The sequence below is a fragment of the Schistocerca americana genome, chromosome 2 (assembly GCF_021461395.2).
Source record: "Schistocerca americana isolate TAMUIC-IGC-003095 chromosome 2, iqSchAmer2.1, whole genome shotgun sequence".
Taxonomy (NCBI): domain Eukaryota; kingdom Metazoa; phylum Arthropoda; class Insecta; order Orthoptera; family Acrididae; genus Schistocerca; species Schistocerca americana.
The window spans coordinates 367,553,674-367,842,031 of record NC_060120.1 but is presented as its reverse complement, the minus strand read 5'-3'; the positions used below and the strand labels follow the sequence as shown (position 1 = coordinate 367,842,031).

Genomic DNA, 288,358 nt, shown 5'->3' with positions numbered 1-288,358 from the left:
TGCAGATACAGGAAAATGGAGGATCAGATACAACCAAGAGCTTGAGGAACTATACCAGCAGTCCAACATAGCAGGGATTCTCAAAGCCAAACGAATGGAGTGGGCCGGCCATGTGGCCCGGATGGAGGATCACAGATGGCCTGGGAAGCTCCTGGATTTCACACCTACTGGAAATAGACCTCCAGGGATGGACTCCATGAAGATTTAAACCAAGTGTCAGTAGATCTGAACGGATGACGGATAGCAGCAATGGACAGACTACAGTGGAGGAGGAAACTTGTAGATGCGTGCGGTCCACTGGGCCTGATCACGTAGTAGTAGTAGTAGTTTTGGATGGGTCGATTTCTCCCAGAAGAAAATAAAAATGCTTCCAGTCTTTCACTTTTGATCAAGGTATCGCAAACGAAATACGCTGGTGTTATCACCGAGCGAGGTGGCGCAGTGGCTGTGAGCCACAGGACTTCTGTTTGGGACGAAGGTGGTTGAAGTTTCTGTCAGGCCATCCACACTTGGGTTGTCCGTGCTTTCCCTAAATAGCTTAATGCAAATGCCGAGTCAGTCCTGAAAGGACACGGTCAATTTTCTTCGCTATGCTTCCCTGATCCAAGCTTGCGATCTTTCTCTAATGACATTTTCGTTGATGGGACGTTAAGTTCTAATCATTTTTGCTAGAGTACACAGACGTTCATTGTATTTCTTTGGCTGGGGCAGTTTGTACGAGAAATAAATTAAGAATTTTTCCAATCCTCCGGTTCAGACCAAGGATTTTGGGTGGTTTCCCATGCAACTGCTAATTGCGTACCAACTATTACCAACTAGGAGGCTATTTGCACTGATCGAAGCGCATTCAGGGGTGACCGAAACGAACCAGCTCCTCCACATGCAATTCGATAGGAGATGGTATGTAGTGAAGAGAAGAAAAAAGTAATTGGGCTTTGCTCTCTCACTCTTTCTCTCTCTCTCTCTAAAAACGAGCAGAACAATGGGTTGTCTGGAAATCGATATGCTTCTAACGAGTGTATTGTTCCATATACAACATTCTATGTAAAAACAACTTCTTCTCGCATTGGTGAAGATAACTTTATGTAGTCATAACTCTGAAACAGAATTCAACTCAGTCACTGAGTGTGGATCACGGAAAATATGAGTCAGATTAATCAGATCTGAAATGAAATCCGTATTTATCTGTCGAGGAGACCATAGTTTGCATCAAGTCGCTAGAGTAAACTGCGTAGAAACATACTATCCTCCTTTGGCTCCGAAATAAGCCTTTCAGGCTAAGATTATATCAGTATACAAAACTGACGTTTAATACCTTATAATAATATATAACATTATAGGTGTTGTCATTATTTATTTCATTGTGAATAAAAATATAATCACAATGTTCCAGTACCTCTACTCTTCTAAGAGTAAAATAATGAAATTCTTTTAGAACGTATTTGAAGTTCGTCTTTTGGATGATGATGATGATGATGATGATGATGTTTGGTTTTTGGGGTGCTCAACTGCGTCTACAGCTTGTTGTGCTAATATATATGTATATGAACTTCAATTAAGTAAGCTCCTTATTGACATTGGAAGTCAACAACGGACATAGACGACGACTATCCAATTTTGTTGTAAGTTTCCTTCATCGAAAGTTGCATTATATACCCCGTGGTGACCGAAGAGTGAATGTAATTAAGTGAGACAGAACAAATTGCGTATTTGTGAGAGAGAAGTGTTCTACGTTTATCACAGTTAGAATTAACATGTTAAAAAACGTGTATTTCAGAGTCTTCTCTGTCTAAATCATTACCTAATACTATATTTCTGTTTCTTACAGGTGCGTACCGTCCAAATACAAGACTCCTTTCAGAGTAGACACATTTGAAGTAGGTAAGCATGCACTTCCATAAATGCAAAAAGCGATTCTCGCGTTAGACAATTCCAGCTGAAGAGACAGACAGTGTTGGGTTGAGACACATTACAGATGAATATTTGGTTAACTTAAACTCGGCCTTTCATTAGTAACGGGAATTAACTACTCTTATGAGGCTGAAGAAGCGTATGCAAGTTAGTCTGCAGTGTCATGGACTACGAACATCATTGAGGTGTAACTAGATCCATTAAGGTTTAATTTTCGATACCCTATCACTTTCAGTTACTTTCGTAACAATTAGAAAAAAATATTCCTTGTCTCTTGGATTTCAACGATAGCTGAATGTTACCGAGCTTCCATCCACGTCAAGCGATAAAATAAAACGAGCTTTTAACCAAGTACTCCTTCTCTGTTTAATTAATGTTACCGCCGCGAGACTCTACATCCTTACTTTACGTACACCAGCGGGGAGGAAACGTGGACAACCTTTAGCACTTGACAATAGCCGAGTAGCATTTTAAACACTTGAAGCGCCTGGAAGCCAGAGAAATTTCACTGAATGTTACCGGCGCGAGACGCTGCATTCCTACGAAATGACAACTGTTATTGCGTTTGTTAATGCGGATTTATCTTTGACTTTAAGCCGTATTGAATATACAGGATGGTGCATTGATCGTGACCAGGCGAAATATCTCTCGAAATAATTCTCAAACGAAAACACGACAAAGAACGAAACTTGTCAAGCTTGAAGGGAGAAACCAGGTGGCGCTATGGTTGACCCGCTAGATGGCGCTGCCATAGGTCTAACGGGTATCAACTGCGTTTTTTTTTAAATAGCAACCCCCATTTTGTATTACATATTCGTGTAGTACGTAAAGAAATATGAATGTTGTAGTTGGAACGCTTTTTTCGCTTTCTGTTAGATGGTGCTATAATAGTCACAAACATATGGCCCACAATTTTAGACGAACAGTTGGTAACAGGTAGGTTTTTTAAATTAAAATACAGAACGTAGGTACGTTTGAACATTTTATTTCGGTTGTTCCAATGTGATACATGTACCTTTGTGAACTTATCATTTCTGAGAACGCATGCTGTTACAGCGTGATTACCTGTAAATACCACATTAATGCAATAAATGCTCAAAATGATGTCCGTCAACCTCAATGCATTTGGCAATACGTGTAACGACATTCCTCTCAACAGCGAGTAGTTTGCCTTCCGTAATGTTTGCACATGCATTGACAATGCGCTAACGCATGTTGTCAGGCGTTGTCGCTGGATCACGATAGCAAATATCCTTCAACTTTCCCCACAGAAAGAAATCCGGGGACGTCAGACCCGGTGAACTTGCGGGCCATGCTTCGACGACCAATGCACCTGTCATGAAATATGCTATTCAATACCACTTCAACCGCACGCGAGCTATGTGCCGGACATCCATCATGTTGGAAGTATATCGCCATTCTGTCACGCAGTGAAACGTCTTGTAGTATCATCAGTAGAACATTACGTAGGAAATCTGCATACATTGCACCATTTAGATTGCCATCGATAAAATGGGGGCCAATTATCCTTCCTCCCATAATTCCGCACAATACATTAACCCGCGAAGGTCACTGATGTTCCAGTTGTCGCAGCCATCGTGGATTTTCCGTTGCCCAATAGTGCATATTATGCCGTTTTACATTATTGCTGTTGGTGAATGACACTTTGTCGCTAAATAGAACGCGTACAAAAAATCTGTCATCGTCCCGTAATTTCTCTTGTGCCCAGTGGCAGAACTGTACACGACGTTCAAAGTCGTCGCTATGCAATTCCTGGGGCATAGAAATATGGTACGGGTGCAGCCGATGTTGATGTAGTATTCTCAACACCGATGTTTTTGAGATTCCCGATTCTCGCACAGTTTGTCTGCTACTGATGTGCGGATTAGCCACGACAACAGCTAAAACACCTACTTGGCATCATAATTTGTTGCAGGTCGTGGTTGACGTTTCACATGTGGCTGAACACTTCCTATTTCCTTAAATGACGTAACTATCCGGCGAACGGTCCGGACACTTGGATGATGTCGTCCAGGATACCGAGCAGTATACATAGCACACCCCCGTTGGGCATTTTGATAACAATAGCCACGCATCAGCACGATATCGACCTTTTCCGCAATTGGTAAACGGTCCATTTTAACACGGGTAATGTATCACGAAGCAAATACCGTTCGCACTGGCGGAATGTTACGTGATACCACGTACTTATACGTTTGTGACTATTACAGCGCCATCTATCACAAAGCGAAAAAAGTGGTCCAACTAAAACATTCATATTTCTTTACGTACTACACGAATATGTAATAAAAAATGAGGGTTCCTATTTAAAAAAAAACGCAGTTGATATCCGTTAGACCTATGACAGCGCCATGTAGCGGGCCAACCATAGCGCCATCTGATTTCCCCCTTCAAGCTAGACGAGTTTCGTTCTTTGTAGTTTTCTCGTTTGATGCTTATTTAGTGAGATATTTGTCCCGGTCACTATCAATGGACCACGCTGTATAGCATAAACTTATGCAGTGATTAGATGTCTTGTAAATTATTACTCTTAAATTTTTATCGTTTGTAGTTAAACAAAAATCCAGCAGCGATGATGTAATCGTATCGAATTGTCATTCAAAGAAGGGCGGGTAAAGTGAGTGAGACGATTATTCATTACGTGGCAGTGACACGGCGTGGAGGAACGTAGACTACCAGAGTTGCGGCCGGTCGTGGCCACTATCTTCAGAGTGAAAAGCGACTGTACTGTGTCAGTGCAACAAGTGCGTTACTGCTAGCGTCACAGGTCCCCAAATTACGGCAGACACAATGGTATCGCGGCATCTGTTAGAGCGGCACAATAGCCGCCTGTTTGGGGGGTCGCCCCGTGCGACCACGCCCCACCCAGTGTCCGGTGTCGCGTCAGCGCTTTGTCGGCGCATACCGTCCTCCACATGCGTCTCACCCAAGGAACGCTGCACTCACTGCACGGAGTCCTCGCTGCAGTTGTCTCTGCTGTAATCTGCGCACCGTCTGGTGTTTTAAACACACTGGAGCTTTGATATGTTGCTATAATTTCACTATGTCATCATCACTTCAATCTACACTCTATGTAAAAATAAAAAAAATAAAGAAAAAGACCTTGAACGAATAGAGCTAGGGCGTTCATATTCACAGGACATTCACATTACAATGTTCTACAGAAATTATTATTATTTGAACTATGTCGGCCAGCGGGTTCACGATCAACATCGATATCGCGGTGCAGCACCACCGACCGGTAAAATGTGCCTCCAGCTCTCGTTGACGCTATAATCCGAAGGTAATGGATCAGTTCGACTTGAGCAGACGCGCAGGTTACCTCGCAGGCGTTTCCACGGACCCTACCGTCAAATATGTGAGTTTGAAAGAGAGCGCATCATTGGCGCGAGAGAATGTAATGCATCCATCCGGAAAATTGCTGACATGTGGGACGAAGTGCTCTGGCACTGCAATGGGTGTGTGCAGAATGGTTCACGGGAGGCTGTAGAACAAAACGAGATGGGTCTGGTCGCATCACTCAGACCCCTACCGCTCCCCCCACCCCCGGAGAAGATCGACACCTCATCCGAATCACATTACAGGACAGGTCTGCGTCCTACCTTGCTCTGTCCTAACTGTGGAACTGTGTAACACATCGTACACTATCAGGGGCGACTGTCCATCGCCGTTTATTACGGCATGAGCTCCGTGTGCATCTTCCACTTCTCCCCCTACCTTTGCAAATGTGCAGAAACTTGCCAGACGGCAGTGGTGTATGGAACGACATCGCTGAGGATAGGAATAGCATCAGACAGTGTTTTAGGACGAATTCAGATTCTGTTTGTTTTGAAATTGACGGCCGCATTTTGGTTCTCCGCAGAGAGGGTCGCCGAGCGGTTCTAGGCGCTTCAGTCTGGAACCGCGCGACCGCTGCGGTCGCAGGTTCGAATCCTGCCTCGGGCATGGATGTGTGTGATGTCCTTAGGTTTAAGTAGTTCTAAGTTCTAGGGGACTGATGACCTCAGCCGTTAAGTCCCATAGTGCTCAGAGCCATTTGAGCAGAGAGGGGGAGCGGCATCACAGTGACTGGATTCGCAAAAGCCATACAGCTCCAACTCAAGGCCATATGGTGTTTGATGCTGTTGCATACAGCCACAAATCACAGCTGGTGCGTGTCCAGGGCACTGTGACCAGTGTGACCTACGTCAGTGACATCCTGCGACCTGTAGCCATACCCTTCCTACACAGCAGCCCAGACGCCATGTTTCAGCAAGACAATGCACGACCACATGTTGCTCCACGAACACGTGCCTTCCTTGTATCGCAGGGTGTCAGCCTTTTGTCCTAGCCAGATCACCAGACTTGTCGCCAATCGAAAATATGTGGGGTATGGTGACACGACCGGTGCAGCGCTGTGACACAATGCCAACCACCACAAATGAACTGTGAAACCAGGTGAATGCAGGATGGCTGGCTATACCACAGGACGCCATTCGCACCGTATACTCGACGATGCCATGACGCGTGGAACTCGTTATCAGGGTCCATGGTGGGCCCTGTGCCTACTGACAACAGGACACATGCTGAACCGAGGTGACTGAAATGCTAATCATTTCTGACCTACTGACGTACATATCCTGTGGATATGAACGTCCTATCTTTAGTCGTTCGAAGGGTTGTGTTTTTTTATGAACATGAATGTGAATATGATCAACCCTCTCGGGTCTCTAGCTGGCAGTAAGATAGTTTCCTGGGCCCTGTCTGACAGACAATAGATTCAGCTATTCCAGGAATGCCGTATGTTACAGAGAAGTGTCCACAGCGTGCCCGCACACTGAGATCTACGTAGTTACTTACGTAGCCACACATCTGCTTTATTCGCAATAACAGTCAAGCCTTTCACAGACAGGTTATGTCTGCATACAGCCACACACAACGCTCTGCTCTTTGCGACAGTTAAAAAAACGCTTTAATCCCCATATATCGCACAAAAATCACCTGGGAGAATCTTAGTTCGCATATAGTATAGATCTTTATATTGTCTCTAAGCGTGTCAAAAATCTGTTATTAATTTTAATTAGGCGGGAGTAATCTTTTTTACAGCAACTGAAATTTTCCCGTCCGAGATTAGTTTCAAACCTATGGCGTAACATTTCGGAAACTATTGATTTAAATGAAGTACATTCCTTTTCGTTGTTTTCCAAGATACTCAGAACGCTAGAACATTTTCAGAGTTTTGTGCCGCATTGCGTTTGTTGTGTATAATCTCGAGAAAGACCCTTCGTTGTATTATTACACGATTGCAGAAAACTCACCGAAAGCAGTTACTTCCGTGAAATGTATAGGAGTATGCGTACGGAACGTTTTGAAGTGGAACGACCACATAAAATTAATCACGGATTGTGGAGATACAAGACTGAAATTCATCGGAAGAATTCTCAGGAAATAAAGGTCACCACTGAAGGAAGTAGCTTTACAAAATACTTATCCGACAAATACTTCAATATTGCTCGTCAGGCTGTGATCCGTACCAGTTGGGACTGGCAGAGAAAACAGAGAATATCCAAAGAAAAGCAGCACGTTTCGTTACAGGTTCGTTTAGTAAGCGCGAAAGCGTCTCGGAGATGCTCGGTCACATCCAGTGGCAGACGCTGCACGAGAGGCGTTCTGCATCACGGTCTGGTCTACTGTTAAAATTCCGAGAACGTACGTTCCTAGAACAGTGAACCTACAAACATCTCTCGAAAAGACCATGAGGATAAAAGTAGAGGGATTCGACCACACGTAGGCTTACGAGAAATCTTTTTTCCGAATCATACGCAACTGGAACAGGAAAAGGGAGAAGTGAGAGTGATACACAAAGTGCCCTCCACTACGCACCATAAGGTGGCTTACGGAGAGTAGATGTAGATACAGAAGATGGTTCATCTTTCAATTTTGTCACTATTTAACTCGCAACAAGTGTAAAAGTCTCACCTAAAAATTCAGATTTTCGCGTATGGTATAGATCCCTATAATTTCTCTAAGCAGTTCAAAACTGTGTCCTTGATTAGGGCCTAAGTTGTAATTTTAATTGAAATATCGAAATTCTTGCGCTGGTAGAGCTTCAGCTTCAGCTTGAGAACTGGCACGCAAAATGCTTTGGGCGGAGAAAGTCACAACACAGTGTTGTATTACTGGCAAGAGCAGTTCAGCCCCCACGTAGTCAAGTGGCATCTGAATTAAATGACGGCGTGGTTTTCCTGATAAAGTTACCCGAACAGCGTTTCAAGAATACCGTCGTGTTCACCCAAGAAATAGGAAGGAGATTAGTAATTATGCCCACTGACTCAAGTATTCTCTGAACTGTGTCGCTCTCACACACTGCACGCCTATGCGCCAATACCCGCACAGTGTCGATTGCCAGAGGTTCGGAAGTCACTTATCGATTCCCTGCTTAGGCTTACTAGGTACGATCCGAAATGCGATTACCATCAGCGAGATTGTATTTCGCCTTTTGCTACCAAGAGAAAGGTGGTTTAGTCTTCTGCTTGTTGTGATAAGCATTGCTTTTTGAGTTCCATATGGTTACTGAACTCTAAATGAAACACAGGTCTCTGCATGCATGCCAACAGTCAAATATTGTTTGGTGCTTCTGTTTGACAATACTCCTCGCACACTACCGCTTTACCGACAGTGTAATGTAATGGTGTATGAATTTACTCTTCGCCGAAATGAACCACCAGCTTCTTCAGTTTTTATGTCTGTAGTCAAAGGTTATATTTATCTGCGTTGCATCGAGTTTTAACCTGGTAATGATCCTTACCAACTTCCTCTCGTTCTCTCTGTCGGATGAGTTACATTTCGCAGATCATTTTTACCATGTCATTGGGCCTTCGGTAAATGCGGGTGGATTTGTTTGCATCGGGTGACCTTGTGGAGATATTCAATATCCATGCCTTCTTCTACTTGTTTTTGGCTATGTTTCTAACTACAGCAATGAACTTCTCCCCCGAATGTATCGCTCTTGTATTCCATGTGTTTCCGCGTCCTCAGTCATATTGATGAAACCTTCAACAAGTATCTTGCTCGTCACCTTCTAGCAAGGGAGTAGCGACTGGGAAACTTGCATTATACGCAGATCACAATACAGTAGAAACTTCCTGACAAAATGAAACCATGTGCTGGTCTGCGACCCGAACCCGGAAGCAGTATCTGCATAGCTTAGTCAGAGCATTGCCTATGAAAGGGTACGAAAGTTTTACCGCGCTAAGAAATTTCGAAACATCGCACAGATCTCTGCAGAGTGAAATATTGATTCTAGTATACTGTTCATCGGTTGTCAAACAGAGAAGCTTTCACTAATGAAACAAGCTGAGGAAACGAGCGTTCGCATAGGCTGCAAATATTATTTCCAAAAACTTGACCTGAGTGAAAAGTGGAAAAGCTCGCACAGTTATTAAATTACACTGCCTTCACCCTTTCAGACCCTCTGGCTACAATTGCGTACATAAAATTTTACTGTGTCTTAGCTGAAACAGAAGCACCTTCTCCCAATGGAAACCTGAAGTACACATTTGTGAATCTTCAACCTTTATATAATGCGCAAGTGCTGCCAACTGTTGGACATCACTATTAAAATATCAGCATGTCAGTGTAGCAGAAGGCAGCAGCTCGTTACCACCAAAATCGACAGATGTGGTTGGTTCGCCATGTTCTACTGTATAACTGACTTTTTTTCATTATTTTACATGGCAGTTATTGAATGATCATTTTGCTGTTTATTACAATACATAATGTTTCGTAATCAGTTCATAAAACGAAGTCAAATGTACAAAGTATGTTTTGAAAATGGTTACATATTTTTGTATACAACTTGCATCTAAAATCATTAACAAATGACCTAAGAGCGTTACTGCATGAATAAAAATTTTCCTTCCTCCAGAAAAAATTCAGGTCTGAAAGGATTAAAAAATAATGAAACTGCAAGGAGAAGAAGAGGGAACGAAATAAAGCTTCACAGTTTCCGAGGATATGGCATGTTAATTTAGGTAATTACAAACTCGATCAAATTTACGAAGAACTTGGCAGTTATCAGTATGACGTTGAAACGCGTTTGGCCTGGATGCACGCACTGATTCGGTTGAGAAGGGCATCATAAAACCGTTGTATTCTCCCCTGAGGCAAGCTGGTCCTTTAGTGTTGTATCTGTTCTCGATATGCTGCATGATGATGCAGGAAGTCCTTGATGTACCGTCGTTCCGCCAGAGTTGCTTCGGTCACACCTGTTTGTCCTCGCGCCATGACGCTGGAACAACACCGCTGTGGCTCTCCAAAACATTCAAAGAATCCGATCTCTCTCGAGGTCCCCTCCATACTCGCCGACGGTGGGCATCCTGGGTAGTGCAGTGCGGGGATTCATCGCTGAACACAGTGCGACGCCATTCATTAGCAGTCCATCCTTCTTGTTCACGAAACCACTCCAGACGCAGCCGTTTGTATTGTGTTAGTGCAGAGGTTCCCAACCTGGGGGTAATTACCTCCTGAGGAGTAAAATGATTTTTGTTGAGGGGTAAAAACCAAACGATTCGATTCAGTTTCAGTCACTAAACTATTCTCGAAAGATCATTACTACTATCATAATTTTGTAAGACTCTAATATTGATTATATAATAATATTGATTATATAAGTTATCAATTATTAACTTTTCTCAGTACCATTAACTCAGTGAATGTTACAGGTTCCTCACATATTCCATCCACTACATACATATATTGTACTTCGTCCTCTACATAGCTGATGATAATAGTGAGACATATACGTAACAAATGCTAAATATCTTCAATAAAATGCCTTCTCCAAGCTTTAGACAGTACCTGCAGTAGTCCAGCAATTACTTCATTACTCGCTTCGAAACAGATAAATGAATTGACAGCATGATACAGCAGTAACTGCGTAAGGGCTACTATTGTGCTGTGCACAGTTTTATTATTATTATTGTTATTATTAGAGTACTTACACGTAAAGTATTAATAGCCTGATGTCTAATTTCGGCCAGCTAGTGCTGCAGTGTAGTGATTTACCAACAGTAAGTATAGTGCACGTGAGTTAATACTAACCCTACGACTTATCTTAGAAAATAGATTAAGGAAAGGAAAACCTACGTTTCTAGCATTTGTAGACTTAGAGAAAGCTTTTTACAATGTGGACTGGAAAATCCTGAATTGAAATTCTGAAGGTGGCAGGGGTAAAATACAGGGAGCGAAAGGCTATTTACAATTTGTACAGAAACCAGATGGCAGTTATAAGAGTCGATGGGCATGAAAGGGAAGCAGTGGTTGGGAAGGGAGTGAGACAGGGTTGTAGCCTCTCCCCGATGTTATTCAATCTGTATATTGAGCAAGCAGTAAAGGAAACAAAAGAGAAATTTGGAGTAGGTATTAAAATCCAAGGAGAAGAAATAAAATCTTTGAGGTTCGCCGATGACATTGTAATTCTGTCAGAGACAGCAAAGGACTTGGAAGAGCAGTTGAACGGAATGGATAGTGTCTTGAACAGAGGATATAAGATGAACATCAACAAAAGCAAAACGAGGATATGCAATGTAGTCGAATTAAGTCGGATGATGCTGAGGGTATTAGATTAGGAAATGAGACACTTAAAGTAGTAAAGGAGGTTTGCTATTTGGGGAGCAAAATAACTGATGATGGTCGAAGTAGAGAGGATATAAAATGTAGACTGGCAATGGCAAGGAAAGAATTTCTGAAGAAGAGAAATTTGTTAACATCGAGTATCGATTTAAGTGTCAGGAAGTCGTTTCTGAAAGTATTTGTATGGAGTGTAGCCACGTATGGAAGTGAAACATGGACGATCAATAGTTTAGACAAGAAGAGAATAGAAGCTTTCGAAATGTGGTGCTAAAGAAGAATGCTGAAGATTAGATAGATAGATCACATAGGAGATCATGTAACTAATGAGGAGGTGTTGAATAGAATTGGAGAGAAGAGAAATTTGTGGCACAACTTGACTAGAAGAAGGGATCGGTTGGCAGGGCATGTTCTAAGGCATCAAGGGATCACCAATTTAGTATTGGAGGGCAGCGTGGAGGGTAATAATCCAAGAGGGAGACCAAGAGATGAATGCACTAAACAGATTCAGACGGATGTAGGTTGCAGTAGGCTAATGTCTCTGAGCACTATGGGACTCAACTTCTGAGGTCATCAGTCCCCTAGAACTTAGAACTACTTAAACCTAACTAACCTAAGACATCACACACATCCACGCCCGAGGCAGGATTCGAACCAGCGACCGTTGCAGCAGCGCGGTTCCAGGCTGTAGCGCCTAGAACCGCTCGGCCGCTCCGGCCGGCTTGCAGTAGGTACTGGTAGATGAAGAAGCTTGCACAGGATAGAGTAGCATGGAGAGCTACATCAAACCAGTCTCAGGACTGAAGACCACAACAACAACAAGTATAGTGCACTCATCCGAACTTGTTTGATTTTAAATGGGGCTACAGTGTGCAGGTCAAGCAAGTGCTGCAATGGAGAGGAGTAATGCAGGGGAAGTATGGAAGTATGTTTTGTAACAAGTGTCTATGCTCACTGTGGATGTTAGCTTTCTTATCTGAGGAGGTATTGTGGGTAGCACTTGCGATGCACCACGAACTGCTTTATCATTCATTCGATCACACACACACACACACACACACACACACACAATATCATTCATCTTTTAGCGTTTTAAAAATGAAATGTTCCAAAGTTGTTGACGTGGCCTTGCCGCAGTGGTTACACCGATTCCCGCGAGATCACCGAAGTTAAGCGCTGTCGGTCGTGGTCGGCACTTGGATGGGTGACCATCCTAGCCGCCATGCGCTATTGCCATTTTTCGGGGTGCACTCAGCCTCGTGATGCCAATTGAGGAGCTACTCGACCGACTAGTAGCGACTTCGGTCAAGAATACCATCATAACGACCGGAAGAGCGGTGTGCTGACCCCACGCCCCTCCTATCTGCATCCTCCACGGAGGATGACACGGCGGTCGAATGGTCCCGGTAGGCCACTCGCGGCCTGAAGACGGAGTGCTATAAAGTTGGTGATAATGTATAATGTAAGGGGATGGGGTGGGGGACGGTGGGGATACTAGCTAATATCTTATTGTACTCAGGGGTAATAGTCTAAGAAAGGTTGGAAACCACTGTCATAATGGCAGCGAGCACAAGGAACCGTAATTCCGTTGTCTGGCTGCTGCTATAACTGAGCGAGATGAAACACAGTGTTGTACGGAGTCTATAACTTGGTCTCGGATGGTGGGCGCAAAAGTGAATGAGTTACGAAGTGCTTGGTAGACAATACGGCGATCCTCGCATGTGGCGGACGGATCATTGAGGACGAGTATGGCAGCCCTCCCGTTCCCACACAGTCCCACGTCGGGCAACTGCCTCATGTGGATATTGCACGAATGACTAACCGGCGAGTGTGGCCCATTTGGAACTCTTGTCAGGCACTGATAACACCGCCCTATAATCATCTGTCGCTGTTCTCGCCCCCTTATACGCCCTACCCGACCTGGTAACAACACTAAACACGAACAACACTAATGATTGGTTTATATGGACATGTCCGAAAGAACAGACACCATACCCATATAAATATATAGTTCTGGCATGACCTTCTTCTTCTGTGCAGATGCTGACATATTCCCCGGACTCTTACGGGACTTGGAAAGAATGTCTTCCATGAGTAATGAGTGCGTTGAGGTGGGACACTACGGACGTGGTGTGTGGACATACAAGGTGAGAATGTGAGTCTCGCGTGAGACGTGCGCGAGATAGTCCTTGCAGTCGCACTGTCCTCTGTGACCTCGGTGGCTCAGATGGAGCCGGTACGGTGGTTCAACGTGCTCGGTCAGAGGGTTAGCTGTCGTGTGCAATAAAAAAACTGAGTGAATGGATCAACGAAGAACTGAAACGGACGTCATAGGACGTCCGCCCCTAACACGTAGAACAAACTAAAACGAACAAAATGAGATCAACTACAAAACATAAGATGGATAGAGCGTCTGCCATGTAAGGAGGAGATCCTGAGTTCGAGTCCCGGTCGGGGCACAAATTTTCACCTGTCCCCGTTGATATACAGGGTGTTACAAAAAGGTACGGCCAAACTTCCAGGAAACATTCCTCACACACAAAGAAAGAAAATATGTTATGTGAACATGTATCCGGAAACGCTTACTTTCCATGTTAGAGCTCATTTTATTACTTCTCTTCAAATCACGTTAATCATGGAATGGAAACACACGGCAACAGAACGTACCAGCGTGACTTCAAACACTTTGTTACAGGAAATGTTCAAAATGTCATCCGTTAGCGAGGATACATGCATCCACCCTCCGTCGCATGGAATCCCTGATGCGCTGATGCAGCCCTGGAGAATGGCGTATTGTATCACAGCCGTCCACAATACGAGCACGAGGAGTCTCTACATTTGGTACCGGGGTTGCGTAAACAAGAGCTTTCAAATGCCCCCATAAATGAAAGTCAAGAGGGTTGAGGTCAGGAGAGCGTGGAGGCCATGGAATTGGTACGCCTCTACCAATCTATCGGTCACCGAATCTGTTGTTGAGAAGCGTACGAACACTTTGACTGAAATGTGCAGGAGCTCCATCGCGCATGAACCACATGTTGTGTCGTACTTGTAAAGTCACATGTTCTGGCAGCACAGGTAGAGTATCCCGTATGAAATCATGATAACATGCTCCATTGAGCGTAGGTGGAAGAACATGGGGCCCAATCAAGACATCACCAACAATGCCTGCCCAAAGAATGAGTCACATGTCAACACAAGCATCGAAATCAACATTACCTTCCTTCAATTGGGCCAACTGGCGGTGAATCGAGGAAGTACAGTAGATACTGACGAAACAAAAATGAGCTCAAACATGGAAATTAAGCGTTTCCGGACACATGTCCACGTAACATATTTTCTTTATTTGTGTGTGAGGAATTTTTCCTGAAAGTTTTGCCGTACCTTTTTGTGACACCCTGTATATCATCGCCCGTGAGCAGCCTACGGTCGCAGGTTCGAATCCTGCCTCGGGCACTGTGTGTGATGTCCTTATGTTAGTTAGGTTTAAGTAGTTCTAAGTTCTAGGGGGCTGATGAACTCAGCAGTTAAGTCCCATAGTGCTCACAGCCATTTGAATCCGTGAGCAGCTGACGGCATTAATATAATTCTAATGACTCTGGTGGCCGTTCTACTTGTCACAGAGAATTACCACTCTTAATCATTTACATACCCGCCGATGCTGTGTAGGTGTCTGAAGTTACGTTAACGTACGACCACGGCTTCTGGGTGCTTCACTAATTTTGTCAGGTAGCCGTATGAGCGTGAGCTGGCCACACGTGGGAGACGAGATAACGACGCCCGTGACCCTTGGCTCTGCCGAGAGTTAACGTCCCCGGTACTGTCGCGTGTGTACACAGGACTGAGGTGTCCCGGATCAAAGCCTCGAGCAGTGCCCCTCGGTACTCACACGGCACACTACTCACCGTGTTTACAGAGATGAGCTCAGGAAGCAGCTCGCTGATAACAGCGCCATTCACAAAGCGCTACCAGATAAGGGGGGCACGGTGACACGGCACGCACGCCGTGAGCCCGAGTGGTGCGCGCCTCATCTCTGCCACAGACAGATGAAAAGACGGCGGCCGAGATAAGCCGGTCGCGCTGTCGACACGACACGGGCGCGCCGGCCACCGGCAGGTGATAGACGGGGGCTGCGTTCCAGGGCGGCGCCCGTGTAACGCAGCGCTGCCGCGCTCTCCCTCAGGAATTAGCCCGGGAGAGGCAGGGGCGGCAGTATTTCCGTCCGCGGGCGAGTGCCACTGCCGAGGCATCCAAAACACGGCGCGCGGCGAGTCCCCGCCTGTGTTTGGGTTACTCCCACCTCGGCGCCCATAAAGCTGCGAGAAAACAAAGCCTGCCGAGGGCCCGCCGTGTTACGGGGAAAAAGGAAGGCGGCGCCCTGAGAGCCGCGGAGTGCCGTGGCGAGAGGAGAGGGGAGCAGGTGATGCCCGCCAGCGCCTTTTATCGTGCGTGGAGAATGAGCGACGACCAGAACAGAGCGGGGCGCGATCCTGCGGTCACGTCGCCCCGCGGAACACTCAAATACCGGGCTCTCTCTTGCGTGTGTGCTACAGTGGAAATGGCTCTGAGCACTATGCGACTTTGAGGTCATCAGTCGCCTAGAACTTAGAACTAATTAAACCTAACTAACCTAAGGACATCACACACATCCATGCCCGAGGCAGGATTCGAACCTGCAATCGTAGCGGTCGCTCGGTTCCAGACTGTAGCGCCTAGAACCGCACGGCCGCTCCGGCTGGCTGCTACATGGACTTCTATTATCCGGACTGGGTAGGACCGTGGGTCATCTGAATCATCGAAAATGCGGATAATGTGGAAATTCAGAAAAAAATTCAAATGGTATGGAGGGTTAAATGCATTAGAAATACACCTTACATTTACTTCTTTAATATACATGTTGTCGTCTTTGTTTTTCGGGCGCCTTTTTACGCAGTTGCAGACAATACAAGTTCTATAGGTTAATTACCGCCTTTTGCAACTGTAATGAAACCAAACGCTTTTCGCTTCACTCTAAAGCATCGTTAACGGTCGTTGTAACAGTATGGCTTTTTTCCCCTCGTACAATTTTGTTTGCCGGCCGCGGTGACCGCTTCAGTCCGGAACTGCGCGACCGCTACGGTCGCAGGTTCGAATCCCGCCTCGGGTGTGGATCTGTGTGATGCCCTTAGGTTTGTTAGGTTTAAGTAGTTCTAAGTTCTAGGGGACTGATGACCACAGATGTTAAGTCCCATAGTGCTCAGAGCCATTAATAGGAAAAAGAAAACAACAATTTTGTCACAGTAACAACTGAAGATACTTCAGAATAAACCGAAACGCGTTTGATCGCAATAAGACTTTCATTACAGCTGCAATAGACAGTAATTAATCTATAAAAAAATTTGAAGTTAAAATGGCTCTGAGCATTATGGGTCGTAACATCTGAGGTCATTAGTCCCTTAGAACTTAGAACTACTTAAACCTAACTAACCTAAGGACATCACACACATCCATGCCCGAGGCAGGATTTGAACCTGCGACCGTAGTGGTCGCACGGTTCCAGACTGTAGCGCCTAGAACCTCTCGGTCACTCTGGCCGGCAGTTAATTTAAGCCAAACATTTTATCTGCTGTGTGATAATCTGATGCGGCTGGTAACTTTGGCGGCTGACTGGGTTGTAATGCCGCCTAAAAACTGCCATCACTGTGCAGGTCTCCCTACCTCTGCTTATTAGGCTCCTCGGAAGAGGGCAGAAAAAGTGACGCTCTCGTCGCATTAACGCCTCCGACCCGTGCCTCGTCAGGCTAGCCGTATCTGAGCTGCTCGACTATAAATAAAGCCGAACGCTGTGTACGCGATGATAAACAGGCGAGATTTACGAGTGGAGTCGCCTGCTGCGACATCTGGCGGGAGGCGGGCAGGAGTGCGCAACCAGGAGTCTGGACCGCCAGCCGGCTAGCTGCATGTGTGGCTCCGACTTCCATTACGGCGGCCGTTGATTACATAATGGCAGTCCGTAGATTACATGACATGCTGATTTAGTGCCGGATTAATGGACGCCGGCGTAATTGGATAAAATTTCTCTGTGAGATGTTTAGGCGGAGCGTGAATAACACGTCAGCATTCGTCACAAGCTGGAGAGATGTTTTTGTACTGCGTTTGGGTAATAACCTCTCGAATCACACATACCATTATCATTTTATCATCTCCAAGCCGTCACCTTCTAAAACTATAGTATATTTCTTTGCGTTACATCTTTTTATATCTTCTCAGACTTCCTTTCGCTGTCTGAAACCCTTATAATCTATTTTACGTACTTGAAACATTGTTTCGTTAACATGTCGCGTAAAAAAATAGTACCTACTAGCAGTTACATGAAAGGCAAACCTACGTTTCTAGCATTTGTGGACTTGGAGAAAGCTTTTGACAATGTTGGCTGGAATAGTCTCTTTCAAATTCTGAAGGTGGCAGGGGTAAAACACAGGGAGCGAATGGCTATTTCCAATTTGTACAGAAACCAGATGGCAGTTATAAGAATCAAGGGGCATGAAAGGGAAGCAGTGGTTGGGAAGGGAGTGAGACAGGGTTTTAGCCTCTCCCCGATGCTATTCAATCTGTATATTGAGCAAGCAGAAAAGGAAACGAATGAAAAGTTCGGAGTAGGTGTTAAAATCCATGGAGAAGAAATAAAAACTTTGAGGTTCGCCGATGACATTGTAATTCTGTCAGAGACAGTAAAGGACTTGGAAGAGCAGTTGAACGGAATGGACAGTGTCTTGAAAGCAGGGTATAAGATGAACATCAACAAAAGCAAAACGAGGATAATGGAATGTAGTCGAATTAAGTCGGGTGACGCTGAGGGAATTAGATTAGGAAATGAGACACTTAAAGTAGTAAATGAGTTTTGCTATTTCGGAAGTAAAATAACTGATGATGGTCGAAGTAGAGAGGATATAAAATGTAGACTGGCAATGACAAGGAAAGCGTTTCTGAAGAAGAGAAATTTGTTAACATCGAGTATAGATATAAGTGTCAGGAAGTCATTTCTGAAAGTATTTGTATGGAATGTAGCCATGTATGGAAGTGAAACATGGACGATAAATAGTGTGGACAAGAAGAGAATAGAAGCTTTCGAAATGTGGTGCTACAGAAGAATGCTGAAGATTAGATGGGTAGATCACATAACTAATGAGTAGGTATTGAATAGGATTGGGGAGAAGAGGAGTTTGTGGCACAACTGGACAAGAAGAAGGGATCGGTTGGTAGGGCATGTTCAGAGGCATCAAGGGATCACCAATTTAGTACTGGAGAGCAGCGTGGAGGGTAAAAATAGTAGAGAGAGACCAAGAGATGAATACACTAAGCAGATTCAGGAGGATGTGGGCTGCAGTAGGTATTGGGAGATGAAGAGGCTTGCACAGGATAGAGTAGCATGGAGAGCTGCATCAAACCAGTCTCAGGACTGAAGACCACAACAGCGACAACATTCTCTTTAAGTGCCCACACCTTCTTAGCCTTGATGTTTCTATACTGCTCTGCCTATTTTGCAATTTCCTTTACCCTTTTATTCCTCATTCAGTCTTTCTGTCTGTCCTTGGCACCTGCCAGTAATCTGCTTACATCTCTTTTTTAATTACCCATGTTTGAGATGCATGGGTCAGTAGTGCACTAAATTCTATACATCAATTCATTGCTTCTTGTGGGACGCCTTTGTTGCAAACCAAGCTCCTAAAACTTCGCAAAATGCTTCTGCCTGACTCCCACGTTCACTGATCTCTTTCTGATTTCTTCCATTTTCCTCTGTCGCGCCTGCTAAGTGCTTGACACTATTCACTTACTGCAGTTGTTCGTCTCCAATCCTTTATCCGCTAGTTGGTTTATCTTTCTCTCTAGTTATAACCGGGATCTCACATTTGTTGGCAGTAAATTTTATTCCATACTGTCTCGAGTTTCTTCCCGAGCATCCAGCTGATCCCGAATCTCCTTCTCTCTGTTTCCCCAGTTCATCATGTCATCAGCGAACACCATGGCTTTCATCTTGTCTTCTCGATTTTTTTCTGGCACCTTAGTCATTATCTCATCCGAGACCACAATGAACACTTACTTCTCGTCCAAGTCGTGGTAGGCAGGAAAAGGTGCAAAGTAGGGATGGAATACAGGGGTGAAGTACAGTGGGAACTTAGAGTGCCACCGGAGCGATACAGTAGAAGGTCATGTAGGAAATCCGACAGTGGAGGCTAACGGGGCTCTGATGAGGCTTTGTTAGGCCTAGCTTACCCAGCAGTGGATCAACAACCAGTTTTCAACAAGGGAAATAGTCTCACAAGGGGAGGCCGCCAACTGTGAAATTCAGATTCGATTCATACTGCGCATAATAAAAGATCATGGCCAGAGGTGTAATGTGGCAAAGCACCAAGATGCACTTCTCAGCCGTTGTCGAGAGAATCGACAGTTAAAAGAAACCGTTGCGGTGAAATACTCTCTACGATTAATGATTTTCTACAGCGTCGTGGCGCAGCGGTAAGCGCTAGGGTTCGTAATCCGAAGGTCGCCGGATCGAATCTCGTGCCATGCAATTTTTTTAATTATTAGTTTTTTGTAATTCAAATATATACCCTAACAATGAATTGCTTATGCATGTTGGTGAGGCCGGATCGCTCTCCAATTTTACCACCTCCATTTTTCCGTTTTTTTAACAGGGTGTACCAAAGCTCCCCCGTCCGCGTTGAATTTCGACGATGTTATAAGTTGCACTAGGGTGCGCATCTACCTTCTTTCGAAGTTAGCAGGCAACTACGCTGTTATGCGGCAGCTCGTTTCGGCCCATTCAACATCTGTCCTTCAAGTGTAACGAGCGAGTAACGGAGTTTATGTTTCATACCTGCCACAGCAAATTTGTGTTCGTGGGGCCTCTATTCTAATTCGAACGTTTGACTTACGCTATATGTATTCGTTTCGGAATATCGTTTCTACGTCTTCCGTTAAGTAAACGTGGTTAACAATATGAAGACAATTAATAACATTTGTGAAATACAACTTTTTTTGCGGAAAACTTAATGATGTTCGAAGTCGCCAGTTTTTCCACGACAAACCACTTTCAACAACTTATTATATGCATAATTGTTGCAACTGATTGCCGGGAATTATATATATATATTTGAATAACAAAAACAAATACTAAAAAAAAAAGTTGCATGGGGAGAGATTCGATCCGGCGACCTTCGGATTACGAACCCGAGCGCTTACCGCTGCGCCACGACGCTCTAGAAAATTATTAATCATACAGAGTATTTCACCGTAACGGTTTCTTTTAACTGTCGATTTTCTCGACAACGGCTGAGAAGTGCATCTTGGTGCTTTGCCACATTACACCTCTGGCCATGAGCTTTTATTATGCGCAGTATGAAACGAATCTGAATTTCACAATTGGCGGCCTCCCCTTGTCAGTAAGGATGATACCATTAGTACAGACCATAATTGCTTGGTCGCGTTTGGAGTACGATCCGTACATGCTACATTCATTTCAGTTTTCTGGGGACGATGAAGGACTTCAGGTTGCTGGCCAACAATTATCGGACAATTAGAGCCCGTAATACGTCGTGTATCTTGCTAGACAACGCATGAAACGTGTCAGTAGTTGTAGGTTTACGTAATGTAGCTACGTCCCATTCACCGCTAAATCGATCAAGAGTTTCCTTCCATGTAAGCGATTGGTTCCAAAGGATATCTTAGAAACAATAACTATGCCGCGCCGAGACTGTATCCTTCCAGCTAGTGGGTGTAACGTATGTCGTTTAGTTTCCCTTGCCTGAGAAGCACACAAAAATTTCCGCTGATTTCAAGAAGGGTCCAACAAAGATGACAGTCGTCATCACTCAGTGGAGGCTCTTTTTCGATTCCGCCTTGCAAAGAGAAGCAGCAGTTTCTACCACTGCAACTTTGGCAGCATAGTTGCAGAGACTGTCTGGTACCCTTGGAGTTCTGTAATCAGTAGCATTCCCTGAAGTGTCATTTAGACTTAGGTCGTGAAGTTTCAGAACCAGGTGCTCTGGAGACTACTGTCTTTATCAAGGTGCCGTTATACTGTTAAAGTTTGTTGTTACTTATCTATCCTAGAAAAGGATTACTAAACTGTTGTAAAATTCCGTCTGCATACTGATGCAGCGTCAGTGTAATGTGGATCTCAGTTAGAAAGGACCGAAAATCACGTGATACGATGGACTACTCCGTGATACCATTTCTGGTAATGTGACGCACCAAAAATGAACATTTAATTTCTGGACTGTCTAGGATTACTCATTCGTCCGATTCGGTGGTCATCTATGCGCAAAAAAATTGCAAGTTCCTCGCCTGACATTGCTTGACACCATTTTGATTTTGACAGTACCAACGGAAGCACCAACTAGCACTGAAACCGTTGTAGCTGGCACCACATTACTCACTGATGCTCTGACACATTGCTAGATGCTCGCGTATTATGACATTTCTGGAGACCGAAAATCTCTGTAACAACATAGGTTCCAGAAACGACGATTGTGCGAAAGCCAGCCCGATCTTTTCGCCCACGAGACCCGGAAAGCAGGTAGATGCCGTGTTCCTTGACTTCCGTAAGGCTTTCGATGCTGTTCCCTCCTGCCGCCTAATGAACAAAATGCAAGCGTATGGAATATCAGACCAGCTGCGTCACTGGACTGAATAATTTCTTGCAGACAAAACACAGCACGTCATTCTCAGTGGACATCTTGAGACGTAAAAGTAACGTCTGGCGTACCCCAAAGAGAGTGTTATAATACCATTACTTTTCTCAGTATGTGTAAAGGACCTAGTAGATAACGTCGGAAGTTCCATGAAACTTTTCGCGGATGATGCTGTTGTACGAAGAGAAGTTACACTGCTAGAAAATTATAGCGAAATGCAGGAGGACCTGCAAAGGACTGGCATTTGGCGTAGGGAGTGCCAGTTACCTCAGCATAAGGAAATGTAACGCATTGCGATTATGTCGGCGGAAAGAACTATCACTGCATGATTATACGATTGCATAACAATCACTGGAAGTAGTCACGTCCATAAAATGTCTAGAAGTAGGTGTACGAAGTAATTCGAAGTGGAACGATCACATGAAGCCATTGTAGGAGAGGCAGATGGCAAACTAATTCACTGAAAGAATCTTCATTAAAAAAAGGAGATAGGTTAAAAAACCCACGTTCGAACAATACTTGAATATTGCTCGCCAGTCTGGAATCCGTATCAAATAGGAATGACAGAGGGAGTAGAGAAGGTCCAAAGAAGAGCAGCATGTTTCGTTAGGGGGTTCCTTTTCTAAGCGCGAAAGCCTCACCGAGATGCTTGGCTAACTCCAGTGGCAGAGGTTGCAAGACAGGTGTTCTGCATCACGTTGTGGTTTATTGTTGAAGTTCCAAGATGAGTCAATCAATGTATTGTTTCCTCCTACGTTTATATCGCGAAAAGACGACGAACGTAAAATTAGAGACAGTGAAGCTTGCGCAGAAGCTTACCAACAATCGTTTTTCTCGCGCACAATTCGCGACTGGAACAGGAAAGAGGGGAAAGTGACAGTGGTCCAAGTACCGTCAACCACTCACCATAAGAGACACTTAGCGTATAGATGTATATGTAGATTTGTATTTTTTCGCCAATGGGTAAAGCACTTCTCCTGAACCTTGTTGGAGAAGCACAAACACGCGTGATGGCTGTTTCATGAACATGATTAATATTGCTTGGTGCTGTAAAACTGCCGTAGAATATCATAAACAAGTGCATACTATGGCAGTTTTTCTAGTAGCTGTGATCAGTTAAGTTCTACCCGCGTTATATGTACGTCAGGTGTGTCGAATACCTATCAGGCGTTTCCCTGCAACGGTGCTTTCTTCACGTATGTCGTCAGTGTGTCAAGAAACTGGGTGATGATATATAAAGTGCGGCGTAACGTACGGAACATTTGTGTTCTATATAGTAATCTTCCCGTCCGTTACTTAAAAATAAGCAGTATTCCTAGCAAAATTGAACTTCTTAGCATTTAATCCGTGTTTTGTTTGAAAACTGTTGGTTTTTAACGTGAAACAGAGGGATGTCGTAGTAAAAATAAAACGCTAGAAACACAGCTTCCTCAGGAAAAACGTAAATTAAAAAAAAAAAAAAACGGAGAGCAAAACTATACCAAACATCGCTTCAATATTTCGTCGAACTCAATAGTACGTTCTTCATCAAGATCAAAGGCAAGAGTATATATATGTTTGTACTTTTAAACTGTATTTATTAAAAAGCTTGATTAAAAAGTAACTGCTTTGGTTACATAAAAATGCAAAAGTTACGCGATCAAGTAATTCCCATTATTTATAAAATGTAATTTACATTCTCTAAGGGTTCAGTTTGGATTCCGTAGAAATATTGGAACACGTGAGACAATACTGACCCTACGACTTATCTTAGAAGCTAGATTAAGGAAAGGCAAACCTACGTTTCTAGCATTTGTAGACTTAGAGAAAGCTTTTGACAATGTTGACTGGAATACTCTCTTTCAAATGCTGAAGGTGGCAGGAGTAAAATACAGGGAGCGAAAGGCTATTTACAATTTGTACAGAAACCAGATGGCAGTTATAAGAATCGAGGGGCATGAAAGGGAAGCAGTGGTTGGGAAGGGAGTGAGACAGTGTTGTAGCCTCTCCCCGATGTTATTCAATCTGTATATTGAGCAAGCAGTGAAGGAAACAAAAGAGAAATTTGGAGTAGGTATTAAAATCCATGGAGAAAAAATAAAAACTTTGAGGTTCGCTGATGACATTGTAATTCTGTTAGAGACAGCAAAGGACTTGGAAGAGCAGTTGAACGGAATGGATAGTGTCTTGAACGGAGGATATAAGATGAACATCAACAAAAGCAAAACGAGGATATGGAATGTAGTCGAATTAATTCGGATGATGCTGAGGGTATTAGATTAGGAAATGAGACACTTAAAAGTAGTAAAGGAGTTTTGCTATTTGGGGAGCAAAATAACTGATGTTGGTCGAAGTAGAGAGGATATAAAATGTAGACTGGCAGTGGCAAGGAAAGCGTTTCTGAAGAAGAGAAATTTGTTAACATCGAGTATAGATTTAAGTGTCAGGAAGTCATTTCTGAAAGTATTTGTATGGAATGTAGCCATGTATGGAAGTGAAACATGGACGATAAATAGTTTAGACAAGAAGAGAAACCGCGCGACTGCTACGGTCGCAGGTTAGAATCCTGCCTCGGGCATGGATGTGTGTGATGTCCTTAGGTTAGTTAGGTTTAAGAAGTTCTAAGTTCTAGGGGACTAGGGGATTGCTGCATTCATTGCCGGCGTCAATACCTGCGGTTGAGACCATCACACCTGCGCAATTTCTTTTCGCGCGACAGCGTAGATAATACGTACTCGATTCGAGTCTTTATAAGTCATAGTCCCATAGTGCTCAGAGCCATTTGAACCAAGAAGAGAATAGAAGCTTTTGAAATGTGGTGCTACAGTCGAATGCTGAAGATTAGATGGGTAGATCACATAACTAATGAGGAGGTATTGAATAGGATTGGGGAGAAGAGAAGTTTGTGGTGCAACTTGCTCAGGATAGAGTAGCATGGAGAGCTGCATCAAACCAGTCTCAGGACTGAAGACCACAACAACAACATTTTCTAAAGCTATAAAATGCATAGTGGACTAACACTGAATGATGTGTGTTTCTTTTTTTTTTTTTTAAAAAAAAAAAGAGAGCGAGAAATCCTCAGATCCTAGTTTCTTCGTTTTTTTTTGTTGTTTTTTTTCTATCGATACTACCGGCAATCCTACCATTTACTACGTCGTCTATGTAGTGTACCAAACCTGTTGGTAGACTCTCGACTATTGCAACAACTGCTGATTGCTGCATTCAATGCCGGCGTCAATACCTGCGGTTGAGACCATCACACCTACGCAATTTCTTTTCGCACGACAGCGTAGATAATACGTACTCGATTCGAGTCTTTATAAGTCATTTGTTTCCCAAAGTACTAGCAGCATATTGAGTAAGCGCAGGTCCACCTCTCGCATCGACCTGTCCGCCCATTGATGGCCTAGGTGCCCGCAATAACGGGCAGTGTGAAGCCCTAGGAAGGAATGGGGGAGGCGTGCTGACGGCGCAGACTGAATGGGCGCCGTTATTAACATTCCGGGCGGCGCGAGCTGGGTCACGGGGGCGGCGCGGCGGCGTCTGCTGGCACGCCGACTGCTCCCTCCACGATATTGGCGTGCCACTTCCGTTCGTTCCGTTTTACTGGCACACGCCTCTACGTCTCGTGCTTATACTAGTATGTGTTTTGCACTGTCTGTAGATCAGTGTTCTTTTGTACAGGAGGCGCCTGAGAGTCTACTACTGTGCGTTGCATCCACAACATGTGTCTATTTGTTGATGTCAGTGCTTCGTAAGACCACTTAAGGTTGACTGCGACCAGTCAGTTCTGTGACAACCGTGTGCTGTGTTCACTTCATCGGCTGCTTAATGCGCAAGCAGCACAGTACCTCGCATGAGAGATTAAGTACTGACCATCACAACACAATCACTAAACAAGGTGTCAGTTATCAAGTATCTTAAACGTGGCCATCCATAAAACAAGTAAATTCGCAAACTTCTTCTCTGTTGTTGCTGTCCGCCTCTGGGCGAGGTGCCCTATACCGTAACTCCGTCCGAACAGACCTCGGGAGGACCAACGGTACCGACCGACCGCCGTGTCATCTTCTCCCGACAGGCGTCACTGGATTCGGATACAGAGGGGCATGTAGTCAGCACATCACTCTCCCGGCCGTTGTCAGTTTTCGTAACCGGAGTCGCTGCTTCTCAGCCAAGTAGCTCCTCAGTTAGCCTCACAGGAGCTGAGTGCACTCTGATTGCCAACAATGCTCTGTAGACCGGGACGGTCACCCATCCAAGTGCCAGGAACCCCCCCCCCCCCCCCCCCACACACACACACAGTAACGTATATGCCCAGTTTGCCTCTTATCAGATAGTAAAGTTAATGCTCCTGTTTGCTCTCAGTTACGCTTCCTCCTCCTTACGTTTCTCAGCGAGTCACACCACATACTTTTCCCCTCACTTAAATACTTTTGATTTATCGCATTCCTCTTCCTCAGCTTCTCCCATTCTTTCATGCCCGTTGCTGCCATGTGTGGTCGAGCATTGTCCTGTTGAAAAATGGCTACATGATACTGTCGTATGAGAGGTAACACATGAGGACACAGCAAGTCCATGACGTTTCGTTGTGCTGTCGAAGTTCCCTCAGTCATCAGCAGCTGTGTGCTCTGAAGTCATATCCAAATGGCTTCTCACACCACGACGCCTGAAAATGGTTCAAATGGCTCTGAGCACTATGCGACTTAACTTCTGAGGTCATCAGTCGCCTAGAACTTAGAACTAATTAAACCTAACTAACCTAAGGACATCACACACATCCATGCCCGAGGAAGGATTCGAACCTGCGATCGTAGCGGTCACGCGGTTCCAGACTGAAGCGCCTTTAACCGCACGGCCACAGCGGCCGGCCATGACGCCTGAGGTAACACCATTGTGCCTGTCCATAACACTGAAAGAATGAGGTCTCTCCCCCGGTCGCCGTCATACTCGCCGGTGATGGCCTTCCAGGGTGGTGCAGAACTGTCGTCCGTCCCTGAACTCAGTGCGACGCCACGGATCAGCAATTCATGCTTCCCGGTCACGCCACCTCTCCAAAAGCAGTCTTTTGTGTTGTGTTAATGGCAGCCAACGTATGGGACTGTAATTCCCTAGTCCGGCTCCTGCTAATCCCCAACGAATGGAACGGATGATACAGAATGTTGCTGGGAGTTCGTTACCTGTTCACGGATGACAGGCACATATGTCAGGGTGTTATGATGTGCTTTTTGCACAATACAGCGATCTTCCCCTATGGTGGTTAGACGTGGTCGAATGGGACCTTGACGATGAGTATGCCCACCCGCATGTCCCCATGCAGTCCAACATCAGGCCACTGTCGCATCCGAAACCCCACAGATCTGGATATTTGACCAGCCAGCCACATGGAGACACGCGATGAGGCCCCATTCAAACTGTGTCGAGTGCTGATAACGCTCTCTCATACGAGTACGCTCGTCTACATGTCCTTTATAGTGATCACTCAACATCCGATGGTGTTCACGCCCCATATGTACCCTACTAGGCACCGAAACAGAACTGAATAGGAATAAAACTAATGCACTATAGGCTCCGTTCTATCTGGCACAGAGAATTACAAGTCTAATCATTTATTTACCCGGAAATGCTTTGTGTGTGTTCGAAGTTAAATTGACGTCCGACCGTGTCTTACGCGTGCTTTACTTTTTTGTCAGGCGGTTTAGAAACGAGACTTAGAGTAGGCAATACGTTTCAGGAGTACAGTTGCTCTCTACCAAAACTATAGTTCGGTTGTTTTGGTACAGTCCATAAATGACGTAGTACTGGTAGCATTAGCAGCGAAACACATGTAAATAAAAAGTGTAAGAGAGAAACTGGAAGCTAACGACGTCATGTTGTTTTTTGTTTGTTTGGTTGTTTGTTTTGCACATAATTAGAACCGCACATCGTTCAGTGTTAGTCCATTGTGTATTTTATATTCTTACAGAATATAAATCACATTTTGTAAGTAATAAAAATTAGTTGATAGCGTAAGTTCCTCGCCTTTAAGCAACCACAGTAATTTCTTTTGATGCAAGTGCAGTTTACATGCACAAATGCAGGCTTAAGCAAAGAAGTCAATCAATCAACTAATTTTTATTTCTTATAAAATGTAATTTATATTCTGTAAGGATATAAAATACATGATCGACTAACACTGACCGATGTGCGGTTCTAATTATGTCCTAAACAAACAACCAGTAAAACAAAATAATGATGTGTATAGAATTATTATTCTTGTTCTGTACTCAGTAGAAAGTTATTCATTATGATCAAAGGCAAGAGTTTCCTGTTGCTACTGATAAATGAGGAAGTTGTTTATGAATAACATAAACAGGTTTTATAGAAGTTCGACGAAATGTTGAAGCGATAATTGACATATTTTTGTTTAACGTTTTTTATTTTACTTTTTTGTTGAGGAAATTGTGTTTTCTAGCCCTGTATCATAAATCTGTATTGGTTTCTTTATTTTTAGTACAACAGCCCCTATTTGACATTCTAAATCAACCATTTTCAAGTATAACTTGAATTAACTATTGACAGTTTCAATTTTACTATAAATATTGTTTACTTTAAAGTAACAGAGAAGAGAATAACTACGTAGAACAAAAATGTTCCATAAGTTATCTGGCCCTTTATGTATCCTCATTCAGTTTGTAGATGGTTCATCACTTCCAGTTTCTAGGAGAATCTAGCAAGATAGTGATTCAGTACATAGAGAAGGCGATCTTCATAAGGTAACGCCGCATAGGTATTCAACACTCTTCACGTACAGATATCCCGGGTACGGCCTTGGTTGACAAAAGCTACTAGGAAAACTAGAACTGTCTGCGCTTGCGTATGATAGTTTGAGGTAACCAACGGTAGTTTTACGACTCTCTTCAGGAGAGAACTTGCCGCCAGTGGTTGCAACGCGATTCGTTCGGTTCGCCGGAGCGCACATGGTCCTTGGCGAAAGACATGTGCTCGGGCCCTCTGAGGGGCGGGCAATAAATCTGAGGAGCTGAGCTGGCGGTGACGCGGTCGGCATTCCGGGAGCCCGTGCGCCGGTGCTCTCTGGGGAGAGGAGAGGAGTCCGCGAGCGGCCGCTGTTGCCAACCCGGCAGCGCACAGTTCGCCACAGCCACCAAGCACTGCAGACTGCACAGGCTGCTGCTCCACTTGTTCCTTCGGGGCAAGTGGCGAACTGGACACGTTCCACTGCCAGTGCTGGTGTCTGTGCTGAGGGACGGCGTTTCGGCCGATAAGAAACACTTATCATCCGATTTTTCGAAAACTGTTTGCTGAAAATATTGATTTGTGGACATTTTACAGTCTGATATCTTCACTCAATAAAGAACTGAATTTTTTCCCGTTATATGCTATGGTTACTAGGCTGTTGTTGTTGTGGTCTTCAGGTCTGAGACTGGTTTGATGCAGCTCTCCATGCTACTCTATCCTGTGCAAGCTTCTTCATCTCCCAGTACCTACTGCAACCTCAATCCTTCTGAATCTATACTAAATTGGTGATCCCTTGCCGCCTCAGGACATGTCCTACCAACCAATCCCTTCTTCTAGTCAAGTTGTACCACTAACTTCTCTTCTCCCTAATCCTATTCAACACCTCCTCATTAGTTATGTGGGCTACCCATCTAATCTTCAGCATTCGACTGTAGCACCACATTTCGAAAGCTTCTATTCTCTTCTTGTCTAAACTATTTATCGTCCACGTTTCACTTCCATACATGGCTACACTCCATACAAATACTTTCAGAAACGACTTCCTGACATTTAAATCTATACTCGATGTTAATAAATTCCTCTTCTTCAGAAACTCTTTCCTTGCCATTGCCAGTCTACATTTTATATCTCTACTTCGACCATCATCAGTTATTTTGCTCCCCAAATAGCAAAACTCCTTTACTACTTTAAGTGTCTCATTTCATAATCTAATTCCCTCAGCGTCACCCGACTTAATTCTACTACATTCCATTATCCTCGTTTTGCTTTTGTTGATGTTCATCTTATATCCTCCTTTCAAGACACTATCCATTTCGTTCAACTGCTCTTCCAAGTCCTTTGCTATCTCTGACAGAATTACAATGTCATAAATGTAGACAAGATATACAAATTTTATTTAAACTTTCGTTCTCAGGTTATTGGTTATTACATCCGAAGGAGGGTCGTCGCGACGCGCCCTTACGCGTCCTTGCTCATCGCTAATCACGATGTGGTCATAACAATCGTCGTATCTCATAAACGACTCAAGATACCGAAACGAGGTTTTTTGCAAATGTTAGCACGCAATTAGGCACATATTTTGTATGATAAATAGTCGAAGCTTTTTATTCACCGAGATATGGAAGTAACTCGTCCGCAGCAGTGAAAGTTGGCGGCTCAGGACGCATTCAGACGTCCGTAGCACTGTAGGAAAACCAAAGCGTCGCGCATATACACGTCCACAGCACCTGGGGAACTGCACAGCAGGATTTGGATACACGCCCACGGCAGCGAGAACGTTAAGGCTGCCACGATCGTAACTGCAAAACTGACAAGCATGCATGATCAAGCAATTTGTGCAAGCAAAGGACTGTACTAGCAGCATTAGGACTGTACTAACTGCCTAACACTTGATCAGTTGTCAGTCATGCTGACTTATGCAAGCGTAACAAAATACATATACTTGAGTGCATGTACAGACAACTTGCAAGTTTGTACAGTCAACCGTCAGTTGCCAGACAGCTTTCGTAGTGGTCTTATGTCGAGCGACACCAAATCAATAGCAAATTGTTGGACAAGCTTATTCGCGTGTACGAAAGAAAGCTTTGTTTTAACAGCATAATGTCGAAAAGTGATCGCTTTAAACCAAAATGGGATGTTTCTTATGGCCGGCCGTTGTGACCGAGCGGTTCTAGGCGCTTCAGTCTCGAAACGCGCGACCGCTACGGCCACAGGTTTGAATCCTGCCTCGGGCATGGGTGTGTGTGATGTCCTTGGGTTTAAGTAGTTCTAAGTTCAAGGGGACTGATGACCTCAGATGTTAAGTCCCATGGTGCTCAGAGCCATTTGAACCATTTTTGTTTCTTATGTTGTATTATTAGCAAATTACGAAGCAGCCTTACGTAAAAAAAGATGTCGTTATTAAAATGACAAATTCTTCCTCAATAAACTACAAGGGTTGGGGGTCGAAGAAAGAGATGAAGTACACTAGTGAGCACTCGCGTATCTGCGATGCGTATAGATGCGTATTTGAAATCGTCATTATCTCGTTACTGCCATTAATACGAGATATGGAAATTTGTATCAACAACAAGCGTCAATATTCCATGTCTGCCGGATTATTCCATTAAGCGACCAGTAGTTATGCCACTCCATTAAGGGGGGTAGGACGTCAAACGGGCCGACTTGGAGCAGGAGAGAGCACCACAGGACATTTTAATTTACACTGTCTATACTTTTACAAATAAATTCATAAAACTTTGTCAGCATGACCAGGAAGGATTCAGAATTCACACTCATAGCAATGGAAGTTCGAAAACATAACGAAGTAATTTTTTTTACATGTGAAATTTCATCATTTTTTTCACTTAGTAATGGCAGCATTTGTTGCCATAGGTACACTTATCTTCATAAGTAAGAGAGATTCTTCGATGAATTTTGCACAACATACAAACCAAACTTAAAGGTGTATGAAACTCTAGAATTTTGCAAATCTATTAAAAACTGTGGTAAAAATTGAGGTAATTAACTAGGAAATTTGTATTTTTCCTAAACATGAAGTTTAAAATATAACAGTTCATTCCTTTTTTCATAAATTAAATAAATTCTAGAGTTTCATACACCTGTGAGTATGGTAGGTATGATGTGCAAAATTCATCGAAAAATCTCTCTAATTTATGAAGAAAAGTGTACCTAAAGCAACAAATGCAGCCATTAGAAGTGAAAAAATGATGAAATTTCACACGTAAAAAAAATTTATTTGGTTATGTCTTCGAACTTCCACTGCAATGAGTGTGAATCCTGAGTCCTTCCTGGTGAGTCTGACAAAGTTTTATGAATTTTGTTTGTAAGAGTATAGACAGTGGAAATTAAAATGCCCTGTGGTGCCTCTCCTGCTCCACGTCGGCCCGTTTGTCGTCCTACCCCGCTTAACGTGCCGCCCGTGTTACTGAGAGTATGAGGTTCGATGCGGCCACCTGTTGTCCAGCCACTTTCGCCGTCTTGGAACAGGGCCATTGTTAGCAGTTAGCTGGCGGCTCGCGTGCGGACTTGTTTAGGCCTAGCCGACTTGGGAGTCCCCTCCCGGTCACGATCGGCAGCTCTGGACGCCGCCCAGCTCACGAAGCGTGCGCTGCATGGTTCTCACGGGGTCTCGTTACTCGTCTGCCCAGCAAGTAAACTGCTCCTTGCGTGTGAGGGAAGCCAAGTCATTCTCATATATAACAGAGGCAGTGAAATTATTCATTCAACACCTGCCTACAAAGTCTTCACAATTTGTAGCATTAATCAAGAACAGTTCCCGAGTCCAAACTCAGTTACCTACTTGGACCAAAGTGACCATCTCCATGCGAACCAGTATTAATTCTAGTAATACGGTCACATAAAACGCAGCACTTATTAATTCTTTGGATCCGTAGTTATAGATAACTAGGTACTTCTAGATGTAGCAAAAATATTTATTTTTCACTTTCAGTGCAGACAATTTAGGTTAGCAGAACGAGATTTTCACTCTGCAGCGGAGTGTGCGGTGATATGAAACTTCCTGGAAGATTAAAACGGTGTGCCGGACCGAGACTCTAAGCCATGTCTCCGCAATATCCTTTCTTTCAGGAGTGCTAGTTCTGCAATTTTCGCAGGAGTGCTTCTGTAAAGTTTGGAAGGTAGGAGACGAGGTACTGGCAGAAGTAATGCTCTGAGGAGGGGGCGTGAGTCGTGCTTGGGTAGCTCAGATGATAGAGCACTTGCCCGCGAGGGGCAAAGGTCCCGAGTTCGAGTCTCGGTCCGGTACACAGTTTTAATCTACCAGGAAGTTTCAATTTAGGTTATACATATCCGTGTTTGTTATAAATGCCGGTAGAAATACACAGATAACCAGTCGCTTTTATTCGTAATTGGCTGTAGTCACTTATCTGCATCTACATGATTATTCAACAAATTCACACTTAAGTGCCTAGCAGAGGGTTATTCGAACCACTTGTGCACTATTGCTCAACCATTTCAATCTCTAACAGCGCGTGGGAAAAACAAGCACGTAAATCTTTTCGTACGAGCACTGATTTGTCCTATTTTATTACGATGATCATTTCTCCCTATGCAGGTTGGCGACAATTAAAATATTCCCGCATTCAGCGAAGAAAGCTGGTGACTGAAATTTAGTGAAAAAGACTCGCCGCTACGAAAGGCGCATTTGTTTTAATAATTGCCACTCCAACTTGCTTATCACGTCCGTAACACTTTCTACCATATTTCACGATAATACAAAACGAGCTGCCCGTCTTTGGACTTTTTCGATGTCCTCTGTCACCCCTATTATCCATACCATGCTGCAATAATGTAGCAGAGGACGGCCTAGCGTAGAGTAGGTAGCCTCTTTAGTAGGCCTATTTCATCTTCTAAGTTTTCTGTCTATAAAATGCAGTATTTAGTTCGCGTAATATTAAGTATGTGATTTCCAATTTCAGCTGCTGGTCCGGGTGGCCGAGCGGTTCTAGGCGATACAGTCTGGAACCGCCTCGAGCATGGATGTGTGTGATGTCTTTAGGTTAGTTAGGTTTAAGTAGTTCTAAGTTCTAGGGGACTGATGACCTCAGAAGTTGAGCCCCATAGTGATCAGAGCCATTTGAACCAATTTCAGTTGCTTGTAATTGTAATTCCTACGTATGTAATTGAATTGACAGCCTTAAAATTTGTGTGATTTATCATGTAACCGAAATTTAACGGATTTCTTTTAGTACTTATGTGGATGTGTTCACAGTTTTCATTATTGAGAGTCAATTGCCAGTTTTCGCCCCATACAGATATTTCGTCAAAATCATTTTGCAATTTGTTTGATGACTTCACTATACCGTAAATGACAGCATCATGTGCAAACAATCTAAGACGGCAGCTCACATTACTCCTAAATCGTTTATATAGATTAGGAACAGCAGAGGGCCTGTAATACTTCCTTTGGGAACACCGGATATCGCTGTTTTTCTCGATGTTTTTCCTTCGATTGCTACATACTGTGACATTTCTGTCAAGAAATCTCGAATTCAGTCACAAAACTGAAGCGATACTCCATAGGCACGCAGTTTGATTAGAAGTCTCTCACGAAGAACGGTGTCAAAGGCCTTTTGGAAATCTAGAAGTATGGGATCAATGTGAGAGTCCCTGTCGGTACCACCCATTACTTCGTACGAACAAAGAGCTAGTTGCGTTTCATAAGAAATGTGTTATTTGTGTATTTCGGTTAAGTGTGAATCAGCTTGGAGCCGATGCTTTGTGGAGGGTCTTTCAAAAAGATTCATCCGATTTGACGAGATTATATATCCCACATTACCTCCTACATGAATGAAGACAGAGACTTGAGGTAGATTTTAATATACGCATAGTATTAACTACAGAGTTTCTAGTTTCAAAGGTAACTCTCCGATTTTGCAAGGATGTATCTTTTACGTGCTTACACCAACAATCTTGGAGCACATTCCACAATTACGTTTAGGATCAAAGTTTTCATTGACCCATCGTAAATGTTCAATGTCCCTCCCCTCTCTGACTGACGGCAAACATCCCAACAATGGTCAGTCTTACCTCATACTTTGGCGAGCATGTATGAAATCAGATGCACGCGGCGTCGTAGTTCAACCAAAGACGTCGGAAGGAGAGGCATATTGTCCGATTCTTTCACAAAAGAAAAAAGAAAAAAAAAGAATTAGGTGAACTTATAGGCGAATGGTGGAATCCGCGATCCGTGCATTTCTTACAATGATCCTTCGTTGAGGCAGTTCATTGTTATTAAATACTCTTTAAAGCAGGTAGAAGAGCAGTGGTCCTCCATCCTTTTGAAAAGGGAGATGCTTTTTGTTGTTGTGTCATCACTATCTCGACGCGGCGCACCTTCAGTAACGAATTACCGAGAGAACTAGCTGCGCCAGGCTGGTCCCTAACAGTAACTGATTAAGGTAGACTTTTAGTTTTGTTGCGTAAAATTTCTGTCTATGTTCTTGTGGACGATATAATCTCGTAAAATCAGATACAGTTTTTGAAACGCTCTGTTCGTTAATAATTTTGGACGTAGTGTCAAGGAACACACCGACTGATTGTTAAAAATTATTTTCAAAGCTATCAAATCGCAATATACTTTATTTGCTAACCGGTCCTGATTATGAGCCCATCTTCAGACCAACGTAAAGTAAAGGGCGAGTCGGTGGTGTCGGCAGCATCATCGAATTAATCGCTCCTAGTCGACATCAATCAGATGTGGAGCCAATATATTAGGGGATCGGAGCACTGGACTTGTGGAAAGCCGTTGTTGTTGTGTCATCACTATCTCGACGCGGCGCGCCTTGAGTAATGTGCTACCGAGAGAACTAGCTGCGCCAGGCTGGTCCCTAACAGTAACTGACAACAGGGGTTAAGGTAGAGGTAGACTTTTAGTTTTGATGCATAAAATTTCTATACATATTCCTGTAGACGACATACTCTCGTAAAATCAGATACTATTTTTGAAACTCTCTGCTCCTGAGTACTTTTGGACGTAGAGTGTCAAGGAACATAGCGACTGATTGTTAAAAATGATTTTCAAAGCGATCAAATCGCTATATACTTTATTTGCTAATCGGTCCTGACTATGAGTCCATCTTCAGACCAACGTAAAATAAACGGTGAGTCGGTGGTGTCGGCAGCATCGACGGATTAATCGCTCCCAGTCGACATCAATCAGTTGTGGAGCTTGTGGAATGCCGCCCCAAATGCGAGTTGGAGGTGAGCGGGAGTTCGCTGTATGGTGAGAGCGAGGGGGGGGGGGGGGGGGGGGAGGCCGTTGCCGTGTTTTCCGTACAGCAGCAGCTCTGTTTGGTCTGTAAGTCACAGCTCTGATGCGTCATTTCAAACTTTCGACGAGGGTATTCCTACGTCAGGGAGGAAATATTTTTAAAGGCTACGCAATCTCCGAGCGTCGGATGAGAAATGTCGGCTCGCTGGCTTATCTGGCGACGGCAGGCTGCGTGAAATGGAGGCGCGCCCAGCTATCTGCCGGCGCATACCTCCGCGGCCGAAGGCGCTCCACCCCTGTGGCAGCGATCGCTCCACCGGCCTCGACCAGCAACCCCGTGACGAAACCAGGCGAGCCGAAGCTGTCCGACCCGAGTGGCGCCAGCGCGTCTGTTCAGTGCCGACATCTGGCCGTCCCGGCGTCTAAACTTTACCGCAGAACAAAGGATCACCGTAGTATCTGCTGTGTGACGAACGTTATGTAGAAAATAGGTCGCACGTGTGAGTCTGTTGACTGGCGTGCACGTTTCGTCAGTCCGTCGCGCACCAACTGGTCGTCATACGTCTCGCAGGGTAGGTCGTGGAATCCTGAAGCATTGAGCGGCATTATTCTCTAAACCAACCACTATTATTTAGTTTGCTGCTACGTAGTTTTCATATTGTAGAACTTTTGAGAATTTTTGATGGGAGTGCCAGAAATTCCCGCTTGTTTCAAATTATTGTTGATATCATTCCATTGGCATGCTACCAAAGAAATGTTGATGTAGTTTCCACTAGTATTGTGATAGTATTCCTTATGATACATTCTAGTTTAGCATGACAGCGTGCTAGATCTGGAAGCGAACCAATGCTAAGCGAGATAGCAGTGGTGCATCGCTTTTAAATCTGTTGATGGTTAGCAATTACTTTTCGGACGAAAGGATCGAAATAAATATTGCAGCCTACGTCGTGCGGGAATTTCCGAGTTGAATATCGTTCAGGTTCGCAGTTTTCAACAGTGTTATTCTAGGTGAGCCAGTAGAAAATGGTTCAAATGACTCTGAGCACTATGGGACTTAACTTCTGAGGCCGTCAGTGCCCTAGAACTTAGAACTACTTAAACCTAACTAACCTAAGAACATCACACACATCCATGCCCGAGGCAGGATTCGAACCTGCGATCGTAGCGGTCGCGCGGTTCCAGACTGTAGCGCCCAGAACCACTCGCCCACCCCGGCCGGCGAGTCAGTAGAAATCAGTGACGTAATAGGTAAGCAAGGAAATACAAATCTGCCAGATTTATGGGTAAGAAATCGGTCACTCGATTTGCAGTTCGTGATGCGGAAGACCCATAGTGTTTTTGATGACGTTATATTTCACACTTTGTTTTCATATAGGCGAAGTGAAAAAGTTAAATGTACAGGCGTTTTTTCTTTAACGTGGCCCAGTGTATTACCTAAGTCATGAAATGTTTCGCTCGTCGGACATTGGGCAAACAGGTGGCAGACGACATGCATGCGCGGGCAAGTGGTCCGATACTGGGGACGCAGACATCGTTCAAGTGCCGTTACAGGATATGCACCGTTGCAGGTCATTAACTTTGTGAGCCAAGCCAGAAGATCATTGAGGAAAGAGATTTCGGTTATCTTGAGAATAAAATTAAAAAGTTGCGAATACCACTTGCTCACTTGCTGAATTAACGACATTGTGACTTGCCGCATCACAAGATGATCTCACTGCTAATAGCGCCAATAAATAGTAATGGAGCACTTAGTGCAATGGAGAACGTAGTGCCGTCAGGTCGACTTCATAGCAAGATATCAGTTTCAGCAATCGACTCTGGTCAGACGTCGCTTGTTCCGGCGTTGGTGTTCATATAATCTGAATATTTTTTTCTATTGTCATATTACATCTTTCGTTAATACGAGAAGTAGTCTTTAAGTTTTAATTATCATCTTCCACAAATTAAAGTTACGTAATTGTTTTTCTTTTTACAGCAACATTTTTTCTCATTATCAATGTGCTGCGCCATTTTGTTTTGCTTTGTCTAGCGACGAGCTACGGTACTGTCGCGTAGGTATTTCAGAGTGTAACAGGACCGCATACGTGGTCCTGCCAACAAATGTACACTATTCTAGTTTCGATTTGTTTCCGAAAAGAAGTCGGTTCCTTGCTACACTAATATAAGCGATTTCTAGACGTACGAAACATGTACGTGTTTTTGTTTTTTTTCTTCGTTTCAGTTCTTCTTTGCGAAACCGTATGTGCTGCTGTTATCGTTTTTCTCATTCTTCCGTGCCCTAAGTCCCTACTGGTTTCCTTCAGGGAGTTGCTCAGTCTCGATCTTAAAAAAACTGTCAGTAGGTGCATCAGCAGCAGAGCCACGACAGCCGTACTTCGCTGTGTTTCTTTCCTTTCTCGCCGACAGCGACGCCGGAGCCGCGTGCCCCAGGCACGTCGGCTCTCCAGTACGCACCTCCACGTCTTGAGACAGACAACGCGCTGCGCCTGTTCTCGCGGCGCAGCCACGTCGAGTTTTTCCGCGTTGCGCAGCAGTACTTGAGTGCCGGCTTTCACGGCGAGGAGCCCCCCACTCAGCCCAGTCTAAATGCAGGGCAGAGCGCGCACTTAGGGTGGTCTGTGTGCTGACGGTGACGCTCACCGGGCGGGCTGCTCGCACTCACTGAGGAGGACATTAAGCACCCTCGTCGTGAACAGTCGCTTCCTGAACGTGTCGGGCTTTCTGGCACAGTAGTGTGTGTTCCCAGTGTGTGAACTGCCGTTTTGGCATCCAAGAAGAGAGGCTTATACACTACTGGCCATTAAAATTGCTACACCAAGAAGAAATGCAGATGATAAACGGATATTCATTGGACAAATATATTATACTACAACTGACATGTGATTATATTTTCACGCAATTTGGGTGCATAAATCCTGAGAAATCAGTACCCAGAACAACCACCCCTGCCCGTAATAACGGCCTTGATACGCCTGGGCATTGAGTCAAACAGAGCTTGGATGGTGTGTACAGGTACAGCTGCCCATGCAGCTTCAACAAGATACCACAGTTCATCAAGAGTAGTGACTGGCGTATTGTGACGAGGCAGTTGCTCGGCCATCATTGACCAGACGTTTTCAGTTGGTGAGAGATCTGGAGAATGTGCTGGCCAGGGCGGCAGTCGAACATTTTTTGTATCCAGAAAGGCCCTTACAGGACCTGCAACATGTGGTCGTGCATTATCCTGCTGAAATGTAGGGTTTCGCAGGGATCGAATGAAGGGTAGAGCCACGGGTCGTAACACATTTGAAATGTAACGTCCACTATTCAAAGTGCCGTCAATGCGAACCGAACAAGAGATGACCGAGACGTGTAACCAATGGCACCCCATATCATCACGCCGGGTGATACGCCAGTATGGCGATGGCGAATACACGCTTCCAATGTGCGTTTCTCCACGATGTCGCCAAACACGGATGCGGTCATCATGATGCTGTAAACAGAACCTGGATTCATCCGAAAAAATGACGTTTTGCCATTCGTGCACCCAGGTTCGTCGTTGAGTACACCATCGCAGGCGCTCCTGTCTGTGATGCAGCGTAAAGGGTAACCGCAGTCACGGTCTCCGAGCTGATAGTCCATGCTGCTGCAAACGTCCCCATCTGTTGACTCAGGGATCGAGACGTTGCTGCACGATTCGTTACAGCCATGCGGATGAGATGCCTGTTATCTCGACTGCTAGTGATACGAGGCCGTTGGAATCCAGCACGGCATTCCATATTACACTCCTGAAACCACCGATTCCATATTCTGCTAACAGTCATTCGACCAACGCGAGCAGCAATGTCGCGATAAAATTAACCGCAATCGCGATGGGCTAGAATCCGATCATTATGAAAGTCGGAAACGTGATGGTACGCATTTCTCCTCCTTACACGGGGCATCACAACAACGTTTCACCAGGCAACGCCGGTCAACTGCTGTTTGTGTATGAGAAATGTATGTGAAATCTTATGGGACTTCAGTGCTAAAGTCATCAGTCCCTAAGCTTACACACTACTTAACGTAAATTATCCTAAGGAGAAACACACACACCCATGCCCGAGGGAGGACTCGAACCTCCGCCGGGACCAGCCGCACAGTTGGAAACTTTCCTCATGTCAGCACATTGTAGGTGTCGCCACCGGCGCCAACCTTGTGTGAATGCTCTGGAAAGCTAATCATTTGCATATCACAGCATCTTCTTCCTGTCGGTTAAATTTCGCGTCTGTAGCACGTCATCTTCGTGGTGTATAATTTTAATGGCCAGTCGTGTATTTTTTGGTAGCATGTAGTACGTCTGAAAGCGACCTGCTGGTGTAGCGTAAGGTACAGTGTGATTGCTTGAGAGACTGGGAGCTGAGCCACACCCAGACCGAATCCGCGCACAGAGTTGACGACTGTGGACTGATACAGGCAATCCTGAGAGTGGTTGTAAGTCGCTTTCGAATGCTCGTTCAGGCAAATGCTGGGCTGGTCTCCAATTTCCGGTTCACAGAATATGATACACGTAAAAACAAACTGGCCGACTGCTCCCTACAGCCGACCGGAGTGGCCGTGCGGTTCTAGGCGCTACAGTCTGGAGCCGAGTGACCGCTACGGTCGCAGGTTCGAATCCAGTCTCGGGCATGGATGTGTGTGATGTCCTTAGGTTAGTTAGGTTTAATTAGTTCTAAGTTCTAGGCGACTGATGACCTCAGAAGTTAAGTCGCATAGTGCTCAGAGCCATTTTGCTCCCTACAAGACAGCAGGAGGAGCGATCTATGATTTGTGGACATCTGATCAACATGTCGCCAGTTCCTCCAGCCGTTATTGCCAGTGGATGGATCCTGATGACGCCGCTGCTTCTTTATTCAAGCATCTCCTCGGCTGACCTCACGAGGCTGAATGGACACAACTACTGATCTCCCTACCTCAGAAATATTAGATCAGGCACCGGGGATCGAGCCGGTATCCTTCCGCACTGAAGGCAGTGACGCTGATCATTCGGCTGCGACCTCCTCGCCGGGCCGTAAAGACACAAGGGATGTCTACCAGCCGCCGTGCCGTACTTTGCTCTGCGGCGTCATGCTGGTGCGGAATGGGGCGGCCATGTGGTAAGCACACCGCTCTCCCGGACGTTTTTCAGGCTTCCCAGACCGTGGAGTCGCTACTACTCGGTCAAGTAGCTCATCATTTGTCATCACGAAGCGGAGTGCACCCTCATTCGTCTACGGATGTGGTCAAATACGATGCACAAACAGTTAAAATATGATTACACGAAGAACGAAGCTTACACGCTTCACAGAGAGAAAGCGCACCCAAGTTCCCCTCTCCCCCCCCCCCCCCCCCGTCCGCCGCCTTCCCCTTACGTTACCTTGACGACCATGACGTCAGTAAGGGCATCCGGACAAATACCATCATCATCATCATGAGTATTCTGCCCAACTCAGATTTTTATACAGTAACTCTCTATGCTCTTCTGTCATCCTCTTCAGGTCCGCGTAATATCCGTTTCCCTGTATGTCGTCTATCATCTTCTATGTCCTTCTTCCACAAACTAGTCCTTCCAAAGTGTGTGTTAGCAAGCGCTCCCTTCGCAACGTATGTCCCGTCCAGTTCTTCTTCCTATTTCTTGCAACCTGCAGCTGTCTTATCCTCTCACCAAGCCTTTCCAACACTGTTTCGTTGCTCGCTCTTTCCACTCACCTTATTCTCTCCATCCTTCTCCACAGCCACATCTCAAATGTTTCTAGCCTTTTTTCATCCCCTCGTACCAGTTCCCATGTTCCTGCCCCACAGAGTGGCACGCTTAAGACAAAACTCTTGCCAAGCCTTTTTCTCAGATCTTTATCTAGTTTGCCACATCCTAATTTCATCTTTATATTGAATGCCTCCTTCGCTATAGCAATACGAGTTTTCGTCTCCTGATGGCGTACCGCTACAGAGTTAAATAACAAAATTTGCCATATCCTGTAAAAGAGGAGCCTGTATTGGATTGGATAAACGACGGAGGAGTGGGGGGGGGGGGGGGGGGGGTGCGGAAAGTAAGAAAGATTATTTGAGGGACAGCAGCGAAGTATCGAGTAGAGCGTGATAGTGACAGTTGAAGCGCATTTTTGGAATGGTTACTATAATCACCAGTTTTTAATTCTCTCTCCGAGGTCCATATGAAACATAACGATATTCCGAAACTGAGACTATGATTGCACGCTGGTTGGTCGCCAGTAAGCAGATAAGTTACGCTAAATCGTAAACCTCTCCGTGTTGTCTCATGGTATCGCTAAGTTTCGCTGCTCGATTGATCGTATAATATGGTTATGTGCAACCTTTGCTGGCCGACGCTCCTCATTCACATACGTACATACTGAAGCTCGGGGGCCGGTTCGTCACGTTACGCGATATTAGCGCTCCTTTTGTAGTACTGGTATAACGCACCGATATGAATGGCATCCCTTTCCCGACACGCCACGAAGACAAAGTATGCCCCAAAACACGCATTTCTGACAGTACATTCATTTTATGTTCACCTTATCTTCAGATGTTACACTTATTTACGCGTCACGAGAATTGTACCTTTACTTACAACGTTTTACAAGAGCTGTCTTAAAAACTTCCGTTTGCGAAAATTGCTGCAACATCTTTAATAAAGAAACATTGTTTATGACACATAAATAATGTAAACATCTGAAAGTGTGTTGCCAGGCATCTTAAAATGTCATCATGAAAAAATAAACGTCTGTAAAAGCGAATGGTTGCTGCTAATTCATTATAAATTATCTTAAATTTCAACACTTTCGGTGCTCTAGTATGTCAGCAACTGAGAAGAATTATTTACAAGTGCCGATGTTAATACGAGAAAAAATAGAAAAACAAAGTACGGCGTCGAAATAGGCAATCACAATGGACAAACTACGGATGGGGAAGACCGACTGGTTAAAACCGGTACCGGTATTTTCGTTCTTAGTAAGAGAAGTATTTTTTGGTATTAGTTTGGTCTCGGATATAACAAAAGTTTTTATTTTATTTTTTGCCAATAACAGAGTAAAAATCGAAGTATCAGTTTAGCCAAAGTAGTAGTTCTAATACTTTTGGTTTCTAATTAAACTTTATTTTTTAAAAAAGGAGTTATTTTCATTTTTAATAGTTTGCATTGGTTTGAAATATTGCGTTACTATAGAAAATGGGAAAAGCGATCAGTGCTATTTAAGTAACAATGCTGACAGAAACGAGCAACGAAGACATGGCATAAGAATTGGACAGCACTGCTGAGACATTAATGTCCCTGTTTCCAGTGTGTCGTGCCGGCCGTTAGGTAACAGGTTCGAATCCTGCCTCGGGCATGGATGTGAGTGATGTCCTTAGGTTAGTTAGGTTTAAGTAGTTCTAAGTTCTAGGGGACTGATGACCTCAGATGTTAAGTCCCATAGTGCTCATAGCCATTTGAACCATTTTTGAACCAGTGTGTCGTGGCTTGAGGTACGAGTGTTTACGTGCAGTGTGGAAGACTTATTTATCCCCACGTCGTCTGTACGGTGGTTTCTTGGTGCCGTCTCCGGATATCCGTTCTAATGCGGGATGGCACCAACCCCACACTCGAAATACTGAAGTACAATGCTTCATTTGCTTTTAAAGATTTCTCTGCCATTTGTATGAAATGATAAAAGAGGAAGCAAATTATGGTAACAGTAATAAATCAGAAACTTATCAACGATTCATTCAAAGTACACAATAAAAATAGAAAGTAGCAGATGTGTTGCCTGGTTCTACATAATATGCCTTCATCTGCTTTGAGCCCGTTGAAAACGGACAAATTAAAACAAAAAACAGAGTTCCTCAAGCTCAGTTTTCACCACTCTAGCGCTGACTATTCGTAATGCCGAAACAATGATGTGATCCCCGACTACAACATGGTTTTTGAGCGGAGTTTCAAAAGATTAGAATCAATAGGAGACTACTGGTGATTTTTTGTACCGCTTTTCGAGCAAAGCAGCGAACCGTGGACGGACTAAGTTTTCTTTTATTTGCCTATTTAATTTAATATTTTGATTGTACGTGTCTTGAAACTGAGAGTGTCAAAAATCTTTGGATTTCTACGTTTATTACAGAAAATAATATGAATAAAAAAACGAAAGAGGATTATCTCAGAAACTGGATATTTTGAGCAATTTTAAGAGTCAGGTTAAACGGGCGTTGTAAAAAAAGATATAACCGAGAACGGGATGTTTCAACGATAACCGCTATCCCTAGGACGCGAAGCTAGAGTAACTTCGCGAATTTGTTCCGCTGTGCGGATTGAAACCTGTCGCGGTCCGGATCATGTCCGCAAGCCGCCGTGGTAAAAAAAGATATAACCGAAAACCGGTTGTTTCAACGATAACCGCTATCCCTAGGACAAGAAGCTAGAGTAACTTAGCGAATTTTTTCTGCTGTGCTGATTGAAACCTGTCGCGGTCCGATCATGTCCGCAAGCCGCCGGTTGCACACCCGTGGCATGATAGGACTATTGAGAAGACCATTATTTCGAGGATATTTCTAATTGCTACGTGTCGCATAGCGCTTATGTTCTCTGTTGTGCCACCAGATTTTTCACAATCGTAGTGGTGATCAGTGTATTTTATATGATGGGAATTAAGCCTGCAGTGCGAGAAACAGTCGGCCATTGTGATGGCGCTGTAATCTGCTGTGTCCATTCCGCTTTCACTAACACGTTACGCCCAGGAGTGGGCCGGAAGAAACAGCGACGAAATTGGTTACGTCAACTGACACGGCGCAGCAACGCGTGACATTTTATTAGCAGTATCGCAATTATGAGCCGGAGGGACGCGTGCAGCCGGTCACGGCTCAGCCAGAGAGAGGAAGCATAAAGCATCGCGGCGGACAGTGGGGACGTATAAACTGGTGCGCACCTCCCCGGCCGCCGACGGCGCGTGACCCTGTACTGTACAGGAGGCGCTGGCCAGCCGCGGAAGCGCGAGCCAGCCGCGCGGCGCGCTGCCGTAAATCTCCCCCGCATCGTCTTGTTTTATGGCCAGCGAGGCAGGCAGCGAGCTGGAGTGTGTAGCGCGGCTCCGCGCCGCACTTCTGGGGAAAGCGCGCACTAAAACTCGGCCCGCTCATCTGTAAGTGCTCCCGAGAAGCTCTCCGTTGTTCTGCTTACGCTTGGAATGGACTGTAGCCGCCCGTTGCATCACTGTGGAGCCGGCCGGAGTGGCCGGGCGATTCTAGGCGCTACAGTCAGAAACCGCGCGACCGCTACGGTCGCAGGTTCGAATCCTGCCTCGGGCATGGGTGTGTGTGATGTCCTTAGGTTAGGTTAGGTTTAAGTAGTTCTAAGTTCTAGGGGACTGATTACCTCAGAAGTTAAGTCCCATAGTGCTCGCCCGCATCTCGTGGTCGTGCGGTAGCGTTCTCGCTTCCCACGCCCGGGTTCCCGGGTTCGATTCACGGCGGGGTCAGGGATTTTCTCTGCCTCGTGATGGCTGGGTGTTGTGTGCTGTCCTTAGGTTAGTTAGGTTTAAGTAGTTCTAAGTTCTAGGGGACTGATGACCATAGATGTTAAGTCCCATAGTGCTCAGAGCCATTTGAACCATTTTGAACCCATAGTGCTCAGGGCCATCACTGTGGAACCCAGATCTCCGCTTCGGGGACGGTTACCAAGTTTACGCTTCATGTGTAGCGTCTGAGCAAATGGTACACGCTTCGAATACACATAGTGAAATGCATTTTCACGATCAGCATTTGAGGCTGCAACTTGTGAGGCTACCGATCACAGGCACATTACCACAAGTCATTGTGCTCATTGCTGAGGGTCGTGAATCCACGAACCAAGCTTCTCCATTCTGGACAATTACCAGCTTCTCTTAGAGCCTGCTAAAGAGGTGGACCAGATATCTTCTTGAATCAATCAGCCTTTTCGCTGCTCTTCCCCTCCGTCTCCTGCCCGCGATTCTCCAAAAATGTTCAAATGTGTATTATCCTAAGGACAAGCACACACACCCATGCCCGAAGGAGGACTCGAACCTCCGCCGGGACCAGCCGCACAGTCCATGACTGCAGCGCCCCAGACCGCTCGGCTAATCCCGCGCGGCCGAGATTCTCCCCTCCATGGTTATTTTCTCTAGGTTTTCTCCATCTTTTGTTATAATACGGCCAAGGAATTGGAGAAATTTTGCGGTTGACACGAGAAGAAAGGTGCGTGAAATACTGAGTTACTCGATAGTGGACAAATGCGCAACGCACGGTGCCTGTACCAATGTCCAAATGCATCGATGCACCGTTTGTCTCTGGCTTTAAAGATCTATGTCTCGCAACCATAAAAGAAAACGGAAAACACGAGTTTTTCAACAAGCCTTATCATTTTGGTGTTCGCTACTGCTCTGTTCTGCCAGTTCTTAGTGAACTTTTTCGTAGCTACATACTCCAGCGTGATCCCTCTTCTTATCTCATCTTCACAGCTTCCCGTGTCACAGATGGTTGACGCAAGATAGGTGAAAGAATGCACAACTTTCTTTAATCCACCTTCCAGTTGAACATGCACTCCTCAATCAGTTATCATGAGTCTGGATGAGCTGATATTGAGGTCCAATCCGTATGACAGACTAATATCTTTTATTTTTGTTAATAGCTCAGTAAGCTCATCTTCGCTGCTGGCTAAAAGCACTGTTTCGTCAGCAAACCTACTTCCTGTGAATATGATACCGATGGCCTTCCAGTACGTTCCAGAATTTCGCGCCACCGCGCTGAGAGTCCCCTAATTAGATCGTATGGACTTGGACAGGCGCGGGAGAGGCAATTTGACAGTCGGTCGAGCGGCCGATGGTGGTGACGGTCGGCGTGTGTTGGAGAAAGTTTAAATCGTTGAAGTATTTACATCTTTAAGATTTAAGGTAGTGCAGTGGTTGTAGGAAGTGTTTCTATAAACGTGAAAGAAGTTTTCTTAGTATATTTGCAAAATGTCGGAAGTACGAATAATAAGTGGAAGAGAGATCGCAGAAGATTTCGTGCGTGGCTGCCGTTAATGCCACGCAAAAGTTTGAGCTCTGTAACTGGGGGAGGCTATACTGCGAGTTCGTGAGTCATTTTAATTCTGAACGTAATATCGGTTTGAACTCTCCGTTGTGACTACACAGAATGGGTGCTGTGATATAGTGTGCTGTGAAACGGGCTAGAGACCATTTACTTCTCTCAGGAATTAATAAAACGTATTTCCATCAAGTGATTTGTATCATTCCAGAAATGTTTTTAAATATACAGTAATTCTTTATAAGCGTTGATCGGTTGAGGCACACGGCAGAATTCAATAAACCTCTGTGTCCGGGTGCAATCGTCACACCTCTTCTCTCACTAGTCCGATACCCAAGAAAACTATTTAATCAAGTTGGTAAATCTCTGCGTGCGTCCTAATCTCTGTGATGTGGTCATTCCGCGAACCATTTGTGGTAGGAAGTGGTTTGTTGGTCAACTCTTCTCGGAGAATACTCTCTCGGAATTTCAGTGGTAAACTTCTCTGTCATGCAAAACACCTCTCTTGTACCTATGCCATTGGATTTTGTTGAACATCTGATTACGCTCTTCTCCCGATTAAATGATCCCATGAAGTAGCACGCCGGTCTTCATTGACTCTTCTCTCTCTCTCTCTCTCTCTCTCTCTCTCTCTCTCTCTCTTCTATTCATTCATACTGGTAAGAGTCTCAGACTGATGAGCAGTACTCAAGAATCAGTTGAACAAGTGTTTTGTAAGCCACGTCTTTCGTGGGTGAGTTACATTTCCTTGAGATTCTCCCAACGAGTACGAGCGTGGCAACCGTTTTTTTCTACGATTTGTTTTATGTGGTCATTATTCCCCTTTACAGCGCTCCAGATTGCTCCTAGTTACTTTACGTTATTTACTGTTTCCAGCGAGTTTTCGCCATTTGTATAAGCGAACAGCAGTGAGTTTCTTCACCCTCCCTTTTTCCAGAAGATTTCGTCCTATAGAGACAAAAATGCTAACACAGACTGGTACCAATAATACTTTGGCATAACGTTTTAGACAGTGGATCAGAGCCTGGAGGAAGAATATCAGACCGGATGGTAAACTTTTCAAAGTGGTCAAGCATACCACGTCCAAGCTTTCTGGTACCCAACGGTTCCTGGCCTGCTCAGTGAGCAGAGCTGACGAAAGTTTCTCGCATCGTACAGGTTTTTCCCAGAAGACTCGTCCTGTATTGCAAGACTACATTTTCAACGAAAGGAGACTGAAACTTCAGGTAAATTATAATTTACGGATAAGACCATAAAGATTTATCTTCAAGTGTATCAACCGACTGAACGTGGGTATATCATTTACATGCATGCCCCTAGAACTTTGGAATACTTTTAACAATTATGTTTAGTATCAAACTTCTGTTTACCTTTCAGAAATGTCCAACGTACCTTCCACCAGAATGGCAACAAACGTCCAGGCAGTAGAAAAACTCGCCCCATATTTTGCGAACAAAAGGAGTCACTGCGTTCAGTATTGCGATGCTGTACGGCTTCGTAGCTCATATAACGTTTTCGGAAGGAGAGACATGTAGACGGAATCTTTCGCTCCCAGTCCGACAGAAAAGAAAATCATACACCACTAAAACACTAACCTACGTCCGAAAAGCCTCGTGGGTATAGCTGTGCGGTCTCAGGCACCTTGCCACGGTTCGCGCGGCTTCCCCCGTCGGAGGTTCGAGTCCTCCCTTGGGCATGGGTGTGTGTGTTGTTGTTAGCGTAAGTTAGTTTAATTTAGAGTAAGTAGTGTGTAAGCCTAGGGACCGATGACCTTAGCAGGTTAGTCCCGTAGAGCTTACCACGATTTTTCCAAAGTTCCGTCCGAAAAGGCCTCGGAAGGCCCAATGGTACCGCCGGCCGTTGTGGCCGAGCGGTTGTAGGCGCTACAGTCTGGAACCGCGCGACCGCTGCGGTCGCAGATTCGAATCCTGCCTCGCGCATGGATGTGTGTGATGTCCTTAGGTTTAAGTAGTTCTAAGTTCTACGGGACTGATGACCTCAGATGTTAAGTCCCATAGTGCTCAGAGCCATTTGAACCATTTTGAGCTGCTTGAAGCTCGCAAAATCAGGAAGGGCAACAACCCATACGACGTGTGAAGGCCCGTCTTGTGTCGATTGGGTCGCAAGTCGTGTTTCGAAGTATATTTATGATATCTGTGGGCCGCGTGGGATTAGCCGAGCGGCCTAAGACGATGCAGTCATGGACTGTGTGGCTGGTCCCGGCGAAGGCTCGAGTCCTCCAACGGGCATGGGTGTGTGTGTGTTTGTCCTTAGGATAATTTAGGTTAAGTAGTGTGTAAGCTCAGGGACTGATGACCTTAGCAGTTATGTCCCATAAGATTTCACACACATTTGAAGTTGTTTTTGTTTTTTGGTTTTTTTTTTATCTGTTGTCAGTGATCCTCAGTGTCCCATAACTTTTTTTTTTTTCAAATGCGGGAAGTCTACAAGAATGTGGAGGTATGTTCCCGTGCGCAGCGTGGTATTCTGATTTAAAATTTCATGTTTTATAGACGAATTTTGCGATTTAGTGAAAGAACAATTGCTCGGTAGGCACAGTCCTCATATCAGACACAAGAGTCAGTCAGTAACTGGAGATGAGCGTTTAATGAACGGTTCAAATTGGACAGGGTCTAATTGAAGTCAAATAACTACGTTTGTTTCCGTGCAAACTTGAAGTTTGGTGTTTTTCTGTGACTTTTATCTGTAGACATCGAACTGTTTTCCGTCTGGAGGAGCCATCTAGAGGGGTGTATGAACTGTTGGCGCTGTAGATTTTCCAATCATTTGATCAGATTTCGAAATCATTCTGGAAACTGATTTTACAAGTGTAGCAAGACACACACATACACAATTTTAATTTTTGTCTGGGAATTAAAACAGCTATAATCCCCGGTGCCAACCAAGATTTTATGGAGTTCCCCATGGTTGACAGGCGAATTCCCTAATTCCAAATTTCCTTACCAGATATTTCCCATTCGATTTCCACCTACTCCATTCCCAGTCACAGTGGACTCGCATTCGGGAGGACGACGGTTCAATCCCACGTCCGGCGATCCTGATTTAGGTTTTCCGTGATTTCCCTAAATCTCTTCAGGCAAATGCCGGGATGGTTCCCTTGAAAGGGCACGGCCGACTTCCTTCCCCGTCCTTCCCTAATCCGATGAGACCGATGACCTCGCTGTTTGGTCACTTCCCCCAAAAACAACCAACCATTCCCAGTCTACCAACATATTAGGCTCAAAATACTCGCGACCCCTTAATGGACCGTATGTGAAATAGCCCGTGCTACTCCTTGGAGCGTTTCAAAGTAAGTCAACGGAGCAATCGATCGCGTGCCGCGCTTCATTGAGTGTGCGAGGATTCTGACATCGGCCGCTAGTGGGATTTAGCGCGACGCCACGGAAGCTCCAAGGACGCAATGTTTCAGGCTAAAACTGGCACTGTGCGCTGCTTTAAACAGTGTACGCTATTTTCACGTTACTGCAGAATACATTAAATGAAAACGCATGCGAGCAAAAATATTTATGTGTGATAAGTTATTGAGATAATGTAAAATACATAGCGTCATCAGATCATTGTTTTGTGGGCCAGAGTTTGCACAGCATGAATTTTGAACTCCTATTGGAAACGTGCAGGAGCTGTCAGCTTGGTGAAAATCGCGGGTGAGTTTATTTGACGTACAAAGGAAGAAAGGGATGAAGAGCAGAGCTTAACGTCCCGCCGATAGCGTGGTCGTTAGGAACGGAGCACAAGCTCTGATTGCGAAAGGATGGGAAAGGAAATTGGCTGTCCCTTTTGAAAGGAGCCTACTCGGCATTTCCCTTAAGCGATTTGCAAAAATCACGAAAGACCTAAATGTTGATGGCCGGATAGGAATTTGAACCGTCAGCCTCCCGAATGCGATTCCAGTGTGCTAACTTTGGGCTACAGCTGCACCACACACGCATTGCGTGTCGACGCCAGTGTTTGCTGACGCTGCTACTCTAAAGCCGTTGGAACCTTGCCACAGTGAATTCCTTCTCGCTGTTCGTCCCTGCGCGATGCATCGCCCGATTTCCTATTACTGACCGTTGGAGTGACGAGTCCCGGACTGCGCATGTTGGCGTTACGGTGGGACCTGTACTGAGTGCGAATGTCTCCGTGGCTCGGCGTGCCGATGTGGGTGGGCGGAACCACCAGCCAGCACGTTGCATTCTCAAGCGCGGGCGTCACTGCGTGTCTGTTTTGTCTAATATGACGCACGAGTAATGTACGACACACAGGGTGGATGAGCTCATGTTTCAAAGCACTGTCGTGGCAGTCATTCTACGGAGAGGCTTTCGGTGTACCATCTATCATACATAGAGTCAACATCAGTGCTTTCTCAGGCTTCTTCTCCGTCGTCTTCATCACCACCACCGCCCTTTTCTCTTTTCCAATTGAAATACGATATTCTATTGGCTGTTTCTTGCCATAATCTACTTTCCCAATCTTCGAAAAGCTGCTTATATTGCAAGGTAATCCGTGTAAATCCAATAAAAGCTTTACGCGCCCATAATTGTAAACTCATTTTGAATTCTGAACTTTCTAGGCAAAGTTCGACAGTATCTTACACTCTATGCCCTTACCTATTCCAAAGGAGAACGCCTTCTTTGTTCCTGAGCATTATGGCACCCTGTGGTAGAGCGTCGTCTGGGATATTGTTTTACTAAAACGAGGGACTGACGCCAACTAGAGGACTTTGCGAAACTGTGTAAGTGTTAGATACATTGTGGTATCTTCGGCTTTGATACGAACTATCTCAATTACACATCTTGCAGTTGGCGATTTATGTGGCTGAACCATCATCGAAATCAAAACCTGACAAGCGAATTAGACTGCTCTGATTGGGGTCCCGCAGGGCTCTGTATTAACACCCTTATTATGCGCTTTACATGTAATATCTGCTCAAGCTGGACAGGCTGTAGATTGCCTTTTATGCCTACAGCAATGCTATTCTTACAAACAATTGCAAACTTAATGTTATACTAGTAAACTCAGCGATGCTCTTGGCAGAATTATCAACTGGTGGATCACCTGCAGCTTTATAATTCAGGATTGAAAAACTATATTGATAGCGTCTTTATTTCCAAAATGAGAACAGAACTACTCGCCAATACATGGAGTAGAGTAAGTCGCGATTCTTTTAATCGTAGACAGGAAGAACTACAGTAGAAAATTTCCGCACTGTGTCTGTTGGCAAGCGGGGTGCACTCAGCCCTTGTAAGGCAAACTGAGGAGCTATTTGATTGAGAAGTCGCGGCTCCGGTCTCGTAAACTGACATACGGCTGGGAGAACGGTGTGCTGACCACATGCGCCTCCATATCCGCATCCAGTGATGCCTATAGGCTGAGGACGACACGGCGGCCGGACGGTACCGTTCGGCCTTCATGGCCTGTTCGGTCGGAGTTTAGTTTCTTAGTCGAGGAAATGGAGAAATACAAGACAAGAAGACGTCGTATCATGGATCGTGTTTACGTTTATGGTGCAGCACGAGAGTGTCTAATATGTTTCCTATTCTGCAGTCACTCCCAGCAGTAAGTACCACCATGGGGAACTCTTTGTCACCATAGTTTCAAAGGTTTTGGAGCTCAGTTCTACGAATTTTTTCTTGACATTTATCGCTTCTTTCAACTATCATAATTATTCATGTATGCGAAATATTTCAAGTTTCGACATGGTCCAGCTTCGACTTGTAACCCTATAACTAGTTGGACGAATCAGTTCAAAGGTCATGGGTACCTATAGTTTTGCTGCAAAGTTGCAGCGGACCCCGCCAGACCAGTCTATCATCTGGAAGGAGACAGTATCAAATTTAGTCCCAATTTGCTGGTATAATCTAATGAAGTGGTACGTGGGACACCGCTGATGGCTGCATACTGTCAAAACATCGTGAATTGATTGTTTTAGCAAAACATTCTAATTGCGATCTGTTTATTTTTCACTAGATGAAGATGTTTTAGACAAATAGAACGAATTGCTCGACCAGCACTATTTACGTACTTTTCGCCCTATCGTCTATGTCGATCCCCGGGACCACGCCTCTGGTTTCTGGCAGTAACTGTTGACTGGTGTTGGAATTTGAGCTTTGCTTTCCGCTGCGCCGCTCATTGTGATTCGTGGCGAGGCTCCTGGCTACCTGTGTAACGTAGAGCCGCAGGTAGCTACAATGGACACATCTGTAAGCAGTGCAGCCACCGCGGCGGGCGGCACCGACGAAAATTACAATTACGGAAGGTTGGCAGCGCGACAAGTGCGGGCACGCGGTGGAATCCTCGGATCGCGCCCGCTTTGCCTCTATTGTTTCCTCTCGGAGGTCGCCGCTGCGCCGACACGAATTATGCGTCGGGGTGGCTTGTGGTCTTGCCTGTTGTGGAGAGCTGCATAATTGCCATCACGCACGAAGGTACAATTTTTTGTTTGTTTGTCCCACGGGTATTTATCCGCTTTCATATGCGACTGTTGGCGTAGAAGGTTAAAGGTGAATATTAAAGCAGCAAAGAATGCGAAAATTGGTCACTCAAAAGACACACACACGGTTTGTTAAATGTAGTTGGTGTGTTCCACACTAGTCTCATATGTTGCGTTTTCCACTGTACTGCGGACGAATTCTCGCTGTACAATCGTCCGAAGCAGTTACGGCTTCTGAACGACGAAAATGTTACTTTTAGGGCTTCTTAAACTGTAAATAAATGGACAAAGCGTATTATATGCTCATGCTTTATTTAGTTCAAATGGCTCTGAGCACTATGGGACTTAACATCTGTGGTCATCAGTCCCCTAGAACTTAGAACTACTTAAACCTAACAAACCTAAGGACATCACACACATCCATGCCCGAGGCAGGATTCGAACCTGCGACCGTAGCAGTCCCGCGGTTCCGGACTGAGCGCCTGAACCACTAGACCACCCTTTATTTAGTTCCAAAGAAGATTATTGGACTAGCAAAAGGTATTAGCTTTGCCGGTAACAGATTTCCCAATACCTGTGCACAATAAAGCATAAGAAAAAGCATCGCATTTTGAACATATTGTTAATGTGGTGAGTCAATAAAAGTGCACATTTAAATACGGCACTTACATTCACAAACACGTCAATATGTCGCTTTCTCGGTTTGTTTCTATCTGGCAGTCACAGCACTGAACACTGTCCTAGTTCTGGCTGCACGACAAATCACTGAGCGTGTTTATTTCAGTACATATGTAATATTATTTTTACTATTTTGAGAAAGATGTGTCTGGTGGTAGCCTGATACGTAGCGTAGCCCGAGGTCTAGGTTAGGTTTAAAGGTGATAAATTATGAAATTTAGTTTTGAGTTGGCGAAGCCAATAAACGAGGTTCCATAAGGAGCTAATACGCTACTCCTGCAGCATGAATTCAGTTGTTTTATCTATTATATCGCACCCCGGCAAGAACAGTGACACAACTCAAAAATAGAATACTTGAGGAAAATCGACTTGCAGAATATTATAAAACTTATATTGACATAGTATAAGGGTCCTTTAAATTTAAAGTAAGTAATTTTGGCAGTAAATTTCATTATAGTCAATGCAACAGCAATATTTTGATGTAGTTCTGTACTCGTCGAATGTGAGGTGTTATCAGACAATTATTAATTCTCTGAAAATGTCACTTTTCATGTTTTTCTAAAAAACATTTTTGTTTTTGTTATGAGCCCACAGGTAATACTTTTCCACTTTACCACCTCAAATAACGTACTGCTTTTTTACTTGCTGTAATATAATACGTCATTCGGATCGCCATCATGTAAAATTAGTGCCCAATTTAAAATAAAAAATGAATTTGTTTTATTAGGAAAATACAAAACGCAAGATTATAATTTATGAAAATTAACACGATTTAAAATTTAGGCAGGAACATCTTAAGATGTAATTTAAGGAAGAAACTATACGAAAACACAGAATCGTAAGTGGGCGTATACAACGTAAGAGTTCTTTTAACCGAGAAAAGTGATTCAAATTAACTTTATTTGCACTAGAAATTTCCATTTTTTTCTTGGACACTGCAAAGCACGAAATTTCGTAATATTTACAACAGCAGTAATCATCAAAACAGTGTCTGTTAATTCAGATATGCACGTAATGTAAGATACAGACATTGTATAAATACAGACATTGTAATAATCAGTAATATTAATAATTACGTTCAAGTTGACTTATACATGAAAAGTTTCACAATTCAGAATGTGCCTCTTTTCTTGAATGACCCATGCACTCCTGCCACGAGGTAGCTTACAACTAAACCGACACAAGTGTCACGAAGTGGACGGATTGCGAGATAGAGTCTGAGATTTTTCATGCTCGTTGGGGCACTGACAAAAACTAATAATTGCCGTTTATTGACTTGTGTCACTTTTCTTGCGCCAGGGTGCGATATGTGAAGTCAGAGATGTTTGCGTGACGTCGCATTTTATGATTTGTGGTTGGCTGATACATGCAAACCGGGCAGGCGTCATGCTGATCTACTTGTTTGCTAAGCTAAAGTGTCTTATTAATGATTTTCGTATTTATACTTGCGTACTACTAAAATATGCGGTTAGTTGACACACTGCATTAAAGGTCTCTCCTAAATGCGCAATTTTTAGTAATATACAACAGACAGTAGACTGCAATACTACTATTTTGCCATTGTGTTGTATGTTTGTAAAGGTTGCCCAAACCCAAAGCACGTACACTGTTGGCCAAAAGACCGCTGACGATTTTGGCTAGTGGCCCCAAACAATTACTTCTTGTGTGTCCAGTCAGAGAGGAAAGGGTAGTAGTTTTCTGGAAATACCTCATAGAAGTACGTTACCATTATAGAAATTAGGAAAACTGGTGCTATAAAGATGCCTGCGGATCTTCTTATCTTTTCCCGGCCTTTATCCGGTATCTTCACGGGGTCCGCATTTTTATCTGAATTTTGCAATGTTAATGGTAGAGGTGACCGGATGCTCTTTTTGTCATACCCTCCACCCCTTGCGGAAAGGAATTTTGTTACCCTCTGTGTCCATTGTTATGACTTGTGAAAGTCTGAGAATGTTCTCGAAATGTTTGCAGTTCGCGTAATTGTGGTGGGATATAGATTCCAGCCCTTTATTCACCTATTCGAATATGGAAAACAACCTAAAAACCAAATCCCAGAAGACGTCTATAATCTGGCAGGCGGTTTCGATCCGGGACTGGCGCCACTTCCTCAAACCCGGAAGCGTCGTGCTAAAACTCTCGTCTACCACGGTGGGTCATATGCGGGTTTTGAAGATAATGACAATAATTTGTTTCTACACCTGCATGGACAAGATAAAACTATAATAACTATAATTAAAGAATAGTTTTCGTTGGCAGCATCGTTATACGAGGAGGAGTACGGATTTGGGAGTAGGGTTGCCAAACTGTGTTTTCTACATGCTCATTTAATGTACGCTAGTGTGAGAAAATTATAAACACCATGTTCTCTAGGTTTGCCGATTTCTGTTGTTATCCGCATGAGAAACAGCTACTACTGCTCCAAAGATTTAGCCTTAGGTAGTAACGGCACTAAATCTATTGCCTGAAGTTGTAATGATTTCTGCAGTGTATGCATTGTTGGCAAAAGGAAAAAAAGCAGAAAATGATGTCGTAGTTCGGGGTGTGTAACAAAGAATTGGATCTTTATCATAGAAATTCCTTGGTTGTTGCTGTTGCAGTATTCGTTTGCATTTGTACTGCTTATGGAAGCCTTGAATGATGTTGCGGGTAGAATGTGAATGATAAGAAACAGGAAAAAAGTTTCTCATTTTTCGAAGTCAGAAGTTGTCTCAGAGTTAAAGGAGTGTAAGTGTAACAACTGACAAGTTTTCGTAACTAGAGCAGTTACGAAATAATTAAATGTAAGTCTACAAAGAGTTCTTCTTACTGGGCAGCAGCATCTCTGTAAGTCCCTTTAGCAAAGTGATGAAACCGCAAAACAGTTTCTTCGTACACAATCTTTTATTGTGCACATGACCGCTTTCGGAACACATAAAGTTCCAGCATCTGGTGTAAACTATAATAATGCAAACATTGTGTTACACGAGACTGCGAGGGACTCCTGAAGTGTGAAATATCAGCGAAAGAGCTATAGAGCTAAAATTTCTAAATTAAAATAAAATAAAATAAATGAGGCCACAGGACGCTACTCACAAGTAAAATCACTTAACTGTCTGAAGTCATCCTCACCCCAATGTTGTCATGGAACCAAGTGTTTCGTGACAAGGATAAAAGGTATCTAAAAAAAATCCGAGAAAAACAGACATCACGAAAATGCAATAAAGATTGCTGGGGGGGGGGGGGGGGGGGGAAGGGGAGCGTGAATCACGTATTGTCTGGAATTACTTACATAAGTTCCATAAAAACCGTCCCCCCGTGCTACCTGACAGGGAACACAAACAGTAAAGCTATGTAATAGTGAATACTAGCCGTGATTACTTAGGCCCACATGACCCATAGCGCAGGCGTGATATGAAACAGAGATTGGTGAACTGTTTGGACTGGAAAAGCGGGGAATAATAGCAGAAAGCAGACTGAACCACCACAAGACTGAGAGAGAACAGATCCGCACATAAAAAAGAGAAAAATGTTGTGTTGTGTGGACACCTTAACGTGCCTGGATAATGTAATTATTAACTAAAATATTTTTTGTGATATAGGTCAGTGCGTTTTTTGATTGTATTGAGGAGATAGGAATGAAGTCTTTTTAAGATTTCAATTTCTTCCAGAACATTGAGTATCCGACCTTCCTCTGCAGCGTGTAAGACAGTTAAGTTATCGTTAAGTTGCAGCAGCTGATGCTGGTTGTCAGTCAAAGGCATTGTCAAAGATGACTTGGAACTGACCAGGTCTTTACGTTCTTTGCCCGCATCTCGTGGTCGTGCGGTAGCGTTCTCGCTTCCCACGCCCGGGTTCCCGGGTTCGATTCCCGGCGGGGTCAGGGATTTTCTCTGCCTCGTGATGGCTGGGTGTTGTGTGCTGTCCTTAGGTTAGCTAGGTTTAAGTAGTTCTAAGTTCTAGGGGACTGATGACCTAAGATGTTAAGTCCCATAGTGCTCAGAGCCATTTGAACCATTTTTCTTCTTTACGTTCTTTAAACATCGTGTAAAATTTCTTGCCTGTCTGACCAATGTATATGCTCTTACACAACTGGCTTTTATCACACTCAGTACGATACACTCAGAGATAGGAAAATTTTAGCCAAATAGTTCTTTAGCTGATATTTCAGACTTGACAACGCCCAGCCATGTGTCACTCAATATTTTCATTATTACAGTTTACACCGGATGATGGAACTTTCAGTGTTCCGAAGCCGGTCATGTACACAATAAAAGATTTTGGTTAAAGCAACAGTTGTGCGATTTCTTCATTTTACAAAATGAATGTATGTCTGTCACTGTTACCGAGGATGAGGAAAAATAACGTATTGGAAGAAATTATTGAGGCCAACTGCTTAGTTATACAAGAAGGCTGGAAGAGTAGCAAGGAGAAAGGAGAGCAGGGATGTAGGCCTTCTTTATCGGAAATGTGTTGCTTGTGTTATGTAAATTCGATGCGTGGTTGGAGCGAAGCGTCACCTTGTGTATGGACATGAGGCGGACTTATCTTGAGATATGCGCAATATTTTGTGTATTAACGGCCGGCGCGTTAAAGGGTAGAGCAGCAAAGTCGCCTGGACTCAGTGCCTTTTCTTTTTACTGTTTATAGCCGTGGCACTGCGTCAGTCTTCACCTTTGCGGTTATACTTTGGAATGCTTGTATTTATACCTTCTTCACAATCACTGTCGTATTTTCTTCTTTTCTTGTCCTTACGCTAGGCTAAAAGCTGTACGCTATTGCTCACAAGCAGCAATACGGTATCCGGTAGCTCCTGCAGCAGATGTTGCTGTGTTCCAGTGGTAACAGCCGAAAGCGCTTCCACGAGCTGTTGTGTAGGGATTAAATTTTTTTCAGCATGATGGTTTCACTTGTATTCACTTTTTATTTACTTATTTATATTTTTTCTTTGTCCTTCGCCCTGTGTTGGAGGAATATCTTGGCATGATGCACATTGTAACTAGAGGAAAACTCCGACGGGTCGATAATAGCGCTTGCAGTTTTATGTGAATCATAGCTGTACTTCCCGCCGGCACTGAGAGCAACTCCTGATGCAGCATTCAACTGCGATTCTTCAAGTGCTGCGCATGAAAGAAGCCTCGGACATGATCAAAAAAGATCCCATTTCCATGTATGTATATGAATATTTCGTCCACGAGGGCTGTGACTGTTGAACAATACAAATACTGCAGTTTATTGCGTCAGTAACTTATATTTCCAGTACGTGTATCGGTGGTTCCCATCATCATCTTCGGGTGCAGCTACATTGCTGGTGTTGGTGAAGAGTACATTTTTACACAGTAGTAGACTAAGTGGAAGCCTGCTTTTGTTGCGTTTTTTGTAAGAGTCACGTTTTTTTAACTTTAACAGTGTCTTTTCTGAAAAAAAAAGAAACAAATCTGTCTCCATCAACGGATGCAACATAACCAACCTTTCACGTAGTCTGCTGCTCATCACCCATCACAGTCGTTGCAGTTTGTATCCAGTCATTCTGCAAAACATCCACATGTACAAAATTAAGTTTCTTCCGTACACAAATAAAGCTTGATAAGGCATTGACAAATAATGCTTGATAAAAAGTTGAGGTACCTCTACAACTATTGATAAGTAGTATTTTAAAACCATAGCTATGATCCATCAACATATACGTCGCTACCTGGTGTATAAAGTGCTTTCCATAAATTAGAAAAATAACAGAAACACCAATAATTCTGGAAAACAATACGACTGATCCAGAAGTTCAGTATGATCGGTCATCTCTACTTACTTACCTCGTCTCTATTAGGATTATCTGTGACGCTCGTGGGAGTCGTCTTGCTGCTCGAAGTCTTCCTTCCTGGACTCTACCCGTGATGATAAATAGCTTTCACTTGATGTGAAGCTTATAAATTCCATCATCAACAGCATCACCCATCACAATATTTGCTGTGTTGTTTGTCGGGTAATTACATTTGGTATTAATTTTTCTTGTGCTGCCTCAATTTATACATTGAATTTGTGCGTCTCAAACATTTTTTAATTTGGAGCATAAGTTCTTTATCTGGAACTGTGTTTTAATATTTATTTTATGCGGTGGTATATGTTGTATACGCCGGCCGCGGTGGTCTAGCGGTTCTAGGCGCTCAGCGGAACCGCGCGACTGCTACGGTCGCAGGTTCGAATCCTGCCTCGGGCATGGATGTGTGTGATGTCCTTAGGTTAGTTAGGTTTAAGTAGTTCTAAGTTTTAGGGGACTGATGACCATAGATGTTAAGTCCCATAGTGCTCAGAGCCACCATATGTTGTATACTTCAACTGAGTTTCGTTACGTTTAACAAGTAACGTTTTCATTTATCAACAATCAGTACAGTGGAGTTGCAAGGTCAAAATTTGAAGCGTGCCTTGGTTCCGTCCTTCTCACTTTCTCAGCCTTCAGCAGCCACGCGTGTGGTTGAATTCCCTCGGAGTGCGTGTGTCGGAGGCTTCCACGAAAACCAGGACACGCACCGCTGTGTGTGTGCGCGTGCGTGCATATTACATGTCAGGCCGTCGCGCCCCAGCTCCAGCGAGAACACGATCATTTCTCCACGTAACGCAGATATAGTCATGACTCTGTAGCTCCGCCTAAAAAGAGTGTACTAGAAATGCTGACATTGAGTTTGTTTATACTTCCAAAAAATGCCCACAGTAATAAATGCAGTGTGATTCAAATACTAAATGCATTGTGATTCACAGAAAAGTGACTGCTGTTTATCTTCACAATTACCATCAAAATCCGCAGCACGATACCAGTTAATTCAAATGAGCAGATGCTGCGATTCTGTCCCGTGGATTTACAGCAGCCATGCGCTTCGTGAGAAATAGTGGCAAGTATCAGTAAGGTTCCAGAAAAAGTTGGAGAAGACAACAAGAAAGCAATGGTATTTGCGGATGACTTGACGATCTGGGGAAACAAGGAGGAGGAGATTCAGGAACAGATGGATGCTTGAGAAGAAACTGTGAGACAGTGTAGAACCAAATTTAATGTGAGCAGTTGTGGGGTCTGGGTTACAACTAGAAAGAAAGATACACCAACTAGAGGAATAAGGATTGGACCTGAATAATTGAAGAAGGTGGAAAGTGTCATGTACCTGGGAAGTGCGATAGAGGAAAATGGAAGAAATCAGAAAGAGATCAGTGAACGTGGAAGACAGGCTGAAGCATTTCTGCGAGATGCTAGGAGCCTGGATTGGAAGAAAGACGCCCCACACAAAAAATGCTGAGAAGTGATATGTAGAAATTACTACATCTCAATACTGACCTATGCATCTGAAATATTGGTGATGGACAAATGAGATGTAGCAGATTACATTACAAGCATCTGAAAGGAAGTTATTCGGAAGTAGGATAGGGGTAACAAGAGGAAATAGGATGAGTAATGGTAGAGTAAGAGAATTCGTGAAAAAGGAAACCTTGCAAACATCAAGGCTAAAACTGTATTGGTACTTAAAGAGAATGGAAAACAACAGGCTTCCCAAGAAGATACAGAAATGGAAATGCGAAGGGAACGACCAAGGGGCAGACTGAGAGATAGACGGCTGAAAAGTACGGAGGCGTGTGCTGAAAAAAAGAGACGAGGACTGGACAAGTGTGGAGACATTAAGACGCTAGTAAAACGGAACTCGATGGCGAGGCTTATGTTCTAAACAGACTCAGCGCGGGACTGAAAACTGTTCAAGATCGTTGTGATCATTGTGATCAGACATGCCATTATGATGCTTTATAGACTGAGACTGTCGTAAATCTGAACGTTGCCGTACTAGGCGTGAAGCTATTAAGAGGTGGTATGGCTTACATTCCGACTGGCAGGAAAGGATAGACTTGGTACATGAACTTCCAGTTTTTCGTGTATGCAGAGCACCGCTATTGGCGAAAGCCATGTTGAGTGCCAACAAAGTAGCAAGCACAAGCCCACGTAGCTACGAAGCAGTGAAATTATGCACTATAGTAAAACTGACTGCCAAAATCTCTCTCTCCGGTATGAGGGGATATCCACAAAAAAACATGAACTATTTTTTAAAGCTATATATTTTCAAAACAACCTTATACCCTTTAAAATACTTTCCATCATAATTAATACATTTGTCTCATCTGTGCTTCCACTGTTCGAAACATTTTTGCAGTCATTTTTAGAAATGGCTGACAGATTCTTCCTCATTTTTTTGACTTCTTCGGTGTCGTCGAATCGGTGTCCTTTCATGCCCCATTTCATGAGTAGGAATAAGGAAAAGTCGCACGGAGCCACGTCAGGCTAGTAAGGCGCGTGGGGCAGCGGAAACATGCCATTTTTAGCCAAAAACTGTCTTGACAGAGATGGCTGTGTGTGCAGGTGCGTTGTCATTGTAAAGAACCAGTTGCTGTCTGCCACAAATCGCTCTTTTTTGACGGACACTGTTGTGCAATCTTCTTAAAATTTCCAAATAAAAGATTTGACTGACGGTCTGACATGGGGGAACAAAGTCTGAATGAAGGGGGAACAAAGTCTGAATGAACGGCGCCCTTGGCATAAAAAAAACAAATCAGTATTGTTTTGAAGTTTGCTTTCACTTGTCGACATTTTTTTGGACGGGATGACGATGACGTCTTCCATTGGCTTGACAGTTGCTTTGTTCCTGGGTCGTAACCATAGCAGCATGACACATCACCAGTAATGACCTTTGACAGAAAATCCGAAACAGTTTCAAGCTGTTGTTTCAAAGCACATGTCTCAACTCGACGTTCCTTTTGATTGTCAGTTACAACCCGAGGAACAAACTTGGGAGCAACCCGTTTCATTCCCCAAATATTCTGTTAAAATTCGCTGAACCGAGTTCCAAGGTAACCCACTAATCTCTGAGAGGTGATGAATTGTCTGTCGGCTGTCTGTGAGCACAAGCTCTAGATTTTTTTCAACATTTTCGTCGATTCGGGCAGTTGATGGACATCCAGAACGAGGTTTGTCGTCAGTCGTCATGTTGCCATGTTTAAACCGAGCAGACCACTCTACCCTTGAGTTTTTCCCATAGCGTCATCTTGGTGAGCTGTTTCAACATTAAAACAGTTTCAGCAGCATTTTTACCAAGTAGAAGACAAAATTTCACAGCTACACGTTGTTCACTTAAACTTGCATCACAAAAAACGAAAAAGAAAACAAAGAGCGCTAGCAATAACAATCACTGCAGATGAACAGAAAATGCCAGGTCGATAACACAGGCGACACTGGTAATGAGTTGCGCTGTACCCGCTTAGAGGCAGAAATGCGTACTACAGGAGCAATGTTATTCCTCTTTTTTGGGTACCCCCTTATACACTCCTGGAAATTGAAATAAGAACACCGTGAATTCACTGTCCCAGGAAGGGGAAACTTTATTGACACATTCCTAGGGTCAGATACATCACATGATCACACTGACAGAACCACAGGCACATAGACACAGGCAACAGAGCATGCACAATGTCGGCACTAGTACAGTGTATATCCACCTTTCGCAGCAATGCAGGCTGCTATTCTCCCATGGAGACGATCGTAGAGATGCTGGATGTAGTCCTGTGGAACGGCTTGCCATGCCATTTCCACCTGGCGCCTCAGTTGGACCAGCGTTCGTGCTGGACGTGCAGACCGCGTGAGACGACGCTTCATCCAGTCCCAAACATGCTCAATGGGGGACAGATCCGGAGATCTTGCTGGCCAGGGTAGTTGGCTTACACCTTCTAGAGCACGTTGGGTGGCACGGGATACATGCGGACGTGCATTGTCCTGTTGGAACAGCAAGTTCCCTTGCCGGTCTAGGAATGGTAGAACGATGGGTTCGATGACGGTTTGGATGTACCGTGCACTATTCAGTGTCCCCTCGACGATCACCAGTGGTGTACGGCCAGTGTAGGAGATCGCTCCCCACACCATGATGCCGGGTGTTGGCCCTGTGTGCCTCGGTCGTATGCAGTCCTGATTGTGGCGCTCACCTGCACGGCGCCAAACACGCATACGACCATCATTGGCACCAAGGCAGAAGCGACTCTCATCGCTGAAGACGACACGTCTCCATTCGTCCCTCCATTCACGCCTGTCGCGACACCACTGGAGGCGGGCTGCACGATGTTGGGGCGTGAGCGGAAGACGGCCTAACGGTGTGCGGGACCGTAGCCCAGCTTCATGGAGACGGTTGCGAATGGTCCTCGCCGATACCCCAGGAGCAACAGTGTCCCTAATTTGCTGGGAAGTGGCGGTGCGGTCCCCTACGGCACTGCGTAGGATCCTACGGTCTTGGCGTGCATCCGTGCGTCGCTGCGGTCCGGTCCCAGGTCGACGGGCACGTGCACCTTCCGCCGACCACTGGCGACAACATCGATGTACTGTGGAGACCTCACGCCCCACGTGTTGAGCAATTCGGCGGTACGTCCACCCGGCCTCCCGCATGCCCACTATACGCCCTCGCTCAAAGTCCGTCAACTGCACATACGGTTCACGTCCACGCTGTCGCGGCATGCTACCAGTGTTAAAGACTGCGATGGAGCTCCGTATTCCACGGCAAACTGGCTGACACTGACGGCGGCGGTGCAGAAATGCTGCGCAGCTAGCGCCATTCGACGGCCAACACCGCGGTTCCTGGTGTGTCCGCTGTGCCGTGCGTGTGATCATTGCTTGTACAGCCCTCTCGCAGTGTCCGGAGCAAGTATGGTGGGTCTGACACACCGGTGTCAATGTGTTCTTTTTTCCATTTCCAGGAGTATATATATATATATATATATATATATATATATATATATATATGTGTGTGTGTGTGTGTGTGTGTGTGTGTGTGTGTGTGAAGTGCTCGCAAACTTCTACGTCCACATGAGCCTTCGTAAACAATTCACAGAGATTCAAGTAACAATGAACTATCTAAAAAAAGAATAGATAATAGTAACTTTAAAAAACTTGTATTTACCTGTTTTTAAGAGATGCTGATAGCGGTGACCATGGGCATTCGAGACATGTTGCCGCTTCAGAAGCAATTCGACTACAATTGATTAATCGGTGTATGAGGCGTACTGGTTTTATACGGGCACCTTGTATAATTATTTTTATTTTTTTCTAGATACCATCACCGAACCACGCTTTTCATCATCACGAGTATCGGCTGTTGTCCTGCTTGCATTTTTCAGGCATTCCCGGCGGATCTGTTACAAGTACGTAAATTTTTCTAGTTTGCCGCCGTGCAACAGTTTGTAAATCCTTCGATATTTGTTAGAAGGAGCTGTTTGACAGGTGGTTCGGTACTTCTTCCTAAGGCGTCTCGCTGTGACGTCGAAATTTATCGGGATCACGAAACGAAACCACGCTTGTGCAGTAAACCTCGTACAACTGGACAAAACAGCTTATTTAATTAAAACAGGAGAAACAAGAACTTCAGATTACAAACCCGTCGCGGGCCATTGCCGAGATTTAATTCAGCTTTTAACCACGGCAACGCCCGGTTGCGCAGCATTGCCCGCGGCGCAAGCGCGGAAGGACTCTTTTTAGATTCCCGGTACGGGGCACTATGAGCGCTTTTTCGTCCAGCTGTAAGAGGTATTCTGTTCAGAAGTGCTCCCTGTTCGCGGCCCAGACAACTTTGTACGCCGTCACAAGCTCCTCACCAGTCGCATCTGCGGCAGTAACTACCGCAACCAGCGGAAGATATCGAGCACTTGCTTCGAAGAAATGTTGTGGTACTTTCACATTGTTATCCAACGGAGGCTCCGAAATGCATGTTTTTGCAATCCATCTACATATTTGCACTGGCGATGAGAGATATGGTGCAGCTAAGAGTGGCTTCACAAAGAGCTAAAAAACACCGCAACATATTCGACTTTGGTACCGATGAAGTGATACGACTGGACGTTTGCTTAAACTTGTTCGAGTATTTTTGTGTTCAGTACGGTAATTAAGGCCATCCAGTACACATATAATTGACAGAGCCGGCTCGTCGTTTGATTAACTGGGTGTGAGAGCCCGGAGCGTGGCTCGGTCTGGCAGCTGTCATTAATCAAGTATATGACGTCGTCATGTGTCGCAAGCGGCGACAAAAAGCGGCGCTAATTGGCGCCCTGGCCTGACCGCCTGCTCTCGCGTTTCCCACTTTGGCGCCTCCCCCTCCCCCGCCCCTGCCCCAAGCACAGCACAGCTCCGCGGTTCCCAGCATACCCGCTAAAGCCGGCCAGCTCGTCGGTTACCCTCATACCACTGGTTTGGCCGGATTGTTCCGGTTCCTGCTGTCACCATGCCCACGCCCAGGCATCTTTATGGCCGCTTTAGCGTTGTGTCCTTCCGTGATACAGGAACCAGGCTTCATACCCTGCAACAGCAAAAGTTGTTACTTTTTCTAGGGCAATTTGTTGCTACGTGTTATATTTGCATTTACAATGACGGGAAAAACTAGTAATGCCAAGGAGTTACGCGACATAAACGAAACTGGTAGGCGTGTTTGTTCATATGAGAAATGATATGTACCGGGTGATCAAAAAGTCAGTATAAATTTGAAAACCTAATAAATCACAGAATAATGTTAATAGAGAGGTACAAATTGACACACATGCTTGGAATGACGTGGGATTTTATTAGAACCAAAAAAATACAAAAGTTAAAATGTCCGACAGATGACGCTTCATCTGATCAGAATAGCAATAATTAGCATAACAAAGTAAGACAAAGCAAAGATGATGTTCTTTACAGGAAATGCTCAATATGTCCACCATCATTCCTCAACAATAGCTGTAGTCGAGGAATAATGTTGTGAACAGCACTGTAAAACATGCCCGGAGTTATGCTGAGGCATTGGCGTCGGATGTTGTCTTTCAGCATCCCTAGAGGTGTCGGTCGATCACTATACACTTGCAACTTCAGGTAACCCCAAATCCAGTAATAGCACGGACTGAGGTCTGGGGACCTAGGAGACCAAGCATGACGAAAGTGGCGGCTGAGCACACGATCATCACCAAACGACGCGCGCAAGAGATCTTTCACGCGTCTAGCAATATGGGGTGGAGCGCCATCCTGCATAAACATCGTACGTTCCAGCAGGTGTTTATCAGCCAGGCTGGGGATGATGCGATTCTGTAACATATCGGCGTACCTCTCACCCGTCACGGTAGCAGTGACAACACCAGAATCGCGCATTTCCTCGAAGAAAAAAGGCCCGAGAACGGTAGATGTGGTAAATCCAACCCATACCGTGACTTTCTCGTCGTGCAGTGGAGTTTCCGCGACAGTTCTAAGATTTTCGGTAGCCCAAATTCTGCAGTTGTGGGCGTTGACAGACCCTCGGAGCGTGAAATGAGCTTCGTCGGCCCACAACACGTTACTCAACCAATTGTCATCTTCCGCCATCTTTTGAAACACCCACACCGCAAATGCCCTCCACTTCACTAAATCGCCAGGTAACAGTTCATGATGCCGATGGATTTTGTACGGATAGCATCGGAGGGTACGCCTAAGTGCCAACCAAACAGTAGTGTATGGAATGCCGGTGCGACTTCAAAGCGCTGACTTCCCCGTGCATAGACGAACCCGCTACAGTCTCCATTTTGTCCTGAACTGTCACAGCAGCATTACGCCTGTGCTAGGTCGGCCACTACGGGGACTATCGTCTATACAACCCGTGGCTTCGAACTTCGAAATCAATCACGCCACAGCTGCATTTGTCAACGGACCTTTACCCGTTCGAATCCCCTTCCTATAGCGATAGGATCGTAACGCTGAACTAGCACATTCCCCATTCTGGTAATACGGCTTGACTAAAAGCGCCTTTTCAAGGTAACGTCAACATGCTGCGACTGCTGGCGCATCTGATTCTGTCTCTCATTACAGCTCCTTTTATGCACGATTGTCATGCGCAGTCACTGACGTTTTGCTGTCCAGCGCCATCTGTCGGACATTTTGTGAACTTTTTTTTGTTCTAATAAAACCCCATGTCTTTCCAAGCATGTGTGTAAATTTTTACCTCTCTATCTACATTATTCTGTGGTTGATTAAGTTTTTAAATTTATACTGACTTTTTGATCACCCGGTATTAAAATTTCGTTCCATTCGATAAGAATGGCTCTACTAGCGAGGATGAAAAACAGGGTTGGTTTGCATACACTACGCAACAGTCGTGAGCTTTAGTTAACTTTTGAGCTTGGGCGTCGTGTGTTGATGTTAGTCAAGAATGCCTTTAAGGCGACAAAGCACCGTTATCAACAAATCACTTTGAGTTTGAACAAGGTCGTGGAATAGGTTTACGAGAAGCTGGATGTTCCTTGTGCGATACGGCAGGAGTGTAGCCACTGTACATGATTGCTGGCAGCGCTGCTGGCAACGGTGGTTGCAAGAATCTGCGGTCACAAGAACACCTCCGGCGGCCACGTGGCACTACCGAGATGGAACACCATCGTGTTCAACGTATGGCTGCCGCATCGTACTGCGTCTTTAGCAGCAACTGGAGCAGCATTTCGCATCACAGTGACACAACGAAATGTTACAAATCGGTTAGTTCAAGGACAGCTCTGAGCCAGACGCCCTGTTGCTTGCATTTCACTGACCCCGAAACACAGTCATTTTTCGACTTCGGTGGTGTCAAGCGAGAGCTCACTAGAGGGCAGGGTGGACCTCTGTTGCCTTTTTTGTGGAAAATTGGTTCTGCCTCGGTGCCAGTGATGGCCGTGTCTTGTTTACAAAGAGGCAAAGAGGCCAGTTGAGGCCCTGCAACCAATCTATCTGTGTACTAGATGCCCTGGACCTACACCTGCAGTTACGGTGTGGGGTGTGATTTCGTATGACAGCAGGAGCACCCTCGTGGTTATCCCACATACTCTGACTGCAAAATTGTATGTCAGTTGACTGATTCGACCTGTTGTGCTGCCATTCATGTACAGCATGAATAGCATTCCAGAGGGTGTTTCCCAACAGGGTAAAGCTCGCCCACATACTGCTCTTGTAACCCAACATGCAGCGGAGTGTCGACACGTTGCCTTGGCATGCTTAGACACCATATCTGTCCCCAATCGAATACATAGGGGACATCGTCAGATGATAACCCAGGCGTCATTCGCAAACGGCGTTAACCGTCCCTTTATTGACCGACCAACGACCAGGTGCAACATGTTTGAAATTCCATCCCACAAACTGACATCCGGCACCTGTGCCACACAATACATCCACGTTCTCATGCTTGCCTTGTACGTAGTGGCAGTTATATCGGTTATTAATGTATTAGCATTTTACATTTGCAATGGATTATATCAAGCTTCCATTAACCTGTGATATTGCAATATTAATTATTTAAATATGGTACTTAGACAAACGTATTCCTGAAATTTCGTTATTCTACATTAGTTATTTTTGGTGCTGCGATTTGTTTCAGTCAGTGTATATCGACATGACTACCGCAATTCTTGGCAGAGGAATGTAGAATCACTTTCGTACTATTTTTCTACTGTCCGCTTTCATAATAGCATGTGAGAAAAACGAGCCCTTAAATTTTTGTTTGTTAGCTCCGATTTCTCTGTTTTATTACGATGGTCATTTCTCTCTATCTAGGGGCAATTTCGCTTTCGTAGGAGAAAGCTCATGATGGAAATTTCGTGAAAATATATCTTCACAACAAAAAGTATGTAACCTCCCCCTCATTTATCGACTTTAATGACAGTGAAAAATTAAACCGCGTGTACCTAATGGAAATTTGGGAAAAGCAATCGTCACCGAAGTTAATCTGTCGGTAAAGAGGGAGGAAAGGGTTACATCTAAATGAAAGGAAAAATGCAAATGAAACTGGTGGAAATTAATTTTGAAAACGGGTAAAGTTAATAAAGAAAGTAAATGTGCGGCCGTTACGTTAACAATTAACTAGCGGTAATTAGATATTTGAGATTTGGGGGAAATTACGGTCGCCAGTCCTAAGGACAATTACTATAGTAACTGAAAAAGAAAGGTTATTACACATATAATTAACACTAGAAGCGTGGCAACTGAAGGCTGACACGTGTAGTGTGAAAACTGAAAGTTTGTCAGAAGTAATAAATTTCGCTACATCTGACTTAATTTAGCGAAAGAATTAATAAAACCGGAAAATCGAAAGTTAATTTAGTGACTGAAGTTAATCGTGAGCTTTCTTTCTGAAGCACATCGAAATTCAGTAAAATACGGTTAGTCTTGGACTACCTCAACAATCATTTCAAAAGCTACTTGAATCTACGCAATTTAGAAATAAGAGATTTAACTTTGAACTTGAATTAAATGATTCTGAACAATTAGCAATAGTAAAATTTAGTACGTACCAAGCTGAGCTGCAGTCACAGGTAAGCTAAAATACGGTACCAAAACTCGCACTCTTAATTTGTGCTTGTGTAATCTAAATATTGTAGCCAGCTATGAATACCTTAACTGAACTTTGAAATTAAAGCAGTGAAATCGAATGATGCTGGCGTTTGAATTTCAACGACACTCGGGTTCATTCCGGAAAAGGAAGGGACCCTGCTTGGTAATGCAATTGGGACAATGAGCAACAAAGGTTCATGCTAAGTTGCTGTAATTTTGTGATGCAACAATTTTAAAAGTTTGAAAAGCTGAGGTCTGCCATACAGTTCTAAAACTTTACGTGCTTCCAGTCTTCCTTGTTGGCTGATTGAAGGTTTGAAACCGTCGATCGAGGAGGTGGCGACAGTTTCTCATTGTCGACGGTCGCTGTTGCAGAAGCTGGATGTTGGCGCGCCTTCTTCTCGACACTGCTCACCAGACGAAACGGGCTCTTGATGTGCGCCAGCTAATGCTTCCCGTCCGCGACACCACGTCAGAAACTATCATCGCAAGTCGAGCGCAATTACATGCTGCCAAACCCCGAAAGCGCGGCAACTCGCGGGAGCTTCACACAACACACCTGCTCCACTGCACCACCCCAGCCAGACTCTCCTCTGCCCGCGCTCCACGCGGCAGAATTAACACTACCAAAGATCCTAAACACTTTGGTTCTCCACACGACCTATCGATGTATTCGTTCGATAGCATAGTTTTCCCTAGGCCAGACCCAGCGTATAAATACAAATAATATTCACAAAACAAACCAATTATACATCGACATAAATGCATATATATACAAATAGTAAAACAATTACAATATACAAAGACACAGAAATGTCATATCTTCAGGTGACAAAATAAGGAAAAATCTATAGTACAATAGATGGAAATAGAAGGATATGCATTTCCGGCGTTACAAGTACCTTTGTTTTAGTGATTGCAAAGTAAAGCCGAGTGTCATATCCGTGACACTCTCTCTCCTATTTTGTGATAATACAAAACGAGGTGCACTACTCTGAACATTTTTGATGTCGTCCGTCAGTCCTACCTGGTAGGAAACCAAAACCGCGCAGCAGAACTGCAGAAGATGACAGACTAACGTAGTGTAACTAGTCTCTTTAGTATATTTGCTTCATCTTTTATGTGTCTGTCAATAAAGCGCAGTATTTGTTTCGCCTTCCCAACAACATTTTCTATGTGATGGTTCCACTCAAGTGATTCGCAGCAGTAATGCCAAGGTAACATTTAAATTTGCGTGATTTACCGTGTAACAGAAATTTAACGGATTCCTTTTATTACTGGTGTGATGATTTCACGCTTCTTATTGTGTACAGTCAGTTGCCACTTTTTACACCCTATATATACCTGTTTAAATCATCCTTCGATTGATTTTGATCTTCTAATGTCTTTATATATCGGTAAACGATGCCCCTTAACACTTCCTAGGGAAATCCCAGATATCACTTCTGTTCCACACGATGACTCTCTGTCAATTCAAAAATGGCTCTGAGCAGTATGGGACTTAACTTCTGAAGTCATCAGTCCCCTAGAACTTAGAACTACTTAAACCTAACTAACCTAAGTACATCACACACATCCATGCCCGAGGCAGGATTCGAACCTGCGACCGTAGCGGTTGCGCGGTTCCAGACTGTAGCGCGCAGAACCGTTCGGCCACCCCCCTTCTGTCAATTACTACGACATCGACCTGTTAGGTCTTTTTGCCATTAATGTACTATTCCGCTCAAAAGATAATATTAGTGAACAGATTGATACACTGTGCCACGAAGATTTCAGATGACATCTGCAGTTTGAAATAAAATACTCTGCAAACTGAAATTTTCATTGTGCCACGGGTCCTGCGGTGCTTTGAAACTTCCTGGCCGGCTAAATTTGTTCGCCTGCTCGCAACACAAACCTGGGACCTCGTCTTTCACGAATAATACTCTCTTATAACATACAATTCACGATCCGTCTTCACAGTTTTACTTCTGCCACTGCCTCGCCTTCTACCTTCTCTTAGGCTTTGGCTAGTCACTTCTCCGCTGTATCCTTTCTTCCAGGACTGCTATTCCCTCAGGATATGCTGGAGAACTTCTGTGAAGTTTGGAAGATAGGAGAGAGGCCGTGAGAGAAATAAAGGTGTGAGGGCGGGTCATGAACTATATCTGGATAGCTCAGTCGGTAAGAGTACTGCCATCGAAACGCAACGTTCCGAGTCCGAGTCGCGGTCCGGCACACAGATTTAACTTGTCATGAAGTTTCACATTAGAATTGTTGTATCAGAAAGAGAGGATACACATAAGGATATTCGACGGCAGCTTTCGCAGCCGTACCGAGGATGGAGAAAAATGTGGAAATATCAAGAACACGTTACCACACCTTGTATGGGTAGGAAAACCGGTGGTATTCAAAACAGCCTCTTGTGTCCCGGAATGGATAAATACGGGTCCTTTATGTCTTTTAAGGGAATTTTATACCATTCTTCCTTCAAAATAGTGCACCCTTTTGTAGAAAATAGACCACAACGGTTCAATAGTATTGCGATCAGGTGACTGCCTGCGGTGGCCAGGGGAGATGCGACAGTTCATCCTCATGCTACAAAGCGAGTCCCAACGATGCGAGCCGTATGGAAAGAGTCCCTGCAGTCTTGAAACACAGCGTGACTGCTATGTTGCTTGGGGGCACCAGCAGCAATACGCGTAACAGCTTTAATGCACGAGTCACGGAAAGCGACGCTCACGCGTTTCGTAGCAGCTACGCGGGGATTTTCAGGTATGCCCCAGACTGCCAGGAGGCGCACCGAGGACTACGAACCACCAGATACTTCGTCAGGCAACAGCAAGAGGTCACTGGCCGCATCGCAAGACCACGCCTACATCCGGTCACGAGTTACTAGGGGCAGCACGTCTCTTCCCGGAATATAGCTGTTGTTTAAGAAAAGCTAGGGATCATTGCGGACAGTCTCCGTAGGCGAGAGCTGGCCGACTCATGCGCCGACTGCTCGCAATCCCCCCAATTAAGATCTCGTCTATGTGCCATCGGTGACGACAGTGTAACGCCGAGAAGTAGACTTCTGCCTTACAAAACGGCTCTCTTTGAGTGTTGGTCATTTCGGTGTTTAGTTCCGGCTCCAGGGAATTAGGTGGAGCCAAATCGGCAGAAATGTATTTTGTTTGGAACCGCAGAAGAGGTGGAGTTAATTTGAATTATAAATTGTGACGAACAACTTTTTGGTTTTCGGAAGGACAATACAGAAGCTAGTGTACTCTGGGACTCACTTTCAACTGGGAAAAATATAGACAGCAAAGGACCTGGAAGAGCAGCTGAACGGAATGGACAGTGTCTTGAAAGGGGGATATAAGATGAACATCAACAAAAGCAAAACGAGGATAATGGAATGTAGTCGAATTAAATCGGGTGATGCTGAGGGTATTAGATTAGGAAATGAGACACTTAAAGTAGTAAAGGAGTTTTGCTATTTGGGCAGCAAAATAACTGATCATGGTCGAAGTAGAGAGGATATAAAATGTAGACTGGCAATGGCAAGGAAAGCGTTTCTGAAGATGAGAAATTTGTTAACATCGAGTATAGATTTCAGTGTCAGGAAGTCTTTTCTGAAAGTATTTGTATGGAGTGTAGCCATGTATGGAAATGAGACGTGGACGATAAATAGTTTGGACAAGAAGAGAATAGAACGTTTCGAAATGTGCTGCTGCAGAAGAATGCTGAAGATTAGATGGGTAATTCACATAACTAATGAGGAGGTATTGAATAGAATTGGGGAGAAGAGAAATTTGTGGCACAACTTGACTAGAAGGTGGGATCGGTTGGTAGGACATATTCTGAGGCATCAAGGGATCACCAGTTTAGTATTGGAGGTCAGCGCGGAGGGTAAAAACCGTAGAGGGAGACCAAGAGATGAATACACTAAGCAGATTCAGAAGTATGTAGGTTGCAGTATGTACTGGGAGATGAAGAAGCTTGCACAGGATAGAGTAGCACGGAGAGCTGCATCAAACCAGTCTCTGGACTGAAGACCACAACAACAACAACAGACACATTTAGCAATCAGTACTAGGAAACAAACATTGTACCATGAGATGGATCAGATAAGCAAAAATGGCCACACAATCCGTACCAGTAACGCGACCTTACAGAGTACCCATGGATCCCATCGAATACCACGACATGGCTGCCCAAATCATCACCAACCCCCCCACCATGTTTCACTCTTGGTGCTACACAATAGGACTTACCCGACCAAATGACTTCCTTCCATAGCTCCATAGTGTAGATTTTATAGCTTCGGCCATGTTTTATAGCTTCGGTACCACATTTTCCTATTATGGGCACTCATATCGCCTAACATCTGTGACTGTGAGTTCTACAAGGTCAAACGTGTTGACGCAAAGTCGTTGCAACAAATGTCGGGCACGGTCGAATAATAAGACAGAAACATTAGCACAAAATGAATAGACAGAATGAATTGATATGGTGTTCCATACACGGTAAACTGAAAAATATTGCAGTCCACTTTAGACAACACAGCTGTGCGTGTGAATGAAAGGATCAATTGTAGTCAGCCACTCATTTTACAGATGCCAGTACCCCTGAATGTTAGCGAGAAGCATGGAACAAATTCTTCGAAAATTTGTGGGTCTGTATCTGTAGCCTGAAAAGTGATAAAAGCAGTCAATTCGCCTTCTTCAAAGTATATAAACATTTATCATTAAGAATTCTAGAGAGCTTCGTAATACTTTGTGAGAATCTACTTTGCTATTATAGTCTTTATCTGCCTCTATACTTTTCTCACTGTTGCTCCTTGTATATTTAAATATATACTCTTCAGTACATCAACACGCGTTATATTAATATGCCTTGTCTTCTTTCAAGCGTTCGCTATAAATGAGGTCTTAAAGATGGATAAGTTCAGATAGGAAACGAAAGGGGAAATTAACTGACTTTGTCTTTTCCAAATGAACAGTGCCGGCATTTTCCTATTAAAAGTTACTCGTGGCCAAATGGGGACATGAACTTTGCTCCTCCAGGATGCGTCTGTATCAGAGTTGTAAAACTGTCGTAGGCTACCACAGACCATCGTAAGTAAGCGTACGGTAGTTCTCCTAGTAGCAGTGGGTCAGTTAAGGTCGTATCCGCATCAGCTGTACATTAGGTGTGTTACATACCTATCGGGCGTTACGGCGTATGTGATTAGTGTATTACTAGATTCCCCTAAAAACCAGAATCGTGTAGTGTCTAGAAACTGAGTAAGGATGTATAAAAAGCTGATGAACCTATGGAACATTTTTGTTCTACATAGTTATGCTCTTCTCTGTTATTTAAAAGTAAACAGTATTTATAGCAAAATTGGAGTTTTCAATTTTTCATTTAGGTTTTATCGAAAATTATTAATTTCTAACGTGAAAAGGAGGAATGTTGTAGTAAAAATAAAGCAAACAGTATACAGTTATCATATAGCGCAAGAAAACGAACTTCTTCAACAAAAAGGTAAAATAAAAAAAAACAAAGTTCAAAATTATATCAAACATCAATATAAAACCTGTTTCTAATATTCCTAAGTAATTTTTGCGTTCATCAATAATAACGGGAAACTTTTGCCTTTGAACATGATGAACATTCTGTGAATACAAAATAACAACAATAATGATGTATATTTTTATGTTTGTGCATGTAAAACGTATTTGCACCAAAAGTAATTGCTTTACTTGCATAAAACCACAGAAGTTATTGGGAACAATCATTTTTATTAGCTGTATAAACTGTAACGAAACTGTAAGGATATAAAATACACAATGGGCTAACTGAATGGTATGCGTTTCTAATTATGCGCAAAACAAACAGTCAAACAAACACAGAGACAAAGAGCAGCTGTCGGCTCCCATTTTCTCTGCCGGACATTCCTTTATGTTTCTTTCCCTAACAAGGCTAGCAATATTACCGGTAATCCTACCATTTACTACGTCATTTGTTTAGTGTACCAAAACTACCGAACCAGAGTTTCAGAAGAGTGCAACTTCAGTATGTAGCGTCTTAACCACTGCTATGGGTCGCAGGTTCTATAAGCTTTTTTTACATGCAAGCATTTTAAAGATTAATTCCGTCAAATTCTGAGAGGGAAAGAGGCTATAATTAACATTTAATGGTTGCTGAGTAGAAGCGTTTGTGTTAGTTTCTTTCGGTGAAAGCAGTCACTGCTATACGTTGCTTACATTTGAAGTTCGTATTTTCGTTAATATGGGTAGACTGGTACATTCAAAACAGTTCGTAGACATATGGAATTCCGTTTTCTTTTTAATATGCGTGACACGGAAAAAGCCTACTCGCGTTGCCAGAAACGCTACATATGCGCCGCACGTGCCCCCTCGGCGATTCGGCGCGGCGCGGGTGCAGATGCTTTACATATGGCGACACATTTTCCCCTCGGGCTGCGTCGTTTGTCACGACTTAGCTCCGGCCCACAGCGCCACATGGCTCCCAGTTTACTGACGCAACCATTGATACCCGCGGAGAACACAATGTCGGATTACGGCACACCCCAGAGGCTACATCTGCGTATGCGCACAAGCTATACGTGTATTGTGCTATGCGTTCTTACAATAATCCGTATCGTAGGCGGCGTACACTACAGTCCGTTTTAAATTACTTGATATTTGACACTTCACGGGTTGGAGCTGGTTTCCGCCAATGAGAGCGCTCAACATCACGCCTGAACCGTTCGCCGTTGCGAAACTACCACAACAAATGCTCAGCTGACTTCCATTGTTTGGCCAGTGCTGTGTATCAAACGTGCGTATTCCGTTACCATCGTTGGGCGTGTGTTTTTCGTGTGGTTTATGATGTCTGTTGAAATTGCTGTTGAGTTGTTTTTGGGGGAGGAGACCAGACAGTGAGGTCACCGGTCTCATCGGAGTAGGGAAGGAAGAGGAACGAAGTCGGCCGTGCCCTTTCAAAGGAACCATCCCGGCATTTGCCTGGAGCGATTTAGGGAAATCACGGAAAACCTAAATCAAGATGGCCGGACACGGAATTGAACCTTCGTCCTCCCGAATGCGAGTCCAGTGTTCTAGCCATTGCGCCACCTCGCTCGGAGTCTGTTGAAATCCGAAAGGAAAGGGGCAGGCCCAGGATCCAGAATGCAAACACATCAGAGAAGAAAGCTGGGCAAGAAATTGCGTTCTAAGGACAATCGCGACAACTCTTGTGCAATGTGCGGGAATAATTTGAGAGGGAAATGGGGGCCACTCTTACCGGTTTCCAAAGTAGTCGTGCGGACACCAGCCGCCGTTAATTCTAGTGAACCGACCGTACTTCGTGTTGGCAGAGAGAAATACGAGAATGAATGAAGCGAAGCAGGACCGTGTTGGCTTCATAAGCCGGGCAAGAAAAGAAGTATGCAGAAACGCATAACAAGTCTGGATACTTACGCACAAGACGCGATCCGGCGTCACATATACAATAATTATCATAAAAGAGATTGGCGTACATTACATAAGCTTCGTGCAACACTGCATGAGGCCGAATTTTTTGAAGGCAGCAGTCTCGGCTTTAAATGCAAAAATATTTCAAGCCGTAAAATGTTGATGGAACAAGAAGACATAGCCGCATGGCGATGTGCAGATTTTTGCGCGAAATGAATGGTATTGATTTTGAGGACGTTGTTTGGATCTATGAGGCATGGGTGAATCCAGGTCATACCGTTACGAAATGTTGGAGTGAAGACAGTGGAGAAAGTATGGCACTCCTCACTGGATAATGTAGAATTACTCTTTTGCATGCTGGTACCTAGCACTGCTTTATTCCCGGCTGTCAACTGCTTTTCAGATCCAAGGAAACATCAGAGTACCATGAGGAAATGAGTGATGAAACATTTTTAAATTGGTTCCAAAATACGTAGTTACCAAGTTTAGAAAATCCGTCTGTAATTATTATCGACAATGTCCCATACCACTCAGTTTTAAAGGATAAGACTCCAACCTTGTTATCTCTAAAGGAAGATATTATTCAGTGGTTACGACAACACAGAGTTATTGCTGATGCTTCATTGAAAACAGTAAAATTATTAGAATTCGTATCACTTCACAAGCCACGGTTTCCAACCTATGTTACGGAGAGGTTGCCTATAAACATGGACATAGTCATAAGACTGCAACCTTATCACTGCCACCTTAACGCTATTGAAATTATTTGGGCGCAAGTGAAAGCGTATGTCGCTCGCCAAAAGACAAAATGTACTGTGAGTGAAGTTCAAAAACTGAGGGGCCTGGAAGATGTCACCGAAATGGACTGGAAGGCTGTTGTAATGCATACGAAGCGAGTAATTGACGAAGCTTGGAATATTGAAGGTTTTCTCGAAGATGATGATACAGAACTTGTTATCACCTCCAGGCGCTCATCCACTTCGGTATGTTCCAGTGACTCTGACATGCGTGATATCTACCCTCTTTCTCTTTCGGAGAGCGCAGCTACCTGCAGCTAGCAATCGGTGGAAGTATGCACAACAATAAGGTGTACTTTTAACAGTGTACGTTAATTCTATGTATCGTGTCTGTGTGGTCTCCTAAAGGCAGTATAAGGACAGATCTACGTAACCAATGAAAGCGAGAAATTACATTTTGCTTTTGACACTGATTTCTGTCTTCCGAGTTTGCTCGCAGAGTTTACCTTTAATCGCTGTGAACAAAGCGAGCGTGATGAATAGTTCTGCCCCACGTTACTGACCGTCATCTCCTCAAGAACATTGCACATCACGAGGCTGTGGTTACGTTAGCAGTTCAGTCGCTTGAAATAAGCTGTCGACAGAACTTGGTTTCCCAACATACCTCAAAATGGCCACTGCCAACTTTGCTTCTCATTACACGTTAGAAAATGGGCGTCACACGTTCAGTGATATTATCAATCCATAATTAATCGACCGCGTGAGGGCGCGTATTGACGTATTGTCAATACCAGAAGTATTGATGGCCCCAATAATATTCTCAGTGCATACTGAGCTTGTGAGGTCGAGCATTGACGGTTTGACATTAGAAGTTGGAAATTTGTGGTAAGTTCTATGGGACCAAACTACTGAGGGTATCGGTCCTTAGCCTTACACACTACTTAATCTAACTTAACATAACTTATGCTAAGGACAACACACAAAGCCATACCCGAGGGAGGACTCGAACCTCCGACGAGGGGAGCCGCGCGAACCGTGGCAATGCGCCCTAGACCGCACGGCTACACCGCGCGGCGGTTTGACACTATTGGCCAGTCAGGTGTTGGCAGAGCTTCATGGACCATGCCATGCAGCGGTAATGTGCACTCTTCGTGTTATCAGTTCGTCTCTGAACATAACATCTCTCAGATTCAATTTTCTTTCTTTTAACAGAAAACAATTTTAAAAGAACTATGCAGTAGCCGTATTTAACACTTTACAGTGATCAATCGAGCATTCTCTGCGGCGTTGCTTTCTTCTTTAATTTGGAAACATAGTGGGCCTCACCATGTACGATATATGCAATGGCTACGAAATACGTGCCAGGCTCGTCATATTATTTACATTAATTACCTGAATACATTATTGCAGTACAGATATAATTACTTCGCAAATTTCAATAACATTTTTGTGAATTGTGTTTGACGATATTACAGCACTAAATTTCAATCATTCAATTGACTTGTCTGTTGCCAGAAATCTCAGTTGCACGTAATCTCGTCGACAGCGATTGCCTCTCCGATTGACGAAGTTTGCTTTTCTATATTACGATGTATCAAAATTAATAGTTTGTTTTAAGATGAAGGAATCATATGAAAATGGATTACCATCTTTTGTTTCCGTGGTTGAGATTTTACTCAGTAAATTAACAGATGACAAGTAACTTCATTTTCAACCATTCTTGGACGTATTGATCCATTTTTGTTGTTTACTGTTGCATACCAGCTGTAGCCAAAATAATTGCTGCACACGCATTCTTTTGGATGTTCGACATGTTAGCCTTGTACGATGATGAAAATAGAAGCAACAAACTTCAAAATGTCATCATCGCTCTAGCAGAGAATTTATTCAGATTATGGCAACATAGTTTGCCGAAACAGGTAATCTGAACGAAGGCTTTACTAAAGGGATCGTGGCAGTTTGAAGTTTGTTACTTCTATACTCATATCAATATAGGTCGTCCTCAGAATGGAATAATGTCAAGCATATATAACATTGTAAAATCACGTTGTACGCTGACAATACCGACAATATCATTGATACTGTGAGTCTCGCATTAATATTTTGAAGGTATGAAAAACTAGCATTGTCAATAAATACTGATGTGTGCGGGCCCGTTAACAGCACTTGTGAAGTGACGCGCGATGTGTCGTCTGTTAACAGACGCAGACGGCAGCCAATGTGGCAACACTGTCACTGCAAGTGACAGACGTCAACCATCAAGTAATTTTAAACGTCGTTGATACGATATTTGATTTCGGTTTAATTTCAAGATATACACGGATTAGTGAAGTTTTTTCTATCCTTGTCGGAATGACACCAGTGACGTGCAAAAATTCTTCTAGTAATCGGTACCCGTGCGACAGCATATGCTACCTAATACATTCCACTACGCCGCACATAAAACGGGATTTTTCCAGTGCTCATACCTCAGGTTCTATTGGCAATACGAAAGCTGGGATCTGGTGTTTTGGATAGCCCTTGGACTAGGGACGATTTTTTTTCCAAAAGAAGGACGGTAACGCGCCAGTTGCCTCGGGCGATGGCCCACGGTACTGTCGATGGACTCCAGTGGCGGCGACTTGAAACGGCTGCCTCAGGCAGCATAGGGCAGCAGCCGGGGCTTCCTCCCAGTCGTCCACTTTTTGTGCCGCCCGTCCCGGCGACGGACTTCGTCACTGCCGAGGCATTCCGCTTCTCAGGAAGTTAACAGGGCCGCCAATCAGTCCCTCGCTAGCTGTAGTTGCGACAGTCGTTACGTCTTTAAACTGCGTATGTCGAGCATCATCTCTACAAGCGAGACATTTTGTTCTGGATGAAACTGTAGTTGGCTTTAAGCAGCATAGCAGATTAGCCTTCAAATGTTGACATTCATTGCATAGTCGTAGGGCACTATGAATTCTTAACTGAACTCAGACATATGCCAACAGCACGGTCCAGGACCAACAACAACTGATATGACACAGTTTTACAGCAGAGCAAGCAATTTACTCCAGCTCACAGCCTGAACCACCCACCTCACAGGAAAAGGTGGTTCTGAAACCATCGCATGATTCTTGTTTCAACTGTTTCCAACTTCGGTCCGAGTTAGCATCACAAGTATGAAATACGGCGTGGTGTGGGCAGCCATGTCTTGGTATTACACCGAGGCGACAAAAGTCATGGGATATCTCCTAATATCATGTAGGACCCTTTTTGCTCGGTTAATGCAGCAGCTTTACGTGTGGGAAGTTCCCTGCAGGAATATCGAGCCTTGCTGCCTCTATAGCCGTCCATAATTGCGAAAGTGTTGCCAGTACAGGATTTTATGCACGAATTTATCTCTTGAATACGCCTCATAAATGTTCGATGTGTGGCCAAATCTTTTGCAAGAATTTAACATAATGTTCTTCAAACTAGTCGCGAACAATTGTGGTCCAGTGACATGCTGCACTGTCATCCACAAAAATTCTATCGTTGTTTGGGACATGAAGTCCATAGGTGTCTGTAAATGATCTCCAAATAGCCGAACGTAACTATTTCCAGTGAACGTTCGGTTCATTTGGACCAGAGGATCAAGTCCATTCCATGTAAAGACAGCCTACACCATTGTGGAGCCACCAACAGCTTGCACAGTGCCTTGTTGAAAACTTGGTCTATCGTTTCGTGAGATCTGCGCCACACCCGAACCCTTCCATCAGCTCTTACCAATAGAAATCCGGGCTCATCTGTCCAGGCCACGGTTTTCCAATCGCCTACGGTCTGAAGGAAATGGCCACGAGCCCATGAGCGACGCTGCAAGCAATGTGCTGATGGCAAAGGCGCTCGCGTCGTCACTACCGCCAAAATTCGCCGCAGTGTCCCACATTCCTATCTGCGGTTAATTCACGCATTTTTTGCTTGTCTGTTAGCACTGACATCCCTGCGCAGCTGCTCTCGGTCGTTAAGTGAAGGCTGTCGACCACTGCATTGTCCGTCACGAGAGGTAACGTCTGACGTTTGGTATTCCTAGCACACTCTTGACACTGTGGATCTCGGAATACTGAATTGCGTAACGATTTCCGAAATGGAATGTCCCATGAGTCTAGCTCAAACTACGATTCCGCGTTCAAAGTCTGTTAATTCCCGTCATCCGGCCATAATCACGTCGGAAACCTTTCGTATGAATCACCTGAGTACAAATGTCAGTTCCACCAATGCACTGCCCTTTTATGCATTGTGTATGCGGTACTACCCCCATCTGTGTTTGTGCAAATCGCTGCCCCATGACTTGTCACTTCAGTGTAAATCGGCCCATGTTTACTCCCCAAAATTACATTATTGCCAAGGATTATGTGACCATTTTGGCTGATCGTGTCCGTCCCATGGTACAATGTTTGTTCTCGAATGGTGTTGCTCTATTCCAAGACAGCAAGGCTTCTCTTCACACAGATCGCATCGTCCAGAACTGGTTTTGTGAAGCACGAAGAGAGATTATCGCGTCTGCCCTGGCTATCAGTCACCAGATCTCAGTATTAGTGGGATTTTGTGGTCTACTTTGGAGGAAAGGGTGCGAGATCGCTATTCACCTCTATCATCGTTTCCTGAATTTGCCATTATTTTGCAAAAAAATGGTACAAGATTCTGCTGAAAACCGTACAGGATTTGTATTATCTATTCCGAGACGACTGGAAGCTGTTGTGCATGCCAACGGTTTTCCTACACTGTTTTAGGTTTGCTGATGTGCTATGTCTATAGTGCTTCCATATTTTTGTCTACACCCTGTGACTTCCTGTGTTGCCATTATTGACTAGAAAAATCACGCCGATCAAGTGCTGTCAAAAAGAACTTGTCGAAAATGGGACTCATGACTTGGATATTGTCCTATTATACGTATATGTCCTTATTACGTCAGATTCCCATCGACATCATCAAAGGTTATGCAAAAATCCGTTGTGCTTCGCTGTTTTAATAATGTATGCTGTCCTGTTTTGGTTAAATCGACAGTAAATTGTTCTCAGTTTGTTCGAACAGGAAATCGTAAAAGAAGTGGGGCCGGTGGTGCTTGAAGTCCGGCGTTATCACAATCGACGCGACAGTGGAGAATGTGAAAATCAGTCGCAATCAGTTTCCAGCATCTTCCACTATATTACAGATATGACAAACGCCATCGCCCGATGGGTTCCAGACTGCTGACATCTATTAAAAATTAATGATCCATTTTCCTGAAGACAAAAGTGGACCGTTACAAATACAGTGTGTTAGATTTTTTTTTTTTTTTTTTTTTTTTTTTTTTTTTTTTTTTTTGTGACTGATGACAGAGCACTAACACAACATAAGTATTTACTTCATTTGCTGACTAATAATTATTGCTGTCAGGAATAATAGCCGACTGCTGTGGCCGAGCGGTTCTAGGCGCTTCAGTCTGGAACCGCGCGACCACTACGGCCGCAGGTTCGAATCCTGCCTCGGGCATGGATGTGTGTGACGTCCTTAGGTTAGTTAGGTTTAAGTAGTTCTGAGTTCTAGGGGACTGATGACCTCAGATGGTAAGTCCCATAGTGCTCAGAGCCATTTGAACCATTTTAGGAATAATATGTTTTTAGGTTGGTTATTTCCTGCAAGTTCATGTGGCAAGAGCAAGACATTAATGCTTATTTTATCCTGGGCTGCTGGTCAAGTGTTGAAGTGTGGACGCGTGAACACAAAACGTTTAGTCTATACTGACAGGCGTAGTCCACGTAGTGGTACACCTATGAAAGTGCAGAAAATATCAGGTAGTAAATTACGTGACGTGATTGCGGGAAAACTGTTTAACACAGAGAAAAATCAACAGACACACTGAAGTAAGGTACCAGTGATGACAATATCTGCACTTATACCCCAAACACGCTGTATATTTACACATATTATGAATTTTGAATACAATTAATTAATTTTTCATCCCTTTATTATTTATAGTTCCTGAACATTGAATTAAGTTTACAGTTTCTGTAATATTATTTCTCCTTACCTTCTTTTCTTTCTGTTACTATCGCTCTAACATTTAGATGGCTAGCCATACGTTACTCCGCATGTACTTTTCATATGGCATCTTTCTTCATGCTCGATCTGGTGTTCCTGTACTGCGTTGGAAAAAGAACCATAGGTTCTCGTTATTTCAAATTTTCTTGATTGATTTCACAGTTATCTTTATTTCTACTGATATTAGTTCTGTTACAACAGCATTTACTATTACCACTATAACAAACAACTATTTAAATTAATAAATGACCCTATTATCACTATCACCAACTTGATTTTTCTTCAGCAACTATTACAACTAATGAAAAGTATATTAACTATACTTCTACTACTTTTTTTTTTACTGTAGTCTGAGGTGGAAACACACACACACACACACACACACACACGCGAGCGCGCGCGCGTTTGCACACATTTACCACTATCAGAATATCTGTGGTATCTCTCTACGTTCTGTACCAGACAGGAAATATTTTGCTGCCTTCATGCAGCATATTGACTTATGAGGGCGGTTCACTTACATTTCAGAGATTCTTCTCGGTTTTCTTGTGGTTACGTCCTTTAACTGTACCGTCGCTGGGCCAAGCGATCGCAGACCTGTCTGGCTTCGATCTCGTTCCCTAGTGTTATCAACAGGTCTTACTCGTCTCTGTTGTTGTGTCTGCAGGCTACAATTGCACCTTGCTTTCTCTGAGAAAGCATCAACCAGAAGATTTAAGGTATCAAGTTTCTCTTTTACGTTGATTATGTCGTATAAACAGGCTTATCTCTTAAAACCAGCCTAGCAGTCCTTGCTATACCTTCAGCTAGGTGACATTCCCATAGGACATGATTTCATGTGCGCAGAACACACACATGCTGTCTTTGGGCTATTAAGTTTTGCACTCCCCTTGCCGTCCGCGCCCGCCCCACCTCTTAGTGGCCCGACACAGCATTGGCCCCTTACTTAGCTTGCATTTATCGCGAATCTCTCTCCCAGCTCGAAGTCTCGGGCGGCTGGAAAAAAGCGCAGGTGACTCCGGTGTGTAAGAAGAGTAAAAGAACGCACCCGCAAAATTACAGACCAATATTCTTAACATTAGTTTGTTGCAGAAATCTTGAAAATATTCTCAGTTCGAATGTAATAAGTTGTCGTGAGACGGAAAGGCTTCTGTCTACAAATCAACACGTATTTTAAAACCATCGCTCGTGCGAACCTCAGGTTCCCCCTTTTCTCGCATAATACTCTGGGAACCATGGATGAACAGCAACAGCCAGATTACGTATTCCTGTATTTCCGAAAAGCATTTGACATGGTGTCCCACTGCAGACTCTTAACGAAGGTACGAACAAATGGAATAGATTACCAGATATGTGAGCGGCTCGAAGACTGCTTAAATAACTGAATCCAGTGCGTTGTCCTCGACAGCATGTGCACGTAAGAGACAAGGGTATCGTCAGCCGCAGGAAATTGTGATAGGACCGCTGTAATTTTCTATATACACAAAGGATCTGGCGGACAGGATGAGCAGCACTCGGCGGCTATTTGCTGATGACGCTGTCGTATACGGCAAGGTGTTGTTGAGGATAGAAGATGACTTAGACAGAATTTGTACATGGTTTGATGAACGACAGGTATCTCTAAATTTAGAAAAATGTTAAGTTAATGCTGCTGAGCAGGAAAAACAAACCCGTAATGTTCGAGTGTGCTGCTTATCTCAGTCACGCCGATTAAATATGTAGGCGTATCATTGCAGAGCGATACAAGATGCAACGAACATGTGACGATTGTTGTAGGAAAGGCGAATGGTCGACTTAGGTTTACTGGAAACATTTTGGGAAAGTCTGGTTCACCTGTAATGGTGACCGCATATAGGGGACTAGTGCGATCCGTTCTTCAGTACTGGTCTAGTGTTTGGAATCCGCACCAGGTCGGATTGACGAAAGACATCGAAGCAGTTCAGAGGCCGGCTGCTAGATTTGTTACTGGTAGGTTCGAACAACACACAAGTATTACGGAGATGCTTCGTGAACTCAAATGGGAATTCCTGGAGGGAAGACGACATCTTCCGAGGAACAATATTGAGAAGATTTAGAGAACCAGCGTTTGAAGCTGACTGCAGAACGTTTCTCCTGCCGCCAACGTACATTTCGCGGGTTACCTCGAATATAAGACGTTTCTCCCGCCGCCAACGTACATTTCGCGGGTTACCTCGAATATAAGATAGGAGAAATTAGGGCTCGTACGGAGGCATGTAGGTAGCCTGAACCGTAATTTATTTTCAAAGAATATTCTTAAGAATTTATTTTATTTACTAGCGATTCATCAAGAACATTAACACATTTAATCACACTATGTAAGCATGAAAATAGTTCCCAGGGAGCAACTGATGAAATCATAACCAAATTCCTTTTAACAAATAGGAATTTTATTCACTTTAATAGTGCCTAAAAGCATTTTTTTTAAAAAAAGAAACAGATTTAAAACTATAATCAGAAAGCAGCCTCTAAATATCAAAGTTACAATTTATTCAGAGGCAGAAAGAACAAGTTTTGAGTGTATGGGCTTTCGGGCAGAGAACCTTGCCGCTCCCTTTTGACACGGCCGTAGTTACAACCGCTCACAACAGCCTCTGAAAGACTACACTGGTGCAAATCTGCAACACACCAGATAACTTTAAACTAAGAGTTTAAACAATTTACACAAGCACACAAACTATGCACACTATCAGTTAAAATATTAACCTTGCCACCGAAGGTGCGACTTGATTTAACCTCTAAGAAAAGTCCTACGGTGAAAGGGTGGAAACTTTATATACTAAAATGATCATTTAAATAAAAGCCCATGAAATGCAATCTTATATAAAATTCAACAAGGTTGGCCAAACAATAGTTAAGATGCTGTACAGTACACAGATACCGCCTCTCAAGATCATAGGCAATAATATCAAAGTTTCCAAAGATCAAAACATATTTCATGTATTAGGCCGTTACACTCCAAGCAACAAATTCGTTAACACACCAAATCCGACAAACGTGACAGAGGCAGCTACTAACGTGCAGTAGATTGATAGGGAGATTACCGAACAACCCGAACCGCAGGTTGCTCTAACCCGCCCCTACTCCACAAGGGAAAAACGGACCACCCAATTTATAAACAACCACCATCCCGCGGGTGGGCAAACGGAGAAGAATGGTGGGACGATCCAAGAAAACAAGTAGAATTTAACAAGAGGAAATCAAACAACATATCACCAATCACTTAACTTCTAATAAACTGCGATTTCTCGAGAAGACCTGGCGCAGCACCCCCAAATCGCTCTCTCGAACCGTCCGCTGCCAGCCGCTTCAACGGACGCAGGAAGGCGCGCCGATCTCCCGTCTCACGGCGTCGCAGCTCGCACCAGCCAGACTGATGTCGTGGGTTGTCTCCTGTTGCTTTCGTGTCGACCACCAAGTCACTACCCCTCGCTATACGCCGCGGCCCACTGGACTCACGTGGCGACCTCACATGCGCCGACGCTCAAGACGGACAAGTCATCTTGTGTCTCAGTTCGCGACCGATCAACCGATCGATCCAACCGCCAATGACCATTGCCTGACCAATCTCGAGCAGACTGGCGGCCTAACGCGCAGACTCAGATGCAGGAACTAAGCCCCGACCGGGCGACCACTCGCTGAGTTCTCATACTGGCGGAATGGAAAGACTCTCATTTTGCCGGCTTTAAAGGGTGATCCGAACGACAGACATACTAGCACTCCGAACGACAGACAGACACTAACTGCCTAACAAATGCGGACGAGAGACAGACTAGCAAGCTGGGGATGAGAGACTGACACAGACTGTCCGGCTGGCGGGCTCATAGCGCCCCTTAAATGCACGTGAACAGGCAACCTTTCCCCTTTCCCACCAGAGGGAGACACCAAAGTTGCGATTGCCACAGCGGCGCCGCCGCCAGAAACAGAGCGCGACTGCTTCACACTACGCGCTGCGGCGCGCTCTTCAAAACAGCAATTTTTACCACGGCTCATAGCCGTTTTACCCTCGCTCTGCTTGTGAGTGGAACAGGAAACGAAATGACTAGTAGCGGTACTGAGTAGCTTCCGACACGCACCGTACGGTGGCGTACGGCGAGCGTATGTACATGGCACCCAGTGACTCCTTCCTCTGTCCCTGAATGAAGACACCAGTGCGTGGTAACCATTACTAGAACAGCGAAGAGGTAATTTTCTGCGTGGAACGAATCCTGGAAAGCGAAAATGCAGACTGCTGCAAGCAAAATCTTCGCCAAGTCATTCACTGGTGTGAGAAAAATATCGCTTTGAATGGTGAGTAAGTGGAGGACAGACACCACAAGCAAATTTTATGCTGGCACTTAGGTCTTTTCCGAGGTGAGAAAGCTTTATGACTGTCGGTCGTATTACGAGCTGTAACCGAGATACACACGCTGTTACCGCGTGCCAGTGCGAGCGCCGCGTGTTAAGTGGCGGCGGAGTGCGGTGGCGCGGCCTTGCCCCCGGCCCTGCGCGGCTGCGGCGTGGCGTCAGCTGGAGGACACAGCCTCGCTGCTCCTCCTCCGCAGTATCTGGGTCAGGATCGCGTTACGGCCGAGCCGGCGCCGCTTGCGACTCAGCCGGGGAGAGCAGAGTGCTGCAATGCGCAGAAGCAGCTTACACTGCCCGTATCTTCTTTACCGTAAACTGAGTATACTTTGACCATTCATACAACAAAAATCTTACAGTTCTCTGCTGGCTCTGGTTGAGTGTTCTATACACTGAAGCGCCAAAGAAACTGGTATAGCCGTGCGTATTCAAATACAGAGGTAAGTAAACATGAAGAATACGGCGCTGCATCTGCAACGCCTATACAGGGTGTTACAAAAAGGTACGGCCAAACTTTCAGGAAACATTCCTCACACACAAATAAAGAAAAGATGTTATGTGGACATGTGTCCGGAAACGCTTAATTTCCATGTTAGAGCTCATTTTAGTTTCGTCAGTATGTACTGTACTTCCTCGATTCACCGCCAGTTGGCCCAATTGAAGGAAGGTAATGTTGACTTCGGTGCTTGTGTTGACATGCGACTCATTGCTCTACAGTACTAGCATCAAGCACGTCAGTACGTAGCATCAACAGGTTAGTGTTCATCACGAACGTGGTTTTGCAGTCAGTGCAATGTTTACAAATGCGGAGTTGGCAGATGCCCATTTGATGTATGGATTAGCACGGGGCAATAGCCGTGGCGCGGTACGTTTGTATCGAGACAGATTTCCAGAACGAAGGTGTCCCGACAGGAAGACGTTCGAAGCAATTGATCGGTGTCTTAGGGAGCACGGAACATGCCAGCCTACGACTCGTGACTGGGGAAGACCTAGAACGAGGACACCTGCAATGGACGAGGCAATTCTTCGTGCAGTTGCTAGAACATGTGACTTTACAAGTACGACACAACATGTGGTTCATGCACGATGGAGTTCCTGCACATTTCAGTCTAAGTGTTCGTACGCTTCTCAACAACAGATTCGGTGACCGATGGATTGGTAGAGGTGGACCAATTCCATGGCCTCCACGCTCTCCTGTCCTCAACCCTCTTGACTTTCATTTATGGGGACCTTTGAAAGCTCTTGTCTACGCAACCCCGGTACCAATGTAGAGACTCTTCGTGCTCGTATTGTGGACGGCTGTGATACAATACGCCATCCTCCAGGGCTGCATCAGCGCATCAGGGATTCCATGCGACGCAGGGTGGATGCATGTATCCTCGCTAACGGAGGACATTTTGAACATTTCCTGTAACAAAGTGTTTGAAGTCACGCTGGTACGTTCTGTTGCTGTGTGTTTCCATTCCATGAGTAATGTGATGTAAAGAGAAGAAATAAAATGAGCTCTAACATGGAAAGTAAGCGTTTCCGGACACATGTCCACATAACATATTTTCTTTCTTTGTGTGTGAGGAATATTTCCTGAAAGTTTGGTCGTACCTTTTTGTAACACCCTGTATAAGACAACAAGTATCTGGCGCAGTTGTTAGATCGGTGACTGCTGCTACAATGGCAGGTTATCAAGATTTAAGTGAGTTTGAAAGTGGTGTTATAGTCGTCGCACGAAGGATGAGACACAGCATCTCTGAGGTAGCGATGCAGCGGGGATTTTCCCGTACGACCATTTTACGAGTGTACCGTGAATATCAGGAATCTGGTAAAACATCGAATCTCCGACATCGCTGCGGCCGGAAAAAGATTTTGCAAGATCGGGACCAGCAACGACTGAAGAGAATCGGTCAACGTGACAGAAGTGCAACCCTTCCGCAAATTGCTGCAGATTTCAATGCTGGGCCACAAACAAGTGTCAGCGTGCGAACCATTCAACGAAACGTCATCGGTATGGGCTTTCGGAGCCGAAGGCCCACTCGTGTACCAAATGGTTCAAATGGCTGTGAGCACTGTGGGACTTAACATCTGAGGTCATCAGTCCCCTATAACTTAGAACTACTTAAACCTAACTAACCTAAGGACATCACACACAAATCATGCCCAAGAAAGGTTTCGAACCTGCGACCGTTGCGGTCGCGCTGATCCAGACTGAAGCGCCTAGAACCGCTCGGCCACAACGGCCGGCTCCACTCGTGTACCCTTGATGACTGCACGACACAAAGTTTTACGCCTCGCATGGGTTCGGCAACAGCGGCATTGGACTGTTGATGTAGCCTGGTCGGACGAGTCTGGTTTAAAATTGTATCGAGCGGATGAATGATTCCGTTTCACGGTGGAGGTGGAAGAGGATGGCTGCCTTCCCTTTCATGACGTTTTGATTAGGAGGAAGGATGATGGATCATTGGTACATGCAGTTTACAGGAAACGTACTCACACTGACTTGTATTTACAGGCTAATAGTTGTCACAAAATGGTTCAAATGGCTCTGAGCACTATGGGACTCAACTGCTGAGGTCATTAGCCCCCTAGAACTTAGAACTAGTTAAACCTAACTAACCTAAGGACATCACAAACATCCATGCCCGAGGCAGGATTCGAACCTGCGACCGCAGCGGTCTTGCTGTTCCAGACTGCAGCGCCTTTAACCGCACGGCCACTTCGGCCGGCATAGTTGTCACCATCCGGCTCAGCGTGAAGGGGTACTTCGTACCTTGGTACACAGGACACATGTCGTTTCCGACGCTGTGACTTTGCCAGCTGAGCTGTCCCATCTTGAAGTTACGTTTCGTGAAAATGGTGATAGTGATAGACTGAACGTGCGTTGCGCTATCGACCAATTGTGCATCGGGTGATGGATGATAATTCTGAGTCGACACCTAAGTCTACTGCCTTTTTGCCTTACGTAGGAAGCACTTCCAACAAGATCGGTCGTATTTTACGGAAATACGATGTGAAATGTGTTTTCCGACTTCCATCTAAAATTAAAGTGCTTTTGGGTTCTCTTAAGGATGATCATGGCTTGCGTAAGACGGGTGTATATCGCATTCCGTGTAGCTGTGGCATGGCATATTTGGTCAAACTATCAGGACCCTGGAGGACCGATGTACTGAGCATAAACGGCACAGACGATTACAGCAGCCAAGTAGATCTGCTATTGCCGAACGTTGCTTGGATATTGGTCACCCCATGCTATATAACAACGCCGAGATATTGGCATGCACGTCCAGCTATTGGGACAGTGTTATTAAGGAGGCAGTTGAGATTAAATTAGCGAGCAACCTTGGAAACAGGAATGGAGGTTTTTGTTCAAACTCTGTTTGGAATCTTGCTTTCTCCCTTGTCAAAAAACAGAGGGATATAGTCAATGTTTCCTTACCTGCTAGTTCGTAGTCTCACTACCGATATCTCTGACTTTGGTCATCTTTGGTGGCACTAGTGTTCAGTGTGTGTTATCTTTCCTGCATCAGTCTAAGAACCGAGGTTTTAAATTCACCTGTACATCGCCTGTCCGTTGCAGTTTCCCTTGAAAATGGCGGGATGTACTGCCGCCGAAATATCGGCGGTCGCTGAAAATATTACCTGGCTGAATACCCGTAAGTTGTTTGAAAATTGTATACGCCAGGAGAAACTCAGGTCTCACAGTACTTCGAAAGTTGCCGAATGTTTCCAATTGTTGAACAGTAACCCAAAGCAAATGCGCAAACGAATTTCTGGGTAATGTTTTGACCGTTTATAAAGGATCCAATTGGAATTGCGCGCCGATTTGTTGCTGTGGTGAGACAAGGTACCGCATTTTCACGCCAGAAACTAAACAGTAATAAAAGTAGTGGGTGGAAACCGATAGCAAAGGACCAAGATACGAGCAGTGGATATTATCTCCCAGAAGGCTTTGGGCAGTGTCTTTCAGACTCAAGGTGTATTATTTTTATTCATTACCTCATAAAGGATAGCTCAATAAAAGGCTAATACTATTCAAGTTTTCTAAACAATAGGATGGAAAAATATCTCAACGAGGCAGTATTGTAAAAGAATTAAACTGTATACCAGAACTGAACTTTGGTAATGAACAAGCTGAGTGATCGAAAGTACGAATTATTGGAATACCCATCCGGTCCACCATGTTACCTTCGTCTGATTTCTATGTGTAATGATTTATTTTTATAGCAAGAGACCGTTGCAGGGATATTTTACATATCTTTCAGAATCATGCTTGCTGGTTGAGATTTGCCCACTAGACAAAACTTTAGAAAATGTGCATTGGCCTAAAAGGACAGTACATAAAAGGCCATTTTACCTATAAATAAGTTTAGTGCCAAATCGAGAAATGTTCATCTTACCTTTTTAAGGAAAACCCAATGCATGCCACTGTACGCAATAGTCTAAAGTTTAATTTTTTTTATTGGCTTTCGGAATGTGCCCATGCAGCCATCCAAACACAGAAAATCTCGTATTACAGTTGATCCGACAATTGATGGTAGACAATATTTCAAGTCGTACCTAGTACGATGTAATATAGGATTAACAAGGGACTGATTCGGTATAAAACAAGATTTACAATCAGAGCATATGAAAACGAGTAAATAAGAGGAAAATGGAACATAGGAAGCACATGGACAGCATATTATGAAATTCATACAGGTATTACAATAAGAAATGATAAATCGTCATAGGTACACATTTGGGATATTCCCAATTCACTTCACGGTAGTGACCATATATCTAAATTAACAGTAAAACGTTTGTTTGTTCTGTAAGAATTGTTTCAAAAGCTGCGGATAGGGAATTGAATAATTGTGCAGGTCTGTAAGTACCATATAGACAGAACAGTTTGCAAGAAAAAGTGGTGTACTACAGCCACACGTATAGATACACCAGTATTCAGACAAGTACACATAGGAGGTACATAGTGATATACGTTTAGAGGTTGAGCGTTCCATATTCTGCAGGGAAGCGCGCGGTGCTATAGTCAGTTAATTGAAGAGCTTATTTCAATAGTTGTACAAGTCCATTACCTCCACTTTTCTGTCTGTAATGCTTCACACTTAAAGGTCCAAACAGACAGAAAGAAAGGTTCATCTCTAGCAAGAAGCCATATGCTCGAATGTTTCTGGTATCTCAACTACACATTTTTCAGCGCTCATTTAACTTTAGGACTCTGTATCTCAGAATGAACAAAAGTGGACTTGTACCACTATTGAAATAAGCCCTTCACTTGAGCTTTGGTCTTCCCTGGCATTCTAAGTACCAGGAGCATTAGATTAGCAGCGCAGGAAGCTACATCTTGATCTTGGCGCTGTCGACGAACCCGTACAGTAGCTTGCTACATCGTTGGATGCTAATATGGGTCGGAGGCTGCTTGGGAACTGTTGACTAAGAGCCCGAAGATTACTTGCAGGGACATCTATGTGGTACATGTTGTTCCGAGGGCATTGTAGAAATATGTTTTTCATATTCCTCCTCTCCGCCAACACACGAAGGGGTTAGAGGGGATGTTTCGACTGAAACAATAGATGTATTTGTTGAACTTCCAATGATTAAATTTAGCAGTGCTATAATTGCGGAGCTCGTTGGTGTTTGTGCCTTATTATACCACAGTACTCTTGGAATTGTGGGATGAACTAGTGCGTAGCGACAGTCTTTGGTATTAGATGTCCGCGACTGTTCCTCTTGTCAATCCGAGGACAATCGCTTTCTGGGCATGGGTATTATGCCTGTGAGAGGGTAGCTTATGTTTGTTTCCAACCGCAACCGAACTTCTCACAGGCACGGCTGTTTCTGTTCCGTTCATCCCTTCATTCAACGTACGGCTTCCTCTGCCTGCGGTGGCTATTGATAGCTCCGACCGAGCGTTTTGAAGGGCATCTCCTTAGACGGCTTAAGGTGACCCTCGCTACAGACGTTTAAAAAAGACAGAGGGGTGGCCTGTCTTTCAAGACGTGAAGAAGCCTTTTTGCTGTCACTGTATCTCCTGGTATCGTGTGGCAAGTTTGTTGAATAGCTGAGAAAAACGAGAACGTGTCTAACCTTCATATACCAGTCACAGCTACGAGCATGCAAAATTATAATCACACTTATGTGAAGACGCTGTCTTCGTTTTAATCAATACGTGTAATAAGCATTTATGTAAAAATGGCGAATTCCTACACCAACCTGCTGAGACAAAATTTGTATAAGTTAATAAGCACGTACTGTATAAATTTCATGGGCAACGAAGTCAACGGCGTCTGCCGTAGTATATAAAAATAGAAATGTAGAATAAATCAAGTTTCGAACGGCTTAACTTCGTTAAAACTTGTCCTTAATGTCTGATACTGTAAACAGCCGTAATATTGGCAACTTACTTGTGTTGCATATGCCCCCAGGGCTCTGCGGTCTGTTGTCAAGGAGGACGTACGTCTAATTCTCGGAATCAAGGCAGGCGAGACGAATTATAAATTCATCAAAGATGAAGATCGATGACTTACAAATCCCTTTAATGACGAAGACATTCGTTATAATTCACAGACGTCGACGAAATTCTCCTGGACCACGACGTATAGTGTGCGTCTGCACTGGACCAAATCCACAGCGGACGTCTTCATATAGTAGTTCCTGAACTAGACCGAACCAACAGCACACATAGCCACATAATGTGTGCAGCTGATGGACCGAACCAGTATCATACATTGTCACTTGGTATGACTGTAGTGGACCGAGTCTAATGAAGCCACTGCAATAACGGTCAGAACGTTGTTAACAATATACTCTCTGATACGTTCACACGCCAAGAGGAGTTTTTCGGCGCTGAGAACACCGACATAGTCACGTGATGTTCGGTTATATCTATTTATTTATGTATTTAATGTTAACATCATTATTACCACACCCAAACTAAATTGTAGATACATTTTACTTGCTCATACTGTAATATATGTTTAGAGAGCCAGCAGGTGTGTGTTGTCACACACAACTATTTTCAGAATTTTTATATGTTAGTCTTAGATACTTTAGATACTTTAAGCCCATCTGTCTCAAATTATACGCATATGATCAGTGACAAAAAGCGCACGGACTGACTAAAGAAATTGAGAAAGTGGAACCGTAGAATATGTGGTCTTACTGAAATTTTGTGTTATAACCTTCCAGAAGGGAATGACGCATCACAAGAATTGCTCTCAACATTTCAAGAACATGTCTTCGAAAAGAATCTAAGAAAATAACCTCCCTTATTTTGTATAACCCAAGTACAGTTATGTGAGACTTGAGTTTCTCCTGGCATATACAACGTTCAAATAACTTACGAGAATGCAGCGGGTGACGTCACCGACAACCCGCTGGTATTTGGACATATGACCACCGTGTCATTTTTCAAAGCAAAACTGCAGCAAGTAAGCGCTGCGCAAGGGGTCTGAACACTTGAATTCAGCCGTCTCGAATATTTCTTTCAAGATGGAGATGGAAAAGGATGGCTGCCTTCCCTTCCTCGACGTGTTGCTAAGAAGGAAGATTGACGGTACGTTGGAACATGCCGTTTATAGGATGCCTATTCACTGTGACTTTTATCTACAGTCTGATAGATGTCACCATTCGGCTCAGCGTGAAGGATGCTTTGTAGATTGGTTCACAGGACCCAAGTCATTTCAGATCCTAAGACTTTGTCAGGTGAGTTAACGCATCTTGAGGTCACCTTTCGTCAGAATGGATGGCACCAACGTCTACGGCAGGGGGCACTTCCAACAAGACTGGCAGAAATATAGTGTGAAATGTGTTTTTCGACCACCATCTAAGATTAGCGTCCTTTTATGTTCCGTCACTGATGATCTTGGTTTGCGTAAGACTGTTGTTCATCGCATGCCGTGCAGTTGTCGCATGTCATACAATGGTCAGACTATCAGGAACGTGGGAATCAGTATACTGAGCATAAACGTCACACACACTTACAACAGCCTAACAAATAGGCTATTGCAGAATACAATCTCGGCAGCGGTCATCCTATGGAATACAATAACACAGAGATTCTGGCATGCACTTCCAGCTACTAGGTTAGTGTTATTAAGGAATCAGTTGAGATTAAATTAACAAGTAACCTTTAAAAAAGAAATTGAGATTTTTTTCTTAAATTCTGCGTGGAATCCCGCTCTCTCCCTTGTTGAAGACGAGGGAGACAGAACTAATGCTATAGGCCTATCACTCGTTTAGCAATTTTCAGAATCGATAACTTCTGGCATCGCTCATCTTTGGTTGTGTGGTGGCACTAGTGCTCACAGTATGTGTGTTCGTGGCATACATCCGGAATTGCTCAGCAAACGGAGGTTTTACAAACCTTTGCACAGCGGTTACTTGCTGCAGTTTTATCATGACAGTAACAGGGTGGTCATCTGTCGAAATATCGGCCATTGTCGACGACATCACCCCGCTGCATTCCCGTAAGTTATTTAAAATACAGTTTTTTTTCAATTCACGTTAGATTTGGCAATTTTAAGTGATGTAAAGAAGTCGCATTTCCATTTCACTGAAATTGGATCCAATTTTCTTGTGGCGGCTTTTCGGCGATCTCACTGAGTTGGGCAACTTACAACTTTATATTAAATTCGGCAGACTTAGAAATTTGTACGAAAGCGCAATGGTAACATTGGCTAATAGTATAGGGAGGACGGAAAGAAAAAAACTATTACTGTGTAACATCGTCTTACGTTGTATGAGCGTAGATCTTGATAATAATGAGTAACTATTGTGTTGCTCGCATCCCAGTTCGAGGATTTACGTCAGTTCTCTGGCCGCTATTGAAGCAGCTCCTTATTCATCTACAATGACTGAGTGAACTACGTTATAAGTTTTTCCATTTAAAAAATGAGAGATGGTCACCGTGACTCGAACCCGGAATTTTTTCGTCAGCAGAGTGCAACGCCAGCTACTAGAGTGATAGAGGCGGCCAAGATGTAGAACAAAGCAAGGAACGGAGATGTGGAGGAGAGTGTTTCTGCCTCGTACAGACGCGTCATCTTTGGAGCGTGGTGCAGGGGCAGCGGATGGCCCGAGAGGCGACGGCATGGCGCTCCAGAGCCACGCCCTAGTCGTGCTGCCGTCCGTGATTTACTGCGGAGGGCTTTACTGCCTGCCGGCCCGTTACTTCGGTATATGTCGCCTCTGCCACTCGCCTTTCTCCCTCCGTCACCGTTCTCTTCATCCAGATACGCTGCTTTTCCTAAATTCCTGACAAATCACGAAATTGTAATAACTAGAAATCATTCGATCTCACCATTTCCGTCGAATTACAAATTCTCCGCCTGATCGAACACATCACCAATAATGTCAACTACGCCAACTCTAATGCAGTACCACCATCGACATAATTTGACATGGCAACCTGGTCCTCGAATTCAAAGAACAGACTCCTATATGGATGTGTGCATGAGACTCTTAGGTAGATTACCTGTCGGACCGAATATTCGTGGCAGAGCCAAACGGCAAGAGGTCAACCGGGAAAAAGATCAAGGCAGATATTCCGCAGTGGTTAGTGATGTCGCCAACCGTTCAAGATCTACGCAAGAAACGTATCTCTCCTGCCACATGCTAGAATAGCTTAGTTTGTGGACGATATGGCCTTCTACACTATCGGCAGACAACAAGGAACAACAGTAACGATACAGCATCAAATGTATCTAGTAGAAAGATGATGCAGACGGAACAAAATGCAGCTAAACAAAGGTAATTCACCGCCATCTAGTTTACCAACAAAACGACCAGTGCTAAGAAATAACGTCTCACTGTACGTAAAGAGCTTCCATGGAATCACGAAATAGGTACTTAGATAAGAATCTCGACAAGAAGCTCATTTTCCAATACCATATCCGAAATAAGAAATACGAGGTACTGGACTAGCCAAAGTTGTCATTCCAGTCTTCCTCAATAAGGAACTGTAAATGGGAATAATGTGTACACTTTTTAAAACCGCAATCCTGCCAGCAATCAGTTATGGGTTGTGCAGTGGGGGGAGCGGCAACCAGAACGAATTTGTATCAACTATTAATAGCGCAGTACCTTATGTCATACCGGGAGTCGAACCTGGAATGTTTGCGTCCCACAAGGTATGCTGGAGAACTTCTGTGACGTTCGGAAGGTAGGAGGTGACTCACGGGCAGAAGTAAGGCTGTTAGGCCGGATCGCGAATCGTACTTGGATAACTCAGTCGGCAGAACACTTGCCCGCGAAAGGCAAAGGTCTCAATTTCGAGTCTTTGCCTGGCGATCAGTCGTAATCTGCCAGAAAATTCATTCTGGGAAGAATTAAATGCATTAGAAAAGGGTTAGTCAGAGCATAATATAAAAATAGTCGAGCGTAAACGGAAGAAAAAGAACTTAAGAAATAATAGGAAACATAGGCTCAGAGATGCCTCAACACACACTAGTATGAGGCGAGCCAGCGTACTGGACGTCCAATTGAGGGCCTTGTGCCCGAAGTGACCAACGACCTTGTAACGTATTACTATGTTAACTACGTTTCTCATCGAGCCGTATACGTTATCTCGCGTTTCTAGCTGCTTCTCTCACACAAATAATGATAAAAATTCAGAAATTCAGGGTCGCCACCAGCTCAAGGCCTTCCTAACCATTTAGAAAGAAAAACCGGAGCTGGAAAATTATTAGTTTAATTACTTTAATAATTTAATTACAAGTATGCAAATTTCTTTAAGTAGCCAGATAAATAGCACTCCATGTCGTGCACGAAGCAACTTGATTAATTCAGGATTGGAAATCGGAGTAAGTGGGTAAGATCAACACCACAGAATTTATCTTACATGTAGGTTATTTATTGTATCCCAGTATTTGGTTGCACATCCTAACTACACATAACTGGTGCCTGACTAGAAATATTTAAGTAAGAATTACGTGAGAATGTAACAGAGCACAGTTTAACTACAGCAAGAAGAGACACAAAAAACGGGTGTGTGAGACAATGATACTATCATCTCCTTTGCATTCATACCATAAAAATAACTCAGTGAGATTCGCATTACGATTCTACGCATGCACTATTCAGGACAGAGGTTTAACCAATGCACGAGGTTGTGCGATAATTATTCATCATACTAACTGCGTCTGCTGCTTGCAAACGGCCGAACTAGAGCACATGGTGCATTCCGAATCAAACTGTTGTGCTGCTTTGTAGAAAGCGCACGAAAGAACAGATATTCTCGCCGAAATTGTACCACATTAAACAAGCAAACTGTTAAAATAAAGCCTACTGCGATGCCGTGGTGGACCAGAAGGGTCACTGATTACCAAACACGTGGCACAAAATCGACACACAAAGACAAAAGCAACTTCCACAAAATATAAGATTAAAAATCATACTCGCTTCGACACATTATTACACTCACGTGCGGTTGAAGTGATTCTAACCAGCTTTTCCTAATCGGATTTACCGTTTGAAATTCTACTTCATCGTTGTTGTTCAAAATGAACAAAGTAACTTCGACGCTTTTAACTCAAACACCAAAAATCGCCTATTTAAAGCAATATAATTATGGCACATTCAGAAAAATAACTCGCTTCACACGCTTCAGTTAAGCTGAAGTTCTTAAGTATTTCACCAGTTAAACATAACGAAGTCCTAACTCAACCTGCTTCTCATCACCTGAAAGCCCCCTTAAGAGCTACGATCCGTACTCACCAAGCGTTCACCGAAGAGTCTCCTTTCTCTTTCGAGGGTACCTAGCTCCCGGTACAGCGGAAGCTACCAGACCCCTCCGTCACCAACCTCACACACAAAAACAGCCTCCGACACAGCCTTCGACTAAGATGGTAAACCTTTCTCTTCAAGTATTGGAAACCTAAGTTGGTCATCCTGTGCTCTCCTTCGAACGAGAAGCAACATCGTCTGCTCCCAGCAGACGATGACCAACTCAGCGTTTCCTACAAAGCAAAACCGAAATCCCACATTAAAACACACGTATACTATTCAATAGGCCTTATTTGAGGGCTCAGTCTTTCTGGAAGAGTTCATGAATTGAGCTAAAATCAGGTAGTAAAGTGAATAAGTTGACCCGAATTCGACAAGCGTCTTATGAGACGACTTCACAGAGACGTTTCAACGCATACACACCTACACGATAAGCTGGCGAAGCCGGCGGTTCTGCAACACAATGAGCAAACTTAAAGCAACTCCCGTTTAGAAATTAAACATCTTTTTCGAGGTACGCTATTGATATTTAAATTCAAAGACGCGTTTCGCGTTTTGTGTAAAAGGCATCTTCAGTGGCTGTTAATTATGTTTCATCTGTCCTGACGATATTCCTGTGTTTCTTCTCTCTCTCTCTCTCTCTCTCTCTCTCTCTTTCCCAACTGGTCGCAGGTTGAAAGACATTTGACAGGCAAAAAGTAATTAACACGCACTTGTACCAACAATGCCACAATAAATTTCTTCCTTATTTTTTGTTAACTGGGCTTGTGCTTACTCTCCCATAACCTCGATATTGACAGGACGCGAAATGCTAACCCGTCCTGCTCTTTCCTAATTCCTGTAAAGACTTCCAGTGGCGACCAAGCGTAATGATAATCAGGTTTCTACGGACCACCGCGACCTTGTTTATGGATTAAAGTTGTCATCTGTGGGACTCAGGGCACTGCTGTAATCAGTCCAATTGCTTACATCACCGCTAGATAGTTGATGCAACGGCTTTGAAAAACCGTGTATCTTCGCGTAAAACGTCTAGGGGGACAACTTCTGTTAGAGATAAAATCTTTTCTGGCGTTTTCACCGAACTAGCAGTGTCTGCTAAGCATGTGTGCTGCATACTGCCTATCCCAGTATATTGACAGAGTGATTTGCAGATAGAAAAACCTTACGAATGAGTGTCTCCAAGCAGAGAAGAGTGTTTTAGAAGCGAATCAGGAACTTCAGTTTTGATCGGACTGCTACCTTTCACGCGGTGCAGATGCGTGGATTATAGGCAACAGACACTGCATACGCATGCCACGGAGTATCTACACCCTGCTGCCTCTCAGGGACATAATCGATATAAAAAGACACCAAGCGTCACTCCTAGACGTTTGATGCAGAGGCTCAAACACCATATATAAGTTTATATAAATCATCACCTTTCTGAGAGCCTGTGTTCTAGATTTGTCTCCAACTCTATAGGCTGTGCCTTATGGGCCGACGGGTTAAAATACTATTTAAGTTTACCATTTTTCGACGTTAACGGGCCCACATGATGCTACAAAGGTGTAGGCAATGTCCACACGCTGGATAATGGCGTACCTGTTCGCTTCATTCGATGGTCAAATACAATAAGGCAAACACAACGCGACACTATACAGTGCGGGGTGTCCCATATTGCCACTGTGGTCGAGTACTTGTCTAAACTGGACTGATCTACAAAGCCTGCGTCCTGCCACAGAGTAATGCATTCTGTCCTGACTTAATCCTTCGATGTAAAGAGACATGCAGTCACACCTTGCGCAGAGTAGTGCATTCCGTCCGTACTGAATCCTTCGGTGTAAAGAAACGAAGCAGTCACGTCTTCCACAGAGTACTACATTCAGTCCGGGCTGAGTTATTCAGTGTAAAGAAATAAAGCGGTAAACCGAATTCTAACTGTATATTGACTGGACGCGTCCCAGCGTCTCCCCGGCCGCTACCCATTAACCGCCAAGCGTTGTAGTACTGAAGCAACGTTCGCCACTATAGATGCTTTGCTTATCGCTTTTTACTAAGCCTTTTTTCCCTTTATTGGAAAGTGTCATTGTAATCTATAGTAGTAAACTGCCAAAAGGATCCCGGTTGCACGTCTCCTATCTAAAAGAGTTCTAGGGACAACAAGAATTGGGCTTCCAGTGTTTCATATTATTAATTTTTGAGAACACTTATCTTGGAGAAGAGCGGTTTTTTTTATTCTTACAAACAAACATCAACATGAGCGGTCATAACTGCAAGAAACTTCTTTTGTTTTTATTAGGTTCCGGGACAGTTAGCGTTCGTGGATTCGTAGCTCCTACTCTGTTCATAGCCACCGTCTACCATAATGGTGTGAGGTCTGAAGATGGTCTAAAACGGACTGAAATTGGCAACCTCATAAAAAAAAAGAAGTTTCTTGCGGGTTGTGTCTGTTCTTATACATTTTTCATATTATCACTGACCACATTTAAAACAAAAATCCACTCATTAATAGGTACAATCTTACGTTAAAGGTTTACCATAAAAAATGAAGTACAGGGCGTTTCAAAAAGAAAGAGCAGATTTCAAACATTTATTTCTCAAAAACTACAAATGATAGAAACACAATTCAAACGTTTCTTGTCAGAGAAAGGTTCAAAGTTTTTCAATGGTCCGCGCAGAAGTTCCATGCAAATCCGCAGTGGCGCTGGCGTTTGTTTGTAGGAAAATGGCGACGACACCACAGGAACGATCATTTTGCGTGCTGCAATTTGCAAAGTTAGAGTCCATTGTTGGTGTGCAACGTGCATTCCGCCGTCAATTCAACAAACAGCCGCCTCGTCATAAGCAAATTTATGAGTGGCATCACAGATTCGTAGAAGATGGTTGCATCTGCAAGCGAAAAAGCACGGGTCGTCCACGCACATCGGATGAAAATGTCGAGCGTGTCCGTGCAGCTTACGAAAGGAGCCCTAGAAAATCCACGACACGGGCAAGTCACGAACTAAACATGTCTAAAACAACGGTATGGCGCGTTCTGAGTAAGCGTCTGCACATGAAGCCGTACAAACTGCAGTTATTGCAAGCATTGCGTCCTGACGACCACAACAAAAGGTTCGAATTTTCAACTGCAATTCTACAGGACATGGAAGAGGACAATTTTGCCGAACGATTAATTTTTTCAGATGAATCAACGTTTCACATTTCTGGTAAAGTTAATCGGCATAACGTACGAATTTGGGCGAGTGAAACTCCGAGGGACGTTATTCAACATGAAAGAGACTCACCAAAGGTTAACGTCTTTTGTGCAATTTCGGTAAACAAAGTTTATGGACCTTTCTTTTTCATGGAGAAAACTATCACAGGAACCATTTACCTGGACATGTTAGAAAACTGGCTATTTCCTCAACTTCAGGAAGATTCAAATCACTTCATCTTCATGCAAGATGGCGCCCCACCACACTTCTCTGAACCTGTACGACGGTACCTAAATAACACCATTCCAGGACGGTGGATTGGAAGAGCAGGAGCACAAGATCAATGTCATCGTCTGTGGCCTCCCAGGTCACCAGACCTTACTCCCTGCGATTTTTATTTGTGGGGGTACATAAAGGACTGTGTTTATGTCCCACCTATGCCCGCTACTCTTCAAGAGGTACGACATCGAATTGTTGCGGCCGTGAATTCGGTAACTAAAGACCAGTTGCGTCGTGTGTGGCAAGAAATGAGATACCGGTTTGATATTTGTCGTGTAACAAATGGTGCTCATATTGAGGTACAGTTTTGATATTTGTTGTGTAACATTTGGTACTCATATTGAGTGAAGGACCGTTGGAATTGTGTTTCTATCATTTGTAGTTTTTGAGAAATAAATGTTTGAAATCTGCTCTTTCTTTTTGAAACGCCCTGTATTAGAGTTAAAAACGGTGCATATATCCTGAGGCAGCGTAACTCAAGACGAGCAAATTACCCAAACCATATTCAACCATTATTTGAGAATTAAGCCATTTGGCGACTTCCAACTAATTTTACAGGTAATTTCATACCTTCTCTAAATTGTTTTTCGCAGCATCAGGCATGAAATTTTAATTTATTTCTTCTTTACTGTTTTACACATAATTCTTTAAATAATAGGGTAGGAGGTTAGTGGTATGATTCAAGGCACTTCGATAATAATGGCAGTTAGAGAATATTGTTCGACCATTACCGTATCTTTTTTCGGCTGAAGGCTCGTTTATTTTATCTCTGACATGATACATGCGTAGATATACCAAGAGTTACCGATAGCTTCTGACATTCGTTTGACGTCACTTTGCATTGGCCTCGTAAGACTGACTTGTTTTATTTCTTCGCTCTGGCGTAATCCACCTCCATAAATTGTAAGCAGAAACTGAGATGTGATAGATACATGGTACCACGTACCTCCTGCTCACTATTACCTGCTTCCGCTTATGGTTCTGTGCAAGTGTTGAAAATCATGAAATTATGAAGTTCCACATTTTTAATAGTTTTAACGTCGGCAGCACCGGCTGTCTTCTTGCAAACTCCAGCGTGGTGAGTCCGGAGCGTTCGTGGAACCGCGCTTGCCTTCAGCGACGCGTGACCCAGGGGGTCACGTTCTATTGCGGCCTCTTGGAACAGTTTGTTGCCGTCCCGATCTTCTTGCATCCACGTGACGATAGCGTCACGGCGTTATTTTTGCCTTCGCTCGAGACGCTTATGGTAGTGAAGGTGTCCGCTAGGCTATTCATCCTTCTCGAGAAACTTCCAGTGACGCACTTCCAGTGAAAGTAACGCATTGTCTTTCACAACTGGTCACTACAACTAACAGAGCACGACCAAGATGTGTCAGCGTGTGTTTTATTCTCTCTGCGCGTTATGACTCGTATGTGGCTCTGAAGGATTAACTGTCCTGTTTTGTAAGCGGTTTTCACTTCGTAGACGCTTATCTATAATGTAGAAAGTGCTACATTGTAGCATGTGGTGAGGGACTCCTTTTTTAATAGTGGCTAAATTATTTCTGACTTCTTTATGCATCGTGTAGTGTCTTTAAACCTTCAGAATTATTGTTGAATACCTCGTAATCATCCTGTGACTTTGAACTTACACTTTCAACCAGTCGTTAACAACGTGACAATGCATTTCTCTCGTTGGGAGAAATATGTTCGTCACCAGGGTGACTGTGTTGAGAAATAAATAAGTAGACATGCGTAATAAAGATGCAGCTTGTAAGTTATTTTTGTTGTATTTAAACAGCTTTAAGAGCTTTAACACAAAAAATTCGAAGCCATCACTTTTCAGCATTCCCTAATATAACTTCCATACCTATACTCTCGTTTGTGGCGCACCCCGTTTTCTCAAATGCTTGTTATCTTATATTTAAGATAATTTCTCAGTTAAGTAGTTTTTCCCTATTTTGCACAGTTTCAACCAGAAAGATTGAAAAACACATTAAGTTAATTTCTTCATTTAATTAAGCAGTTTCTCAAATTAATTCGATGTGTTTTTTGTTTTTGACAGTTTCAATCACAGAGTCAGTCAGATCCGACATCGATACCGTTTCTCGTTGCACTCTTGCATATTCTCGGAAATTTTCTTTCTCTTTCTTGTTTACCTCTTTAATCTGCAACTTAATCGGAATCTTTTCCATTATTAGTTGAATGTAGCACGTATTACAAATTGTTTGTTCGTTTCTCTGGAATACCACAACCCTCAATACTAAAGTTATCAAAACCATCAAAAATGTTCTATACATCTGCAAGGTAGTAAAATACTAGTGATTTTCCTTTAACAAATGGAAAGTAAAAATTGATTTTAGACTGTTTTAGATTTTCTAAAGACAAACTGTTTGCATGTTTTTCCCAGTCACACAAAAACACATAAGACGTAGCTTCTAACAAATACAAAATTTGTAGTGATTCTCCAGCAGAAAGAGGTTCCTACTCAATGGTCTGAAGATGACCACAGTAGTGGTCGAAACCGGTCACCTTAATAAATAAATCGTGATCAAGACTGCTTTTAATAGTAAATATTTGTAAGTCATTGATCACTGCCACTCCCATAATGCATTCAAAAGTAATTCCTTTATTTTTAACATAATCAAGGCAATTTTGCAGCAAAATGAATAAAGAACCAATCTATCCACCGGAAAGACAACCCATCAGCTTACATAGAAATTCAGTCTTGCTGTCAGATTTTTTACCCTGTTACTCCTGCAGTTTACACTGAAAAGTATCACAGTGTTTGATAATAGTCCTTAAGATGATTGTGGGATTCCAGATAAACATTCCTCCGATTAAGCGAGTACAACGGCGAACTCTTCGGTTTCATGCGCGGTTCACAGCGTTAACAGTAACGACAGCATCGCAATTTAAAAATTTATTGCAGCACGAACCACCCATCTTTCTAAAACGCTGGAGGCGCATTTACATGGAGATAATCATTCTTCGACCTACGTAGGCCTTTTTTGAGCTAATTGCGCTCCATTTCGAGCTATCGCCTGCAAATTGAGGGCTGTCACAGCCGTGAAGTGGCGGCAGATGCACTCCGGAGTTAAATATGGAGCGGCGGTGGTCGTTTGTGGTGGAGCCCATTTGCGTAGAGCGCCTCATTGGTCAGACATGAGTAACGCACGTGCGCCCTGCAATTAAAGCCTCCTCTCGCCCCTTCAGCAGAGTAATGGCCGAGCAGGTGAGGAAATAATAAGCTGCCACGGCAGTCGCGCTCTTCTGATTAATCAGTTGCCATGGGGAAGTATAGGGGAGCTCCAACAATGGAGGACTGGTTTAAGCTGCCGTCCAAGTGCTCAGACCGTGCTTTCCGATGAAAGGAAAAAGAAATGGCTGTTTATTCACTGCACTGCGAAACTGAGGTAAATTCACAACAGGTGTCCAAACTTTTTCTTCACTGCTTTTGCCAGCGTTATCGATATTTTATTTTAATGGACGTTCTCTTCGTATTTACACTATGGCATGTCTAGAGAAGAAATCAAAAATTCTCAAAGTCTTATCGAAATATGTTTCCTATATACATTTTATTTTGCTGGTGAGAAGATGTTATACTGTTGTCGACACTGGAACGGTATTCGGGAGCTGCGGAGATCCTGTTCCTCGTTCGACTGTCCTGTCTTTGGGTTCCTGTCGGTAAATCAGGTGGAAGCTGTTACTGTTTCTTTAGCCAGGCGTTGACGGATGGACTCTCCGTGAAGCACATTTTATTAACCTGGCTTACGCCTCATGACTCCCAGGTTAGCCGGCGTACTTGGCGTGAACAACCGATCACTTGCTCAGCCATGATGATTAGCATTCGGCTTCTTTTTCTGTTTCAGGCGCCTCGGCTAAGCCATCGTTTTCTTCCTGCTGCGCTTGTAGATAGCACTTGCGACGTGTCACTCCTCAGTGAAAAACCTACAGCTACTGAAACCCATAATTAATTCTGGAATGTCTAACCCACTATTTAATCAGACTCGTCTATCAAATAACTGTGATGTTTACTGCATGGGTAGAATCATCCGACCTTGTGTAACCGCTTTCGTAGGCAGCTTTTATAACAAGCTCTTCACTGTCGAATACCAGCTGATTCGTGTCACCAAACCCCTGGTGCATCATAGTCACGTAGCGGCGAGAATGTTTGACATGTGCCCTACTGCACCTAAATGTATATTGCTTACTAAAGCGCACTGCCTGCCACGAAAGTATCTGTTCTCTCTGTCTTCATCTATTATCTGCAAACCCCTCTGAAGAGCATGGCAGAGGGTACGTCCCACTACACCGGGTATTACGGCTTTCCCCGTTCCATTCACATATAGAGTATGGAAAACGATTTTTTAAATGCGTCTGTGCGTTTTGCAGTTCATCCAAGCATGTTCTCAAGATCCCTATGGGAGGGATATGTAGGGGTTGTAGCATCTTCCAAGTCATCATTTAAAGGCGGTTCTTGAAACGTTGTTAGTAGGCTTTCTCGGGATTGTTTCAGATTCTGCCAGTTCATTTCTTTCAACATCTCAGCGACACAGTCCCGCTGGCCAAACAAACCTGTGACCATTCGTGCTGCCCTTCTCTGTATGCGATCAATATCCCCTGCTCGTTCTATTTGTTATAGGTCGCACACACTTGAGCCATATCCTAGGAAGGGTGATTTGTAAGGTAAGCAATCTTCTTTGTAGACTGATTGCATTTCGCTAGTATCGTGCAAAGAAACCGAAGTTAAGCACCGTCGGAAATGGAGGGCACTTGAATGGAACCTCACCTACTATGCTACGTCATTTTCATTTTACCGCCATTTATTCTCCATTCTTTACTTGAAAGTGATCCTTACGCGACGGATCAACATCATGTCTGTAAACATTGCTACAACCAGAAATTTATGTAACACGGAAGGCGCCATTCTTTTCAAAATTCGATCACTTTCTTAACATGAGCCAAAACATTATGACCACTGCCCACCCGCGTGGTTGAATGGCTCCTGGTGATATTGCTAGCACGTGACGCAGTAAGGAAGAAATGTAAGCGGAAGTGAGACGAATGGGCAGCCAAAAAAATGGTTCAAATAGCTCTAAGCACTATGGGACTTAACTTCTGAGGTCATCAGTCCCCTAGAACTTAGAACTACTTAAACCTAACTAACGTAAGGACATCACACACATCCATGCCCGAGGTAGGATTCGAACCTGCGACCGTAGCGGTCGCGCGGCTCCAGACTGCAGCGCCTAGCACCGCTCGGCCACTGCGGCCGGCTCAGGGTTCGAACCTGCGACCGTAGCAGCAGAGCAGTTCCGGACTGAAGTGCGTAGAACCGCTCGGTCACAGCGGCCGGCGCACAACGGGCAGTCATTATAGCGAAGATACAGGCCGCGAATGCGAAAATCCTAGATATAAGACGTTTTGACAAAGGGCACATTTGTGGCACTGCGGCTGGAAACTAGAATCTCTAAAACGGGGAAGCTTGTCGCCTCTTCGCGTACTACTGTCGTGAGCGCGTATGGAAAGTGGTTGAAGGATGGTGAAATAACGAGTAGGCCGCTTGGTATTGGACGGCCACGTCTCATCACAAAACGTAGCGGTCGGAGAATCCCCCACTGTGTAATTCAGGACAGGCAGCGATTTGTGGTAGATCTGACGACAGAGTACAATGCTGATGCAGGCACAATTGTTTCGAAGTACACAGTTCAAAGGCTACTGTCGGAGCTCCACATCACACGACTCCTACGTGTTCCAGTGTTGACCCAACGACATCGTCAGTTACGGTTGCAGTAGGCGCAGCATCACTGAGTTTTCACCGTAGACCAATAGAAACGTGTCGCCTATCGAATGAATCGCATTTCTTGTTACACCAGGTCTATGGTTGAGTTTTTTGGACAACATGATTGTGGAGAGAAGCAGCGATTAGTATGATTAATCAATAATTCAAAAATCGCATTTATTATTATTATTATACCGCCAACCGTTTTCAACCCGACGTAGGGGCCATCTTCTAGGCGTTTACACCATTGGTCGACTGCAGGTGGTGTCACTCCTGTGTACATAACGGCAGGAAACTATAGTCATCCAGCCGAATGGCTCCACGAAACATGCGCCCCGCCACAGATGCAGGCCAGTGGCGCAGAATTATGCTATGGGGTATACTGAGTTGGGCTTCCGTGGGATCTGTGGTGGTAATCGAATGCGCCGTGACGGCAGTGAACTATGGGAACATTATGCGGACCACCTGCATCGCTTCGTGCTTGAAGTCTTTCCCTATGGCGACGACGTCTTCCAGCAGGATAACTCTCCGCATTGCAAGGTTAGAATCGTGCTAGACTGGTTTATAGTGAACGCACATTGATGTCCTGGCCAGGAAATGTGCCTGATGTGTACCCACTGGAACACATATCGGAGGCCAGCTGCGTGCCCGTGAACAACCATTTCCTAATTTACGGAGGGAATTGCTTGACCTGTGCGTAAACATTTGGTGCCACACACTTAATCCATGCCAAGCAGAATCTCTGTTGTACTATGTTTGAAAAGTGGAATAACACGCTATTATTAAACAGTTGGTCATAATGTTTTGGCCTATCGTGTAGTAAAGCAAATTATCCATGAGTACACTTCAACCGCTGTTAATATCATAACATCGACATGAGAAGTTTCGATCTCGGACGGGGCGAGATATCTCTGTTCTGAGAGCATTTTAGGAGCGCGCTGGCCGCCGCGGGCCACGGCTGATCCTCATAATCCTCCCCTCCCCTTTGATCCTGAGTATGCGGTACCCTATCGCACTCGTAGTCGGACTGCTCACGTCGCTGCGGAAACGAGGCCTTTTGTTGCGTCCTGCGGCGAGGATTAGCGTCCTGGCGCACTCGTGCCCCCCTCACAAAGACACGGCGCTGGCTGTGCCCTGACATGATGGAACGCGGCATCGCGACTCGTCTTGCCGGAGGGCACGGCGTTCAGTCCAGGAGGACGGTGAAAGCATTTTAGGGCGAGAGCGGAATGCTGTTTCTTTCCGGCGGCGATGCTTTTGTGATGTTGACAGGAAAGGAACTTGTAAGAACTAAATACATTTCTCGTGATTCATTTAAAAAGTTACAATAAATCTTTGTGTGCGGTTGTTGCCATCGTTCCATATTCAATCAACTACAAAAGTTTAATAGTTTCGTTCTCCTGCTGTTGAGCCAATGACTGTGCAATAGAGGATCTAGAATACGTAGGATAGTTCCAAGAAATTGTAAGTGTATAGCAGATCTTGAGTCTCAAGACGATGAAAAATCGAAACTTAAGCCACAATTTGCTTCGAATGATTTCACTGCTTATATTCTTTGTTTGTGCTATTTCTTACACCGTAAATAGGAGTAATTTGTGTTACGATGCCGACAGGGGTGGCCGAGCGCTTCTACGCGCTACAGTCTGGAACCGCGCGACCGCTACGGTCGCAGGTTCGAATCCTGCCACGGGCTTGGACGTGTGTGATGTCCTGAGGATAGTTAGGTTTAAGTAGTTCTAAGTTCTAGGGGACTGATGACCTTAGAAGTTAAGTCCCATAGTGCTCAGAGCCATTTGAACCATTTTGTGTTATGATAAAAGGAGAATGGCGCAATTAGTAAAGCCATATTTAACGTATTGACATCATCCCGCATCATTTCATTTTATCTCGCTATCAGCCTCATCTCAAAATATTGAAAAAAATGGTTCAAATGGCTCTGAGTAATATGGGACTTAACATCTGAGGTCATCAGTCCCCTAGACTTAGAACTACTTAAACCTAACTAACCTAAGGACATCACACACATCCATGCCCGAGGCAGGATTCGAACCTCCGACCGCAGCAGCAACGCCGTTCCGAACTGAAGCCCTAGAACCGCTCGGCCACAGTGGCCGGCCAAAATATTGAATTCAAATTAAATAATGCAAATACTTAATTCTATTGCAACCACGAAAAATGTATAAAGCCCGAAGCAAAGATATATCTGAATTGCAGAGTAGCAAGAAATAAGTTTATGAACACGATTATATTAAAAAAATAGTTTATTAACATGAGTCAATCGTTTTAATATTTTCTGTGAGTTCCTTATTCGGTAACAGATGGTCTGTTGCAGACTGGTTACGCTGATTTTCATAGGATGTATTTTGCATATTGAAACTGAACTTGAATATCTGCTTCGATTTATTTTTGTACTATACTGTATTTTTTTTTAATTTTGAGACACGATAGTAGCATATACAGGGTATAACGGGTATAAGTTCAGGAATTTTTATATGTGGTACCTTAATATGTACATAGATCGTTATGTTGGTTCTTTTTTTCACAGATAGTTATGTTGGTTCTTTTTTTCTCTGTGTCGTGTAATTTCCACACAAAGAACGACACAAACTTTACGACATGATGTTTTCTGCACCACTAAGTGGACCATGCCTGTCAGTATAGACTAACCGTTTTGCGTCCACGCGTCCATACTTCAACACTTGACCTACTGCCCAAGTCAAGATAAGCATTAAATGGTCGCTCTTGCCACGTGTACTTGGAGGTACTAACCAGCCTAAAATTTTCTTTTCAATTAGAGTCTAATTAAAAAGACGCTCAGCAAAGGAAACGAATGGGCGACTAGGGCGGACGAGGCAATTACACCGACGCCACCACAGACGCCGACGCCAGCGTCTCACCGACTGCTGACGCGGGGGCGCGGACCGCGAAGAGAACTCCTCGCGAGGGGAAGGGATTTAAGACGGCCGCCCGCACTCAGGAGCTCAGTTCGTCAGCGCACCTGACGGTGGCGACATGTCTGATCGCCGAAATATTGTGCCCGTTGCACACTATGGATCGGCAGTACACCCGTGGACTGTTCGAGCAAGAAATACGCCGGGAGAAACTGAAGAATCACACAAAAAAATGAACCACGTAACTATTTTTTGGTAAGCTAATTACAATTCTGTGATTACTTCTCGTAAGTGTTGGCACTGCTCTGTTGCGTGGATTCCATTATGTTCTTAAGAAGAAACTATGTCTCAACTTGGGGAAGGATACGGTACTTTATGGTTTAGTATGTAAATGTTCATGAAAACTGAAATACTCGGAACGGAACGTAATCCGGTTGCCGTTAACAAATTCACTTTAGAGGTCAGCCGTTTCAGTGGTTGTAATGTTACTATAATGTAGTTGTTTTAAAATAAATAATAAGTGAAGTTCAGGGTACTAAACAATATGTTTGTTTTTGCGTTTGCAGGTGAGGAGCGGTGTGGATGCGAGCCAAACACAGCAGCGACCACCCGGCGCTCTGTGAGTACAGTAGAGCAGAGCGCTAGTGCAGTACAGAGCTCAGCTCCTGTGTGGGCTGCTGGCGCGTCGATGCGTGGCGTGGCGGTCGTAATTATGACGTAGTGCGGTGCGGTGCGGCTCCGTATGCGGAGACCACACGCAGACCGCCGTAACGCACTAATGTCTCCAGCCGCAGCAGTTGTCAAGATTTATGGGACTCGGTACTCACCAGCTGCGAGAGGCGGCAAGGGAATGCTGAGGGTCTATACGAGTCGCCGCCGAGTTGTTGGCAAAGGGGTGGCTGGTACCGACCTGTGATATCCGAATCGTTTTAAGTGGACGCCCTCGGCACGTACTATATGCACGCTGTAAGGAAACTCGCGGCCGAGTGGCTGACGGGAGTACTTGAATCGATAGAAATCGAGTGACGTCAACTAGTACTGAGTAATTGTTGGTCGCTGCCAACATGAGACAGTAGTGTGTCTGCATCTACGAAAGCACGATTGACACACTGAGGTAACGCTCGTTGTAACATTTTGTGTAATTCAGATTTAAGTACTCTTATTTACGTATATACATACACTAAACTTAGCTAGCTTAAGTTGGTAGCGATCAGAATGAAGTGATCGTCGGTTAACGGCGTTCGATTTCTATCGGTCCAGATACTTCCACCAGCCTCCACGCCGAATGTCTAAGTATGCGTTCACAGTATGCGCAGTTGTACGCATACTCAAAAATCAAAGGTCTTTCCCAGGGTATTTGCGATCTGGTGTTTCAGTATGCCCTTGTCACATACGGCAACGCGGAATGTGAAATTCTATATACACAGACGGAAAAAAATCACAACACCAAAAAATAACTGATGTAGAGTAATGAAATTTCGAGAATACGTTGGCCTAGGTAAAATTTTTCAGTGATTAACATTGCAGGATCACAGATTAATGTAGCCGCGGGATAAACCATTGCAAATGTGACACGCGGATGCATTAATAATCGGTGTAACCACCAGAATGTTGAATGCAACCATGATGCATTGTGTCGTACAGGTGCCGAATGCCAGTTTGTGGAGTGGAGTTCCGTGCCTGTTGCACTTGGTCGGTAAACACAGGGTGTTTGTGGATGACGCTGAGGTTGTTGTCTGATGATGTCCCATATGTGCCCAATTAGAGACAGATCTGGTGATAGAGCGGGCCAAGGCAACACGTCGACACTTCGTGCAGCATGTTGGGTTATAACAGCGGTATATGGGCGAGCGTTAGCCAGTTGGGAAACTCCCCCTGGAATGCTTTTCATGAATTGCAGCACAACAGGTTGAACCAGCCAGTTGACATACAATTTTGCAGTCAGAGTGCGTGGGATATGTAAGGTTTTCATTTGACTCACCACCTGTTTTTCCTGAATTGTTAAACCGTGGCTTATATAAATCCCTAACTTTTGAATACTTTCATATTTGTCGTCACAAGCGCTTAAGAGTTACGTACTGTTGCGTCATTCGTGACCACAACAATCACCGAAAACTCGAAATGTAGATCTGTATCTACGAGTTTTAATAACAGCCATTTTCCTCAATTAAGACCGTAAATTCAACTACATACCTAGGAATTACAGTCACGAACAACTTAAATTGGGACGAACACATAGAAAATGTTGTGGGGAAGACGAAGCAAAGACTGCGTTTTATTGCCAGAACTCAGGGGAAGGCTTCATGCTCACTCTGTGCTGCGTTTTCTGTGGTTATTGAGTCACTATTATTTTTTTTAAAAAAAATATAAACAACTCAGTCCTCTCAATATTTCGTGAATCATAACAACTTCAAATTTTGTTGCTATGTGACTGAGGAGATTAGTATGCGTTGTTTGCAGATGAGAAGATATACACTACCGGCCATTAAAATTGCTACACCACAAAGATGACGTGCTACAGACGCGAAATTTAACCGACAGGAAGAAGATGCTGTGGTATGCAAATGATTAGCTTTTCAGAGCATTCACACAAGGTTGGCGCCGGTGTCGACACCTACAACGTGCTAACATGAGGAAAGTCTCCAACCGATTTCTCATACACAAACAGCAGTTGACCGGCGTTGCCTGGTAAAACGTTGTTGCGATGCCTCGTGTAAGGAGCAGAAATGCGTACCATCACGTTTCCGACTTTGATGAAGGTCGGATTGTAGCCTATCGCGCTTGCGGTTTATCGTATCGCGACATTGGTGCTCGCGTTGGTCGAGATCCAATGACTGTTAGCAGAATATGGAATCGGTGGGTTCAGGAGGGTAATACGGAACGCCGTGCTGGATCCTAAAGGCGTCGTATCACTAGCAGTCGAGATGACAGGCATCTTATCCGCTTGGCTGTAACGGACCGTGCAGCCACTTCTCGATCCCTTAGTCACCATATGGGGATGTTTGCAAGACAACAACAACAACCGTCTGCACGAACAGTTCGATGACGTTTGCAGCAGCATGGACTATCAGCTCGGAGACTATGGCTGCGGTTACCTTTGCGCTGCATCACAGGCAGGAGCGCCTGCGATGGTGTACTCAACGACGAACCTGGGTGCACGAATGGCAAAATGTCATTTTTTCGGATGAATCCAGGTTCTGTTTACAGCATCATGATGGTTGCATCCGTGTTTGGCGACATCGCGGTGAATGCACATTGGAAGCGTGTGTGCATTCGTCATCACCATACTGGCGTATCACCCGGCGTGATGCTTGGTTACTTATCTCGGTCACCTCTTGTTCGCATTGACGGCACTTTGAACAGTGGACGTTACATTTCAGATGTGTTACGATCCGTGGCTCTACCCCTCATTCGATCTCTGTGAAATCCTACATTTCAGCAGGATAATGCACGACCGCGTGTTGCAGGTCCTGTACTGGCCTTTCTGGAAACAGAAAATGTTCAACTGCTGCCCTGGCCAGCAGATTCTCCAGATCTCTCACCTATTGGAAACGTCTGGTCAATGGTGGCCGAGCAACTGGCTCGTCACAATACGCCAGGCACTACTCTTGATGAACTGTGGTCTCGTGTTGATGCTGCATGGGCAGCTGTACCTGTACACGCCATGCAAGCTCTGTTTGACTCAATGCCCAGGCGTATCAAGGCCGTTATTACGGCCAAAGGTGGTTGTTCTGGGTACTGATTTCTCAGGATCTATGCACCCAAATTGCGTGAAAATGTAATCACATGTCAGTTTTAATATATTTGTCCAATGAATACCCGTTTATCATCTGCATTTGTTCTTGGTGTTGCAATTTTAATGGCCACAGTGTACCTGTAGTGTACAAACGTCTCAAAAATGAGATCGACAGGAAGTGCAAAATGGCTAAGCAGGGATCGCTAGAGGACAAATGTAAGGATGTAGAGGCTTGTCTCACTAGGGGTAAGATAGATACTGCCTACAGGAAAATTAAAGAGACCTTTGGAGAGAAGAGAACCACTTGTATGAATATCAAGAGCTCAGATGGCAACCCAGTTCTAAGCAAAGAAGGGAAGGCAGAAAGGTGGAAGGAGTATACAGAGGGTTTATACAAGGGCGATGTACTTGAGGACAACATTATGGAAATGGAAGAGGATGTAGATGAAGATGAAATGGGAGATAAGATACTGCGTGAAGAGTTTGACAGAGCACTGAAAGACCTGAGTCGAAACAAGGCCCTGGGAGTAGACAGCATTCCATTAGAACTACTGATGGCCTTGGGAGAACCAGTCATGACAAAACTCTACCATCTGGTGAGCAAGATGTATGAGACAGGCGAAATACCCACAGACTTCAAGAAGAATATAATAATTCCAACCCAAAGAAAGCAGGTGTTGACAGATGTGAAAATTACCGAACTATCAGCTTAATAAGTCACAGCTGCAAAATACTAACGCGAATTCTTTACAGACGAATGGAAAAACTGGTAGAAGCGGACCTCGGGGAAGATCAGTTTGGATTCCGTAGAAATGTTGGAACACGTGAGGCAATACTAACCTTACGACTTATCTTAGAAGAAAGATTAAGAAAAGGCAAACCTACGTTTCTAGCATTTGTAGACTTAGAGAAGGCTTTTGACAACGTTAACTGGAATACTCTCTTTCAAATTCTGAAGGTGGCAGGGGTAAAATACAGGGAGCGAAAGGCTATTTACAATTAGTACAGAAACCAGATGGCAGTTATAAGAGTCGAGGGGCATGAAAGGGAAGCAGTGGTTGGGAAAGGAGTGAGACAGGGTTGTAGCCTCTCCCCGATGTTATTCAATCTGTATATTGAGCAAGCAGTAAAGGAAACAAAAGAAAAATTCGGAGTAGGTATTAAAATCCATGGAGAAGAAATAAGAACTTTGAGGTTCGCCGATGACATTGTAATTCTGTCAGAGACAGCAAAGGACTTGGAAGAGCAGTTGAACGGAATGGACAGTGTTTTGAAAGGAGGATATAAGATGAACATCAACAAAAGCAAAACGAGGATAATGGAATGTAGTCAAATTAAATCGGGTGATGCTGAGGGGATTAGATTAGGAAATGAGACACTTAAAGTAGTAAAGGAGTTTTGCTATTTAGGGAGCAAAATAACTGATGATGGTCGAAGTAGAAAGGATATAAAATGTAGACTGGCAGTGGCAAGGAAAGCGATTCTGAAGAAGAGAAATTTGTTAACATCGAGTATAGATTTAAGTGTCAGGAAGTCGTTTCTGAAAGTATTTGTATGGAGTGTAGCCATGTATGGAAGTGAAACATGGACGATAACCAGTTTGGACAAGAAGAGAATAGAAGCTTTCGAAATGTGGTGCTACAGAAGAATGCTGAAGATTAGATGGGTAGATCACGTAACTAATGAGGAGGTATTGAATAGGATTGGGGAGAAGAGAAGTTTGTGGCACAACTTGACTAGAAGAAGGGATCGGTTGGTAGGACATGTTTTGAGGCATCAAGGGATCACAAATTTAGCATTGGAGGGTAGCGTGGAGGGTAAAAATCGTAGAGGGAGACCAAGAGATCAATACACTAAGCAGATTCAGAAGGATGTAGGTTGCAGTAGGTACTGGGAGATGAAGAAGGTTGCACAGGATAGAGTAGCATGGAGAGCTGCATCAAACCAGTCTCAGGCTGAAGACCACAACAACAGTGTACCTGTTTTTGGTACTTCGACTGCACACTATCTGTTACACACATGTGACTTCTCACGAAACCAAAATCGTCAGTATCACACGAAATGAACTCCTTCCGGGAGATGTTATTAATGGCAGTGAGGCGGCAGCGTTAGCGCGGCCTGGGATGCGTCAGCGATGTTGCGAGTCTCCCGAACCGGAGAGCAGGCGTGCCATGCGGGCCGACGGCGTCGCGCCTGCAAGTCACGTTCTCGGCCTCCGCCGCCGCCGCCGCCGCCGCCGCCGCCACCACGGGATGCGGGCGTTTGGCTGGACTCCAGCGTATTTAGTGGGGCGACACTCCGTCCACAGGCTGTCAGCAAGCAAGCCGACACCCGGCTCATAACGCTGTAGCGCGGCACTACCGATTCTCTCGAAAAAGCCAAGAGGTAAGACGGAACGGTGGAGAGAGTGCCGAATTACGCGGATTATAGCGGCGTTGGTTACTACGAAATAAATAGAAAGCCTATGTGGAAGTGCTTGTTAGTATGAAAGAGCTAGGGCAGATATGAAACAAAAGTGTGATATTATTTGCCTGAATAATAAAAATATGGTGCTCCTATATTCAGTCTTTACCTTAGCTACCCGTTCACGTTAATAATAATTATTTGGGAGGAACTAAAGCTTTTTGTTCAGGATGCGGAAAGGCGTGAGAGGATATGTGCCATTAGGTACATGGTCAGAGGTAATTTGTTAGTCGTAAGATGCCCCTTGTAGCTGTCTTACTCAACTTGAGTTCTATCGCCTAACACACGGATGGGGGAAGGGATGTTATAGCACTGTAGGGTCTCCTGTTTCTCCCCCCCCCCCCCCCCCCCACCGCTATTTTAGTAATATCCCTTGCTCCTTTCAAATAAATGCTGTCAGCATTGTGTCAGACACTGGGACTAAAGTTCAGTACGACACCTATAGGGAGGATCTGACGCCCAAGGAACAAAAAAAATGTTCAAATTTGTGTGCAATCTTATGGGACTTAACTGCTAAGGTCATCAGTCCCTAAGCTTACACACTACTCAACCTAAATTATCCTAAGGACAAAAACACACACCCATGCCCGAGGGAGGACTCGAACCTCCGCCGGGACCAGCCGCACAACCCATGACTGCAGCACCCTCGACCGCTCGGCTAATCTCGCGCGGCCCCAAGGAACATGTGCCTAAAAAATTAGCCATGACCGTGTACCTTGTGGCACATGTCTTTCCACTCCTTTCCACCTGCTGAACAAAAAGCTTTAGTTCCTTCCAAATAATTATTATAAAAATCAAGAGATAGCCGAGATAAAGGCTGAAAACTGAAATACTATCTTTTAATTATTCAGGCAAATAGTATCACTATTCTCTATATGCCTTTTCTTTCATTCTAACAATCAGTTTCACACAGGCTTTCTATTCATTTCGCAGAGGTAACCATTGCCGCTATGCCGGCCGGAATGGCGGAGCGGTTGTAGGCGCTTCAGTCTGGATCCGCGCGATCGCTACGGTTGCAGATTCTAATCCTGCCACGGGCATGGATGTGTGTGATGTCCTTAGGTTAGTTAGGTTTAAGTAGTTCTAAGTTGTAAGGGACTGATGACCACCGCTGTTAAGTCTCATAATGCTCAGAGCCATTTGAACCATTCATTGCCGCTATAATCCGCGTAATTAGGTACTCGTTCACCGTTCCGTCTAACCACTCCGCTCACTAGCGCCAGTCTGCCTTCCCGCGCCCCGCATAGCGGCCGGCGCCAAAACTCTCGCTGCGTCTAGAATGATGGCGGTACCTCCAAGAGGCAAAGTCGATACTGAAACAGTATCGTCTTGTACCCTTACAATCAGCGCAGCTATTCTACTGCTTAGGGTATGGAAATATCACGGTATATGATGTCTCAATACCGCTAGAGTCGGTCCACTTCGGCTCGATACGTTCGTTTATCGAGATGCAAAGTGGCGAATACGAAACGAAGGCTGCTGGCTGCGTGCGTTCGCCGCCGGCTGGCGGCGTTCGGCATGCCCATAAATTCATTAAGCAGCACCCGGGTGAGTGACGTCACGGCGGGGCCATAAATACGTCCCTCAAGTACAGGTCGGAGGGTCGCGGGAGGCCGTTTTTGCCTCGTGCGGCGCCGACAGAAAGCATCGGCCTCCCCGCTGCGTCGGCCGCAACGGGTGGCTGGCCGCGCCACCACGAATAAATAACAGGGGTGCAGGGCCGGTTTCCAGATGGCGGGCGGACCCGTCTGGGATGGGAGAAGCCGGCAGACCTCCGGGCAGCAGTTGCAGACAGCTACGTCGCCGTATGACGGGTTCTATTACTCACCCAGGACACTGCGTAAATCTTTCGCGTATGACACAGTCTTGTCTTCGGCACACGTGAGCGACATTTTTACTGTGCTGGCAACCGGTGCTGAAGATTATACAGTTGGTTCGACAGGATTCAGCTCCGCCTGGAGAGCCACATTACAAAATATCAGCCGACACAAATGTCATAACATGGCAGGCCGTCTACTCATCCTGCCATGTGTTTACAAGTTTATTTTTTTTTTTTTTTATGCCGCCATTTATCAACATCGTCATGGCTATTTCTTCAGAGAGTTCATCGAACCACCTTCAAATAATTCTCTATTATTCAGCTCAGCTTTTCCTTATTTTAATATTATAATCGTTTCTCCCTTTGTAGGTCGACGTCAGCAAAATATTTTTCGCATTCGGAGGGGGAAGTTGCGTATTGAAATTTCGTGAGAAGATTCGACCGCAAGAGAAACTTCTATGTTTTAATTATGTCCACCCTGTATCATGTCCGTGGCAATTTCTCCCTTATTTCTCCATAATACAGTACGTGCTGCCTTTCTTTGAACCTTCTCGACGTACTCCGTTGATCCTCCAAAAGAGGACGGATAAGCGTAGTGTACGCAGCCTCTTCAGTAGGTCTGTTGTATTTTCTAAGTGTTCTGCCAATAAAACGCAGTCTTTGGTTCGCCGTCCCCGCAATATTTTCTATGTGTTCTTTCGAATTTAAGTTGTTCGTAATTGTAACTCCTAGGTATTTAGTTGAATTTATGGCCTTTAGATTTGGTTGATTTCTCGTGTAACCGAAGTTTAACGCATTCGTTTTAGAGTTTAGGGTAAACTGCCAATTTTCGCACCATACTAATATTTTTTCTAAATTGCTCTGCAGTTTGTTTTGGTCCTCTGATGCCTTCACTAGGGGGATGAACGTCACCATCATCAGCAACCAACCTAAGACGGCTGCTCAGATTGTCTCGTAAATAGTTTATATAGATAAGGACACTCAGAGGGCCTATAACACGACCTTGTGGAACGCCAGGAATCACTTCTGTTTTACTCAATGACGTTTACCACGAACTGTGACAGGAAATCACGAATCCAGTCGCATAACTGAGACTATATTCCATAAGCACGCATTTTTTTCTGTGAAACCTCGTAGTCTTATTGAAGGTAGTTAGCAGTCTGACAGCTAATGAATTGGAATTCTCCAGCCACCCATACACCAGTGGAAACCTGAAGCTATCTGCTACCTCTGCGTTGCTGTCTCCGCTGCGCACGGCATTGTGCCTGCCAGGTTGACGTCAAAGTGCTAAAAGTGTCGTATACGTTGAAGAGGGCCGTTGTTGATAAACTCACTGATTGTGTCGTATTTTCCAGGACAATCGCACTGAAGCCAATACATTGCTGCTCTGTCCCAAATGGGTGAAAACAGCGATTTGGAACAGTAATTATGGCTATTGTCGATTCAGTGTAAAGTGAACGGACGAAATGAGAAGGATGATGCTCTTAAAGTTAATGTTTAGTGTTGTTTCATGATTGATAAAATTATAATCGTTTCTGGAAGTTAAGATAATATAGTGTGTCCAATTTTATAGCCTCCGAGATTTCGTTATCTTGAGGCCTGGAACCTTTTTCATCTGACATGTCAAACATCTCGTTCACCATATGTCAAAGTCCGAGGCCCATGTCTGTGCTACATGCAGAGTGAAATTAATTCCCCTTGCAAACACGTCCGCCGTAGACATTTCTTGCAAGAGTCACATTGTTTATGCCATTTATTTATTTATTTATTTTATTTTGTGAACCGAATGACAATCATTCATATCCAAATACCCAGACAGATAACGATTAATTTTAAATTGACCCATGATGCATGGCATCGGTTGAGGTCTGCGTCTGTATTCGGAAATTTATAACATAATGCTTTCTCAGCTTCAGCCTCGTTTATTTTGCAATATTTACTTGCACGACTCTTTTCATTCCGCCGCCTGTTATTTATAAGTCAGTTGTAAATTACATATTTATGTGAAGTGAGGAGACGAGTTATTGCTGGTTGAGCCAATGAGGTATGTTACCAATGTCGTAAGGATTGTTTGAATATGCAATACACTCGTACATAATGGTACTCCGTCGTCAGGCCACGAGTGGCCTACCGGGACCGTCAGACCGCCGTGTCATCCTCAGAGGAGGATGCGGATAGGACGGGCGTGGGGTCAGCACACCGCTCTCCCGGTCGTTATGATGGTATTCTTGACCGAAGCCGCTATTATTCGGTCGAGTAGCTCCTCAATTGGCATCACGAGGCTGAGTGCACCCCGAAAAATGGCAACAGCACATGGCGGCCTGGATGGTCACCCATCCAAGTGCCGACCACGCCCGACAGTGCTTAACTTCGGTGATCCCACGGGAACCGGTGTATCCACTGCGGCAAGGCCGTTGCCTCCGTACATAATGGTGCACACTAAAATAAATCTATCTCTCTGGACAGGGACAATAACATTCGGAACATAACGTAACTTGCACAGCCAACGAAAAATAGTTTCGTCACTTCACATGAATCTGTATGCAGAAGTAAGAGTTTGGCCTCTGATGGTAGCAGCATGCTGCCAAAAAACGCCGTGTCAGTAAATATTGGAAAATAAACGTGACATTTTATAAACATTTAAGCTGTTTATTGTGTAAACAGTGGTGTTTTACAGGCTGTGCTAGTTTTGTACACAGTAAATCACTGTCATTGATTAAGAACGCTGTATTTATTGAGAGTCATTCTTCTTGCGAAATCATCTCTTAGTAACTGATCTTGACACGTAGGATGGTGGTCACAATGCGTGCTGCGGTTTCTTTTATGATCTCATCAGCATGATAATCTTAGGGCACACGGATGAGAACTTGAGTTATACGGTGCATTTTCACAATTCACTCGGCCACTTCCAGCAAAGACTTATTCTTCATCACTACCGCCAGCTACTCGTAACTACGCTTGAGCATCATGCACTAGAGATAAAGGACAATAGATTACGTGTCAACGATGTTCCATCAACAGTAGCTTGTCTGAAGCGTAGCGTTATATACTGTGCCCTATGCAGGTAACTCATGTCGTATTCTAGAAGCATCTGACGTTGATGGCTTCTCACTCGGGCTAATTTAAGTAGTGAATGCGCGATAGCAACCTACAAGAAACATATTTCTATTGGATATGAATCTTTGTATTATTTTATGTCACATAATACTTTTTAAAGATTATTGTCATTATCTCGCTGGAATGGTTATCATATTATAACCCCCAGTCGAAGCTGCCGTTATAGAAACATGTAAGTTATTGATGTTCAGAACGTGTATACGGAAGTGTACTTTCAGGTTATAGGTTTCTATGTACAGTGGCTTACGGAAGACCTTTGTTTTAAATGTCAGTGCGTTATGACATATTTAAGACTTAACGTTTAAAAATCATGCAGTTCTTACTATGTAAAATATATCCGGATAACTCAGTTAAAACCAGATAATTCGCCAAAACGTTTAACTGAAATTGGTGTACAAAGTGTGAGTATCAGCAGAATTGTATTGTTATTTATTATTTAATTGGTATCTACACTCACGAACGTTTCTAATAAGTCGCCTCAAACGGAGTAACTCGTTGCCGGATGATACGTGGCAGAACTTCCGAAGATTAACTCCTGATTTTGACGCTAGTAGGTGAGACGCTTTACCTCACGAAATCTACACCTCAGGCTGAAAATAAATTTCAATGGTCATATTGTTGACATTTAGTAAACAGTAATGAGTGATTAATTATTAGTGTGACACGATAGAGGATGGTCTCTAGGTGAAAGTGCAATTGCAGACCGCATGCCTGCCTTTTGCGCCTGCGAAGGGTACGAACGCAACCTGCACGGCTAGAGTGCGAGACGAGATGCCGCACTGCACATCCGTAGAAAAACTTGGGAGGACGTGGCCGGCTCTGCTGGTGGGCGAGGGGGCAACAGGTGCGTCTGGCGGTGTGTGCAGACCGCTCGCAGAACTGGCTGACGCCCACGCAGCCAAGGCAACAGGTGGCTGGCTGCTCCACTGCTCCAGTCCGTCACGCCGCAACGGCGCGCTTGCTCCCGTTTTATGATCTAGCTTGGTTCAAACGCTTTGCTGTCGATACGCAAGTTTATCTATCTACAGAAGACGGCAACAAGTAGTAGAAACCAAAGTGAGGGAAATAAATTTGTATTGGAAGATAAACTGAAGAAAGACAAACCAATATTACAGAACGAATAGATTTAGGAAAAATCTTTTTTTGATAGTGTAGAAAAGAATTGGAATTCTAAAGGTAGTAGGTATAAAATAATGGAGCAAACGGTTATCTATAACTTGTACAGAAACTAGACTTCAATTATAAGAGTGTTGCGTTAGGCAGGGTTCTAGCCTATCCTGCATGTTACGCAACCTGTATGTGGACCACGCAGTAAAGGAAACTGCGGACAAATCTGGGAAGGGAATTAAAGGTCAAAGAGAAGAAGTAAAAACTTCAAGATACGCTGATGACATTGTAATTGGGGCAGAGGCATCAAAAGTATAACAAGTGTAAAGAAATGAAGTCAAATTACATCAGATGCAGTTGAGGGAGTTATATAGAGAAATTGGTCACTAAAAGTTATAGACGATATTATGCTATGTGGCCAATAACAAACCTGTATGAGAGTGCTTGTTAGTATGAGAGAGCTTGGGCACACAGGGAATACAAGTGTGATATTATTTGGTTGAATAAAAAAAAGATGGTGTTTCAATATTCAGTCTTCATCTTAGCTTCCTGTTCGCGTTAATAATAATTATTTGAAAGGAACTGAAGCTTTTGTTCAGGTGGTGGAGAGAAGTGAAAGGACAAGTGCCATTAGAGTCTGGTGGCAGAAGAGCAGGGTGAGATGACGAATTTAGCAGAGTCTAACTGAGTGGAGAGATGCCGTGCTGAAGAGTGCAGGGCAGTGACGTTAAGGAGATGGCGGCGTAGAGTAGCTTGCAATTATCTGCTAGAGGTGGCACCTCGAAGGGAAATGGTTTTCACCTGTTCTGAAGCCTCTTACATTGCCGTCTTCGTAGATTCTCAAGACAGTCGTCTTGGGTGGGCGGTGGACTCATGGCGTAGTTATCTCCGCTTGTGAATGAGCCGCTAAACTTACGATGCCGAGGGTCTGTGACATCGATACGTATTTGTCCATCGACAGCAAAGATTTAAGAGCCGCAGCAATACTCGTAGGAGCAGCATACACGAGGGGAAGAATGGACCGTTTGTGCCGGTGTAGCATGGTGCGTCGGAGTCGTGCAAGCATCGCCGGGATGTGAAGTCTACGGCGGTAAGCGTGTTTACAACTTTCGGTTTAAGGCAACGCTGGGCTCTGTGAATGGAGTTTGACGGGATCACGGGGAGTCTACACTTTGACGGCCGGTGAAGGCGGGACGTGGGGGAGCTGTCAGAAGTGAGGCTCGCACGTCGACCGGAGGGCGCCAGGGCGTGGCCAGGCCGCATGTAAATGAGAGGGGGGGGGGGGGAAGGGCCTTTGTCTCAGCGTGCCGCCTGTTGAGCCGTCCTGTGCTGCTCGGGGATGTCCGGACCAGACACGCACGCCATGTTAACCGGAGTACACGGCGCTCATTCTGTCAACGGGACGTGCGGCGCAAGGAAGGAGAGGTGGGGGTGGGGAGGGACTCGGGTGTCTTCTCCCTACCAAAAGCTGTGATGTGCCAACTGTGCGAAAAGTGGAAGCTCCGTTCCAAATCACGCTCACAGTAAGTAGTGCTGGTATCAAACAGAACAAAAGGCTCAAAGGTAGAGGAATACTTTGTAGATAAGCATATACTTTTTGTACTTTCGTGGAGGAGCGAAATGTAAATTATTCTTTTATGGCTGGTTTGCATTTCACCTCAGGCAGCACAGGCTAACAATAAGAAGGAAAAAGCTGGGTATGTTCACTGAACAGCGTAAACAATTCGCCTAGAATGCACACCCTATCTGATTTTGGCCTGGGCACTGGATATCACCAAAGTAATAGATACGACAGGGACATTCGAGCCCCTCTAAATCGTCCAATTCTACTGTCAGTGATGCGATAGTGAAGCGGAAACTCGAAGGAACCACCGCAGCCAAACCAAGATCAGGCAATTGAATGATACGGGCCGTCCCGCACTGCGGAGGGTGATTGTGAAAATACACTACTGGCCATTAAAATTGCTACACCACGAAGATGACGTGCTACAGACCGAAATTTAACCGACAGGAAGAAGATGCTGTGATTTGCAAATGATTAGCTTTTCAGAGCATTCACACAAGGTTGGCGCCGGTGGCGACACCTACAACGTGCTGGCATGAGGAAAGTTTCCAACCGATTTTTCATACACAAACAGCAGTTGACCGGCGTTGCCTGGTGAAACGTTGTTGTGATGCCTCGTGTAAGGAGAGAAATGCGTACCATCACGTTTCCGACTTTGATAAAGGTCGGGTTGTAGCCTATCGCGATTGCTGCTCGCGTTGGTCGAGATCCAATGACTGTTAGCAGAATATGGAATCGGCGGGTTCAGGAGGGTAATACGGAACGCCATGCTGGATCCTAAAGGCGTCGTATCGCTAGCAGTCGAGATGACAGGGGTCTTATCCGCATGGCTGTAACGGATCGTGCAGGCATCTCTCGATCCTCGAGTCAACAGATGGGGACGTTTGCAAAACAATAACCATCTGCACGAACAGTTCGACGACGTTTGCAGCAGCATGGACTATCAGCTCGGAGACCGTGGCTGCGGTTACCCTTGACGCTGCATCACTGACAGGGGCGCCTGCGATGGTGTACTCAACGACGAACCTGGGTGCACGAATGGCAAAACGTCATTTTTTCGGGTGAATCCAGGTTCTGTTTACAGCATCACGATGGTCGCATCCGTGTTTGGCCACATCGCGGTGAACGTGTATTGGAAGCGTGTATTCGTCATCGCCATACTGGCATATCACCCGGCGTGATGCTATGGGGTGCCATTGGTTACATGTCTCGGTCACCTCTTGTTCGCATTGACGGTACTTTGAACAGTGGACGTTAAATTTCAGATGTGTTACGACCCGTGGCTCTACCGTTCATTCGACCCTTGCGAAACCCTACATTTCAGCAGGATAATGCACGACCGAATGTTGCGGGTCCTGTACGGGCCTTTCTGGATACAGAAAATGTTCGACTGCTGCCCTGGCCAGCACATTCTCCAGATCTCTCACCAACTGAAAACGTCTGGTCAATGGTGGCCGAGCTTCTTGCTCGTCACAATACACCAGTCACTACTCTTGATGAACTGTGGTATCGTGTTGAAGCTGCGTGGGCAGCTGTACCTGTACACGCCATCCAATGTTTGACTCAATGCCCAGGCGTATCAAGGCCGTTATTACGGCCAGAGGTGGTTGTTCTGGGTAATGATTTCTCAGGATCTATGCACCCATATTGCGTGAAAATGTAATCATGTGTCAGTTCTAGCATAATATATTTGTCCGATGAATACCCGTTTATCATCTGGATTTCTTCTTGGTGTAGCAGTTTTAATGACCAGTAGTGTAGCATGAAATCAGCGGAACGAATCACTCGTGAGCTCCGAAGTGTTACCAGTAGCCCAGCTAGCACGAAGACTGTACGTAGAGTGTTAAAAAGAATGATTCGGTGCTCGAGCGCATCCGCATAAGTCACACATTTCTGTGGTCAGTGCTAAGCGACCCTTGACGTGTTGCAAAGAGCAACGCCACTGGACAGTGGATGTCTGCAAACGAGAGAATCACACTACACCCTGTGGCAATCCGATGCAAGGGTTTGGGTTTGACGAATGCCTGGAAAACGTTACCTGTCATCATGTTCATTGCGAACAGTGAAGTACAGAGCAGGTGGTGGTAGGGTATGGGGACATTTTTCGTGGTTACTAGTACGGTCCCAGTGTATGACAGAGAAGGTGGTGGTAGGGTATGAATGCGTTTTTCGTGGTTAGGGGTATGTCCCCTAATTGCCCTTAAGAAAACCCTAAATGCGGTAGGATGTGAACATAATTTTACAATGTTATGTGCTGTATACAATAAAGGACCAATTGAGAGACGATGATTGTCTGTATTAGCAAGACAACGCAGCCGTTCATAAAACAGCATCTGTGAGGCAATGGTTTGTGGGCAGTAACATTCCTGAAACGGACTAGCCTTCCACGTGTCCCGACCTGAACTCAGTGGAACACGTTTGGGATGATTCAGAACATCGGCTTCGCTCCAGACCTCAGCGCCGAGTATCGCTACCTTCCCTGGTTTCGGCTACTGACGAACAATGGACTTTCATTCCTCCACAGACATTCAGACATGTCATTGAAAGTGTGCCCAACAGCGTTCTAGCCGTCATAAAGGAGAAGTGTGGACACACGTCATATTGACGTCCATTAATAGCTGTTCGGTTATTTTTGATCACATTTCGATTGACAGGTTACGGATCTTAACCATAAAAGAAGCTGTGATTTTAACATACATCTACGACCGGATCACAGCTCGAATAGGACAACGGTGGGGAAAGAAATCGCCAGTGTAATCTTCAGAGGAACGCCACCGCCATTCGCCTTAATCGATTTAATGACTCCACCAGAGCACTTTGTCGTAGGCGGCGCAGGTTGTGTGGGACGGGGTCCTGGGATGTAAAGCCTCTGCAACTGGGATGATGTTTTGCATCCTTTACGTGCAGTCCGAATTTTCTGTGCATCGAAGCAAATTTTTGCACTCACAGTTCTCTGGTGCGAGTTCATTCACTTTACATGTCAGGGACTTCCCAGCCCACCGGCTGGAACGCAGCTTAGGCTGACGACACGGGACGCTGGTGTCACTCACTAACAGCAGAAGGACTCTCAGGAATAAATCGCCAGTATATCCACAAATTAGAACTGACTAGCGAAATGGAAAATACAGCCGAACGCCCTCAAGAGCCAACTAATTCTTTTCCCACAAAGGAACAGATGGACAATGGGACAAGAAATCACCCCCAAGGAAAACCCAACTTATGTAAGACTAACACTAGACAGAACGCTGTCCTGAAACCAACACATCGTGGCGCTAATAGCAAAAATAATAAATATAGAGAGGTGCAGGGCACATGGTGCTAAAACTGCAACTTTGCTACGAATTTATGAAGCTTTCACCAGGTTACACTGGAATACGCGGACCCAGTGTCGATGACTCACAGCACACAAAACATAAAAGGTACACGTGAGTGAAAGAAGAACTTTAAGAATAGCAATGAAAGTGGCCAACTACACAAATGAAACCATGGTTTACGAACAATCACAAGTTGAACTGCTAGGCTAACTTCACAATTCAGAACTAACAGATTAAAATGCAGTTCACTTTTCCAAAGAAGTAATTTCTCATAGCAGCCCATATACACACTCCCAACCTACGCAATAATAGCGGCAGTAAACACAGAAGATCCTCAGAATGAATACAGAAGTACGCTACGTAAAAATCCACAAATCCTACAACATCTTCAGCCAAGGGAGGCAAATGAAGGAGACATAACTGAAAAGCACCACAAAACCACCAAAGGAAGTAAAGCAAGCAACACATCCAACCCTTCTGAGGCTTTAGGGAGGTTTCTCCCAGCAGTAAGACAAATGCCAAGGTTTTAAAAATCCTTCGCACAAGGCAAAGCAAACCAGTGCAGGAAAATATAAAGGAAAATACTAAAGAAGTAAGAACTGAACTAGAGTACGTTAATGATAATAGATTGTAAGAAACCTGCCCCAATGCTCAAATAAAAAGAGACACAACAGGATCAAGGATGATATGCTAAGGCGCCAAAGTAACATGAAGTCGTCAATGCGTCCGCCTCTCCTCATAAGGGCAGGGAATGAAACGTAAAAGAAAGCTGACGACACGTGAATCAGTGATGATAAAAGATTTCCAGAGGTACTGTCGTGTGGAATCGTCTTTTAAATATTCCTGCAACGTCCAAAGACTTTCTCCACGACATACTGGCGTGGTATCCCCTTGTTGCCCCAAGGACTTGTACAGACACGAAACTGTCGTGATAAAATATTACCGAGGCTAACGTTAAAGCAGCATGAGAGCTATATGAGATGAGAACTGAGCGGCGACAGATTTCGTAACGAGATGGTATACACTTTACGTCCGCTGTTGCCGTATTACGAGTAACTCACTCTAGCAAGACGTGTGTGGCCGCTCCGGCTGTGAGCTTTCGCCCCGTAATGCATTTTAAGTCCAGCCTTCGTGCCGCTGTGCCTAATGTTGGAAGTGTTTATCTTACCCGTAACTCATATCGTTATTCCCTATTCCCGAGACAGATGCTACATTAAGCTCTTGCCTGAAAATTTGTCGTTGTCTTGCGTACATACACAACTTTTCCTCGTATGTTGTTTTCTGGTTGCTCCCATGCAGTATATCACTGTCTCGTACCAAGCACCGACGTATGACATCCACCGAATCTAAATCTTCGAAACGTTCTTGAGACATCATTAGTCACGCGTGAATTGCAAAGTAAAGCATTATCATGTCACATTTCACAGACTACTTTTCTAATCTCATGTCACGCTCTCGTGTGACACTATGTGCTGTAGTGGTGCTTCTAAGATATGAGTAACTGTCGCGCCAGTAATCAATTGATACCGGTACAACTCAGCAACGCACCACCTCTAGAAAAATCTTTATTACATCATATACTGAATTGCTGTTATGCTCCACATGAACGAGTTGAGAATTGGAGAGGTTAGGATAAGGGGTGGTCAGATGCGTAATTTTGTTAATTGCCGAAACAGGGACTTTGGGGCTTTGCCACTAGACTATCAGGTCTCTGGCAGGAATCCATATTGGCAGTCAGACCGTTCATTAGCAAGCATCGGCGGTCATAAACTTCACAGAGAATTAATCGGTAGAGCTTCATTGTCGTAATCGTATTTATGTTGCGTAAATGAGTAAAAAAATAAGAGGTGTCGCTACGGTTTGATGCTGTCTTCCATTTATGCCCATTTTCTACTAATTCTTTCGTTATTGTCTGCTAAATTAAATATCGTTAATATATCCTATACAATTTTATTCTTTTTCTGCTGCTGCAATTTTTCTCTCAGTTGGCCCTTCTAGCAATCATTAACGACTTAGCACATAAGTAACTAATGTGTCCCTTCTTTCTCAGTAGTATTATCTCTAATACTTCTTCTTTTCGCACTTTACTAGTCTACATAATTTTAACATTTTTACAGCACCACATTTCATACGCATCTAGTTCGTCCTGTTCTTTTTTCGCAATCCACTTTTTATTTCCACGCAACACCGTATTTCAGATTTAATGGTTCAAATGGCTCTGAGCACTATGGGACTTAACATCTATGGTCATCAGTCCCCTAGAACTTAGAACTACTTAAACCTAACTAACCGAAGGACATCACACAACACCCAGTCAGATTTAATGTTTCAGAGACAAATTCCGTAGTTAAATTCAGTATTTTGTGCCAGTATAGCTGTTTTGTTGAAGAAAGCTTTCTTTTAGTGCATGAACTTACTTCTGATGTTTCTCGAGCTTCATTCGTCTTGTGCTACGCTGCTTCCCATAGTAGCGGGCAATTAAATCAAAGCAGCTGGATATTTTATTTAAAATGGCTGAGGCGACAAGGAAATAATTAATGGCAAGTACAAAGTACGTAAGTTGAGTCATTATTCGTAAAGAAACCTAAAACTTCAGTTTTACTTGGCGCTAGAGGCATTGACCCGAATGAATTAAAATAGAAAAGAACAATATTAAAGAAATAATTACAAAACTTGGTGGAAAATTGCTATATTCAATACAGATTGCGTATCCTAATGTGAGGCATTCTCTCAAGCGAAGTGCCAGCTCAAGAGGCTAAAACCGAGTAAAAATTATTTTAAAATACCGGTAGGTGTCTGTTCTATCACCATCAATGTCATTAATCTATAAAAATCTGAATTTGCATACAATCGATAGCTGAAGGGTTAACAGATCAGGAGAATACAGAAGAATAATTCCCGATGGAGCAATACCGTGCAATAGACAATTCTGACCAGCAGATTCACAGGGGTCTCAAGTGAGGGATTATTTGCTTGAAAAAATACATTTTAACAGATGTTCTTACCTTATCCGTCATCGTAACGCGAATGTAGGACTAAAGTGAAGTGATTAAAACATATTGGAATGGGACAGGTCGTAGCAAGGATCTGGCTAGCGTGGTCACCGTGAGTTTTGATATTCGACTACTACAGTGTACATACACCGAAATGAAGTACCATGTCCATATATTTTCATTTTTAAGTGTTTGTTCAAAATGGTTCAAACGGCTCTGTGCACTATGAGACTTAACATCTGAGGTCATCAGTCCCCGTTGTGGCCGTGCGGTTCTAGGCGCTTCAGTCCGGAACCGCGCTGCTGCGACGGTCGCAGGTTAGAATCCTGCCTCGGGCATGGATGTGTGTGATGTCCTTAGGTTAGATAGGTTTAAGTAGTTCTAAGTCTAGGGGACTGATGACCTCAGATGTTAAGTCCCATAGTGCTTAGAGCCATTCATCAGTCGCCTAGAACTTAGAGCTACCTAAATCTAACTAAACTAAGGACATCACACACATCCATGCCCGAGACAGGATTCGAACCTGCGACCGTAGCAGTCGCGCGGTTCCGGACTGAAGCGCCTAGAACCTCTCGGCAACAGTCGCCGGCTATTAAGTGTTCATAGTGTTCCATTCTGCTGTGTTTTTAATCAGGTCATTGCCGTTTGGTGACGGATACGGTAAGAATGTATATTATAGAAAATGCACGTTCCAGTCACATTAATCTGACCAACGCCTGTGGTCAACGCCAACATGCAATAACCACTCACAGACGGCATTTGGCAGCACTCAGTGGAGGGTACACAGAGCGTGTCGGGGGAACGCGGAAAGCAGTGTAGTCATTGGCTTTCGGGCCAATGCTGGAAGCATTTCCAAAACGATTGAGTTTGCAAACTGCTCGCGTGCCGCCATGGTTCAAGTATACTGTGCATGGTAAAACGGCACTATCCGAAACCGGCGACAAGCGAACTACGGTGCACCACGGGTCGTAGATAACAGGGGTGAACGACAGCTACGGGCGAATAGACAGGCAACTGTTGGGCAGCCCAGATGAACCAAGGAGGCTACCAGCAGTATCTCCTCGACTGTTCAGCTAACGTTGCTGCAAATGGATCTCCGCAGCAGACGCCAGGTTGCATGAGCACCAATACTGGCTGCCATTCATAGGCGACGGAGACTTGAATTTGCACACCAGTACCGCAACTAGATGTCTAATGAGAGGCGATATGTGGACTTTTCTGGTGATTGACGTTTTGTGCTCCATGAGACAGGTGGTCTTGGGTCCTCAAAAAGAAATCTAGCGCAGCTGACCACGACACTGAAATCGGCACGGCTGCATATCCCTGTCGGTATCTTTCAGAACGTCACTGACTCTCTTCCTTTTCGCCTCACAGCGGTCCGCGCTGCAGAATGGCGTTATTCAGTGGTCACATTAATATGTGCCTCTGCAACTAATGAATGTGTTAACATATACACTGATGAGACTCCTTAAAAACATGTTGGTTCATATTTGGAACGACGTACAGCAGCAGTTCTGCGTGACATGGGTTCGACAAATCTGTGGTATGTTTCTGGAGAATCTTGGTATCAGATATCTGTGCATAGCTCACTCAATTCCCGTAAATTACAGGCGCGAAGCTGTTGACGTATAGCGTTCCCAATGTGTTCCATTGGGTTTGGATCAAGCGAATTCTGTGGCCAAGTCAGGACAGTGAGTTCAGTATCACGCGTATCAAATCACTATACTACGGTTGTCGCACTGTACGACGGACAGTTTAAGAAGAGGCCATGACTGTTAGGGAAAATATCAAGCAATAAGGAATGCAAGTGGCCCGCAATAATGTTCCCGTAGTCCCCACTGTCACGATGGCTTCGATTACTATCGCAGAACCCGTGAGAGCCCAGGTCAATGTTCCCCGCCAGCCGCAGTGGCCGAACGGTTCTAGGCGCTTCAGTCTGGAACCTGCCTCGGGCATGGATGTGTGTGATGTCCTTAGGTTAGTTAGGTTTAACTAGTTCTAAGTTCTAGGGGACTGATGACCTCAGCAGTTAAGTCCCATAGTGCTCAGAGCCATTTGAACCATTTGAATCAATGTCCCTCCATGGCATAACACCGGCCTTCATCCGTGGCGCATGGCATGTTTCGAGCAGAGCTGTTCGCTTGAATGACGGCATGTGAGGACACGTCCATCGACCCTATGTAATAAGAAACGTGATTTACTCGACCAAGTGGCACGTTTCCACTGATGTATGGTCCAGTCTCGATGATTCCGTGTTCACTGCAGTTGTAATTGACCACGTCGTTGGTTCAACATGGAGCGACGTAGGAGTCGTCTGCTGCGGACCCCCGCGTTCAACAACGTGCGCTGAACGGTGGGCTCTGAAACACTTGTGCTTGCACCACCGTCGTACTCTGCCGTCAGATCTGCCACAGATTGCCCGCCTATCCTACTTTACAGAGTGGACACGCCTCGAACTCCACGTTCTGTGACGAGGCTTTGGCGTCCAACTTACTAAGTTCTAGGGGACTGATGACCTCAGACGTTAAGTTCCATAGTGCTCAGAGCGATTTTAATCAATGTCCCCCCATGGCATAATACCAGCCTTCATCCGTGGCGCAGTGCATGTTTCGAGCACAGGTTTTCACCATCCTTCGACCACTTCCATAGATGCTTACGACATGAACGGGAACAGTCGGCCAGGTTCGCCGTTACCGACATACTCTTTCTCAGGCGGCAGTCATAAGAATCTAACCTTTGTCTGAATTGCTTATGCCACCCACATTTGCCGCCCCTGTCCTCGCCGGAGTGATTTTCCCACTCGTTTCTTCTCCGCCTATGGTCGCAACGCCACCCGGCGGAATTCAGTCTCGCTGTGCGCAGGGTTCATAATGTTTTATCTCATCAGTGTTTCATGTTTCAAACCAATGTGGAAGCACTTTATTTTAGTCCCATCCGTGTCCGCGCTTCCATCACTGCAGATGACGTGACTACGCGCTGTGGATGCCAAGTGCAGCAGCTGCTCATTTTAATGTATTCCCTTAGCGCGTGTATTAGGGATGTGGGCGCCATAACATTGCCGAATAGCTGACTGCTACAGCTGTTTCTACTAGTGAAAACGGCTTGATTAAATCCTCTCTGTCGTGCACTGAGGTAAGAAAAGTCGTGGGATACTTCCTGATATGGTCTCGTACCTTATTCTTCCGAAGTAAGAGTGATTTCAGGTGTGCCGCAGGGGAGTGTCATAGGACCGTTGCTATTCACAATATACATAAATGACCTTGTGGATGACATCGGAAGTTCACTGAGGCTTTTTGCAGATGATGCTGTGGTGTATCGAGAGGTTGCAACAATGGAAAATTGTACTGAAATGCAGGAGGATCTGCAGCGAATTGACGCATGGTGCGGGGAATGGCAATTGAATCTCAATGTAGACAAGTGTAATGTGCTGCGAATACACAGAAAGATAGATCCTTTATCATTTAGCTACAAAATAGCAGGTCAGCAACTGGAAGCAGTTAATACCATAAATTATCTGGGAGTACGCATTAGGAGTGATTTAAAATGGAATGATCATATAATGTTGATCGTCGGTAAAGCAGATGCCAGACTGAGATTCATTGGAAGAATCCTAAGGAAATGCAATCCGAAAACAAAGGAAGTAGGTTACAGTACGCTTGTTCGCCCACTGCTTGAATACTGCTCAGCAGTGTGGGATCCGTACCAGATAGGGTTGATAGAAGATATAGAGAAGATCCAACGGAGAGCAGCGTGCTTCGTTACAGGATCATTTAGTAATCGCGAAAGCGTTACGGAGATGATAGATAAACTCCAGTGGAAGACTCTGCAGGAGAGACGTTCAGTAGCTCGGTACGGGCTTTTGTCAAAGTTTCGAGAACATACCTTCACCGAAGAGTCAAGCAGTATATTGCTCCCTCCTACGTATATCTCGCTAAGAGACCATGAGGATAAAATCAGAGAGATTAGAGCCCACACAGAGGCATACCGACAATCCTTCTTTCCACGAACAATACGAGACTGGAATAGAAGGGAGAACCGATAGAGGTACTCAAGGTACCCTCCGCCACACACCGTCAGGTGGCTTGCGGAGTATGGATGTAGATGTAGATGTAGAACGTAGTGCAGCAACTTGACGTAGCATGTACTCAAGAAGTTGTTGGAAGTCCCCCGCAGAAATACTGAGCCACGCTGCCTCTGTAGGCGTCCGGAATTGCGAAAGAGCTACACGAATTGACCTTTTGATTACGCCCTAAAAATATTCGATGGGATTCATGTTGGGCGATGTGGGTGGCCACATCACACTCCAATTGTCCAGAATGTTCCTCAAACCAATCGCGAATAATTGTGGCTGGGTGACATGGCGCATTGTCATCCATAAGAATGCCATCATTATTTGGGAACATGAAGTCCATGAATGGCTGCAGATGGTGTCCAAGTAGCTGAACATAACCATCTTCAGTGAATGATCGATTCAGTTGGACCAGAGGAACGAAGTCGATTCCATGTAAACACAGTCCACAACATCATGGAGCCACCAACAGCTTGCAGAGTGCAATGTTGAGAACTTGGGTCCATGGCTTCGTGGGGTCTGCGCCACACTCGAACTCTACCACGAGCCCTTTCCAACTGGAATCGAGACTCACCTGACCAGGCCACGGTTTACCATTCGTCTAGGGTCCAACCGGTATCGTCACAAGCCCAGGACAGGCGCTGCAGGCGATGTCGTGCTGTTAGCAAAAGCACTCGTATTGGTCATCTGCTGCTGTAGTCCATTAACGCCAAATTTCGCTGTATTATCCTGGGGGATACTTTCGTCTAGGTCCCACATTGATTTCTGCGGCTTTTCACGCGGTGCTGTTTGTCTGTTAGCTCTGACAATTCTACGCAAACGCTGCTGCTCTCCGTCGTTAAGTGAAGGCTGTCGGGTGCTGCACTGTCAGTGGTTACTACAGGTGATGCCTGAAATATGGTGTTCTCGGCACACTCTTGAAACTGTGGTTCTCGCAATATTGAATCCCTTAACGATTTCCGAAATGGAATGTCCCATATATCTATCTCCGTCTACCATTCCACGTTCAGAGTCTGTTAATTCCCGTCGTGCGGCCATAGTCACGTCGGAAATCTTTTCATATGAATCACCTGAGTACCGATAGTGCACTACCATTTTGTACCTTGTATAGGCGATACTACCGCCATCTGTATATAGGCCTAACAATATCGCTATCCTGAGACTTTTGTCAGCCCAGTGTATGCGAGGTTTCTGCGCCACGGAGCAGGTCAGCAGACTCCCGCTGTGAGTGTCCCCGTCCATTGGCGACGCAGCCCCGTATCATCGAGTCTGCAATTGGATAATGGCTGGTTGACTCGAGCAGCACGGACCGAGTGCTCTCCCCACGGGACGTCAGCGATATCGCTGCTCTCTGTCAGTAGTTGCAGAAGTCGTGCCATCATTTTCATTTCATTGTCTTGGTCACAGAGCTTTTTGAATAGAATTACCGGTTTGGGTTATGCGATAGCCATTTCAGACTCTACAAAAAATGTAAAAGTTACCACATTAAGAGACTAAAAACAAATGACAGAAGCTATAACAGAAACAGGACATAGCTATCATTCTGCTGCACTGCAACAAGTAATAAAATGTAAAAATAATATGAGTCAAAACTGTCATGCACGCTTCAAGCAGTTTATATGTAGGATGCAAAGCGTTCCTAGAACTCGTTGATTCTTTCATAACGTACAAATAAATAAACAATGTAATTAAAAGGAAGTTCTTTTAAAACCGCAGTTCTTTAAAATATTCTCAGTTCCGTATAAGAAAGTTATATCTTTTTAAAAAAAATATATTTAACCACATGAAAAATGTATTCGTCTTCTGACAGTTAAAAATCGTCAGAATTTAACAAACTGTCCAAAAATTAAAAGTTGATTACATAAATCATTCTGAAGCTGAATCCATTATGAGGGCTCTAACGTCGGTCCTATAAAAGAAGAAGACGGAATCAACTTCGTGAACAACCGTATTGTCCTTCTCACATTCCGGTTTATATTTTGATTAGGACTGTAAGTAATAAAAATGAAAATGGAACAGCGACGGACGTAAAGTAAGGGAAAAGGACATTAGAAAAGTGTTTCAACAAAATAAAAATAACAGATAGCATAATTTATAGTGGGAACGTTGTAAAGTGCAGCGGTGGTCACTAGACTTTTTTGAAATTTTGTTAAATTCAGACCGGTTTGAACTGTCAAAAGATGAATGCATTACTCATATGGTTCAACCTTTTTTAAAAGATCTTGCTTTCTTATATGCAGCTGTAAATATTTTAAATAACTTATAAGTGAACTTGCTTTTAATTACTTCATATATTTCTTTGTACGCTATGCGTGCATCAATGATCTCTAGAATCGCGTTGCATGGCAGGTTTGATTCGTGTTATTTTTCCATGTTAGAACTTGTTGCAGAGCAGCAGAATGAGATGTATATTGTGTTTTCATTATAACTTCTGTAATTTATTTTTAATTTCTTAATGTAGTGGCTAGTAATGCACTTTGTTTTTCTCCTGTTGTAGACTCTGAAGATGGCTATTGTGTAGCAGAAAGCGATAATTATTTTCAAAAAGCTGTGAGAGCAAAAGAATTAAATAAAAATTACGTACATCGTGATAGCTCTCCAGATGATCATTTTATGCCAGATTCTGTTCAGATGTCATACCATCTAAAGACTACTCGTCACTGAGACGGAGTCTGTAAGCGATTTCAGAAACGAAGTAGTCATAGTGTTAATAGAAGGAACAGGACATTTATGTTTAGCCGCGAAAAGCCATGTCATGTTTGATGGCAAATGAAATTCTTCAGCTTGGCGGTGCAGAATACTTACGCTTTCCACTTTGACTCCACTGCTAGGGATGAGTACAGAAGACGGCACTGTCTCTAAATTCATGCTGTCGCCTCTCCAGCTTACTATACATACCGGTTTCGCTGTGCATCGGATACGTGGTAATAGCAATTACCAGGGACACTAAAGATAATTTCCAGAAATTTGACAAAGCACTGACATCTTTCAAGACACCAGTCTTGCTTTGATAACATGCTACCATACGAAAATTCTGCCTGTAGGAGGTAACAGAAAGAAGCTGTCTCTATGTGTATTTTGTAACGTATCTGCATAAACATGTGAAAAAGTTCACAATTGAGGATCTGTAGCCAATGAAATATTTCAATTGCACTGTATAATTTTCGCTTTTTATATATTCTAATGTCTCATCTGTCAGTTGTCGAGAAAAACAGGCCACTAAGGGCAGAGCAGCAGCTGAAAGTTGAGTAGAGTCAGGAGAGGAATTATCTAATATTGTCTTTTAATAAGACGTTTGAGTGATATGATATAGGAAGACTAGAAGCCATAAACCGTTCTGGGTGTATGCCGACTGGAAATACTGTCTCTTTAATTTCTGGCATCCAGCGTTGTACTACTGTGCTAACACTCTTGCAGCATTCGAGTACTTGTCCCTTATCAAATACATTGCTTATAGTCGCGCCAATGGTTCACCTTATCGTGAAGTATGGACTTTGTGTCTTAAATCTGTGTCTTTTGTGTTGATGACTGTGATGTGTAATTTTACGATACAATTCTGTGTTTTGATGCTTATGAACATTGGAAGGAGAGAGAGGACAGGTGCTGCCACATTTTCGTATCCTTATGGAACAGCACCAGTAAAATCGCCGAGCTTAACGTCAGGACAAGAGTCCATCAGCTTGTCCACACTCGACGAGACACTGGCGACAGATTTGGAATTTAAAGAAAAGGACAGTGGCGTACAGTCAAGGGGTAAGGAGCTCTACGTGGTGAGGTCTCCACTTCTTCTCATACAAAACGTGTTGCACCACCAGGAAGCGAACCGATGGCCTCCGAGCTACGCGCAGCCGCAGGCACGTTGGCGTGTCTAAGCAGTCCCAGCAATGAAAGTAGTTCGCTATAGGCACAGTCACGTGCTTACACGGTTTGGTAGCTGATCTGCCCTCCCCCCTTTTGGCCCTAATTCGTGCACACACGGATGGATGGATCGATCTACCTTGTTACATAGAGCACTACAGAAACACTGGACTCCTGTGTAGCTGGGCCCTGGTTTCAATACCACATAGACAGTCTTGATTTACATTTCCGAGAATCACTTGATAAAGATGCCGACATAGTTCATTCAGCGAGGCAACGATCGCTGCTCCCATCGTTCTCCACGAAACACAAAACACAAATTAGTTCTCAACTGGAGTCTGTTATGTGAATAAGGATATTTATTTATTAATTTGTATTCTGAATTAAAGTATGTTGGCCGGCCGGAGTGGACGTGCGGTTCTAGGCGCTACAGTCTGGAACCGCTACGGTCGTAGGTTCGAATCCTGCCTCGGGCATTGTTGTGTGTGATGTCCTTAGGTTAGTTAGGTTTAAGTAATTCTAAGTTCTAGGGGACAGATGACCTCAGTAGTCGAGTCCCATAGTGCTCAGATCCATTTGCACCATTTGAACCAAAGTATGTTGGAATCCTGAAATTACACAGTACTCCTCACATGACCTTAGTCAATCAATATTTATTATATGTTTTTGCAAGTAACGTAGTTAATTGTGACGTCATTTGTAGTCAACGGTAGTTTCTTCACACGAGAAATGTGTGAAGTAATCAGTGTGGCAGCTACATACAGATTTTTACGAGATATCTGGTGCCGCGCATTTCGTCACTGGTTCATTTAGTAAGCACGAAGGAGTCACGAAGATGCTCACCCAATTCCAGGGACAGACGCTGTGTCATGGAGCGGTTTACTGATAAAGTTGGTTCCTAGAAGAATCAACAAATACATTACTTCCTCTTACGTATATCTCGAGAAAAACCCTGAAACTCAAAAGTGGAGAGATTCTAGCCCACAGGAATGCTTATCAGCTATCATTCTTCCACAAACCATTCGCGACCGGAACACAAAATGAGGGAAGGTGACAGTGGTCCACAAAGTACCCTCGCCACACACTTTAAAGCGACTTGCGTAGTACGGATGTAGGTGTATCTATTTCTGGAAGAAAACTTCTTTATTTTGTAATATGTTTTTACCTCTTTGTGAAACTTCTTGGCAGATTGAAACTATGTGCCGGACCGAGACTCGAACTCGGGACCTTTGCCTTTCGCGGGCAAGTGCTTTAATCTGCCAGGAAGTTTCATATCAGCGCACACTCCACTGCAGAGTGAAAATCTCATTCTGGTTTACCTCTTTGTGTTTGCAACGTTCAGTAGATCAGGACAAGTAATACGTAGATGAATTCGAATTCTTGCCTCTCGTGTGCTTTTCTTTCTGTTTTATCACAGATCTTACCGTAACGCGTCGTCTATGGTTTGTAAGTAAAATTTTAAAAAAATTGATCTCGTGACGGATCATGGAGTTTTTAGCCTGCATCGTGTAGGTTTTCACCCATACAAAATACTGAAATTGCGGATTCCGGATTCGTGAAGTACGTAAATAAACTACCAACTTGTACAGAGGTACTTTGTGCGAGCGGGATCCGAAGCAGACGCAGGCGGCTTCCTTGTGCAGCGAAGCGAGACGCATCCCACATTTCGCACTGCTCTCCCGCACGTCACGTGACGTCAGAGCAGACCGCGGCACTCCATCCCACAGCGGAGCGCAGCTCAGCACAGTCCGCCACTCAGGGCTGAGAGCCGTTCTCAGCACACAGCACTCAGCGGCCGACATGATTCTGCGCTTCTGCCGCTTCCCTCTGCTGCAGTTCGTTACCGACACGCCCCTGATTCACATGCCGGCTGATCCTTCACAGCTCGGTCTGATCAGTGATCTGTGGAGGTTCATCTCCGACTATCTGTTACTCTCTCGTATTCCTTGAAAGAAGCCAAGTGAGGTCAACAGTTGTGTGTGAGATCTGGATGCACCGCAGTAGCGCCGTCGTAACGCTCTAAACTCGTCCTTGAAACAGTCTTTTGCCATCATCTGCCCCCATCATGTCTCTCGAATTTATGCCACATCTGACAGTGTGAAATATATGTGCCCCTGGAGTATGATGTTACTTGGACTCATTCAAAAATTGAGAGAAACTGTGAAACATACGTGGCCCTTACATCACAATGTTTTTTGAAATTTTTCTTCACGCTCCCTTCCGCCACGCCGCTTTCCAAGAAAGGAAGATTGAGGTTTAATGACCCGTCGACATCGAGGTCAGTAGAGATGGCTCCCTTTCCAGTTTGCTTTCATTTTATGTAAAAATGCGGATAAGGTAGAGTAGGACACGCGCACCGAGGGTTCCGTCCAACCGTAACTTCCGTACACAGATAGTTCGTCCATCCCGGGAATTGAGATTTTCGACGATTTTTGCCTGTTATCGAATCGATACTGCCAAGATATCAAAATATGACATAAATGGCTGTATATTCAAATTGCATTGACTTGGAAGGTTAAAGTCTGTACATCGCCAAGGGACCATAGACCTTAGTATGTGACATATATTTCAAATCGATACGTCCACTAGTTCCTGAGATAAAAGGGTGTGATATAATTGAGAATTAACAATTTGCGTATTTTTTCCCCTTACTTCTCCTGTGAAACCTTGCTTCTTGCCAAATTTCATGACTCTAGGTCAACGTGAAGTAACCATATAGGTTTTGATAAGTGAGTTTGCGAGTATCAAAATATCTGACATAAATGGCCGTATCTTTTGACTGCGTTGACTTACATCGCAAAGGGAACTTGGACGTCAGTATGTGACTTGATACATCCTCTCGTTCCTGAGAAAAAGGGGTTCATAGCACATGGACGAACAGAAGGCGGACTGACAACAAATGTGATCCTACAAGGGTTCCGTTTCTCCTAATTAAGGACGGAACACTAAAAATGAGCTGCGAGAAATATGGGCTAAGTTAGGGCAAGGAAAAGTGGTACCGGCGAGCTTTCAAAATCGAAAAATCCAGAAGAAAAAGAAAACCATTAATTTCCTAAGATGTTATTTGTCAATGACAAAGTCAGTGATTACTTAACTTAGGTAGATCGTTTACGTTGATTTCCTTAACTGAATACGTTATTATTTCACATATTACATTAGTAAATTGATGTATCAGGTAGCTGAATCCGAGCAAGGAAGGCACAGCTGTTTCTTTATTTTTACAACGCAACCTGGACCAACTCAGTCGTCTTTCATTTTGCAAGGAAGGCAGCTAGTGCGACGCCTTTGTCTTCAGTTAATTCACGGGATAAAATTTATTTGCTAGGGTACTGCTGACATGAAATTAGCGGAAGAAAACTGCCGTCTATCATTTTACAATTTACGCATGTTCAAATGGTTCAAATGGCTCTGAGCACTATGGGACTTAACATCTATGGTCATCAGTCCCCTAGAACTTAGAACTACTTAAACCTAACTAACCTAAGGACAGCACACAACACCCAGCCATCACGAGGCAGAGAAAATCCCTGACCCCGCCGGGAATCGAACCCGGGAACCCGGGCGTGGGAAGCGAGAACGCTACCGCACGACCACGAGATGCGGGCCTTTACGCATGTGTAAATTGACTGTGCATCAAAATGCTGGAGTAGCTGTGCAGAAAGTGACGATTTGCTGTGGAAAAAGCAGGAATCCCGACGCAGATCATGTAATTGCGATTGATTTACGTGAAGACTCGGCTGTAAGTACCACTTGGACTTGACTTTCCAACGTATAGCTTTTGTTCGAATCGTAGGATGCTTCTCCTACCCTGTTGATGCTCACATTGCAGTCAGAAACATGAAATTTATGTTTGCGCATAGAAGGCACATTAGTGAGAAGAGAAATGCGCGGTGTGAAATTAAAACGTCTGTTTTGCCGAAGCGAAATCTTGTCACGTGCGAAATATTACGGCTGGCACTTATGCATATTCACTCCCCTGACAGGCTCCATGAGCGATGCATTCTACAGATGAAGTCGTTTATCTTGCTGTCACACACGTTTACTTGCACACCCGAATAATCAGACTGGCCGGTCTGTCAATGAACTTCATGCTTCAATAGCGATCTTATCTTGACAGCGAATTAGTCACCTGTCTAGAAAATCTATTACGGCACCCGTGCTGGGCAGCGGCAGATCCTTCCGAGAAATTTCTCGGCAGCTCTGCAGAGGTTCCTCAGTCTGTAGCCTCCAGGATAATTAATTACGCTGAAGATAGTCCCTGATTCTGTCCCTGTCACTGCCTTCCCTGGCAGCTACCTACAGCTAACTAAGCATCTCCCTTACAGCTACCATCTAATATTGTTTTATCAACGTCAAAAGAGCAATACGATACTCTCACCAGTTCAGTATGAAGGCACGAAGGAAACGTTCACGATTTGGCAGGAAGACTATATTTTTAGATTAAAGATGCGCATACTTCTCGACGTAGTCCTCGCATAGGTCAGTGCGAGTTACCAACGTTTTCCAATGAGTAGTTTCTATCCCTGAAGAATAATTCATAATTCTGCAAAGCCTGCAGAACACTATTATACATCCTGTACTTAAAAAAAAACCAGGTGGAATTGCGTTGACACAACATCTGCTAAACAATGTGGATATTGCTATAATTCATACTTCAAAATTCTTCAATTTTCCAACTGCTAAAAAACTGTAACTGGTGCGTTGTTCTGATGAAAAATTTCTTATTATTCGACAGTTATAGCTTCATAATTTGCAAGGTAATTTATAAGAAGAATATCTACATCTATATATATACTCCGCTAGCCACCAAGCGCTGTGTGGCGGAGGGCACAATTCGCGCCAAAGTCATATTTGCCCCCCTCTATTCCACTCGCGGATCACGCGAGGGAAAAACGACTGTCTGAACGTCTCAGTACGAGCTCCATCTTCGAATGGTGATCATTGCGGGATTTGAAAGTTGGTTGTAATAATATATGCTCTACATCTTCGGCGAAGATCAGATTTCGGAATTTAGTGAGCAGCCCCTTCCGTTTAGCGCGCCGTCTATCTGCAAGTGTGTCCCACTTCAAACTTTCTATGAGATTTGTAACGCTCTCGCGATGGCTAAATGTACCAGTCACGAATCTTGCTGCTCTTTGTTGTACCTTCTCAATCTCTTGAATCAGACCCAACTGGTAAGGGTCCCATACAGACGGACAATACTCTAAGACTGGACGAACTAACTTATTGTGTCCCAGATTACTTTGATCATTTCTTGCAGGCGCAAACGGCATCACCATTTTTGGTACTGTGCCTCAGGCTTCTAGCACTGCATTGAATGCGGTTTCATTGCTTACATGTAATGCTGGACCTACATCTCACCCAAAGTAAGAAGTAGGCCAAAAATAATCAAATTTATTTAAAAACAAACAAAAAAAAGAAGAAGAAATGACCCAAACATAGTTGAAAAATTCATTTTTGCAGTTGCTTTTCGCCAGCGTTCTACAAATATATCACGTTTCTTGCACACAGTTTTCTTGTAGCTAATTCTTCACCTAAAATGTTCGATACTCATTCTTATGCTCACATGAGTTATGTCATAGCCCTTTAATCGAAATTATTTTGCAGAACTTTGTTACAGCTGACATATTTTTCTGCAATACCAATCTTACCAAAGCAATATTTTACTAACATCAACTCCATCCCTGTGTCTTCATTTAACTGGCTCCAGAAAAGGGATTTCAAAATAGCGGGCATCCTTTGTTCACACTTTACATTCTGAGGAGTTTGTACTTTTCTGCCTTCTTCCTACAATGAGTACTTCGTTCCTACATTGTAATTTTTCGCGGTAGCTACTTAGCCCATTTTCACGGCGTATTATCCTGGTCGAATTTGACCCCGAACTTTATGTTGTGTGCGATGTCGTACACAGTGGTAAGGAGAGGTGAGCTACAGAGCGGTGTGGCAGCTGTGGTCATAGCAAAGCTGGACAGGAGCAGAAATGATTAACGAACAAATTAACACAGTTTTAAAAAGAGTTACTTAACTTGTATTTCTCCCAGTGAACGAAGACTCATTACAAATATTACAACAAGAAATAAAGTCCAGAAAACAATAGTAACGAGGATGAGGCTCTCTGAACTAAGCACGGGTGATGGTGTCTGAGCCGCGACTGGGCAGCTTCTGCGCAGCGAAGTGGCTCGGAGTGTGAATGGACTGAGTCGCTGCCGCCGGCGCTTCTATAGTGCGGCGGAAAGGGCGCAGGTGGTACGGAGCCGCTAGAGACGTGGCGCAGTGGGCAAGCACCAGATCCTGTATGACTGCTAACGGAACTTGCAGTTCCATTGGCAACTTAGAGGCTCCCATGGGGTGGTATCGACACGTGATACCACACTCAACACTTTACATTTTTCAGCACTGTCAGTTGCAAAATTGTAAGTTCAGACGCAGAGTGAATTTGGATAATGTTCAACAGAAATGAGATGAAATTGCAGAATGCCTAACGGCATTGAGTTCCTGATGGTTACGCTGAAGATCTTGAAATGTCACCTTACAACGAAACGCATCATGACTAATACATATAAATTCTAGTGACTGATTACGCAGTGTTTTATTTGTTTGAACAGTTTTATATGCAGTTACGCACATACTTTGCAAAACTCTTGTTATGTGAAAAAGACGTGGTTTGCCTGGAAAGAAGCAAGCATTTTAATAAGTGCTTGGAGGTGCATGCAGATGCCATGTATACAACAACGAGATATGATGGTGCCCTTAGAAGGCCGATCCGCTCATATAGTTAAACATTTTATGCTATCGGATAGTTAATTAATACATTAAACGGAACACTTACTTAGCCTTGTTTCACAAACTTCTTCTGCTTCTCCTTCTTGTTCTGCGCTTCCGGCTTAGCCACTTGTGCCTGCTCCTTCTTCACTTTCACTGCCACCTCATTGTCGGTCTTCCGATGCTCCTTCCTGATCTTGCTGGTACAGCATGGCCAGACATAGCGTTCGCTTTGCACTTATTCCTTGTAGGTCATGTTTCCTTAATGTTTTATTTTGCTCAGTCTTTCCATTGATATTATTAATATCTATCTAGAGTAGAGCACGAGCACAGGCTTTTGTTTTATTATGTATGTATGAATGAAGGCACTCAGGTTTTCCTTCTACGTAAGCGTTATAAAGTTGCATATAAGGAGTGAATAACTGAACTGACTGCTAGTTCAGTAGCAGATGTGGAATTACAAACATCTGTTTTTTAATTGCGATTGAGTGAGCTGTACAAACTTTCGCATCATGTTTGTGAAATGAGCCTAAATGAGTGTTTCGTTTAATACAACTGACAGTTTAATAGATGTAGAATTCATAAAAAAAACTCCGTCCAAACAGGCCATGAAGGCCCAAAGGAACCGACCGACCGCCATATCATTCTCAGCCCACTGGGTCGCTGAATGCGGATATGGAGGGGCATGTGATCAGCACAGCGCTCTCCAGGCCGTTGTCAGTTTTCGTGAGCGGAACCGTTGCTTCCACATCAAGTAGCTCCTGAACTGGCCTCGCAAGGGCTGAGTGCACGCTGGTTGCCAACTGCGATCGGCAGACCGGGCGGTCACCCATCCACCTGCTAGCCAAGCACGACAGCGCTTAACTGCGGTGGTCTGAAAGAAGCCGGTGTTACCACCGCAACAAGGCCGTTGGCGTCGAATTCATCAAGTAACATAATAGGAGGGTAGGGTGTGCCATCGCTCTGTGAATCGTGTGAATTGTTCTGTGTGTTATCGTAGTTTGTGTATCGAATTTTATGAGATGTATATTGGGGAACAGGCCAGTATTTGCAAAACGAGAGTGGAAAACTGCATAAAAGCAACATCAGGCTAGCTTGTGTAGCAGACTGACGGTCGTTAATCCACCGCACATATTCGATCCAGGTGTCGCTCATCTCCCTAGCAAGCTAGCGCTCTGCGTGTTACGATATACGAGTAACTCTCAAACGCCAGGACTGTGCTACAATGAATGCCAGACTACACAGAGAAATGAGCGCTATGTATAACTTCCTGAAAGACTAAAATGGTATCGTATGAATCCGTGGTAACTGATTCATCTTGATGGACAATGGATCCACCACCTTGACTGTGGATGCACAATTACGTCAGATCTCCTGTGGGAATCTCACAGTAGCGAGCGTGGAGGACGTGGAAGGGAGGACTGCTGAATGGTGGAGCTTTGTGGGAGTGTGGGTAGGCCGAGAGACGTGCCGAGGTAATCCACGCAGTTGCGATAAACACTGTGTTTAGACGGCGTAGTAGTTAACGAAGCTGCCTAGAAAGCAGGATATCTCGGATCCGAATGCCAGTCCGGTACACGTTTTTACTCATCACCGCTATTTCCGCGTGAAGTCCCTATGCCGTTGACATCAACAGTCCCTTCCCTTTTCTTTCCTTTCTCCCCCTTCCACCTTAAGTTTACATAACTAAGATGGTATGCCAGGTCGGAACACGAACATGGATCTGATCCTATTAGCTTCTGCCTCGGATTCTTCGGCCGACGTTCATCTGATGATCTTACTGACGTTTCGCCAGCACGAGTGGCTGGCAATGTCAAAGCTTCACCCTCCATCGCCGGTGGTGAACTAGAGCCGAGCTCGCGGCCGCAGACTATATGTACCTGGCGCGCCAACGTCCGTGGGCTTCTCCGCGGTCATTTCCGGTGCGGTTCTCTTGCTCCCCGCGACGGCCGTTCGCTGCAGTACGGGAAGCCAGGATCCGTTTACCTTAAGGCTTTCCTCTTTCTTGTTGAAGCTGTTCGGGTGTTTTTGTGTTTCTACAGCTCCTCTGTACAAGCGTGTGTGAGAGTACCTCTCTACAGCCAGAACTTCATTGTCGGCGAATTTTATTACATGGTCGGTCTCACTCAGTGAGTGCTCTGCCACGCCCGATTTCTCCACCTGCCCCAGCCTGCAATGTCGCTTATGTTCTTTGATCCTGGTGTTGATTGATCGTCCAGTCATTCCGACATAAACTTTTCCGCATGTGCATGGTATACGGTACATCCCCGACATTGCAAGTCCCTTTTATCCTTTGCCGATCCAAGACAATCTTTGACCTTCCTTGTCGGTTTGAAAATTGTCTTTACGCCATGTTTGCGCAATATAGGCCGAATCTGTCCGTCACTCTGGGAATGTATGGCAGAAAGGCCGTACCTGACATTTCTTTTTCTGATTCCTTACTTCGCCAAGTGTTTGGCTCTATTACACTTCTAATATAATTTGTGGAGTACCCATTGCTCCTCAGAACACTTTCCAGGTGTTGCATTTCGCGTCTGAGGTGTTGCGGCTCACATAGTCGTCCTGCTCGCGTTACGAGCGTACTAATCATGCCTGTTTTCTGGCTCGGGTGGTGGTTTAATAGTTTGTGCAGGTATCGGTCCGTGTGTGTCGGTTTTCTATACACGCTGTGTGCCAGGTTTTCGCCATCCTTGTGACCAGCACGTCTAGAAATGATAGTTTTTTGTCTTTTTCTACTTCCATGGTAAATTTTACGTTTGTATGGAGGCTGTTCAAGTGTCTTAGGGAAGTCAGCTAGCTGTTTTTCACCATGGCGCCACACAACTAAAGTATCATCGACGTATCTGTACCACACCTTAGGTTTGTAAGTCGCCAAATCCAGTGCCTGTGCTTCGAATTGTTCCATGAAGAAGTTGGCCACCTCTGGACTAAGAGGACTACCTATGGCGACGCCTTCCAGCTGTTCGTAGAAATCGCCATTCCACGTGAAATAGCTCGGGGTGAGACATACATGGAAGAGCTTTGTGATGTCTTGCGGGATAAAGGAATCGATGTGCTCCAGAGCGTCACTGAGTGGCACTTTCGTAAATAAAGAAACAACATCAAAGCTGACCAGGATGTCGTTTGGTGCAAGTTTCAGTTTCTTCAGCTTCTCAGTGAAATGTCCTGAGTCCTTTATGTATGTGTCGGTCGTCCCCACGTGTGGCTGGAGCAGAGAGGCCAAGTGTTTTTGCCAGTTTATACGTCGGTGAGCCAGGAGCGCTAACAATCGGTCTTAGTGGAACGTTGTTCTTATGGATCTTGGGTAATCCATACAGCCGAGGTGACAGGGCTCGGATCCTTACCTTTTACGCATAATGCCCTAAATGACTGTCTGTTGTCCGCGAGAGGTAAAGGACCGATTCGAGCCCCGGATTGGTGCACTGTTGTAGTCTGAGAAGAAGTTTTGCATTTAAGATTGGTTCAAATGGCTCTGAGCACTATGGGACTTAACATCTGAGGTCTTCAGTCCCCTAGGACTTAGAACTACTTAAACCTAACTAACCTAAGGACATCACACACAACCATGCCCGAGGCAGGATTCGACCCTGCGACCGTAGCGGTCGCGCGGTTCCAGACTGAAACGCCTAGAACCGCTCGGCCACTCCGGCCGGCCGCATTTACGATTCGGTTCGGTTCGACTGACGTACGGTGAACTCGCATGTCAACGAAAGTGGATCAGCAATTTAGTGTGGTGGCCTCGAGGTCGCGGTTGAGGTGGGCGACAGTGGCCTCCCGATGATGACCCGCTGCCCCCGCACTAGGGGGTGGGGCAGGGGGTGGCCGGCTGACGGAAGAGCGCGCCGCACGCGAGGGGCGTGGCCCTGAGTCGCAGCCGGCACGCCACGCTAGCCTGGCGCCGCCGCCGCCGCCGCCTTTTCGCCTCGCCTCCTGCGCAGTCTGGCGTGCAGACAGCCCCGATCGGCAGCACTCGCTGGCCTTTTGTCTCGGTATCGCGCATCTAAAGTGCGAGGAAATGGGCTCGCGCCGCCTTCCGGGAACTGCCTGGCGCGCTCACCGCGACTGACCTCTATAAAATGTGCCGGTCGTTTATAACAGAAGCCTGTGAGGGCAGCGCCTCGCTTTCAATTGGAAGTCCAGAAAAGAGCGGGACAGGTCTAGGAAACGGTGCGAAGTTTGCTTGTCGTCTGGACGCTGCACGAAGCCGCCTGTCAGCCGTACTACCACTCCTTCACAGCTTGAACGAATTGCACTACTGGCTATTAAAATTGCTACACCACGAAGATGACGTGCTACAGACCGAAATTTAACCGACAGGAAGAAGATGCTGTGATACGCAAATGATTAGCTTTTCAGAGCACTGACATAAGGTTGGCGCCGGTTGCGACACCTACAACGTGCTGACATGAGGAAAGATTCCAACCAATTTCTCATACACAAACAGCAGTTGACCGGCGTTGCCTGGTGAAGCGTTGTTGTGATGCTTCGTGTAAGGAGGAGAAATGCGTACCATCACGTTTCCGACTTTGATAAAGGTCGGATTGTAGCCTATCGCGATTGCGATTTAATGTGTCGCGAAATTGCTGCTCGCGTTGGTCGAGATCCAATGACTGTTAGCAGAATATGGAATCGGTGGGTTCAGGAGGGTAATACGGAAAGCCGTGCTGGATCCCAACGGCCTCGAATCACTAGCAGTCGAGATGACAGGGATCTTATCCGCATGGCTGTAACGGATCGTGCAGGCATCTCTCGATCCCTGAATCAACAGATGGGGACGTTTGCAAAACAACAACCATCTGCACGAACAGTTCGACGACGTTTCCAGCAGCATGGACTATCAGCACGGAGACCATGTCTGCGATTACCCTTGACGCTGCATCACAGAGAGGAGCACCTGCGATGGTGTACTCAACGGCGAACCTGGGTGCACGAATGGCAAAACGTCATTTTTTCAGATGAATCCAGGTTCTGTTTACAGCATCATGATGGTCGCATCCGTGTTTGGTGACATCGCGGTGAACGCACATTGAAAGCGTGTATTCGTCATCGCCATACTGGCGTATCACCCGGCGTGACGGTATGGGGTGCCATTGGTTACACGTCTCGGTCACCTCTTGTTTGCGTTGACGGCACTTTGAACAGTGGACGTTACATTTCAGCAGGATAATGCACGACCGCATGTTGCAGGTCCTGTACCGGCCTTTCTGGATACAGAAAAATGTTCGACTGCTGCCCTGGCCAGCTCATTCTTCAGATCTCTCACCAACTGAAAACGTCTAGTCAGTGGTGACCGAGCAACTGGCTCGTCACAGTACGCCATTCACTACTCTTGATGAACTGTGGTATCGTGTTGAAGCTGCATGGGCAGCTGTACCTGTACACGTCATCCAATGTTTGACTCAATGCCCAGGCGTATCAAGGCCGTTATTACGGACAGAGGTGGTTGTTCTGGGTACTGATTTCTCAGGATCTAGGCACCCAGATTGCGTGAAAATGTAATCACATGTCAGTTCTAGTATAATATATGTGTCCAATGAATACCCGTTTATCATCTGCATTTATTCTTGGTGTAGCAATTTTAACGGCCAGTAGTGTATTTGCTGCTGAAAGAGATGGCAGGGCGGAATTCCTATCAGATTCTGTGCAGAATTTGCTGTTGAGTTACGCTCTCTTTTAACTACAGTATACCGTTGATCCTGCAGAGAAAAAGCTGTACCCAATAGTCTGAATAAACAACAGGTGTCGCAGAGTGGTAGCCGCACAGTCTGCGGCGCTTTGCCACGTTCGCGCGGCTCCCCCCTTCGGAGGTTCGAGTCCTCCCTCGGGCATGGGTGTGTGTCTGTTGTCCTTAGCGTAAGTTAGATTAAGTAATGTGTGAGCCTAGGGACCGATGAGCTCAGCAGTTTGGTCCTATGAAATGAAATATAGTGTGGCTAGGGCCTCCCGTCGGGTAGACCGGTCGCCTGGTGCAAGTTTTTTGAGTTGGCTCCACTTCGGCGTCTTGCGTGCCGATGGGGATGAGATGATGATGATGATGATTAGGACAACACAACACCCAGTCCCTGAGCGGAGAAAATCTCCGACCCAGCCGGGAATCGAAACCGGGCCCTTTGGCATAACAGTCCTTCACGCTGACCACTCAGCTATCGGGGCGAACAGTTTGGTTATAGGTGTCAACGACAGGACAGCTTTGTGAATCACTTCTGTAACACCTTTCGTATTTCGGTGTTCAAAAATGGCTCTGAGCACTATGGGACTCAACTTCTGAGGTCATTAGTCCCCTAGAACTTAGAACTAGTTAAACCTAACTAACCTAAGGACATCACACACATCCATGCCCGAGGCAGGATTCGAACCTGCGCCTAGAACCGCACGGCCACTTCGGTCGGCTCGTATTTCGGTGTGATCGATTGTTTGGGAGGTAGTGTTAAGTTCCTATAGTTTGGTCCTACAGGAACTTACCACTACCCACCAAACAACATATCACACCGAAATACGAAAGGTATTACAGAAGTGATCCACAAAGCTGTCCTATCGCTGACATCCATCTGCGGCAGAATCTGAGAACATATTGTGCGTTCAAACGTAATGAGTCATCTCGAGTAGAATGACCTGCTCCATGACAACCAGCAGCGGTTCCAGAATCTGAGTTGTTGCAATGTGGGACTTCAAATATCTTGTGTTACATTGTATATTTCGTGCGATAGGACTGACGATGGATTCATTCCGAAACGCATAATGACAACGTAAATAAAGATTATGTTGGTGACTAAAGGCTTCCGCAGAGAGGGCGGGGGGAAGAAACAAGAGCGGGCACTTACCTTCTCCCTTTTCAGTATGGTGTACATATATTTTTCTCATTTATTGATTGGATTACCATCAATTCTCTGGAATATAATAGCTTTTTGTGTCACTAAGGTCTATGGCACGACACGTCTCGAAACTTTGCAACTCTTTCATATAACAAAATTCGGACATGTGCTAGTAAGGTTTGCACTCTGAAGTTTTGTACATATTTAATTATGTGTACACATAGTTCATCTATAAGTTTAGATGTGTGAGTCTGCGACAAAAGGCCTTTTGTTTTGATTGCATTGACTTGTGTGATATAATTACAAATGTACAATTATCGGATTTTTTCTGTATTTTTACTGTGAAACCTTGCTTCTTCTCAAATTTCATGATTCTACGTCAACAGGAAGAGCCTTCTAGCTTTTGATGAGTGAATTTGCGAGTATCAAAATATGTGACATTAATGGTCGCATCTTTTCAGTGCATTGACTTAGAAGCTTTTATTTTCTTATACCGCCAAGGGAGCGTAGACGTAAGTATTTGACATAAATTTCAACTTGATACTCCCACCCGTACCTGAGAGAAAGGGGTATTAACAGACGGACAAACAACAAAGTGATCCTATAAGGATTCCGTTTTTACCGATTGAAATACAGAAGCCTAAAAATGGTAATTTTAATGTCCTGAACCCGCCTCCTACCCCCCCCCCCCCCTACCCCCGAATACATTTCTGCATGTGCCCATCATATTGGTGACCGAGGCAAGTGTATTGCCCTTCCATGCCGGAATCATAGGTCATACAAAACGAAACTTGCGTTTCTCACACCTAACATCCTGAAAGCCTTGGATCAAGACAATCAGGTAGATGCAGTATTTCCTGACTTCCGAAAAGAATTTGACTCAGTATCACATCAACGATTATGAACATAGTGCAAGTATGGGGGTTATCAAACGTAATTTGTGACTAGATTGAGAATTTCCTGATGGGAAGACGCAGCGTATTGCCTCGGACGGGAGGTAACCGACATATGTGGAAGTAGCTTCAGGCGTACCACAGGAAAGTGCATTTGAACGTTGTTGTTCATGTTGTATATTAATGACCTGAAGGGTAACATTAATAGAATATTTAGATTTTTCGCAGATGACATAATTATCTATGATGAAGTACTACCTGACAAAGAGCTGCATAAGTGTTCAATCAGATCTTGATAAGATAGAAAAATCGTGTACTTCACAAAATGAAAAAGAAAAAAACATGGTATTTTATAACTATAATATGAATGAGTGTCGACTGAAAAAAAAACGAATACAAATACGTGATTGTAGCGATTTGTGGGAATCCCAAATGGAATAATCACATAGACTCAGTCGTTGGTAAAGCAGGTACCAGACTTCGATTCATTCGTTGGATGCAGGGAAAATGCTGTCAGTCGACAAGGAAGATTGATTACGAAACGTTCGTGCGACTCGTCGTAGAATACTGCTCACGCATGTAAACATCAAATACGACTAATTGTGGACATAGGAAGTAGACAAACAAGGACAGCATGTGCGGGGATACGTCTACTTGACCGAATGTCTCGTAAATGCTGAAAAACTGAAATGGAAGACACGTGAATGTAAACACCAACTATCTCGTGGAAACCTTACTAAGGTTTCAGCGATCAGCCTTACAGCCTCTTATGTATCCCGTAGCAAGGCAAGACAAGACTAACTATCGCTCGCACAAAGCTATTTAAGTAGTCAGTCTTTTCGCTTACCATATCCGAATGCAACAGGAGGTAAATCTGATACGTAATACGTGGGACGCTTTGCTACTTCGTTCGTAGCTCTTCTCCTATAATTTCTTAGAAAAATTTAATGCATACGCAGTTCGTCAGGTATAATTTTTAGTTTCGAAGATCGGAAACCGGACTGCCTCCAGAGGGAAAGAATATTGTCCCAGTGACTTTATAACGCTATCGACAAATATGCGGAAGGAGTTATTTGTCCTCCGCGCAGCTGCGCTGGCCTGGTATCGTGGAGGGAGCACCTCGCTCTCTGAACTCAACCTTTATCGCTGCTTTCAAATAACGAGACCTTGCTGCTCGTTTTTCAAGCTTCTGTTCTTGGCCTTCACAGTTTTTACCGGTCATTTTCGAAGATTGTCGCCCACGTCATAGGATTATCGCTCGTCTGTCTGCCGCGCAGTTCTAATTTCAGCACGAATGCCGTAACAGCGATAAACAAGTTTCATTATGTAACGAACGAGCGTCCACCTCCTGTTACTCATTTATGAGAAATAAGGCAGTATACAGAATGTTTTAGGAGTAAACGGACGTCACAGTATTTGTCTTGTTTACTAACCTTTGGTGAACATAGCATAATACCAGCGTTTCATTACATAGGTGGTACAACTGATAATTAAAAAAAATTTTAAGAGGATACAGAGCACGTAATCTTCGATAACATATCGTACGTACGATATCATGCTAACTGCGGAAAACATAGTTCTTTTGAATTATTGAGAAATGTACGAGTAAAGCACAGCTCGAATACACTAACTTCTTCTGAAACTAAATTGTTTCCTGATCTCGAGGGTGTGCAAAGAATTTTATAAGGTAAAGATTAAACAGTACTGCTTGACAGACTGTCCACGGGATTGTACAAAAGCTTTCTGTGGCAGCAAACAACTCAGTTATACGTGCAAGTTACTTAGACTCTTTCACACTAAAAGATGTGATAGTACAGACTATTTTGAAGCGTAGATACCAGATAAACTTCTTATCTGCTCTCATCGGTTTCAGGGCTATAGCTGTTTTGAGATGATACAGATAACTGCAACTAGCAGATCGTTACATGTTGTGTTTTAGTGTCAGGTTTCCTTCACAACTCGGTTCAGAATTGTAAACGGCAGCTTCAGTGTACTTTGCAGTTAATGTTCGCAGGTGTTATGGTACTAATAGCATATGGCGTCTACATCCTTTTTTTAAGGCATTGGCAAACATTCAAAAGTTGAGAATTCAACGTCTCTATTGTTTGCACTGTTCTCCTGTGAACTTCAGTTTCAGACAGAATTTAGAGTTGCTTATACAGTTCTCATTCCTAACTGTTTGAGACAAGGCCTCCATTGTGTGAAATTTTCGCCCCTAGACTTCGTTTTCGGATCAGACACAAATTACAGATAAAATACAAAAATAAAATACAAAAATTACTGATGTGTTAATTTTATATCGTGTGCACTGTTCTCATTCCTAGTTGTGTCAAACAACCATGTTTCGGAAATCTTTCAAAACAGGGAACTGTTAAGCTCTCCATCTATATAAATTACTAACCTCTAGAACTACATAAATTAGTGAAGAACTTACGAGCAGACTGAAATTTTCACTCTGCAGCGGAGTGTGCACTGATTTCGAAACTTCCTGGCAGATTACAGCTGAGTGCCGGACCGAGACTCGGACTCGGGACCTAATCCTGCATGTTTCGCAGGAGAACTTCTGTGAAGTTTGGAAGGTAGAGGACGAGGTATTGGCGGAAGTAAAGTGGTGAGGACGGGTTGTGCGTCGTGCTTGGATAGCTCAATGGTAGAGCACTTGCCCGCGAAAGGCAGAGGTCCCGAGATCGAGTCTCGGTCCGGCACACGGTTTAATCTGCCAGGAAGTTTCAAGTTACGAGCATTCCCTTTGGTACAGCCGTTGTATCAACTTTCAACATTTGTCCGTTTCCCTCTGAAATAATTTTGTAACAGCTAAACGCGCGAAACTTTTTCAAACGGACACCATGGGCTTTGATTAACGGTTAATGGATATCAGTGTTTTACAAGAGATTGCTGTTGACGAGGGAGACCAGCTTCCGTCCTTTATTGTTTGGTTTGAACTCTGCCGCTCTTACTAGAAGCGGTGCACGTCAGCATGCTTCTATACCCGCCACAGTCCACCTTATCAGGTCCCTGTTGCTTCTACTCTGAATATATCATGGAATCGTGATGGAATCGTGTTGGTATATGAATCAGACAGTGGAAGCTTTAGCTTATAATCTACAAACTTTCGTGAAAAGAACATTTTCTTTCGTTCGACATATCTCATGTTAAGTTGTCTGAGCATATCAGAAACAGTTTCATGTTGACTAAATCAGCTGTGGCTGTTACAGCTCTGAATTTCTTCTATTTCCTCTTTTTCCTTCTATTTCCCCTTTACTTCTACTATTTTCCAAAAATCCTAACGGTGGAAAAATAGATTGCACGACACTTATTGCACGGGGTGTAAGTAAATTAACATGCGCTGCATCGCCATTTTTTTTTCTTTTTTTTTACTAGCTATCGAATGCTCCTAAGAAATTAACGTGGTTAGTGTTGAAAATAATCATATTGTAGCCGAAAATGATTTAGTGACACCAGGCAAAATCTAAACTTGAATGTCTGGATTAGCTCTGTTCCTCCCTAATATGAGGCCAGTACCTTGATCACTGCAGTACCTCTCTTGGTTTTACTGTTTTGAATGCTCAACATCCCAAAAGCAGCTCCGGAGGCCACGTTATAATGCTCCTGCAATAACTGTATAGTGACGACTTTGAGCGTTGTTGTCTTTGAACTCTGTTAAAGTCGTCAGCATTCGGACCATGAATTCTAACGTTGAGCATTGAACGTGCCGAGTTTCTGACATCATAGCGTGGAAAAAGCACTTTGGGGAGTCTTCCCGAACGTGCAGACCAGTATCTAGCATATCAGATATTTCCAGCGTGCATCTGAACGTAGGCCCATGGGATGGAAGAGCGCCACCTATGTAACATGACGCCATCTTTCTTCAGTACAGGGTCGTAAGCCGCCACATTGGCTTTCAGTTAAAAATCCATATGTTTATATATATTCTTTCTAGGCACCTGTAAATAGAGGGTCTCTCGTAAACCCATCGTTAGTTGTACGACTTGTAATAAAGTTACGGAAACGTCATATTGGTGGTTAAAGATATATTGTAGCTTGCTTGTTTAAAAAAGTATGTTGTTTCACGGCAACGGCACATTGACTGTCTGTCAGAAGAAAAAAAAAGGGTCTGAGCACTATGGGACTTAACATCTGTGGTCATCAGTCCCCTAGAACTTAGGACTACCTAAACCTAACTAACCTAAGGACATCACACACATCCATTCCCGAGGCAGGATTCGAACCTGCGACCGTAGTGGTCGTGCGGTTCCAGACTGTAGAGCCTTTAACAGCTCGGCCACTCCGGCCGGCCGATTAACTTGAGATCCCCTTATTTTTCTTTATGACATATTTATGGATATTAAAGTTTTTATTTATGTATACTGCAGAGAGCTCAGCATGGCTGGGATATAAATATGGGACATTCCACAAACTGTGATTTGCGAGCCAGACAGAGCCGACAACTGCCGCTGGAGCGCGCCACGATCGCGTATACCACGTTGGGGCGCATCGTTTCCGAGCGTTCAGCAGCACGTTGAACTCCGCACGCCCAACGTTGACGTTCGGAAGCACTGTCTGCGTGCCGATGTCGTATGGCGTGAGTCACCGGTGAGACCCGATGCATCGGCATTGGGCATCGGGTCACGGCGACCGCCGGCAGCCGAGTACGGCCTCAGTGGCGATGACTGGATAGGGAGGCGCGAGGGAGCAACGGCGGCGCGACGTGCGTGGCGGCGGCGGCGGCGGCGGCGGTGGCGCGCACAGTGCGTGACGCAGGCGCCGCGCTGCGCCGGGGTCGACGCTCGCCGCGTAGCATCGGCAGGCGCGGCGCGTCCGCGGGCGTCCGCTACCTGCTGGCACCTCGCTGCCGAGACCGCTACCAGCTCTGCCCCTGTCTGCCGAACTGTAGGCGACTCCTAGTCGGTATTCGGCAAGCCGCTATAGGCTGTGACATTTGACGCCTGCCCTGTTCCGTCCCGAGGTGTTGTGCCGGAAGAGCCATTGCTAGGACTCCTCCGTATGCGCCCAAATCTGACCGAGCGACGTGGGCAACACGCTGGACTCACTTCAGGAGGACGACAGGTCAAATTTGCCTCCGGCCGTCCATCTTTAGGTTTTTCGTCATTTCCCTAAATCACTTAACCTTCGCAATATCATGCGGGTGGGGGTACTTCATGCCCACCGCTTGAAAGTACTGTAATCTAGTCAGTTTCTTTACATTGTAAAACTTTGAAAAAGTTATTTATTGCTTTTTATTAATTTATTATCTTCATTGCGCCATTTTCTGTATGCCGAGTGATCAGTGTTCGGAGTATACAATTCTTCACACTAAATAATAATCTCGTTGAATGCACTTCTACGAGTTCTTTCCTTCTTTTTAATCGTCTATAATCAGTACATGAGAAGGATGCCTGACTACGGCAGACACGTGTATCGGTGTAATTATGATTTCATATTTAAAGATACTAAAAGTACAGTGAACATACAGAAGTAAAGGTGTCAGAAAACGTCGCAACGAACAGACAGCCCCATAACCAAGAATAGGTAATCTTCTGTTTACAGGTTTATATAACTTCAAATATGTCAGAGCCTGAAGATAGCGAAACGGCCGTAATATAATTTTAAAAAAAAGTTAATGCAAATTGTGACTTACTCCAGAACACTCATTTAAAATTTTTCATACCTAGTCACCATTATGAAACAGTACACAATACCGTGATAGATTAAAGTTCTTTTTCTGATTTGAGATTAGATCTACTCAGGATGGGCACAGTTGCACACACGCCTGGCAAATCTAGGTCGCTGCAGTGATAGTGAACGTTAATCTTGCACAAAACGTGGAATCATTCCGCTTTAATGCGTGGGCAGTCTGCCGAATGTGAGAGGCAACGCTGGTGGCAAGCACTATGGGACTTAACATCTGAGGTCATCAGTCCCCTAGAACTTAGAACTACTTAAACCTAACTAACCTAAGGGCATCACACAGATCCATGCCCGAGGCAGGATTCGATCCTGCGACCGTAGCGGTCGTGCGGCTCCGCACTGAAGCGCCTAGAACCGCTAGGCCACAGCGGCCGGCTTTTGCTTTTGTTGATCTTCATCTTATATCCTCCTTTCAAGACACTGACCATTCCGCTCAACTGCTCTTCCAGGACCTTTTCTGTCTCTGACAGAATTGCAGTGTCATCGGCGAACCTCAAAGTTTTTATTTCATTCCTATGGTGCCGTGCGGGATTAGCCGAGCGGTCTGGGGCGCTGCAGTCATGGACTGTGCGGCTGATTCCGCCGGAGGTTAGAGTGTTCCCTCGGGCATGGGTGTGTGTGTTTGTTCTTAGGATAATTTAGGTTAAGTAGTGTGTAAGCTTAGGGACTGATGATCTTAGCTGTTAAGTCCCATAAGATTTCACACACATCTGAACATTTTTTCTTCCCCATGGATTTTAATTCCTACTCCGAATGTTTCTTTTGTTTCCTTTACTGCTTGCTCAATATACAGATTGAGTAACATCGGGGATAGGCTACAACCCTGTCTCACTCTCTTCCCAACCACTGCTTCCCTTTCATGCCCCTCGACTCTTATATCTGCCATCTGGTTTCTGTACAAATCGTAAATAGCCTTTCGCTCCCTGTATTTTATCCCTGCCACCTTCATGATTTGAAAGAGAGTATTCCAGTCAACATTGTCAAAAGCTTTCTCTTAAGTCTACAAATGCTAGGAACGTAGGTTTGCCTTCCCTTAGTCTATTTTCTAAGATAAGTCGTAGGGTCAGTATTGCCTCACGTGTTCCAACATTTCTACGGAATCCAAACTGATCGTCCCCGCTGTCGCCTTCTACCAGTTTTTCCAAGGACAGTAATTTAAACTACAAACATGAAAAAATATCATTTTTTTCCTTCCGAAACCCCGCATATGTCATGGATGTCGGTGGATTACAATGATCGTCTTTGCGTCAAATCCCAATAAACACAGTAGCTTACGTAACAGATATCTAGCGTCCTGCGAGACAAATAATGCAATATTTGTTAAGTCAGTGAGCGAAATACATGAATACTAAGAGTCTCCTCTTTGCGTGAACTCCCTGTGTTTCTCATCGCTGCTCCATCTCTCACCTTATCCAACCACAACACTAACTGGCGACAAAACTCGATATTTCTTCAGCTGTGACATAGGACGCGCTTAATAACGGTGGAAATAAGCTTCAGGTAGCCTTTGATCTTTTTAAAAGAAGTCACCGTCGTAGTACAGAAGGATGAGCCGTCCTGGCTGATATAATGCCGCTGAGAGCTACTGAAGGCGAAGCCGTCCGTGCACAGACAGAAAGAATTCTTGATGAAGTATTTAGCTCTTCAACGATTGTGAGACCGCAAGATATTCGACCTTAAGAGGAGAGTATCACTGGTAGGTAACGTAAACAGAAGGATGAAATGTTTTCAAAAAATGGCTCTGAGCACTATGGGACTCAACTGCTGTGGTCATAAGTCCCCTAGAACTTAGAACTACTTAAACCTAACTAACCTAAGGACAGCACACAACACCCAGCCATCACGAGGCAGAGAAAATCCCTGACCCCGCCGGGAATCGAACCCGGGAACCCGGGCGTGGGAAGCGAGAACGCTACCGCACGACCACGAGATGCTGAAATGTTTTCCGTCTTCGACGTGCTCGTATAGTTTAAATGCGTGTGTTCGCTAGCAAGTAACTTCCGCGGGTAACTTCAGCATGCGCGTGCTGAGGTGTCTACGTTAGAATGAAAACTTACAAGTTTACTTCCACAAGTCGCTCGGGCAAGTTGCGAGTAATTTCAGTAACTTGCTGCAAGTACTAGCAGAAGTGTTTCCACTAGAGTCGCATCGTGAGGCAGGCAAGTGAACGTTCGCAGTGTCGTGCTTAAAATCCAGCAGCCGCCACCTTTATTGTATTATTATTATTGAAGAAAAATCGTGACGAAGAACAAAAAGTTCAGAAAAAAGAAAAATGTTTGGGTGAAGGGATGGATAAAGAGGTGCACCTTCAATTTATCTAGAAACATAAATGAATGAACTAAAATCGGAGCACTTGGTTCACCTCAAAAACTTTCTGAGAATGTCGTATGCAAGTTTCGAATCTCTCTTGCCTGTCGTTGGCCTACAGTGAAATATTCGAAAACGGGATACAAAAATGCGGCAGACTATATCACCGAGAGACCGCCTTTTAATTACTGTTGTATTTTTGCAAACAGTATTTCTTACTTTGATTACAATCTAGTTCAGTGCCCGCTGTTTCGCTCGCGTAGAGCGTATAGTCTGCACAGTTTTTTTTTGTTTTCCTTTAACCGAATTTTTATGTTGTTCCCAAACTGCGACATCTTCTAAACTTTTACGCAAATTAAGGCCATAGAAGAATGAACTTTTCCGAACGGACCTCTGACCAAAAAGCGATTCTGATAGATGCAGTCGCCGGTTTTTGTTAATGGTACCTTTGGAGTTCTTGTGGTGATATTTCCATAGAAACTTCCATCCCCTAACACATATTTCTTTAGAAGTAAATTCCAGGTTTCTTAGATATAGCTTTAAAATGGTTTAATGAAACAAAATATTTTCAAAAAACACTGAAACACGAATTTCTTTTATTTCAAACCGAGAGACCGAATTAAAATTTTCTGAGATTCAGCTATAGTTTCATGATTTTCATACGTAGCTTCCGTAATGGCGTCTGTAACTGAGGTGCGTTCCACGCAGAGAGCTGTTACTGAATTCCTTTTGGCGGAAAACCAAGGCATTGCAGATATTCAAAAGCGCTTGCTGAATTTCTACGTACGCCTGGTAGTGAAAAAACGCACGGTTAGTGGCTGCGCGTGGTGTCTATCACCATCGCAACAGGGTCGCGCAAACCTGTCTCATCTCCCGTGTGCCGGCCGGAGGCACACAGCTGTTACTCCTGCAATGTTGGAACGTGTGGACACTCTCATTCAAGGTGATCGACGGATTACAATCAAACACCCCGCTGTTCAACAGTACGTCTGTGTTGATGGTGCTGACAAACTCTTCCAAGAGTTGGGCTACTCGAAGGTGTATGCCCGATGGGTTGCTCGCCGCCTAACAGAAGACCATAAAGAGCAATGAAAGACCATCTCTTTGGCACAATGAAGGATGCACTCCGCGGATATCAGTACGTGGAGGATGAGGAGGTTATTGATGCAGTATGACGTTGACTCTCACGTCGACCAGTAGACGGGTACCATGCGGTCAACAGACCCTTTCAGTGTGCTGGCATAAGGGCGTCGCATTATGTTGAAAAATAGGGTTTTGTAGCCAAAAGAGTGGGGAATAATATGGTGTATTGGAATCCTGAACAAAATCAACCTGCTTTCAGAAAAAAATATGTTGCATTACTTAATGAAGGCCCCTCATATGTTTAGGCTTTCGAACGTTACTTTGGTTTCGACCTATCTGTCTTTGCGCCCTTCTCCTTTACGACGCTGACATTTTCGTGCCGGTATTGAAAGCACAAGAACTTCCTACAATTTCGAGAAAAACTTCAAGCAACTGGCAGGTTTGGCAAGCAGATGCAGACAGACGCAAGAAACTGTTTTCACTAACTTGTGGAAGCTAGTTCTGGAAGTTGTCGGAACTTGCGGAAGTCAACTTACTGAGGGTGTTTTTCTACGTCAGAGCACTTTCATAAGTAGCTTCTGCAAGCGACTTGCGGAAGTTAACTTGCTAAACAGCGGACACACGCCTTAATGCGCACACGCTAGGGTGTAAGACAGCTAGGTGAGCGAGGCCTAAATCGAATATGGGAGGTATTTTAGCGACCACTGATCTGGTATATTGTCCGGCCTGACTGTGGTCTTCAGGTGGTTTTCCACTCTCGTTTAGGCAAATGCTGAGGTGGTCCCAAACCACCGCCACGGATAATACAATATCAGTCAGTTAAAATACGATGACACAATGAACGAACTTTACAGACAAATAGCGCTCACGAGCCCCCTCGTTTACGTTAACTGACGACTGTGGTGGCAGGAAGGATATCCGGCCGCATAGTTAAAATAAAATTAATCTGCGAAATAATGAAAACAGTGAACTCGAACGATAGACTAAACGCTAGGAAAGACAGATATGTCTTTGCGCTAGTTGGCACGTGTTCCTCATGATGTGCGACTGCTGTTGCTTTGTGAGCATACCTGTTTATTTTAGGCGAAAGTGACAAGTGCGTGTAGAGTTTAATGTTTGTGTTGGTTCAAATGGCTCTGAGCACTATGGGACTTAACTTCTGAGGTCATCAGTCCCCTCGAACTTAGAACTACTTAAACCTAAGTAACCTAAGGACATCACACACAGCCACGCCCGAGGCAGGATTCGAACCTGCGACCGTAGCGGTCGCGCGTTTCTAGACTGTAGCGCCTAGAACGTCCCCTTCCAACGGAGTGATCATTGCGCCGCGCTCTCACTCCACGAGATATTGCGGAGAGCTACATGGTTTAAGCCACGACGTTAGCACATAAGAAACCGTATGCAGCATCTCCTCCCGCCCTTTCTCGCGAAATCTCAATGACGGTTGACCAAATATCAGGATACAATCAGACTCCAACACGAGTCCTACCTCATTGTGGTGTGATTTAAATTAATTGATATATGAAATTTAGGTCTGAAGTTGCGACGTTGTAACAAGTGGTGCCACCATAGCTGTGCACTGCGAAAGAAAATCTCGTAAAATATCCCAGACTCACTTTTAGTAGATGAGAGAAAATAGATAAACCTTATGATGGCGGTTTTAATGCTTCGGGTGTTCTACGCAATCACCCCGTACTTGAATACAACACGCAGAACGTTCATACAACCGTGTCAAACTGTCAGAAAAGTCTTGCCTTGAAATTCTGTTCAGCTCCCGCGCCACACTGACTTTCAACGTCAGTTATGTCGTCAAACCGTTGATCCTTCACGTGAATTTCTACGCTTTGTCGTTTGTAGTAGGTTCGTATGGATAACACCAAGTCTCGTCACCCGTGATGATTTTTTTCCAGGAAAGAATTATCCGTGTTTTGGATTTGAGTCGGGCACAGCATGCGTCCAGAACATCACTCTTTGTGTTAGGGAGCCAATACGTGCTTTTTCTCTTCTTCAAAAATGGTTCAAATGGCTCTGAGCACTATGGGACTCGACATCTGAGGTCATGAGTCCCCTAGAACTTAGAACTACTTAAACCTAATTAACCTAAGGACATCACACACATCCATGCCCGAGGCAGGATTCGAACCTGCGACCGTAGCGGTCGCGCGGTTCCAGACAGAAGCGCCTAGAACCGCTTCGCCACACCGGCCGGCTTTCTCTTCTTCAAAACATTTTGGAGAATGTCTTGTGCACTTGATTGGGAGGTGTTGCTCCTTTGCGATTTGCGACACAACAACATTGACACACTCCAGCCGCGCCGGATTAGCCGAGCGGTCTGAGGGTTGCAGTCATGGACTGTGCGGCTGGTCCCGGCGGTGGTTCGAGTCCTCCCTCGCGCATGGGTGTGTGTATTTGTCCTTCGGATAATTTAGGTTAAGTAGTTTGTAAGCTTAGGGACTGATGACCTCAGCAGCTAAGTCCCATAAGATTTCACACACATTTTTTTGAACACATTCCAGTCGCACGTCCACTACTTGACATTGCCTTGTCACAACTGGTTGGTCAAATGAACATCTGTTATTAGTTCAATCCGGCACCGTAGTTACTGCGCTGACGTCGCTTATACGCCAGGAATAAAATGAATCTCGAAACTACTTGGATGGACGATGTCTCTGAGAATGTCCAAACCCGTTTTTCATTTTAGTGAGGGCCGGAGAAATGTTTTTCTTTCAAATAGATAAAATCGTAGTGCGCAGGAAAGGTTCGTACTTGACAACTGCAAACCACAGTGCTTTGGGGAACGGAGGTGGCTCGTGACGATACAAAGATGGCGGGCGGAGGGTAGGGGGGGGGGGCGCAATACCAGGCTCTCATAGGTGAACTGCTGGTGGGAGCAACCGCCTCGCTGTCAAATACCCACTAATTTAAGTCAGACTACAGTGTGTGTTAGCGGCCTTGGCAGCTAAAGCGTGTGCACACAGCGTACAGAATGCTCGCTGTTGTCACAGTGGTTATGGATGTGTTGCCGCATCACTTGGCGTGGAAGGTGCGCTCGGAAGTGAAATCCGGGCCGTGAATAGGTGTCGAGGCTGGTGCGTGTCTGCCCTGCCAAAAACAGGCGCGGCGGTGGCCGGAGGTCGATGACCTCGGTCGCGTCACGCTGGCCCACTGCCTGGAGCGCCCTGGCGGCGGTGATAGTGGTGGAGGGGCGGGGGAGCCGAAGAAACAGCTGCGCGGCGCGGCAACGCGGGGTGGGTGTGGCTCTACGCTGACGCAGTCGTCGCCGCGGCTTTAACGCTTTGCATGCGAGTCGCGCATTTTTATACGATAAACTTTTCAATATTCAGACACATTTTGAATGTGATAACATGCCAACTGCCCAGTACACTTCCTTTAATGTTCAACATTTTGACGTCATACTGGTTTTCACAAATGGAGTGATGTACATTTCTCATCTAAATTATTAAGTTTTGGAAAGAGACGTATAGTGTTGTTTAGGGTGGCGACTTACCAGAAACGCGGGAATATTGTGAAGTAGCGGATCAACTGAATTTGCTGGAAAAAATGGCTGAAGATCCAGGGAATTCTGAGAGGTTTTGGAGGAATTGAACTGTTGCTGAAAACAAAACAGGCTGAGATTCTGATTTGGAAATAATCGGCTGTGGAGTCGCATCAGGAAAGGTGATGTACGGAACTGAAGTATTGAAATGTTTGTTGTTCGATCACTGCTACCTCTGGGACATTCGTCGACCTCGAAAATCTTCGATACTCTGCGTTCTCGGGCTCCAGGCCATTTCACGTAGCGTGAGTTTTAGTTTTAAGGGGCGCGGCGTGTGACGTAAGGTAAATTCGTCATTCAACATAAAAGTAAAAGTAGATTTTTTATAAAAGACATGGATAGTAATCCGGAGACCGCCCGGATAACCGCGCGCGCTAGTACACCGCTCCCGGGATTCGGGGAGGTGCGCGGACCCTGGAACAAATCCACTCGGCCGAGGAACGACGAGGGATGGTCCGCTGGCCAGCCTCTTTGTGGTTTTTACGCGGTTTCCCAACCCCAACAATATTATTAATCCTTTTTTAAAAATAAGAAATCACAAATAAGTATCATATTCTGTACATGTACGATTTCGTATTGTGAAAGGACGACCTACCTTAGTAATAAGGTGGCATGTCATTTGTAAATTGCAGCAAATAAATAAATAAATAAATGAACAAACCACCAGGTAGGTGAATACCGGGCTGGTATCCAAGTGCCGAATCAGTGACACGATTCGCAAACATTTCGGAAAAACTCTGACTCTTTCACACGGGATAACCCCAGACGCAGACAGATTGGAGTGCATTGAGTCCGCCGGGGCGGTGAGGGGGGGGGGGGGGGGGGAGGGGTTGCGACAGGAAGGAGATCCGGCCACCTCTGTTAAATCCAGATTAACATATCAGCCCCGTGAAGACACAGGATAAAACGAGGAAAGAAAGAATATAAGGAGGAGTCTGGAAGTGAACGAGCATGTTTTGTAGATAAGCAATGAATATGCAGGCTATGGTTCTTTTCAACTGGTTTCAGTGCGAAGCCGAATTTGAGGCACTTCAACAATGACTACAGCGTAGAGAGAGTCAGGTTTGAAACTTGATGTGTTGTTGTCAAATTGTAGTGATACTACATTCCAGTGACAGCAGCTTGTTCCTGTGAGGGTTTCCCATGTACTTGAGGTGACACGGAATGATGACAAAAATGGTTCAAATGGCTCTGAGAACTATGGGACTTAACAGCTGTGGTCATCAGTCCCCTAGAACTTAGAACTACTTAAACCTAACTAACCTAAGGACAACACACACATCCATGCCCGAGGCAGGATTCGAACCTGCGACCGTAGCAGTCGCACGGTTCCGGACTGCGCGCCTAGAACCGCGAGACCACCGCGGCCGGCGGAATGATGACAGGCAACGACAGTAACAGAGGAATCCCCCATATCTTACAAAATTGTTGTTGAAACCATAAATCCCGGATGAACTCGGAATATCCGCTAATCAGTGAAGCGGCAATTCAGAATAATGCAATTCTCATTTATGAAATGTAGTACAGTAAAGATTACTCCTACATACAATAAAAGTCGTTTCACGGAAATTTGGAATTTCAACCTTGAAAAAACCTGGAGATCACACTTATTGTTCATGGTGTATATTCTCGTAAAAAACTAACAGGAAAAGTTGATAATATTGACACCCAAGGTTTTCGGGACAGTACAGTCTCACTTTGATCGCCATGTCCACATCTCTTGACTGGGATTGTGCAGCCTTGGTCTTGCCGTTTAGATCATAGTAAAGTGTTAGTGAAGTGGCCAAGGTTCACATAAACTTCGTTAGAGGTACGAAAAAGGTTATATCTGTAGTTAATAACCGTTCACCCCGCAATATATTCATTGCATAGTCCTTTACCTATCAGGAACTACTAATGTGAATAACATTAAGTTGTATGTGAAAGTACACACGCAAAGTTTCATTCCGTGCACACTGTCATCTTGAATGTTTGACTATTAGTTATGCTACGAGACAATGAGGATATAATGGCATCACGTTGTAATAATATTAAAATATCACTCGTTTCGGGCCAATTCCCTTCATCTTCCAGAGTTTAGCATGCACAACTAGTGAAATATTGTTCTTCAGTTTAAATTAAACTCAAATACAGCAAACTTATATACAGCTGTGCATTGCTTGGGAAGGGGTGTGATGTTTGAAGTTTCGCACTTCTTGACGTTAGTACGAGTTGTGCTGCTCCTTGCTTCCATAGTGCGATCTAGTCAACCTGTGTTGGTGGTCAGTAGCCTTCCGCTTTAGTGAATTTTATAAACTGAGTGACGGGAATGGTTTGTGATGGACGAATGCTACGTCTAGATGCGGCCTATGGAGGGAGTTCAGAGACGATATCTGAGCCCTCTGTTATACAGGCAGGTATATAGTGAACGTGGCGGCAAGTCGCGAGTTAACCAACTTTGAGCGTGGGGTGGTATTCGGTACAAGACACATTGGTCATGGGATATCGAAGATTATACAATAATTCGTCTTTCCAAGGTCAGCGGTGTCTAGGCTGGATCTTCGATGTCGCGGAGAGAACGTCTCCAGACGTGTGAGCCGCCGCACAGGACGGCGATAGATGTTCTCGGCGTCTTCCGCGGTCGCAAACTTCAATAAAATCTTCGCGGTTTACAAGCCGCATCACTTCGACTAAAATAGTCGAGGTTTGGACAGATATCTCCGCCATCGTCATCGGTAACGGATGGCGGAGGCTGCTATCGAAAGCTCTTATGTTTTATTCGAAATGACACGTTTTGTAAACCGAGAAGATTTTATTGACGACCACTGGTGTTGGACGGGCGGATGTCGCTTCTGCAGAGCCATACCGGGCGCTAGACGCTCTGACAAGGGTCAGATAGCCGCCGCTTTGGAAGTGGAGCGTCAGAGACCCATTTCTACCAGGAGTGTACGGAAGCAAATGCACCGCATAGGCTTCAGCATCCGACGAACGATATAACATCCAGTGGTTTCCCATGACTCAGTCATCCACAAGGGGAAGGCCTCAGACACGACCAAGCGTTTCGACTCCTGTTTGGCAGGTCGTTTTTGTACAACCTAAAAGTAAATAGTCTTAAGATATTTTCGCTCCATATTCCCTTGTTTACGAAAAAGCCATCATTAAGATTCATAGCGCGCAGTCCACTTAGAATTGACGAGATCGATAGATAACTGAAAACTGACCATTTTTCGTCATCGGTTGTTTACGAAAAAGCCATCATTAAGGTTCATAGCGCGCAGTCCACTTAGAATTGACGAGATCGATAGATAACTGAAAACTGACCATTTTTCGTCATCGGTTATGGGACCGGCAACACACACATTTGTCTAGGAATCGAAGGCAGAAATTGTTACCATTAGTGATTATGTAGCCATAAGGTAAGCTGTGTCCAACGAAAGCGCCACTGGCTTAGCGACAATGGCAGGGCTGGGGAACAGGGAACCTATGTTCGGTCCGCAAATGCATTCTAATTCTTTTTTCATTTGTATTTTCCTTCGTATCGAATTTGGTAGGAATAAGTGGGTTAGGCTGGCCGCGGTGACCGTGCGGTTCTATGCGCTGCAGTCCGGAACCGCGGGACTGCTACGGTCGCAGGTTCGAATCCTGCCTCGGGCATGGATGTGTGTGATGTCTTTAGGTTAGTTAGGTTCAAGTAGTTCTAAGTTCTAGGAGACAGATGACCTAAGATGTTAAGTCCCATAGTGCTCAGAGCCAATAAGTGGGTTAATAAGGGAAGCAAATCGATAATAAATAATAACAAAGTAGTTAAATAAATTTCGCGGGTAACTTGGATTATAAAGAATTAAAACGCTAAGTATCGTTGTGTGAAGTTAGTTGTAATGTGATTCTCCAATGCTGCGTGTTGAATGATTTGTTCTCAGACCGGACTTGGTCATTATTGTGAAGCGAGTTGCGTAGATCGACACATCCACGTCTGATAATATGATGATAGATGATTATCTTGATGTTGGCTTCGTTATGTTCTTTGGAGGCATGATAACATCCAGAGGTTTTCTTCTAGTACGGAGAAAATTAACTGATCAGACAATTGAGCAAATTAGGTAATCCTCGAAGTACTAAATGAAGTACAGTATCTGAATTTCTAAACGTTTGTATTATGCAACATTTCCCATATTACGATGGCATAGATTGAACAAACAAATCGAATAATACATCTGCCTTATGCAATCTCGTAAAACGACTAGCCTTCATTTACCCCATTTCTCGCCAAGTCTCTACACAATGAAATGAAATGAGCGTATGGCATCTTTGGCCGGGAGTCACCATCCGGGGAAGTTCGGCCGCCAGGCGCAAGTTTTATTTCAGTTGACGCCACATTGGGCGACTTGCGCGCCGGTGATGAGGATGAAATGATGATGGGGACAACACAACACCCAGTCCACGAGCAGATAAAACCTCCAACCCTGCCGGGAATCGAACCCGGGCCCGCTGCACGGGAGGCCATCACGTTACCACCCAGCTAAGCAGGCAGTCCTCTACACAATAAAGAGCAGAGATACTGTGCCAAGCAAAGTGTTTACATCTTTGTCAAAGACAATCACTGGTACATATTTAGCTGAATTAATAGAACAGAATTTGCAAAATTTTATATAAAAATTTCAGAATTATTTTAAATACATGGAATATAAATAATTAGTCGCGAAATAATTTATTTTTCATGTACACAGTTTTCATATGAATTTTTCTTTAGGCAAGCAGACCTGTCGGTACCCTCTGGTATCGTAGGATACCGATTGTATCATTGGCTTGATTATATTACTCAGTGAATGTAGACTCTTATGTTTGATAACTAAGTTAATATCACAAAAGCGTCTGATCTTCAGTGCGCTTTAAAATATGGGACTGGAGCGCTCCTGTTTTGATTCAGAGATACCTATTTGAGAAAAGTGTGTGTTCATTTTTATTGGGAGCCGCAGTCGGTGCCTGACCTCGATAGTTGTATTTGAAGTTTGCTTTTTCATGCCTGTAGAAAACTTGTTTATGTTTCTTACCTCAGTCTCTGCCAATCGTGTAGTCTGAATGCCTTGTGTGTGAAAACACGAGAGATTAGAAGTTGTATCGGGCGTGCATCGGTCGTTGCCACACTGTAACGCGAGCGTGCATCACGTGATGTAACTACTTAGCCAAGTAGCATGAGCCAACTGCAAGGACACTAGCTGCATGAGCACGTAAGTGGGCATGACGTATCCGCGTCATAATAGAACCGTCTTCTGGAACAATGCACGAAGCAGTCGCATGTGGAACGCGCCTAAGGCCGCATGACGGCAGGATGACTCGTGACCGCAATTGCCTTGCATGCGCAACTGTGTCATGTTTAGCTTTTGTTTTGCTGCGGCCATTTAGCAAATTACAGCGAATTGAGTCACCGAGCGTGAGGAGCGCCGTTTCGCCGTTAAACAGGAATTTGTGTGTCCACTACGCGTGTCTGCGATGATAAGTTTACTTGGCGTGCAACAACGCTGGTAATGAGACGAAATGCGTTTGCAGATGCACCAAGTGGTTCCAAGTTGACAGAACGAGTCCACAATAGTTGTTTCAATGAAACTGACTATTACATCGACACGCAGGTCGCCGAAGTGGCGTCAAATCGAAAGACCTGCACCAGGCGAACGGTCTACCCGACGGGAGGCCCTAGCCACACGACATTTCCATTTTACATGATATTTTCATGTATCCTGCACACATTTCATTTTCTTGACCTTAAAAATGCACTGCTGTGCATGACTTAAGGACGAAAGTAATTTTCTCATGATGTGTCACTGCCAAGTAACATTGCTCGATGGAACTTGCACCGCCGGTCGCTGTGGACGAGCAGTTCTAGGCGCTTCAGTGCGGTACCGCGCTGCTGCTACGGTCGCAGGTTCGAATCCTGCCTCGGGCATGGTTCAAATGGCTCTGAGCACTATGGGACTTAACTTCTGAGGTCATCAGTCCCCTAGAACTTAGAACTACTTAAACCCAACTAACCTAAGGACATCACACACATCCATGCCCGAGGCAGGGTTCGAACCTGCGACCGTAGCGGTCTCGCGGTTCCAGACTGTAGCGCCTAGAACCGCTCGGCCACCACGGCCGGCGCCTCGGGCATGGATGTGTGTGATGGCCTTAGGTTAGTTAGGTTTAAGTAGTTCTAAGTCTAGGGGACTGATGATCTCAGATGTTAAGTCCCATAGTGCTTAGAGCCATTTGTACCAGTTTTTAACTTCCACCATACATAGAAAGAAAGGCTACAGTGTAGTACAGATGGTAACTGTAAGAAATACAGAATGAGGCGAACAGAAATGACACTTTTTTTCGAATACAGTAATTACGCAGAAATCAGCGCTCCCGTGGTGGCCACAAGGTTGATAGAACGTTCCATTGCTCCTCGAGCGCGGTTGACAACTGTTGGATGTGCTGCGTACGTTTCCCCAACGCATTCCACACCTGCTCGATGGGATTTAATACGGTGCGACGGGTAGCCAGTCCATTCACCGAATATCTTCTCGTTCCAGACGGTCCTCCATCTCTGCGGTCGCGCATTGTCAACCGTAAAAGTGAAGTCAGGGCCGAATGAACTCCTGGAAAGAGCACATAGGGATGTAGTATAGTGTCACAATAACGTTGACAGGAGAATGTACCCTGTTCAAAGATTTGGAAGTCAGTACGCCCACGCAACATTATACTTTCCCACTCCATAACACATGCATCACTAAAACGATCATGTTCGACAATGCTGGACATGTCCTCATACGGCGAGTGGCGGCAACACGTAACGCACCCAGGAACATTATCGTACATGATCGTTTTGGTAGCCCAGGAGTTACGGGTGGTGAAGCGCAATGCTGCATCGGCATACTGACCTCAAAACGTCTGAACTCAGTACACTTACCGGTCAATGCTATTACGACACTGAACTCCTTCCCCACTTCGTCTTTTCAGGAGTGCATTCGGTCTTGCTTCATTTTTATGCATGACAAATTGCGACCGCATCGAACGGTGCAGGTGGAGGAATTCTTGGAACGAGAGGATATTCGACGAATGAACTGCCCTGAAGGTTTACACACCGGTGTCTCTTGAGAGATAATGTGATGGAATAGCCAATTTTACGTTACGAAAATTTCAGATACGAGAAGATTTTAAAAAGGAAGGACCGATTATCCACAACTTATGATAGATATGCAGTGCAAGAGAACATTCACTCACATTATTTTTGCTTTTTATCTATGTATCAGTATATGAGGACTTATCTCGAAGAAACAATGACAGATCTTCGATGCACAAGCAATCAAAGTTCCTCGCGCTGCTGTTGCATTTTCTCTGTATAATAGGTCGATGACTTGGCTGCGAAAATATACAAACCCGCCGCCAACGATATTAAAAAAAAGTCTGCTCTATCCCCCTCTCTCTCTCACTCATACACACACACGGCATAAACATCATAAATAGAAGTTAGTATCGGATATACTTCGTTAGGTTGGCAACAAATTGGAAAACATACCAAAGACGATGAAACACGTAATAGAGTAGCAATATTCACGCTGTGAAAAGCAGTGTACGACGAAATAGTTGTATCTGGTGACAAAAGAACAATAGTCCACCACAAAAAAGGGTGAGAAACATGGTGAACAGTGTGTGAAAGACGAGAAAACAAAGATGTGATTATATGGCAGTGATAAAAGTAGTAGTGCGACATCCACACCAGATGTGAAGAAACGCAGATCAGCAAATCGTAATTAATTACTTTTTTTACAAAAAATCGCGAAGTGAACTGTTTGATAATATATAACTAACAAAACTGTATCGTTATAGATCTCACTGATGATGCCTTAGAGCAGGAGAAGGCGAAACGCGTATGGGATAAATAATGTAACTAGCAGCAGGAAAAGGCAGTTTTATTTACAAAACAAGTATTTAGATGCTTGCTGCGGAGGATGGCCACCCAAACAAATTTGATATACGACGAGTTGCTGAATTTATCAATAGAAAAGGCATACTGTTTCTAAAATTCGCTGTGAACTGGGAGATATTTATCGACATTTAGCAATAAGCAAAGGAAAAGCAAAACAGTGGTGTCGTGCATTTAGCGGCAGTCGTACAAATGTAGACGATGAGGAGAAAAGTGCCAATCGTAGGGTTCAGATAGGACAGCCTATCTGTACCAGCCTGTCTCATGAGAGAAGCGTAGCTCGTCTCTTCTACGGGTGACTGAGTTACTGCTGTAGATGTTTTGCTATTCAGTCACCGTAATTTATGACATGGCGTGATTCATCTGTGCTGAGCGTAGCGCCGTTGCAGAAATTGAACACTGCTGTTCTGGCAAGAATTTCCTGTGACGCCATTGTATCATATGTTGCACGTCTAAGTGCGTAGTATGAGTCACATTGAAGAGTGCTTTTAATACACATTTTTATATGTGAATATGTAAATTAGTGGAAGGGGCAGAATAATTCCGGTGTCAGCAGATAACTTGTTGCTTCTAGCAGTTATCAGTACGGGCGCTTGTAGACTGGTGTCATTTCATGCGCGTAACTTACGAATAATGTGTTAGAAATACTACGTTTCTTAACAAGATTTTGTCCTGCGGTTGTGACCTGTTATTCCTAGATAGTAACTGGAGAGGTCCTAAACTACGTTGTAGTTGCTAACAGCAGACGCATTTGCATCTATAATGTCTTAGGGAGTTAAACCATAAGGCACTTTTGATTCTGGTACAGATTTCTGCCCTGCTGACATCTCATGCGCATAATTAATTCGTTAGCAAATACGTCTGATAACAAAAATGATTCTTTGGTTGCGAAATATCCGAAGTACATTACGGCGAGGTCTTAAAACACCTTATAGTTTCAAATACCAGAAACATCTTCTCCTGTAATGTCTTTTAAACCATACTACACTTTTAATGAGGATGCGTTTGATGGCTTATGTTGTTTCCAATCCCATGTCGACAGTAAATCTCACCATTTCCGATCAAGATCAACGGGACGTTTGTTTGGTCCCCCCTCCGCCTCAGTCCCAGCTTTCTGCGATGTTTGGCAGAAAATAACATGGTTTTTGAAGTGTTGGCAGAAGAGCCAACACCGTGTTGCTAGAGGAGGCCGAAATGCACGCGTTTAAACTCACGCAGGCTGGCGTGAGGTCTGAAACAGGATACGTAATGAATGCTATAAAGAAAAGTACGTAGCTGCTGGAATACTTAACTTTAATCCATAATTGGTGTACATCGCTCTTGTTGATACATTAATAACCATCTCAATATAACTTGGTGATGGCGCCTTGCTAGGTCGTAGCAAATGACTTAGCTGAAGGCTATGCTAACTATCGTCTCGGCAAATGAGAGCTTATTTGTCAGTGAACTGTTGCTAGCTACGTCGGCTGTACAACTGGGGCGAGTGCTAGGAAGTCTCTCGAGACCTGCCGTGTGGCGGCGCTCGGTCTGCTATCACTGACAGTGGCGACACGCGGGTCCGACGTATACTACCGGACCGTGGCCGATTTAAAGGCTACCACCTAGCAAGTGTGGTGTCTGGCGGTGACACCACAGTTTTACAACTGAAAAGACGTGTTTTTACAACAGCCATCCAATTCCTCATCAGTAGGGATTGAAAGATGTGGGAAAAAATCAATAGCCGTGTCGTGGAAACCACAGGGATTGGACAAAAATATGGGAACACCTCGAATCAGTCTTGTGGCGCCCTATTAGGCATGACGTGTGATCATGTGGGTGCAATATTGTGGAGATTTACGCACATAGTAATTTTAACTTTTGTCTGGAACCGCGCGACCGCTACGGTCGCAGGTTCGAATCCTGTCTGGGGCATGGATATGTGTGATGTCCTTAGGTTAGATAGGTTTGAGTAGTTCTAAGTTCTAGGGGACTGATGACCTTAGAAGTTAAGTCCCATAGTGCTCAGAGCCATTTGAACCATTTTTTTAAAAACTTTTGAGGTGCCAACACATAATTCATGACATATGTTGTGCATCTGGAGATTTAAGGGATAGATTTCGTGTGCATCTGGCACAAGATGTTTATAATAACCTGTACGAAGATCTGATGACGGTAATAGTTTTACCGAAACCGGTCATCCACAATACTGTGTTTTACTGTGATCTTGGCTAAGAAGTTTTTCTTCTCCTAAGAAAGCATAAAAAAACTCTTCGTCCGAACAGACATCGGAAGGTCCAACGGTACCGTTGTCAGTTTTCGTGACCGAAGGCGCTACTTTTCAATGAAGTAGCACCTCATTTGACCTCACACGTGCTGAGTACACCCCATTTGCCAACAGCACTTGGCAGATTCGGATGGTCATCCATCTAAGTGCTAGCCAAGCTCTGCAGCAAGGCCTTTGTCGCGAGAAATGATTGCTTGAACATAAATACAGCTGTCAGCCGATCCTGCATGTTCTGCTGTTATATTAAATTACGAAAGGCGCCTGTGCAATGTCCTAAGTACGTTGAAAGTGTCAGTCATGGACAGAACGGTATTCTGTGTAGCTGTGAATGTATTATATGTAAAAGTTTTTTTAAATTACCGCTACCAGTCACAAACTTTGTCAACTATTGTATTACTTATTTATTTAGCGACATGTTTCGAGGGTTAAACCTCATCTTCATGGTAAATGGAATTACAAAAACAACTTTACAATGATGTCATACTGATGTTATATAGTCTTTCGTAAATGCTGTGTTCATCTTTGTTCTTCTGGCGTGGCAGTCTCGTTGTGATGTGTTGCGGTGTTTCCATTTCCGTGGTTCTCTTGGTCACTGTAACTTGGAAACACGATCACAAGTTTGTGATCGTGTTTCCAAGTTACTGCTGTGTTAGTGACAATTTGTGAACAGTGATCAAGAGAGCCACGGAAATGGAAACACCGGAACACATCACAACGAGACTGCCACGCCAGAAGAACAAAGATGAACACAGCATTTACGAAAAGACTATACAACATCAATATGACCTTATTGTAAAGTTGTTTTAAAAATACCATTTAGCCTGAAGATGAGGTTTAACCCTCGAAACATGCCGCTAAACAAATAAGTAATACAATAGTTGACAAAGTTTGTGACTGGTAGCGGTAATTTTAAAAAAATCTTTACTTATTTCTCGAGACAGTCACGGTCGAAAAAGAGTCAAAATAGCTTCAAATTCTTGACTGTATTATATCGGAGCTAAGTGAATTCGAACGTGGGCGAACTGCTTCCGTAACCAAGGTAGCCGAAATGTTTGTTGATTCAAGAGCTACCATACCGAAGGTATATACCACATACAAGGATAGCGGAGAAACATCATCCGATAAATCACAACGCGTACGAAAGGGTATGTTTAGTGACCGTGACGCACTGTCGTTGAAGAGGACTGTGACGAAAAATAAGAGAACGATAGCTGCAAAAAGTCACTGCGGAACTCAGTCTCGCTCTCGCGAACAGCGCCAGCACCAAAACACCGGGAAGGGAACTGCAGAAGAAGAGAATTGCAATGCAAGCTGTAATTCCAAAAACACTAATGCTCGTAATAGGAAAACGTGGCGCCGACCCATAAAACGTGGACTATGAAGCAATCATTTGGTCGGATGAGTCTTGTTTCACAATGTTTCCAACTTCTGGCCGAGTTTGCGTCCCAGGAGTGAAACATGGCGGGATTTTGCTAATAACTTGGACAATCATATCGCGGTATTCCATGGGCCCCATGGGTACTTTCCAAGGTCGTAGTACCGTCAAGCATTATATGAGCATTTTGGCTGATCCGATCTCCTGGACACAGCAGTTATCAGATTTCAGTATTACTCAGCCTCTGTGTTCTACTTTTGAGAGAACGCTGCTTGATCGCTATACTCCTCCATCGTCGTTACCTGAAATTGCCACTATTTTGCAGGAAGAATGGTGTAGCGTTCTCTTGAAAACTACACAAGTATTTTGTTTATCCGTCCCGACACGACTGGAAGCTGTTTTGAATGCCAATGGTTTTCCTACACCGTATTAGGCATCGAAATCCTGTAAGACCAAGAAGATATTAATTTCAAACTGAGATCTGATTTGTTAGTTTTATTTAGTTACCCAAGGAGGAGGTACGTGTGCTTGTACATGGCTTGTGTGTTCATTCTCTCTCTCTCTCTCTCTCTCTCTCTCTCTCTCTCTCCCTCTCTTTTTTTTTTACTTCATTCACTGAATGTATACGGCTTGCAGTATGCAAAGAATCTTCAACAGCCGATTCTGCTTTGCAAATTATTTTATGCATTTAGGAAAGCAAATAACGTTCAATTTTGTTGAACTGCAATGTAGGGAACTGTGTTTGAAGGGCTGGTTTAAATGCAGTTTTTCAGGAGAGATCAGAATAGAGTGTGTGTGTGTGTGTGTGTGTTTGTGTGTGTGTGTGTGTGTGACAGAGAGAGAGAGAGAGAGAGAGAGAGAGAGAGAGAGAGTGAGAGTGAAAGTGAAATACCAACAATGTGAAAGAAAGAAAGACAAGTAGATAACTTGTGAAAAAATACCAACCTCTGAACTGATGACATAAGAGTATGTATTGTATTTATTGCTGCTTGTTATTACTAGTCCGATCGAAACGTTCATCAGATGGCTGCAGTACATTAATGAGACGAATTACTGATAACTTGTCGCGTGTTCCCAAAAGAAAAGACTTGAATAAATTTGATTTTAAAGAACATGACGTGGGCAACAGCCTTGCCGCAGTGGATACACCGGTTCCCGTCAGATCACCGAAGTTAAGCGCTGTCTGGTGTGGCCGGCACTTGGATGGGTGACGATCTGGGCCGCCATGTGCTGTTGCCATTTTTCGCGGTGCACGCAGCCTCGTGATACCAATTGAGGAGCTACTCGACCGAATAGTAGCGGCTCCGGTCACAGAAAACCATCATAACGACTGGGAGAGCGGTGTGCTGACCACGCGCCGCTCCTATCCGCATCCTCAGCTGAGGATGACACGGCGGTCGGATGGCCCCGATGGGCCACTTGTGGCCTGACGACGGAGGGGAGGGGAGGGGAGGGGGGGGCATGACATGACTAGACTAATGAAAACTTTGCTTCGAACCGGGACTTTTTGCTTTTCCGATTTACCCATTAGGTGTCTCTGAACGTTCCTCCAGACATGAATCAAGTATTCATTGTCATTACCTGAAGTGTTCCCAGCGGGTATGTGAGAGTCGGTGGAGACTGTGGCTTACCTAGTCATTGGGGATGTGCTTAGATCAGTGGTTCCCAACCTGGCGTTAATTACCCCCGGGGGAAAATGAGAATTTATAAGGGAAAGAAACCAAAAGGGTGTCGTTGTGTTTGAGTCATGAAACTAAATTACCTTTAAGACATCATTACTATTATCATAATTTTGTAAGACTTTAATACTGGTTATGTAAGTTATCAATAATTACTTTTTCTGCTATTACTAGCATTAACGCATGACATCACGCGGTGTAGGTCACAGGCGCCTCACACAGACCACCGATTCCACACATACTTTACACTTTGAACTGTACATCTGTGAAAGTAAAAGTAAGAAATACGTAAGAAATGAAAAAAAAACTCATGAAAATGTCTTCTGCAAGTTGTAGATAGTTCCTGTAATAGACCAGAAAATGCTTCATTGCTTACTTTGAAATAGACATACGATTTAACTTAGAGCACAACACGATATTGCTGTACACAGAACTATTATTACTATCGTTGTTATTAGAGTGGTCAGACACAAAGCGTTAACAACCCGAAGTCTTGCAATGTCCACCACCTCAGAAGTAACGAGTCCAACACTCAAGCGATTTACAAACAGTAACTATAATGCACACAATTTAGCTAGGTGGACTTTAAATGGGAATGGATGGTGTGGGTGAGGCAAATGAGGTAGGGAGAGGAGTAGTACAGGAAAAGCACGTTTTGTAACAAGTGTCTACCTTCACTGTGAATAGTGACTCCGTTGTAGGTAGCACTCACTGTTCACCGGGAATTGCTCCATCATTCATTATAGCGCGCGCGCGCACACACTAACTCACTAACACACACAGACACACACACATCGCAATATCATTTATCTTTCATCAATTTAGAAACAAAGGTTTTCAAAGAATATTCTTTTTCATTATGTAGTTCAGGTTGGCATTAAATTTGATGATGGCGGGCGAAGCGATTGAGGGATGGAGGTGTAGGGGGAGACCGGGGTGGGGGGGTGGGGGGGAGGGTGCTAAGTAATATCTGATTGCACTCATGGGTAGTGGTCTAAGAAAAGTTGGGAACTACTGGCTTAGATGAACTGAAATAAAAGTGAATAGATGATGGGAATGAAACCGATGAAGATGCAGTGACATGAAATGGCACCAGCGAAAGCCAATCAGAGATGCCGGAACGGCGATGCTATGAATATGTCGTGACTGATGAAAATTTGTGCCAATTGGGACTCAACTGTTTGCGAAAAACAGGAAATCCGGATTCGAGTCCAGGTAGGGCAAACGATTTTCATTAATCGTGACATTTATCACAATCTCGGTTCAGGATATGTGATCGTCTTTTGCGGATATAATTTCTTTTCAGTGCATCTTCATTGATTCCATTCATGTAAACCATTCCTCTCATTTCAGCGAATCTAATTCGATTGACTGTACTTGCGAAATATTTTCTATGTCTGACAATAAGGAGTAACATAACAGCAGAATAGAAATCAAGAAGAGAACAGGGTGGCACTCTTGACAGTTACGTTTAGGAAAGCTTGCTTAAAAGCTCCGGCTGTACTGGTTAGCCTGGTTTCTTTCGCGTAAAATGCATAGAGGATACCTGCAACAGATTCACAGATGTTTTCTTCCTCTATTCTTCCTCTACAATACAAAATAAGACAGTCATCGCAACTCTAGTACCGTCGTCCTCGCTGAGTCGAATGTGTTTATCGTAGAAAGACCTTTCAGTCCTAAGCAGAACGACACAAACAGGGAAGAAAAAGATCGAAGGTTTTATTAGGGCGGAAAACACAGTTAGTGGATGCATCATTCAACTTTAATTGACAACTAACTGTTATGATTTCAGACTGAGAGCCAATATTTGATCTGGACAGAGTGCCCACAAAGCTTTCGTGGGAAGCGACTTACATCGAAGACATGAGTCCTCTTTCAGTACCTGTATGTCTGTTGCGTGTTCAGCTGTCGATTGCGCGCTGCGGACCACGATAAATGCACCAAACACTCAAAATGCCGCGAGGCCTGGCATTTGGTGTTCCCGTGGCCTTTTGCTGGCAGCACGACGCCACAAACCTCCCACAGAACCAGCTGGTGCGCTGCCCTCCGTGGTCTCGGCGGTGCCTCACTGCCTCATAAAGCAGAGGTCGAGAGTTAGTCCTGCCTCTGTGTGGCTGTGGGCTGTAAATATGTCCTTACTCTGTTTCCTGTACATACAAAGTGGAAATAATTCACTGTGCACGTTAACTGCGTGTTCGATGTGAGACGTAGTTGCTGCGTTGGTGGGTCCAAAGACTGTTTATACTGTGCAAGCCTCTTCATCTCTTCTTAAGTACTGCAACATGCATGCACTTGAACAGGCTTACGATAAGTCCCCCTCCACAGATGTTTTCGCTCCTCCTGCCCCCCCCCCCCCCACCTCAAATACACTCCCTCTCTTGCTAAAAATAAACGTTAAGATATCCGGTTTCGACAGACTTTGCTGTCATCTTCAGGTCTTAAAAAATCTTTTTGTTATGAAATCTGTCCATTTTACGTTGAACCTCACACCAAGTTGTCATGGCGTGACGTTCAACGTAAAATGATCACGTTTGACGGCAAAAAGATTTTTAAGACCTGAAGATGTCAGTAAAGTGTACCGAAACCGGTTGTCTTCAATAAAGAAATATCTTATGCGTTAGGCTGTTGAATGTCTTGCAGCAAGTAAAACCGATTGCTCCTTCAGTACTCCGAAAATGAGAAGATTCTCTCTCTCTCCCTCTCTCTCTCCCTCCCTCTCTCTCTCTCTCTCTCTCTCTCTCGTCTCGCTTTCTCACACACACACAGAGAGCAATACGGGTGAGCACACATTTCACATTAGTGACAAAGAACGACGTTTTGCATAATTAATACAGGTTTCGGCGTTTAGTGAACAGTGAAATCAGAGAATATCACCAAAACTCCAGTCAGACCTCGCCTGCACTTAAGTCAAAAGAATTGCGGATCATATCACTCCAATATAACGTTCATATCTATGTGCAGCAATGTCTTAGAGTTTATTTATATCAGAATACTGTGATATTTATCAAGTAGAAGGACGGTTATCATTTTAACTATCTCTAGTTCAAAAAAAAAAAAAAAAAAAAAAAAGCAACATCGATTACGTGGAAACCGAATTCCCAGTGTTTGCATAAAAAGAGAGGGAATCGAGGTCAACTTCCGTCATAAGCAAGATAATTAGACACGGAGCGTTAGTTTAGACTGACAAACATGAGGATTAAATTGTTCTGCTCTCCCCCTAAAGTAATTTAGAGAAACCCCACAAAACAGACAGAGTTGTGAATCCCGTTTCCGCACAGGATATTCTGAAATCAGTTGATGGCTATAGTCGTGCAGATTTATTTCACCTGAATTTTGATAAGCATAGAGTGAGAACGCCTTGGAATGAAAATAGTTCATATTGCACATTGATTCTGATGCGGGACGCCGTTAAGAATTCCTTGAGACAAAGAGCAGAATATTTCATACTTGGTGGAGAGTAGTAAACAGGAAGTGTGAATTGGCCACTATTCATCAAGACGCATTTTCACTGCTTTTTAGTGTCAGACACGAGACTCAACAGTCAGACATCAGGTAACTCGATAACAGACCATAGGGTTGAGTTTATTTATTTATGAATAGGTAAATTCGTTGCAACTGATTGTTTAGATGCGGTATTCGTTCCTGTAATATCTGAAAACACTCGCACGCGTTGCTGATTTCGCTCATACACCCTTTGGCAATGGTGACCGACGCGCAGACAGTCTATTCTAATCCTGAAGGTAAAAGAAACTTTCGTCTTCTGAATTGACCTCACAAGAAGAGGAGATGCGATGGTGTACAACCATACGATGCTCTCAGTTAAATCCGAGTGTCCCATAGCGTGTCAGTGGGAGACACTGTTGATGATGGTCCATCCTCTGGATGCCCTGTTGGTGCTGTTCGTTGGGCGTAACCTCCGCGCCACCAACAGAGTTGATGATTTCACTTCTGTCATCATCAGAAAAAATACAAAAAGAAACTACACCATCTAGCGAGGTGACGCAGTGATTTGCACACTGGACTCGCATTCGGGGGGGACTGCGGTGCAAATCCCCGTCCTACCATTGAGGTTTAGGGTTTCCGTATGTTCTCTAAACTCTTTAAAGCAGTTGCTTGGGTGATTCATTTGCATACGTCGTGGTCGATTTCCTTCCGCAACTCTAGCGTTTGCTCTGTCTCAACTGACGCAGTCGTGGACGGGACGTCAAACACTGATCTCCCTTTGAACTATACTGAATTGTTATACATAAGGCACAACATACACATTTCAAAAAGAACAGGTGCCAACGTGTGGCGGGAGGGGGGTGGACAATCTGCACTTTGGTGTCACCGAAATAGGAGTGCAGTAGTACCTTACTATATTCTGGACGATGCTTCCACACTGTTGTGAGTAGAGTGGCGCTCTACCAAAACTACGGTTCGGTAGTTTGGTGCAGTACATAAATGACATAGTAAATCGTAGGATTACCGGTAGTATTGGCAGAATTGATAGGGAAAGAAACATAAATGAATGTGTAAGAGGGTAACTGGGAACCGACGACTTCTCTTTGATTTCTTGTTTGTTTCGTGTTTGTTTTGCATGTAATTAGAGCAGCACATCAATAGGTGTTAGTCAATTATATATTTTATATCCTTACAGAATATACATTGCGTTTTATAAGTAATTAAAATTAATTTTTGCTTACCTGTAACCAAAGTAGTTACTTTTGACGCAAGTACAATTTACATGCACAAACATAAAAATATGTACAATTATTCTTTTTATTTTGTGCTAGAGAGACCGTTCTCCATCACGATCAAAGAAAACAGTTTCCTGCCGTTATTCATAATGCGAAAGTTGTTTGTGAATAGCACAAACATTTTTCGACGAAGTATTGAAATGATGTGTGATACATTTTTGCTTTGCAGGTCTTTTATTTTACCTTTTTCTTGCGTCGCTTAGCACTATACGGCAAATCTCTATAGTTTTCTTTATTTTTACTACAACGTCCCACTGTTTCAAGTCAATAACCAAGAATTTTCGAATAAAACCTGAAGTAAACATTGACAATTTCAGTTTTGCTATAAATATTGTTTAACTGCGCAGAACAAAAATGCTCCATAGGTGACCCGGCCTTCATATAGCCTCACTCAGTTTCTAGATAGTTGAGCGTTTCTGGTTTCATAGGGAATGTAGTAGGACACTGACCGCAAACGTAAAGAAAGCGATCGTTACGAGGTAACGCCAGATAGCTGTGCAATACAGCCACCGTACAGATAATACGGGTAGAACCTTCACTGACCAAAGCTGGGGGAAAAGTACTGCAGTTTACGCTTACTTAATGATAGTCTACGGTAGCCTAGGGTAGGTTTACACGTCTAGTTGTGGACTATGCGCTGGTTCTTATTTGCTCATATAATCTAACTACTACTAAAATGGTATGTTCCCATAGTTCTTCTGACCTGGCCAAATACATAGTCTGCAGATGTAGACGAGCAAGAAGATCATACGATGACTCATTATGTAAGGAAGTTTGTTTGAGGCTTCATTGGATTTTGCCGAGTGGCGATGGACAAGACCGAACTATCATGTGCACTGCCAGTCCGGTAGCAGAATGTCACTGGGGCAAGTAGAAGAAAAAGGGTGTTACAGCCGACCAGCTAGTACCATCACTTCGAAGAAAGAAAACGGGTGAAATACATGTGGTCCAAGTATCACCCTGCGCGGACTGCGACCCGTCACCGTAGTCCCCGAAGGATCTCTGGAAGAGGAAGGTGGTGGTATTTTTGTTTTCCGAACCGATACACAGTAAGTGGGGGAGTGAGCGGGCAGTCCCGATTTAAGCGTGACATCATGGCAAGGGCGGCGGGCAGTTTTAGACGTTCTGCCTGAACGGTCGGCAGTGACCGCGAGGGCGCTGTGCCAAATGCCTGAGTCGTGCGCACGTGGACGCGCCAAAGGCTGCGGCAGGCGCCGCCGCACACACCGCTGGCCCGGGGACTCAGGTTAATCACGTTCCAGACACCTTTGTTGCCCGCGCGTTCCTACACAGTCTCCTCACAGATAGAGGGACCACTACGAATGAAGACAACCATACTATGATACTCCACACATCACAAAGCAGAAGAAAGTTGTATCTTATAACCACTATATCAGTGAGTCACAGCTGGAATTAGTCAACTGACGCAAATAAGTAGCCGTAACACACAAATACTTAAGTGTAACGGTTCTACGAACATGTGAGATATATAACTAACTTTCTCCCAAACAGGCCATGAAGGCGCAACGGTCGCCGTGTCATCCTCAGTCATAGGCGTCACTGGATGCTGATGTGGAGGGGCATGTGGTCAGCACACCGCTCTCCCGGCCGTATGTCAGTTTCCGAGGCCGGAGCCGCTACTTCTCAATCAAGTGGCTCCTCAGTTTGCCTCACAAGGGCCGAGTGCACCCCGCTTTCCAACAGCGCTCGGCAGACCGGATGGTCACCCATCCAAGTGCTAGCCCCACCCGACAGCGCTTTACTTCGGTGATCTGACGGGAACCGGTGTTACCACCGGGGCAAGGGCGTTGGCATATTTTATACGAGGGGCGTTCAATAAGTAACACAACACGTACTTCTCGGCCAGTTTGGGCTGCAAAAATGTGGAATTTGCTATGGTACATCGTGGAATACTCCTGAGCCCCCACAATTTCATGAAATTCCGATACGTGGTGGCGCTCTGGCGCTGTACGTAGCCTTCAAAATGACGTCTGTAATGGAGGTGTATTCCAAGCAGAGAGCTGTCATTATCTTTCTTTTGGAGAAAAACCAGAACATCGCAGATATTCATAGTAACTTGCCGCATGTCTACGGAGAACTGGAAGTCAACAAAAGCACAGTGAGCCGTTGGGCGAAGCGTCTGTCATCACCGCAACAAGGTCGCGCAAACCTGCCCGATCTTCCGCGAGCCGGCCGGCCGCGCACTGCTGTGACGTCTTCTGCGTGTATTTTGCCACAAAATGCAAACGAACTTCCCCTTCTCCATGACAACGCAAGGCCTCACACAAATCTGCGCACCGGAGAGCAGCTCACAGAACTTCATAGGACTGTTCTTACTCATCTGCCCTACAGCCCGTCTCGCACCTTCCGACTTCCACCTGTTCGGCCCAGTGAAGGATGCACTGTGCAGGGAGCAGTACGTGGATGACGGGGAGCTTATTGGTGAAACAGAACGTTGGTCCCGACGTCGACCAGTAAAGTGGTACCATGCGGGCGTACAAGCCGTCCCAGTAAGGTGGCGTAAGGCCGTCGCATTGAACGGAGATTATGTTGAAAAATAGGGTTTTGTGGTCAGAAGAGTAGGGCCTAATAAGAACTATTGAAATCCTGGATAAAACCAACCTGCATTCAGAAAAAAAGTGTTGCATTACTTATTGAACGCCCATCGTAGTTTCAATAAAAGGCAAATTTGTAGATTTAGAGAAAGCTTTTGACACTATTGACTGGAATACACTCCTTGAACTACGAAGGTTACAGACATCAAGTGGATACAAGCTTTTGGTGGTGCTACAGAAGAATGTTGAAAATTAAGTGGCCAGATCGAATAACTAATTTGGAGCTACTGAATCGAACTGACAAAATAGAAAACTGTGGCACAAAATGGTTCAAATGGCTCTGAGCACTATGGGACTTAACTGCTGAGGTCATCAGTCCCCTATAACTTAGAACTACTTAAACCTAACTAACCTAAGGACATCACACACATCCATGTCCGAGGCAGGATTCTAACCTGCGACCGTAGCGGTCGCGCGGATCCAGACTGTAGCGCCTAGAATCCCTCGGCCACTCCGGCCGGCACTGTGGCACAGTTTGACTAAAAGAAGAGATCGTTAAGTAGTACTGAGACATCAAGGAATCGCCAGTTTCGTAATGGAATAAAATGCAGAGGGTGCGGTTTAAATTGTAGAGGGAGACCAAGGCTTGACTAAACCATGCAGGTTCAGTTGGATTTAGATTCAATAGTTGTGCGGACATGAAGAGTCGTGTGCGGGATAGACTAGTGTCGAGAGGTGCATCAAACTGCTCGTCGGACTGAAGTCCACAATAAGAACAGAAAACGAAACGATCACATGGCTCAGGATGTTGCTGCCGTCAGCAGGTGACTTTGGCCACGGCCACAGACCCCCTCAATCGGCTGCGATGAAATGAGCGGATGCCGTGTGTTCCCTGCTCGACTGCCACACTGACGGCCATTATAAGGTCGGACTTCGTCCCAGTCACGTGGTACTCCGAACTATCCCATTCGCCAAGTAGGGTGACCAGACGTCCTGATAAATCCGGACATGTTCTCCGTATTTTTTCTTTGTCTGGCGTCCGGGCGGATTTTTACATTGTTCTCCTTTTTCGCGAAGTTGACTGTAATAAAAATATATATGCAATTATTCCCATTCTATTGCTCTTGTCTTAAATACCTTATCTATAGATGGCAGCAGGATCGTCGATTTTATCGATTTTTCACTACTGACCATGGATCAACGCATAAGTGAGTGGAAATATCTATTGTTTAAAAATTTTGTTCCGTATTTTTCAGTTCCGAATTCATTTTGTCTTGGCTTGGTGTTATAGGTTTCATGTCGTGTGCTCAGTACTCTTGTGTGAATGTGATTTGCTGTTTATTGTAACCGAGTGAGTTTTATAAAATATCTGGCATTGCGACAGTTCGTAATTACTTTTCTGTTTACACTGTTAGAAAGGAACCGCATGTGAAAACTAAGTGGTTCCCTCCTTTCCCAGCCATTGAAAGCGTACTGGAAATGTCTCCTGCTCTGAAATCTTACTTTCTGTCTGAAACCAAGCCACAAAGATTTTGTTTCAGTTTTTTGAGAATAGATTAAGTGAAGCCTACTTACGGCATACGCATTTTGTGATGTCTACGTTCAGTTCAAATATTCTGCAAATAGAAAAGGAGGAAAATTCTGTGTTTGATGTGATTGAAATTTTAGATTCTGTACGTAAGGTGCTTGAGAACCGATTAAATGAAAAATTCATTTGCTGAAAGGTTAAACAGAAGCTGGAAATTGCAATAGAAGAAGGCTTTGCTAAAGGAGGTAAACTTTTTATAGAAGAAGCATATGTTACAGTATCAATCGTGCCATGAACACTTAAAACGATAGCTCTGTATGTTTGACAACTTTTCCTTTGCAAATGGATGTCTCTTAAAAAAGATGTTGAGGAAAGCCTTTTGTATTTACAAGATGAACACAAAGCTTTTGAAACTGAAGATGTAAAATGTTTTGACCAGTTCTGTAATTTTAGGCAGCTTCTGAAACAGAATAGTAATGATACCGAATTTAGTGGGTTATCTTGCAGCTAAAAAAGGGCCAAGTATTTTGTGAAAGTAAGTCTGTTGAATGCATTGTGCGATTTGTGCTTTTACCAGTGGGGGGGATGTCTTAGGGGGTTAGTATAATTACATATGTTACTAGCTTGGACCGTGGCGTTACCCATCGTTAAACAGTTATTTATAAATAGATGTCAATGCCGAAACACACTATTCACGCGTATGCACTATCAGAAAAGCCATCCTTTGTTATATCTTTAAAAGTACATTATAGGTAAAGCTTATTTACAAAATCATCTACATACAGGTATACGACGGGAATTCAAAAAGTAAAGGCACATTTGTGAAAAGCTGTACTTATTCTGATAATAGAAAACTGAAACATGCGTTATTTTTCTACGTAAACTCCCTGGAGTTCAATGCAGTTTTCCCGACGTTTTACGAGGTTTTTTTTTTATTTCATCAGAAAATACGTTTTTCGGTTGCATCTGTAACTAGTTTTGCACCGCAGCAATGACATCTTCATCACTTTCAAATTTTCTTCCCTGTAGTGCTTCCGATAAGGATCCAAACAGGTGAAAATCACTTGGAGCCAGGTCTGTACTGTATGGTGGATGTTCCAGCACCTCGAATCTCAACTCCTTTATTGCGTCGGCTGTCCGTTTGGCAGAATGTGGGTGAGCGTTATCTTGCTGCAGGATGACACCTCTTCACAGTTTTCTACGACGTTTGGATCTGATTGCAGGTTTTAGTTTCGTACGCAACACATCACATCCACCATAAAATACAGACCTAACTCTAAAGCCTCGTTTTCGCTGGGGCGACGTCTTGCAACATTGTGGCATGCTACATAAATGTGGCGTGCGTCGTCTTGTAGCATGCTACAACAGGCAACATCTGGTGGCGTATGTTGCATTCGGCAGGTTAATTTATACCAAAGCAACAAAATTTGTGCCACACGTGTGTCGGTGTTGCAGTATAAAGGATGATAAAGTATGGCAGCGGCGGCCTACTTGGTACTTGCACATGCAGCTAACAACGGAAATGAAAACCAAAGGAAAAGGAAACGATGATGGAAGGGAAGAGTATTTAAAGAAGGTCCACGAAATAGTATCCTAGGAACTAGAAGCAGACGATGGTGCGTTATTTAGTAATGTGTGCTTTCGTCCCAGGCGCGTTAGTCCGCTCCATACCGTTGCCAAAAGGTGGCCTAACGGTAAATGTTCGCACAGGTACCGGGCCGGTCACCAGCCTGTGGGTGGGACTTTCAGCCCCCTGCTCACCAAATCTGCGGTGCGACTGCAGCGGTATGACTGCCACACTACTTCCCTCGCAAGCTCGCAAGTAAACGGATGACGCACCTTAGACGAAAGCAACAATGACAACATGAGAATGATGATTTAGTTCTAAATGTTTTGAAGCGCTTAAGTACTTTATAACACTTTTTCAAAATTAATAAGCAAACATATTAATAGTATGAATGTATTAAAAACTTTCAGTGTTCGGCTCCACAAATTTAAATTGTATGTAAAGTCTTACTCCAGTGCGTGGGAAATAAACATCCCAGGTTTGGATGCATAAACTAAATCCAGAGGAGGGGATGGTCTGATGCAGAGGGGGGGAAATCCCCCCCATCCCCCCTGCAAATCGCACCCTGGTTGAATGTCATTCAAAATTGTTAAAACTTGTCAGATACTTTTTCTGTGTATCAGGGCACAATACAAGTGCAGAACGAGTATTTTCGCTCATTACAACACAGTGGACTGATGACAGGAATAGGTTGAATCCTGAGTCTCGTTAAAGGTATTTCGATGGTCCAGTATAATTTAAAAGAATTTTCCTATGTATCTTTTTACGATTATCTGCTAAGTAAGCCCACACTTCTACAGAAAATTTGATATTCAGAGAAGTACCAATAAAAGTTAAGGCATGTATGTTGTATCTATTAGTTAATTCATTTATTAAATTTGAACGCACATTTGCCTGCCGTCGTCTGTTTTCTAACTTTGTCCTCCTTTTTGAAGCTGTTTGTCCTCTTTCTTGGACGTCTGCATCTGGTCGCCCTAGACAAGCGCGATCTCTCTCCAACACAGAAACTTTGCTTTGTTCATTTGCTTATTAATGTGTATGAAATTTGTAAATCTGTTCGATAACAGCGAGAAAGTAGTGCTGGTGGCTTACGGTCTCCGAAAAGTTGTTAATGAGCCACCAGAAAGATTAATGTGGCTAGCGCAGTGCAGAACGCCAGAGGAGCGTGTTACGTGTTCCGTGGACGCGGTAGCGGGAGGTCGGCCGTTCTGTGACCCAGTTGCTCGTCAAAGGCGGCGCGGCGGTGACAAATTACCAGGGGGACAGTGGCGCCGGCAGAGGCTCACCCCTCAGACAAATTGCCCGCTCTTGTAACTGCCTGCACTGATACACTCCCTGACGAGGTTTTCTGGTCGATGGCGCGTTTGGCTCTCACTTGCGCTGTTTAGCTTTTGTATCCTGTAAAGAGTTTGCACCGAGCGCCTGAAACACGCTACCTGCGATTACTTTTAGTAACACGTTCAAGTGCAATCATGTAGATTTAATGGCTATTTCTGTGAGTTATTCATTTGGGAACAACCTTACCTCGACTATTACTAACAAATTCTCCTAGCACTCCGTCTTCAGGCCACAAGTGGCCCATCGGGACCATCCGACCGCCGTGTCATCCTCAGATGAGGATGCGGATAGGAGGGGCGTGTGGTCAGTACACCGCTCTCCCGGTCGTTATGATGGTTTTCTGTGAGCAGTAGCTCCTCAATTAGCATTACGAGGCTGAGTGCACCCAGAAAAATGGCAACAGCACACTGCGGCCCGGACGGTCACCCATCCAAGTGCCGGCCACACCCAACAGCGCTTAACTTCGGTGATCTGACGGGAACCGGTGCATCCACTGCGGCAAGGCCGTCGCCAACAAATTCTCCTAGCTCCTAAATAAATCAGTTCCATAGCAACAAGCAGCTAAGCATGCTTAATATATATGCTCGTAAATTGTAAATTATCAGTAAAATTTCAGTCTACATCATCTTCTTCTGCGTTTCACGAGGTACTCTTACAGCCTGTTATGTCTCCACTGAAGCCACGTGTTCCTCGGCCGTTCAGATCCATTTCCTATTGGTTTATAGTTAATTACTTCTGTAACTAATCTGTCTGCCACTACTCCGTTGGTATCTTGTTCCCATTTTATGCATACTTGCTCTATTTCGTTTTCATATATATTAATTTCTTATCTTATTACTCCGTTTTGTATTTGATCTGTGAAGGTACAGCCTTTAACTTCCTTTGAAATTTTCGTTTCAGCCGACTATATTTTTCTTTTGTCTTTCTTAGTTAAGAATTCAGTTTCTGCGTTAAAGTTTCCGGTGGATTTTGACCAGAGCTTAAAGATATTTACTTTAAATCAAAATTTTATGGGCTTTGTCATTATTAATCGTTGGAATAATTTCATTAAATGTTGTTAGTACACCTGTCCTAATACGTACAAACCGTTATACCAAATTTCAGGTTTCATAATGAATTACATTTATGTAAATTTACAAATGTATCAGTAGTATTATTCCGTTTCATATGCAAGTGAGAGCCTTGGCATTATGAAAATGTGTTTGCTTCCGTGACAAACATGCACAGTGCTCCATGGAGTAAGGTCTTAGGAGACTGTTGCTGGTGATCATTTCAACGGATGAGAACATTAAGTCTGGCGACTCCTTTGCTGCTATTAGTGAGGAGTAGCCTATGTACCGGCAGCGGGTTTCACACTTTCCCTTGGCTCGTCGTCACCACCACCATAACCACGACCACCACCACCACCACCACCACCACCACCACCAACAACAACAACAACAATAACACCATCATTATCATTATCATCATCATCATCAACAACAACAACAACAACACCGTTCATTGTGCATCCACTCATTACATAGAACTAGCACGGCCTGATATAAGTCGTCAGCTACCCGAGCAACAACATACGAACTTCGAGGTCCATTTTGTAATAGCTTTTTAAATTATGCCAGTCCTCCTTTATACAATATGATGTACTGCGACTTTTGCAACCAGTCTTACAGTTTCTTATTTCGGCAATAAGAGTCTACCAACACCAACTGGTAATTCACGTACCGAAAGAGTAGGCGATTATTGTCACTGCTCTCAGAATACCCTACAGTTCCTAGGTTATCAACTTCGCTAATGACAAATGCAGTTTTATAGTTAAATGACATAATTAATGGTCAGATTGAGCAGAGAAAGTTATGCGTTCGCAGCAGACATGAAACGAAATAATGAATCTTGTTTATAAGTGTACGCATGCACGGAATAGTGCTGCAACGTACCAGCTGACCGGGATCAATACATAGTTAAGTGCCTAGCAGAGGGTTCATCGAACCACCTTCAAGCTATTTCTCTACCGCCACTCTCCCGTACAGCAAGCGGTAGAAACGAACACTTTAATCTTCCCGTGCGAGCTTTGACTTCTCTTATTTCATCATGATGTTCATTTCCCCCTATGTAGGTGGGCATTAACACAATATTTTCACGCCGTGCGGAGAAAGTTGGTGATAGAAATTTCAGGAGAAGCTTCTGCCGCAGTGGAAAATGCCTTTGCTTTTATGACTGACATTCATGTATCATTCCCGTGGCACTCTCTCCCTTATTTCGCGATAATACAAAACTGCTGCCCTTCTTTGAACTTTTACGGTCTTTCTTCAATCCTATATGATGCGGATCCCACATCGTACAGCAATAATCCAGAAGAGGGCGGACAAGCGTAGTGTAGGCAGTCTCTTTAGTAGACCTGTTACATTTTCTAAGTGTTCTGCCAGTAAATCGTAGTCTTTGACTAGCTTCTCCATAACATTATTTATGTGACCTTTCCCATTTAAGTTATTCGTAATTGTAATCCCTAAGTATTTAGTAGAATTTACAGCCGTTAGATTTGTGTGATTTATCGCGTAACTGAAGTTAAGTGATTCCTTTCAGTACTGCTGTGGATAACTTCAAACTTGTCACTATTTAGAGTCAATTGTCATTTTTAACACCATACAAATGTCTTGTCTAAATTATTTTTCAATTCGTTTTGATCATCTGACGACCTTACAAGACGGTAAATGATAGCAACATCTGCAGACAACCTCAGAGGGCTGCACAGATTGTCTCCTAAATCGTTTGTGTAGATCAAAAGAACAAAGGGCCTATAACACTTCCTTGGGGAACGCTAAATATTACTTCTCTTTTTACTCGATGATATTCGGCCAGTTATTACGAACTGTGACCATTCTGACAGGAAATTACGAATCCAGTCACACAACTGAAAAGGTACCCCACAGGCTGGTGCTTTAATTAGAAGTTGCTTGTGACGGAAGGTGTCGAAAGCTGTCTGGGAATCTTAAAATATGGAGTCATTTGACGTCCTCTGTCGATATTACTCATTACTTCGTGAGAATAAAGAGCTAGTTGTGTTTCATAAAGACATTTTTTTTAATCCGCGTTGGCTATTTGTCAAATAAATCGTTTTCTTCGAAGTCATACAAGCATACAAGTAGTGTATGTTCCAAAATACTACTGCATGATCCGTTGTTCCTAAATTGTGCTCAGCTAAGAGAGAAACGTTTAATTAAGCAATTGCCTTCGGTAACATCGACAGTAGATACGATGTTTATGGGTGATGAGTACTTGACTTAAGTAGCCCACAAATCATTCCAATAAGATTCTTCTGCAACATTTTTTATTTTGTATTGACTAACCAAAACACTTTTTTAGCCTTGTTTCACGAACTCTATTATTACCGCACGACCTCAATTAAGGGTTATAAGTTCTTTTTCTAGTATATAGCTGATCGCAAAGATAAAAAACAAAGCACAGATAAACATGCCAACTTTTTAAATATGTCGATTCTCGACTTAAACTGTAAAAGTTATATCTGTTGACAATTTTCACAAAATTATGAATGGATTTACAAAATTCTGTAGGAAAGCGCTTACAATATTCATTAGTACAACGTTTACAGTAACTATGACTAAACATACATTGGAGTGAGGGTATTATTTTTATCAAGCATTCTAGTGCTGATCTTAAGAAACCTCAATCAGCTAATTTCATAGGATACGAGTCTTATTTCTTTGTCTGCGGGACTTGGCGCGAATAGGTTGCACGTGGCAGGCAGGGGTCGCGTGCTTAGCTGCAGGTATTTCGGGACAACGCCCCCTCAGCTGATTGGAATTAACAACCCCCTGCGGACGCAACGGGTGCGATTTTCACGCCAGGGAACCGCAGGCACGCACGGGAATGGAGACTGCTGACCCTATTCCTGCAGCTACTACAGCTTTCATCTGACAGGCCAATGACGACACGGAATACTATCGTAACTGGAGACTGCATAGGCTTTAGGATTCTCTTCCACCACCACTAACCGTCCACCCAAACAATCTCATACAATTACTTAAAATAATCCACGATTTTATCTCGTTAATGTGTAGGGTCGGTTGAGTTGCAATCAACATAGGGTATGAGTGAGTTGTCGCCTGCTCCACCACTTATAACTTTCCCTAGCCTACTCTTCTTCCCCTCGCCCTGTAGGAGAGATACACGCACAGTTCTGAAAGCCAGACGTATTGAATTATTTCCTACTTTACGTCTTTCTATCGACAAGAAATCGAGCCTCTTCCAAGAAAGTACTAGACAATTATCTCTCTGTATTCTGGAAAATTTCTTCAACTGAATTTTTCGCTTGATACTACATTTTTTACTTTTACATCCCAATCACTCCCCTTCCACCATTGCCTACTTCTGTCTACAGTGCGTAATTGGAAGGATGTATCAAAGTGCACAAGACAGTCGTTGTCCCACCATTGTTATAAAGAGTGAATGCGATATCTATGTACAAAATTTCGGAGATTTTTCAGTGATATTTTCTGAGTAATTTGGTCCACTTTACTCCTCGCCCTCAAGCTTGCCAGACAATCCTCCTCGGTTCTATCACGGATTTATTTTTCCAGGTTGTACGTTATCGGTGATACACAACAGTAAGGATAGTTTTACTGACGAAGATTTTGCCGATGTATACCTCGTGTATGGGATCACTGAAGACTGTGGAAGAGCAACACTGCGATGAGAACCGCATCATAGTTCTTTTGCATCTTTGTGTAGACGCCAACTTTGTGTTTTGTGTTGTACGTTTTGTTGATTGTATATTACAGCCTTTTTCACTTTTTAGAGATACTTTCACAGAAACAGTGGTAACTAGAGAAACAGATAAACCGTAATTACTTTATTACTCTGTAACAATCCACGGATATTCTGTACGAAAATACTCAAAAAACACCCTGAAAAACGCCCGAAATTTTACCGATGAAATTTGGGTTCACCGTGTACATGCTGACAAGCGGGAAGCCTTTGTTATCAAAGCGATTTTACCCTCAGTATTCGGCGATAATAGGACTGTTAAAATTTTATGTGGCGTCAAAGCTCCTTCACAACCAATTTGTTGGAGCTTTTCAATATATTTCATGGAGAGTGGCTCAGACGATTAGTTGAATAACGAAGTCTTCCATATGTGGCATATTACAATGGTGCAAAACTTAAGGATGAAAGTAACTTTTGCATGATGAGTCACTTCCAACTTTGACCTTACGTAGAGTACAGTATTGCACTAAAGGTAACTGAAAGAAGTGCGTAATGAGATGAACAGAAATGATACTTTTATTCAAAGATAATAACTGGAATGAAGTCACCGCGATTGATGATGCTCCTGACATTACAAAAGGCGGGGGCTCCTGGCATTACAAAAGGCGGGGCATGGTTCTTCGTAGGGTGTGTGTTCACCTCTGCCCCGTGCTTCAGTCTGGCACAAGGCTAACCGAAGGACTTCAAGTAGTAGGGTGTTCCATACGTTCACCAGTGCGGTTGACAACCAATGAATGGTCGTTGGTGCATGTCGACGTCTGCCCAACGCATCCCACATGTGCTCCAAGGGGTTTAAGTCAAGGAAATGGGCGGCCAGTACACTCTTTGACATAAAACTCGACCGGCGGCCGGCCGCTTCAGAGGCTAAGTCCGCGCCGATCGCGACATGGGACAATAAAACTGGCCAACTCGCTAATTTTCTAAGTCCGGTTATCTGCACAATCTGGCAACACTGCAGACTGCGGCACTTCCTGGGGGAAAACTTGTCCCATGATAGAGAAACACTAGGCTGATTACGCCTGTGGTCTAGCGGTGGCGTGCGTTGTTTCTGTTCGTAATGTCAGTGGATCGAGAGCAGCTGGCATAAAATATTTTTATAGCCTCTTCTGTCTGAATGCTGAAGACGTGAATGTAATAGTAGCGAAGATTCAATCTATTTCGCTTTATGACACACCGATTTCAAAATTTTATCCAGTAACGATTTTGCGGCAGATTTCCTGCAGACTGTCCTCCTCTGGACGCCGTATGCGGCAAAGCTCCGGGATCCATTTGCTGGCTACCGGCAGCGGCCGTGGCGACAGCAGCGGCGCTGAACTCCCCCGTTCTTTATCGAAAGCGCCTGCTCCCGCTCATCGCTTTTGATGATTTAAAGCGCTTTATTATTAAATTTCTACGATTTCCATTCACGCTCAAAAGCAACGGAGACAGACGCCCTGATTAGTAGGCGGGTATTATATTACATTAATCGGCAAGAGCTGAGTATGGCCCGAAATTAATTTTATAGACTGGGACGAAATTAAACCACCTCGCTACATTCGATGAATTTATAAATGCTTCATACCTCGTTTCTTTTCCTTTCAAACTCAATTATTTGTGCAACTTTTGGTCAATGTTCGGATGTTTTCGTCAAGCCGGGGTGAGCGCCTGTGGTGTAAAGTGTATTACAGTTCTTGTTTCATTCCTTATGGTAACTCTATGCGATAAACTGTGTGAATACCTTGCAATGCATGCTCTGTAGCAGTGCAGGAACACTGCACATTTGGAGCTGCATGTATGGGTTCATGAAGTATTTAATGTTGATCAGAAGTGATAGTTAAGGCCATCAGATTTAGACCAGAAAAATTTTTCGTTTTGGAGGTTTCAGAGAACGGAAAGGAATTGCTAACGCCGGTGTTAGAAAACGTCTACAGTTAAATGCTATTGCAAAAATTTAGAAGAGGGGAACTATATTAATCAACATGTGCGCTTCATAAACAACCTTCTGACATGTTAGACCTATATGACGAACAAAACTCAAATTTATATCGTTGACAGTCGCTTTGAATCTTTTCAGGATCTATTTTACAGTGAAGCACCTTGGCATTTGCAAAGCAGACATCCATGATATTAACTTAATTTACTAAGTCGAATCGGACGAAGATTGAAGTTTAAAGGCATTCTTCAGATTTCGTATAAAGAATTTTTACTAGCCGTTTGCAACTCCATTAATTAAAATGGAAAATAAAAGGTTGTAGTCAGCGGCTTCCACCGAGATTGGAACTGCTATGTCATACAGTACGACCACCGCAACGCGCAAGGAAACTTCTTTTTTTTTAATTTTGCTTTTTTTCTTTTACTTTTTTTGACGATTACCCCTTTTTTCTCTCTTATTTTAAAGCCTCTTAGGAAAATGGCAATAAAGAAAAAACTAAGTGCCACCGCCACTTTTCATCCTATAACAAAAAAAAAAAAAAAAAAAAAAAAAAAAAATCTGATCCACTTCATTCGTTGGCTCCTGACTAAACCTACCCCAAGAGCTGCCTATATACCAGGGGAAATATGGGAATTCAAGGTTAGGGCTATCATTACAAACAAAACAAAATCTTCCTTTTTCTGAATTTTATTTTTATTTTGATTTTTGTTATGTTTATTTTTGTTGTGTAATTGATCGGACGCCTTCTGCGCCCCCCCCCCCCCCCCCCGGTAATATGTTGAGTCACGTCTTCTCGAAATTGGTGTGTTCTGTTCAGTAGTTCAGAAATGTTCGTTGGTTCAAACTGGAAACCTTCTTCACTCTTGGCTTAACACATTCCAGCTGCGAGGCGGGTCGTGGAAAACACTCCCAAGGAAGTTCGAGAAAAATTGCCTGTATTTTGGGTGGCGGACAACGACATAATGACGGTCGTTGAGGTATGTCCAAAAATCGAGTACAGAGTCTGCAGTTTGTCCAACTAGGTAGTGAATGGCATGTCCGCGAATCCAATTCACAGCATTGGTCTTCGTCCGAGGAAAATAGTCACGTCCGGGAACTAATAATGAAAGGGGAGTATTCCGATTCAGAATGTCCCGCGTTAGAAAAGCCACAATATGACGAATAACCTCCGAGCTAACGACACACTGGCGACCACAGACGGACTGTAGTCACTGCGATGTTGCCTGAGCCTCAAAACGCAACCTTAAAAACACACAAACAGGTGTTATTTATGTGAAGAACGCCGTTCTTGGAGTCCATAAATTAATTATACTTTCTAAGTGTCTCATCTTACAGTGGATTCTATCGTATGAGTCTTCGATGTGGAAAACGAATGTCAAGTGAATTTAGCGAGGTAACGCCGGCCTACACCCGGAAGTAAATGCATTATCAGAGTGTTGACAAATACTTGCTACGACGCTGCCATTTCTCGGTTCTCTTACGAGGCAGCTCTTCAGCGAAATGCTTGCCGTGATTCTCCGATACGGTCCTTCAGAGTGGAGACGCGCGCGCACGTTTGGTTTTTATGCGGCGTTCTCCCCTGATGGTTTCTGACGTCGCCTTGTGGGCTATGTCTGCATTTGAGACATTCAATTATCATTAATCCAGAATGATACAAGTTTCAGCTTCCGGCGTGGAAGAAGGCTGTTGACGCCGACATTACATCATTTCAACGTAGGGAAAGCAAAACGGGTCATTCAATGTTTCTCATTCAACATAAAGCATGTGAGATAATTTTTCGTAACGTTCATAATCAACTAAAAATACAAACGAAGTAAAAATACATCTGAAGCTTATTCGAATTGAATATAATGTAAGATACCAAACGCTTTGCACCTCGATGTCGAATTTGTCCACGTGCAATCTTTTGCAGCATACAAAAAGAATGTCATGATTACCACGAGAATGAAGAAATATGTTGGTACGGATGGAAGCAAGGAGAGACGCAGTCAAAAAATATTCGATTCCTCATGGCATTCATTTCATTTGAGACGTAAGAAGAGTTAAAGCGGGATATTACTTTCGTTAACATGAAAGATATGCCGCACATATTGATAACGAGGAAGTCTGCATCTTCATACGTTTCCTCCTTGAAATCTGTATGCTCTCTTATATACTAAGTAGCCTGATCATTGTTTCAGTAATGTTACCCTCTTGTTTGACCCCGTATCGATGAACAGATTCCAAATGCATGTCTCTGCATGAAAGTAGCTGTTCGAACCCTTCCTGGGTTGCTTTTTGTGTTTTATTGCTTGGAATTCCTGAAGCAGACCACTGTGCCTTCTCCCCTTGTGGGTTAGGTCTCAAAACTAAACCGCTTTTTATCCAATGGCATAATTTATTCAGACAGCATCAGCACAAGACTGTCAAACAAAGCCTTCCATTTACAGTTGCAACACTCTAACCAGCACTGACCGAAGTGTAATCCACGGTCATGGTCCGAAATTAGCAGCTGTCTGCTACTGTGGCAAAATCCGTACTACACTTCGTACTACACTTTCGATTCCTTAGCACCATTTTATCTGGTAACACTGTGTAGTTGCAGAGTTGTGCCAGCGTGTCTGTCCTCACACTGTCAACTTTATGTATCTCAGTTCTCCTGTAGCGTTGATCGGAAGGAGCAGAAGTAAATGAGTGTATTCTGCATGACGTAACATTCAGTATTCCCTTCTTTCATAGCCACTCTTTATGTGCATCGATACCAAATAGGAATGTGAAAACTCTTGCGAGTGAGAGAATGACAATAACAATCGTAACAAGAACAATCAAATAATGAATAATGTTTATTCCAACGCAGAACGAGAATGGCTTTAAATATAAAAATCTATATCTATATCCATATCTACTGATCTTTGAGTTGGCACAATGCAAATATATTCTTAGCATTTAGTTACTGAATTTAGTTCGGGATGTTTGCAGAGAAAAGGAAAAGTCGGTACTTCTCGCTAGTGTAATATAATGTGAACCAGCAACTACCCTTTCCTTAGAACACGACTCAAGCAGGTCCCCAAGTAGGTACCAAGGCACTGCTGCACTCTGTTCCCTGACATTGCTCTGATGACGGTTAATGCAGATAGTTCCGATTATGAAATACAAAACGTATTGCAGGTTAGTTCCTACGATAGTAACATTAAATTTGCTTTGTAGACGGCACATGAACGTGACGACTATCCATATAACTCATCAATATAAAAAGCCAATATTATGGGAATTTAGCAGGATTACTCAACATGAATTCTGAAATTGGTTGACTGACCGCACAGGTGCTAAACGTCGTCAAGAGTATACGATGTCCTAATCGCATTAGGAATATGAAGATCGTCTTCGACAGCTCGCAACTTTCACATTGGTATCTCCACCCTACTCCAGACAGCCCTCGGTGGAGTTGCACTAAGTTGCCGATGCAATGTAAGGCCTTCAAACCGACAACAGACCACATATTGAAAAATACAAGCGAGTTCTCTTGCAGCGTAAGCTTATTGTAACTAATCTAAAAATTATTGGACAGGAACATTGTCCTATTCAGAAAAAGCTGTCCAGCAGGTCCTCTAATAGCTCCTTGGTACAGTCGTTTGACTACTGAAAATGGTTCCAACATGTCACCACTAGAAAACACTGCTCTGTATCGCAATAACTCAAGATGTAAAGTAATACCACGATACTGCAAATATCAGGGAACACCTTATCGCAGATAAGACTGTCCTTAAGGTTTGTAAGCTCACATTTATTACAATGAATGACATACCTGAAATGTTACCACTCTCATTATTACGTCAGATTGGTAATGCACGTAGTAAGTTCGTCGTATTCATGATTTCCTCTTCAAAGTAACATACCGTACTTATTATTTAACACAAAATGACATTAAAAATTTAAGTCATTCACGAGCAGCTAGTTGAGAATATGTATGAACTTCAAATGACACGACGAACCGTCTTGTTCCGTATGTGGATTCAAACCCAGCTCATGCAGGCTAAGCAAAGATTTCGTTACTGACGGAAACTAACAGTCATTCCTGATTAAGCATACAGAGAGTGATATACCTCGATTTTAGACAGTATCAGTTGGCAAATATCAACTTTAAATTGCATAACGCAAACATGTTTAACAGACGCGAATTCCTACCCATCATCTATTGTCCCTGTTAACGAACTACGAGAGATGTTAAATATTGCTTCTTCACAAGTAACTTACTTGAAATGCCGTGAGGTAAAGCTTTGTGTTGGACACGGATTCGAACCCAGAACCTAATCGGATTGCTATCGAAGCACAGTCAAATGTGACATATCGGATTTTCGCGACAGTAGCTAGATGTTTTAACTGAAATGACGAGACGAAACATTAATTTTTTCCTTCCCAGGACTCCTACCCGGCACCTATCGCTGTTATATTCTAGAGAAAACGAACGTTAAATATGGGTTTGTTGCGCCAGCAGTGATATGTGAGCATGTTTGAACTAGAAATAATATGACGACGAGTTCAGCGCTCACTGGGAATAGAGCCCCACACATATCGTTGTTGACTACACACGAAGAGACGTCAGCTACCGAATTTTTCTCCACCAGCTGCTCAGAATAACATCTTGAACTTACAGTCATCTCGCAAATAGTTCTGTGTCTCACTGGGAGTTAAAAACGTCAGATATCGTTAGTGTTGACAACGAATGAAAATACATTAAAAATCAAAATTCTTATCCACCAGCAGATAGGTGTTCTCATGCTAGAGCTTGATAATACATAATTAAATCTTTAGTGCCGGGTCAGGATTCGGTCCCATTCACGCGTAATATGTGGAGATGTTGAGGAATCTGCAGTTTTGAACAAACAACAAATTGTAGCCGACCTGTATTGTCACGAAGGGATCAAATTCCGCGTTAAGGGCGGTCTGAGTTGCATTCCCAGTTCAGAACCAATCTTATCGACATACAGAAGCTCAGATAAAAGATGGAATAAGTGTCCTGTGACCATACATAGCGTTTGTTTCGTCACTTGAAATAAATAACTAGTATAAGGAAGGTTACCGGTGATAGAGTTTCTACATGTCGCCACTCCAGACTTTATTGTGGTTCAACCTACCGTCTACTTGGTAGAGAAGGAAAATCATCTTTAATGTGAATTTTCAGACCACACTGCCATTACACCTTCTTCACTTGGTGTAGCCAGGAGAGAATGGACTCTGTCTCTCCCTATCTAAAATCATTGACAGAAGTGGGAATCCAACCCAGACCATAGGTATAACAACCTACCATCCGTCCAACAGACCACGAAATCCTCTTATCTCATTTTTCTATCGTAACGCCGTTGCGCCACACTGGATGAGAATTCTGACACACAGGCGTCCTGTAGTAATTTGCACCATGTTCAGTAAATTCATTTACTTGGTTGACCGAATCACCATGAACTAGCTGCCTCGGCTACCCAGTGCATACATTCCACTCTATATTTTGTAATCACCGAAATAAAATCACGTAACTGCCACCTACACAGAACGGCCAACAGTGTAGGATGCAGAAGTTTAAATAGGAAGTGTTCCTTTCCACTTGAGCTATTCTATTTCGCTATCTGTTTGTAGAAAACGTGGTTCAGTAAAAAAAAAAAAAAAAAAAAAAAAAAAAAAAAAAAAAAAAAAAAAAAAAAGAAAAGCTGTAACTGTTTGTCTCTCAGAAGTCAAGACCTGGCCATATGCATAATCTCACAGTGCTGTGGAATCAGAAAGTTCTGGAGGAATAGTTTTCGAGCTCTGGAGCTGTTGTAGCTACGTGTCAGCTAGTAGCGTAGATAAGATGTCGCGAGTTCGAATACGTTCAGTGCTACATTTTTTAAAACGCAATTCTGCTGTCTGCTGAAGTTGTCAATCTAATGGAACTTTGAACATACTCCCCTTCACTTCTCAACCCAAAGTAGTGGCATGTGGAAAAAGGGCTAACTACTGTGACATTTTGTTCTGTCCAGGTTTAATAGACAGCAGGCAGCAGATGCATCTCGAAGATGTGTAGGGAGAGGGCATCATGCCATAATATGTCAGAACAGTATTTTCTACATTAGCTGTCGTGTGGTAGTGAGATTTTATTCTTCTTCAAACTTTGTTTGACAGCTTTAACTCAGAACAAGTTTTCTACATGCATGTAATCAATAAACTGCACGTGCATTGTCATACTGTCATAGATAACATCAGAGAATTCGCATATATCGTTGATGATTAATTTCTCTCTCATGTTTACTATTGTTTTAACAACACTAAAGGAAACCTTACGAAAATTGTGCACTGTATTATAAGAAATGAAATAAAACTAACCACGATAACCTTACGACGAAAGTATGTTTTAATAAAACCGAGTATCTGTACACAAATGTGCCTCTATCGACACGATTTAGTAAAATACTACTCACTTAGATTTTGATTGGGTCTGTGTTTCATTGGCATGCTGTGTCGTACTCAAGAGGTATGCTAATGTGGCATTCCATAAATATAGTTACGTATTCCTAGAAACCCAAAATTCGCTTGTCAGCAGCGGAAAGAGGCGTTGCCTGTTGTGCAGCATTGTACGTTTTTCAACATTGCACTATGAGCCGAAAGTATTTTCTTGCGATTTCCTTATTGATGTTTGATCCGACTCCTTGTAGCTCTTTCACAGAAGCGATAAAAACGTTGCAGTCAGTGAGACTGAAACTGCAAACCATAACAGACGCTTTTCCACAGGTCAGCACGTTACCACAGAGCTGGCGAAGAGGTATGGGTCTGAGCGTCCTCTTACGACGGCAATAGTGCCTAGAACTCGTAAACCGCTATTTAAAGGTCGAGATTAGTTGCGATTTCCACCTGCAACGACTTTCCTGGCCTGAAAACCGTAAATATACAATCTTTTGTTACCCTTCAAGCGATAATAACTCAGATTATTCAATGGAAATGACAGGTAAAATCAAGTGAACTTTGAGGCTTAATTCCGTGCACACCAGGAAGTAACTCGTCGATCACAGAGTTGCCAAACATACGTTGCCTTGTTGCCAAATCTCAGTTACAGTACCAGCAGGAAGAAGACGAACCGATGTGATCCTACAGCGGGCTGGGAAGTAACCATAGCTGGTGTCTCCAAGTCGCGGCTGCTACGGCCTGGAATACGTAATGCATCTGACTCGCTTACTGCAACTAAGTTTAGGGACTGGAGCGTAGTTACTAATAAATACTCAGAACTGACTGCAAACTAAGCATCATAAGTCATTGTTGTTTTTATATTTCTTTTATATTTCTTTAGTAAGTGTACTCAAAACTAAGAAACTCATTCACAGGCGTTTTCGTGCCTCGCCGATAGTCGAGCACAACAAACAAATAAAAATAAAAAAGAATGTTTATATGTGTGTGTGCGTGTGTGTGTGAGAGAGAGAGAGAGAGAGAGAGAGATAAAAAAGAATGAGAGTGTAAAAAATTGTTGTAAAGAAATTGAATCATGGTATTTAAAGAAATCTTTCATTGTAATGACACGTTCCACATCATTACGAAATGTCGTATTCATGATCTATGGAACAAGAAGTAATCTAATCTAAATACATCATACTGATGACTAGCCATAAAGAGTCATGAATTACCGAAATGTTTGCCAATACCAATAACCAAATCTAAACTTGAAAATAAAAGACGACAAGTTTTCTAATAAACCGTGACTCCTATCAAGACCCTTTCGTCCCTGTTATCTAACCACGAAAGATGTCTGATATACCTCCATTCTGAAGTAACAAAGTGTGCATGCATTTAAAGATGAAGTGCATGATGTGAAGTTCTGTGACGGAGATACAAACCCAACACGTAATCGGATTGTTAACTAAGAAAAATCAAATGATACGCATCGGTTTTTCTTACGAGCCGCTAGGTGTCTGAATCTAAAATAAGGATACAAACTTTTGTGCCTAAGAGACAATCGAACTGCACACCTACCGTGCATCCACGAACGGAGCTTAAGTAACACTTGCTTACTCACGAACAGTAAGATGTGTGCGTGTTTGACCAGAAATAACGACACCTATTGCGATTGTTGGCAACACATGAACAGACATTAAAAATGCGCGTTAATTTTCACTAGCAGGTGGGTGTGCACTTCATAGAGCTGGAAATGAAATTATGAATATTTTTGTACTGGATCAGGATTCGGACCCACATATTTACCTTTGGAGGAGACCTAGAGAAGACTGCAGTCTTGGGAAAAGGAACGAAATGATTGAACTATACTGTTCCGAGAGATTCAGATCCTCGAAAGAGGAGATACGAATGCGAATCACAGTCCAGCACCAAATTTTTCAACGTCTCTAGTTCAATCAAGTACAAGTAAACTAAGAGCCCTGTCCCTTTAAATGGCTATCGGTTCATCAAATAAAATAAAATTTGCTAATGTAAGTAAGCTTACTGGCGACTGTATTTCTGTTTACAACGACTTCCGCTATGTCATTTCCCAACGTAAACTGGCTCTGCCCAGTTGGTAATGAAGGAACGTGATGCTTAATGCTGATTCTGGATTATAACGTCTTTCTCTTGAGGTTACCAGAGGTAAAATAAATCTGTTTGTGCCTCTTAAAAGCAAATGCCTGAACCCACGCATTGCACCTGTGATAGTTCGTTCCACTAGACCATTGTGGCCGCATTTCCCAGCCCCTGGAGTGTGCTGTAACGGATGATGTGCTTAGCTTACAAAATTAATCACGGTGGAAAAAATGCGAGTCTATTAAATGGTTAAGTAGAAGCAAGCTTCTGACGCAGAGATTATGCTATTCTCATGTCAGCAGGATGTAAAGACTCTTCTAGGCATCATAGGCTGGATGTAAACCCATTTTGATTTTTCACAAATTCAGCAAAAATTAATTTCGGGCCATACTCAGCTCTTGCCAATTAATGTAATATAATACCCGCCTACTAATCAGGGCGTCTGTCTCCGTTGCCTTTGAGCGTGAATGGAAATCGTAGAAATTTTCTGTGGAGCAACATTTAATAATAAAGCGTTTTAAGGGGATACGGAATCACCTATCCCCGCAATGTTAATATATGCCTACTATAGGGAACATTTTCTCACAAACTACTGGAGACAGAGAGGTAAAAATTTTACTGTATGTGCATTCATATGTTACAACAATACTGAAACAACAGTTTATTGTCAAAGTATTTTCTTACAGAGATATTGTACATTTATTTTTAAGTAAATTTTTTCCATCGCTTTTTACTAGACTATCACCCCTAAGTCTTTTGTAAATCAAGTAATTAAAAAATCGTTGTTTCAGTATGTAATAGGGACCTATGTCACTACGTCATAAAAATTTCAGACTTCTAGGTTGACCAGTACCTGAGATAATGTTCCTAGATGAAGTAAAAAGTAAACTTACGGGAAACGGAGAAAGAAGATTAAAACATTCCTGATCCGTAGCTAATACCCCCTTCACAGTTTTCATAATCATCTTCAAGTCTTCTTTTGGCACCCCTCTGCACCTGTCTTGCTTTTTTCACTAATGTCTTGATTATATTATCAGCATGCCTTAGTCTGTGCTGATCTAAAAAGAACATAGCACGTACCCTACGGGAACCAACACACATACCCAACTTTTGAAGGACCTGGCATTTAGTTATATTTCCAAGATTGAAGGTTGCCACAGCATCATACACACCAAAATGTAGTGTATTAATTCCGACAAACACTGTTTTTGGGAGACGATGCCATATCACACTATTCAAGCACTCGTTGGGGTTCTGCGTTTTTCCGTGAAGACATTTCATCAGAAGACTTCTGTCAGCCAGATCTCTGAAAATGGGCTTTATTTCTGCCATGATGGCTGATGGTAGACTGTGGTGGTGAATGTATTTCTCTCCTGTTGTTAGTCCCCTATTGTATTTACACCAGCTGTTTTCACCTTTGGGGCACAAACCATGTTGTGGATGCTCATCCGTGGATGCGGTGTGGAAATATAAAGCCCATATAGCTCTCCTCATTTCTTCAAGATTGCCTGTATTTTGCCTGATTGCAAGGCCATAGCAGTTCTGAATGTGGTCTATTATGGAATCAGTCAATCTTCCTCTGCCATCCAAGGTTTTCCCATCATCTAGTTTTTTCCCTTTCATAACTGATTTTAACCTTCTCAGCCTGGCACCCATTCTCTTCTGCACATGTCCTATACATTCAAGTTTGCTTATATTTACACTGTTCCCATATGGTTTGCTTTCCAAAACTTCTTTGAATGCTTTAGAGTCACCATCTCCCAGATATTTGACATAGCGAACATTATACCACTGTGAAGAGCGATGAAAAATTTTCTTCACCCCAGCAACCTCCATGCCACCACTACTACCATAATAATTAGCAATACAGTCATCACTGTGTTCATTTTTCAGCCTGCCTGTGCACCTACAGTATTTAGACATTATTGCAACATCAATAACCTTGCCAGTATCAACACTAGTTGCTGTTACAACACCATTGTTGGAGGTGTGGCCCCTTTTCTGCCACGTGCCATCAAACGCCACTGTGAGGTCACGACTGCCGTCATTTTCTTCCACTGCTTCTTCCACAGCAACCTGCATTGACTTCTGTGCTACATCTTCAACTGCAGATCCTAGTACATAATTGTAAGCTTCAAACTTTGAAGGTGCACTTGGAAGATTTAGAACACCACATAGCATATCACCAGCTGCTTTGCCCTTACCAATTGCTCGCAATCCATAAACTAACCTAATATTTACACTATAAAGTTCAGTTTTCTTGTATCCATTATTTACAGTTACTGAAACCGAACTTGGAAACTTACAGCTGTATTTACAAACACTGCATATTAAATTAAACTGGGCAGCCAGGCCAACATGGGATTCTACTTTCAGAGAAACGTTTCCATGACATTTTTTGCAGCACAAACTGTTTTCAAGAGCTTCACACAATATATTCGTATCAATGAGTTCAAAAACTTCATTCCCTCTATCAAGTAAATTATATTTCTCTTCCAAATCTCTTAGTTTTTTATGAGAAGCACTGTTTTCATTTGGTGTAAGTTCGTTCGGCAAATCAGTAATAAGTGGATTCACATTTTCCAACAGTGATGATGATGAACTGCTTTGCTTTGCTAATGAATCATTATTTCTTTTCTTTTGCCAGTTCACACGCTTTTTAAATACTTTTGCTTTAGCTCTAGGCATTTTCACTGCGAAAAATGAAGCACTAAATACGAAATAACTCAACAACAACTACTTTCTTATATCACACTGTTTACAAAACAGTCCCGCCACAAAGTCAAAGAGTAACTTGAGGAAACCAGAGAGAAACATTTTCGGGCAACTAGTGTATAAATAGTCGCTGGAAACCGGGATATTTGAATTCATGTCACTTTAAAGGTACTGCCAAAAAGTTCATGGTCAGCCACGAGAGACGTGTATAACTAAAGCGCAATACCCGATCTCACAAATATATAAAAATAAAATAGTTATAATTGTAGTAGAGCTATGTATGATACGTCATTTTAAAGAGGAAACATGGCAGAATATAATACGCCAATAAAAAAAAATTCGATTTTTTAACCCAAAATCCGATTCCGTATCCCCTTAAATCATCGAAAGCGATGAGCGCGAGCAGGCGCTTTCGATAAAGAACGGGGAGTGCAGCGCCGCTGCTGTCGCCACGGCCGCTGCCGGTAGCCAGCAAATGGATCCCGGAGCTTTGCCGCATACGGCGTCCAGAGGAGGACAGTCTGCAGGAAATCTGCCGCAAAATCGTTACTGGATAAAATTTTGATATCGGTGTGTCATAAAGCGAAATAGATTGAATCTGCGCTACCATTACATTCACGTCTTCAGCATTCAGACAGAAGAGGCTATAAAAATATTTTATGTCAGCTGCTCTCGATCCACTGACATTACGAACAGAAACAACGCACGCAACCGCTAGACCACAGGCGTAATCAGCCTAGTGTTTCTCTATCATGGGACAAGTTTTCCCCCAGGAAGTGCCGCAGTCTGCAGTGTTGCCAGATTGTGCAGATAACCGGACTTAGAGAATTAGCGAGTTGGCCAGTTTTATTGTCCCATGTCGCAATCGGTGCGGACTTAGCCTCTGAAGCGGCCGGCCGCCGGTCGAGTTTTATGTCAAAGAGTGTACATTCGCCGAATATCCTCTCGTTCCAGGAGATCATCGACCTGCACCGTTCGATGCAGTCACGCATTGTCATCTATAAAAATGAAGTCAGACCCTAATGCAGCCCTGAAAAGACGCGCGGTAGGAAGGGGAGCAGTGCTACAATAACGTTGACCAAAGATACCCTTATATAAATAAAGGAATTATAGTTTTAACTGCCAAAGAAGAGAGAAAAAACTTCACTGTCGTTGCTGTTTATGCACCTGATGAATGAAAAACTGCAGTCGGTTTTGGACAAGGATAACAACAAGCATCAAATAATATTGACGGATTTAAATGCAAGAGTAGGATATAAACCTATTCCAAAGATTGTGGTAACTATGGGAGATAACGTCATAAATAACAATGGAAGACTGCTTAAAGAATTTATTTCCTTTCACAAACTAAAGATTGCCAATATATTTATCCGCAAAAAAGATAGCCCTAAATGCATGGTCAGCCAGAGGCTTTAAACAAATCTTTTACTGACTAGATTATCATCATAGAAAAATTAGGAGGCAAAGTAAGAGACACAAGAGTGTACAGGTTCTGACCATTTCATGGTGATACCTCTACTAGATATGTACACGAAATGGAGAAAGAACAAAAAGCTGGCGGAAGGAAAGATGAAGGAAGAAACCTATGAAGTATATCTACTAAATGAACAAAGCATATGACATCTGTACCAGAAGAGACTTAATTAAGAACTAGAGAAGGAAGAAGAAGAGGAAGAAATAGAGAAGGAATGGAAAAAGGTAGAACCCGCAGTTATGAAAGCTGCTGAAGCAGCCGTAGGAAAAAAGAAAAAAAAGGAAGAAAGGGTTAAAAATCTGGACACCAGAATTGGATAAAGTTATAAGGAGAAAACATGACGCTTATCTCAAGTATCTCAGTGAACCAACAGAGAAGAATCATCAAAAATACAAACAAGAGAGAAATGCAGCAAATCGGTGGCAGTGAAACGAGCCCGTCAGGAATCTTAGAATAGATTTACAAGCATAATAGAAGACGATACTCACGGAAAGCAAATGATAGTTTATAAAATAATGAAAATTCTAAATCAAACAGAAAAAAGAAGTTGCTGAAATAAATAACATCCAAGAAGCAAAATGGATAGAACATTACAAGAACTTGTGGTGTGAAGAAAAATGCTAAGGCAACATTATGCGTCCGCCAAAACACCTGAACCACCAAAACGATCATATTCGACAATGTTCCTAGGTGCATTATGTATTCCCACTTCTTGCCATTTGAGGATACCTCTTGCTTTGCCGAACATAGTCATTTTGGTGGTCCAAGTGTTATAGTATGTTGTGTGTGTGATCTGGCGCGGGGGGGGGGGGGGGGGGGCATGATGTTGCAAAGGCGTACTGCCCTCCAACCTCCAAATCTTTGAACACGATACATGCACCAAAGACGATCCATCAGTTGGTGGAGTAATGGAACGGCTTACCACAGGAGCTCCTTACCAAACTTATGGCCACCATGGCAGCACATTGCAGAGCATGCATTGCCGTTCATGGTGATCACACAACGAATTAAGAACCATGTCCCACCTTTTGTAATTCCAGGGGACCATCATGAATCGCGGTGACTGCAGTGTAATGATTTTCTTTGAACATAAGTGCCACTTCTGTTCGTCTTATTGCGTATAGTCTTTCAATTATTTTCTGTTCTGTACTGTAGCAGCTATTTCTAGGTCTGGTCCAAGAGTTATCGAGCTCTGCTTGACAGTGCCACATCAAGTGATAGTAACTTGTGTCCTTAAGTTTTGCCCGTCAGTGTATTTTATCATAACTTCAAATGTTCGTGTTTATATTGAGAGCAAAACAGTTCGAGATTTTGGTGAGCGTGTATGCTACATTTAAATGTTTGCTTTATGAATTTTCTTACACGTACCGCACTATTTCGAGACACGAGCACCGATTTTCTCGCTTTTATACCGAAAATCAAATCCGTCCTCTTATCCACCGCTGTGTATATGCTTCGACTGCGAAGTCCATGCTGGTCATCATTAATTTCTATGGACTGCAAAATATCTCTCCAATCAAATTCTCATTCGGTCTTCTTCATTTCTTAAAAAATTTGAATTTCAGTTGTCGTCAGTAATTCTTTTATTCCCTTTCTCTCCTAAAATTTTCCGCGGCACACATTTCTTTAAAAAGCTACTAAATGTAAATTAATGGCCCAAAATCAGCCTCTAAGCGCGTATAGCCCGTGCCTTTCGCAGCATACCTCATGAACGTCCGAGAAAACTGTTTCTACCTTTCAGTGCTGAATGGTCTACTTAAAAAGTTCTCAAATTTTCTGGCAGTACCTGCAACCAAAACGAAAAAAATAGTATTCCAGCTTCCTTTGACTTTCTGACTACTGCAGTTTTGTTTCAAAGTTGTCGCAAGCTCATTTTTCTACATATGTTAAACGCTATTATATACAGGGGCGATGTCATCTCTAAATGGCATATAGCGTATAACTATTCCATTTTGCTAAATTTCAAGTGTTTATCACTTTTATGATCACTTCTTTTTCATTGATAAACAAATATGACATAGAGCAAACTTCTCTTACACTTCTCTTAACTTTTGCTTTGCGTTGTTGTTAATAAATTGGAATATTCACCCTGTACTACGCGCATCCGAAGAAATTTTCCCAAGAGGGGAAGAGATTCCAAAACTACAGTTTTTATATAACAAATTCGGTGAGTTTGAGAACGTCTGGCACCCCAAAAACCAAATTCGACGTGAATTATAGAAACGATTGATAGAATCCGCTCAATATTATTTGGCTACATTATTTTATACTGAAATGACGAGCATATTTCATTAGTATAGGATAAGTAGGGTATGTTTATGTTTTTACTATGAACATGAGTATACCACCATCTTATTCAGCGACCTCAGATTACATCCTCCTTATAACTAATTCATGGTATTCAACGCGTTATTCAGAAGTAGTAGTTTTCATAATACAGCAGTTGGGTTTTACCAGCGGGATTTTACAGAAAATTAAAAATCTGCAACAGAGAATAATAGAGGAAAATCATACTGGATAGAAAAAAATTGTGGGGAAATGTCAAATTAATATTCCACATAGTGGAGAAACCGAAATAAACCTAACCTGACCCACAAAATGATCCATCGTACTCGGCAAAGCTAAATCTGCGTCTTAGTAGAACTATTGCAATAGTGTGTGGCAGTTTTGTAGTATATATACGCTTTCTTCCATGAGTGCTAGTCCAACGAAGTATGCAGGAGAAGCCCTGTGCCTTTGACTCGTGCTTGGATACCTCACTCGGAATAGCACTTGCCCACGAAAAGCAAAAGTCGCAGCTTCGAGTCAGTTTTAATCTGCCAGAAATATAAAGTGTGTACCCCTGCCCCCCTCCCCTTGCGGATTCCTTTGCCTCCACGAGTACACGAGTGGCGACTGCGGGCAGCTGCGCTTCCACGCGACAGGTACGCAACATCTGCGCAGTCCTCTCGCTCCGGCGGGACCTCCCACCATGATGTCCGCAGGGCCGGAGTGCGCGAATACTCCGCCCCTTGGAGCCAAGTAATAAAAATACGCCGTACGTGAGCGGCGTTGAAGTATCGTTTTTCCTGCTTTTCAGCAGCCGCCCACCATTAATAACACATGATTCGCGATACGTGGCTGACGTACTGCAATTTCCAGTAAAGTGAAGATCCTTAATGTCACGACGTTTGAAACAACGTGCTGCGGTTATTTGCTCTATGCCATTACATACTTAATTTTAGCGTGTGTTTGTATAAACTCCTTAATCGGTAAGTTATCAGTGCGAGAAATCGCCGAATCGCAAATAACCTAAAATCGCTAAACAGAGGAAAAGCGACTGGACATGGTTGCATACATGTACGATTTTATATAATTCTTGTGAAAGAACTTGCTCCCTTCTAATAGCAGTTTTATACTAGGCCGCTGTAACAACGAATGGCTCCAAGCGATTAGAAAAAGGCACAGTTCATTCTAGTTTTTAAAAAACTTTCACAACCAGATCCACATTACTACAGATCTTAGAGTTTGTCGCTTATACCAGTTTTTTCTAGAATTATGGAACATTTTTTATTCTCACTTATTATAACCTTATTGGAGTACGGAAATCTCGTGTACAGGAATCTGTAAAGAGTACACAAACAGATAGATACTGTGCTCCTCGACTTCCTTTATGCATTCGATGCTGTTCCGCAATGTCGGTAGTAAACGAAATACAACCTTTTGAAATATCGAGCTAACTTTGTGGTGATTTGACTAAAGGCGTTCTTGCAAAAAGAAGTTATTACCTCTTTCTAGACAAGGAGGACTGTAGATTCGGGAGTATCTTCAGGGATACATCTGTAAACGTACCGATCAAATTTTGCATGGTAGATAGTTTGTAGCGTCGCAGTAGTACCTGGTATAAAGTTCGTTACTACACTACTGGCCATTAAAATTGCGACACCAAGAAGAAATGCAGATGATAAACGGGTATTCATTGCACAAATATATTATACTAGAACTGACGCAATTTGGGTGCATAGGTCCTGAGAAACCATTACCCAGAACAACCACCTCTAGCCGTAATAACGGCCTTGATACGCCTGGGCATTGAGTCAAACAGAGCTTGGATGGCGTGTACAGGTACATCTACCCATGCAGCTTCAACACTATACCACAGTTCATCAAGAGTAGCGACTGGCGTATTGTGACGAGCCAGTTGCTCGGCCACCATGACCAGACATTTTCAATTGGTGAGAGATCTGGAGAATATGCTGGCCAGGGCAGCAGTCGAACATTTTCTGTATCCAGAAAGGCCCGTACAGGACCTGCAACATGCGGTCGTGCATTATTCTGCTGAAATGTAGGGTTTCGCAGGGATCGAATGAAGGGTAGGGCCACGGGTCGTAACACATCTGACATGTAACGTCCACTGTTCAAAGTGCCGTAAATGCGAACAAGAGGTGACCGAGACGTGTAACCAATGGAACCCCATACCATCACGCCGGGTGATACGCCAGAATGGCGATGACGAATACACGCTTCCAGTGTGCGTTCTCCGCGATGTCGCCAAACACGGATGCGACCATCGTGATGCTGTTAACAGAACCTGGATTCATCCGAAAAAAAAAAATGACTTTTTGCCATTCGTGCACCCAGGTGCGTCGTTGAGTACACCATCGCAGGCGCTCCTGTCTGTCATGCAGCGTCAAGGGTAACCGCAGCCGTGGTCTCCGAGCTGATAGTCCATGCTGCTGCAAACGTCGTCGAATGTTCGTGCAGATGGTTGTTGTCTTGCAAACGTCCCCATCTGTTGACTCAGGGATCGAGACGTGGCTGCACGATCCGTTACAGCCACGCGGATAAAATGCCTGTCATCTCGACTGCTAGTGATACGAGGCCGTTGGGATCCAGCACGGCGTTCCTTATTACCTATCTGAACCCACCGATTCCATATTCTGCTAACAGTCATTGGATCTCGACCAACGCGAGCAGCAATGTCACTATACCATAAACCGCAATCGCGATAGGCTACAATCCGACCTTTATCAAAGTCGGAAACGTGATGGTACGCATTCCTCCTCCTTACACTAGGCATCACAACAACCTTTCACCAGGCATCGCCGGTCAAGTGCTGTTTGTGTATGCGAAATAGGTTGGAAACTTTCCTCGTGTCAGCACGTTGTAGGTGTCGCCACCGGTGGCAACCTTGTGTGAATGCTCTGAAAAGCTAATCATTTACATATCACAGCATCTTGTTCCTGTCGGTTAAATTTCGCGCCTGTAGCTCGTCATCGTGGTGTAGCAATTTTAATGGCATAATTTCCATTCGATAACAGCTACAAGGTCGAAGTTGCTGTATTGTGTTTTACAAATAAATACAGTTTACCATCAGACTACCAGACGTACCCGTAAAGTATAAATGACAAATATTAGTATCTACTAGTCGCATTTCGGAAAAAAAGTATATAGTTTATCGCCCCATATTTTCCCGAATTCAGAGTTCACCGCCTAGGCACTCGGAGTGCTTCCGTATTAAACATGGGTCTTGCACTTCTAAGATTTTGGTCTTCCATAAGTGATCAGGTCACGTAACGCGGAGCACACACAGAGCGCTGATGTGAGGGACAAGGGTGCCAGCCTCACCAGAATTAAATTCATGCTCAGATCGACGACCTTTAGTCCACTATTTCGACCAGACTGGATGAGAATTTTCAGTGGTTTCCTGCATCTGCGTAGGGAAATGTGGAGCCATTTCTTATTTCCAGCCTCAGAAAACATGACTCGTTAACAGTTACGATATAAAAATTCGCAAAGCAGCAATACCATGGCTCGTAGAAAGATGGCGCACTTGAGGTACGTGAGATGTGGTTATGACATCAGCCACTAGAATGAGTGCCAGAAATCTACAATATGTACCAGGTGCTAACACTACAAAGAAAATAGGACAACAACATGAAGCAGATGCACGTCACAACTGAACTGGATCGAACTAGCATATGCATACATTGTCAGCTGCCATCCCTGGATTCATTGTTATTTCGACCTTGTTGGACTTTAATGCAAAAATGTGAAGTCTTTTATTTTTATGCTTACACTATCTGTAAAATGCACTCAGTCCCAAACCATGCATACCCGGTTCCATTGTTTACTGATTTCTAATGGGCGATGTATGTGTCTACAGGTCTGTCACGACCAAGCTTGGATGGAGATGACGGCTACCAGATGGATGATTATGCCAATGATGATGACCCGGACACCAATGTGTCAGACTACGAAGAGGAGAAGGAGTACACGGGTCCGCCACCTGAGTTCACCGTGCAATCTATGATGCTGGAGGCACACGAGGGTGACACTGTTACCTTCCCCTGCTCGTGGAAAGTCCCAGTGGACAATCTCAAGGAGCGTAAGTATTTACAGCTATTTAACATTTACAGCTATAGGCGTGCTACGTGGCAGCAGAATTCTGCCAGGACCACTGATTCGTTGCGACACTGAATACGAGGGCCAAATATTTAAAGGCATATAAATGAGTTCTTGCTTACTTTTTGATAATAAGACAATGATTCAGACAGGTAATAAAAGATTCTGATATAAAACTAGGTAAGGTAAGATGGTTTTACATTTTGTAGTAGTTTGTTACAACAGATAAAATGCATGTAGTTTGTGTTAATTAATTTTAAATCAATGACCTGAGTCTGAAAATGTGAATTATGAATAAAATATTAGTAGAGTCGTGCTTGGGTAGCTCAGTTGGTAGAGCGCTTGCCCGCGAAAGGCAAAGGTCCCGAGTTCGAGTCTCGGTCGGGCACACAGTTTTAATCTGCCAGGAAGTTTCATATCAGCGCACACTCCGCTGCAGAGTGAAAATCTCATTCTGGAAACATCCCCCAGGCTGTGGCTAAGCCATGTCTCCGCAATATCCTTTCTTTCAGGAGTGCTAGTTTTGCAAGTTTCGCAGGAGAGCTTCTGTAAAGTTTGGAAGGTAGGAGACGAGGTACTGGCAGAAGTAAAGCTGTGATTACCGGCCGTGAGTCGTGCTTGGGTAGCTCAGTTGGTAGAGCGCTTGCCCGCGAAAGGCAAAGGTCCCGAGTTCGAGTCTCGGTCGGGCACACAGTTTTAATCTGCCAGGAAGTTTCAAAATATTAGTAAATAAAAATATTTGTAAATCCAATGTAACACACACAAATGTGGGAAAAATGTGACCATATTTGACTGCAATACCTGGGTTCATCAAATTGAACAAAGGTCTAAGACAACATTCTGTTGTTCAACTTGAAGGAAGGCAACTTCTCAGCCGAGATCGCATTTGTAAAGCTTTTATTTACAGTGACTAGGTTCGGTAAACAGAACTACCCTCATGTGATCTGATCAAATGAAAGTGACTCTGTTTACCATACTGGTCGTTGTAAATTAAGGTTTTACGAATGTGATCTTGGCTGAGACATTGTCTTCATTCTTAATATTGTGGAGTGACATGAACTTAAACTAATTTATATCGTCGGTGGTAGCATGGTGGAGTCACACAAAAATATAGCATATCTTCGAGTAAGATTTGACTAGAGAATACAGAAACATGATGCTAGGGCAATAACTGGCCAGTTCAACTACGTAGTTTGAGAATGTTGCAGATTTGCTCAACCAGAAATACTGTGGTTGTACCAGAATAACTGATGGAGCTGTTACAACATATATCAAAGTTGAGCGAGAAACTCTGGTGAATTTTAAAATTCAGTCCTTTTCACATATATTCCATCTTCATCTAGTGACGAAAGTTATTGGACTGTGATATGCACATATACAGATGGCAGTAGTATCGCTTACACAGGGTATAAGAGGGCAGTGAAATGGCGGAGCTGTCATTTGTGCTCAGACGATTCACGTGGAAATGTTTCTGACATGATTATGGACAAACAATGGGAATTAACACACTTTGAATGCAGAAATGTAGTTGGAGCTAGGGACATTGGGCATTCCACTTCAGAAATCATTAGGGAATCCAATATTCAGAGATCCACAGTGCCAAGGGTGTGCCAGAAATACAAAATTTTAGGTAATACCTCTCACCATGGACAATGCAGTGACTGATGACCTTCGCTTAACAACTGATAGCAGCAACGTTTGCATAGAGTTGTCAGTGATAACAGACAAGTAACACTGCATGAAATAACCACAGAAATCAATGTGGCATCTACGACAATAGTATCCGTTAGGACAGTGGGGCGAAATTTGATTTTGATGGGCTATGACAGTCGATAACCAACATGAGTGTCTTTGTTAATAGCAAACATCACCTTCAGTGCATCTCCTTGCTTCCTGACCATATCCTTTGGACCTCAGATGACTGGAAAACCATGGACTGGTCAGATGCCCCCCAATTTCAGGTGGTAAGAGCTGATGGTATGGTTCGAGTATAGTGCGGATCCATGAAACCATGGACCCAAGTTGTCAACAAGGCAGTGTGCAAGCTTTTGGTGGCTCCATACTGGTGTGGGCTGTGTTTACATGGAATAGACTGGGTCCCCTGGTGGAAATGGTTATGTTCAGCTACTTGGAGACCAATTGCAGCCATTTATGGACTTCATGTTCCCAAACAAGAATGGAATTTTTATGGTTAACCTTTTGCCTTAACATCAGGCCACAGTTGTCCACGATTGGTTTTAAGAACATTCTGGACAATTTGAGTGAATGATTTGGCCACCCAGGTCGCCCCACATGAATTGCATCGAAACATTTATGGGACATAATCGAGAGATCAGTTTGTGCACAAAATCCTGCACCGACAACAATTTTGAAATTACAGATGGCTGTAGAGGCAGTATGGCTCAATATTTCTGCAGGGGGCTTCCAACAACTTGTTGAATCCATTCCATGTCAAGTTACTGCATTGCGCCGAGCAAAAGAAGGTCTGCCTCTTGTCAGCTCAGTGTATGGTGGAATCTGAGGTACTTTTTGGTTCTTTTACCTGAAATTTCTTTTCCATGTAAATTGAATAACTAATTTGGAAACCTGGAAAGCAACAGGGATTTAGCAGTGTCATGTGGGCTGTGGCAACCCTATGAAGCTAGTCTCCACATACACGCTGAAGTGTACTATTGCTTATTTTTGCGCTTCAAACCAGGAGAGGATCTGTACCTTGAGCCTCGAATTTTGCTGCGGAATATTTGTCTGTTTCTTCACTACCTGAGTCTGGCTATGTGATGTAGTGCTAGAGTATGTTCTAAATAGCAGTGTTCTTGTTAAATTAACTTAATGAAACTATGAAAATGTTTAACAAATTTCATTTGTTTCCAAGATAAAAAAAATAAAAACAAATAAGTCTCTAGTGGGCCCCAACCTGTAGAAAATATTACTTGGTAAATTTTCTCATGTACTTTGTTTTCTCATTTTAGGCCCAAACTTTCCTGTCATGTGGAAAAATGGAACCTCGTCACTGATTATGGGTGCCATCATAGCAACAACAGATAAACGGGTACAGTCAAATGGCTCTAATCTGATTTTGACAGATGTGCGCCCTACAGATCGTGGTACCTATACATGTGAAATACTGTCTAGTGAAACACCAATGGATCTACACCATTCATTGGAGGTCTTTGGTAAGAAGAACCCTTATTTTGATACATTAAATTCAAATTCAAATAGAGTGCTCTGGGAGTTTTTACATCTAATCCATGTACAAATTATAATTGTTAGACTCCATACATTGTTCATCTACATCAGTAGCCACTTTTTAAAATGTGGAAACTATTGTAATTATACCTATTTTTAGCATAATTCATTTTCAAGTATGTCGGGAGACAAGGTTTTGTCAAAGCAAAGGTTATGAATGCTACTCTGTGACACATTAATAAATCCATCCTTGTCTTGATGTTCTTTCTTGACATTCAAATTTTACTACTATTAAGTGGGACACATAAGTTGTGTGCACTCCAGATGATGTGGAAATTACTTAAAGGTATCATCCCCTTCTGTTATCTGTATGACACACATATCATGTAGTTTTTAAAGTGCCTGGACTTTTGCGTATAAGCTGAACTAAAAAGGATAATTGTGAACAACAGTAAAGTAAATGAAACTTTAATATAGCCTTCACAAAACTTGCCAAACTCAGCAGGTTCTGGCAGGCTAGCATACCATGGCCATGCTGCCATGTGTGGGCCCTGATACATTGGTATTCTGGCCAGGGCGAAAGAAAAATGGGAGTGGTCAACTGAAAGAAATCAGGTGATGACTTCAGGCCATGGGGCACAGCTGGCAGCCTCTGGACCCACACCTTGCAACACGTAGTTTGTCTAAACAGATAATAACATTTGCTTATAAACACCATTGGAAGTTGGACTGGGAATTATGAAAGGTAATGGAAGGGTTTAATGCAAAATCAGGAAAAAAACTGAAGAATGCTACTTCAATTTAAAACTTCTGATACAACAGAAATATGTCATTCATTAGCAGAGTCTGCTGAGGGGCAAAATATGTTTGTTGAGAACTCTTTCTTCTGGAAGAAAACATTGATAGTGAACTTGACAAAGACATGGAACAAAATGTGAAACTGACCAAATAATAAAGTGAACATACAGGAGATGACAGCCTACACCAGGTTGATATTTCAGGTAATTGTTTACCCACAAGATGCACAGTAGAAAATAAATAAAGTGGGACACAAGGTACTAGAATATATTTAAGAATAGACAGGTGTACCTGATCAAATTTGGCAAAAAGTTTATCATCTTAGATAATAAAGATTTTACACACGTAGATGAAAGGAACAATTGTTTTACAAAGATATTTATGCAAATATTAAATGGTGCAGGTATGAAGAAAGCAAAAGAAAATGGGGTCACTATTAAAGAGAAAATGAGAGTTTTAAGAAATTGGTGATAGAAATGTGATAGAATGGTTGAATTCATCAAGGAGTGGAAAATCTGAGATGAAACAACAACAGTATGAAAAGGATAGATTGCTATTCACCACATAGTGTGGGCATTGAGTTACAGACAGATACAGTGAATCAAAACCATTCATAAATGTCTTAAGAAAATGTGAGAAGACAAAATGAAACTTTGGCTAGAGAAACAGTTGAAAGCAGTAGAGCATGAGAAAAGCAAAATGGAAATGTACTTATTGGTAGACAGCACATTTCATCAGTTAAAATGAAGTGATATAGAATGGAGATATAATTGTACTAGCATTCCAAGGTTCCTATAAAAAGTTGAGTAGTTCAAGAGAAGAATTAGGAACTCAGACAGTTAACGGTGAAAATAAATACATTCTGGAAGTAATGTTAGATGAAGTGTGTACAGCCATTTGATGTATGAAGGCAAAGCACTTGATGGTTATCATGCCCCATTAGAAATGGGTAAAGCTGGAGATAAAGTAATCAAAAAGGAACTTGCAGTGTTGGTTTTAGAGGAACCTGTTCCTCAAAATTGAAAAAAAGCTGTAATTATTCTACTTCATTATAAAGGAGACAGATGTAAAAGAACTATAAACTATCAGTCCTCTTTTCATAATTTACTTGATAGTAACTAAAATTATCACAATCGAATAAAAAACTTTAGATTGTATCTTGGTTCATTTCCACATAATAGCTTATTGTTGTGGATTGACAGCTGCAGTTCATTTTGTAGAGGAAGGAAGGCCATCAAGCACCTACAGATTTTATGAAATTTATTAGCAGACTGGTTTCAAAGCTCCATAGCTCCATTACGAATGCTCTGCAGGATTTTAAACAACCAAGGGACAAGTTGGCTTTATAAGTGGATACAGCAATGCAGACCATTTACAATCTTTAATAAAGGTTAAGAAACAAAGTAATAAGTATGCATGACCACTTTGTCTGGGGTTCATGTATTTTGAGAAAGCTTTTGACTCAGTTTCAAAAAAATGTGTAATAGCAGTCCCTCAAAAACAAGTCTACTATACTGAAGAATATGTATGACGATGCCATAGTATCCATTAGATTTTATCAGAGCTGTGAGAAATCTAGAATTGATAAAGCTATTAGGCAAGGAGAATACATGTAATCAAAACCATTCTCACTAGTCTTAGAGGTAGTTTTCAGATCTTTAAACTGTGAAAATGAAGAAAGCATCTGAATGAAGTTCACACAACTGCACATTGATCAAAAGTAAGAGCTGCTTGTTCTTGTGAAGATGCAAGCTGACACAGTAACTGATATGCCTTGGTGGAATCACAATGAAGGCTTTGCACAAATTTGAATCTGTCACACCAAAAGCCAAAAAATGCTGTCTGAGTCTTTCTTCGTGAGCATTCCAATCCTCGGCTGTAGCATCATATGGAGGGAATGCTGGTGGGTGGACCGGTTGAACGGTACCCTGTCTGTTAATGGAAGCCAACAAAGTGGTCACAGCTGAAGTAACCTGTTCAGGCAGGGCCAGTAGCACGACGTCTGTAACGAATAAACCTGATGAAAGTACACTTAAAGATTGCACACACGGAACCCATCCCATCCTCATTGCCAGTCATGTAGTAACCAAGTAATACATGAGACCAGGCCAAGTAACTCAAATATCAAATAATTCATACACCTCTGAACAATAATGGTAAACAGACTCTTGTGGATCCCCACATAACAAGACACAGTACACTGATATGAGTGGTACACTGGAAGGATATACTAGAGAATCAGTTAGCACTGCTGTGTGAGCATATATGTTTGAGTCGCCAGCAGATGGTGTGGTGGAGACCTTGCCACCTGCCTGCATCCAACAGGTGACCTCGAGCAGCTGGCCTGTGTTGACAGTTGGGGGCCAATTCAAACACGTGTGCGTGGTGACACCACGCTCAGTGCAATCGCACTCACATGCACTACCGGTAGTTGCAGGATGCAGCACTGACAAAATCAAAACTGTTGAATACATATCAATAATATTACTATTCTGATAAATTGTGGGAGGGGTTGCTGATGAGATATTTTTTGCATTGTGTTTGAATATCTGGTAATTTACGGAGCTCTGCCTCATGTCTACTGGTAACTGTGATATACTTTTGAATCATAATAGAAAACTCTATTGTGTACCATAAATAGGGATGCGTAGTGGTAGTGTATATGGAAATTATTTTTACTTCTAGTATTGTGCTTGTGAGTTGTGCAGTCGATTCTAAATTTACCCTTTTTTTGAGCACAATTACCAGTAGGGAGTATATTTATTGGCATGTAAGTGCAATTATTTCTAGATTCCGGAAGAGGTTTCTGTGAGGTGTTCAGTTGCCAACTTCACACAATATTCTGTAGAATAAATACTTTGTGGACTTAAGTTGCATTTCCCCAGAAGATTATACCATTGGACAGTACTGAGTGAAAGTACATGTGCAGTTTCTTCTGTAGATCACTATAATGAGAGATATAGTGTTAATCAGCTAGAACTGAGCTTCTTGGTCAACTTATTGCCATGCTGGTGCCACCCAAGTTTATTATCCATCTGGCCACCTACACATTTCACATGACTCTCATCTAGTGTTTGCTCATTGATCTCTGCTTTTGTTTCATTTTAATTTGTTCAAAATTGCAGAATATGAGTATGTGTTACTCTCCTGGTTGTGCTTGTTGCAGATGTATTTGGGCCTTTTATCGATGTAGTTGTGTCATAGGCAAACATTGTAGATTTTGAAGGCTTCTATATGTCCCAGGTAAATCATTTATGTACACAAAGAATAATAGTAAACAAAGCACTGAATGTGTGGTACATAATATTTAATGTCTCTCCATTCAGAATTTAGTCACATTCTTTATGGATTGGTTGTTGTTGTAGCTCTATTTTTAATTATATTTTTAAGATACAACTCCATCTCTGCAACAAGAATGTCTTTGACAACACACTATTTTAGTTTCCCCCCAGTGCAATTTTATGTTCACTAGTGACTTCATGTTGACCCAAGAAATAAGAAGATATTTCAGTGTGGGACACAAAACTTTTGCAAATGGGACTAAACAGTTCACTAATTTTGGTAGCACCTAAAAGTTTTCTCTTAGTTTGTTCCTCTAGTTTCTTCAGTTAGTGTGTTTAAAAAAACTTTCGTGATCCGTAAACTTAATTCCCATATTCATTCTCTTTCATTGTATGTTAACCTCGCAACATTCATGTGACTTGTTGAAGACTCATGAGTGTGAAGTCTCAAACCAAATACATATTCAGATATTACAAGAAAGATTGATCAACAAAATCCTCGTAAGTGCAATGTGTATGAAAAGAACACATTTATACTGCAGTAATTAAAACAGTAGTTATTGTATTCCAGAGGCTCCAAAAGTTGCTAAAATCCGTCCTAATAAGTCATCTATTGTTGTTGAGGCTGGAGAAGCCCTTACACTCAGCTGTGATGCAAATGGATACCCAAAACCTACAATTTCCTGGATTAAGAAGGTATGAAACATGAAAAATAATAAATTATATTTAATGTAAATCTTACATGCTTTACTTTTGTGTGGCTATGTGTTAACATTATGACAATGCAGAATTAAATTAATTCACTTGAAAGAAACAATTAAGGATCTTCTCTGTTTCTCCAGAGGAAAGCCAAAGAAGAAACATTTAAGGGACCTACGCTTAATTTTGAGAAAGTAGCGCCAAGCCATTCAGGAGAATATGAGTGCACAGCTGAGAATACCTACGGCAAATCCAATCCAGCACATGTTAAGGTGGTCATCCATTGTAAGTATTCACAAGACATTCGCATTCATAATTTATTTGTATTACTGCTAATATTCAGAGTGCAGGTGTACATTCTTAGACGTCCTAATTAATTTGTGCTATTGGTGTTCACAGCCAGTGTGTAATATGAAGAGCTTATTTCAATAGTGGTACAAGTCCATTTTTGTTCATTTTGAGATACAGAGTCCTCAAGTTAAAAGAGTGCTGAAAAATCTGCAGTTAAGATACCACAAATATTCAAGCATATGGCTTCTTGCTAGAGATGAACCTTTCTTTCTGTTTGTGTGGATCATTAATGTCAGAAGTATTATGAACAGAAACATGGAGGTAATGGACTTGTACCACTATTGGAATAAGCCCTTCTTATGTGCTACCTAGATACTGGTACTTTCTTGTCAAAGGACAAATTTTCCTTGTCATTAAGAGAATACACTGCTGGACATGTAATTGTGAACTGCAGAGTAATTGTGTAGATGTAGATGAAGTACAACTGATATTTACAAAGATAGTAATTTTTATTTTCTTTCACAGATAAACCAAAGGTGACTGCTATAAAAGAACGTGTAATAAGTGGTGTGGAATATGAGTCTGAACTGGAGTGCAGAGTTGATTCTGAACCTAAAGCCAAAGTGAAATGGCAGAGAGATGGCCATCTGATTGAACCGTCAAATGATTTTGAAGTGACACACATGAATCACATATATAAACTTAAGATACGTAAGACCAAGACATCAGATTTTGGAATATACACATGTGAAGCAGAAAACACTCTTGGTTCTGCAAAGAGCACCATCGACCTGACACGTAAGTTATTGCTTGAATACCTCTGATTATAAGTGTACAATACCACTGCAGCCAAATTTTCCACACCTCTCATATATTTCAGGTAGAAAGAAAGTCGTATTTTTTCCACAGCTAATGGGCCCTTCACTTCTTAAACTAATATCAATATCGCTACATGCTGGCCAGTAACAGGTTTTTTTTCTGTAATAAAACCAGACAAGAGTGAACAGGACTCATGATCTGAGGGTTCCATACAAACAGAATTATTTGTATATATACCAATAATTATTTCTTGTGGGTCAATGGCCTGGTGCAAGTCTTTCTATTACATGCCACTTTGGTGACTTGTGTGTTCCTACCCTATTCCTGTTATCCAATCAGCGAAAGGGGAATGACAGTTGAACATGGAAAGTGAATCACATTTTGTTTCTGGCGACTCCTCACACCTTTGAGAGGTGAAGAATAGGTTAAAACAAAGATTGAAAAATTCATGATCCAACCAACATTCAGTTCCAATGCCTCTCGGTTTCCAGGTATGCACGTCACTGCTAAACCACCAGGCCTGAAATGTTTGTGGGTGGTACACTACAGGTTTTGATGAGTGAATGTGCGAGTATCCAACTCTGACATTTGGCCATATCTTTTGATCACATTGACTTAGGAGCTTAAAGTATTTACACCGGCGAGGGATCATAGGCCTTAGTGCAGTATTTGATATAAATTTCAACTTGGTACCTCTACCCATTCCTGAGAAAAAGGTGCCTTTACAGGTGATCATATCTTTTGACTGCGTTGCTTAGAAGCTTCAATTTTTTTATGCTGCCAAGTGACTGTAGAGCTTAGTATTTGACATAAATTTCAACTTTATACCTTGACCCATTCCTGGGAAAAGGGGTCATAAAAACAAATATTTTTTATGTGATATAATTTCCAATTAAGAACTTTCAGATTTTTACCTTTACTTGTACTGTGAAATATAGCTTGTTGCCAAATTTTATAATTCTAGATTAACAGAGAGTACCATACAGGTTTTGATGAGTGAGTTTTTGAATATCGAAACATGATGTAAATGGCTGTATGTTTTGATTGCACTGACTTTAAAGTTTTACACTGCCAAGGGGTGGTAGACCATAGTTCATGACATAAATTTCAACTTGATATCTTTATCCATTCCTGACGAAAAGGGGTAATATGACGGATAGACAGGCAGACAGACAATGGCTGGGAACTTTTTTTCTTTTCTGGTATAATTACAAAGTATCGATTTTCAGATTTTTTCCTTTACTTGTGCTGTGAAACATGCTTTGTGTCAAATTTCTTGATTCTCAGTCAAAGGGAGGTGCCCTTTAGATTTTGAAGAATGAGTTTGTGAGCATTGAAATATGTGATCTAAATGGCCATATCTTTTGACTGCATTGACTTAGAAGCTTAAAGCTTTCACACCATCAGGGACTGTAAATCTGCATATGCGACATGAATTTCAAATTGCTATGCATACCTGTTAATGAGAAAAAAGAGGTCTCAAACAGATGGACGGACAGGCAGGCTGACAGACGGACAACAAAGTGATCCTATAATGGTTCTGTTTTTAAAAATTGAGCTATGGAACCCTGAAAATGTCCAATTATTTCTATTCAAGAGTTCCTCTGTGTTATAAAATGAGTTGTAAAGGAGAAACACTTCTGCTTTCTGTCAGACATTTAATTTCCACAATAAAAGTGTTTTATAGTTGTATATTTTCCTTTTCTGTACCAAAATTAGATTCATTAAAAGATATAAAGCAGATCATTTTTTCCTTTTAGTGTTGTACACATAAGCATCTCTGTTACTATCAAACTCAGATGGATTGTTGATAACAAATTTTATAAATGATTACAGTATAATGAAAAGCATAGGTACTTCTCACCATATAGCGGAGATGCTGAGTCACAGAAAGGCAAAACAAAAAGACTGTTGGAAAGATAACTTTTGGCCAACAAGGCCTTTGTCAAAAATAGAAAACATACACACACATACACACTCACATAAATACAACTCACACACACATGGCCACATTCTCTGGCAGCAGAAGTCAGACAGAAGCATATAACAATTTTTTGTTTTTGTTTCATCTTCATCTACATATGCATACATGGTAAGGAAAGTTCTGGCAAGTAGTAAATAATTTAGAAGTTAAAGGGAGTAAAGGAGGCCACTCAATGAATAGTAGTGACATTGATTTGTCAACTGACACATGCACACAAACACAAAAAAGCTACCGGATGAATCCTTTAACAAGATAGATTACTTATAAATAGGTGTGCACACATGCACTTGCACGCACACTCACTCATACACACACACACACACACACACACACACACACACACACACACACACCTGTGATTGCAGCTACTCACAGAGGTCCATTATGCATTATAATTGTTCTCATATGGCAGCGAAAGTTGGTAGAGTTGGTAGATATGCTAATGTGTTAATGTGAAACCAATTTATGCTGGAAAAAAAAATAGTTCCAGTTTTGCACACCTGGTGCACCTGGCACCATGAATGCAAGAACGATGTGTAGAAATGTTTCCATATGTAATGGATTAGGAACTGGACATCGGCAGAAAAGGACAAACAAGTGCGAAAAGTGTGAGGTTCATTTTATTATTAACTGTTTCATACACAGTTTGTTCAATATGAGCAGTGGAGATGTCTAAGAGATGCTACTCCATTTGTAAAATGACATTATCAACAGTTTCTTGCACCAGTTCCAGTGGAATCTGAGCAACGTATTCCTGTATTCTGGCCTTCAGATCAGGTAGAGACCAAATGTGTCCTGGTAAATGGATTCATTTAGATATCCTCAGAATCAAAAGTCACATAGATGTGATTGTGTAGGCTATGCATCTGCAAAACCTCTGGTGCAACATGTTTGTGGAATGTTGTGTTAAGCAGGTCTTTCACTGGGTGAGCAACATGGGGTGCTGCACATCTTGCATGAAAACAACGATTCTCACACAGTTGTACTCTTCCAAAGCAAACAATATCATGCTGTAGAAGGAGTTCTTGATAACATGCAGACATCACAGTGCATTTTCTTCAAAGAAGAATGGACAGAGAATAAAGGTGTATTCACTGACCCTGTGGTGTAAAATGGACCTCATTACTCCATAGAATATTGCCTGACCAAATGTTGTCAACTTCAATCCATGCCAGAAACTGAAAAGAAAATTCAGAAAACTGCTGTGAATTATAAGGTTTCATTTGCTGCACCATCTGGATCTTATATGGGTACCACTGTAATATAGGCAACAAAACTTTCCGTACTTTTAACTATGGGATGGTCAATTCTTATGATGCTGCACAAGCACTCGCACTACCCAGGACATGTGCTGTATGGTCAGTTACAGCAACAGCAACTTTGTCAATAATTTATACTGGGATAGAATGCTTTCTCTTCCAGGTGCTACACCAAGTTCGCCCATGTTTTCAAATTTCGTTATCATCATCTTTAAACCATTTAATGACATTGGCCCTCACCTCAGACCTTTCAGTCAGCAATACTCTAATGTCAGTGAAGCACTGTAATTGCTGCTGCTCACATAAAACAGATTCTCTAACAGCACATGGTCTCTCTTCTCGATGGCCATATTGTTCACTCATGTTACGGCCTCTCAGATGATCTTGTGACCACAGTTGGAACTGATAGTTTTTCTAGCGTAAATTGTTTCGGTGTTGATGCATTAGCATATCTACCAAGTTTCACCACCATACGACAATTATAGCCTACTCTGGACCTCCATGAGTAGCTGCACTTTAATTACAAGTGCCAAATGCATTGTGCTGGCTGAACATATAATACCCATGGACATTGTATGTTCTCTACTCATTGTATATACTCTTGCTCCTTAAAGGATCTGTCTGAAAGCTGGCGAGGTTTTCATTCTTTTTTGTACTCTTGTTGACAGCTCAGCATTTCTACTATTTGGTGAGAAGTTCCTTTATTCCTAAATTATCCACATGAACACTCTGAAGGCCAATGTGAAGTGCATGACAGACACCCGTTGTACCAGTTATTAAGGCTTTTACTTGTTTTATTCACTTTTGGAGTATGGGGAGAATGTTTGCTTAAATGCCTGTGTTTGAGCTGTAATTACTATAATCTTATGTTCATGATCACTATGGGAGCAATACATAGGGGATTGTAGTATACTCCTAGATTCATCACTTAAAATTGGTTCTTGAAAATTACTGAGTATGTTTTCACGAGATAGTTTACATCTACCTTCAAGTGTTTACCAGTTCAGTTCCTTCATCGTCTCCGTGCTACTCTCCTGTGGGTCAAACAAATTGGTGTTGCCCTCCTTTGCAAATGTTCAGTATCTGCTGTTAGTCCTATTTGCTAATTGTCACATGGCTGGGCAGTATTGTATGGAGAATCACATGAATTTTGCATAAGCAATCGTCTTAGCCAAAGTCTGCCACTTGCTTTTTTACCTATGACTGAACTTATGTGATCGTTCCATTTCACATCCCCACAAATTGTTACACCTAGGGTGCAAAATACTATATGTGAGCATACCAGATCTGCATGAACCGGGCCTACTGAGAGTCAGATTGCTCCTTGAAATCCGAATGCTTCGTGAAGATACACAACAGAATTAATTTTAACACAGTTTAATAGTAAATGGGCTCCAGTCCAGAATTCCGGGTACCAGCATTTCCATCCTTTTAAGCTGGTTAACCTCTTGAGAGGGCTCTACTAATTACAAATTAAATACATGGCCCAGGTAAATCCCAATTACAAGTGCAATAATTAATAAAAAACATCACAACACTTAATTACACACACTTCAAGAACGTTTGACTGATACATGAAATTGATTGCAGGAGAAAGGACACTAAGGGCCTGGGTAGGCTTTCTGATGAGGATATGCACGACAATGATAAACTGCTTCCTAACATATTTATTAAACATAATAGAGCTGCAAGAATACAGTGAGCGCACAATCAAAAGAAAGAACTGCATGCACATTAGCCTGTATGAATTTACTTGACTCTAGGAATGCTCCAACTTTCTTGTGAAACAATCTGCTGAAGCTGCTGTATGCTCTTATGATAATTGTGGGCAGGCATGATGACTACAGATGTGAAGGTGGGGGTCACTAGAATTCAGACTGTTACCAGTATAAATTGCAGATATTGCCATTGCCTCTCTCCATCACCACGTCAGAGACGATCCTACGATATCAGGAAGAGAATCAAGTTGACACTACCTAGCCTGTATCAGAAAGTGAAGTGAACACCGTGCTCCCAATGGCAAGAATTTTTCTAGCTTCCACCAATAATGTTTTTGTTAGTTTGCAGTTTTACTCCCACTGTATATTGTACAAAACATAACTTCCAGTCTGGTGTCTGTCAGCCTGGTGTGTTCTGAGAATTCTGGGTCTTGGACCTCCATCATGAACACACTTTTTTGGTCATCCAATGACTGGTCATTTTGCATCGAAAAATACAGCAAAATGGCACTTTATTTTTCAGTATGGCTTGGCCACTGGCCTCCGTCCTTTGTTGGCACATCCTCAAGACAATTGGCCACCCCAGTGTGTGCCCCCACATCGGGGGGGGGGGGGGGGAGGGGGTTACTGGTCATCTATTCATGTTATGCTCTCACTGCTTCACCAAGATTGCATTTCACAAGTGAATACAACCTCTGTGTATGCCCATATTGTTAATTTGAGGAGAAAAAGGTCTTTTGACCGTACAATCACTTCTATTACTCTCTTATTAAAGCAGAGAAAGATCTGATCAATCTGAAGAGGATTTCTTAAATTATTAATTGGATTTGCTTATAAAAAATGAGAATAGGCAGGCCAGGGAATTCCTGATACTTCTAGAGGTATTTGAATGAGTTGTCTGACTTCAGCTGTGACTCATTACTGTTGCAGTCATTGAATACATACTGTTTGTTTTCATTTTGTGAAGTGCAAAATCTTCTTTTAAGCTTTTAATGCAAGTTGCAAGTAGTGGTCATCTGTGCATGGTGTGTGCTTGCTTCTGTGAATGTGTGTATGTTTTCTTTGCTGAAGGAAGCTTTGGTGGAAAGCTGTAATGTGTAACAGTCTTTTTGTTGTGTCTGTCTGCAACTCAATGGGTCATCTTTACGGTGAGTAGCATTCTATCCTTTTCCTCATATTGTTGATATTCCAACCTCAAGTTCCTGTTGTTTGATTTTACCTGGAGAATTACTTCACAAAATCACTGAACTTCCTTAGTTTTCATAAAAAAATTATTGAGTGAAACTACAGAATGGCAGACATTGCAGACATAGATTTGCATAATGTTCATATAAGGACAAATTAATCTCTTGTTGGGTACAGACAATATTTTTGTCAAAATTCTCACTAGACGCACAGTTTTTTGAAGGGCAGAGAAGCACCTGGGTATAGAACTGACTAGAGACTATAAGAATGGCACTTTACATTACTGAGCATATCAGTTACAGAATGTTCTGATCTACAGGGGACTGATGACCTCAGATGTTAAGTCCCATAGTGCTTAGAGCCATTTGAACCATTTTCTGATCTACGCACAGAGTCAGGGTATCAGGTAGATTGCAGTTTACCATAGTGAAGACCTTTCATGTTAAGACCCTTCATATTGCAGAAGATAGAAAATGTCACAGATAATCATTTCATATCACTTTAGATGTAAATTCTTTCAAATCCTTGAGAGAGTGAGAATTTTGACATAATTAGAAATAGATAGTTTGGATTTCAAAAACATATGTTCACAACTGAAACTGTTGTTTCATTTGAATATTGTACTGTTCTCGTTGAACAAAAATATATCACCATTGGCTGTATTTTTTGGTCTTAAAGACTTGTGACTGTCTAGATCAGAAAATACTTCTTGACAAAACATGCTATTTTGACAACGGAGGAGCCTTGGGCACCTTACTAAAATCCTACCTCCAAGGTCAGTCAGAGCCATAAGATCGTCTTGAGTGAATGTAACTTTTATTTTGTGAGGGGAGTTAACTATGTTTTCACATTGTTCTAGCAACAAATCTTTTGCAGATCTAAAGGCTAATGCTAGAAAATTTCTTTCAGAACACCTGATATGGTTGAAACTAATTTCACTATCAGTGAACCTGAAGAGGAAAAACACTTCATTAGTAGGGATAAACAGTATACTGCTACAAATTTCTAAGCAGACTTGTAATAGCATGCTTACCTGGGAGCACCATATCCTCAACACCTCTAAGGATTATCTTCAGTTATGTTCACCATTACGACAATTATAGATATCAGAGTCACCAGTGTCACAATTTGTGTGTACTTTGAGCAATTAAAATCTGTAAGAGAATAAAATTTTGGGAAATTTCTGTTAAAAAAAAAAAAAAAGAAACGTGGAAACTCCAGGTTAGAATGCCAATAAAATTAGGAAAAGGACAGGTTGCTATTTACTGTAAAGATGAACTGTTGACTTGCAGACAACGTCTATGAAGAGGCTGTAACTCATTAATACCTTTTGGGCAAAGACCTTTTCAGCAAACAAAACACACACATTCACATGAGCAAGCACACCTCATGCACACATGACCACTTCCGTGCAACTCTGACCAGAGCTCTAGTCAGAACTGCTGGTGGAAGCAGTCATGTGTGAGTGAGGTGTACATGCGTATGTCAATGTGTTTTCCTTGCTGAAGACGACTTTGGCCAAAAGGTATTAATGTGTGACCCTCTTTTTGTTGTGCCTGTCTGCAGCTCAGCAGGTTGTCTTTATGGTGAGTAGCAATCTGACCATTTCATAATATTGTTGCCTTAACAACAGTTGTTCAAATCATTTCCTGTGTGTCTCAAACAACCTCCTATGTAGACTTTTTAATTAAGTTCATGCCTGCCACAACTTCCCAACATAGTTATTGCATCATGAGCATCATGTTGACAATCCTGAGCAGTTTGAAAGTTAAGAGTTGTACCATTATCACATCAAAACATGGAGTGTTGACCTTTATGATGAGCTACGGAATTTAATTCTAGTAGGGAAAGATGTATAACATTGTATTAAAACATGAAACTCAAAGCCAAAAGAATGTTAATTGTTGAGGCAACAGCAATGGCTTACTTATCTGAAGAGAGAAAAGTGGTTTATTCATCCTCCTTTTCATGTGTTTATTTGCTATGTTTCTAATTATTTGGCAGCAGTTGGTAATCATTCTGCTGTGACTGTTTTTATGTTTTTACTTTACTTTTTTCAGTTTCATAATTTCATAGTATCTTCAATTGTTTTTGCCAGTATAAAAGGACTACATGTTACAATTTATGTGTTGCTTCACTCCTAGCATCTCACATGATCAAAGAAATATGAGTATAAAATAAGAGCTTGATCTAAATATTTTACTGTGGGGCACTGCAATTGTAGGTATTCATAATGTCTTCAAGTTGTATAAAGATACGTGAACTGCTGGATGTTGTATAATAACACACAAGACTAAAATAGTTATTAGAATTTATGAAATATTACACAAGCAATATCCATCTTTCATAAATCAGTAAGGAAGTACAAATATACTGAAGCTTATGAAATGAAATGTACGAATGGGTCAGTTGTAAATAATGTGCCAAAGAAGAACTTTTACAATACTTGCACCGTTTAAGCTGTTGTATACTATTTAACAGTTAATTAATGACATAGCAGTGTATATTCCAACATTTTTTTACTATTTTCATCAATTAAAAAAAATGTAAATCTCCATAGTATACTTAAACATGCTACTGTGTTGAATTTTAAGGCAATGAAGAAAAATGAAACAAATTTAATGTTAGTTTGATGTATTGCAGGGATGCCAAGCACACCTGCTCTAAAGAAAGTTAATCATGCAGATGATGGAAGTAGTGTTGAATTTGAATGGACTTTGGAAAGCTATGCGCCTATATCTCAGTATGAACTACGATACAGGAACAAAATGGTAATTTGTCATATAAATTTATTTCAATTACTAGTGCATATCTTAGAATGTGTTTTTTGTAAAAATAGTATTTATAGGCTGCTGTTTTCCTGAAGCACTGCAAGTAGTAAGTTTTGGCCACATTAGTAGGGTACATGTTTAGCATACTGTACAAGAAGTAATGACACTCTTGAGCACATGATGTCACTAATTTGATGTTAGATGGACGGCAGGATATGCCTTGGGTGTGTTAGTTATAATATCGATAGTCTCTGTATGGACAGCAGGATACATCATGCTTCCATAGATCCTGAATGTCAAAGAGGTACTATACAACTTAAGTTCAGTATTTGACTGGAGCATTTATTCATGCCGCAGCCTGCGTCCACAGATTTCTTAGAAAAGCCAGTTAATGGTTCCTGTTGTGAAAATTTTCTTACAATTACTCATTCAATTCATACACCTCCAAAATGGGATGTATGAAAATGTGAGAACATATGCTTTGAGTACAAGGAGTGTCTAATTTCAGTTTGATGAGCATTTTTAGGAAACTTGACATGGACAGCCAGGTGTGTACAGTGCTTTTCCTGTTTGCATCCAATTGAAGATTTGTGAGAGGGATTAGAGAGGTCTGTTCACATGTAATGTCCTCCATTTACAAATATCTGGAAGCTACGAGCAATTTTTATCTACAGAGAGTTCAATATTTCTCCATACAGCTTTATGTTACTTTGTTGAGTCAAAACCCCATAAAGATGCTGCACTTCACTAATCTAGCTAAGTTCCTATATGACAGAAAGTTCATATCTAATTTCTTAATGTAATAATTTCCATTGGTAAAGTTTTGCTTTAATGATGCAACTTAGGAGATGCTTCTGAAATGAGAAATTTAGAGAGTTCTTTGTCTCTGAATGACAAGCATGAGTAAAAATATAAATTGATATAGTTGACACACTGTGATGATGCTGATTCTATTAATATTATGAAAAATATATTCTGTAACTGATCTATAGCTCAGAGTCAGTACTCAGTAAATAATTGTATAATATAAAAATGTTTTTTTGAAAATATAGTCACTATTCACTGACTCTTTGCTGTTGCAAGTTCTTTCAAAAGTAAGGCAGCCCAATCACAAAGGTTATTTTTGCACAATTAATGTACATTTATATTTGGAACAAATTAAATGTTGGCAAGTTCCTCTGTACCTGACAGTATTATCATTTACCTTATACAATGAGGAAATACTGTCAATACTAAAATGCCATAGAGTGATATGTAACAACAATACCCTTAAGCTTAGTCACACACAACACAGCCCTAGTGCCCACTCCTCTTAAACAACTATCTCTCTCTCTCTCTTTCTCTCTCTCTCTCTCTCTCTCTCCCCACCTCCTCCTCCTCCTCCTCCTCCTGCCCCCCCCCCCCCCCCCACTACGTATTATTTGTGCGCAACTGGATAGGTTATCAGAGAATTTTGTGAAAGGTTTTTCTGCTCCTACTGAGGCTAATTACTCTGTAAAGGTCATGTTTTTTTTATCAAGTGATAAAAATAGCACTGTTTTAAAACTAATTATGGATTTTATGTGGGAATAGAGGCACTGTAAATTTCAATGGCTGTCTGAGCAGATTTCTATAAGAGCTATACATTTTTATAGCTACTTTTTATTATACTAACATTTTGTGTGATAGAACATGAATGCATATAAACAAGCTAAATGGATCCATTTACTGATTTGCTGGTTGCTTGAACTGGTAATTCTACTTACCAAAAACATTATTGAAGTCATCCTTTTGGAAACTTTACAGTTAACTTTGTGCATTGTTACAAATATTTTGTACAAACTTTTTTTTTAACATGCTGTTGGAGGGACAGTCATTGCTTGAATACAGTTCTCTTATATGTGCATATAACTTCTGTAAGGTGACAAAGTTTTCATAATTGTCTTATTTGAATCTATTTGCAATGATCTTCAATTAGTATTGGCAGCAGACTATATATGTGTACACCTCTTCTGCGTGATTATGCATATATTAAAATGAAGTATTATCATAAACTTATCTCCTGAAAGATTGACATTTTTCCTATAATGTGGAATTTATATGTTACTTCCTCAAAGAGAAAAGGAGGACTGGCTGCAGAAAGTTATAAAAGTGAAGGGGGTGGCGGGTGGGGAAGGACGGTCACTCAAATCTTAGTCTGCAGGGTCAGGCGATTTCAGTAATTAGAATTTTGCTTCCTGAAGATAAAGAATGAAGGTGTAATAGTTATAAAACAATAAGAGAAGTAAAGGTAACATCTCACCATGTTGTTGAGCAGTCGACTGATGCATGAACAAGATTGATATTCAAGCCTAGACAGGCTACAGTGGTAGTACAAGGTAGCTGTTCCACTGAATGTATCCAAGTATGTATGTTTGAATATTTTTATTTGTCAGTTGGCTCCACAGAACAGCTTGGTCTTAAAAGCTTAGGAATGATTTCAGTATTGTTTATGTGCCTATCAACCACTCAACATCCAAGTTGTATGATAAGTAGTTTCTTTCACTTGTTCCATTATTTGTAGTCCACTCAGAACATATCAGCATCTAATTAAGACGTAGTATGTTGTATTATGGTTATATTTCATTTACTTCTTGAATTTATTCTAGAGTGAGGATTGGAAGTCAGAGAGTCCTGCAGTTACTGATGCTGAAGGCAATATTTACACTGTGAAACATAAACTCAGTCCTCAGCCACCAGGAGAGTATGAGGTTGTGCTAGTGTCAACCAATGAATTTGGTTCATCACGATCTGCTCCACACACCTTCCAACTCAGTAAGTTTAACCTCATGTCAGACTGTGACTACTATATTAATTTGATAGTTGACTTTGGCTTTTAAAATTTTTGATTCATTTTGTGTCACAGTAAAACTACAGCTTCTATTGTAACTATGTGGAGTGCATAGCTTCATTGATAAGGTGGTGGTAGAAAAGTACAGCTTTGGTACACAGCCTATTGCTTAATGTGAAAGCTTAATTTTTTAATGCTTCGTTGTATATCTGCTAAACAGCTATTTATTTTACATTCACTTGTATTATGAAGTACCTTACTAACAATTTATTTCTTACGTAGGAATGTAAGATTTAATTGTATAGTTTTATGCAACATGCTATCTCTGTTGAGCTGCATCACTATTAATGGTGCACCATTGTAGCATTCTGGCACTACTACACAAATAAATTAGTCAATACAGATGGAAACTAAGTCCATGAGAAGTTATTGCTTCCATTAGTAATGTCCTCCAGAGACAAAGTCCATATCTGCAAGACAGTACTAAGACTGTGGTGGTTCCATGTAGTCTCTCAGTAGTCCACCACACGTTCTGGTAACTTCATAACTTTGATAGTGGACTGCGGAACACAACTGTTGATTGTAGAATATGACTGGGACTACCTTGTCAGCCCTTGGGCCGCAAGTTATAACACCGTGCACATGACTACATTGGATCTGCACGATTGGCTGTCACTGTGATAGATAATGACTCGTTACCCAGTGGCTCTCCTGGCCAGATGGTGTTATCGTCATCACTGGTTGGAGGCTGTGGAAGGTCCAGCAAAATGTTCCTCTGTTGAACAGCTGCCGAGACTTAGGCTACTCACTGTGTTGCCTGTGAAGCAGGCAAGCTGGAACACAGATATGTTGGTAGAGATGAAGCCAACAGGGACAGCTGTAGGGTGTCCCCCCCCCCCTCCCCAAAAAAAAAAAAAAAGAAAAGAAGGTTGAGGCAAAGTCTCTTTTTCATTGGCCACTACTGTGGGCATTGGATGACATCCATCTGTGTCCTCACCCCTGTGCTGATGCTGTGGCTCTGTACATCCAGGTGCCGCTGGTATAAATGGAAATGTCGTGTGGCTAGGGCCTCCCGTCGGGTAGACCGTTTGCCTAGTGCAGGTCTTTCGATTTGACGCCACTTCGGCGACCTGCACGTCGATGGGGATGAAATGATGACAACCAGGCATCAGCAACAGTATGGCACTGGCATGTTCAAACAGTCCCTTCCCCCAAGTGGAAAGATGTGTTATTGGTATCTGCAACTGAAAAGGGGATACAAAGTTTGTAAAGCAGGACCACCCCAAGGCTTGATTGGATTCTGGTGAAGTCAGGTTGGTGCATTTCTCCTTGCTGTCCCAACTGAGTCACTGACTGCCATTTCCCATGATGGAAGCCAGTAATGCCTGCAGTGTCTTGGTGGTAGAGTGCACTGGACAGGATGTTCAACATCTGGCACCTGTACAACCTTTCTGATGGTGATGCATCCTTATGGGTGGTGCTTCTGTCAGCAGAGAGAAACAAGGAGGGGGTCCTCTGGAGGATGATCAGCTGCTAACTTTTACATTTGATCTTTGAACATTGGGATGAAGTGGCTGGTAGCCCAGTCGGTTGTGGTGTCCAGCCGAAGGAGAATTCTTGGGATATAATGGGGACACTATAATCCACTACCATGGCACGAAGAAGACCTCCAACATCAAAGATCCACTGTAACACCTGGGTCTTGTGGAACGTTCCTGTGTTGTAAATCCATACCATATAGGGGTGGTCTGAGTATGCATCGAACAGGGTGAGCCAATGTGTTTCCAAAAAAGGTCCAAAGGAACAGAAATGACTCTGGTGGCCCCAGTCTAGGCAGGAAAGAAGACCTGGATGTGTGCATCTGAATCATGAATCCTGAAATGCAGATGCTGATAGAGATCTAGTCTCAAGATATTCACCACTGTGCACACTTTTGTCACAAAAAGTGGAGTTGTCTTTATGATTAACAACATCGTTTGATTTGTACTGTATGCTTACTATAACATTTCAAAGTTCCATGGAATGTGAGCAGTGTAGGAGATCCAATTAAAGTGTAAGTGTCACTATTGATAAGAGATGTAAGTAAACCAGTATCTACATGAAATTTAACCAATGTTAATGAACCTTGTCCTTATGGTGTTTTCATCAACATTATATTAGAGTCAAAACGATGATGTGAGAGAACATTATATACATTATTTTCAAATCTGTCACTAGGAGAAGTATTTTCAAAGTCCTCAGTATCAGTTTCAGATGTATCTATTGAAGCATCACTGGCACAAGAGGAGCATTTGACTATGCAACATAATTTCTCGAAACAAAATCGAGCCTGTGACCCAGACATTCTTTTTCCCTTTAGGAACATCTGCACACTTAAAGCTTGTTCACAAAAGTTCAATTCCCTTGTCGTCAAGTGCTTGTTCTGTTTGCTTGGACTGTTTGAAAGCTTGAATAACTGATGGATTATTAAAATGCTAAGTTCCCTTCATAGCTCTGCATCTAGAGCATGGACAATTAACATATTCCTCACTGTAGTGTCCGCACAGTAAAGAGCGCAATCTTTGCTTTTACACAGGAAATGAGTCATGAGTATGACTCCAAAAAGTAGCAACCCATTCCTTAAATGATTAGTCAGGCTTCTTATAAGTACAATAAAATTTATGGTGTGCTGCAGTAACAAGTAGTTTACTCTGTATAGTCACCTGACATCTGAATAACTCAACTCACACAGGTCTTTATCGGGGAAAAGCTGCTGAGCCAGACCATACACATAAGCACCAGCATTAGACAAGAGAAATGCTTGCTTCATTGCATCATCTATGGTTTTGTGTGCCATAAAATGTTGTTCAAGTCTGTCCACATAACTGGCCCATTGTTCTTGTGCCAAATCAAATGGAAGGAATGCTGGTGGCATTTGCTGAACATCTACATGGTGATGTTCCTGGTCCTCCATCCAGCATAGCAACTGTTCCTGAGATGCACTAACTTTTCCAGGGTAGAATTCACTTTTCGCAAGGAAGTCTGCAGCAACTGGAGGAGGTTAAGCACTAGAATCAGAAACTCAGTATTTTGCAGCATCTAGAAGATGTCACACACAATTAGAGTTCACAGCCTGCATGACCCAAGTCACAGTGTCCAACAAATAACTAAATTCTGATAATGTCACTTAGAGCAGACTAGAGTTCAGAGAAAATTCTGTGTTGGCCACTATGTCCACAATACACTGACAGTTCTGAAGTCAACACTAGAAAGTAGATAAACTTGAAAAAGTAAACTGTATCATATACTTTCTACATACAATAACTTGTGGTTGAGGTCCAAAATTGCCCTCTGAAATAACCGTATCGATGACTGTCCATAAACTTACCAAATACCAGGAGAAATGTGGTTGATGTCTTTTAAGTCTCTTGCCCCAGTATTGACTGTAGCTGAGATGTCAAGTCACAATACCGACTGCACCACTTTTGTGATGTGCTCTTTACTTCTGTTGAGCTGCATCCCTGTCAACAAATGCACCAGTGTAGCATTTTGAAAGTACTATACAAATAAATTAGTCCACACAGAAACTTGCTCTGTGGCAAGTTGTCACATCCATTGGTATTGTCCTCCTAATACTAAATTCATATTGGAAAGGCAGGACGATAGTTGAGTCAGCATAAGATGATCCCTGACAGCTGGCAACATCGTTTCCAGCTTTCACCTATGCAAATGGTTGCAGACGGAAACAGTAGCTGTCTATAGAGCTCTGGAAAAATGAGGCATTGCCATAGAGACATTTACAAAATCCCCTTACGTTGCAGTGGGCACAGTGGGCTCCTGCACTCAGCCCACTGCAGTTATCAGGGATAATATTACCGTGCTTTGATTATAGCACTGCAGTAGTTCCACTAACAAGTCTGTTTATGAATGTGGCATATGCCAGTAGGGTGCCTTTCAATAGTCTACCGTACTTGCTGGTAACTTCATAAGTGTGATAGTCAACGGTAGGCAACCCGGAAGACAGTGATGTGGGAAGAGATGTATCTGCCAAGGGTAGCTGGAGCATGTAACAAGTTTCAAAATTACTTATTTTTAATAAACAATAAAGGAAGGGACTTTCTTTCACATGTAGTTGAAACTACAGTCACAGTATGGCCATTGTGCTAGAGTAGACACACTCATCATCCTGAATGTTGATCTGAATCCAATAGGACTTTATTAGGCATCGTTGTGTTAAAGATAAAATGCTCTTTCCTTCCTCAAACCTATAAAATAATTTACACAGCTCGTTATTGTTTGAAAGGGAAGGGGGTGGAGACCTGCAGTTGAATGTGAAAAATGAATAATTATGCAGTTTTAAATTTTTCATGTGTTTGGTAGTATGTCAGATAACTCTTGATTATTCAGAAGATGTCTACTTTGATCCACTCCTTCACTCAGTTAACATGCTTCATCGATTTCATCATTATGGAGAAACAAACATAAATTACAAGTTTAATTAGCCTGATATAAATAAATTATCTGACAGACAGTAATGTTGGTAGATTGATTTGATTTATTTACGTTGAAGAAACAGATGTTGGTTTACTTCATGACCACTGTTGTTGCTGTTGTGTCTTCAGTCCGAAGGAAGGTTTGATGCAGCTGTCCAAGCTACAAATAACTAGTGCACATGATCCCCCCCCCCTCCCTCCCCCTGCCCCCACCCCCAAAAAAAAAGAAAAAAAAATCTCTTGCTCTCCCTCTACAATTTTTACCCTCCCCCCCCCCCCCCCCCTCCCACACACACACACACACACACACACACACACACACACACACACACACACACACACACACACTCTTCCCTCCAATATTAAATTGGTGATTCCTTGCTGTCTCAGAACATGCCCTATCAACTGATAGGAGGGGAGGGGGGGTGGGGTGGGGTGGCATGACCACTACACCATCATAAAATAATCACAATATTCCATCAAACACACAGTTAATAATTCTGTTAGCACTTAAGTCACACAATACACGTAAGTGTAGAAATATGTTAATATTATTACAGTTGTTGTTGACATCAGCTGTTGCAACAAATTTTTACAGTATTTAACAGCTGTATCTTCTAAAATGAAAGAATGCTAATACTAAGAAACTTAAAAAGGTACTAAATTTAAACTATTATTCTAAAAAATTCTAAACAGTGGTGTCTAAATAATTAATGTCTTCAATTATATTAGCATCTGTCTGTCATTATCTACTTTAATTATAATTATATTTTTGGTGTTATTTGCATGATGACATTCGAATACCTGGCCATCTCCGTAAGACTGTGCATTATCTTCAGGTATTAATGAGAGAGTCTTTGATTTCTCGATTGTGCACACAAAGTGCTCAGTTGTGTTACATATGTGTTTGGATCCAGGTCCCTCTTTTCTGGAGGTGCAGGGAAGGGACAAAAATATGGGAACGCCACAAACACAACAAACTACCATACATAATGCGTTGTAGGAAAACTGTTGGCACACAAAGAGCTTCCAGTCACCTTGGAATAGATAAATACAGATCCAGTATGGTTTTCAAGGTAATCTTATGCCGTTATCATCCTTCTCACCGAAGTAGACCACAAAGAGTCAATAATATTGAGATCTGCTGACTGTAGTGGCCAGGGGAGATTGACAAATCGTCCTTGTACTCACAAAACCAGTGCATATGATGCGAGCAGCTTGAGGAGCTCTGTCATCTTGGAGCTCTGTATCACCATTGGGGAAAAAAATATTGTACCGTGGGACCAAACGGATCAGCCAAAATGATCACATAATCCTCAGCAGTAATGTGAACTTGCAAAGTAACCATGGGGCCCATGGAATACCATCACATGGCTTACCAAATCATCAATGAACCCCTGCCACATTTCACTTCTTGGACTTAAACGTGGCACGAAGTTGGAAACAGTGTGAAACACAACACATCTGATCAATGATGGTCTTCCATTGCCTTTTTGTCCAAGTTTAATGGTGTTGGTACCATCTTTTCCTGTTTTGGGCATTTGCATCACCTGATGAGTGGTTTTGGAATTCCAGCTTTCCCTGCGATTCCCTGTTTATGGACCTCCCTTCATGTTGTTTTGATGCTGATAGTGTTCGTGAGTATGACATTCAGTTCTGCAGTGGCTTTTGCAGCTACTGTCCTCTTACTTTTTGTAACAATACTCTTCATTGAATGGCCACCACAGTCACTTTACACATACTCATTGTGACTTGACTGATGATGTTTTTCTGCTTTCCCTGTATGTGATGCCTCTTGGAACACCAAAAACTTTGGCTACCTTGGTTATGGAAGCATGCAATGTATAAACACCAACAATATGCCCACATTTGAATTCACTTACAGGGAGAGGTCTCCAGAGGTGGGATCACCTTTATGAAACAATCTACACAGTTATGTAGGTTAAGATCCCATGTATCACATATTGCAGCCATTCACTCTGGTGGGCCCTCGTTTGTGAGTAATTGACAAATTTTTTTTTTGGAATTTAGTGTGACACTCAGCAGCATTGAAAGAGTAACTTCAAATAGTCTGATTATGTGGTGTAATGGATAGGACAGTAACTTCACGTGCAGGAGGTTGTAGGTTTGAATCTCGTCAGGTGCATTAAATTTTTCATTTTCAAAACTGTATCGAAACTACTTTGATCATCATTTTTGCTCTGTTAACTGATTTAAATGTAATTTTCTATTTCCATTCCTTTGTCACATCATTTTAATCGTAACATCAACTTCTTCATTTGCTCTCATTTTTTCTTCCTATCATTCTATTTCCACTTGAAATCTATGTTCATGTGTTTTTAATTAATTTTATGTATTAATTTCAGTTTACTTTCTTTTGTTTCATCGCACTGGTTTTTATCTAAATTATTGTGTTCATTACATCAGTTTCTCATTTTATTTGAATTTCTTTTTACTTAAAACCCACCTTTCATTTAAATCATCATCTGCATTATTTTGTCCATAGTGTAATAGATATTTAGGTTATGTTTTAAATGTTTGTATGATTACCATGGAATAAGAAATAGGACGTCTGGCAACGAAAAATACATTTTTCACACCACTGCACAGTCAATATAAACAGATTATTTTGCCTTTTGTTTTTTAACTGATAATTGGAATTGTCAAATAATTGAATATTGTAATACATGAATATAATTAAATTCATAGTCACAAAAATTCTGATTGGAAAAAGAATGATATAAAAAATGAAACAGTGATTAAAATAACATGATAAAGGAATAGAAATAAAAATTCACGTTTCAACCAATTAACTGAATTAAAATAATGATCAAAGTTATTTCAATAAAGATATAAAAGTAAAAAAATTACTTTACCTGACAAGATTCAGACCAACAACCTCTCGCTTATGAAGCTGTTATCCTATCCATTACACCATACAACCAGACTATGTAATTTGACTTTCTTAACATTGTTGAGCAGGGCACAAATTAAAAAAAAAAAATTTGGCAGCTATCCGCAAACGAGAGCCCACCACGGTGAATGACTGCAGTATGTGGCACCTGGGATCTTAACCTACATCACTGAACATCTGGTTTCAAAAAATTGATCCCACCACTGGGATGTCTCCTTGTTAGCTCCAATATAATGCACTCTTGTCTACACAGAACACGGTTCTGACTCTTGCAATGTATGGAGAATGTGCTGCTCATGTTCAGTACAGCAGCATAGCCTACAGGCTTGGTTAATATCTTCACTTATTTTCAAGCAAGTATTTCATGCAGTGTTTACATATCATTGTCAGAGAGTCATACATGAATGTGTTTGCCCCCGCCCTCCCCCCACACTCTCTCTCTCCCTTTCTCTCTCCCACACTCTCTCTCTCTCCCTTTCTCTCTCCAACACTCCCTCCCTCCCTCCCTCTCTCTCTCTCTCTCTCTCTCTCTCTCTCTCTCTCTCTCTCTCTCTCTCCCTCCCTCTCCCTCTCCCTCTCTCCACCCTTCAGAACCCACCCCACTCCCTCTTTGCCAACAACTCAGTGCATCTATTATTCAATGAGTTGTTCAGTCATGTTTACATGGTGCAGGTTCAACTATTACTACCTGCAGACTACTCTATATACTTTTAATTGCTTTGAATTTCCATGTTTGTCAAAATTTAACAGTTTTAACCCCAGTTAATTCACATACAACATTTTTGCAAAACAATGCAGTGTTGTCAAACCAATCCAGTTCTTAAATTTACATTATTCTGCAAATAATGAAAATAAATAAATAAGTAAAATGTATTTAGAAAACTCGTGCAGACAATGAGCAGCAGAGAGAGATGAAATATGACAGTGTCTACTGTAATTGTATGTCAGTGTTTACTGATTTAGTAGCAGGAAACTGCCTATTGGGCATCCATAACTGGCTAATAAGTACACATACATGGATATATTGATTGGGATTACTCATGCAAAAGACTAAGTGGGAACAACAGCAACCACGAGAGAAATTATTAAGAACAGCAGAAACGATGTGGATCTCTTAAAGAATGACAGGAGTGTGAACACTGAAAGAGGGAGCAGAAATTACACAGCACAACATTACAGCTTTTATGCCTTTGAGTAAGAGTAACCTGCAGGGAGAGTAAATGTGTTAGTTTCTCACATAAAATGGTAAATGTTATTTTCCATATATCTGTGCATATTATCTGCTGTCAGTACTATGTACTGTAAAATTCATTGAATCTTCTTTCATCAAAAGTAATATCCTGGAATTCAAATAATTGGTTTAATATCACTGTTTCAGTCATTCATTTATCATCGTCTGTGGGTTCCATCACAAAGGGGAACCTCCAGGAAATTAAAATGAGTCAAATTATACATTAAAAAAGAGAAGACCCCGTTAGAAATTGCACTTTCTTTTCTTTTCTTTATAAGTGCCACAGTTTCCAGTTAATTTCTTGTTTGTTTCATTGATGAAGTGCATTTAACATCTGATTTGTTACGTACTGTTGTACCCCACTGTGAAGTTATGCAACATTTCAAAATAGTGAGTATCCTTAGCACTCTAGCAGAAATTCCATTGCCCTTACATTTGTAATTCCCACACAGACATCCTCCAAGATTTAGACCTTAATTTGTGATTATTAAAGTTTGAAGTAGTGTACCATCAAATTAAGGTTTTTCTTAACCAGTCATGCCATAAGTTAAGCATAATCCAGAAAGGGATCACATTGCCTGAACAGGATGAGAGCAGGGTTTCAGAACCAAGCTCAGATAAATCACAAAATATGCGGCTTACATCAGTATCCAGTACATGTATTTAAAAATGTGCTGAAACTGATTTTTGTGAGGATGGTCACTTGGATTCAGATCTGGAGAAGTTGATAGCTGATCCAAGTGATGATGTCTTCAGTTGTTAGAAATTCATCCAACAGTGCAGCTTGATGTGGACAACTCATATTATTCATGGAAAGGAGAGACTAGACTGAGTGCACCTTTGAAAATTTGTCCATTTTACAGTACTTCATCTCTGTCACCTTGGACAGTGGGGGGAAACTGAAGGAGTACTTGCATGTCTTCTGCTTGGTGCAGGACAACTCTTGTATATGGGAATGAGTATCCGAGACCAAGAGGAATTCCTCGGTAACTATATTTCTTTGAGAGACAATGAAGATATGAAGCTTTTTACACCCATCCAACATATGCTCTGATCACTACAATAGTGCAAACACAAATGTGATATGATATGTCCAATACACTGCCTCTAATCATATTTGAATCAAGTACCTATTCCAAATAGGAAGTACCTTTTTCCTATACTGATATCGCAATTTCAGTTTGTGAGGAAATCTGGGCAGTCACTTAACAGTGAATTGTCTGCATTTCTCTTTCCATTTTCTTCTTTTCCTGATCATGTTGAATTTTTATTAGAGATGCAAATTTTATAACAGTATCTCACAATAACCATTTGTGATTAATATGAAAGAGACTCTTGGATGTTGTTTACAAAGTTCCAAGGAGGCAACATGGACATTCCAGCAGTGGAATAAATTTTCTGGAATGAGAGCTGTTGATAACGGGCTGTTAGTGCAATACAGTCATGAATAAAGTTTCTGTTTCTATATTTTGTTCCCTATCACCAGACCACTGTGCCCTCACCATTGTAATTCTTGAAAATATTCCCCCATTGCCATTGTAAATGTTCCTGATAGCATGATTATTCACTCATAATAATTTCTCATGTAATTACTCATTGTTAAGTTGTTGCTGTTGGAAGGAAAGAAAGTAAATTTAATCCTCAGTGTACAATAGGCTTCATCATAAGCAGCTCAAATAAAGAAAATGATAAGAATGATTGAACTTGATCTTCAAGAAATAGTTCTGTATCTTGATAGAAATGTTAATCATGTTGAGAAGTCTGCTGACCAGAACCTAAATGTAAAGATTGTGGTGCTTAATTCTGTCACTGACATAAACTTCTGAGAATACATTTGTCATTGAGTTAAAACAACTAATAGCACCTTTTATTGATTCTTTGGTGTACTACAAAACTAATGGCATCATATATTGATTCTTTAGTGTGAACATCTAAGCTACTAAGCTGAGCAGACATTTTAGGTAAAACTTTAAATTCTGTTTTTTTTTATCCACTTTAAATGAAATAAACTCTTTATGTAGCCCCAAGCTGCGCTCAAGTTACCTGTGAAAACTGCATGAAAATTCGTATAGTAGTTTTGGAGATCAGTGAGTTAAAACAGGCAGACATGACAGTTTTATTATTAGAATGGATTTTCAAAGGGAAAATTGAATTTTCTTTTCAAAATTGCGATTGGAATACTGTACAAGCTCAGATATGTATCTGTTTACTGTGCTACAGCATCATAATTGCAAACTGAATTAGATGAGTAGGGATAAAACATCTTGGGATTGATTAGGTTTTCAAATCCTCATTTAGGCTCTTTTAAATCACCAAATCAGGTTAGCATGCTTACATATATTCTGTACCTTCTTACACCTAAGATGACAGAACATAGCATATTGACTCCTTCTCAAAGCAAAAGAAAAATAAGGTAATTATCCTGGCCTTGTATTACTTTACCAAGTGAGAAATTGTCTTCAGTAACTTAGAAAGTAAGTAGAAAAATAAATTTTACAATTATTTGTATATTTATGTTACTAATATCTTTTGTTATGTGCACTGATTTTATGAGTAAATGTGATCAGCAATGTGACATCTTACATTTTATTTAGTGAAAGTGTAGTAATTTGTTGTGAAAGTAGTTTTGCCTGATGTTTATTTTTCCCTGCACTGTAAATAATGTTCTCTTCCTAAGATAGTATTACTGTGAAGAGTAGCTGAGAAAACAAATTACCTCATTGTTTTAAGTATAGTTCAATGCAGCTTTTGCAATGTCAAGAATATATGTGCCACATACTTACGTTTTATGGAGTGTGTGTACTGCAGAAATTTAATGACAAGCACTAAGTCAGGCATCTGATGTGAGGCTTATTGAATAATCAGGGAATAAAACCTCTTTTGATTTTACAAAAATAAAATTTAGTAACTAATCTATGACATTTCTGTAGATAAGCACAGACCAGCAGATATCGATTACAAGAAAATGGCCGTTACAAAAGCTGCACATCTTTTTTCTGAAGAATTTGCACAAGCTTTTTCTGTTTGATTTCAGTCTTTTATGCTTTTATATTTTGTTTTTTAGCTCATGAACTTGGTGTAGCAGAACCTCGAGGAGGTATGTGAAACTACCATCATCAATTTGGGACCTTTTATTACTTCTAAGTTGACACCTCATCATGTATGAAGTTACTGTCTGAATGCTTGTTGATTGCATTTTTTGCATTGTAATCATCATTAATCCAACCCCTTGCATACTTCCTTTTTGAAATATAGATATAATGAGTGTTTCTTCTATGAGTCATCAGGTGAGGTTTCTTTGTTGTTTCCGCTGATTTTTGCAATTTCGTTCTTGCAATGCATAGTTGCAATCTTTGATGTGAGACCCAGTTGTGATGGAAAGCTTCAGTTTGTTTTCAGTTGCAAATAAAATTATTTTTAAATTGGAATTTTGTGTGGCCATTCAACAGAGCTGTCGCAACTTGGTCTAGTGTGATATTTGTTAATCAGTACATGTTAACAGGAACAGTAGAGATCAAAGAATAACCAGTACTCCAGCAGCAACTGAGGTACTGCCTGAATACTGGTTTTCTTTTTGTTTTACTGTCTCCGTTAATACATATATCCCACTAGGCTAATTTTGGTTCACTGTATTGAATGGGGACTTCAAATTTCAATTTAAAAATAATTTTCTTTGCAATGGGAACAAATGATGCTTTCCTTCAAAGCTGGGCATCGCATGAAAGATCTGGCAAGCAGTATTTGTTTGGGCTGACTCTAGCTAGCTAAACTTCACAAATATGAAACTGCAAATACCTGCCGGAATACCAGAGAAAATGCGCCTGCTGACTCTTACGAGAGACGTAAGTGTGTGTGTGTGTGTGTGTGTGTGTGTGTGTGTGTGTTTAGTTACATGTCTTAGCATGATCATCCTCTAACTATTTGCCTTCCTCTCTGGTTTGTCTGTTGCTTTACAGTTTTTATTCTTCTTATTGATATACTTGAGCAGATACTATTTGTTCTGTTTCCACCCAACTGCTTCTTACACTGGGAAGCAGAGTACTTATTCTCCTTAATATTAAGGTTGCTTCTGGGTATAATGCTGTCTTCATGTTGTATCACCACTTTGGACAATCTGTGTTGTGACTTGTTTCTTGCATTATCTGTGTCCATATGGATATGTAGTTAACTCTATGGTGTCTGCCGTTCCTATGTTTCAACAGTATCCCTAAAGTTGTAAGACTTTGGAAAATTAAAGAAACTGTTTAATTGGCTTTCCTTGGAGCCTTATAGAAAACACATGGCAGTTTCATAACAGTTGCCTCGTCCTTATGTAACAGAAAACTGTTTTTACATGTTATGAAATACAGACATTTATATAACAATCAGTACTCTTGTGTGTGACATATGACTTACAAAAACTCATGATGTGCTGATCCATATTCTTCATCCATGATGATAATAGTTTGTTACTAATGTAGTTCTTCAGATATTATTTACTACTCATTGCAATAATGTGGTTAGACAAGGAATGCTGACAAATGTTGGTGACCAGATGATGCAAAGCAATCAAAATTATATGTTTAATGGCCCAAGTTGGTCAGTAGAAGTAGAGTTTCAGTACACCAAGACAGTGTAAAGAATAGGTGTGCAGATGCTACTAAACATCTTCCATATGCATCATAACTTTTGGTTATTACTTCTGTATGCTTCAGATCAATTATGGAAAAGAAAAGGTTCACAGTTATGTGGCCATCAATATATTTGGCAAATTTCTTCACTCCAGATCACTGAACGTACATGAAAATTATATGTGTAGTTTAAAGTTCAGGAGATAATATAACTTCTACATAATAGTAGATTATGAACCGACCAAGTAGAGGAGGCACAGGGGGGGGGGGGGACAATGACACATGATTATATCTGTTTATGTGATAACAGCTCATTATATCACAGTTACTTTTGTATATAGTTCCTCAGTTCATCTGACTTTTCAAGTACGGCAACACCATAAAAATGAAAACGTAGCTGATTAATCATCATATGGTGTTTGTGAATAACTAGCACATCTATAGGATCCACAAAACAACTTTAGTCTAAAGCAATCACTTTTCCGTGACAAACTAGTTAGGGCACATTCAGAACTGCCTATCGTTTAGCCTGTTTGAATTACATAGTCACATAATTTTGATAGCAAGCGGCATGTAGCACAGATATTCATACATGACGTAATCTTTATGCATGATCCAAATAAATCGTGAAGAAGTCAGCCTATCTGATTATTAGATAAATAAAACTCTGAGCCAGCAGTTTCATTTCCTATTGTATAATAACTATGATAGCATGTGCAGCCTTAGTGGGCCATTGCATACAAAATCAAACATCTAACATAGGTGACTGCATCTTTGGGAGCATTATATTTTTATTGCTAAAATCTCAATACTGTTGCCATTTCAAAGCTTTTGTTGTTGTTGTGGTCTTCAGTCCTGAGACTGGTTTGATACAGCTCTCCATGCTACTCTATCATGTTCAAGCTTCTTCATCTCCCTGTACCTACTGCAACCTACATCCTTCTGAATCTGTTCAGTGTATTCATCTCTTGGTCTACCTTTACGATTTTTACCCTCCACGCTGCCCTCCAATACTAAATTGGTGATCCCTTGATGCCTCAGAACATGTCCTGCCAACCGATCCCTTCTTCTAGTCAAGTTGTGCCACAAACTCCTCTTCTCCCCAATTCTATTCAAAACCTCCTCATTAGTTATGTGATCTACCCATCTAATCTTCAGCATTCTTCTGTAGCACCACATTTCAAAAACTTCTATTCTGTTCTTGTCCAAACTATTTATCGTCCACGTTTCACTTCCATCATGACTACACTCCATACAAATGCTTTCAGAAATGACTTCCTGACACTTAAATCTATACTCGATGTTAACAAATTTCTCTTCTTCAGAAACGCTTTCCTTGCCATTGCCAGTCTACACTTGATATCCTCTCTACTTCAACCATCATCAGTTATTTTGCTCCCCAAATAGCAAAACTCCTTTACTACTTTAAGTGTCTCATTTCCCAATCTAATTCCCTCAGCATTACCCAGCTTAATTCAACAAGATTCCATTATCCTCGTTTTGCTTTTGTTGATGTTCATCTTATATCCTCCTTTCAAGACACTGTTCATTCCACTCAACTCTTCTTCCATGTCCTTTGCTGTCTCTGACAGAATTACAATGTCATCGGTGAAACTCAAAGTTTTTATTTCTTTTCCATGGATTTTAATACCTACTCCAAATGTTTCTTTTTTTTCCTTTACTGTTTGCTCAATATACAGATTGAATAACGTGGGAGAGAGGCTACAACCCTGTCTTGCTCTCTTCCCAACCACTGCTTCCCTTTCGTGCCCATCGACTCTTATAACTGCCATCTGGTTTCTGCACAAATTGTAAATAGCCTTTCACTCCATGTATTTTACCCCTGCCACCTTCAGAATTTGAAAGAGAGTATTCCAGTCAACATTGTCAAAAGCTTTATCTAAGTCTACAAATGTTAGAAACGTAGGTTTGCCTTCCCTTAATCTATTTTCTAAACTAAGTCGTTGGGTCAGTGTTGCCTCGCGTGTTCCAGCATTTCTACGGAATCCAAACTGATCTTCCCCGAGGTCGGCTTCTACCAGTTTTTCCATACATCTGTAAAGAATTTATGTTAGTATTTTGGAACCGTGGTTTATTAGACTGATGGTTTGGTAATTTTCACATCTGTCAACATCTGCTTTCTTTGGGATTGGAATTATTATATTCTTCTTGAAGTCTAAGGGTATTTTGCCTGTCTCATACATCTTGCTCACCAGATTGTAGAGTTTTGTCAGGACTGGCTCTCCCAAGGCTGTCAGTAGTTCTAATGGAATGTTGTCTACTCCCGGGGCCTTGTTTCGACTCAAGTCTTTCAGTGCTCTGTCAAACTCTTCACGCAATATCATATCTCCCACTTCATCTTCATCTACATCCTCTTCCATGTCCACAATATTGTCCTCAAGTATATCACCCTTGTATTGACAGCCTATATACTCCTTCCACCTTTCTGCTTTCCCTTCTTTGGTTAGACCTGGGTTTCCATCTGAGCTCTTGATATTCATACAAGTGGTTCTCTTTTCTCCAAAGATCTCTTTAATTTTCCTGTAGGCAGTATCTATCTTACCCCTAGTGAGATAAGCCTCTACATCCTTACATTTGTCCTCTAGCCATGCCTGCTTAGCCATTTTGCATTTCCTGTCGATCTCATTTTTGAGACGTTTGTATTCCTTTTTGCCTGCTTCATTTACTGCATTTTTGTATTTTCTCCTTTCATCAATTAAATTCAATACTTCTTCTGTTACCCAAGGATTTCTACTAGCCCTCGTCTTTTTACCTACTTGATTCTCTGCTGCCTTCACTACTTCATCCCTCAAAGCTACCCATTGTTATTCTATTGCATTTCTTTCCCCCATTCTTGTTGTATGTTCCCTTATGCTCTCCCTGAAACTCTGTACAACCTCTGGTTTAGCCAGTTTAACCAGGTCCCATCTCCTTAAATTCCCACCTTTTTGCAGTTTCTTCAGTTGTAATCTACAGTTCATAACCAATAGATTGTGGTCAGAGTCCACATCTGCCCTTGGAAATGTCTTACAATTTAAAACCTGGTTCCAAAATCTCTGCCTTACCATCATATAATGTATCTGAAACCTGTCAGTATCTCCAGGCTTTTTCCATGTATACAACCTTCTTTTATGATTCTTGAACCAAGTGTTAGCTATGATTAAGTTATGCTGTGTGCAGAATTCTACCAGGTGGCTTCCTCTTTCATTTCTTACCCTCAATCCATATTCACCTACTATGTTTCCTTCTCTCCCTTTTCCTACTATCGAATTCCAGTTGCCCATGACTATTAAATTTTCGTCTCCCTTCACTATCTGAATAATTTCATTTATCTCATCATACGTTTCATCAATTTCTTCGTCGTCTGCTGAGCTAGTTGGCATGTAAACTTGTACTACTGTAGTAGGCGTGGGCTCCGTGTCTATCTTGGCCACAACAATGCGTTCGCTGTGCTGTTTGTAGTAGCTTACCCGCATTCCTATTGTTTTATTCATTATTAAACCTACTCCTGCATTACCCCTATTTGATTTTGTATTTATAACCCTGTATTCACCTGACCAGAAGTCTTGCTCCTCCTGCCACCGAGCTTCACTAATTCCCCCTATATCTAACTTTAACCTATCCATTTCCCTTTTTAAATTTTTTAACCTACCTGCCCAATTAAGGGATCTGACATTCCACGCTCCGATCTGTAGAACGCCAGTTTTCTTTCTCCTGATAACTACATCCTCTTGAGTAGTCCCCGCCCGGAAATCTGAATGGGGGACTAATTTATCTCCAGAATATTTTACCTAAGAGGACGCCATCGTCATTTAACCATACAGTAAAGCTGCATACCCTCAGGAAAAATTATGGCCGTAGTTTCCCTTTGCTTTCAGCCATTTGCAGTACCAGCACAGCAAGGCCGTATTGGTTAGTGTTGCAAGGCCAGATCAGTCAATCATCCAGACTGTTGCCCCTGCAACTACTGAAAAGGGTGCTTGCCCCTCTTCAGAAACCACATGTTTGTCTGGCCTCTCAACAGATACGCCTCCGTTGTGGCTGCACCTACAGTACGGCTATCTGTGTCACTGAGGCACGCAAGCCTCGCCACCAATGGCAAGGTCCATGGTTCATGGGGGGGGGGGGGTCAGCTTTTAGCAAATGACAATATGCAGTGTTGTTGGCTGGCTATATTTTTCTTCAGTAATGGAGTACCATTTACTTTTGGCATAGACGGCAATTGAGACAGCAGTAAGAACTGCAGTTATTGTCTCCCCATTGTGCAATCCACATTCATTTTGTCATTATGTGAAGATTCTCATATTGCACTAACAACATATTCACTATAGCAAGGTAAAAAAAATTGTGGAGTCCTGGTGCTGCTTTGTCTGGCTTGCGTTGAGCAAATTGTTTGCAACAGCGTAAATCTTTCATAAGAAAAAAAAAAAAAACAACTGAATTGTTCCCATTGAAAGATATAGGGCGCTGGAGATTAGCTTACAGCATCTTTCCAAGTCTTAAGCGTGATGTTACTACGCAGACAAGTGGTAGCATATCAATCTGGATAGATGATATCAAAATTGATGCCATCAGTTCTTCGATTTTAAAAGCCCAAAGAATTGTCATTCAACTCTTGCATTTACATCTAAAGAGTCAAGCTCTTGAATTGATGAAAAATGAAAGTGACATATCAGTAGATTTTTTACTGCTTCTCTACTACTTACTATTGATAGCACATAGACTCACTTCAAAATCGTACAAGCTCACTGTAAGAAAAAATAAAAACTAAAAACAAGTGAAGTTGTACAGTCTCTAAGTGGGTCTTTGCACCACACACTATTTATCTGCAGGTGTATAACACAGTGGTTTACTTAAACAAAACTCTATATGAATTACTTAAAAAAAAGAAAAGATGTTTAAAATTTCATGATACTGTACTTCCCATTGTTATGTATTGCCTGTAGTAATAGCCAATAAGTACATGTCAATGTAAAGAGTTGATATTTACCAAAAGTTGCAGAATAACATGAAAAGACTAATCGAATCAGAAATAACAGAAAGGAACTTTCTGCAGGCAGTTTTCAAGTAAATACAGGGGACTTAAGGATAAATTGATCTCATAAAACTGTCACTCAAACCAAGCGATAACGAGAAGTAGATTGCTTTTTGACATGTGTAAATAAAGGAGATGTAAAGCCCAGTGGCTTTAATAAATACTGGTATGAGATTGTTTTCCTCTAAGCAGCATTATTTCTAATTACTTTTCAGTATTTCCTCTCTTTGAAGGTTGTTTTTATTCTGTGTGTGTGTGTGTGTGTGTGTGTGTGTGTGTGTGTGTGTGTGAGAGAGAGAGAGAGAGAGAGAGAGAGAGAGAGAGAGAGAGAGAAGTTACTTGCGTTCAACTGTTAGTGTGAATTGCGTTCAACTGTTAGTGTGAAATAGAAACCTAATCGATACTTCACTTTCTGGAACTACAGGTGGGTAACAGAAATCTAAAAAATGCATGCAGTGAAAATTATTGTTTGCTTTAGGATGTGTGAGGAAGCAAGTGCATTGATATGAGGTGGAAAATTTAGTCCTGCATTTGGTTTTAATTTCATCTTTGATTTGGTCACTATTTCAAAGTTCATCAGACGATCCATTGAAGACTAGACAGCAATTTGGAACACCTTTTTAATTATTATGTCAAGATAGTGTGAACTATAAAACTGGGTTAAGAAAAGATACAAGCTGAATGTTTCTTTATTGCTTTCATGGAAACCAAAGAATATGCAATTTGATCAGTTACCCTTGTAACCTCTGCGTATTTCAGTCTCATTTACTTATCACCTACAAACAGTATTTGTGGCCATGTTATAAAATGCAATTCTTCTAGAGTTTTGCAAATTAACAGAAAAAAGTATTTTACTTGAAATGTTTGAAGAGAATAAATTGTTTCTAAAAACCTGTCTTGCATATTGTTTCATCCCATTACCGAATATAGAATCCCATCTTTTTAAATAAACTGAAGCCTGGCCAGTTTCCTGTATTCACTTCAGTAACACTATGAAGCTTTTGCAGTAATAAGATACATGTTTTTCCTGGTGCCCTGTTGCTGTGTGCTTTATAGAATATTGATTCTAAAGTGTATGTTTTGCATGTAAAATGTTTTGTATGCATTTAATAATCTAGAGTCTACCTTGAGAACTACGAAAACTGATTTGGTAGCAATAGCATGCGGTGCTGTACCTTTAGCACTTTCAGTTATTATATTAATATGTTTAGCTGATCATTTAATGCATGTTAAGTGTAATGCCATTAATATGAATGTAGCAAGAAACTAACACTTAATACAATAGCAAAATAGGTAATGGAAAAATTAATTTTGTTATGATGTGATTTTTAGAGTCATACAGACTCTTTCAAAGCATGTTGTATAATACATTCAAGTTACTTAGTGCGCTTTCCTTTATAATTCCTTAGCTGTTGTGATATTTCAAAGAAAGTTAAATTGAGTATGACCAGAAAACATTACAAGAGTCAATGCAATAAAAGAGATTCAATGTAAAATGAGCTCAAAAATGTGAAGGCAGTTAACATTAATAGTTATGTTGTTGTTTGCAAAATCTTCATATGTCTGCTATTTCGTGTAACAGTTGATAGCTCATATATTCAGGGTGATATCAGTTAGCTGTTTAAATTACTATAGTAAGTCACAGACCATGTTTAAGTAATGAGTAATAATAAGGAAGAGCAATAGGGATGACCCTGGAGCAGTATTGACAAACACAATAGATATATTTATATACATCAAAAGTTGCATCTTTAGTGTTTGGATTTTTCAAAAATTCCTTCACAAGGAAAAAGTGGTACTGTATGGAAGTAATACTTTGTATCTCATCTGAATTATCCCATTTTTCCTTTCCCCTGAAGAAAACAAACTTTCATACATGTTTTGCAATTTGTGTATCTGTCAGCGCTACTCTAATTGTTTCTTTTTTGGCAGCTAGTAAGTAGTCTGTTTTATCAGATTTTGATAGTATTAATTTCTGCTTTTCATTCTGATTTGAAATGTAATAACACTAATTAAATTAGGCACTTCATTTCCCCAATGTTGATGGTGTCTCATATTCTCAAGTGGAACAATATTTATGCATCAGCATTCAATAGCTATCAGAAGCGTGGAAGATAAGAATGCACATACTCGGCAGCACCGCACACATGTTACTCCTTAGTACCTGATATGTGCTCAGTAACACTGAGATCAGTGGTCTTTGTTTCTATCAAGCATTTATCAAACAACTGTGATAAAATTTGAATGGAAAAATGGCTGGTGCCCTCGCTTTATGAACAAGCAGTGTGTACACAAACAGATGTGTCAATGTGACCTTCAGTATATTAAAATCACCTGTGAGGGATGGTGACTGAATTTCATACCAGACCAATATCAATACCATCCTTCAGGCAAGAGGTATTCATTTGCTTTTTGATGGCCTTGTACCACCTTGTGTACCAGATGTGTCAATGTGACATTCAGTATATTAACATCACCTGTGAGGGATGACAGTTGAATTTCATACCAGACCAGGATCAGTACTGTCCTTCAAGCAAGGAATTCATTTGCTTTTTGATGCTCTCGTACCACCATTTACCATAACTCAGCAAGCCAATGGACATTTACCCAAACTCTTAGCACATGCTGTGGAGTTAGCAGTAATACTTTTGGCTTCTGTAACCCCTACCAAGGAGGTGGTTCTGAGTAGTACGAAAAGTGGGCACTGCTTTGTCGCTTATTTGTTGACTCTTAGAATTGATTTTCATCCATTTTTGACCTTCGGTCATCCATACTTTGTTGACTATGAGGATTTATATTGTCAACTCTATTTCTGTTCAGATGGAGCCACTCCCAGTATATCCTCAATATACTGGGCTGCAAAAATTCAGCTGCCTACGCAGTATCAAAGATGTAGTACTTTATGCATCAGTTGTGTGGATGGAAAATTGTCGTGGTGGGTTAGGAATGGGGTGGAAGTGTATTAGAAAAGATCATGCCAGGGCAGAACATTTCGATGCATGCAGGTTATGGGACTATCAGGAGGAACATGAAGAGAAAAAACTGGACAAGTGCTGAGACCTCATGTCTTGCATTTCTTTGCAGTAAAACTCTGATAAATTCATTGTCACGTTCCACACTAAGTGATGCTATTCACTGAGGCAATGGTGTCAGTTCAGCAGGACAGTTCTCCATCTAATTTAATTGTCTATGAATATGAAGCATTAAAATCGTAAAATAGTTCTAGAGTTTATATAGTATACAACTTAAAAAGCCTGCCTTTAGGAACTATGGTCTGGCTTAACACACACACACACACACACACACACACACATATATATATATATATATATATATATATATATATATATATATATATAGAGAGAGAGAGAGAGAGAGAGAGAGAGAGAGAGGAGAAGGAGGATATTAGTGTTTAACGTCCCGTCGACAACGAGGTCATTAGAGACGGAGCGCAAGCTCGGGTGAGTGAAGGATGGGGAAGGAAATCGGCCGTGCCCTTTCAAAGGAACCATCCCGGCATTTGCCTGAAGCGATTTAGGGAAATCACGGAAAACCTAAATCAGGATGGCCGGAGACGGGATTGAACCGTCGTCCTCCCGAATGCGAGTCCAGTGTGCTAACCACTGCGCCACCTCGCTCGGTATATATATATATATAGAGAGAGAGAGAGAGAGAAATTGTTGTCTCCTGACATAACTGCGAGCAGTAGTCTGGGCTAGGTTGTTAGTTGGGGAAAAAAGTAATTGTGGTGGTGGGGTAGGAAGGGAATGTAAGTGTGTTAGAAAAGATCATGCCAGGGCAGAACATTTGAGTAGGACTCGTGCTCTGAGGGTTTCATGCAAACTTATTATCTACATAGATAATAATAATTTGGAAGCCTTTCTATTGGACACCATTTCAGTGACTTGCATGTCCCTAACCTACCCCAGTTATCCAACTGGGGAAAGGGGACCTACAGTTGAATGTGGACTCCAAACCATGCAATGTTTCTGGCCACTCCTCACATTTTTGGGAGGTGAAGGCTGGTTTAAAATGAAGACTGAAAAATCAGTGGTCCGGCCGAGTTTCAATCCAGCAATCTCTCAGTTTTTAGGCAAGTGCTTTATCACTGGATCACCAGGCCCAATGTGGGTATACATAGTTCATGTGTAGGTTTTGATGAGTGAGTTTGTGAGTGTTAAAACATGTGATAACAGGGTGGTCCATTGATTGTGACCGGGCCAAATATCTCACGAAATAAGTGTCAAATGCTTACCAAGAACAAAACTTGTCTAGATTGAAGGGGGAAGCCAGATGGCGCTATGGTTGGCCCACTAGATGGTGCTGCCATGGGTCAAACGGAAATGAACTGCGTTTTTTTAAATAGGAACCCCCCTTTTTTATTACATATTCGTGTAGTACGTAAAGAAATATGAATGTTTTAGTTGGACCACTTTTTTCGCTTCGTGATAGATAGCACTGTAATAGTCACAAACACATGGCTCACAATTTTAGACGAACAGTTGATAATACATAGGTTTTTTAAATTAAAATACAGAACATAGGTACATTTGAACATTTTATTTCGGTTGTTCCAATGTGATACATGTACTTTTGTGAACTTATCATTTCTGAGAACGCATACTATTACAGCGTGATTACCTGTAAATATCACATTAATGCAGTAAATGCTCAAAATGATGTCCGCCAACCTCAATGCATTTGGCAATACGTGTAACGACATTCCTCTCAACAGCGAGTAGTTCACCTTCCATAATGTTTGCACATGCATTAACAATGCGCTAACGCATGTTGTCAGGCGTTGTCTCTGGATCACGATAGCAAATATCCTTCAACTTTCCCCACAGAAAGAAATCCGTGGACGTCAGATCCGGTGAACTTGCGGGCCATGCTTCGACGACCAATCCACCTGTCATGAAATATGCTATTCAATACCTCTTCAATCGCACGCGAGCTATGTGCCGGAAGTATCATGTTGGAAGTACATTGCCATTCTGTTATGCAGTGAAACATCTTGTAGTAACATCGGTAGAACATTACATAGAAAATCAGCATGCATTGCCCCATTTAGATTGCCATCGATAAAATGGGGGCCAATTATACTTCCTCCCATAATGCCGCACCATACATTAGCCCGCCAAGGTCGCTGATGTTCCACTTGTCACAGCCATCGTGGATTTTCCATTGCTCAATAGTGCATATTATGCCGGTTTACATTACCGCTGTTGGTAAATGACGCATTGTCACTAAATAGAATGTGTGCAAAAAATCTGTCATCGTCCCGTAATTTCTCTTGTGCCCAGTGGCAGAACTGTACTCGACATTCAAAGTCGTCGCCATGCAATTCCTGGTGCATAGAAATATGGTACGGGTGCAATCGATGTTAATGTAGCATTCTCAACACAGACGTTTTTGAGATTCCCGATTCTCACGCAATTTGTCTGCTACTGATGTGCGGATTAGCTGCGACAGTGGCTAAAACACCTACTTGGGCATCATCATTTGTTGCAGGTCATGGCTGAACACTTCCTGTTTCCTTAAATAATATAACTATCTGGTGAACAGTCCGGACACTTGGACACTTTTGATCACAATAGCCATACATCAATACGATATCAACCATTTCCGCAATTGGTAAACGGTACATTTTAATATGGGTAATGTATCACGAAGCAAATACCGTCTGCACTGGCGGAATGTTACGTGATACCATGTACTGATACGTTTGTGACTATCACAGCGCCATCTGTCACAAAGCGAATAAAGTGGTCCAACTAAAACATTCATATTTCTTTATGTACTACATGAATATGTAATAAAAATTGGGGCTTCCTATTTTAAAAAAATGCAGTTGATATCCGTTTGACCTATGGCAGCGCCATCTAGTGGGCCAACCATAGTGCCATCTGGTTTCCCCCTTCAAGCTAGACGAGTTTCGTTGTTTGTAGTTTTTTCGTTTGATGCTTATTTTGTGAGATATTTGGCCTGGTCACTATCAATGGACCACCCTGTATATGTCCATATCTTCTGATTGCATTGAATTTGAAGCTTAAATAATTTACATCCTAGGGATCGTAGACCTCAGTACTTGAGGTAAAGCTCAATTTGTGACTTCCTGAGAAAAGAGGTCCTCACAGATGGTCAAATAGACAGACAACAAAGTGATCCTATAATGGTTTCATTTCCACTGACTGAGGTGTGGAACCATAAAAAGCTGGAGGAAACCAAGTAGGAGAATGAGGTAGAGTGATTAGAATTGGTGGGCTGAGTGCATTAACACTTAGTAATGTATTTGGGGGGGGGGGGGGGGGGGGGGGTTCAGCAAAACTTGAGACACTGCCGTTTGTGAAAAGTGCAACACCAAGAAGGAATACCTGAATAGTGCCACACTTGGTGGAAGTGGTGATGGGTGCGCAAGCAATACGTGATATGTTTTGCAGCAAGATGAGGTACATGTAGGCCAGGCAGAGCCATCTCGTGTTGGTCCGACAGGGTGAGTGTTGTGTCTAATGTAGTCAGTGCAGAGCTGTCACATAAGGTGGAAACAATACAGTGAGTGCTGGTGTGCCTTATTGATGTCAGAGGGAGCCTAACGGGGCAGAATTGTCAGTCTCCGGGAAATGGGGTTGTCATACCATGACATTTTGGCTCGCACAGGTCATGCTGCTATGACAGCGATGTGTGTGTGGAAGCAGTGAAGAGAGGAAGTTAGTACACACTGACAAGTGGGAACTGGACCATGGAACATGACCACAGCACGGGATGACCGTCATCTTGTGCGCATGGCCATTACGGACCGTACAGTGTCATCCACAATGTTGGTTCATCACTGGAGCATTGCAACAGGTGTGAACTAATCTGCATCAACAATTCGTCTCCATCTGCTGCAGGTTGGACTGGTTGCATGCGTGCCATTACATCGGCTTCCATTGTCCAAAAACCACAAGCTCCTCCAACTGCAATTGGCACATGAACACAATCACTGGGGTGCTAAGAGGCAACATGTAATCTTTTCGGATGAGTCCCACTTCAATGTGTCCTACAGTGATGGCCACATATGCATCCAGCGATAATGTGGTGAGCACAACCCGATGGCTGCATTGTGGCGCAGCATAGCGGACAAACACCAGGTGTGATGGTTTGGGCGCCATTGGTTACAACAACCGATCTCGCCTCGTACGTATTGTGGGCACTTTGAACAGCAACCGGTACCTAACTGAGGTTGTGGAGCCTGAGGTATTCACCCTGCTTCAGGCATCTCCAAATGCCACATTTCAGCAGGACAATTCCTGGCCACATATTGTGGAGAATGTACAGGCCTTCTTCGAAGAGCGATGGGTGCTATTGTTTTCCTGGCCTGCATGTTCACCAGACATGTTGCCCAGCGATAATGTCTGGGATATGGTTGGTCGGCATCTGGTGCATCATGGTCCTCCAGTAACTGGTGTCATGGATTTGTGGGCTTGGATACAAACGTATAGCAGCTCTAATTGCAGCGCATGGTGGCCACATGGCATACTGAATAATTAAATTGAATTCATGTGTTTCCTTCTTGGTGTTGCAATTTCCATAAATGGTAGTGTATACAGGGTGTTACAAAAAGGTACGGCCAAACTTAAAGGAAACATTCCTCACACACAAATAAAGAAAAGATGTTATGTGGACATGTGTCCGGAAACGCTTAATTTCCATGTTAGAGTTCATTTTAGTTTCGTCAGTATGTACTGTACGTCCTCGATTCACCGCCAATTGGCCCAATTGAAGGAAGGTAATGTTGACTTCGGTGCTTGTGTTGACATGCGACTCATTGCTCTACAGTACTAGCTTCGAGCACATCGGTACGTAGCATCAACAGGTTAGTGTTCATCACGAACGTGGTTTTGCAGTCAGTGCAATGTTTACAAATGCGGAGTTGGCAGATGCCCATTTGATGTATGGATTAGCATGGGGCAATAGCCATGGCACGGTATGTTTGTATTGAGACAGATTTCCAGAACGAAAGTGTCCCGACAGGAAGACGTTTGAAGCAATTGATCGGTGTCTTAGGGAGCACGGAACATTCCAGCCTACGACTCGCGACTGGGGAAGACCTAGAATGACGAGGACACCTGCAATGGACGAGGCAATTCTTCGTGCAGTTGACAATAACCCTAATGTCAGCGTCAGAGAAGTTGCTGCTGTACAAGGTAACGTTGACCACGTCACTGTATGGAGAGTGCTACGGGAGAACCAGTTGTTTCCATACCATGTACAGCGTGTGCAGGCACTATCAGCAGCTGATTGGCCTCCACGGGTACACTCCTGCATAACAGGATGGGAATACTTGGATTTAATATGTAATTTTGGGCACAAGGAAGATTCATTTGTAGAACTATAGGAAAATGGCAAAGGGAGAGTCTTGTAAAAGAACTGTTTCATGTGTCCAGAAGGAAGAAGAGAACTTGAATACATACAAGGAAAGACAAATACACAATGAGAACCGTGCCAAAGTAAGTAGCACAACTGAGATGCGAATAAATCAAAATGGTAATGACAAGTGCAAAAAAAGGTGTGGGTTTAGGCTTACTTGCGTGCATATGGTTTGTGGATTGCAAGAGCACACTCATGAGCTCTGCTGGAGAGGCAGCAACTCATATTAGTTTCTTGGGAATTGGAAGTATTGAGAAAATGAAATATAATTTACAACAAAAGAAAACTCAAAGCTATTGAAAACCTGTGTTCATTTGGCTAACATACTGAGGCTACTACTTTGTAACAAATACCCTAATTGAGAGAGTATAATTTGTGTGAAAACTGCTGTCAGGCAGGCTGATACAGAAGTAATGTGTCTGCATGTGTGGCAGGCCAGCATGCAGCTCAGTTTGCAAATTCCTTTTCTTTTTCCACCAATCAGGGCACCTGCTCTTACCTACACAGCTCCAGGTATGCTCTTGGTTTATTGTGAGAACTTTGAAACAAGGATGACTACAAATGTTGTCTACTAGAAAAGCAGGGCATTTTGCAAAATAGCACCTGTGTATAATGTGTAATGACTCAGTTGACCACTCCTATTATAAATCTTACCATAAAATATCATTTAATTCATACATAAGGTTGCTTGGTAGTAAAGTTGTTGGTATTCCACACTATAGACAATTATTTAATATCAGAAATTTATCTAGATTTTTTCCCCTCATAACTTGTTTGTAATGGTTACTTCTTTAACAGAAAAAAATTTGTGAATATGTAAGTGCATCAACTGAAGAAATGTACATGACCTTCTACTGATGTGAAATGTTACTTCCTGTTTTTTTCACAGAACCTGAACCACAAAAGATACCAGAAAGTGGAAATAATGGAAGCGAAACTAGGCCAAGGTTAATGGCGCTGTTGACTGTCCTGAGTCTAAGCACTTTTTTCTTGTAGTTAGCTTTGAAGTAAGTATTACTGTTCTTAACACTATATGAAATAAATATATGAAAGAATTTTTATTGCTCTGAAAATTTTTTGTGTAAAAATGGGTGCCTTATTTTAATCAATGTTATTAAAATTATTTTTGGGCGAGTGGACTATCTTTTTTTTCTTTCTTTTTAAATCATAATTTACAGGTCTGCTCATTAAATCTTTTCTCTTTTCTCCAAGTTGCTTCCAGTCATCCACTCTTAAACACTGCCTCAGATGTTACTTAGCACCTAGAACAAAAATGTGTGTATTTTGAGGAGCTGCTTGGCCACTGTACTGCATTGTTTTTACTTCCTTCGTATTAGCTCAACTACTGGTAGCTCTTTAGGCTCAAGAGTGATTCCTTCCTTTGATATCATAATTTTTTACAATCATCCTGTGCAGTGCTCAACAGTCCACGTCCTCAGTACATGAAGGCTGCCTGGTCTTGGTTTTGTTGTGGTTGTTCCTTCACATTTCCACTTTAAAGTCACTTCATCTACAGTTGACTTGGGCAGCTTTAGAAGGGTTGTTACTCAGAGCACATGCAGTGACTAGTCCACATTCGAAGTAACAGAGATCTCCTGATTGGCCCATTTCGCTGTTATCGATTTTCTACTGATGATACAGTATTCCGCACCACATTTTATAATAGCAGGTCTGCTACACATGTCGTCTTGTGGTCAGCTCTGCAGTACATAGGAGTGTCTGGTTATTTTTGATCTGATAGTGTACACGATGATACATGTATAGGCACATTATGTTTCTGATGTGCTAGATTTGAACCAATAGGTGATATATGGCCCAATTTAGTATGCATATCTATTCTGTCACCTTTTTCACATCACATTTTTTAACATTCCATACTCTACCTACACAGTGCGCTTTACCAGATGCTGGAGCAAGTCTTTATCATGTGTCTGTAGATATAAGAGAAGATACAGTATCATTAGTATAATCTGAAAACTTTTGTGACAATATTATATTATAATATTTCACAGTAAAGTGTTGTGTCTACTATTGCTGTTGTATAATATGCCAATTTATTAATAATAAATAATTAGGAGACTTAGTATACAGTAAATTCTGTTCCCTGTACAACTATTTTTGTGTAACATGTTGACAGCATCTTTGTGCTTAGAAATTTTGAATCTGTGTATTCAGATTACTTGGTAATTTGCTTTTCTTTATATTTAAGCACACCTCTTGATGGGAAGCTTCCAGGGTGAGTTAGTGTGTGTTTTGGTTTTAGTTGACCATTACGGGAGTTAGTTTGAAATGTTTGGTTATGACAGCATAATTTTTATAATCATTTTCTTATTAATAGCATGGTAGAGTTGCAAAGTTGTGTATTGTATCCACTAATTTTGACAAATACAAAGCCTTTAGTATTAAAGTTCTTTCTTGACTGACAAGGCTATATTCTTAATTCCTCTCATAAAGATTGTAGTATAGTGATTTAGTATTTCCAAAGATCTTTAATTAACAATGAAAAACATTGGAATATGAAATGTTATTATTATTATGTCGTATACTGCACCTGATTTTATTTGAACTGAAGGCAAAATGAGGTAGAATGAATGAATTGAAGAGCAAAGGTCATCTTCAAGCTCACAGATATGTACACCTTCTGCAATACTCAACAGTCCGTGCCCTCAATACACCAAGTCTACCTGGTCTGGGTTTAGTTATGGATATTCCTTCACATTTCCACTTTCCAATCACATTACCAGCAGTCAACTTGGGCAGTTTTAGAAGAAAACTAATGAAGAACCTTTTGTAAAAGCCTGAAGCATCATTGGTGAAGATATAATTCCCAAGAAGTGCAAGGAAGCAGAAACACAAATTTATGAGTAAAACAGATGTTGCATTCACCATGCTGAAATAATTATGTTAAGTTTTGCTTGCACGTAAAGCCAGTTACATATACTGCTGGAATGTCCATGAGAGATATTAAAAACAGAAGCACAGTTACTCATAATTTTCTAGAAGAGCAAGATGTATGACCTATTCCACAGTGATCTTGTAAAAAAATAACAATAAAATATAATACTAAGAATATATAAAAAATATAAAAATAAAATACTGAGAATATATAAGAATGTATGAAATCCCATCAGAATTATTGCAAGTACAAGTATTTATTTTGTCTTTTAAGCTGATAGTAGAAAATGCTTCAAAAGGGAAAAATCAAGGTTTGATTCACATTTTTCATTGGTCTAGGTACAAATCATAAATCAGCTGTAGATGAGTGGTTGCCTTGCCTCATTTTTGTTTGTTGTTTCCATGTTGGAATTTTTCAGTCATAATATTAGAACAGAAATAAATATAGGTGGGAAAAAATTACTACATTTTTGCATTCTGGAGATTACTGCCCCATGGAAACATCAGGAGCAGAGTTATCTTTTTCTTTATCATTTCACATTGCATGTCACTTCTTGAAATAGCATGTCCAATCAGAGAATGGCTGGTTTTCTCCAGTATGTAATGCCATTTTAACATCACTGTCAGGTGATATTGTCCAGTACTGAAAGTGCATACTATGTTAGAATGAGCCACCTCTCATGACACAAGTATGCATTTTGTCCCAGGATTAAGAAACTAGCAGTGGTACAACTGCAGCTTAGGGACAAAATAAATTCATGATGGGTATATCCGAGAAAGTTTCCTTTAGTGAACTCCACAAACTGCAGGGAACTGGAAGAATAAGTGAAGTCTTGCACAAAAATTGGAAAAAATCAAATCATACTCTTTTAACTTGCCCCAGAAAGCTTTACAAATGAGAAGAAGAGCAGTAATTAACAAGACAGATCATACAGCCATATTTCCTTGTTCACAACACATATGTGCTTTTCTTATCACAAAATAACCAAAAAAACTCCGTCTCTTTCAGATTCATATATCCATCACAAATAGTGATCAGAAAAGAATCAGTTAAAAAGAAAATTTAATTATTTAGGACAATCTTTGTGTTAAGTAACATGAAGCTAGTGTGGTGGACACTCTAAATTGATCTTTATTCTTTCTGGGTATTCACTGTTATTGCAGGCCAACTGCCTTTAAATGTTTGACAGTTGCATGTGTTTTGTTGGTTTTGAAGCAGTGTTATTACTTTGTTTCCCTTTCATACTTTGAAACAATGTTACTTTCTTCATTCCATCTTCCAGCTTTTAGTAGCACGGTTTTCTACTCTCTGTCCTGCAGTCACACATTTTTATTTCTTCTTGGTTAAACTTTGCTTATTTTCATGTCTTTGCAATTGACTTACTTTAAGGCATACATTACTCATTTCATCATTTTGTTCCTCCTTCCATCCCTGCCTCCTCCTGAACCTCTTAGCTGTTTTCTCTTTTTCCCCTTCTCTTTTATACAGCGTGTACATAAAATCTGGGAACACTGTCAATTATTTATTGCACAAGAACTAAACATTGTACAGATGTCATTCATATTGCTTGCATTTTGAAGAAAAACTCTGAAAGTTGTTTTTTTTTTTTTTTTTTTTTTTTTTTTTTTTACATTCGATGTGCAAGCCATGAGCGACCCAGCAGACATCAATATGGTAATCAAATTCTTGTTGTACCAGTCCCAGCATGGCATCCTCGACTGTGACAGTTGCTTCCTGTATTCTCTCCCGGATCTCTGCTAATCATGTGGTAGAGGCGGTATATACACCAGATCTTTAATGTGTCCCCATAGAAAAAAGTCACAGAGTGACATCTGGTGCTCTGGGAGGACATTTCATGAAACAACTGCCCCCTTCTGTAGCATGGTCGATCCATCGATGTGGCAGCTCCATGTTCAGGTACCCATGAACTTCACAATGAAAATGGAGTGGACACCCATCTTGCTGAAAGATGAACGGAGAGTCCGATTGCATTTCCGGCATCAGCTGTTGCTGCAACACGTCCAAGTGGGAATATCCAGTGACAGTGCTCTTGGCGACGAAGACTGGTTCGTACATTTTTCGACATGACGAGGCACAAAAAACATGTACCTTTGTGGAATCACACTCAAATTCAATGCATTTGTGTGGATGCTTTGTACCCCAGATTCAACAATTATTCCTGTTCACTTTCCCATTAGTGTGAAAAGTGGCTTCGTTGCTAAAACTTAAGCAACCAGCAATGCCATTCCCATCGTCATTCAGTTGTTGCAGCTGCGAACAAAACTCAAAACATATCTTTGTCATCGTCATTGAGCTTTTGCACTAGCTCCAATCTGAAGGGTTTCATAGACAGTTTCTGTCACAGAACTTTCTACACTGTCATTGGAGGCATTTCGAGTTCACAGGATGCACGACACACCGATTTCTTTGGACTCCTTATGAACGTCTCTTGTATGTGTTCCACATTCACTTCACTGACACTGGGATGCCCACTTCTCTTTGCTGGGCACCAGCAGCCCGTCGTAACAAATTTGTTGTGCCAGTGGTAAATGACCTCCGTTGTTGGTGCTTCTTACCATACTTGGTTCTAAACATCCATTGAACAGCTGTAGCACACTTGTTTTTCTCAAACTCCAACACACAGAAAGCTTGCTCCGCACCTGAACTAGCCATGTTTGTGACTAGCGCTGACTATCGGCAAATTACCAAACTAAGCTGCGGCAGTATACGTGAAAAAAAACTTTCAGGATTTCTTTTTAAAATGACATGTGTATGATATCTGTACAATGTTTGATTCTTGTGCAATAAATAATTGAAAGTGTTCCCTGTACATATTATTCAAGTAGTTGATGTCATTTTGTGGGATCACAGGGCCACTCATATCACAGAACATCACACATTAAAGTTGTGGGGCAATATATATAGTGTCCCTCTTAAGACTTGTCACAAACATTTTCTCTGGTGTTTTGGCAGATATTTTCAGTTTATCTTTTGCAGTGTGTAGTTAGGGTCAGTCCAAACAAATACTGCTCATCATGGCTGTCAAGTGACATCCAGTGTCAATGGGAAACATTGGTTTATTTCCCATTACAAACAAAACTTTTTTTAAAGTGGAATTTTGCAAGCCCATTTGATAGAGAGGTCCCAAATTAGTCTAGTATGATACATATTTGTTTTATTTAACTATATTACCAGAGACAGTAAAACACAAATAATAAACAATACTCCAGCAGCGACTGAATGGTGGTGCTATATGACAGTATCAGTCGGCACAGGCCAGAGTGGTATGCGAGGTGCTGTGTAGCAATGGTCATTCTTTGTGTTTTGCTGTCCCTGTTAATATTTATCTCACTAGACTAATTTTGTAATTATAGCACTAGACTAATTTTGGACTGCTCTATCAAATGCGCATATAAAATTTCATGTCAGAAGTAATTTTGTTTGTAACTGGAAACAAACCAACCCTTTCCATTGACACTGGGCAGTATTTGTATCAGCTGATTCTAGCTATATATTGTGAAAACTAAATTACAAATATCTGCTGAAACATCAAATAATACAGTTTATACAGACAGGTCTGAAACAATTTGAAAAGCTTGTAAGGGATGTTGTAGGGTAGGTTTTGCTGAGAAATAATTGTTATGAAAAAACTCAATACATTTCACTGTTTCTGAGTTCATTAGCATTTAAAGTTAGCCAGACATGTGACTGTGCAGGCAAATTCAAGTGGCCTGCCAGAGACGGTGTCACCAAACATGTTTCCAAAAACTGAACAACAGAGCGATACAAAAATTGGACATGGGGCGGTAGTAAAGATTGAGCCCAAGCCAAACAGTCTTGTGCGCTATCATCTACGCTGTGATAACAACTAATACTAATTGTAACTGGTGGGCCACTTGAATTTGAGGAAGCAATGCCCTGATTGGGTAACTTAAACATTAATTACCCCAGAAACAGCTCAACATATTGAATTTTTTTCTTAAAAATTATTTCTCAGTACAACCTATCCTGCAGCAGACAGGCTTTTCAGACAGTCTGTAACCTCCTGTTATATATAAGTGAAGCCAATCTATAATAATAAAAAAAATATGCTCTTTAATTTTCTGGAAGCTGTGGTAATCCAATGATTATTGTTTCAGGTAACACGGAAGCTTCTCTTGTTACCTCGACCTGACATGTGTGATTGAGTGCGGTTGAGTAATAGCTGATGAGCTTCTTATCAATAACAACCAAGCAGTTCATCTTCGCTTTGAAGCAACCAGTGACAGCTTTACTGCTTTGCAGGACTGTGCCAGTCACTCAGGATTCTTTTGATCTGAAACTTAGGACTTTAGAACTAGCATATAAATTCCCTTTCGTGCTTGAAATGATCTTAAAATTTTCAGTCAGAAACATATATTTCCCAGTAAAGCTGCATGTGCATCATATGACACTTTTAAAATTGCATTTACAAGAAAGAATGCAGCTTTTATTTTATAAATATTGTTAGATTTGTCCTTGTTCACAATTGCTCTCTGAATAAGGAATGCAGGTTAGCCTTATATGATGAATGTATTATTGGTCTTTTGAGTCCTGCAGTTTAACATACTTAGAAACAGTTTCTGGGAAATCAGTGCCAGTATTCTTTCAGGTTCAAATATTGGTTATCATTTTAGAAAGAAATTGCACTCTACAGATAGTATCTTGTTTTTAAAACATTGTTAATATAATGCATAAACCAAAGTATTTGATGCCTCTGGAGAAATGAATCGGCACACTCCTAGGGCACGTACATGTTTATAGAGTTATGCTTGTATAAATATATATTATAGTCAATCATAAAATGTGATTTGGCCTACTTTATGAAGCCAGTTATATTTTACTTACAAATTGCTTTGTACATATCTATAAATATGTGTAAAACACTCTATATTTTAAGTCTTTTATATAGGTCAGTCATTTTGTCAAGAGGTTTTTCACTGAAAATAGTGATCAAATTTTTCCCCAGTTATTCAACTGACCGAAGGGTAACTGAACTCAGTTCCTTTTTCTGTTTGTACAGCTGAGCTGCATGATTGTAATAATCAAAGAAAGCAATGTTTCACCTAGTGGTACAATAAGTGTTATTATTATTGTTCCTTGGCATCTTAAAGACAGCAAAATAATGAGAAACAAGGAAAATATTTTCTAAGGCTTTAATTTATTTTACTACTGCTGTCTTTATTTTTCTCCTGTTATTTATTACATGCCTTCATAATGTGGTACCAGTGTGGCCTCTCTGGAAGAAAGTACTTGATGAATTTCTATTTCCCTCAGTGAACGATTTTTCACTTTTGCCTTTTTCATTAAGCTAACACAGTTTTGTGATAGGCTTATTATGTGTACCACTTATTTTCCATGATGAGTCCAGTAAAATATTGTTATTGCTTCCTTCACATGCAGCTCCTTATATCATCTAGTTAATGGACCATCCTAGTATTTATCTTAAAGATGAAGAATAAATGAAAGTTATATTTTGAGATGTATGTGCATTTAGTCAATGTGATTTGGTAATTTGACAGTATCCCCTATACCCTTTTTTTTATTTCACACGTTACTTTGTGATAGATATTGCCATGTACTTTTCTCATAAAACTGACACCATGCAGAAATTTTTGTGGCAGAAAAGACTGCATAACAGTTAAGTGCGCAAAGGGCAGCTTTGAAATTTAAATTATTTTATGTTACCTCATAAGAATGTCATTGAAATTACCTGCAGCTTAAATAAAAATGACAATCTATGCACTGTGCCTTCTCATAGTAAACTTTATTTTGTAAGAGTTATTTGAGTGGAGCATAAAACAGTAATTATCATTATTAATGTTCCATATGTTGAAATTATTTTCATAAAATAGAATAATATATGGTCAATACATCAAATGAAACACATAATGTACAGTGCTGAAAAAGGCTAAACACTGATACGTTTGCACAGAATGTTAGAATTGTAAATATTTTATTTGTCTATTCTGACAAGACAATTCGCAAAAGATTGTATTTTTAATGTTTGTAATGTTTGTATGTGTGTAATGTTGTAAATTGTCACTTATTTATGAGTTTTATGAGCTGCTTCCATATGTCACTGTTATATTTTAATGCAAAAGTTTTCTCATTGAGTTAGTTTTTAATGTTGTACTCGTTTAAAACTCAAAAACGGAAATGTAATTAGCTTTCTTAATTTTTTGTCACCTTTCAGTTGAAAAATACATTTGTATCATAGTTAATTGATGCTAGTTGGTCTGTTCTGGGAAAGTTCTAGATGCTTTGATAGCCCTTCCTTTGTCATTTTTGAGTGAAGATGAATAATGGAAACTGGTTTTCTGTACTGTATTTTATAGAGTATGTATCAATGAACACTTTGAAAGCATCACATTAATTTTGTTATCAGTGAAGGATATTATAATCATAGGAGTGGACAGCTTATGTGCCTTGTGTACCTGTATTAGGTTCTCAGTAACTTCTATTATTATACAACTTCCTTCAGTTCTGTTTTTGCATTATATTTAGAAAGTGTTAAACCCAACTCTTCACAGATTTTTTCTAGTCAAATTAATAATATTGAGTACATTCTTTATGTCAAATCAAAAGCAAAGTTTTCATTTTTCTCTTATTCGTTTAAATGATCTATACTCTAAGAGTTGTCATAAAGCAGAATTAATAGTCTTCATCAGTGACAAACCATTAATTTTGTCTATCAGTAGTACATACCATAGTAAATATATTTGCTGTGATACAAATGTATTCAGATATAGAATAATTCATTATTGCCAAGAGTGTGCACAGTAATAGCTATAGGATAAAACTCCTGTGTGAATGTGATTTTCTGAAAAATTTTATGAGATTGGACATAAATGTGTACAAGAGGAATAAATGTTATTGATTAAAGAAATAAAACTGTAATTAACATCACAGAAAACTCTCTGTCTGTGTATCTTTTATTTGCTCTTTTCATAGAACGATGCATTCAGTCTCTCAAAAATGCAAATCTGGTGGGTCACAAATGAAACAGGGAATTTGTCTGGAAATATTGCCTCTCAAAAAGTCAATCATTATTTGTTTGGCTGTTTCCTTAGTATGTCTGTGTCAAATTATTTTTTAAGTAATTGTAATTATCAAACTTCATTTTATTTCAGGCATTTAAAAAAATTAGCATTTCTGTAAGGTTTTGAAGTTCCAGTTTTGTATTGCTCCATATCCGCATCCAGTGACGCCTATAGGCTGAGGATGACACAGTGGTTGGTCAGTACTGTAAGGGTCTTCTGAGAGCTGTTCAGATGGAGTTTTAGCATTTTTTAGTTTTTAATTGAACAGATATTTCTTTTATTGAAATATACTATTCAAGGAAATCTTGAATGATGGCTGAAGAGCAGTAGCACATCAACATCATCTCAGTTAAGTATATCACAATAACAAACCTCATGAATGGTACTCAAATTTGCCTTTCACTTCAGAAAGTGGATTTCTACATTCAGCGGTTTAGTTAAACATTAAATGAACTTTACTGTGAAACTAAAGAGCTGAGTATTTGCAAATATGTTTCTCTGATTGTGTGATATTTTTTAACTTATTATTTTTGGCTGTTGTTTTATTCACACACCGAGAACATGCACTACTATATATTTTCTTGGATTGTTAGCTCAAGAAATACCATTTCATTATCAACTTATCATTAAAATTGTTTGAACATATTGTTAAAATGTCCCTGGGTATGGAAGTTTAATGACAATTCATGAGTATCCATCTTTGTGTAAATAACGACTGGTGCTACTCCCTAGAATGATTATTTTTTCTTTGGCTTTGTCCTCTGTCTATATTTGTATTGTATGTGTTCCTTTGATTCATACATTGAATGCATTGCATAGACTTAATTAGGAAGGAAGATGATAATGGATGTAGAACTGGTCAAGTAATACGTTAAGAAAGTAAAGCAGTTGTTATAAACTGCATTGTAACAATGATGTCATCCAAGATCAGTCTCTCTGCCATATTCAACATACCGACATTATGGAAACATTGAAAAACAAATCAGCCCAAGACCTAGTGAAAAAAATTGGTGATCTGTCTGTTAAGAGTTTCTGGGGGACTATGAACATCATCAAGAATTTGTGGGAGCTTCCCAAATCTCTTCAGCAAAAATGCAGATTTTTTATCACATTGTATACATCAGTAAACATTGCAATATTAGTGAATTGAGGCATGTAAATAATGGTGTATTCAAGCAGCTAACATCCCTACTAAACGAATTTGATATCCAAATTTTAGTAATTCAGAAATCAAGTACCCTGATCAAAATAAATTTGAAACCTACAAATCGTGGGAATTTCAGTCACATAAAAAATCCCACAGTGTGGCACTTCGTTTGCAGCAGTACACCATTTCACTGTTCTGTCTGCCTTCCTCTTCATTTCTGCATTCGTAGTATACCATACATCACTCAATCTGCTGCACGTCCTCGGTCTTCCCTGGCAATTAATTCCCTCAGTATCACCTTCTGCTATCGATATAATTGTGACTTTAGGATGCGTTCCATGAGTTTCTATTTCCTTGTTTGGATGTACCTTCAAGGGGATACGGTTTCCTGTGTTCATCTCAGTGCCTCTTCATTGGTAAATTTATGTTTCCAGCTGATATTCAGTCTTCTGTAGCACAAAATCTCCATGTTTTCTACCTGTCTTTTCTCTTGTTTTCCTATTGTTTAGGTTTCACACCTGCATAGAACCACTTTGGATCACCTTCTGATAGCATTTCAGTGTTACCAGTCAAATCAGGAAATGAAGCTAATCACTAATCTGTGGACGTACACCAATTAATAACTACATTCAAGAAAATTCTCATACATAGTGAACTTCTGGGAATTATTTTGACAATCTATAACTAAAATTTGCCTGCTTACACTGAAAGGAAATATTGTGCACAAAATGGCAAAGAGAAGAAATTTGAGACTGCTGTTGGACTACAGCCTGCCTATAAGGAAACTAATTTACTTATTTGTTTCTTATTCCGTTGATCTGTCTGCAATAATCTCACAAGGATGTAGTGTGTGTAAATTCTTTTCTTTTCATTTTTTTCACATTTTATATAACAATTTGTGTGATCTTTCTAAATAAATCAATACATAGCTGGTAATGTTACAAAAAGACCAAATTAATACTAGATCACATTTGCATTATACAAAAATTTGACACAGCAAGTTCAAAATAAAAAATGAGTGTGTAAATAATTTTCAATTTTACATTATATTACGATTGTCAAATTTTTCCAGTCATTGTGTAAATCGTGCTTTCTCCTTGTATTGTATTCATGATATCCACTATTCTGTTTATACAATCCAATATTTTTACAACACGTTTTTGGGCCAAGAAAATTTTCTTTGGTAGCGATTTGTTTCCCCAAAACATAATTCCATATGTCATTAGAGAATGAAAGTATCCATAGTGAGATGCTTTCCTAGTATTTAAGTTCCCACTCTCACAGATAGTACATGTCACAAAAATCTGTGACCTGAGTGTCTTGTGAAGGTTTATTATATGCTGACACTAGTTTATGGTGCAATCAATCATAACACCCAGGTATTTTTCATTTCAATTTCCTTTATTGTCTGTGTGGCACACTTCAAAGTTAACTCTTCCTTGGCAGTTGCACCAAATTGAATACAGTTGGTTTTATTAAAGATTAATGAGAGTCTATTGACATGAAACATTCTACTAAAGCAATAATGTTAACAGATCCTTGAAGATTTTCACACTTATGACCATCAGTCATAAGGTTGGTGTCATCTGCAAAAGTGGTAAAACTGCGCGTTGTGGTAAGCAGTGGCAAAGCTCTTCAGAGGCTTTTGAGGCTTACCCTACCCAAAAATTTGAAGAAAACTTTTAATTAGAGTTGAAAATGGCATAAGTCTGCTTTGTATGTTACTGCAGTTTCATTTGATCCATCCATGAGTGAGAATTTGGTGCATTGTTTATGCTATCCAGTTTTAACAGTTCACTGGAGGCTTCTAGAAATAGCCTCTTGTTTCCATGCAGCAGCCAGCAGGACAGCAGGCAGTCACATGAGTCATAGGAACATGGCAGTGAGGCTTGTCTAAGCTGTGAAACTGTGTGTTTTAGCACACTGTTCAAACCTGATTTAACAGAACTTCTTCTAGTAGTATAATTCATGAGTGGATTTGATTAACTGGTATTACACATTGTGCAGAGGGAACATTTGTGTCTTTGTTTTGTGAATTAAAAGACATACCATTTCCAAGCTGGACTTAACAAAAAAGTGTGCTTATAAAAATAAATGATCCACATCACACTTAGACATCACAATAGTTGATGAGAAACAAAACAGAAAATTTCATTGTTCATGGTATAGGAAGTATCCTTGGCTTATAGGTTGCTCTGTAACAATTTCTGTTTTATTTGGTGGGTCTGGAATTGAAAAAGAATGGACATCAGCTTCTTTTTTGGAGTATGCTTGTCAAAAGAACTTGACAGAGAAGCTGAGAAACACCAGAATTCAAGAAGTCGCCATCAGTTGTTGGGTCATGGAAGAATTGAACATTCAATTTCTGAAGGAGCCAAACTTCTAGCTATAAAACATACTCCAGTAGTGAAACAAAATACATTTGTAACTGAGAGACTTACTGATGATGTTTGTTTCTTGGGCAAGAAAGAGCTTTCATTCAGAGGACACTTTGAAGATGAAAGTTCTGACAACAGAGGGAATTGCCTTGAATTATTGGTGCTTTTGTCTAGACACAGACAGTTCATTCTTGATTACTTGCAGAGCACTCTTGCATTCAAAGAAACATCAAGCACAATTCAAAAAGAATTAACTGTGTCGGTTATCAGTGCAATTAATGATCACATTAAAGAAGATTTACAGTCATATGAGTGTTGGAGTGGAAGCAGATTGAATCATGGCTATTTCTTGTATGCTGCAAATGAGTATTACTCACAGGTTTTCACAAGACAATCCCACAGAAAGATTTATTGGTTTTTACACTGTTTGTAGTGCAAAACTCCTCAGTGTTTATAAGAAATTGTAGTCAATGCACTTGATGTTTGGGAAGTTACTGACAAAATAGTTAGCCAAACATATCATGGAGTCTCAATAGTGGCAGGTAAACATGAAGGGTTCCAAACTATTACCAAACAAAAATGTATGCGAGCTAAATTTTTGTGCTGTTGTGCTTTTTATTTGCAATCTTGTGGCATTCCAGTCACTTTTTTGCATGTCCTCAAAGAGAGCACAACTCTTAGAAAATAAAGAATTTAGATCACATCACATGTGTATTGCATGCACGAATTTCAGTTCACAAGCTATTCAGATTTCAAAATATCACCACAGATGATGAAAATTGGGATGCAGATTTGTTCAGTAGTGGTTCTAACTTGCCTAGCTAATAAAACTCAATTCCTTTTCTTGTCTTCCCCTTTAACACAAAATTGCATGTGAAATTAGTATGTTCAATGCTGAATTCAAGAAGATCATCAGTTTGTTACACGATATGAAATCGAAAAAACTGTGACCTCGTGTACTGAAAGCTATAACAGGAAACTTAACAGTGAAATAACTGATCATGAGCATGACTTTCAGTCCCTTAAGATGTTATCTTACGAGACTTTAGATAACATGACAGTGCAAATGGAAATGCCTTTTGGATGTCTTCAGAATATTCGGTTTACAGAATTGCTTGAAAAGAATCAGTTTGGAAATTGTAAATCAAATTTCCCAGCAATGAATCTGGATGTCCTCCTTACAACTTACCCATTCTTGAACAGAAAATGACTGGAAAATAAGTTAGGAAATGTTTACATTGACATCTGTTAGCACTTTATTCAAAACAAATGTGCTAGTACTTATGACGAACTGTCAACTGGGTACCCACTATTTCCTGTGTTTTGTGAGATTCATTTTCATCTTAGACCATTAGCTTGAATGTAAGCCAATCTGGCCACCGGAATTCGTAGTGTACAAGTACAGTAAACGTGGGAAAACTTTGCCGATCATCGCACGTAGGTCCTATTCGGAAAACTTCGGGTCAGCCGTCTTCTGTTTAGGATTTCTCACAGCTTCATGATGTATTAATTGTTGACAGTAGTTGCTTTGTTTCCAACAAGGAAACTCCCCATCACCCCCCCCCCCCCCTCCTCCCTCTCCATAATGGTGATGTGGTTTTCCGCTGTTCGTGTTATTCAAATTTGTGCCTGTGTCGTGGTGTAACATCCATTTGCAACAGCAAGGTGTAAGGTAGGGACCTATAATTCTGCACAACTATTGTGTTAGCAGGCGATAGGAAGTGGCTTTGCTGGCCGCTGTGGCCGAGCGGTTCTAGGCGCTTCAGTCCGGAACTGCGCTGCTGTTATGGTCGCAGGTTCGAACCCTGCCTCGGGCATGTATGTGTGTGATGTCCTTAGCTCTGTTAGGTTTAAGTAGTTCTTAAGTCTAGGGGACTGATAACCTCAGATGTTAAGTCCCATAGTGCTTGGATCCATGTGAACCAATTTTGAATTTTAAGTGGCTTTTGAAAGGGAAACGCTAACGTTTGATGGCAAGGCAATATGTCAATTGAATCCTCCGCCGGAAAACATGACGCCTGGTGTGTCATACATGGCATTGGTGACAGTCATATGATAGGAATTTCTTATCGATGCACCTAATTTGTACGACTGTTAAGTGAGTTAGATATACCTCCTTTCCCGATGTAGGTGTCCATATCAATGTGAATATGAGCACTCCCAAGGAAACAATGAAAACATAGTAGTTTATCACATAGAATGCAACAGTTTCACAATCACACAGTTTCACTGTGCGCTGTCAAAACATCTTTTTAACGTTTTTGAAATTGCGTTCCGTTTTGGAAGTCTTTACTCTTGTATTCCTTTTTTGTAACATAGTTCACATCCGTTCATTTGTTGTTTTCATTTCTGCGAGATGCCTATGTGGTGTTTCACCTGCTCTCACTATTCATCAGATTTACTTGTGACGGTAACATTTTCTTACCTCATGAGTCATATTCTATAACCAATGTATAGTATGACAACTGCCAAGACTACAGAAAGAGAACAAACATTTCAGTGACGAGACAGACAGTTCATAATGTTATGAAAAAATAAATAAATAAGTAAATGGCACGATGGAGTTTTGAACACAGCTCGCCCGTTTGGTAGTCCAACGCCATGGGCACACCCATGACTCTGTCGCTGTTTCAGGCTGCTCTTTATTGCACTTCTTCTTCTTGGACCATTCACGGTGTCCATTTTGGTTGTTTTTGACAGTTCACTACACCTTTTTCCTGTTTTCATGTTTCATCAATGTTCAGTTTTTGACGAGCTATCCACTGGGCCATCTTACCACTATATCTGAGGAGAGTGCAATGGGGAGTTTCCCTTGCAAGCAGTGTTGGTGCTGGAGTCTTGCTTAGTTGGTCTGAGTTGTTCAGTCAGTATCAATCAAACAAGCAGGTTAATCGTCTGATACTTGAAAGTGAACTTTTGACTTGTAAAGCTATTTTTTCTTTACTTAATGAGTTTGTCAAAGACACACAAATACAGTGATGATTACATGAAACACAGTTTTGTTGCTGTACAAAACAGTGGTGTCGACCATCCGCAATATGTTATTTGTTATGAAGTATTGAGTAATGATGCCAAGAGACCCTGTCTCGAACGGCATTTGTGTACTAAGCATACCATTTTAAAAAGTAAGACAATGGAGTTTTTTGCTGCAAAATGTGCGAGTGTGAAACGTATGAAGTTGGATAGTACTGGACTCATTTGTTCAGTCGTACAGCTATGTCCATAGACTGCAAACCTCTGCACAATTACATTCCACTCTAGATTCACAAATAATTTCTATTCTTCAACAAATTAATGAACTGAGTATTTCCGTAATTACTGTCACACTGTTCTCAACTATCTATCCACATAACCATACATTGCTAATAAAGTCTTAACTAACTATGACCATGGCAGATTACATATCTGTCCTCCAAGGCTTCCCAACAAGCTCTGATTTACACACTAGACATTACTAAGTCTTAACTAACACTGACCACTGCAGACAACATATTTGTTCTCCAACCAGCTCTGATCTTACAGCCGAACCACTTCACTCGCCATCCAAGTTAGGTGCGTTCCGAAGATCACCGAAGTCCTCCGTCTGCTTTTTCGATTCACAGTTGTTTATTATTCTGCTGGTAACTAATACTTCTGAAATAATGGAATGAATATACACTATTGATAGATGCTTTAAATATGACATGCAACTACCGAATGCAGCAGCCAATCGCAGAGACGGACCACAATTTAGGTGGTCTTTCTCATGATGCTCATACCTAACAAGCCATCTGTCATCGGTACCTCACACCACATTACGTCCTCTGGCAACTCCTGCCTTCTCAACTGATCTAAGAAGAGCTTCTTGTACCTAAATATGATGGCTGCAAAGCCAGAAATATTACACTGTGACCATTTGTGCTGCCATTTTCTGTTTGCGTTCAATATCCCCCGTTGTATTGTGTATATTAAACTTGGAACCTAGAAACGGCAGAGAGGCTTCATCCCACCATAGCCCCCAGTGGTTCACAACCCCACAACAGGCCGCAGCAGTCCACCCACCTCACCGCTGCTCCACACCAAACCCAGAGTTATCGTGCGGTTCAGTCCCAGTAGACACCCCTTCTACTACACTTCTTGTCGATGTGTGTGACATGTGCCTTTTCCCAAGAAATGGGCATGGTTTTTTTGTACGAGGGATCTATGATAGATTATAGTGAGAAGAGGTATGTCCGCCGCAAATTCAGTATAGAATCTGAGACGGATTCCATCAGGCCCTGGAGCTTTGTTCAATTTTAACAATTTCAGCTGTTTCTCAACACCACTATCACTAATACTTATTTCATTACTCTTTCCAAGGGTACGAGGATTAAACTGGGACAGTTTTCCTTTGTGGAGGACCATTTGAAAACTAAGTTAAGCATTTCAGCTTTTGTTTTGCTATCTCCAATTTCAGTTCCTGTCTCATTCGCTAGGAACTTGACACTAACTCTGGTGCCACTAACAGCCTTTACATGCGACCAGAATTTCTTTGGATTTTGTGAAATGTCATTTGACAATATTTCACTTTGATAGTCATTGAAGGCATTGCTCTCTTGACAGCCAAACATGTTTCATTCAGCATCTCTATCTATAGCCCTGCGCTTTGTTTTACACCTATTATGCAGTTATCTCTGTTTCTTTAGAAGTTTCTGTAGAGTGACTGTATATCATGAAAATTCCCTCATATTATGAACTGTTCTATTGGGTACATGTCTGTCTAGTGAATGGTCAACTATTCTTTTTAACTTGAGGCCTCAATCTCTGCTAATTTCAATTTGCTGCCTCTCATACCTCACCTGTCTTTCAACAACATCATTGCCTCTGTACTTCCACCTCGACTGACATCTCTGCCCAAACTCTTTGCATTTACAAATGTCTGCTTGTGTCTGTGTATGTGTGGATGGATATGTGTGTGTGTGCGAGTGTATACCTGTCCTTTTTTCCCCCTAAGGTAAGTCTTTCCGCTCCCGGGATTGGAATGACTCCTTACCCTCTCCCTTAAAACCCACATCCTTTCGTCTTTCCCTCTCCTTCCCTCTTTCCTGATGAAGCAACCGTTTGTTGCGAAAGCTTGAATTTTGTGTGTATGTTTGTGTGTCTATCGACCTGCCAGCACTTTTGTTTGGTAAGTCACATCGTCTTTGTTTTTAGATATATTTTTCCCATGTGGAATGTTTCCCTCTATTATATTTACTGAACATTTATATCTTTCTGCTTGTTCTTTGTACCATTAGGATTTTAATAATCTCACCTGTGGGATGCATTTCTTTCGATCTTACACTGATGCTCCTGGTTTCCTACAGCTATATTTATCTGGGATGGATGGAGAGTCACCTAATGTAAAAAGCCCTTGTTTGCACCCCACACACAGTGAGCTACCTGAGTAGCGGCCTCTGATGTGTAGTGCACATCTTGCCTATTTAGAGAGACCCTACAGTTGTCAATCCTATGGCGCAAGTCCAGGAAGTTGCAGCCTAGCTTGTCACGGAACCTTCAAAGTCTCTGGTTCACTCCTTCCACTCGACTCAGACCCGAGGGGCCACAATCAGTTCTAGGGACAATGCTGCAAATTGTGAGCTTCGTTGAAACTCCACGCGCAAGCTTGGTCTTCTCAACCTTCTCTGCCAGTCACTGGAATGACTCAAGAATGACTTCATAGCACAGACGACAGCATCATTTGTTTCAACATGCGCCGCAGTCTGCAGTTGGTTTCACCCTGTTCCCTCAGTGGCTGCTGGAGTAGCTTCTTCAGCATGTTGAATGACACTCCCACACACCTTGAGTGCACCTGGTGTCATTTCCTGTCTCTTGCTGCCATTTCCCAAAAAGATAGCATCATTTGTCATACATTTGAACTGCCAACTATTAATAGACCCCTATCCTTTAGTGTTTGCCACCTCCTGACATCGGACAAAATTGGTTTCCCCACAACTTAGCACCTTTATTCATCTGTAGATCTCTTTTTACAAGGACATAGGACATGTCAAAGACCAATTTAAAATAAGCTAATTCATATACACATATATTTACAGACTTCTAGTTAGAGACAATCATTACATTTACTCCTGGCATACAATACTTTTTTTACAAATAGCTTATTAAATAATGTAATGCCACACTGTTCACTCATATCTCACTATCAGTCACTGCACACACTATACACACATCATTTCATAACACTTCACTCACTACACACACAGACACACACACACACACAGACACACACAGACACACTGGTGATCTCTGGGCCATTTTCTGTATCGCAACTTCCCATTTGCTATCCTGAAGAACTGAGGCAGTGTCCCTCCATAATGAGTGAGATGTTGAGCTCAGAAAGAGGAAGAGGTGTTAGTATTGTGCTAGGCATAGCTTGGGGGGGGGGGGGGGGTGTAAGTATTTCTTGGAAAAAAAAGTGGAAGTGTTATGTGGAATATTGTTATTATTTATTTGTATAACATTTTTTTTATCAAACCCCCTACTCTCTCTAAGTAATCCTTCAATGTATAAAATGTATTGCATAACAGGTACTTTTTAGCTGCCTTTTTAAATAGGCCTAAGTGTATTTTTGCAATTTCTTTAATCTCTTTTGGTAATTTATTGTACAGTTTTATTCCTTGGTAGAAAATGTTGTTTTGAGTTTTATGTTTATTTTTTTTCTTGGTAAATGTAAGTTGAGCCTATTCTTGTTGCATGGTCATGGACAGAGTTGTTTGTGCAGTAATGTTATTTTTGATGTGTACAAAGTGAAGTCCCACTGGATCAGTTTCAGTGAAAGACAGCACCTCAAGCTTGTTGGTTAGGGGGATCAATACAACACCCTGAGTCCTCCCTGGTCCCCGTCCACCATATACAGGACGCCTACTAGATCTACCATTGACAAGCATCTTGCAGTCAAGTGGATGGCTCTTGACAGATCCTGTACTTTCTGCAGAGGGGATAGGCTCCACGGTACAGGATAGTATTTGAGGTACCTCTGGTAAGGTATCACAGGTACACGACTCTCAGGAGCTCTTCCAACACACTGATTCTATCGTTTGACAGCAGTCAGTGCGATTTCTAGCTGCTTATGAACCATCAACCAACACATCCTGTGTTTGAGAACAGCATTCAAAGTCAGGCTGTATTTTGGTTGGTGCAATGTATTACAAGGCAGTGACCAAAGAACTTTAAACCAAACCACAAAGAACTTTAAACCAAACCTGCTGATAATCCTTTACTCTGTAGAGCTAAAAAGCTGCTAATTCCCTATAAGAACTGAAGAAGATACACAAAACGAGATTTCTTTTCAAGCAACGCAAAAATCTGTAGTAAAAATTACCAGTTTCCTAAAACTTTTTGATGTTAATTTATAGTCGTTAGCCAACTCGAAAACCGATTTCGTTTACGACAAATGAAGATAATATATAGGGCTTCCCCTCTTAAGGGAATACTAGATGTAACACAGAATGATAGTTAGAAAATCTGCTACAGTAACTACACCACAAATCCCGATTTTTTTACAAATTGCTCATAGTTTATACAAAGGACAATGGTAGCTTCCGAAAATTATAAAAAAAAGCATGTTTATTTGAGTTGGTATAGAATGAAATTCAGGGGTGATGAATACTTTGGTTGAACTGCGAACCACAAATGCTGACTTGCTACGAATTAAATTACGTATCGAAAACTAACTTGACGAAAATATCGTTTTGTAAGCGTCCGAAAATTCTGATACTAACCTATTTCTCGTGTAATTGTACAATGAAATTACAGAAAGATTGTTTTGAACGTGGATGGGTCTGACTCCTTAAAAATTTTAAAAGAGCACAATTTAGTTTAGGCCTATGGGAGCCTTTATATTTTATGAAGTAACAGCTTTTTCATGAGATGAGAAAACATTTTATTTTCCAAGCACAGATCAAAAACTAACAAGAATAAACAACTTGTAACCAAGCCGACTACGGCAAAGTTAAATATCTATCAGCTGGAGCTTTCACCCGCTGTTTTTGGCGCAGTGGATAAATGACGTCGCCACATCAGCCCCCCTCCTTTTGAAACCGGGTGCACCAGGTATGTGGGGAAACTTGCACTTGATTTTTCTACCAGCTCTCGTGAAAACATCTGGTGCAGGCAATGGCTGCTCCTGTTCTGCACTTGCTGCTTCGTTGTCCTCTTCTGAAACTGAGGGCTCGGCGAGACTATCTGCTGTTTCTTTGGCCTCCACGTTTGAGGGTGATTTTGCAGACCGAGGAGGGAGTGTACCCTCTTCGGTGTAAGCAGGTTTAAGCCGCTCAATTGAGACTGTCTCTTCTTTACCATCCTTATCGATTTTGAAGCTGTTGCTTCCTCTTGTGATTACCCTGTATGGTCCAGAGTAAGGCGAAACAAGCGGCGGGCGCACCGTATCATCCCTAAGCCACACGTGGGACGTTGCTTGCAGGTCTTTATGTATAAACACTCTCCGGTCTCCATGTCTGACAGGGTTAGCGGGTTTGATGTTTCTCATTCTAACGCTGAGTTGTCTCGCGAATTGCGTGCA

The 288,358-nt window shown here is 42.5% G+C and overlaps 1 protein-coding gene and 3 pseudogenes across 1 annotated transcript; 2 read left to right on the top strand and 2 right to left on the bottom strand.

Moving 5' to 3' along the window:
• The first annotated feature begins 118,849 nt into the window (after positions 1-118,849).
• Positions 118,850-276,167, top strand: LOC124594025 (lachesin-like). The gene is made up of 13 exons (XM_047132376.1): positions 118,850-118,993; positions 167,680-167,812; positions 218,628-218,849; positions 221,836-222,039; positions 226,703-226,827; positions 226,974-227,115; positions 227,647-227,919; positions 236,730-236,857; positions 239,485-239,650; positions 251,348-251,380; positions 267,227-267,344; positions 268,547-268,573; positions 273,373-276,167. The coding sequence occupies exons 1-11, from the start codon at positions 118,850-118,852 to the stop codon at positions 267,331-267,333; spliced, it is 1,677 nt and encodes a 558-aa protein (XP_046988332.1). The 3' UTR covers positions 267,334-267,344; positions 268,547-268,573; positions 273,373-276,167.
• Positions 123,299-123,416, bottom strand: LOC124597454 (annotated as a pseudogene).
• Positions 180,807-180,924, top strand: LOC124597184 (annotated as a pseudogene).
• On the bottom strand, positions 193,486-193,603 carry LOC124596662 (annotated as a pseudogene).
• Positions 276,168-288,358: the final 12,191 nt, after the last annotated feature.

Bases quoted from the DNA above. Each gene is read 5' to 3' on its own strand.
- LOC124594025 (XM_047132376.1), top strand. From the start codon at position 118,850: ATGTTGCGAGTCTCCCGAACCGGAGAGCAGGCGTGCCATGCGGGCCGA. The intron at 227,116-227,646 runs GTAAGTATTCAC...TTTCTTTCACAG, and splicing joins TGTTAAGGTGGTCATCCATT to ATAAACCAAAGGTGACTGCT. The intron at 236,858-239,484 runs GTAATTTGTCAT...AATTTATTCTAG, and splicing joins TACGATACAGGAACAAAATG to AGTGAGGATTGGAAGTCAGA.